General features: G+C 39.0%; 4 protein-coding genes and 1 long non-coding RNA gene across 16 annotated transcripts in view; 3 read left to right on the top strand and 2 right to left on the bottom strand.

Moving 5' to 3' along the window:
• Positions 1-21,993: 21,993 nt before the first annotated feature.
• Positions 21,994-174,208, bottom strand: USP32 (ubiquitin specific peptidase 32). 12 transcript variants are annotated; one of them, XM_043499257.1, is made up of 35 exons: positions 173,725-173,939; positions 138,598-138,725; positions 108,282-108,387; positions 107,212-107,330; positions 94,257-94,416; positions 76,676-76,807; positions 74,874-74,981; positions 73,656-73,771; positions 73,188-73,250; positions 68,860-68,943; positions 65,706-65,767; positions 65,476-65,578; positions 62,265-62,457; positions 60,304-60,479; positions 59,331-59,471; positions 55,804-55,963; positions 53,199-53,353; positions 50,723-50,804; positions 47,905-47,979; positions 47,028-47,166; positions 45,970-46,075; positions 44,871-45,044; positions 42,989-43,163; positions 42,063-42,214; positions 41,364-41,475; positions 40,187-40,398; positions 38,431-38,615; positions 36,720-36,806; positions 35,036-35,156; positions 28,023-28,214; positions 27,099-27,393; positions 26,076-26,503; positions 23,625-23,717; positions 22,537-23,034; positions 21,994-22,044 (listed from the first exon to the last, which is right to left on the bottom strand). In XM_043499257.1, exons 1-34 carry the CDS (start codon positions 173,780-173,782, stop codon positions 22,861-22,863), a joined length of 4,866 nt encoding a protein of 1,621 aa, XP_043355192.1. In that variant the 5' UTR covers positions 173,783-173,939; the 3' UTR covers positions 21,994-22,044; positions 22,537-22,860. The 12 variants fall into 12 exon arrangements, with proteins under 12 accessions (XP_043355192.1, XP_038231577.1, XP_038231576.1 ...); XM_038375649.2 differs by having other exon boundaries at positions 21,994-23,034; positions 55,846-55,963; positions 173,725-174,208; XM_038375648.2 differs by having other exon boundaries at positions 21,994-23,034; positions 173,725-174,189.
• A 14,944-nt stretch (positions 174,209-189,152) lies between these two features.
• On the top strand, positions 189,153-198,298 carry C17H17orf64 (chromosome 17 C17orf64 homolog). The gene is made up of 6 exons (XM_038376159.1): positions 189,153-189,284; positions 190,135-190,266; positions 192,059-192,234; positions 194,055-194,154; positions 196,248-196,441; positions 198,196-198,298. The coding sequence occupies exons 1-6, from the start codon at positions 189,153-189,155 to the stop codon at positions 198,296-198,298; spliced, it is 837 nt and encodes a 278-aa protein (XP_038232087.1).
• Positions 198,299-208,459: 10,161 nt separating this feature from the next.
• Positions 208,460-247,850, bottom strand: APPBP2 (amyloid beta precursor protein binding protein 2). The gene is made up of 13 exons (XM_038375378.2): positions 247,582-247,850; positions 229,275-229,363; positions 226,777-226,928; positions 225,945-226,068; positions 219,300-219,468; positions 217,428-217,517; positions 215,972-216,039; positions 215,789-215,894; positions 214,739-214,863; positions 214,401-214,486; positions 212,052-212,242; positions 211,426-211,591; positions 208,460-210,522 (listed from the first exon to the last, which is right to left on the bottom strand). The coding sequence occupies exons 1-13, from the start codon at positions 247,720-247,722 to the stop codon at positions 210,269-210,271; spliced, it is 1,761 nt and encodes a 586-aa protein (XP_038231306.1). The 5' UTR covers positions 247,723-247,850; the 3' UTR covers positions 208,460-210,268.
• LOC122456990 lies at positions 220,866-226,070 on the top strand. The gene is made up of 2 exons (XR_006276227.1): positions 220,866-223,698; positions 225,723-226,070. It is a non-coding gene; the product is annotated as an uncharacterized LOC122456990 (long non-coding RNA).
• A 12,541-nt stretch (positions 247,851-260,391) lies between the features above and the next one.
• Positions 260,392-261,740, top strand: part of PPM1D (protein phosphatase, Mg2+/Mn2+ dependent 1D) — a 39,275-nt gene continuing 37,926 nt past the window's right edge. The window contains exon 1 of the mRNA XM_038375377.2: positions 260,392-261,093. Within this exon, the coding sequence (XP_038231305.1) occupies positions 260,628-261,093 (466 nt within the window). The 5' untranslated portion in view covers positions 260,392-260,627. The remainder of the gene's footprint in view (positions 261,094-261,740) is intronic.

Below are 261,740 nucleotides of genomic sequence, written 5' to 3'. Positions count from 1 at the left end.
TAGTAAAAAGAAATGATGTGATCTAAAAGAAACTGGAATGCAAAGCCACAAACAGTTTTAACATGTTTTGGGCATCTCCTCCTCAAGTTTCTTGAACGAATGATCCGTTCTTGGGAGAAAAGCAGAAGCTGCAAACTCCTCAAGCAGAACAGGTTGATGCCAACTTCGATTGCACCTATCAAACCGGTGGAGGCTGGCTTCCCGGTCAGGGATAGGAGCAGAAAGCTGGGAAATGGTAGACGGGGGGTATCCAGGTAATGTGGGTAGCATGGACTAGCAGTTGTATTCCTTGTATGTCAGACTGTGCTTGTGATTGACTTCTCAAATTTTAATTGATGGGAACGTTTAAATGTGTAGCACTACGTGTGTTGGAAACATGTCTTACTGCAAAGCAAAGGATTAAGAATACCTTTTCAAACCCTGATCTGCTACAAGCAGATTCTATTGCTGGAGAATCACAGTCAGACACCGCCTTTAAACAGAGATCATGTTTATGCTGCAGGGACACTGAGAGCTTTTACTTAGGTTTGCTAACCCATGCTTCCACAGATAAACTGCTACTGTTATCCAGGATAGCTAGATTAAAGCTAACACAGGTATGCCTACCTCTACAAGAATTACAACTTCACCTGGCAGTGTAGACATACTGCCAGTGGCTTCTCTGGCATGCTTGGCTGAAACCTCAGAGCTGCAACATCTACTGGCTGCTATTCACCCCACCACGGGCTGCATTTATCTATATTTACAAAACGTGACTCTCTGTGGTGGCTCTGCATTCTTATCTGCAATTCCAAGTTCCCCAAAATTTTCAAGATGGAAACTGGGGGTGGAGGCAGATTTGTTCTCCTAATTGCTTATAAAGAGATGTTTTCCCCCAGCACTCTCCACAAAATGCACAAGCATTACCCGCCCAACACCAAAGCTTTCATTGTATTTTCTCCATTCAGATATTGCAGGAAGATGCTGCCCATTACAATGGGAAGGGGGCAACTATCTTGGTAGCCCTTCGTAGTCGCTCCTTTGGAGATGGACATCAGGTAGGCCAACCTGAGAGCCCATCATCCGCAAAGCCAAGGCTATGTAGCTTTCCTTCTAACGCGATGCTCCCCCATCCCTCAATAGGGTGACCCGATAGCAAGGGTGAAAAACCAGAACAGGAGGTAGTCGTCATCTGGATAAAACAAAGCCCCAAATATTGGGACTGTCCCTATAAAATCAGGACATCTGGTCACCCTATCCCTCAACCACCTGCTGCAGCTGAGCAGCCGCTAATGGTAATGCCGCTGCACAGCGGCCAGACCACAAACAGTATAGCTCCAGCTCAACAACTCCGCCTCGGGTTCCTCCCTCTATCTCCCCTCCAATCGGAGCCCACCCAACTGTTTCAAGAGCTGCCTGCAAGCGCAAGCCACCCCCGACCCAGCGAGCCCCCTCAGGAATTGCCCGCCCATGGCGTCCCTCAGCAGCTGCCCACGCAACCTTCCTCAACATTTTCCCGCCCAAACCCTCTCCCTCAGCCACCTCAAAATTCTCTCCCCTCACAGTCCAACTACCACCTTAATGCAGGAAACTCCTCAGAATTTTCCACCCAAGATCTTTCCACACTAAATCACTATGGTTTTCCTTGCTGCCCCTTCCTCCTCTTGCAGCATCCTCCCCCGTCAAAATCAAGTTCATTTAATATTACACCGGCCAGCTGTGCAGCAGATTGAACACTTCACCCTCCTGGCAGATTTAATACCTCATCTGCTGTATTAAGACCTCCAAAAAACTTAGCCCCGCAGAGGAGGCACCATTGTAAATTTACCACACAAGTTATCGTTGTTCTGTTTGCAGAGATTTAGCACTACTGCTCCTGGTGCTTTGACCAATTTAACACTGCATGGTGACACTATTTTGTGCCCAGCCCTGTGATTGATATTTTTGTACCAGAGTACAATGACCCAAAATTTATGCTGAGGAAATTTTCAACACAAAAAAGTTCCCTACAACTAAAAAACTGCAGTGGATTGTTACCGAAGTCAGATGCATATTAATTACTATTTATTTATTTATTTACACATGCATAGTCTAGCCAAGCGATGGCATCTTCCATGGCGTGATGCAGTTCTTCTATTTAACATTCTTAAAAGGGTATTTTAAACACCAATACAACCGTTTCCAGTTTTCACTGACAGGGTAGTAATTTTACCTCATGTTCTCCTTCATTTTTAGGACTCTCACCACTACAAAAAATACACAACAAAATACAGCATTACCAACCCATTACGGGTTATATACATTTATACACACATACAAGAATGAAAAGCGACACAACATAATCCTTGAGCCTTAAAATTGCACCTGTCCTGGCACAACGGAGGGAGTTTTATAGGGACTGTGATTAAATAGGCAGCAGGAAAATGTTTGAGTCCAGATACCTGACGATACCAATGCAAGAAACAGCAAAAATAGGTGCACTAGAATGTCTAGTAACTGAAGAGGACTTAGATAAAATAGGTTTCAGAGTAGCAGCCGTGTTAGTCTGTATTCGCAAAAAAGAAAAGGAGGACTTGTGGCACCTTGGAGACTAACAAATTTATTTGAGCATAAGCTTTTGAGATGAAGTGAGCTGTAGCTCACGAAAGCTTATGCTCAAATAAATTTGTTAGTCTTTAAGGTGCCACAAGTGCTCCTGTTCTTTTTTTTTTTAGACATTTCTAAAACATGGTAGGATAATACTGATCAGTTAGATGTTGTTTACAATGTGGTTTTGCTGTAATGGTCCCGGAATATTAGAGAGACAAAGTGGGTGAGGTAATACCTTTCATAGGACCAACTTCTGTTGGTGAAAGAAACAAGCTTTCAAGCTACAAGGATATCTTCTTCAGGTCTGGGAAAGGTACTCAGGCTTTATCGACATAGCCGTGCTGCTAAAAGGGGCGCAGTGTAACCACTGTTTGTTGGCAGGGGAGAGCTCTTCTGCCGACAAAGCGCTGTTCACACTGGTGCTTTTTGTCACCAAAACTTTTGTCATTTGGGGGTGGGGGTGTTTTTCGCACTTCTGAATGACAAAAGTTTTGCTGACGAAAGTCCAGTGTAGGCAAAGCCTCAGTGTCACAGCTAAGCACAAGGTGGAACAGATTGTGTAGCATAAGTAGTTAACACACATTCTAAGAGACTAATCAAGGTGAAGTGGCCTGTTAAAACCTCTGCAGTCATAGGACAAAAAAAGTGGGGTTAGTGTGTTACAGATTGTTATAATAAGCTATAAATCCAGTGTAAAATACTGTAATAGCTGGCTATATTTTATACAGGAAGGAAAGATTAGGTCTTGGAGGTAAGGAGTTAAATTATAGTTAAAAGATTTCATTATTAGAAATAACATTTTTGAGTTGGGAATACCAAATTCCAATGAGTAGATGCCAAGGCCAGAAGGAACAATCATTGAGATCATCTGGTCCAGTGGCTCTCAATCTTTCCAGACTACTGTACTCCTTTCAGGAGCCTGATTTGTCTTTCATACCCCCAAGTTTCACCCCACTTAAAAACGACTTGCTTACAAAATCAGACATAAAAATACAAAACAGTGTCACAGCACACAATTACTGAAAAATTGCTGACTTTCTAATTTTTACCATATAATTATAAAATAAAAATTGGAATATAAATATTGTACTTACATTTCAGTGCATAGTAGATAGAGCAGTATAAACATTCATTGTTTGTATAAAATTTTAGTTTACTGACTTCACCAGTACTCGTTATGTAGCCTGTTGTAAAACTAGGCAAATATCTAAATGAGTTGCTGTAACATCTGGAAGACCTGTACATACGTATATCCTGGCTGAGAATCACTGATCTAGTCTGACCTGTATAACACAGGCCACAGAACCTTCCCAAAATAATTTATTTTGAACAAGAGCATGTTTTTTTAAAAAAAATACAATCTTAATTAAAAAGTTGCCAGTAATGGAGAAGTTACCATGATGATGACCCTTGCTAAATTATTCCAAATGTTAATGACCCTTACTGTTAATAAATTACACCTTATTTCCAGTCTGAATTTGTCTAAATTAAACTTCCTAGCTATTTGACCTTGTTATACCTTTGTCTGCTAGACTGAAGAATCCATCATCAAATATTTGTTTCCCCTGTAGATACTTACAGCCCAGTTCCCAATACCTCCCATGTGTCAACAACTGCCACTATGTCTTCAGTTGCCAAAATCTCTAGTCTCACTCCCTGAAAACTTCTACAATACAGTTATGGATTGTCATCTAAAAAACTACAGGGTATTTAAAATGTAGGGATAGCCTAAAATGAACTGATTTCAATATAACACATTACATCACAAGAAATACTGCATATATGTATATAGCATTGTTAATTTGCCTATCAAGTGCAATGAGACCCTCACAATTTTTAATTACCTGAAGCTGGTGGAAAAAATCTCTACTCTTTGGCCCAGAGTGTTACAGAAACCAGGAAATCTTGCTGCCCAGTTCAGATCAAACTCAATTCAGAGTGGTCTGGGCCTTAAGTCTGCCAACCAATATTACTGGTCAATAATTAGAAAAGTGAGAGGGGACCAGGCCAGAACACTCCTTACAATGAGACTATATTAAATAAATTTTACCATCCTATTAACTAGTTTAGCTCCCTAAAATGTTTACCCCCTCAATGCCTACACATAAAGGTGCTTCATATATATATATATATATATATATATATATATATTTATTTTTTTACAAGCATGCAATATTGCTAATCCTGAGCATTAAAAAAAAAATAGAGTCAGGCCCCCCAAATCATTACATTGGTTAAAAATCAAATTTTAAAAGTAATAATTGCAGATGCTTTTTATTTGCCTTTTGTTTTTTTGAGCTGTCAGTGTATACTTGGCTCACATTTCCAAGCTTTTCTATACAACTACGAGGGATAGAAACTTATTTCTAAACAAAAACTGAAATTCTCTTGAAATTACATGAATTGTAGAGTTGGGACTTTGAAAAACAGCAAATAGGAAACTCACAATAAAATCATGAAAGTTGACAGCACTGAGCATTCTAAGAACCAACTGGAGTAAACTGAGTTTTAAATACGTTTCAGAAGTGGTTCAGTCTGAATCTGCTTGATCTGAACCATGCTAGTACCAATGTGGACATGGACAGACTGAAAACAGTTCAACTAGACTTCCCACCGCTCAACATCTATTCCTTCTGGGAGTGTTCCAGGGATTATGGGATAGGAACTCAAAGGATAGTGCAACTAGAACAGTTTATAAATGTTTCAATGTGGATATGGGGAAAGACTACGATTCTTAATATTATTCATCAGAGCTAGCATGGACAGTTTTATTTTAACCAGTTTTGTCTGACTTATGAGACTGAAAACAATTGCAAGGTACGTGTATCGATTATCCAACTTTGTTCTCACAGTGACACAAGAAAGGACATACCAAAAAAATCTGGCTCCGAAAATGAAATGCTCCCTCTTCTAGGGAGGCTCTCTCAAATGCCTATCTATGAAAACTTTAACCTGAAGATGTTGCAAATATCTAATAAATGGAAGGAAGATAAAGCACTAGCCCTAACATTATGCATAAGAATCTAAAACATCTTTTACAAACATATCAAAGGCAACTTTTACTGTGTGAGTTTGGACAAGTGGGAAAACCTTCTTTTGCCTTTAATTCAGCCCAGAAAATGTCAGATAAAGGTATTTTCTTTGGGACACGTAAGTCTTCAAGGATTAAGAAGGTTACTGATAAGAATACAGTTTGCAGGTGAGAATCTGCATAAAGAAGGATCTTCCTTCATGTTAGTTTGACTATATGCCTCTTCCTGTGGGCAGTAGCTACAGTGGCATTTTTCCAGCAAGTAGTTTAGATTTAAACCATGAGACAGAGAATCCAGCTAAGAATACATTCAGATTGTTTATTTTTTTTAAAATAAACTTCCTTTTCTTTGCTCTTTTGTTATCTTACTGGCGTCATTCAGAGCTTATGCTGTCTGCATGTCAGTTTTTTCACCAATAACTTTGTTTCCTTCTGGTGCTCTATGGTTGTTTTGAAAAGGACATTAAGAATTATACACAAGGTGAAATATAGTGTTACAAGGTGTATGTCTGCCTTCCAATGGTGGTCAGGGAAAGAGTTAACACTTTCCCCTTGAACAAAGAGTATACCACCAGTCTGGCCTCACTGTTGAGCCAGAAGTGGATGAGGCCAAACTCAGCTCAAGTGAAATGAAAGGCCTGCCTTTCATTTCATAAGATGAACTCCAATTTAGGGAAGTCCTTTTGCCTGCATTTATTTTAACTCTAGATTTGTGGGCTATTTACACTTCATTCTCCCCTCTCCTTAATCAACCTATGCCATTTCTTGTGTGAAATTAATATAATCATAGAAATGTAGGGCTGGAAGGGACCTCTAGAAGGCTTCTAATCCACCCTCTTCTCCTGCCCCTCCCTGAGGCAGAGCTAAGTATGTTAGACAATCCCCGACAGGTATTGTCTAACCTGTTCTTGAAAACCTCCAGTGACAGGGATTCCATAACTTCCCTTGGTAATGTATTCCACTACTTAACTATCCTTATAGTTAGGAAGTTTTTCCTAATACCTAACATAAATCTCCCTTGATTCAGATTAAGTCTATTAGTAATAGTAATAGGATGAAATTTAATAGTGAAAAGTGCAAGGTCATGTATTTAGGGATTAACAACAAGAATTTTTGTTATAAACTGGGGACACATCACTTGGAAGTAACAGAGGAGGAGAAGGACCTCGGAATATTGGTTGATCACAGGATGACTATGAACCGCCAATGTGATATGGCTGTGAAAAAAGCTAATGCGGTCTTCGGATGCATCAGGTTAAGTATTTCCAGTAGAGATGGGGGGGGGGTTAATACCATTATACAAGGCACTGGTGAGACCTCATGTAGAATACTGTGTGCAGTTCTGGCCTACCATGTTTAAGAAAGATTAATTCAAACTGGAACAGGTACAGAGAAGGGCTACTTGGATGATCCAAGGAATGGAAAACCTGTCTTACGAAAGGAGACTCAAAGAGCTTGGCTTGTTTAGCCTAATCAAAAGAAGGCTGAGAGGAGATATGATTGCTCTCTATAAATATATCAGAGGGATAAATACCAGAAAGGGAGAGGAATTATTTAAGCTCAGTATCAATGTGGACACAAGAACAAATGGATATAAACTGGCCATCAGGAAGTTTAGACATGAAATTAGACAAAGGTTTCTAACCATCAGAGGAGTAAAGTTTTGGAAAAACCTTCCAAGGGAAGCAGTGGGGGCAAAAGACATATCTGGCTTCAAGACTAAACTTGATAAGTTTATGGAGGGAATGGTATGATGGGATAACCTAATTTTGGCAAATAATTGATCTTCAACTATTAGTGGTAGATATGCCCAATGGCCTGTGATGGGTTGTTAGATGGGGTGGGATCTGAGTTACTACAGAGAATTCTTTCCTGGGTGTCTGGCTGGCGAGTCTTGCCCACATGCTCAGGGTTTAGCTGATTGCCATATTTGGGGTCTGGAAGGAATTTTACTCCAGGGCAAATTGGCAGAGCCCTGGGGGTTTTTCACCTTCCTCTGCAGAGTGGGGCACGGGTCACTTGCTGGAGGATTCTCTGCATCTTGAAGTCTTTAAACCACGATTTGAGGACTTCAATAGATCAGACATAGATTAGAGGTTTGTTACAGGAGTGGGTGGGTGAAATTCTGTGGCCTGCGTTGTGCAGGAGGTCAGACTAGACTATCATAATGGTCCCTTCTGACCTTAAAGTCTATGATTCTATGAAATGGTAGTAAACAGCCTGTCATAAGTACGTACATTATTTACAAACATATAAAGAGAATGCAGATTGTTTCCTTGGCTGAAAATCTGACTGTTTAGAACCAGAGAGGATGTTTTCTTAGCTTTCATCTACAAATAAAATCACTATTTATGTCTTTACTGTCATCTCTGTTAACCTGCAATACTTAATTCTGCCTCTTTGCTAATGCATATAATAGTCATTGCAGAAACAACGTTCATGCAGAGTATTAAAAAACAAAACAACCAAAAGAAAAACAAAAAACACCACACTTCAAAGTGTGTAAAATCCTCAGGAAAAGAGCTAATCCAGCTCATCTGAGAACTGAATATGCATCTATCTGCCATACATCTTCCAGAGCTGCAAGAGCAACAAGGACTTACGTAGACTAGCTCTGCTCATGACTCAGATTGCTTGCCTATTGAAACAAAAATGTTTGTTGAAGTTTGTATTATATTGAACTCTAACTCTAGTTTTCTTGTGTAAAACTTAAGTATACCAAGCATTAAGTTCTTTGAGAATTGTCATAGCTATTGAGAATGATTTAAATCCCTAATAAATACTTCTGGATCTTATTTTGGGAAGGAAAACATATTTAGAGGCATACTTTTTTTTAAAAATAACTCCATTGTTTCATATTCCTTCAAATTTGGTCCCAAGACCCCACCCCCTATTCTTCTGGTTATTGATAATCCTCATTACAAGTCCCCATGCCACTGCCACTTTTCTTTGCCTCCTGTATCTTGTTGAGTAATCAAATCCTTGGAAGATTATGAAAGCAATCCTTCATTATTTCTCTAATTGGCGAACTCTATCTGAAAACATTATGTACTCCAAAGGCTACTTTTTCCCATGGTTCATCTTTCACTAGTAGTAATTTAAATTAAAAATAAATCAAAGTAGAAAGATGGGTAAGGAATATAATACTCAGTGTGATATCCCTCAATCCCATCTTGGGCCACCGGCCAAGAATAGTTGGATCTGTGCAGTGACATGCTGCCAATGTTTTATCAAGGGGATCTTACAAAAATTCTCCTTCTGATAAATGTAATTTATTATGGGGATGCAAGTGTTTGCAGTAAGTACTGGTGGGAGGCTGAGGGATTTATTCTGTTTTTGTCCTTTAAACAGGAACACGTTGCTATAGTTACAACTGAGGAACAAGGAAAGACCACTTGGTAAACAAATGTCTATTAATTGTACTTGCTGGAAATGCTTATACTTTAAGTAGAAATATGCTGACTAGATTGAGAATGGAACACAATGATCAGTTTGTATCATTGGGGGGGGGTGCAAACTTTCCCCATATCTTTTTTTAAAATGTTGATGTGGTGCAATAAAATATTTGTATATGGACCAGGGGATAAGTGATCTCTGGCAGGGGTGATTTAGCAGTAAAGGCTAGATCCTTTAATTCAAAGGTTAGACCCTTTCTGTTCAGTTTGCTGGTGAAATTTTAAGCAGCAACCGCTTAACTCAATGTGAAAGATGTTTAATTCAATACATTAAAACAGAAAAGTCTGAGCAGCTGCAGCTATAACTACTGGAGGGAGAGACAAAGAAGTTATACCTACCTAGAAAGAAAAACAAAGTGTGTGTGTGTAAGACAAAGAATCTTCTGCCTTCTCATGTAAACTGCCCACTCAGCAGTGGTTAGCTTTGCCTTATAAGCCCCATGAGGAATTGCTAGCTGGAGGTCATATGGAGGAGCTATTGCATGTACAGTAGCTTTTTATACAGCATTAGTAGTGACATGTGATACAAGGCAGCAGCTGCTGATGTTACTGTAGCTGTTACTTCCTTAGAAGTAAAAATAGCATCAGATCTCCTTGTTCTTCACCTTGTCTCATTGTTCTTTTTTCACAAGCACGCTCCTTGGTTTATTTTAACGTCTGTTTAATTTGGCAGTGGAAGGGCTGGATCCTGTCTCTGGCATCAGAGCAAAGGCTTCCCCTCTCTCTTCTTCCCCACATCTTGAGAGCTGAGGCAGAAGGTTCTTCAGGTTTTCCTGTAGCCTCTCATTTGGAGGCCATTTATTCATCATTGTTTCTCCACCACATCCCTACATTCACCTCTAATAGGAAAGAACGGATAACTCTTGTAGGCAAGCCATCACACAGACCAGCCAGTTAGGGGGTGTTAAAAAAAAAATCAAAGGGTCATTTCTGTGTCACGTCTGAGCTCTTCTTAAACAAGGAAGGCCTGAGAATTTCTGTGTAACCGGTACAACCAACCCTCTCAATTTTTTTTTTTTAAATATACACTTAAGATCTGCATGATGCCCTTTGCCTCTGCTATTCTTTTAACTTCAGACAACAACCAGCACTGAATCCACCACCAGGTCACTTAAATCCTTTTCTATACAGTTCAATTTGTTCTCTACCAATTCACTAGGCCCATAGGCCAGAGAGACTACTCCAGATTCCCCTGAGTTCAGTGGGAAAGCATAAGCATTATATTTGATATCACTCAGAAGATTGCTCACAAATGGTGCAATGCCACTGATGCGTGGAGTTTTGTGTAGCAGCTATTAACACAGATGGAAGGAGCACTCTGACCTTAAAGTTAAAACGAAGAGTTGAAATCTGACTGGGCAAGTCATTTAAACTCTTGGATCCAAAAGGATAATTTAGTTTGCAAATTACCTTGAAGATACAAGCGCTATGTACATACCAATTAAGGGAGAAAAGGCATGCTTTCAGATATGCAGTGTAGATGAGATTTTAAAGGAACTGAGCTGGAAAAAGAGTTTCTTCTAAATTGTATGGGCTTCAGCAGCTGACAAGCCAAACAGTGCAGAGAGAGGTCCCATGGTAGACACATAGTGTACAATATTCCAGTACCATCATGCCCATGAATGGTCAGTTATTACAAGAGAAGATAGTCAATGAGTGATCCAATTTTTATATCAACTAAACCTGCAATTATTAGAGCATGTTAAAAAAAATATAATTAGTTACTATTTCATTTTTACAAGGTCTATGTTTCTTTTAGCTAACTATAGAGAGAGGCTCTATGACAGTATATTACTCAAAAAAAGAAGGATCAGGATTGGAAAGGGTAGAGAAAGACCTGTTAACAAAAAGGTGTTCTTGCTTCTTTCACCAGAGAAAGTTGAGGTCTGCCTCCTGGAAGCCCATTTCTGCTCCCCAAAGGGAGTACAGACCTCACTGAATTCAAGGAAGCACATAACTTGAACCCACTTAATTTCCAAATAGGTTAGATGTAACTAGAAAATAACCAACAGAAAATACTAAAAAACAGTGGTGAGTCCTGACCAGCTGTAATGGATGATTACAGTTTATACCGTGTATTACTGGAGCTGAAGCCAATGCTACTTTTATAAAACTTCATTGCCTAGTTGTTACATATGGAGAATTACATAAGCACATTCTATCTCACTAAGACTGCACCCCGTAAAAATATAGCACATTGAAAAAGTAACTTCAATGACACTTAAGCAATATTACCTGTTTCATAGATGTTATAGAGGTTGTAGAGGTTGTATAAGATGTTATAAGAGGTTGTAGCGTAAAATGTTGGGATAAATAGAGATTATGAAACTTCACTGTGCATCAGTATATTTTTCCCCCATGGGAAAAAATAACTTGAATTTTAATAAACTTTCATCATGGCTTGTTTTGCTTTATCAAAGGAGATTTGTTTGCTCTGTAACTATATTTGTAAATTAGGCATTAAAATCTAGCATACAAGGGTCAATAAATCAGACTGTGTGACATGGAAGCTCCTACTATGGTAGCTGTGTTTTCACAGTTTCAATACTGACAGTAGAAAACATATGCAGCCTTCACCGTGTGATTTAAAAGAAAACCCAGAATCTGAAATTCATTCCAAAAGCTGCTAACATGCAACTACAGTCAATAGACATCAGGAATCAATAGGGGGGGAAAAAACCCTCTACTTTATATGACCACATTAATTTGATCATGACTGCCCCAGAGGCTGAAGGGGAGGGAAGCAATAACATATACATGAAAGGTGTGTATACTGTAAATCAGAAAATAAAAATAAGTAGGATGACCTTTATAGATGCACAGTAAACTATTAAATGCACATAATTAAAAAAGCGTCTGACTTTTGAAAGTCTAAGAGTATGAAAGCCATGAGAAAAGTAGAGTTTGGGATTGTGAAATGGCCCCAAAAGAAAACGTTAACTATAGTTAACCAACTTTTTGATTTTTATATTCACCCGGTCTGGGGTGTACGGAAAAAACACTCCCCAAGCGACCTAAGTTAACCTACAGAAACACCACTAACTAGCTTTTATACTGGCCACCAGTTCACTAAGACAAATTGTTCAGCTATAAGCATAGGTCCTGAAGAAGGCATCTTAAAAAGACTCCCAAAGAACTTGTTTTACATGACGTAGATTGGACTGGGAGAGAGCTCAGTCCAGAAAGAAAATAAGTAAATTTTCCATTCTGGAAAATCCTGACCTCTGCCCCCAGACATTTGAGATGTGGCCAGCAGGGAGGAAAAGTTAGCAGGTGGTGGGGACAGAAATAGCTTCAACAGAAGAGAATGTCCCCTCTTCTCTATCAACAACGGTATTGATATATTTTGGGACTACCATTTGGAATACCTTCCTCCCAAAGAAGACATCTGCAGTGAAAGCCTGTAGTGCTTTATGAACACACTGATGCATGATCAGGTGGCAGCTTTACAGATTTCTTCTATGGTGGCTAACTTCCTTTCTTCCCAGGATACAGCTTTGGAATGAACTGACTGGGATCTGTTGATTAAACCCTTCTTCTTGTAGCAGTATATCTACAGCTGACTATGCTTTAGTAATACAGGTTGTTTTGATCCTCCTGCTTTTCGAGAACTTGGCTGCCTGCAAGACAAGTGATTTAGGGTGGAAGGAAATCAATGCAAAGGTTTTCCTGAATTAAACAGTTCTACTTTGGTTTATTTTAAGTGCTTTTCTGATATGTTGTAAGTGCCATGTAACCTCTCTTTCACTTTTTGAAGCTATAGGAAAAATTTTGCTCATACACTTGCAAAGGCCAAGTATGTGGGAAGTTTTGTGAAAGGCCAGGAGTATTTCCTCCTTTCTTAGGACGCATTGTTCAGTGGACAAGCTGTCAAGCTTGAAGCACTCACAATGGTATATAAAAAAGGACCCTAGGAGAGGAGAACCTGCCTGCTCATAAGATGGAACAAACTTCTGCAACACTTTGTTTTCTGTAGAGGTGGAGGCATGTGCACTGTAGAACTAGGTGAAACAACATGACTATGGGACTCTGTGCACTTTCCTTGTTAAAATGTGTTTCCCAAAAGTTCTAAACACAGAAATAGGAGAATTCAGAGTAGAGGAAAGGAAAAAAGATTTGAGAAAATAATAGGAAGGCTGGTTAAGGGAATTAGGGAGCTTAGCATAGAGCAAGAAGGATGGAGACTTTTGTAAAATATGCAAAAGTTTAAATACTATAGAACTTCTATCAGAGGACTTCAAAGTACTTCAGAAAAATGAAGGAGTTAATTCTCCACATATGCCTTGGAGTTGGCTGGTTAAGCTCACCCTTCTAAGTGAGAAACCAGGCCCTCAGAGGTAGCATGTTTTGCTCAAGGTCACACGAAGTCTGTTGTATAGCCAGGGAAAAAACCCAAATACCACTATTCCCAGACCAGTGCTCTGGCCACTAGACCAGTAGTCCTCAACCTTTCCAGACTACTGTACCCCTTTCAGGAATCTGATTTGTCTTGCATACCCCCAAGTTTCACCTCACTTTCACCTCACTTGTACTTGCTTACAAAATCAGACAAAAATAAAAAAGCATCACAGCACGCTATTACTGAAAAATTGCTGACTCTCATTTTTACCATATAATTATAAATCAATTGGAATATAAATATTATGCTTACATTTCAGTTTATAGTATCTAGAGCAGTATAAACAAGTCATTGTATGAAATATTAGTTTGTACTGACCTTGAGACTGCTTTTTATGTAGACTGTTGTAAAACCAGACAAATATCTAGATGAGTTGATAAACCCCCTGGAAGACCACTGCGTACCCCCTGGGGGTACATGTTCCCCTGGTTGCAAACCACTGCACTAGACCATCCTTCCTCACAATGAATTATTCTTATTCGTAAATGAAAGCAGAACAAGAAATAATGGGTTTATGCCACAGCAAAGAAATTGCAGTTTAAATATAATTTTAAAGGAAAACGTTAACTATAGACCTGGTGGGAAATGGAACAACTTGCCAAGAGAGTATGTGAAATCATCTTCTCTCTTTTTATACATCTATTTATGGACTTAAAAAGAATTTGAGGTAATGAAATCAGTCCTATCAGGATGCAAGTTGGACTAGATGAGCCACTAGCGACCTAGAAAACAAACACTGAAGTGATGTATGATTAAAAACACTAATGGTTTATGGGAGGATGGACTTCTCAGTACAAAGCCAAAAGGTGACCATGGTCTCTCCCATTGTTTCTATCTTTTTATGTAGCACTCTATCCATTTGTAATTACTGTTATATAGCATCATTATGCTTAAGTGTTAAAAAAAACTGGCTGTCTATATATTATGCATTCAAAGCACACTCTGCCATGAAAAGTAAAGCAGTATTAATTAATCTTACTAAATAGAGTGATGACTGATTTTCATTTAAAAAAATAGATAACTCAGTTGTATGTTTTTTTTTTTTAATAGTGTAACACTAGCAGAGCCAAAATCACACGGAGCCTCATGCAGTTTTTAAGCATCTGGGGTGAGACTTGTGATAGCAGATCTATTTTCAAACTACAGGCCAAATACCTTAATTGGAGGATCAGAAAACATGATATGGGCGATGTAAAAAATTATAAAAAAGGTGTAACACTCAGGACTGGGAATCTGTGTACAAAGCCAAAAAGAAATAGATTGTCAGAATCCAAAAAAACAGTGTCGTTGGGTCTAAATTCTACTGTAGTTTATTCTACTGTAAATAAGACAATTGCTACCTTCAGTGAAGTAAACACTGGTGTAACAAAGGATCTGGCTCTATCCCCCCGGCCCCTCCACAAAATACTGTCCTCACAAATGAGAGGAGCTTGTTAAATTCTTTCCAGATGGACACTTAAGTCCTCCCTCACACCATTGTTCGGAAACTCTTCAGTGGGAGGATCAAACACCACCACCATATGAGGTAGGAGATTCACTTATGAACAGATTTAGAAATGAGCAAAGGCAAAATACATTAAAACATATTAAATATTATACTTAAGAAAAGACTCGTTCAGTCACCATAATAGAGCAGGGAAGCAGCTTGAAAGGAATTAGGAAGAGCTTCAGTCAGCGCTCAGGCCTCATTAGCCATAGTAGAATCCACATGGGAGAGAACCCCTATAAATGCTTAGACTGTGGGAAAAGCTTCAGTCGAAGCTCAAATCTTATTAGCCATAGGATAATCCACACTGGAGAGAAACCCAATAAATGCTTGGACTGTGGGAAGAGCTTCAGTCAGCGCTCAGGCCTTATTAACCATAGTAGAATCCACATGAGCAAGAACTCCTATAAACGCTTGGACTGTGGGAAGAGCTTCAGTCAGCGCTCAGGCTTTATTAGCCATGAGAGAACCCACACAGAAAAGAGACCCTATAAATGCTTGGACTGTGGGAAAAGCTTCAGTCGGAGCTCAAATCTTACTGCTCATAGGAGACTGCACACTGGAGAGAGGCCCTATAAGTGTTTGGACTGTGGGAAAAGCTTCAGTCAGAGGGCACATCTTATTAGACATGGGAGACTCCACACTGGTGAGAAACCCTACAAATCTGTGGTTCTCAAACCTTAACAACCCGAGGACCCCCGTTTGATTTAAAAATTTTCAAGGACCCCCGCAAGCCCACCCCTCAGCCACAGGCTCTGCCCCCACTCCACCCCTTCTCCCAAGCCCCCACCCCTGCCCCTCCTCTTCCCTGCCTCTTTCTGCCCCTCCCCCCAGCGCGCCGTTCCCACTCCTCCCTCTCCCGCCCAGTGCCTCCTGCACACTCCTGAACAGCTGTTTTGTCGCACGCAGAAGTCACTGGGAGGGAGGGGGAGGAGTTGATCAGCTGGGACAGCAGCCCTGGACATGACTTGTTGACCCACTGGAATACCCTTGTGGACCCCTGGACCCCAGTTTGAGAAATCCTGCTATAAATGCCTGTATTTCATTTATTGTTCAAGCCTTAATTAACCATGAGAGAAACCATACAGGAGAGAGACCCTATAAATGCTTGGACTGAGGTAAAAGCTCCATTCAGCATTCAGGCCTTATTAACCATGGAAGAATCCATATTGGGGAGAGACCCTAAAAATGCCTGCAGTGTGAGAAAAGTTTCAATGCACCATCAGCCCTTATTATACGTCAGAGAACCCATACAGGAGAAGAACCCTATAAATACTTGGATTGTGGGAAAAGCTTTTATCGTTTCACATCTGAGAAACACAGGAGATAAAACCTGTAAGTGCCTGCACTGTGGGAAAAGCTTCACTGAGAGCTCAAATGTGGACACAAGAATAAATGGATATAAACTGGCCATCAGGAAGTTTAGACTTGAAATTAGATGAAGGTTTCTAACCATCAGAGGAGTGAAGTTCTGGAACAGCCTTCCAAGGGAAGCAGTGGGGGCAAAAGACCTATCTGGCTTCAAGATTAAACTTGATAAGTTTATGGAGAAGATGGTATGATGGGATAACATGATTTTGGCAATTAATTGATCTAACTATTCATGGTAAATAGGCCCAATGGAATGTTAGATGGGATGGGATCTGAGTTACTACAGAGAATTCTTTCCTGGGTATCTGGCTGGTGAATCTTGCCCACGTGCTCAAGGTTCAGCTGATCACCATATTTGGGGTCATGAAGGAATTTTCCTCCAGGGCAGACTGGAAGAGGTTTTTCGCCTTCCTCTGCAGCATGGGGCACAGGTCACTTGCTGGAGGATTCTCTGCACCTTGAAGTCTTTAAACCATGATTTGAGGACTTCAATAGCTCAGACATAGGTGAGAGGTTTATTGCAGGAGTGGGTGGGTGAGATTCAGTGGCCTGCATTGTGCAGGAGGTCAGACTAGATGATCATAATGGTCCCTTCTGACCTTAATATCTATGAATCTATGAATTAATGCTGAACAGAGGGAAATTTATACTGCCCAACACCAATGCATGCCTGCAAACTTGAACTAACAGTCCTGCAGATAACAGCAGACATGCCATATAAGTGGACTAGATGTGTCGTTCGAGTATACTTTGCATAAAAAAAATTATTGTAGTGAATCTCTTCTAATTAAACTGGAAAGTGCTGTTTACTTGGTGTGTGAATAAGTAGATTCTAGTTACTATACTGGGGTTTCATTTAATTTTTTCCCTAGAAAATTAAGTTGGAAGAAGTTTAGATTTTTTGACATTTTAGTAGATTTTTACTTTTGTGATTTTAATATTTTTAAAATGTCCATTTTACCAATGCAAGTTATATTCACACTCAAATTGTTATAGATTTGCTTTTGCCACAAAATAATTCTCTCATTGCTAAAAATGTATAGGCAATAGTATGTAAACATACCTACTATCCTCAGATTGATTCCCAGTAGATACCTTCTTTGTATGGGTAAATTCAGCAACAAGTGATGATTTATTCAGAATTATAGATAGTTTATAAATCTATACACTTTAACTTCCTGGTGTAAGTGATCAAACCGGAATTCTTCACTGGGATACCATGAGAATTAATTAATCGCACTGAAGTTATAAAAACACTGCTTAAGTCTTAAGTAGTATTAATGATATAAGATTTTTCTTAATGTATATTTTCTGATTGACTGGTAAGGAGTACCCATCAATCACATCAGAATCAGTCAATTCTCTCTGCAAAAGAGTTACAAACTTTTTAGCAGCTCACAAAGTACTTCTCTCTTCAGGAAACTTAATGATTATTATTCACGTGCCAGCAATGTGCTTGGAATTGTACAAGACACAGCATAAGATACTCTTTTCCTCTTGCAGTCTAAAGCCGAATCCTACTTTAGAATTTGTTAGTGTGGATCACGTTATTCAAGGGGACTTCACAGAAGAGATCTGATGCAGGATTCGGGCCTAAAAAAATACACAGACGACAGGCTGTACTGGAAAACTCTGAGTAGGGAATAATTGGATATTATAAATGTTAATGCACTTGTGGACAACATATGAAATGAGATAGTATCTATATTTAAAGATACCAAATTACTACTTTAAGTATCCTGCTAGTTAGAAGATTACTAGATAATAAATCATGTACTTAATCCTTTGGAATGGTGGCACAGGGGTCTCAAACTCAATTTAAAAGGGGTCCCGGGGGGGGAGCGTCCAGGGACGGCAGGTGAGGCCAAGGGAGAGACCTGGCCACAAAACTGCTGGAGCCCCACAGGCCACATTGGGGAGGTTTGTGGGCCGCAGATGGCCCGCGGGCTGGGAGTTTGAGACCCCCTTTACCACTATGGCATTTCACTACTAAAAACTCATGGAGGAGGGGAAATATTTCAAGAATTTCTATCCGACTAGTGGACTAAAAAATGCTTTAAGGCAACTTTAAGATGGAACCTCAGAAGTTACTCTCTTTGCATGCCAAGAACACAAAAGCATCACAACTTTCCAAACTGATAGTTCTCTCAAATGCTAGTTGTCTCAGCTTTTTTATCTTTCCGAGAGGAAATGTCATATGAAAGTAAGAAAATAAAACATGCAAACCAAAGCAATTGTGTGAAAATGTGATCCTCAAGCAAGTAGGAAAGAGATGCTGGTGTTTTCAAGAAAAAATAGAAAACTTTAAAACTGCCCTTTGAATATCATTGAATTGATGCCTCTCATTAGTGATGGTGCCCTTGATTTCAATGGCCAGTTACAATATCTGCAACAAGTTTCAGTTTTAATGGTTAGACAGACTTTATAGGTTAAATTAGGGAGCCTGAGGTGATTGAAACCCATGGTGCATACAACTGGCAAGCAGGGCCACCAGAGACAGGGGGTATGGGGAGGGTGGGGCAAGGGGTAATTTGCCCAGGGCCTTCCATTAGAGAGAGCCCACAAACCAAGTAGCATGGTGACTTGATGCACGGAGTGACAACCCCCTGTGCAGTAGGTCACAATGCCACTCACTCAAATTTTCCCCGTCTGCCCTCTCCATCTATGGAGTGGCAGATAGGCCAAACCTGAGCAACAGTGCGACCCTGTGCACAAGATCACAAAGCCCAGGGTGGGGAACCAGGCTTGGCCCTGTGGGACAGCAGCCACCACTGTAGGGTGTGCGAGAGGTGGGCTCACTCTCCAGGCCAGGGGAGTGGAGCATGGTGCAGACTTGTTGGGTGAGGCACTGGATCCAGTGGCTGCACTGAGGATGGTTCCACAGGGAGTGGCAGTGATGCCTGGGATCTCTCTGGCCAACATGGTACACGTGTGGACCATGTGAAAGATTTCTGGGGGGCATCCCTGACTGAAACTAGGACCTCTTGCACTGTATCATTAGTCTGTTTTACTAGAGCTAAAGGACTAAGTTCCATAGCTGAAAGATGTAGCAGACTCATCTGCTTATGCAAACCAGACTGTAGAGAGGGACAAAGACCCATACAGAAGCAATGTGTGAACACTTAAGAAATGTGTTTCTTGGCACATTAATATGAGATGTCATGACAATTTTTTCACCTGATTCTCTTCTTGTTTTTGCATGTCATACCACGATGGCCCCTTCCACGTGAAGGAAATGGGTACTTCACATGAAAGAAGTAATCAGATCAACACTTGAACCTGAAAGCAAATTGATATACATCATTTATTTCAAATTGTACCATTAACATGAAAAATCTTAACTTCAGCAGTTCTGTTTTTCATTTTGGTGTGGCAACTAGCTTTGAGAAAGAAATAGAAGGCAGAAGATTTTTTTTGTAAGAGTAACGTAAACTTGTTACTGTCTCGAGTGAAATTTCTGTAAACAGAAGGATTATTTCCCTTTCTTATTCTTATTTAAAATTCTTGGTGAAAAAAGGCCACGCTGAAAATCCTGACAATATAGTATTTGGAATTTTGGTTTCTGGAATGAACTGCTTTTATTTGCACCCGGGAAAAACAGGAGTAGTCAACACTGCCACCCTGTGGTTTTGAGCTCCATTGCACTGTTATACTTTCCATTTAAAAGAACAAGGACAGGTCAAATTATTAAATTTTGTGAAAAAATATTTATGAAAACTTGAACTGAAAACTTTGCACAATTTTATTAAAATTTCATTCATTCTAAAACAAAGATTTTCAGCATGAACATTTCCCAACTTCAGGGGCAACCCAAACATCACAATATTGTGCTAGCTTCATGAGAACCTAAAAGTTAAGTAACTAGAAACTATTAAATCTATTTTCATTGTCCGAAGTTGCAAGAAATGCAAAAAGAGGACAGAAAATTAGTTTAATAATTTTCACTTTAATAGGAGAAGGTATGATTTGCAAGATAGGTATGGAAATTTACTTTTTAAAAAATACGGTTAACCTGACACATTCAGAAAATAAAAGGGACATTGTTAGATTAAAATAATCCAAAGTAATTAAAAGCAATTGTAAAAAATAAATGTAGAGAGAATATTTTTAGCTCATTTAAAAAGGTGCAATAGCAATACTGCGAAGAATTTATAACATACTTACTCAATCTATTCAATCCTTTGGGTCCAAAAACATATAGAAACTCTTTGGAAAAAAAAGTACTGAAACTTCAGAATAGAAAAAATAAACTTGCATTAAAAATTAACTTTCATATAAAAAATTATGACACTTGAGCTGCATCCACAGTATTTAATTTGTCTGAATAATATAGTTACAGATAAACAAGTTCACTCCATATACAATTACTGATACTTTTTTTTATACAGCTCATATTCCAATACATCAACACTTTTATTTACATGGTATTTCTGTACATTAACATCTTTCTAAAGTCAGTGCATTGTCAATAAGTTTTATACAATAATTTACAAAGTGAATGTAGTTAACTTAATAAATTTCCTGCTAATTCATGAATTAATTTAATTAAAAAAATAATTACAACCAATGTAACAAACACAGAAGATCAAACAACATTAGTAGATTGTGCTACCTGCTTAAATAAAACCTTTTTAAGTAAATAATTCGAAAATCTTTCAATTTTCATGGAGTTTGGCTAGGGAGATATAGACAAATGTGATCACAAAATTCCAAAATGAGAAATTCCACAATTCATAACATTTGCTTTTCTTCAGCCTCACTGTTTAGACCATTCTAAAGGTAAAAGAACACAAAAAATAGGGCTCGACACCTTAGGTCAAAGACAATACTTATTTTGAAACTGATCAATCCTTACAGAAGTACAACTTCCATTTAAGATGGGGGGGGGGTTGCCTGAGTAAAGACAGCACGATCAACTTTATATAGTTTCTTAAATGGATAAAAACAGCCCCTTTCTGAAAAGTATATACTTCCTAGTTGATTTGGCATTGTTGTAGAACACACTGAAAGGAGGTTGAATACTAATTAATTTTACAGATCTACGACGTAAATGTAAATTTAATCAGTAATTATGCCAAGTCTAAAGAGGGATGCTTAAGGAAATGAATTATAGAATTACTAACTTGCTGAGGCTCAGTTGAAGAAAAGGCTGAAAAAAGAGTGAAACTTTTACCTCAATTCAGATATGCTAACAATTTAACACAGCTAAAATACTAAAAGAAATGCCTACTCATAAATAACCTTTTTTCCAGTCTTGAACAAGCCCCAATCCTGCATTTCTTGCTCAAGCCAAAGTCCCACTGACTTAAAAGGGAGTTTTGGATGGGCAAGGAAAGCAGAATCTAGCCAATGAGTAATAAAATGAATGCCAAGTAGTAGCAAATTTGTTGACTAATTCGTTGTTAAAAAGTGGGTTTTTTCAAAAACCCTGCAAATTAATCCCTAGCCTGTTACAGTAAGAAAATTTGAAAATGCAAACCAATTAAAAAAAACAAACCCAGTTTAAATTGTGAAATGAACAAAAATCCTTCTTGCCTCTTAACATAACTACCTGACAACCATCATTTCTGACATTTGTTTTAAAAGACATAGTAGATAGCGGTGACATCCATTCACTCTGGAGCCCTCACAGCAACAAAAACGAACAATGCTCTCTGTACTTGTATGAATTTTTTTTTTTTTAAAAAAGTGCAAAATTTAAAAGCAACACTAGTAATGAAACGCAACACCTTTCCTTTCATGAACTGGGAGCACTTTGTGAAAGTGCACATTCAGACACAATGCATATAACCACAGATATTCCCTCCAACCTGAACAGTCTTTTTTCTGAGACTTTTCAATATATAAAAGATAGGATTCCTCAGGCCAGATAGCCATTCCTGAAATTCGCTGATTTGCACAACCAACATGTGGAGAAAGCAAATTATAATAAACCATTCAAGTGCAGAAATCAATCTGCGCTCAAATTATGATTTGGTTGTGCTCCCAACATATTGAAAGCAACAATACACAAATAGTGGCAAAAATGGAAAAATTCCATAACCATTTTGTAAGCTTTGTGCACTTTTCATTTTCTTGCTTTCCATGTCTTGCCAATAAAATGGGATGAAACTTCAGGAAAAAGGAGGTAGCAAAATCATGTTGTCAATAGACAACACTACAATTTTTTCCCCATCATCTCGAATCTAAGGAGAACCTTAGGATTTTGTTAGAATAATTGGTAAACTCTACACTACTCTCTTTAGCTCTTATTTGGACTATTTCATTTAGCTCTTATTTGGTCCTCGTAGGCTTTCATCAAACCATGTTATTTAAAGGCCAATGGCAGTTTTAATCTGATGTCTAGCATCAGACTTGTTTAGAGCATGTAGTGAGATATTAGAACAAAAACAATGTTTATGTTAACTGCTATCTAATTAGATTTTTCTTGTTGTGCTTTCTGACCACAGGATAAGACAACGGACATTTAGCTCGTTCACTTCAATAACACTGTAGTCAAATGTAAGTTTCATCCTGCATGCTCTCAAACGGTCCACAGAAGATCACTTGTTTACTGTAAAACACAGTACTTTTTATAATCAGACTCAAAATCTTCATCCATGCTGCTTGTGTCTGCCATCTTTTTGCCATCTATCTTTGGCAAAAACTGCGCATAGTCTACCCCCTGCTGCTCATAGAAAAGAATGTAGGCAGAGTCGGTGTCAATTTCATCAGGATGCAATTCCTGTAAAGCAGAACAAACATTTACTAAAACTTGCAGTTGTACCATTGTGCTACCGTCACTGAATTTAAATACATGCATTTACTGTAGAAACAATCATTTTAAATGGACAGTTAGAACAAGAAGAATCACATTTTCTCAATTTGCCTTACTTTATCAGGCTAAATTATTTACTTGGAAGTGAGATGACTTATAATAGTAATAATAATAATAATAATAATAATAATAATAATAATAATATTATTATTATTATTATTAATAATAAATGCAATTACTAAGAAAATATTCAAACCACAATTATCCAGTAGCTTCAACTCAAAATGTCTAGCACAAATGGCAACATTTAATTTTGTCTAGATTGTTATTGGGCAACTTTTTCATTTTGGTTCAAAATCATCAAGTATGCTTCCTTATTCTGTTAGCAGCTGATATGCAAATTTTAATGTTAAAAGTTTTCCAAGTACAATTCCAGGTCACCATTTTAATGTTCATATGTTACGTTTAAGCTATTCATATTTCTAAACAAACAGTTTACATAAAATTGTGTTTTAGCCCCACCCCAAACTAATCTTTCATGAAAATGAAATATTTACCTTACAGCTGCTGTCATTGTAACAGTACCACTTGTTATTTGGGTTTTTGGCATAAGTGACATAATGACCTCCTCCCATAATTCCTGAATGGCACTAAAAAAAGATTTTTTTTGTATTAAAAATATATCATTCATTGAGATTGAAACCAATCTGCCTTCTGTCACTGAGTAGCAATGGTTCAAGACATCCCTTGAAATCAACAGATCCTAAAATGCTCATCTACTGAATGCTTCAATGTTACAGGCTCTACTTGATCAAAGCTCTTTCCTCAGATGTCAATGCAATCTAGAGCAGTTACTAGCTACAATCTACCTAGGACATGCCTTTCATCCCCTTGAATAACGCAATTGGGTATGTCATGGATGATCTTCTGGCAGTTCTAGCTCAACCTGGCCAAACTCAATTAAATTCTCTCTCACACCCTTTTCCTGCATTCATCTTTCTCTGTTATAACTTTAGATACCACCACCACCACCACCACTTCCCCCATCCTTTTTATCCTTGAAATCATCTAATTCCTTCCCCTATCCATGTGTTATCAATTCATTATCTTCTACAATATCAAGTAAGTTGGATCCTTCATTTGTCACCACAACTAAAAAACAAAACCCCCACACTTTTCTCATTCTGGTCATCCTGTCCCTTGCTTTCTTGCAACCACTCTTCTTTGGCCTCCCTGGTGCCTACATCTCTGCTTCACCAGGTTTAAAATGCTGCTGAATTTTCCTTGCCTGTTGCTCTCACCACATCACTTCCCTCTTTGAACCACTCCATTGGCTACACCTCACCTACCATATCGTGTTTGAATTTCTCATCCCTTACGCATCTCCAGTAACAACGCCAACCTCAGTGTCCCTCTGGTGTTTCTCTCACTACTCCCCCACCATATTTACCTTCCTCAGTGTTGCACCATATGCTTAGAACAACCTCTCAAACGCAGAATGTCAAGCTCCCCCTCTCTCTGTGACATTTGGAGGTATCTGGCTGTACAACTTATGAATTCTGGTTGATATTGTAAAGTTATTATGAAATTGCTGTGTCATGGAATGCATCTCTCTCGCTGACAAGGTGTTATGTGCCCCCAACCCCCAAGACCAGGCACAATGGTGAACTCAGTGACTGCCTGGACTTCATTTGGACTCTGGAGGCTTAAAACATATGGGATCCCTTCACAACAGTTTGGCAAGTGTCCAGCAGGGCAAGTGTGTCTAGACCCGACAGTCAAACCTTTCCCAAAGATTCAGTTCTTCTGAGAGGTCTACGAATACTCATGAGTCAATTAAATGCCTTCTCCATTCAAACTCAATAAGAGAGAATATAGTGAGAGAAGGGAGAAATTTAAATAAAATCAAACAGCAATATCATCAAATGTGCACAATGGTCATCAATAACCAGTTAATCTAGTCACTGTCTGTCCCCTTCATTAGGAAAGTGCCTTTAGATGTTCGTAAGTATTAATAATGGTAAGAAATTTGGTATTTTCCAGACTGTCAGACAAATAAATATTCAATATGTCTGTATCTGTCTACAAACATAATCCTCAAACATTAATTTGTCAGGCCAGTATCTGGGAAGCATTTTGAGAAAGTAAAGCTTTATGTAAATGATACTTTAATCATTAACTCTAGGAACAGGTGAGAATCTAAATCTGGCAAAAAAGTCAGGTTAGACATAAGGACACCTTTAACAATATGAACAATTATGAAACAGAATATACTTAAGGAAGCAGCTGAGTCCCCATTATTAATAATCTTCAAAAAACATTAGAAAAGTTCCCAGTGGACTCAGAGCAAAGAAAGATCTTATTTGACACAGGAAGTAGGAATAGGTAACCTGAAAAGTCTCTTCCAATCCTAACTTCTTATGGACTGTGCTGTATTTCACATATTTTTGAATATCTGGGCTTGGCAAAGCTCTCATGCTCAGGATTTAATTAATCATTGTGTGGGGGGAATCGGAAATAATTTTCTCCCAGGCCAGATTGGCAGTGACTTTGCTTTTCTCTGTAATGTGGAACAAAGATTGCTTGCCAGGATTATCTGGATAAATCTCACAAACAGTTCCCTGCCATTGCAGGATCCTCAGGCATTGATGTACCTATCCGCTGCCTGTGGCACACAATTTCAATTGTTGGGTGTAGTGTGAAGGTGTTGGTGGCCCAGTAATACACATGTCAGACCTGATGATCTGGTCCCCCTCTGGCTTTAAACTCTATGAATGACTGACAGATACTCAAGCAGAAAAGCACTGTGCAGAGGTTAACTTTTCAGTTATATTCAGCTTTATGGTAAACTGAATTTACTGGAGGATAACTCCATTTAACTCTTCTTTTTGTTATTCTTCTCAACTCTTCTATAAATGTTTACTTCATGTGTATTGCATGTGAAATTCTAAATTTAACAACAAAATTGCAGTTTAAGCATATTTTACTTATATAAAATGTCAACTTACCGAAATTGCATATAGATTGTAAATAGGGTTAAAACAGACTTCTCTTTGGTCATCTGTCATATCCTCCTCACTGTGGTCATCAATCACACCATTGATACTGCCATTACTATATGCATTCTGCTCACAAATGTATCCATTGGCTAAAGTCATCTCGTCCTGAAAAATGAATAATTCACTCTGGCTAAGACCCAAAATGTGTCCTTTGCTAATGGCATCTCCTTGGTCAGAAGTAAGTTTCTGTTCCTGGTCAGTACCATTCTCTTTACTTGCATCCAAATTTTCTCTGCTATTTGATAGTTTGTTTTTACCTATCTGTGGTAGCCGCAGCCGCCCTTTACCTCTTCCTAAAGTCCTTGGGCTATTATTTGGGCTACTGTTTTTACTTGAAGGACAGCTGGTTCCACTTTTCCTCCCTGGTGATGGAGATGCTGTAAGAGAAAGAAGTTAAAACCTTCTAAGGTAAGCAAGCTGAAAGCCTAGATTCTCCAATACAAGATTTCTTTCAATAACCAGAGACACTAATGAACTAAACTTTTGGGATGGATAACTTTTTTTTTTTTTTTAAGCAACCAATGCATAGTTTATAGTTAGGACTACAGATTGAAACTATTAATTTTACATGGATTAGCTGGCAGATCTTGCTATGCAAAAAGAGGTCATTTACTCCCCCAATATACAATGGCACATATAGCAGTTGAATAACTTCAAGCCACAGAAAATTTGAAATGCCAATATATACCAACCCTGAATAACTCAGCTTCTTATTAATGAATGCTGTAATAGACTTACAATGGAAGACAATGGCAGAAATCAACATTTCAGAATAAACTTAAATTCTGAATCAATAAAACACAAACAACCTCACTTTTACAATGAGTACACTCTTCAATTGGCTTGTATTTTATAAGTTCAAGGATAAAGATGATTTTGAAGAAAGAACTACCATACTTCTTGCTATAGGTCAATAATCAATTTCTACACTGCAATTTATAGAGAAATTGATTTTCACTATTTATTCCCTACCTTTGATATTATTCAAGATGCTACTAGTGTTAAATGAGGATGGACTCCTGTTCAGCACATCCCCTTCGCCTGATGTACAAGTATTTTGGAGATCTGTTTTTCTAGGCTCCCCTTGTAGAATCCGTGGCTCAGAGAGGTCGTCAACCTGGGGAGTTCGTTGCTTTCGTTGACAATGACTTGGATCCCGTTGTACCAGAAAGGCACTTGGGTCAAAATTTTCACGAGGAAATTTAACAATTTTCTGAGATTTTATCCAACGGCCATTTACAAACTGAAATCGTTTCAGGTGAATTATCTAGGGTGAAACACATTAAAGAAAAAAGGTGATGGTTATATCACAATGACCTAATCAAGTAATTTAAATGTTCATTTTATTCTTCGAGATATAAATACCATAAGATTAGAGCACAAATCAACTTGCACTGTACAATGTGTGCGGTATCTGGGTCTACAGAGGCAACATCTACCAACCAACACTAGGTAGGAGATACAGCTTTAGTAAATAAATAAATAGTAAAGCATACTTTGTGTGCTTTGGACAAATTCAAAGGCAGCAAATGTAGATGCTGTGTAATTTAAAGAAGAGAACAAGGCTGTTTTTCCATAAAGGTAACACAACCAATGGCACTGCAATAAGTGCAATGAACATTTCCCTCCTTTGCTGCAGCAGAAAACCACATTTAAGTAGAGTTATAGCAGGTATTTTTTCATTTACATGATATAAAATGGATAATATATGTGTAGTGAGTTCACGTTGGGTCACCTATGATAGCCATGATTCAGTTGAGACAAAAGGGAACATAGGTAGATCTAAACCTTCCTTATTCTGTGAAAGTAGGAAGATGTACCCAGCAATCCGAACTCTCATGATGAGTGTACATTTTTACTATTGCCCAAAAGAAAGAAAATTATTGAAAGTTGTACCAAAATAGGGGGAAGCCTCCAAAGGTCCAGTTTTTTAGTGGCCAGGCAATGAGTCTTGCACTTGGAACAGTAATACATCTCATCTTCTCCCAGTTCCTCCTCACTGGTAAAAGCTCTTAGACAGCTATCCAGATTGATAGGCTCCGCCTGAGCCCGCCGGCTTTGTTCAACACTTTCGTGCTCTTCTAAAATCTAAAGAGGTTACCAGATTAAGATGAACTCTGTATCTTGGCAACTTTCCTAATACAGTAGAACCCCAGAGTTATGAACACCAGTGTTACAAACGGCCCAGTTAACCACACACACCTCATTTCGAACCGGAAGTACACAATGAGATAGCAGCAGAAATGCAAAAAAAAGCAAATACAGTACAGTACTGTGTTAAACAAACTACTAACAAAATAACAGGAAAGCAGCATTTTTCTTCTGTATAATAAAGTTTCAAAACTGTATTAAGTTAATGTTCAGTTGTAAATTTTTGAAAGAACCATAATGTGTTGTTCAGTTATGAACATTGTAGAGTTACAAACAGCCTCCATTCCAGAGATGTTTGTAACTTTGAGGTTTTATTGTACCTCAAGTTTATTGTACCAAGTTCTTCAGATTCACATCCAAGGTTCTTAGAAGTACCTTGCAAACTTATTGGGAAGTAACTTATTTAACTTGTTTGCAAGGAACTTCAAAAGCAAATTTATGTGATAAAGTCACATGTCTGTCATCTTAACACGATGCTCAGGAACATAAATCTTTCAGGGGCTTAGGTATGACTGCAATACAGAGGATAGCAAGTTTCTCCACTTCAGATCATTAAAGTTGTCAGATGGAGGAAGTGGCTAAAAAAGTCAAACGTTTTTTATAAAAACAAAATAAGCAGGGCCTGGGGCATTACCGTTTTCATATGCTTTAGTTTACCTAGAATTTCTTCAAGCACTGGTTGGTTTGGTTTTTTTTTTTTTTTTTTTAAAAAAGCCCACACTTTGGTACACATTTCGAAATTTAGAAGAGTTATTTATTTTAGCTAGTTCTGTGTCTCTTCTTTAGGATTATTAGGTAGAGATGTTACTATAGAATTCTTTTTAAAGACATTCCTATTTTTGTCTGATTCCTCCATTTCTATTGTGCAGGAAGGAAATAAATTTAAGGCACATATAGTGCCTTTCATCCGAGGATCTGAAAAAAATTCTTTACAAATGTTAATTAAGCCTCAGACGCTCACCTGAGGTACAAGAAGTATTATACATTCTCTCTACATACAGGCAAATTGAGGCACATTGAGGTTCATGGTAATTTGATGGCAGCCATCATAAAAACAGGATAACCTTAGGAGAAACAGTTATTTTATTGTAGTACGTACTTGATGGCTTTTCCAGTCTTTTCTTTTAATAGGACATTCATTTTCCCTCTCAAAGTAATGAGATATGCAAATAGCGCCAATGATCCTTTATTTAGATGCAATTTTTTTTTTTTATAGTCTATCCTCTAGAATTTACTCATACTTGAAGCTAAGTTTATTAGCTACCTTCTAACCACCACTTGGGTTACTTCCCAGAAATTCTCTCTAGAGACATTTTATCGCTACCATTAAATTTAAAGTACTATATTATTGTTTCCTATGCTATGTTCACATATATTGTGTCCTTTAAATTGGGCATGGTCTCCTGTTGAACTCCGCATTATTGGAGACTCAGACTGACATCCGTTGGACCATTACATAATGCCTACAGAGGCATCAACTGCTCCTTGTAATAATGGCTGACAGCAAAACCACCAGTCTACTTGTGTGTCTCGGGATCAAGGGTAAAGAAGTCAGTCTTTGCCAGCAGAGTTTAACTCTCCATATGTCTGACAGATACCCTATGTGTCTTGAGGTGCATAGTTGAACTTCCATCTTTCCCTAAGCTACCATCTTGGTTCATCAGTACAAGAGTATGGTTATGCAGTTAAAAGCTCCTCCCAATTTAGTCTCACTCTTCCTAAACCTCACATTTTGGAAATAATCTGCAAAAAATTTTGGCCTGACCTTGGTTTTTGGTGTGGATTCTGCCAATCTTAACTTCTTTACACAGCTTGGAGCCTCTAAGTACCAGATTTCTGCCTTCCTTATCTTTGACCTGGTCATCCACCTGTAAAGCTATGGTTTTTTAAAAAAATTATTGCCACCCCTTGTTTCTTAGCATAACCTTCTCTCCTAACCCTGGCACAAGAACCTCTCTGAGATGCGGTACATAAAGTCCTGTATAGGGTCTGGTTCTAAAAGTACTACTCAAACAGTCAGCCACCCTGTATTCAGCTGACAAGGATACGTGGGATCAGCAAGTACCCTGGGCATGAATTTTAAGGGGTGCCATTGGTAATTTGGATTCGATTCCCTCAGTGGTGGAGGAATGAACTGGGAGAGAAAGAGAGCTGGTGTCCAGTGTTTTGCTTTTGCTCTCTGAAGCTATGATGGCTTAAGCAAGTTTTCCCTGATATAGATATCTGGACTTTGGCTGAACCTAGCCTTGTGTTCTACCATTTACTTCAGGATGTAGATAAGGAAAGTCATCTTTTACATTTAGATATTGAAAGACATGACATTTTTTGCTATCACTTTTTTTTAAAATACCCACACTTTAGCTGGTGCTTGAAATCCAATTCAAGCAGGCAAAGTCAACTGCTTAATTTGACGTCACTACAACTAGCATGTTACAGAATGAAACGCAGAGATATTGTGCGTGAACAGTGTCCCTGCTCTGACCCTGAAGTTCCAATATTCTAACACTACTTTTCCACAGAGGGCTTGTTTAGACAAACAGTTGATGTGCAGCAAGCTTGGGTGTAAATCCACAGTGCACTAACTGGTCATGTGGACCCTGCTAATGTGCACTAGAAGTTCCCTAGAGTGCTTTGATCTGCTCCACCGTGAAACAAGAAGCAGGCAGCATTATCTCCTGCAAATGTGAACAAACTTGTTTGTGTCTTGTTGGTCTGAGGGGCTGTCTGAACAAGAAGTAGGATTGAGTGGACTTGTAGGCTCTAAAGCTTTACATTGCTTTATTTCTGAATGCAATTTTTTTGTACATATTTCTACATTGTAAGTTCAATTTTCATGATAAAGAGATTGTATGAGGTGACTTGAAAAATACTGTTTCTATTGTTTTTTACATTGCAAATATTTGTAATAAAAATAAACAAAGTGAGCATTATACACTGTGTATTCTGTGTTGTAGTTGAAATCAATATTTGAAAATGAAGAAAACATCCAAAAATATTTAAATAAATGGTATTCCATTATTGTTTAACAATGCGATTAAATGCATGATTAATTTCTTTAATTGTGCGATTAATCGCCATTAATTTTTTTAATCGCTTGACAGCCCTAAAATTTACACCACAGTATGCTGTGCACTAGCTGTTCCTCTGAACAAGCCCCAAATTCCATCTGACACTCTGAAATGTTCTCCTTTACAGTGAAATGGGTAAATCCACCCCTTATATATAACGCCACTGGTTTCAATTCAATTAACACTAGAGATTAATTTGGTCCAAATTAAATAATGCCACTATTATGCCAGATGTTTCATGTACCTTTTGGATTGTTACCTCCCCATGTTCTGTAAATCTCCTTCTCTCATGACCTATTTAAAGGTTTTCAACTTCTTCAGCATACTGCAGTCTTTTCCCCCCAACCCTCCAAACCCTGCCAATACGAGTGCCAGCACGTCTCCAAAATGCACAAAATCTAAACTCAAACCAGTTTGCCCCCAATACACAATCATAGCCAGTGACCCCTTATTTCCTCAGCTAGCCTCTTCCACATTTCAAAACAGAAAAACACAAATTAAGGGAATGCTCCATTCTCCACATGGCAGGATGTCACAAGCTGCCCCTCCATTGGCAACACAGGCACACCGGTCTCTGAGTTGCTAATACAGCCCCTTTACTGTTCTGAGATTCCCCTGAGGAAACTTGCCTGAGAATACTGGGAGATTCTGGCTGTAACTTCCTAACTATTTTGAGGGCCTCAGAGCTCTTCAAAACCCCACTGAATGACTGTCTTCAAACTTCTGGATTTCAGAAACTACTAAACTTTTATTTTAAACTACATTAAACAAACATAATATCTTACAGTAACTTTCTACTACTTATTCTATTAGGGATTAAAGTCTAATTTTTTAAGAGCTCAGCAGGGCTTCCCTTCTTGATCACAGTTAATCCCCTGGACCCACCCCAGTGATCTTGCTCTGTTTCTCCTCAGGAGCTAATTGATGATCCTTCAAATTCCAATCAAACCCTTGAAGTTCCAAACTAACGGCCTAGATGCAACTTCCATCCAGGAAGCCAACCCTCCGTGTCTCTGTGCACCCACTGGCATACGTTCTTCACACACATATCCCGTCACACAATTTCATTAAAGTTTATTCTATAACATCTGATGTCAAACAATTTCAAGTTAGTATAGTCCCTTTTCCACACAGCACATCAGACTTCCTCTAATCTTAGGTCACCCTCAAACTGAAAGGTGAGATGTTTCATTGAGCTTACATATAATGTCAGGGCATACAATGCACGTTTTAAAATCAGAAGGCAGAGAGCCAACAAAACTTATGCCTTTCATCAAATATGACAATATGGGCCAAATTTTCAGTGGGCATCCAAATGTACTTGTAAATACTTTACTGGTGCATCTGCACACAAGAAAACCCACTTCTGTGCATCAAGGCCATTTAAACGTATGTATAATTGACTGTTTACATGTGTCTCTTCAGGGCTGCATGTGTACAAACAGATTCAGCCTCTGGGCATGTTAAAAATCATAATTCCTTTTGCATGCATAACACTTTTGAGAAACTTAAATTGCTCATTATTATTCACCTTAGCAACACACCTCTCTTTGCCAAGTTTAAGAAGGTTACTCACTTGTAACCAGGAGCTCTTCATTAAGGACTCATCAGATACACTGGTAATGCAGCTCTGCTGGCTAAATGTTTCACAGTTGTGCCTGTTGGAAATTTTCCTGCCCCCTGCTGCCCTTCCTCTTAGTGTTCCTGAATATTCTGAGGGCGAGGCTATAAAAGATGCTGTGGGGCTCAGGCTACCTCAGTTCCTCTGACTGTCTCCACAGATCGGAGGCAGTAATTAGGACTCCAAAGAAGAGGGGAAGGTGGGCATGGAGCGTAAATGTGCACAGCCCATGCAATACTGTCATCTGTGGAAGATGGAATGTGAAGTCCTAATTAAACGGTGCTCTTCAAATACAGCGTCCAACCAGAATGCTAGGTCTAGTGCATAATGTTTTGTAAATGTGTGAACAGAGAGCCATGTAGCAGCTTTGCAAATTTCTACAATGGGAAATATACCTAAGGCATGCCAAGGTATTTGCAGTGTAAAGGCCTGATAGGGATGTGGAAATATGCATCCCATAAACTGAGAGCCCCAAATAAATCTTGGGGCTATTGGGAGAGAATTATGGATGCTAGGGTCAACATACTGAAACTGAATTTTTTGACGAATGAGTTGAACTCTCTCAGGTCTAAGATGGGTCAGAGACAGATACTGATTCTGAAGAAAGATGGCTATCTGGAATACGATCCCTTTCCCCTGAACTCCTTTGGAACTTCTGCTATGGCCCCTACTTCCATGAAAGTGCAAACCGCTATTCTTAATAAGTTCTCATGAAAGGGACACACTAGCGCCTCCTGAAGTAGTAGTGTATGGAGCCAGTTTTACACTCCTTGTGAATTCTTGGGGTTAAGGTGTTGCAGACCACAAATGCTGAAGGAGACCGTTCTTTCACCACTCAAGCCAGATACCTCATATGGGCATCCAAAGCAGGGAAAACATGATTTAAGAGGTACACCCCTTAAATCATGGCCTCTTCCCCTTTGCAGCCACCACAGGATTGGTAAGCTTTCACACCAATACGTGGGAAATAATAAAATAAATACTTAAGAAAATAAAGAAGTTAAAATTTCTAACATTAAGTTTTCTAGGAGGGTAGGTCCAAATTGCATCTCCCTAGAGAGGTTCCTGGCCTGTCTGCTTGCCCAGTTGAAAGGAACCGAGGTGACCAGAGCACACCACTTCCTTTTATAGCCTTGCCCTTGATTTTCAGGAACAATAAAGACAGGGGTGGACAGAGGTGAGAGACAATTCCTATGGGCACTGCTGTGACATGTTCCACTCAAAGCTGCACCACGAGTGCATCCCATGAGTAGGAATGTATAGCAGTCACTCAAAGAAGGGTCTGTTTTCAAAAGCTTACAACCAGAAAGTTACATTTTTTATTTATTTAGGATAAAATTTCAAGAATTGTCAGCCAAGTTCTGTTTGTAAAATGTTTCTTTCAACTATGCACAGACAGGTAATGCATTCTTTTAATGTACAAACAGAGCATGACATCTGGGGTTTTGTTTTGGTTTTTTGCTTAAAAAGTTACCCTTGAGGGAGAGCACAGAAGTATTTTTATAGGCACAATTTGCAAACAAATCCCAATCCCAAAATCACTTACACATGCTATCTTTAGTCACATAAGTAGTCCCAATAAACTAATGAGGCTACGCATGTGTATTAAGTTTAGCTTGTGCACAAGTGCTTTCAAGACTGGGGCCTCTTTTTTGTGGATGTTATCCTATCTTTAGTCTTCTAGGAGACTAAATCAAAGGTCATTGTAGCGGGACGCACTGGGAATGTGCACCTTTTGTGGTTATCAAAAGCATCATCACTAAGTAAAAGGCCTATGGATATACCAATGTCACATAAATTGCCCTTTACAGACAACCTTCGTTTTAGCTCTTTCCATTATTGATTTTGTCTTCATTATTTCAGCAGAAGATGAAACACAAAAGCAATAATGCAAGTGCCTAAATACTGAGAATATATGTTTCTAATCTCGCTCCTGCTGAGATGGACTAATGATGAGCACGCAACCACGGAAGTGATGTTAAAATGGGATATATTTCAGAGCTAATAAAGTACAAGTAAATATTGCAACCTAAGATGTGCTGCTGGGTTTATTTTGTAAATGATTTTACCCGTTCCTGTGATGTCTGGTAGCGGAGATGAAGGGCTGTAGGATCCCAGTCTACGGCGATGTAAGCATTTCCAATACAAGCCCTGTCTTCTGCACACTCGATTTTACACCCACGACAAAATCTAAATGAAAAAAACCCTTAGCCTCAATGGTGACAGAGGAATTATCCAATAACTTAGATTCCTGTTAATCAGAAGGATACTTTGTTCTCCTTTTTTCTGTTCTCAGACCATGGCCGTCACTGTGGTGTTTGAGACTTTGCTTTCAGTGCCAGAAAGGTGTGCTTTTCCAATAGGATAACCCAGGTATGTTAGTGATCATTCTGTAACATACTAGTGGAGACAGGGCACTGTATTTTTTACCACCAGGTAGGTTGGCAAAGTCAACACTATACCTGCACCCATAGTTGACCTTGCCTAGCTACCTGGCAGTTAAAAATTACAGTGCCTTGTCTCCACTAGGATGTTACAGCAGGATACCTAATGCACACACTTTTTTGTAATCAAGACATAGTCTGAATGCTTTCCAACAGTGTATTATGCAACATGACTAGCATCTGTCACGTGTGCCTCTCTTCTCTCTCCAAATTGTGTGTAGCCTTTTAAATGCGTGTGAGATGCAGGGTGGATTATAAGTTAAGGCAAGGTCTTCCTCTTTCTTGACAGTTTATAACACAAATAGGCTTATTTTTTGTTTCTCTTCAGTCATATTTTTTCCTGGTATGAAGTCTCCTGGCCCTTATGAGGACTAGACATCAAGAGGCAGGATCTCAAGGTAAGCCAAGGATTGTCCAGTATAGTGTCAACATGATTAGTTTCAGGTTCACTAAAGGCCCATCTGCATTACAGATATAACCATACACTAGCTTGGTTGTCTCCTACAGTAAGAGATGTACCTGATCTAATCTAATTTATTTAATTGCTTGTGAGGACAACAACGTTTCAGGGTGTAAGATGGTTATACAGCTATATAGTACAGCCTTAGATGAATAGTTATACTGGTAATATGAACAGGCCCTAAGGTATAGTTGAGTGTTAAACCTTAAAGAATACTTGGTAATTTTCAAGTGTTTCACACCATAGGGACAAGTCAATTTCTCATGGCTTTTGGGGACTTGAGAGGGTGTTCTAGACTAAGAGGAAAGGTTTCTGGCTACTGGGAAAGAGGTTATGGCTTGTCTACAGCAGCTCATACATGCCTTTCCCCAAGGTGAACTGCCTACTGTCACTGTCAATTCCTACTCAGGCTAGGAGGCAATGATTTTTATTGGAAGGGCAAGCCTGCAAAAGAAAAAACATTTTCTCTATGCGGAGCAGCAGAGAGAAAGCAACGTGGCGACATGGGGACAGTTAGTAAGGGCTTTTTGGGTGGTCACAGACTTGTTCTTTTTGGGGGTTTGGTATTGACTTGTCCTAAGGAATGTAACGGGTTAAAATATATTTGAAAACTTGGTGCTGGTTTCCTATGTTGAAGCTTGCATGTCAGAATAATTTTCAGCTCTGTAAGTCATAAAAGCAATTCTGCAGTGAAAACCTGCCACTTGGGGGTTTGGGTTAAATTAAATTCCAAATTCTCATTGTTGGATATTACCTCTTGAAGTCCTGAAATCTATCAAAAATCCATCATCATAAATTACATTTCTGCTTAAGTTATCCCCTGGCTCAATTCTAGAAAGAGCAATTCACCTGTACCATGGACACCATGCACAAGAATTTCCATCCTTCTGAACCACCCTAAGGGTAAATGGATACTGGTACCCCATGCTGTCGTCGCTGAAACGGAACAGAATACAACAAGAAACGTAAGTATTGATCTAGTCTCCTGAATTCCTTGCCATACAGCACACACTATTCACCCCACGTTTGATTTTTTGTTTGGAAGGAACGTTTAATACAGTAAGCAAGCATGATGGTGCACGAGATCAATGCTTAAGGGAGCAGATTCCAACCCATTAAGAGCTGCTTAACAAAACGCCTCCCTGTGTCATCTAAATTCCACTAAACACTAATGTTTGCTTTGTAAGTCTGCTCAGCAAGACAGTCACATTAAGCTGCAACATATTTTTGAGGGAGGAGTCCAAAGAGCAGCAGGCATAATTACAATACATATCAATCAATCACACAATCATACTACAAGCCTCATTTTATTACATGGTAAAATAAAGCTATTGGACCATTTACAAGGACAATAATAAACTGCAGAGATGGAAATTCATAAATACTTTTAAAGATCCTGCTGAGGTAACAGATCTCACTTAAGACTATCGCAGTAGAATTCTCTCCGCATATACTAGCGGATACACTGAGCCAATTAAGTAACAGTCCAGATTATCAGAGGCTCACAGTAATACACTAAATTGGAAAATGGTCACTCATCTCATCTGAAATGCATTGAAATATTTAATTCACTATGTTAAACATTAGAGACTTGTTTAGCAGTCATAATGCAGCAAGAAAGCACCCTGATGTGAACAAAGGGACATAGCAGAAAATTTGCTGGAAGCCAGATCTACACACACAGTTGCACAGATACAACTAAAAGTGTCTGTCTGAACCCATTCAATTAAACCCATACAAAACCCTGTGGGGACATACTTATTTCCATTTAAACCAGGCTTATGTCTGTTAGTCCTGAATACTTGGCTCTTTTCTCTTTCAAGTCTCATTCCTCTTTGAATACATTTAATAATTTGCCACAAAGCCAAACCTTCATCCCATTCAAGTCAAAAGCTAAATTCCCATTAAGTTCACTGGGAGTAGGATTGCCATTGACAGAATATCCATTTACTCCCCTAGCTAACATGGAAACAGACTCACTTATTTAAATTAACTCAGCTATAAATTAATCCACCCCACAAGCTACCTATGCAGTTAATTACATTCCAGACCATCCAAAATCACTGCCACACAGTGGAAGACCTTATCAGTATCTCATTCTTAAAATATATCAACTGTGCTCACATAAAAAAAAGTGTATTATTTTCCTGCACCAGGCTATGTAATGAATTATCCATCAGTGATTCAAAAATGTGCAGTATGTAAGAATAACTTCAATTGAAACCTAAAAGCATAAGTTAGATAACTATATTAAAAGACACATAGCATCATTATTTAATTTGTACTACATGAAGATGACTTGGCTACAAAAATAACCCACCAGATGGAATCCGCAGGCAACAATGCATTTGAGCTAAAAATATATGCAATAGTTTCTAAAATAGTTGACACTTGGAGTTTAATTGGGCAGTAAGACCATATCGTCATCTTATGGAATGTCTCATGTCAGCAATTAAATTTACAAAGCAAGGCTAAGCACTAATACTTTTGAATCCTTATAAAGAAGTTTGTACCACAGTAAAGAGTGATCCCAAGCCATAGGTTAGCACATCCAACTCACCAGTCTTGTGCATGGTTACTAGCTTCCTGGGGAGGGAGAGGGCTGGCAAGCCGGGAAACCTGAATCCATACTGCATCATACAAGTCTCTTTTCCGAGTCTGAACAGTACATGGAACAATTAATGGCATTCCAAAGAGACTGGGACGATTCTTCTGAGATGAAAGGAAATACAGTTCCGTCCGCATCTGTATTTACAAATTAAAGGAATGAATGTAATGTATTTTTGTGTGCGCATTAACTGATATTATGACTATCAGAAAGCTCTTTCCACTTGTCATTCACTTCAGTATTTTCCTGTGCTCTGTTTGATCTTGAAAGACACTAATAATTCTACAATAAAATCACTGAGCATCTCTGAATCATCCGAATAAGTCAGCATTAAAAACTGTTATTTTTTAAAGTTGAGTTACGGTCTGAAAACTCTATCATTGACTTTTTATGTACTATAGCAAGCATCATATAGACCGCAATTGCTAGGCTGTATCAGCATTTCCATCATAAACCTGTATTAAATTAAACTTCTACTTTCTATTTAATATTACTTATGTCTTTCCCTTCCTCACCAACTGGTAACATTTAAAAACGTAAACAAGCACCTTTACGTACAAGTCATCAGTCCCATAGTGCAAACCCTGCCCAGTGTTTATCCCTTAAAAAATAAGATGGTTTTGTGACTAGAAAACACAACAGGCAATCAGATTTGGGCTTTGTGGACTTTGAGAGATCTTGGACAAGTCATTTAACCTTTGTGCCTTATTCTCCCCATCTATAAGAACGGGAACAATACAGCCTATGTGACAGATATTGAGGCTTAATACATGTGTGTTTATAAAATATACTGAGATCCCTGGATAAAAACAAAAACCAGTATTAGCCAGCTGACCCCCGCCATTAATAGAATGCCTAGAAATAGAAAGCTCTAAGCACAAACTTTTGATGGAGTTTCTGCAGGCAATTTGCTTTGCCGTATGGGCTGCATAACTAGTTTAGATCTGATAAAGAACATTACACCAATTCCCTAAAAGATCTCCTACCAACCCTTATATGAGGCCTATGGTGGTGTTATTGGACAATGGTTAAAAAAAAAAGCCTCACAAAAATATACTATGAAAAGGGAAGTTATGCAGCCTTCTAGCCCACAAACCACTGGTTGTAAATGTTAACCGCTTCTAATGCCTGTAGGCTGAGAAAGTATACAGAGTGCAGAATTATCTGAGGCACTCAGTCAACCAGCTGTGACATTTATAGTTTAACGTGACTACAGATGCATTTACAAAGAGCAGTTGACACTAATAAAACGACCTGCAAATGCATGATATGCCTTAGCTCTATACTGGTTCTGTAAAGGAGATTATGCAGTTCCAGGTAAAGGGAAAGAAAAGAGTTTCAAGTAGCTTCTCAAATCAGATTTCTTCTGATCAGAGTGGACGCCTGAAAGCAAGATAGATTAGACTACAATGAACGGTCAAAAATGCATCTTAGCACTAAGGAAATATGCTAAGAGTCACTGAGGAAAGTAAAACCCCTACATTAGACATGGTGGCTAAACTTTCAAAGGAAAGCATAACACATGCTCATACAACTTCACATGTATGCCTACATAACAGGTGATTGTGCATATAAATGGGTACTTGTGTGCCCTTCCTAAGACTGCAAATATACATTCATTCATTCATTCAGTTTCATCCAAAAAAAATCACTGCCTTTTACAAGTAGCCTACACGACACATTTGCAACTAGTGCAGAATATACTAACCATTTTTCTGTGGACTGCAATGATGTAGCCTATAAATGGACTATCAGAAAGCAAGGACATATGACCATTCATCATCCCATTGGCAAGGTTATTCTCTGTTCCACATGGCACTACAGTATTTGGCATTCCATTTGGAATTAGTGTTGGTCTGGGGAAATCCCCATTCATCATTATATTGAGCATTCCATTAGCTGATGGTCCAGTGGAGAAATCTGAATTTAAGTACAAACACATGGTTACTGAATTATGATACTTGCACCATTAATATTTATGAACTGTGATTCAGCTGCTTTGGCTACAAATCAATCTGCTCAAACTTGCTTGTTAAATGCTATCTTATACAGAAGTGACCCATGTCAATTACTGAATGTACTGAACCAAAGTGTACACAGACCACAGACACAAACATTCACATCTATCCCTTAGTACCACTTCAAAAACAATTAAGTCTTTGAGAAGCAGATGTAGCCAGTCCCAGTCACAATATATATCCCACTGTTAGCAGTGTCTACTGCTCAGAACAGAAGAATGCATCAGATTCTGTTCCCAGCTTTGCCAAAGATTCACTAGGTGATCTTCAGCAAATCATTTCTCCGTGCCTCCGTTATGCTCCTTTTAAAAAGGGTAAATTTAAGATGATATGTTGTGAAGTTTAATCAATGTTTATAAACTGTACTAAAGTCCTTGGATAAAATACATAACCCATTGTTTCATGTTCTCTGTGTGTGTATATAAATCTCCCCACTGTATTTTCCACCAAATGCATCTGATGAAGTGAGCTGTAGCTCACGAAAGCTTATGCTCAAATAAATTTGTTAGTCTCTAAGGTGCCTCAAGTACTCCTTTTCTTTTTGCGAATACAGACTAACACGGCTGCTACTCTGAAACCATACATAACACAGATATTATTGTCCCAGTATTGATGCAAATCTAATTATAAATACACAATTAGCAACAGCAACCAGAACGTGTAACAGTGTTTTGGTTTTTAAACATTTCCTGTTCCATCCAATTGAGTGTATGAAATATTCTTCCCTTCCTCCAAACCATTCTTTTTCTTTAGCCTCATCTCTTTCCCCATTATAAAGCTGGATTTTTTCTGTACCTCGCCATTTATACCTGATCAATACTCTTGGACCAATTTAAACAAACAGGAAAATGAATAATTTTGTTTTACCTGTTTGCACAGGACTAGACGCTGACGTGGGGGATCCTGGGACCGGTATCTCAAATGCACACAAAAACCCACTCACTGATAACCGAACCTTCTGGTTGTCTTGAGGAAAGTTCTGTAGAGAAAAACAGAATAGAAGGAATAATAGTATAATATAACAGCATTTAGTATTTTCCACTGTGATCCTGCATACATTTATTTGTTGAAAATATTTTGTGATGGCAGACTTGGCTTTAAAGTATATACATTTTATTTAGAATTCATAGATTATTTCTCATCAGGCTTCCACCCTAAAATATTTGGTAGCATTTAAACACATTATGTCACTGCTTGTCTTTGAGTTAGGCCCGGTCAAAATGAGAAAGTTGTATCATTTTACCTAAAAATGTGATTTTGAAATCACTTTAGTTTAACTGGTGCAAATAACTTTGCTTTGGTCTGGTTTAAGATTGGTTTATTTGGATTCAGCTTAGACCAATTCTAAATTAACCCTGGTTTAAACCAAAATAAAAGCGTTCACATGGACTCGCACCATTTAAACTAAATTGATTTAAAAATCACATCTTTATTTAAACTGGTGCAATGTTCATGTAGACAAGATCTTATGCTGAAGATGTGAAGGAATTTTAATATGTTGCTGTACAGGCTTCAGTAATTACTTTAAGTACTGAAAGGATGCTCGTGTCAATGAAAGCATGTTACCTTTATATTAGAGCTATGTACTTCTGCAAGAAGAATTTGTTCTGGTTTTAGTCGACAAAGTTCACTTAGCTGCTTTTTTAAACCTGTATACTTTTCATCCATGTTCAGTCTGAGCCCATATCGAACAGGGGTGGTACCATCTAATTTAATTACTTTAAGAGAAAGAAACACACTTTAATCAGCAAAAATGGCAGTGTTTTTGTGAGAATAATACAGGTCACATTTCTCATTTATTAAAAAGCTATTGTATCTTCCATTTTAAGACTTAATCTTTTTATTTACTACCAGACACTTTTCTAGCATTTCAAAGACAAAAGAATGTCTTAATACTGGACAAGAGAACCTTCATTACCTGCTTAAGTGTGGGAGCAGCAGTTAAGGGGTTTTGTTTGTTTGTTTTTGTTTTTTAAACACTATGTCTTTTTTTTCCATGTCTTAAGATCCAAGCATGAAAAATTATTTTTCTTCAGTAAAAGGTTTGAAGATCATGGTAGAATTCTGCACTGGGCAGACTCTCAAAAACTATCTGTATAATCAAATTGCTACTGACCTGAAAGCGGTCTAGAAGGCCTCAAATTCTGAAAATTATACACTTTAGGCATCAAATCTTTTAGTTGAGACAAAACAGATGGCAGCACCTGAACTATGCTCACTGCTATGTAAATATTTGATAGCTAAATCATTCTTTTGTTCTAGTGTAAATGAAGCCCACTGAAATTAGGTAGATTTTAGTAGTGTAAAAGGGCACATTTATGCTAGAATATTTTACCTCAATTCCAAGAAAGGTCCAGCTGCATTAATGCTAAGTGCCAGTGTAGACAGGACTCTTACCACTGTGCATTGAAAACCTCTTCTGTATCACTGCTGGAATGCGAGTATGTTTTATGACAGGCAAGACTAGAGTGATTTAAATTCTGACTACCCACCTGTAATTTCTAAGTGCATGTAGCTATCCATTGGAAGAGGCAAGGATAAAAAATTAAAAGGGTCAAATCGAACACTTATGTGCCCACATGTTTTGCATTTTACTTGGGACCTTAACTGCCCATGAAACAAATCCACTACGATTGATCTGTTTCTTCTCAGATGATTTTCCCAGGCCTGAAACAAAAGTGTAAAGTAAGTTAGAAATGTAGCACAATTGCTTGGACTTGGTAGGGGGAAGTGTGTTACAAGATTCCAAGATATTTATAAAAATATGGTGCTAATATATGCTGTACTATAAGTTATTTGACCAGTGTTATAAACAAGCAGGAAACAATTTAGTTTCAGCATTAGAAAAACATTTGTGATTTAGGACAGGGTTACAGCTTCTTTAAGTAGCTCTCGGCACAATCCCTGGGTATCTTTTCAAGTATTGCTATACATTGCTTCTGAAAAAATGACTTCCTTAAGATGACATTGTGAGGTTCCACATTTATGTTCTCCTCATAATTTTTAGGTCAAATTTACTCCTTTTACCAGTAACGGTGATTTTTCTAGCTGCCTTCAAATACAATGTAATCTATGAAAAATTCAAGCTGTATTTATTCTGCCACTATTATCATCTGTCACTGATAATAAATATTCCGCTATTTCAATTTAGTGATCAATTCTTTTTAAAGGTATGAGGCAGAATAGAATCCAGCTTGCTCTTCCACAGATCTACAAAAGTAAAAAAATCTGTGTAAGACAAAGAGAGAAGGTTCAGACACAAAGGGAGAAGACTAGCTGAACAGAAAGGTGACATTTGTACAAAGTCAGTTTTCTATTAACGCAATTTAAGAGATGAAATACCAGTAAAATAATGGAAAGCCTGCTTGAATCCAGTCCAAAACATCCTTTTAAAATGCATCTATGTTTCTACGGATACACATAACACATCGTGTACCTACATAACATCAAGAAAGTCTGGCAAGTTAAGAAAAAAGGGGAGAGTCTCATTCACTTTTACTCAGCATCCACGTGACAGAGATCAATAGCTAGAATTTAAGGATCTTTCCTACAAAAATATTTATTCCCAGCATTTACAGTTTCTAATGATCCAAATACGATCCTATGTTCAGAGGTAAACACTGTACAGATCCAGTATGTAACAAAAGAAAACACAACAACAGTATTATAATGGAAAATGTAACCTTTAACCTTACTGACAAGATAGAAAGCCAGTAGCACCAAAACAGGTGTATTTACCAAACTACTAAGAAACCATGTATAACTACCAGAAATACCATAAAATCCACGAATATAATCTGGCTTTCATTTTTGAGTGCTTGGCTTCATATATATTTCAACTTGCATGAAATCTGAGGGCATATCGCAGACTCCAGAAAGTGAAAGCCAATAAATATGACCAATCCAAAGGTCATGGTTAGGAATGAATTATTGTTTACAAAAATACACTTTTGGAATGTTAGATAATGTTACGTTGCAATGTAATATTTATTTTAAACTTTTATGGCAGCAAGCATCCACGACAAATTTCCTTTTAACCCCACTCAGAGGTGGGCAGGTAAAACTCTTTATGCCATAGGCAAAATATTTCAGAAATTATCTAACTGTCCTGCTGTTCTATTGAGTCTACAAACATTCACACAATGTGCTTCAGTGAGATCATATATTTGCATGGATCTTGCTGAAATTAACAGATAAAATCATCACCACTTGCTAAAAGTATTGGGAGGAATCCTATATTGTATTTCAGTTGGATTAAATATTGCTTTAAAAAAAAAAAATCTTTATTTCACTGGTTCTAGAGTGCTGTCAGAAAATTGTGTGTCAGTGCAGATTCTACTGGCCTAGTGTCAATAACTTCCAGTTCAGACACACCTCTGCTGCTACCTCCCAATCGGGTCGACCGTCACTATCTTTCAGTTCTACATATGGCTTATCATGAACTCTGTTCAGATCCTCATGAAGACCATCCAGAAGAAAAGCCAGAAGCTCCTGCGAGTCCTGCTGCTGGAAACCATTAAACCTTGGAGCATATTTTGCTATCGTCCACTATATAAAAAAAAGAAAAAAAGAGTAAAAACCAAGAAGTTATTTGATAATAAATCACAGAAACCTTTACTTATAACAACAAATTAACCTAGTGAAGATGTATGATGGTGACCAGTGTAATAACTACATTTTTAAGTGTTAAAGATGAGTACATAAGTTTCCAGGGTCAGAGCAAGGCCAATTGTGAGTTGTGAAAGGTCTTTCATCTCTAATTAAGGGAAATAAAGGACCGTGTTGTCAGCCCGATGTGCACATAAGCCAGAACTCCCATTAACATTAGTGACTGTTCTGAATCTACAGCTTCTGCACTGGATTATGACATAACCCACAAAAAGGGTATTACAATGATCATCGTCATGTGTCATATTCATGACACACCTATACGTGCTTGTGCGACAACCTAAATTGTAATTTAATCTCATAAGAGATTTCTAAATTAAAATTCCTTTAGGTGGGTATCCAACGGGTACAATAAATATTCAAAATCCCTTCCAGTCCTACATTTATTCGATTCTATTTCTCCAAAGACTGCAAGTAAAATTCACTACTGGTATAACTACCTACATCACAGACACTTAAGCTGCACACCTAAGAAAAATTTAGAGGGGTGAATATGAATCTTCTCTCAAGCTGTCAATACAGAAACACTGAAGGCAGTATATTTGTTGAATGGACTAAAATTTTGAAGGCCGTATTTACCAGAGCCAGAATTAAGTGGTAAAGAAATGTTTTAATGGTTAAGTTCAAAGCAAATATGACCATTAAACATGCTGAACTATCATTAAGGAAACTTTTCAAGAATATTATGCAACAGACAACATCAAAAAGCAGAAAAGGAAAATACATTTAATTTTTTTGGACAGTAAATTTTTTTTTAATTGCACACCACTTTGCTACCTATAAATAAGGCACATTAAATCCTTACCCGTAGTTTTAATGGAGCTATGTTCTTTTGAGTTCCACTCCATAGTTCCTGAACCAAATCCCCATAGCACTTGGCCATATGTCCTTTCATTCCTATTGGATTTGTCCTAGAATTCATAAAGTATATTCATTGAAAGTGCAAAGTGTTTCAGGCTAGCTAGTATTGGTTTATCTCATTCAGCAATAGAAGTCTTCCTTTTTAGGTATGTCTATTCTAGTGCCTGTTACTGGGGTGCCATTTCAGATTGGGGGGGTGGGGCGCAACTTTCATCACGATTCCAGGGGCTACTTAGGCACCTGAAAACTCTAGGTTTTTTCCCCCCCCCAGAGAAGGGGGAAAGGGGCTCAACCAAAAATTATAACGGGGGGGGAGGGGCCTCAGCTCAAAAATTTGAAAACTGCTCAGGATGCAGGCAGGGGTTAGCTAGGGGCTGTGTGCCAGGAGGGGTGTGGCTCAGGGTGCAGGGAGAGGAATAGCTAGGGGCAGGGGATAGATCAGCATGCAGTCAGGGGGGTAGCTCAGAGTGCAGGTAGGGGCTGCGTGTGGGTGTGCTGCTGTGGGGGGTTTGCTGTTGTGGGGGCCAGCCAGGCACTCAGTCTCTAGCTGGCACAGTGGGGGCAGCTCTGCAGGGTAGGGGCAAGGGTAAAGGGTGCACTCTGCCTGCCCGGGTACATGATGGCTGGGGGGAGGAGGACACATCAACATGAGCCCACGCCCAGCTCTGTGCAGCAGATCAGGAGGCAGGTGCCCAGACCTCAGCAGCGCTGCCAGTGGTGACTCCATGGCAGGGGGGCGGGGGCAGCACAGCGGAGCAGGGCAAGGAGGGGGAGCATTTCCCTCCTGCTGGGAACTTCACCCAAATATTGTGAAGGACTCAAGGAGGGGCAGGTCCCCCCACCCTCTGCCCATACTAAATGGCACCCCTGGCCTGTTGGGAAGTTGAGTGCTTATAATATTGTGATTGAAAGGACAGTCAGTCATGCTGCCTACTTTTGAAGGCAAAAAGAATTTTAAAAGGTTAAAACATTTAAATGACAAAGGTCTCATATAATCATTACCTGTTGAGTTCATAAAGATGTTTTCCTGAGATGAAATACCGTGTTAGAGGTTGTGTGTTACTGACGCACTGGATACTAGAATTCATGAAACATGTATTACCCAGATTACTTAATCCAGTGGCACCCTTTTCAGTAGGAACTGAGGGAAAAGAGGTACAGTTATTTAACATGATATATTTTAAACACATAAGAAATACAATAGAAGAAAAATTAATCTTCTAGTGAAATCTCACCGTCGATTACAACCTCCTTCACCCTGCCCCCAATTACAAGATGTCAGTTAATGTGAAGACAACAGACCTCTGAGATAATAAGTGCCCTAAGTTTTCATTGAAGTCAACAAAAATTGAGGGTGTCTGGCAACTTGCTAGAATTAGCCCTATTAGAAACCACGGAAAAGGTACTGGTAATCAGTGTAATCCATGTTGTTTCTGCATCAGTAAATAAATGTTTTTCCTATTCTGCAGCAGCATTACCATCAGTGTCATTTTTTGTTGTGTTATTCTTGTTCAATAACACCGAAGTCTTCCTTCAATTTAAAAAAACGTAATACACAGAAATATGCAAGTCTTAGATTATAAACGAGGTGAAAAGGAAGCAACTGATTTTTCCAAAAACTGTTAATCCAATTTCAAATTTAGCTGTATTCAGAATTTGCTGAATGCTGCAGGACTTGATTACCTCTTAATTCAACCCCCCAACACTTTCAGGAGCTAAATCTACAACACAGAACAAAACAAGTAAAATAGTTGTAACATGTCTGCACCACTACTTTCAATCTTTATGTTAAAAACAAAATGGTTCCATAAACCAGAATATTTTATTGGGTCCCCCCTCTCCCCCCATCATTCTTGTGTTACTGCACTTGAACACTTACCTTTATGTCTGTCTATTTTACTACTGTTTGCTATAAATGACATCTCCTCTGGCCAGCTCATGTCTTTGTTTCGAACTAGAAAGAAACACAGTAAAACAAGTTTTATTTTTACCTACTCCAGAGAGCTGATCATGTACTTAAAATGATTTCATTCATTTCCAACTGTCTATTAAAGTGTAAAAATTGGTTTATTATTTCAAGTTAGTATTCATTCTCAATTTTGATTTTACTTTATTAACCATACATAAAGACTCCATTGGTAATCTTGAGATTTCTTTCCCATTGTAAAAGCCAATTTTCAAGGTTTATTGACTTAATATTGTAAATGGCATCAGATAACTAGATAGACTGATTATAGATCCAGATGCAATATTTTTCTCTTTAACAGAAAGGTAACTTTTAGTTACAAAAAACAGGGGTACTTGTAGCACCTTAGAGACTAGCAAATTTATTAGAGCATAAGATATAGCCTACTTCATCCGATGCATCCAGTGAAATGGGCTGTAGCCCAAGAAAGCTTATGCTCAAATAAATTTGTTAGTCTCTACGGTGCCACAAGTACTCCTGTTCTTTTTGCAGATCCAGACTAACATGGCTGCTACTCTGAAACCTTTTAATTACAAAGGGACAATAGATTCAAATGTATTTAGATATCAGCATGAGGGGAAATTATGACATGAAACCATGCCTCAAGGAGAGAGAAAGATTTAATTTGGTAACTTATTCATCAAGTATTCATCAAATTTTAAGCCACAAAACTCCACATTCATACCCAAAAGTAAGTTAAACGTGCATAGAGGGTATGTCTACACTGTAATCAGACACCCGCAGCTGGCCTGTGCCAGCTGACTTGGGCTCAGGGGCTGTTTAATTGCAGGGTAGACTTCCAGGCTTGGGCTGGAGGCCAAGCTCTAGGACCCTGTGAGGTGGGAGAGTCTCCGAGCTTGGAAGTCTACACTAGAATGAAACAGCCCCATTGCCTGAGCCCCAGGAGCCTGGCCAGCCAGGAGTTATCTGCACTGTATACATATCCAAAAAGTGTAACAACCAGACGTGGTTTTGTGAGTGTAACAGCTCTATCATTTTTGTTCAAAAGTTTATTTTTTAAAAGATTTTTATGACATTATAATCAGTACAAATGCAAGGCTTGAGGCCAATGGCAGTGTGGATTAAGTTTGTACTTCATATGTTCCCAAATGTAAGGGGGAAGCTCAAAAGTCTGGCATTAAATCAGCTGAAAGGTCACAAATCTATATACCTTTCTGCCATTGACAAAAGCCCACTCCTTTATAACTGCTGTTTCCAGTAGTGATTAGTGTGATGCCGGCAGACCAGGTGCCAGCTTCTGCCAACACCCCAAGGCTTTATTAAAGACTGAAAACGCATAGCTAGAAACCAGTCTGGCTCACCTGTGTGTTAGTATTGTTAAAACAGGAATTAGATTTAGAGATGTTTTTAGTGTTTGGACTTTATGAAATGCTTGAGAGTCACTGGATGCATTAATCTCACTTATAGTATTTGTATCCCATGTTATAAGGTGATATTTAAGAGTTTGCTCTGTAACTATAGAAGTGTTTGCTAAGAAACTGGAAACTCCCACAGTCAGGACAGAAGCATTACCAGGTGTGAAATACTAATTAATAACAAGAGGTGTCATCTCCTGCCCAACAAAAGGTCTAAGAACATCAGGCAAATCATCGTGGAACATCAATGGACAAAAGACCGTTGATTGCTCTCCCCACACCCATGAAGCGGGGACATGCACAAACACTCATCCCATCACAGCTTGAAATGTGGGGGAAGGGAAATGAAAATCCCTGTCAAAAAGCAATGGTCATCACAGGCTGGTTGGAATTTGAAGAAGGCATTATTTCTAAGCATAAGCAAGAGATTTCCCAAGCTGCCTAGCTTGTGTCAGTGCTAAAGGACATCTAGAGCTTGCATATTACAGTAGCTTCTATTACCTTTTGAAACCTAAGACTAACTCCTTTGTGTGTATGTTTACCTGCTTTAATCTTGTAAATAACTCATTTCCTTTTTCTTGTTCATAAATCTTTAGTTAGTTTACTTCAGGATTGATTACAATCTTTGGTGAGAGATCTAAGGTACAACTGACCCGGGGTAAGTGACTAGTCCATTGAGACTGGGTGTAACTGGAATATTGTTTTGATTTTTGGTGTAAGGGACTATCTATCACAAAGGCAGGCATCTGGGTGGCAAGTTAGACCAGAGTACACAAGGAGACCATCTGTGACTCCATATTAAGGTTGTTACAGTGCTTGTGGATCTCACACTTCAGACTTGGTAGGTGAAATCTAAAAATTGGGGTTTGTGCCTTGGTTTGTAACCGTCAGCCCGGAGTCTGGCACACACGTTTGTGAGCCACTACAGACAGCTTGACACTCAAAATGTGCCAGGTGCTTTTGAAAGGCAGAAGACGACACGATGCCTGCCCCCCAAAAGTTTAAAACCTCACCCATTAGGGACTGAAACATGCAGTGCCATTTCATGATCTGCTGATTTCTAAATATGCTGAAGTATCACAGAGTGCATTCTTGCAAACCTTTGTAAATAAAAGCTTTTCTGTGTTTTTTCAGGAGGTGGTGTTGGAGAGGCTGGTTTGCTCTTAATTAGTACTGTAAGCATTGTGGACTGTTCCTGAGATTTTCTTTGTAAGCCAATAATTATATAAGGAATGTATACGTTTTGTTCCCAAAGCACAGCGTATGTTTGACATAGAAAAATTATATATTTGTCTAAAATATATCTGTTGATCTTAATGCAGAAACTAATAAATTTTCATTATCCATTTTTATACCTTCTATTACTAAGTGCTGCTCATCTTGGATTTTCAGGTATTCTAACATATGATCCTCATCGTCCAGAAGAGTAAGATAGTTCTGCAAAGAAAAAATTACTGTTTATTTCTAGTTTTTAAAAAAATTCAGAGGCTATTTAAAATTTTAATCTTAAAGTAACAGGACTCAAAGAGTATTAGTCATTTCAGGACATACATTGGTTACCATCTCCCTACTTGTATACGTTAATTAAACAGAGCTGCTTATTTGCATCTCCAAAAGTATCCACTGGCTTTTTAGATAAAACTTAAAGGTACGTTTTTTTCCTTATAATGAGGATAGTGGCATATTGGATGAAACACTAGCCAATTCATAATCAAGAGTAGGTTTTAAGAGACATGGGCAAAAACAACATTGTCTATGAAAAAGCAAAAGCAGGAAAAGACGACATCTAGCTAAGGTAAATTATTTCAAATTTCAAGTTGTAATCAAATGTGTTTTTCACAAATGCCTATGGGATTTAAGAGAACATCATTGACCATGAATGGGACTGGTACTCTTAAATCCTTTCAGCACTTTTCAAAATCTTCCCCTACATTAACTATTCACTAATTCACTGGCTTCCTACAGCTGATTTGACTTCAGTATGTGGTCTCAGAAGTTTTATCATCTTCCATCCTCTCCTCCTTATTAGGACATAGGGAATCTCCATTTATAGATCCTCCCCTAAGGGATGTCTGAACCACATGCTCTGTCGACTTTCCCTCAGGCACCTGTCAGCTTTCCCCGCAGGGTGTGTAGGTAAATTCTAAGGATACACTCTGGCAGCATTGATTTATACAGTCTCTTATTTAGGAAAATCTTTTTTCTTTTGAATATGAACTATTATACTATGCCGTTTAAGCAAAGAAATATTAATCTATTAAATTCTGACACCCCCCCTCCATTTTTATCTTCCCTAGTTATCTGTGATTTACAGAATAGGACCAGCATGAAGTACAATTGGCTTTGGTCTGCTTTTATTTTTTCCAGTGAAATCTGTAGAAAAGCCACAAAAGCAGATTAAACATTTAGGATGTTATTCAGTAAAAAAGGAGTCTCTTTTTTAACGGTAGTCTCCAAATGTTGGGTTGGCTTGATTCCTATGTGAAATGTGGCAACAGGCAATAAGCCCCCATATAATTCCTTTTTCAGACACTCACTTGAGATACCAAGCGACAAATAGCCACTTTTAGCCAAAGAAACAATTCTATTCTTCTGCCTATTCCATAGTTTTAAGTTAATGGACAAATACTACACAAAAACTAAAGAAGGTAGTTCTCTCCAATCAGAATAATATATATCAGTGCAGAAATGCTACACACACTATTAGGCATAGTTGTTAATTTCCTAGGACAATATTTCTTATGGTGACTGTCATGGTTTCTTCTCTTCCTCAGAAGCATATAGCTACATGAGGATCTCCGTATCTATCATCACTTCCTATGAAAGCAATTGTAGTGTGTGACAGTAGGTCCATTTGAGACATAGTTCTAGTGCAAATGGCTAGTGTGAACTTTTCTACATTATACAACTTCAATATGTTTGGACACAGCTGTGAAGAATCGAGTTCCCTGACATGATGGTTAAAATTAATTTGCAGACACTGTAGATCAGGGCAAACCATGTTCCTCATTGCATCAACTATTCCAGGGGTTCTCAAACTGCAGGTTGGGACCACTCAAGGGGTCACAAGGCTATTACATGGGGAGTCGTGAACTGATAGCCTCAACCCCGAACCCGCTTTGCCTCCAGCATTTATAATGGTGTTAAATATATATAAAAAAATGTTTTTAATTTATACGTGGGGGGTCGCACTCAGAGGTTTGCTATGTGAAAGGGGTCACCAGTGCAAAAGTTTGAGAACCACTTAACTATTGTAATTCTTCACTGACATATTCTAACAGCAACGTTCTGCAAGGCACTAATTTCCCTTTACTATCGACACTTGTGTATATTATGCTTTGTATATTAAAATAATTTAAAATGCAAACATATGAAGAAAAAATGGTTCCTGGATGGCTGACATATTCAAACTGACAGCCTACATGTAACAGGCCACACCTGAAGGAAATTTTTTAGTCTATCTTTAAAGTGGGTGTTATGATGCTACAAATTAGCTCTAAAAATTCAACAGAAGAGGGCTGAGTTGTAATTATATCAGAAAGAAAATCAGGATACATGTTAATTGACATCAGTCTTACAAAGAAAAATTTGCCACATTCTTCACCAAGCAAATCCGAAGATTCCAATTTCACAGCTGGGAGCACATATGAAAACTAACATGCAGGTGGTAGGTCAAAGTCTTTAGTGTCACAACCATTCTGGGCCAAAATTTTCAGACCAAAGTGTGTAAATAGTAGCTACAGCACATGCGTCTCTGAATTTGTGTGTTTAGCAGTTTTCTGAAGAGTGAAGATATACACAGCATTTAAAGTCCTTAAAAGGTTAAGTTACCTCACTATTGTATAACCACAGCCGCATATCTTCCTCTTTTATACGTAGCCTCTGGGACAGATATTCATGTATCTCTTTAATAGTCTGCATCCGACTAAAGCAGCCTGTATAAGCCAACACTCGTTTTAAAGGAGCACTGGGAGAAGGTACATTCCCTGTGTCACAATCACAAGAAAAAGGCCAAGATGTTCATAACGCACATCTGTACATACAGTAACAGGCAGATGAGTTTAATAAGGTTATTCTACAATATACACATTCAAATAAATGCATTTTGTGAAAAAGGAGTACACAGAGCTACTTACGTTATGGTGTTAATATGGGCCACATTGCAATCTTAACCCTTGGTCAACTTGCCACACAAAAACACACAGTATAACTTTGCTAACTTCCACCCAAAATTACCATAAGCAGCAATCCTCCCTCCCTGCTTGCTAATAGCACGGCATTCTAGAGAGGCTGTTATTGGCAAGACTTCATTACTTTTACAAAATATACTACAGAAATTACCACCATACTATGAAGTAGCAAAACTGATCTGATCTGTTTCTTTAGAAGACAAGATATGGAAGGGAAGAGGTAGACTTTTTGTTTTGTTTTTTAATTCAACTAAAAAAAATTCCTTCATGAAACCTACTCTTAGAAAGCATATTATATGTAAAGGAAAAATGTGAAAAAAATCAGTTTCACTGTTCATTTCTGGGAAGCAGCATTTCACTGCACCTCTTCTATGGAGATGAATCTGTGAAGATTAAATCAGTCTGGAAGCTTCAGAACAGGGATTACTCTCTAACAGACAAGGGCTGCATAACACATTTTGGAAAGATGGCTAGGAATTCAACACAGTTTCTCAAGATTCACTCAGATATGTCTGCAAAACTAACTGACTTTGTCAAGTAAAAAATGTCATTATTTGAAGTATTCAATACATGTAGCTCATCTTCGGATAATGTATTTGCAAATATCGGGTTTGAAAAAATGAGACCAACGTGACCTTTTTTTTATTTTTCTGGGGCTTTTTCAGTTTAAAATTAAAACATTTTTCCTTCAGTACACACCCTGACTGAACAGCTGTATTACTTTAAATAAACTGAAGGAGCAGTATAGTTACAGTTCAGTTGTAAAAAGATTAAAAGAACCCAACATACAGCATTATGATATGGAATGACACTACATGCTATGGCACTGAAGAGCAAAATTAAATCACAATCATTTTATAAATCAGCAAAGCATCTGTTTTACCTTAAAATACCAAGCAAAGGACTACAGTTTTTTAAACACAAAAAAGCATTTTCTGCAATTAAAGATGAGAGGATTAGTTGTAAGATTACAGCAAGAAAGCATATTTGAAAAAATTCAAAGATTAATATTTGATTCAACAAATAATTAGTGCAGAGCAAAATAATTCCAAATCAAGATTAAATTTGGCATATCAGAAGAACCGATGTATTTGAATTAGAAATGTTTAGGTACCAAACAAAGCGGTTTCCATTATATAAAATTAAGTAGTAAATGTTTTTGGGTACTAGGCGGTTTCTATAGCGCAACTTGATCAAGCAGGCAGCCACTAATGATACAATAATTTTGGGATTGTAATATTACCGTATTTTACAGAATTTGTCAAAGCAGTGAAAAATCGAGCATCTGCATGAGTTTTAAATAGACACTGACTAAAAGGTCAATGTCCTTCCAGGTTCTGATTTCCAGTGATCAGTTCTGCTGGCACTTGGACATGCACTAATACACGTGTATGCAAATCTCAATTTGTGCATCTCCTGCCACACGGCATGCCAACACTGGAGATTTGCTCGGACACAAATTGTAGGAGTTAGGTATGCAATTGCTTATACAAACCTGATAATTGAAAATCAGACCTCTATAATGCCTTCTCAACCTGTCTGTAAAATATTATGAAACTAAAGGCTACACACTTAGGGTCCAGGACCAGTGTAATCTTAAAATGAGAAGAGAGACTGCAATTATGGGGTGTTAGCTGAAGTCTAGATTTTCCACTAATCTTACCTGTATTTTCATCCACTTGCACAAATGCAGCCTTTGTTTGCAAATTGCATCAAGTAAAAGACTTCATATTTCACTTGACCTATCACTTCTTATCAAGTATTAAATATGTGTATTAGAGACTAATTACCTGGTTAACTCAGAACCACTCATAATTCACTGTTAAGTGTGAACCAGCAGCTGGATGAACACCGCTGATTTATTACAATGTAGTATTGTATGTTAGGGGACTACCTAAAATAAATTCAGATATAAATATTCTATAACTACACAGACTGCAGACGAGGAAAATAAGATGGTCTTCCCCACCTATTTGTTTTAAGCAGTGCTCATTTCCTCACTCTCACATCACCAATCTGAAATGTGTTTAATAACTACGCAAGTCAACTCACTTAAAAACTGAAAATGCCCCTACTCTCCTTTGTACAAGATCTTGATAAAAGCTCTTTAAAGTTTTACCAATCACTCATTCTGCTTTACAATCGATTAAAAGATGTATAAGCACAGTGGCAGCAAGCTTTTATTGACCTGGGTCTCGCTTTTTTAGAAACTGCGCAGTTGTGTTCTTGCTGCATTCTTACGTTACCTCTAGGTAAATGATGGGGAAACATTCTCAGGCTCATCATACCCATATTCACCCAGATGTTTGATTGCTGTGTTCGAGTGGCAGGTTGCTGTCTCAGAAAGAGCAGATAGCGAGGAAATAACTCTAGCTCAGCGACGCCAGTTTTGCTGTTTCTGATCACCTAGTGAAGACATTTAAAGAAAATTTCAGAGACTTCCCTTCTGAGTCTTCAGGAAGTCTAAAATGAACCTTTGTAGGGGGCAGAGGCCTGGGAGATCAAAGTACCATACTGAAAACGTATCAGATAAGAATGGACTTTTGGGACAATATGTCTTCAGTTAATTTCCTGGGGAGGTTAATGCAAAAACCCAGCCTTTGGAAGCTACTCCCTGAGAACTGGGTCACTGTCTGCTGATTACCAGTTTCCTACAGATGAGATCTAAGGCTTAAGCGATACAAAGAAACAAGTGAACTGACCAGCCTGGGTTCTGGTTCTGAATCTGAGACAGTTATGAACTTGAAAAATCCAGTTGTCGGTTTTGAAGAACTGTCACCAACCAGAGCCTGAGATTAGAGTTGGGGGTGACCTCTGCTGAAGCTTTTTAGAATGTGTGTAGGTTCTTTTATGGTTTTAATATGTTTTCAACTTAAGAATAAACGTGTTTGGTTACAAGCAGCGTGTTAACTTGTAACTGCAATCAATACACTGATCACAGCTTCTTGAGAGAGCAAACCACATATGCTGGCCTTTTAGAAACTCTGGCTTGCTGGGGATATCACAGCGTAGGCAGCCTTAAAGAACACCTGGACAGGAGGAAGTGAAATGAGGGTCTCTGAACAAGAGAGGGGATGGCTGGGAGCTGGAAACCTTTAAGTGGGCGTCCTCAAGCGACCACTGAGGGGGAGTGCAGGTGTAGTTACCCTGAAACTGTGAAGACATCTCTTCTAACATTGCTCAAGTATGTTCGCTTGTGTTGTGTGTAAAATGCTGAGGCCTTTTCTAAACTACGAGAGGTGTTTGTTTCCATGGAGATCATGTGCGAGGAGGACAACACAAGTCAGTATGGTTGTACTGTAAAATAATTGCTACCATTATAGATCATCAGACAACTGTATAAACTCTTACAACCAACCCTTCTCACCAGCCGTAACACTGAGTATTTAAAAAAACATCCTGAAAGAAAACAGTTTAAAAATCTGGTCAGAAACAAAACATTTAAAATACTAAGGATTATTGTACGTAGTTGCTTTCAACTAAATGGACCCCCAAACGCTATGAAGTTTACTAAATCAATTGTACACTATACACATACAGTCCTTGAATTATAAGATTCTATCTGACCAGCAGGGTGAGCAATACTGAGTTCCTATAAAAGAAAGCTTCTTGAAGGACAGGTGCCACTTTAAGGCTCTAGGGCTGCACAGGATTCATGTCACCCACGAAATACAGTCATCTCTGTGGCAAAACGTAGTACCGGTTAAGCAATGCACAGCAATTTTACGCAAGAGTTCAGAATCAGTAGTGACAAACAGTGCATCCAACAGAAGTGGGAGGGCAGATTTTAGATGTGAAACTCACAGAATGATGGAATTTGGGTAGTAGACAGGTTCACATCTCTGCTCTTGCACAACTTCTAACTCCATGGGCATGGTGTCAATTTTATGCCTTCTACAAAAGAGGAACTACAGCAACACAATGCCCTTTCCAATTCTTTTAGCTTTAGTTTCACTGACAGTTGAGCACGCAGCTTTGAAACCCTTCCCCTTAAATTGATCTACAGAAGTGTAGCCCATGTGTCTGACCAGAAGTGACTTAAAGATCACCGTAAGGAACCTGCAACGTCAACAGAATTTTAAGAAAGTTTCAAATTCCTTCGAATTAATAAATCTCGCTTAATTTTTCTTGATCTTGTTTAATTAGTTTTTGATACATTTGGATTAATAATTCATGTATGCCATGATTAAACTGCATAATAACGCTCTAACAGTATGGCCTGTTAAGTCATTTTGTAATGCTGTATACAATTACTGTGCAGTACCTAAGGGAGACTTGTGAGGCAATTGTATATTTTAACAGTAAATATCCTCACCCTTCACCTCTGTTTCAGAAATACTCTGGCTGTGTAGCTATTGCTAAGAAATCACTCAGTAGGATGACAAGAGATGTCAACATAGCCCATTTATACTCAATTCTATCCACAGTAGGCAGTTTTTGATAGCATGGGGCTGGACTTGAGGTCCCAGGAGGTCCCTTCCTGTCCCTATCTACGTTTGAAAGTAAAAGTGACCTTAAGATACAAAGGCAGAATTTAAATGGTTTAGAAACTGCCCTATTTGAATATTGTAAATGCCACTGATATTTACAAATACATCTTTACCCTCCCCTCAGTTTAAGATTACATTTGGAAAACATTTAAAAAAAAAAGAACAGGAACACCTTGCCGAGTAAGAGACCCATTACTCACAAACTTTTCATGGCAAGTTAGCAAGTGAACATATGCAATAAGAATTCCATGAGCACTGATTCATCTTGACACCAATTCATAAAAGAAACTTTGTTGTTTTCATCTGGAGAAAGAGCATCTTAGGTTTAATTATTTATAATGCTTCTTAATAATCATACTATAGCATGTTTGTAAAGGTAACTGACTAAGTAATGTGAAAGCTCACTACAGCCCTCCGCTATCAAGTCTTTGCTGAGAAACAGCTATGCTATCAGGCTTGATGGAAGAATGACTGGGGTTGTACATTAGGAAGAGGAAGAATTAGGACAGGTAAAATTTTCAGTGGTTGTTCATTTAAAAGAACTAGGCAATCATTGTTCTGTAAGAATAATCATTAATGGAATAAAGCAACTTCTACAACGTTAGCAGTTAACCTGGCACAAAAGAAATATAAAAGAGCTGAGAGTGAACTGGGTACAGGATCTGTTCAAAATACGAAGCATTATTTAATATTGCCCCAGCACCAAATGGCTCCCGTGAGAATTCAGAGTCAGACTCTAACACACAAAACAGTAGTTCTTTGGGGCAGGTACTATCTAAAAAATAGGTATTTTTTTGCATCGGATGGCTAACAAGGATTACAAATTCTTCAAGGCAGGGGCCATGTGTTCCCATGCATTTTACAGTGCCTAGCACAGTGGGGCCTCCTAACTCCAATTAGGATTTTTTGGGTGCTGCAGCAATATAAAACTTCCCCAGGAGACCTAACTGTAGACAACATGGATCACTGTAGTAGAGAAGGTAGGTGGACCTCTGGAGTGAGAACAGCTTACACCCATCTCCCATTTCACACCCCCCTGAAATAACTTATGGAGAGATAATTATAGCCATAGATTGGCTGACGGAAGCAAGGTTGAAATGCAGAGAAAATCTAGAGGGAATAACTTCAGATTAACTCTGAAACCTTTCGTTAACCAATTGATATTGTGAGACTTGCCCCAGAGGGGAAGATCGACAAGTGGATGTTTAGGCATAGAAAGTATTGTTAGCATACATGACTTCAGAGTCTGTTCCAAATAAACATAGGCTATATTCATTACTTACTGGTCTAGGTAATGCCAGGTTTGCCCCATACCAGTGGTAAAGGGCTCTCCATACTGGTTCTGGTACCATTTTATAATCCCTCCCTTCAACCAGATGTGGAGATCGTTTTAATCGTCCGCCTTCCAGTGTTAATGATGCAGCCTTCAAACAAAAAAAGGGTGGTGACAGGTCTTAAATGGAGAAAATAACCCACAGCTGCAAAGATTTCAGCTCATGAATATTAGAACGTTTTAATTATTTAAATATGCTAACAAGTGGCAATTACCACCTGTCTTTCATACTGGAAGAAAGTATTTAATGTAACAATTATATTTAATTTTTACTATTAAATACTTCTCTAAAAGGGACAAGATAAAATTCCTATTTTCCCCCATTTCCTTACTACCACCATCAGGTTATTATTAATGTTTAAACATTTATACTGTTAACTGTTTGCATTCATCCAACCTGAACAGTGAAACTAGACTGGTCAGTTACATTTTCAATTTATACTCAATCTGTACTTTCTGGTTCATGTGCACAAGTACAACAGCATTATGTTCGGGTTGATAATGCTGCAAGGACATGTTTAAATACAAAAGTGTTTTCAATATAATTTTTAAAATGTTATTTTCATGAAAATATTTCTACCTGTTTTACTATATTTTGGAAAGCCATTTAAACACAGCTGTAACTTTTTCCTCCTGGAAACTACTTCACAGTGGCCTTTTAAATAAAAAGCAAAATAATTTCTGTAGTAAAAGTCAGAACACTGATTACTACACTGCAAATGGTAGATAATACTCAATTTTTTGTTTTGTGGCTAACAAAATTGTGCCAAAAAATATTAAACTAGAAATTAAGTGACAATTGAGCACTAGTTTTGTCCTGTTGCCTGATTATCTAAATAATAAATTAAGTTTTTACAGCTAGAAAATTGGGATAAAGATTTATCAAACTTTTTCCTGAATTTCCATAGGTCAGTCATATTTACCTTCACTGGTTCTTGTGTTACAAGTGGTTGGTTATCAATAGCTCCTGGTCTTTGTGGATTAAGTTGTAGCAATATATTTCCACTGGATCCAAGCAAACACTGATTATTATTGTCGGAAGTGTTATGCTGCCTAGCAAAACACATATCGGCTGCTGGAGTGCTAGAGTAAAGAAAACCTGTAGAAGAAATGAGTAACGTTTCTCAATTTTAGTTTAAGTTACATCCCATAAACATGAGCACATCAATTAGAAAATAAGGATAAACTTCTGTGTTAAGATCGTGGGGAAAGTTTCCCCTCAAATAGTATTTGAATTGCACCAAAGATATATAAATGAATCCAGATAACAGAGCACAAAACATGCATCTGCATCTGAAAATGGGGACATGAGTGTAAGATAACTGTATTCCCAAATTAATATTTGGGTATACAAATACCAGTTTCTGGGCACAGTATGCTGTTACCTAGCTATGTATACGGTAACTGATATCTATATTTCACAATTTATCCTTGTTCATAAAGAGTAACAGGAACAGAGACATGCACAGTAATGCTGTTATATTCTTGGCACCAGACAAGGCAAGTGCCTATCTTCATAAAGAACCACCTATTGGCTGAATAAAGCAATCCAGAAATAATGAGGCCTGGCTTCTGGGCTCATAATCACAAGCAAGCAGTTGGCTTTATTAACTGTGAAACATACCGCTGTGGGCGGCTCCAGCATGAGGAAAAAAGATAGCTTGTTCTGGTCCAGAGAATACAGTATATGTAACCATCCTATTCTTGAATAACAAATAAAATTGAATCTATTTCCCCATGTTAAGTATCCTTACACCTTCTTGTCAACTGTCTGAAATGGGCCACCTTGATTATCTCTACAAAAGTTTTTTTTCTCCGGCTGATAATAGCTCATCTTAATGAATTAGCCTCTTAGAGTTGGTATGGCAACTTCCACCTTTTCATGTTCTCTGTATGTATATACATCTTCTTATTCTATGTTCCATTCTATGCATCTGATGAAGTGGACTGTAGCCCATGAAAGCTTATGCTCAAATACATTTGTTAGTCTCTAAGGTGCCACAAGTACTCCTGTTCTTTTTGCAAATAAAAGTCAGTTAGCTTTAAAGAAAGAAAATCTGTCTCAAATTCTGTCAAGATTTTGCTAACAACAAGATGGCAGAATTTTTTCTGCAGCTGGATTGGTAACACTGAAGTGGGGAGAAAGAAGAGGACAATAGGTTACTCTGAGATGGCCCCTAAAAAAGCAAGAGTAGAGCATCACTTTGAGAGATTGTTCGATTGGCTGAAGTAAAGGAGTGGGGGGGGGGAGGAGTTGAGGTATACTGCTTGCCTGGGCTTTTAAAGAGTCAGTTTGGCTTGGGAGATGGCACAGGGTTGCACTAGTCTGAAAAGATTTTGTTCAAGATAGACAAAGGCTTATCCTAACTCTGGAGACTTGTACTTTAGCTGGGAGAGGTATTGTTATGATATTACGACAGGGACTTTTGTAACTTAAATTATTTCAGTTCCTACTGAACCTAAAATTAAGACATGTATTGTCCTATATTTTTAATGCCTCAGTCTTTTTCTGCACCTTTCCCCTTCACAGGGAAAGTGATCTGAGGTCAGATCATTGCATGATGACAGACAGAACTTTATGGGAAACGGAAAACATTATTTTGGAAAATTACAATGATGGGATGATGATGAAAACTATGTTGAGAATAATTAACAGCATATAGGGAGAAATGTGTTATTTAAGTAATCCTGTCCTCTTTTACCTACCAGCCAGACTCAAATGCACTATGACTCCAACAGTGCATGACACCAAGAGTGCATACGCAGCTCATTTTTTTTAATTTCAATCTTGCTACCTTTTAGTCCAGAGGAACCCATGTAATATTCAGATCCCTCAAGACCCATCCTAGATTAAACCTCTATGCGAACAAGATTTTATGCTTACTGCTGGTAGTAGTCTCTGAGGCTTCTGATGCAGTAGAAATATTATCTGAAAACTTTTCTTCTGTGACAGAAAAGTAATTTAGACCTCCTGTTTTGTCTTCTCTCTGTTCTGATGTATGGATTGCAGCAGCAACGACTGAATTCTTACCTCCACTCAAGACAGATGAAGGTTCTATCACAACAGGGTTAGCATCCTATAATTGTTAGATAAAGAGAAAGGTGAACTATTGGCCAACATAAAACTGGAAATTCAAAATCACTCATGTACAGAGTTAATACACCTCATACATTGTACCAACATTACTTTTAAGGATTTCAAAATGCTCTATAAAAAGATATTTTCCCATTTACACCATGAGGATAACAGAGCTATTCCCCATCCAAATCACCGGAATAAGTATTTATATACTATACTGATACACGTTACAGACAACTATAAAACAGATAAGATTACTTTGTTCTGTCTAAGAACCTGGAAATGGCATGCTTATAAGCAGCTACAGTTATCTGCTATAAACATTTTAACATCATCTAATTGATAATTGGTTGTAGAAGTCATCTCTATTGGAGGAGTTGGGGGGCTTGGATCGTTAAGCTCTGAACAGCAATGAAAAATTAACTTCAATTAAGTCTGTGAATAAACGTAGGGCTTCTGAAAGTGAACAGCTAACTCCATTGGGCTAAGCAGGCATGGCATGAGTTATGCATACTTTCTTCACACCTACAGCTGGGCAGGAAACTATTTTCTTTTCCTGTCAATGTTTTCGAGGTGAATACATTTTCCTGTTCCACACTGGGACACAACATAAACCTTTCAAAGTTTTCTAAAAAAAGGAGAGACCGGCCATAACTCAGGGATTAAGACATGCATCTGGGATGTGGGAAACCCAGGTTCAAGTTCTTACTCTGTTTGAATCCAAGCTTGTCCCCATCTCAGGTGAGCTTCCTAACCACTGCTGTCTTTAGATGTTTTCCATTTTGAAGGTTCAGTTCAGATTTTAATAATTTCAATTATACTTTAATATCACAAGAGGTTGGGAAAAAGCAACCAGTAAAGGAACAAATTAGAATCATTTTGAGACCATAATGGAGAAATTTGGATAGGAAAAACAAGTAGGTTACTATGGCATAGTGTTTCAATCAGCAGCCATGGAAAACTAGGACAAGCCCATAGTTTTACAGCTCTATGGATGAATGCACTCCGAGCTTACGCTAATTTAACTGTAGATTTTGACTAATACTTGTTCAATACAAATCACTTTACGTTTCAATTAAGACTTCTGGAAAGGTTGTTTAAAATGTATGTTAAATTTTCCTTTTGTACAACTTCCCTACTCCATGGTAAAAAGCAATCGTTACAAGAAAAAAAAATATAGACTTAATTTTAATTCTCGGTAACAGTTTCAAAATATGAAGTTCACTACACCTCAGTCCCAGCTGCAAAATACTCTCCAACTATCCTAGGCAACTAAAGAAAATTGTCAGGAAAATTTAACTTCGTTCCTTACTTGTCCGCATTAGAGTTAGGCTAAAACAAACCATGGACATTACAAAATGCTGCTTCACTAAAAAGGCTGGATTCCTTTTCTTGCTCTTTGGAGAAACAGCACTGAAAAGGCAATCTGGCTCACCCTCGGGGAAAGGTGCAGGGGAGACCTCATGTCATCCAAAAGCAACACCTCTACCCACTTAAGAAAAAGGTATTGACAAGATTTGAAAAGAGTCCCATTGAGTTTAGAACAATAATAGCCACCAGAGGAAATCTCCAGAGGTTAGAAAGCAGAAGAAAAAATGGGAAATAATCAGAGCTTAAGAGGGCCAGGGAATGTCCTTACATCCTCAACAAAAAGAAAATGTATGCAATGGACACTACTGCATTACTGCAAGTACTACACTACTGCAAAAGTGAAAAAAGGGGAGACCCATTTCAAGTTGCATCTGAACAAGATTTACTTGCAAATTCTTGGCTTGTTTTATAGCATAATCATTGAATAAAGGCAAATTAGCATAAAAAAGTAATATATTCAACTGAAAACAGTGCCCAGGACATAATCCTCTTGTATGTATCTGTAGAGTCCTGTGTAGTTCTTTAATATTTTCTTTACATGGCAGCAGAGTACATATGCCCGTAAGCCACTATGTTGTATAGAGACTCTCACAAGTGCTGGAGTTAAGCAAGGTATTCGGTATGAAACCCTATATGCTTTTGAATAAATCACACTATAGCAAGGATCAAATTACTCAGTGTGTCAAGCAAGCCAAAACGTCCATTAAGTCAAAATCTGTCCAACCTGTCATGTATGAGCAACAACTGTATTAAATCACTAATTAACAGTGCACACTTTCTAATCTTTACATTTATAAATCAAGTCACATTTTTATTTATATGACATCCTCTTCTAACTATTAATATACCTCCTCTTCTGAGAAGCAACTTATTTCACTTAGTTTTCTCTATTTGTGGTTGAGTGAACTGCTAATTATTTTTATTCTGGTCTCAAACAAGTCTTAAATAGATTTTTTTCCCCCCACATGTGTATCAAGCTGGCGAAGATGTTCTCATTTGTATGCTTTTATGGTAAAGTCTTCAAGGAACATAGCCTCACTTCAATTCACTTTCATGAGGTTTCAGTAACATACCTTTTTTAAAAAAAACCCCCACCATGTACTTTGGCTACTTCTCCTTTTCCATCATTGCTACTTATCAGGATATTTGTATATAAATCAAATCATAATCAAACTCCCCCTGAGTTCATTCAGAAAAAAGGCACAATGCATTATTTGTGACACGCACACACACACACAAAAAAAATCACATCCATTATTATAGTTAGTTATGTTAAAAGCCAACTGGGTTGTGATATTACCAAATAAATCAGACAGAACAAGGAGGCTGTATATTGGCAAGAGGACTCTTATTGGAAAACTATCTTAAAAAGCTGCAACGATGGGAAAGAAAATGCAGAATAAGTATGACAGCCCAAAGGGATCTTAGTGAAAAGTTTAGTATGCAACAGCGATTCTCTAAATCAATTTGTTTCCTCTAATGGATGAGGGATATTTAATTTCTAGCATTCTTTTTTATTTACTCATTTGTTAATTGATTAAGCAATCATTTTGCTCTTCCTTTCCTGTTTTATCAACACATGCACAAATGGAACATCAAAATGTTGATATCTCACTGCGTTAACATGAACTACTGCCAAACTTACATATTTGACATATTCTTTCCATTGCTGCCACCACTGCATTGCGATGAGAAACCAGTTGTGCCCTGGCTGGAGACCATATCTGCTTTCTCGTTCTAACCAACCCCTACATACAAGAATTAAGAAAACAATACAATCAAAGACATTACTTGAAACACGACAGTTAAAGAAAAAAAGCCAAGTACTAAAATGATGGAAACCTATTAAAACAATATTTTCAATAAAATGCATACCTAATAATTTGTCCTTCCTCTTCTGGGGTAGCAGGTCTTAAACCCAAAACTATATGGCAAATCTACAGAGAGAAAAAGGAAGGCAAATCGTACCATGAAGATGCAAGACTGTCAATGCAACAGGAGGTAAGAAGTAATAAGGGCATCTTCCACACAGAGACAACTTTCAGAAACAGCATTTGGATGGTGATAGATGATTTCAAATGAACACAAGATTCAAAGCCAAGTGTATTTTTTTATGTGGTTTTAGCCAAGCAAGTCATATATTCAACCCCCAAACTCACATGATCCTGTTTGTACTATTTAGCCAAAGGTAAGCCCCAAGTTGGATGCCCAAAGAAGAATGCAAAAGGAAGCGTTAACTAAAAAAAAAATTTTTTTTTTTTAAAAAGGTCTCACTCCTGATCTTGCTCTACACAAGGAAAAACACGGAGGTTCCAGTCATCAACTACAATAACATTTACCCCTAAACTGTAACCAATTTTAATAAACGAATCCAACCCAACTCCCAACAAAGGAAAAGACACAGCTGGGTAATGCAGTATTTAGCTTAGTACTTTTATAGGTCTTCTCCTCTGCTGATCTGAAAGTGCTTTAAAAGGAGGGCAAATATCATTATCTCTATTTTGCACTTGAAGAAACTGAGGACTTGCCCAAGGCCATTCAGTGACAGAGTGAGAATTAGAATCCATGCCTCCAATTCCCAGCCCAGTAACTGGTTAGGGCTTTAGACTCTCCTATAAAACAACAAAGGGGTGGCCACCCTGCTCCAAAGAAAGTTCACACGGTCTGCAGTTTATCCCACTACCGGTGTATGTCAACAACGAAGATATAAGCCTCAGCCTAAGCTTTCTATCTAAGCTTGTCCACACTTAAGGGTTCCCTGTAGAAACACCAATATTCCTAGAGCTCCCTTTCGTCTATGAATCAATCCCAGCTCCCCAATTATCTTTCCTAGTGTAAGCTAGTTGCATTGGTTACAAACATAAAACTCTGCTGTAAGAGGCTAACACCTGCTAAGTGGGTTGCTCAACAGAAGAATCCTGGCCACCATGTTATGAGGTAGGAAAGAGAAAAGAATCAGAGAGAAAGTAAATCAGTTTCAGTACCAATACAGTATTATCAAAATTCATTTGTTTATTAATAATGTATTTCACGTGAAATTAATGTTGCTGATTATTCGTAAGTGTATGTATTACAGTAATACCCAAGAATGAACCAAGAATGGAGCCCCACTGCTTGGCACTGGCTACACACGGTAAAAGACAATCCCTGCCCCCAAGACCTTGCAGTCTAAAACATACAAGAGACAGGATGGGGGAAAGTGGTAGAACCCACAGCAGAATGAACAACTTGAAACATCATGTTAGTTCCACTATTATTTTTGAGGTGGATTTGTTTGGTAGGAATAAGCTGAAGTTGAAAGAAAAGTGAAACGAGAGAGGACATTGAAGGAAAGTCGAGTGCAGGGACAGGGCAGGGGAAAAGGTTCCTCTCACAGTTCAGCCTCCCCCCAGGCCACCTGGCCCGGGGAGGGACCTGGTGTTAGTTTCCCCAGAGTGGAGGGTTCTGTCTGCAACCATGGGTGTGCTGGGGGAGGGATGGCTCTAGCTAGACCCCATTTTACCCCTTTTCCTCCCAGTGCAGCAGTCCCTGATGTGGCTATTTCTGCACCTGCTCCAATACATTGGAACCTCTCTGCAGTTGCTCCCCAATAACACATGGGGAAAGAGACCACCCGAGTCCTCCTTTCCCCAGAGTGGGGGGAGGGGTGGGTCCTCCCCAATAAACTGTTTAGTCTTGGAGCCAGTTTCCAGACTGCTTGCTCCTCATTTCATGTTTTATAGCGTCGTTTCATGTGTCTTTTGAAGCTATCAATTTGAAACTCAGCTGGAGATGTCTAATGATTGGTGGAGCAACTGATTTAAATTTATATTACAGTGTGAGAGCTGGTATTCTAATAATCTGAACAAAAGAAAGGCCATTAGCTGCTGGGAAGTGACAGATTTCCCAACAACTATAACACAGCTGGCTCTGACTAAGTTTTTTTTGTTTTTTTTAAACTAATGCTATAGTGTACTAGCATCAACTTCTTCAAAATAAGCCACCCTTGCTGTTATCAAACCAATTTGTTGAAAGGCTTGATTTACAGTAATGAAGACTAAATAAATAAATACTTCACACTTGCATACCACTTTCCATTTGTACAGCCCAAGGTCTTCACTAAGGCTGGTAAGCATTATCACCATTTTACAGATGGGGAGCTGAGGCACAAAGAAGTTAAGTGACTGCATAAATACATCAGCCCCTTTGGGAAGGAACATGCCTCTGACCATGTAGCTGATTAAGGAACGACACTGAAACTCAGAATGGAGCCCCATACATGTTTTTTTCAGATGGAAGAACGGTGGCTATGTGGGGCCTTACAGGGAGGTAAATTAGGGCAATTCCTCAGAGCTCCATCAGGGAAGATAACTTCTTTATCCACCTCTCAGGACAAGAAGTTCTGTGGAAAACAGGTAAGGAATAAACGACAACAAGGAAAACAATCTTGGGGTTTACATTTTACACAAGATGAGCAAACTCTGAAATGTGGCTGTGTTCGGTTTTTGAAATTGGGCCTGAATTGGATTTTAAAAATTCAATACACATTTGATCCCAAGCTTCTGAATTCCAGGTTTACCTGCATTGTGAAAGAGATGTGGTGTGATGATATCTTTCTGTGCACTATTAATAGCTATACATCAATAAAAGACCTTAGATACTGTCTACAGAACATGGCAAAAAAGGATTGTAAGCTGCAGGGGCAGCCTCTCTCATTTCCTGTATCACTTTCTTAGGGAAGATTTGGAACACCACCACTTCTAAGGGGGAATTAATTAATGTTGCACTTTAAATTTCTTTCCATTTTATGTACCGTGTACTTCATTTTTAACAGCTTGTGCTCCAGGCATCTCACACGTAAGTGAATAATAAGCAAGTACAGCATCATTCAGTCAAGGTAATGCACGCATACAAAAACCACACTTTATTCAAATAGACAAAGCTGTACGTGAGTTGACACAAATGCTGATGCTGTACTTTGTGACTGCAAAAAGAAAAGCTGATGAGTTAATTACCATATTGTTAAGGTTTAAATTTGCACTAAATGTACCTGAAAAAGTAGATTTAAAAATTCATTGGCAAGAGCACTCTTCACACTCCAGATCTGATAGTCTTCCAGAGTGAGGTGTCCAAACTAAGTTCAAAAGAGGGGAAGGCAAATAATGAGCATTATCAATTTTACCTCATTTCTGTGTAATCTGTACATAAACCCATCATACAGAACATGAAAAGTAAGTGTCTGGGAAAGGATTAGAATACATCATTACTGGTATAAAATTTCACCTGAGACAATGATAATGAAATTAAATCCAGACACCAGTTTTAGCTTATCTTAGTCAAAGCACATGAATGTCCCAAAAGAACTACAAAGCATTGAACCTACAAAAAACGAACTATGCAAAGGTACCAATCTTGGTTCCTTCAAGATAATCCTGTAAGTTTAGTTTCCAATATCCATCAAACACGCTTTCTCAAGCCATGACCAAAACTGTATTGAAGAATCCACATGAATGGTCAGGATAGCCATTTTGTAGGATGCAAAGCCACACTGAGGCTATGTTTCTGCAACGAGTGCTCCACAGAAATGCCCCAGCATTTGTACAGAACTGCACAGAAGTCAACTTCAGATTTAGGGTCTAATTGTTGTAAGATTCTAAAGCAGATTTTTTCAATAATGTTCTTATCTTAATTTACAATCTGCACAAAAAAAGCTGATGGTATGAAAGTAGCTCTTAGGAGTTTAGAAAAAGCACTGCTCGTTTTAAGTCCATTTATGTCTAACTTGATATGTTGAGTTCTATATTAAATTGATCCTAATAATAAATCTTTACATCAAAATATAGATCTTTACACAGCAAAATAACAGAATCTTCCTAGGGTCTGATTATTTCATAAACATTTTAAAGGAGAAAATAATTCAATTCGTTCTTGACAGTCAGGCTGACTGGAATCGTGTCTCACCTCGCGTTGCAGGGGGGTTCTCTTAGTTGGGCTGTGACTAGTAACTCCTATCTTTTGCCTGGGACTAGTCAATCCTCCTCCTCTGAGCAGAAGCTCTCCCCCGTAGGCCATCTTCCTAAAGCAGGGCTGGTTCTCACCTTAGGGTAGTCTGTCTTATCCCTCCTTTCAATAGGATTCCTTCCTTTCATCTTCTCCCTCTAGGGCTGAGAGTTATGTTCCATACAGTCACAAGCTAGATCTCCTCCTCCTCCAAACAGGAGTCCTCCCTCAGCTCTATCTCTGGAGATGGAGTTATATCTCAGGCTTCCTTCCTTAGGGTAATCGGTCTTGTCCCTGATTCAAGCAGAAGTTCCCCCTCAACCCTCTTCCTGTGGCTAGGGTTATACCTCAGGCCTTTTTGGTTCAGGTTAGTCAGTCCTCCCCTCCTTCAAGCAGGACTTTCCCTCTTAGCCCTCTCTCTGAAACTACGGTTATGCCTCAGGCCTTAGGTTAATTAGTTGTATCCTCCTTCAACCCGAGTTCTCCCTCCAGACCTCTTCCTGGAGCTAGGCTTTGTGTCTTAAGTTAGCTGCAAGGCTTTTACCAATTCCCTTCAGCTGAACATCCTTTCCAGTTAGCTTTCCACTCTGGAGGGTTCAACAGTGTCTGCCCTGTAGTGAGGGACCAAGCAGCCTTTATACTATTCCCCTTCCCCCACCTCCTTCCCAACTGGTTGGGTGAGAGGGGAGCCTTGTCCCGCCCAATCTGCAGAGTCTTCGGTCCCATGCTCTTAAAGGTACAACAACAAGATTCCCTCTCCAAGCACTATTCATTCCTGGGGCTGCTTCCACCCTATGCCTGTCCCTCTTAAGTCTCTCGATATCTTTCTACTGGACCTTTCAAATCCTCAAAAGGTCATGTCAGGTTGTATGGTGGGCTGACCAGTAAGAGTTACTGTCCTTGATGGCAGACTACCCCATCACAGAATCTAGGTGCTACATTTAAAACTACACTGCCATTTTGTAATGCTACACAGTTCTGCCTTGTTGTTCCCACCCCCCCAGTCTTTACCATCAGTAACACTAGTAAAGCTTCCTTTTTATGTCAAAATACTTCAAGCAAAGGTCAAGATGTAATACAGCTTTGCAAATGTCAGCTACACAAACTATATTTTAACTATTTGGCAACAGCACAAAGCATTGCTGGCCGTAGGTGAATATAAAATACACCCAAGTCAAGAGATCAACAAGAATCCAGATTATAAATATAAACAAGAAATATGAAGTGTAGTTTGACATTGCCCAGCTCTATTACACTTTCTAATTTTTTTTAATTGCCTGATAAAAGGCTCAATTTGATATTTTCATACTGGCTTGTAACTGCATAAACAGTCAGTACTGGTAGTTACTAAATCTCTGGTTACACCTACTTTGTTCACAGTTCAAAGGCAAAATGAGATAATGTGCATAGGAGTTCAATAACTCACCTAATTATTGCATCAGCTGCTTTTTCCAGCACTACTTTCATAATCTATTGGGAGGGTCCATTATTTTACATATAATCTTTGTCGAGAAGGGTCTTTTCCTTTTGACTTAACGCTTTGGGAATGGGTCATCAACATGCTTAGCTACAGACTACCCTCATTGCGGAGCAAACTACAAAAACCTGATGGGATGAAGGAAAGAGCATCTCCAAGGCTACCTTTCCTACTGTTATGATAATAGAAGAATCTTTATACCAGAGGATGGGCCAGCAACTTCACTGGAACGCAGGTCGATATGGTATACAATTGTTCAAGGTTATAAGCATTTCCAGGTATCCTTGTTTCAGAGTAGCAGCCGTGTTAGTCTGTATTCGCAAAAAGAAAAGGAGTACCCGTGGCACCTTAGAGACTAACAAATTTATTAGAGCATAAGCTCACGAAAGCTTATGCTCTAATAAATTTGTTAGTCTCTAAGGTGCCACGGGTACTCCTTTTCTTTTTAGGTATCCTTGGTAACTTTTCAGAAGTAACCTGTAGGTCCCATGAACTTCCCCACTTAAGGTAATAAGGCAATGAATTAAATTGTGGAACCAAAGTCACTGTATATTAGAGGAGTGGGATCATCCTGAACCAAAAAGATTAAAAAGTGTATTTCTCAAATACGTTATTTATCTAGTATGAATATAAAAATGCCTAAAAGTATGATATACAAGCTAGGTATTATTTTGATTATTAAAAGACTGAAGAGCTTCTGTATAATCAAGAAAAGTCACGACAACCGCCTCTAGAGTATGTTTCACGGATTCCTGCCTTGGACGTGATAGAGACAATACTACAGTATATGTACTTCATTATATATGAAAATATTGTAGAAGAAATTTGATCTGAATGTAGAATATCTGAACTAAAGGCAAAATCTTATGCATTTCAAGGTGGTATATATACACACCATTATATAGCACTACTGATCACCTGAAGGATAGAACTATTCATTTTCCTATCTGCTGCAGAGTATGAGATACATGCTGACACAGTGAACACACAGGAAGTTTATTATGCATTTGTTTTTTTTATCTATGACTTGTTGGTTTTTAACAACAACACACCACAAGGTGTATAAGCCCATTTCCTCTCTCTCTCTCTCTCTCTCACACACACACACACACACACGATTTATTAAAGCAGTTCTACTCACACGTAAAATCTAGTAATGGCATAAGATGATTAATTTCAGCTGATTATATAAATTTGGACCTGATTTTCACAAGAGTTAAGTTTCACACCAAGATCCCCCAATTTTACTTCAGTTGAAATTCGTTGGAGCAGCACTTTGGAAAATTTGCTCTGAAGCAGAAAGGTGGATGCAGAAAATGAGCCATGTCAAATATACGCACATCTGATTTTAGCACAACCACCTTCCTTCTTGAAACATGAACCAATTACTAACACAGTTTTCCTTCTTTGGTGGACAGTCGTTTTGGTAGTCATTACTCTTATAAGAAGAGTAATCATTTCAATGCTTTAGGCAAACTTTGTTTTACCAGTATAGAAAAATTAATAAGAGGGTGATAATTCAGTTAAAGTTAATTTTTACAAACTGACATATGAATCAGAATGTAAATACATAGGCTTTTTCTAATAGATGTACCTGAAAAGTTGCAATGAAAAATGGACATTTGCTTGGTAGAGAACCTACTACTGACAGATCTCTGCACTGAAGCCAAACATGGTAAGTTTACTTTACCTTGTATTACTTTTAAATAAGCTGAAATATTTGAGTATTACCTACTTGCCAAGTATTTTCATTTTTATCACAGCTAATTAACTCCTACCCATTAGGATTCAACCAGAATCCTTCCCACGTATGTGAAAATACAATTGGAAAACTTGATAATTGACTGACTCTCTTCAAGTTATCTATTAAAAACGTAAAAGACAGTTCAGCAAGTTCTCACCTTTGTGGTATCATGTGCATCCAAAATATCTTCTACAATTTCAGACAAATTCATGCCCAATTCCTTGACAAACGGATTAGAAAATACAGTGTTTAGTGCCTATGCATTATTCCAGAGCTATCCATGTCAAGAGGAGGAAAAGAGTGAACATTTAACTTTCAGTGATTTTTATCAAGTATCTGGGTAGTTTAAAATTTGGTGTCTTCATGTCAGCCATATTTTTATATCTAAATAGCTTCGTACCATAAGCAGAAATTAAAGAGTAATTTTACTTTTGTTAGAATTAGTATGGGATAACTTACACAAGGTGAATTGCATACATCCCTTTCCTCAATTCAGACATTTCAAGAGGATGTTTTAGTGACATCTGTCTCCAAATAACATTCATACTTTGCAACCCAAAATTGATTCCTATTCTTCAAAGGCCACTACAGAAAACAATAGCAGGTAACTTAAACCATGACTTACAAGTATCTCATCAGTACGGTTGTCTTTCCAGACCTCTAAAAGTGCAACTACCATTTCTCCAAGTTCAGTGCGAGACAAAACTCCATCCCGGTCAACGTCAAAAACCTTAAAGCAAACTGAAGGGGCGGGGGGGAGGAGGGGGGAAGGGGAGAAAGGCTTATTTTCGCATCTTAAAGATAACTAACAACTATGTTCTAATTAGGGCTACTGCACTTGGTCAACTTCATTGCAGGACAAAACCCTGCAAAGTCACAAGGATGTGACTTAATTGACAGTTCTGAAAATTTCACAGTATGACCTGTGGTTTCTTAGTTGTGGTAGTGGGAAAGAGGAGCTCTTTTTGCTGAACTGAAATTCAAATTTTCCCAATTGCTTGATACCCGATATAACAGGGCATGGAACAAACGCATATTCAGAATCTGTAGTTTTCCATCTTGATGGCAATTTTTAAGCTACATAGATGTCATCATTTTTTCCACCTACATAGATACATCACAAAATACAGGAAATTCATAAGGAGCCAGTTGAATGAGTCGGACAATAAGAGCAAACTCGTTCATGCCAATGGTGTGGTTAAGAGTGGTTAAGCACTGAAATAAATTGCCTAGGGAGACTGTGAAATCTCCATCATTGGGGATTTTTAAGAGCAGGCTGGACAAACACCTGACAGGAATGGTCTAGATAATACTTAGTCCTGCCTTGAGTGCAGGGGCCTGGACTAGATAACCTCTTGAGGTCCCTTCCAGTTCTATGATTACAATAGAAAATAAACTAGCATGAGCACAATTTACAAAAATCTCAAAGGAAGTCCAAATATTTACATTTTCCATTTTTCACTATATAATGGGATGCAGACTTCAGCACCATGTATGTGCTAATACAGTTTGTATGTATGAATAGTTAGCAAAATTAAACTACCAAAATAATTTACTGAATACCAACTTTAAAACAAAATGTCTGAAGAGGTTTATAGCTGGAATGAAGTCATAGAACAACAACTCACAAGAATACACCGAATTAATAAATGTTAACCATGTTTAATAAAATAAAGCCTTCATATTTAAACTTAATTCAAGATACAATTTCTAGGTTTTTCCCCCCTTTCTCTCCTTCTCAAGTACAGATTTAAAAATATGTACATTAAATAAATTTGATTGACAAAAATTCAACAGATTTTTTAAAATTAGAAGCTTAATGGGCAATATTTTGCACACTCACATTTTTGCCTTTCTGCCAAGGGTCCCCTGCAACATGCCGACAGCCCACAGGAGATTTCCTTAAAGTCTATGTGATTGTCACGATTTTCATCAAAGGCATTAAACAAACCTACAAACCACAGAAGCATCACCACACACTGAATGTGATCAGACAAACTCACAAACAATATTTAGCACTTACATAATGCTTTACATCTTCAAATCAAGGTATAAACATTAGTTACAGTAATTAATCCTCATCACCTGTGAGGCAGATAATTAAGCATTATTATGCCCATTTTATAGACGGGAAAACCAAAAAAAAGCATGTTAAGTGACTTACCCATGATTAGAAAGAGCCAGGAATACAAAAACCTCAGGAATTCCTGGCCAACATTCTCATTTTTAGACCATGCTCTCTTCCTAACGTTTAATAATATACACAAGTCTTTCGTGCATTTGGGGAATAACTTTAGTTGCCAAGGCTGTCAAGGTAAATTTCCAAAAATGCTGAAGGGCCAGATTTTTAAAGGAGTTTAGACACTTCAAGATACAGATAGGCCCCTAGTGGGATTTTCAAAAATGCCTTGGTGCCTAACTCCCACTGATTTTCATTTGAATTAGGCTCACCTAGGTGCTTTGGAAAAGCCCACTATACACCTCTCTGCATCTTCATGCACCTAAATATCTTTACAAATCTGGCTCTGCATAATTTAGGATTATCAATGGGACTTGGGAACCTAAATCCTTAGACACATTTGAAAATTCTTCTCTCAATAAAATCTTTACCCTCAATGATTGAAGTGTACCATTCACAAAATAGGTACAGTAGGTACAATCGTTCAAGTTTCTCCACATCAGTCCCAACTAACATGCCCTACCTGGGATACATGCCACTTCTAGGAGAGAAGGGATAGTTTAGTTGCCAGGATCCATTTAGGGGGCACATTCTAACATGGTTTAAATTGTTTTTGCTTTGTTGGGGACTTACGACCATATAATCCAGCTGTAATGCACCGCCCCTGTATTTAGTTCCTAATGACATTGCCAACAACGTTGTTGACAAATAGTGACAATTGTGGTAGTTTTTGTGATATGGACACCAGCTCATAAAGAAGTGGGATAAGACCTGATTTATTCATATGGAGCACCCAACAGCTATTAGATGGTTACAACCTTCAGTCACTACCAACCTGGCTAGGACTTGGAAGGGCCAACCTAGTTATGAATGGCTCTGTATCCCATTACCAAGCTTCTGAGCTAGTCGCTTTCACCCTCTTTATCTTGAGCTGTTATAAAGAAAGGTCTCTTTAATTGACTGTAGGACAACATTTTAACTGAGCACACTTAATATCCACTTTACAGATTAAAGTACTTGGCATTTTAAAAATATTTCCATATTCTTGGCTAAAGACGCAGTGGAATAATTTCGCACATTAGAGAATTTCAATAATGACAATAAGAAAATTTCAGGAAATCATAAAGTAACTTACACAACACAGATCAGAACATTTGCCAGCTTTCCTGATAGTTCAGATGTATGCATCTCAGAGGATCTACTTTCTCTTGTCATTCTACATTTGTCAATAAGCAAGCATTCACAACCGCTTTCTATCCTTTTTTTGAGAGAAATAAATCTTCTCTCAATATAAGCTTCAAAAAATGTGTTCTTCTGAACACTAAGAAAGCAATATTGCATCTGTAGGAGAGCTTGGCTTTTTCGAGTTCTACAAATAAGCACTTTTGAGATGAAATTAGAGTAGAATACCATAAGCTACACCAATACAATTTCATAGAATGAATATTTTTATCAGTGTCCCATACCTTCACTCAGAGATGGATGAATGGGAGGGGAAACTAAAGGGCCAAATGTCTCTAAATCAAAACGTCCAGTTCTTGACTGAGCCTTCAAAAGCCAATATCGTTTTTCAAGATCAATGATGTCTGATTCTTCCACTGTAGATCGAAAAAAAAAAGTCAATCTCTGAGAAGCCCAACAAGGTCTTTAAAGCAAACATTTAATTTATATCAATAGAAAGAAAATGCATACTCAAGACTGTTTAGATACCAATAAAGAAACTATTAGAATTATAACATTCACTTATGAATACATAGAAAAGTTGTTAAAAAATCCCATTTAGTTTATCTGCGAATCTAGCAATATTTTGGACAAACTTTTGCCACTTGTACAGGGAGTTAAAAGACAGCACAATGAAAACAGATAGTTTCTTGAAAAAGAGAAACAATGAATCATTTTATGCCTGCTTCCTGCACATAGTAACAGAGAAACAAGCTAAATTTAGTTTCCTCACTTACAGAATCACTGCACATCACCAGTTACTCCAGAGAGTAAAATCAATTACATTGTGATCTGTCTTGATATCACACATTCAAAGGTACCACAGAAGTGAACTTTTGCCAGCTACTGAGTCTGCTGAAGTTTCTTGTTCTATCTGATAAATTTTTTCCACCTCACACTGATGTCTAATTACACAGAGAGCATATTTTCTCCAGACTGGTCCTTAACAGGACATCACACATTTGAATACTGAAATCAGGATGTAAAATGATCATTTATACACAAAATACAATGAAAATCCAAGTATAGGACTTGGCTACTTAATTGAGGCATTCATGTTTGAAAATTGTAAGCTAAAGTTGGAACAAATTCTTATACAGAGTACTGTGAAATTAAAACCAACAGTTAATACAACTATGATTTAAACTTACATTTAGACATTACTATCTTTCTACATGCAATGTTTAATTTCCAACTATAAAATCATTTGCGTTTATTTCTTTTTCTTATTTATTGTTTCTATTAGAAAAGCACCTGGAGACACAATGAGTAGTGGGGCCCCACTGCCCAAATTCAGATTTGGGCTCTTCAGGGCAAGGATTATACTACTTTGAAGACAGGATGCAGTCATGAATATAACAAGGAATGGGGAAGAGGTGAAGGAGGAAACAGCCACAAGAATGTGCATTAACACAGGCCAGTGACCTGCACAACTAGATAATTTCTACTCTTTTTTTAAATTTTAAGATAATTGTCAGATGAATAAGATAAATATGCGAAGTCCCTACTAATCAATTAAATTTTAAAATAGCCAATGGAAAGAGTAAAAGGTTTCCACAAGAAAGCATGAGTAAAACTCCACATGCGAACAGCAGCCTCTAGAAAACTGAAGTCTTAGATAAACTTCTGTACTTGAAGAAATAACCTGTTCAAGAAATATTTTCCCCATGTGTTATAAGTATGCACGTCAACAGTGCTTTAGGTTGGTGTGAATTAAGTGTTTCTCAAATATCTATTTAATAACAAAGCTGTCTATATTAAGAAACACCATGTGAGATCTCATTCCCAGATGGTTCTAAGCCCTTAAAACCATGCCAGCTTTCTAATAGGATTTAACTTCAGCTATTTGGCCTGCTTAGACGATAGAAATAAAACAATGTCACAAGGACTAAAAACAGAAGAAAAACAAAAAAAGAGGCAGATTTAACATTTCACCTTTGCCTCGACTCCTGGTTTTAGTGGATCAATATAGGCCAATATGTCTTCCAGACATAAGAAGCTGGTCAGCCTTAATGGCAAAAAAGACGTTAATAGAAGGGAACATGTCCCTATGCCAATACTGGATTTTGACAGGCAACTTACACTGCCCTATGAATGCAATCACCAGCTGCTTTTCAGTTTACATCTAACCATAAGCAGCATATAGATTTTGGAAAAATAAACAGTAGAATAAACTTGCAAACTTAAAAAATAGTTATGCATCACAGCTAAAGTTGCTACTTTGTATTTCTCAAACACCACTCATTGGTGCTTTTCATTACACTGGAAAGAGGTGAATGACACAAGAAAAATATAGTTGTATAAAATTTACTCTACCCAGTTCAGTTCGCTAGAGTAACAATCACATTAAAGTTAGTGTGAACACATTTTAACAGCCCATCAGGCATATCATGTAATGTAGAGCAAGCTACTCAAAGCTACCTTCAACACTGCACATTTGTAGAAATTTTAAAAAAGATTACATTTGAAGCACAGAGTTTGGACTTCTTTGGGTATCCCGCAACAAAATATTTAAAGAAATTAACGAGAAAAAATGTGCACAATGAAACTATTTTATTTCTACTGTCTCCACTGCATGTTCAACAGAACCACAATATTCAAATCAGAGCAGTTAGAATTAGCAGTGCAGGAACTCATTACAATGGCAATGAAAGCAGCTATTATATTAGCATTGTCATTATCCACAATAAATACTGCATTGATGCATCCACTAACAACCAGTCTAGTTATTCACTGTCCAAGCAGAGTGACATGTAAAACGCAAAAGAGCAGCATAAATCCTGTAAAGGATTTTAAAAATTCTTTTCACAGTTTTCATATTCTAGATTGTAGCAACAACAAATGAAAGGATTTTTTTTTTTTAAATGGGCCTTGATCCTGGTCTACTCTAGTTTACAGCAACTTCCCACAGCTGCCTCCAGGCCACTTTATGACCTGCTGCATACTTTTATGTCTCAGGAAATTCCTTGCAGGTGTGAAAAACTTCCCCAGGTTCTGGCCCCACTCTAGAATCAAGACCATGCTTTATCATCTTTACAGCTTCTTTGAGGCCATCACTGAATTCTCAGCATGCTGAAGCCAAGGGTTTTAAAAAGGTAAAATTTAAAGGCAGAAAAATAGGTATTAAGCTCAGAATTCTGATACTTAAAGAAAAATTTGTTCAAAAATATGCAACTGCAGTATTATCTATGAACACCATGAACAGTGCCTCCTGGACACCACCGACGTCAGAGAGGACCTGGCTGCTAAGCTGGCTAGATCCAGAGCCGCAAGTCCTGGCCACAGCCTTGCCCTCCTCTCGGATGGCCGTGAACTCCTGCTTTGACTCCAGCAGCAGAGAGTCCTTAAATTCAAACAATGAGCCCAGAGGTGCAAATCATATCTCCCCAGCAGGGCCTGCTATTTGGAGATACGGAACTGGAGACTGCCTGTCGAATAAACCTTACATCCAAACGGGTCCAGTCTCTTGGCCTCTTTTTTGGTGGGTAGCATTCAATCTGTCTGTTCCACTCATTCACTGCTGACACCATCAGGGACTCTGGAGTAGGGGCTGCGAATAAAGGTACTCAAGGTACCCACTTGCTGGAAAATAGGTTTTCTTCACTGTCCTTTTTGAGGTGGGGGCAGAGAAGAAGGAGTCTGCCACGATGATCTGACAGGACCTTCACAGCCTCATTAACGGGCAAGGCCACTATGGAAGAAGCAGTTGCAGCCAGGACACGTATTAGGCTTTGTGCTGATTCAAACTCCTCAACTTCTAGACCAAAGTTCGCAGTGACCCTTTTCAGGAGTTGCTATAGCAAGAGGGGTTGGTCCAACAACTGCCACAGGCAGTAAGAAGGTACTGAGAAGGCACAGGGCTGGCGACACCCTTTATACCGGCACACAACTCCAGAGGGCGCTAAAGCCGGCCCACCAGATACCACTGAAAGAAAAATCTCCGGCAACTGTGCGTGCGGCGTGCACACACCTAACATGGAATGGAAATGAGCAAGAGACTCGAAGAAAGTTAACTTTAAGACCTAACAAAACTGTGGTTAGTTTTTAAACCAAAATACACTCAGTATGTAATAAGGGCAAATTTGTTATGGTCTGAGATTGTTTTCCCATCACTCTGGTAGTAAAGTGCACTAAGGACCCTATCCTTCAAGATATGGGAGTTGAGGATACTCAGCATCTGGCAGAGTAAAGAGAAACAGATGCATGGAACTGGAAAGACCAACAAGCAACTCTTCCATTTTTAGAATTCAGCTCTTCATGCATGCAAGGCAGACCAATTCCTACTGACACCTTATTTTTCATGAGCAACATATACCATTGTGCTACCTCCAATTTCTTTTCCCTAAAACTTGTGTCCATTATGAGTCTTTGACCCCTTCCTAAGTATCTCCCCAGACAATCATAAGAGAGTCAGCTTCCAATATAGAAAATGGGAAATGCATATCTATATTCCACCGCAATCCATGAGATGTATCCAGAGAATTTAAAAAAAAAAAAAAAAAAAAAACAACAGTGGACAACCTGATAAGAGGATTTGTCTCAAACAAACAAAAATCCTTGTGGGTGTTAAACCACAAAATTGCAAAAAGATGACAGTGTTTTGACAGAAGAGACCCATGATTTATTTGCTTAAAGCAGTCATTCTGAAGATTAGTTTAAAAGCAAATACCTTCATTTAATGTAGGTTTATCCTTTCCCTTTAAAAACATGGATCAAAACTTTGTGTTGAACAAAAATTAAGCTCTCTATAAAGAGCAAGAACCTCACACCCAAACGTTGTGAAAGCATTTTGCATGCTGAATATGAGCATGCAAAATGGCCGCACCTAGTGCCTAGAAGAAAAACAGGATGTTCTGCATGCCTGCTGTCTGGCAACAGCGTAAATGTCCTTCCAGCTCAGAGGTGTTTCATAGTATTGTGGGTTTCACTCTTCCAGGATGAGAGATTTAGGTGTGTCTGTAAGTACAAGTTATTTTCCCTGTAATATTCCAGGGAAAATTCTAGTCACGCTTCCTTGTCTTTATCCTCCATGTCACCTGAGTATATACACAACATACAAAAGAAGGTAATTCTAGTTACGAATCAAGAGGCAAAAAAATAGGTAAACTACATGTTTTAAGACTATTATAGCTGCAAGTAGTCTCCTGAGTTTACCTAGAATACTCAACTGGGATGAAACAAAGAATTCAGATCTGGGACATTCTAAAGAGACATTATTGGATTGTCAGGCAGCTAACTCACCAAGATACAGGTCTAATATTATTCGAGATCAAACAGACACGGGAGAATCTGTCAGAAGGACGGAAGACACAGCTGAGGGAAGGTGTATTTTTTTACAGGTTTAAATGTGCTGGTGTGAGGTCTCAAAACGTTTCCATTAAGGAGTGGAGTACTGTAGCTTCAAAATCAAAAGTAAATGTTTGAGAGAAGAACACGGTTAGAAGAAATGGGCTACCCTGCATGAGAAAGATTTGAGCAAGAGTAGAAAATTGAAGAGTAACATCAATTTATCTGATTATTATTTAGATAATGTGAAAGACAAGTTCGTGCTTTCTATGAAAATTTTTCTGCATGTTATCTTGTCCCTAGTTTTCTTTGATTGCTAGAAGTCATGCAAACACTATTTACTTAAGGAACTAAAAACAGCATATAGATTAATTCCTTTTCTTTTAATCTACCCTTATTTAGAAATAAGGAAATATATAAGGATAACAAACAGGCCAGTTTTGATGCATGATCTAATGGGTGGCTGGTAACACTTAACAATTACATAAGAAAGGATCAGGGAGTTAACACAATGTGAGCATCTACTAAAGTAGGTAGTTGGCAGCAGAAACATGCTTATTGAGGCATCTGCAACATTTATGTTTAAATTAAGGACTATTGGGTAAATTGACTGACAAGATACAAAAATAAAGGAAACTTAAAATGGCTTGTGGTTCATTTAAAAAAACATGTCTGGCATACTTGGTTTCTTCAAAGTTATCTTAATTGCTTGTGCCAATTTAACCTTGGAAAATAATGATTACCAACTAACGTTTTATTTTTTGTCAAGCAGTGCTTTAAACAGCAAGGTCATTGAAAAGACTGTTTTCAAACTGCCATCTTTAAAAGGATTACTAATAAAATTAATATGAAATCTGCTACACAGGTAACATCAGCCAGACAGGTCCACTGCATTGATTAAACTTGCACACATCATATATTTTAGAAACCAAAAATAAGACAAAGTATAACATTCTTCATTTACAAGATAACCATGCTTTGTAGAATTCTCCATCCATTTCACTTATATAAAATTGAAGGATTATTGATTACAGTACATGTGGACATGTCTGAGAGGGTCAGTGATTATAGACCATCCAAAATTCTTCAATAAACTTCTCTGTACATAACCTTATAAATCCAACAGCAATGCACAGGATATATTCTTTATATTTTTTACTTTGTTGTAATCTCATGTTTTATTTTGTTTTTTAAACTAAAAAAAATAGGTCAAGTGAGGCATTTTAAATTGGGTGCCCAATTTAAAAAAACACTTTTTACAATTTTAAGCATTTATCCTCTGAAAACATGGCCTCTCTTCAAGGAGTCCCAAATTAAGCACCCAAAAATTGGGCACCAAAATCACCAGTAACCTCTGAAGATGCAGGCCCCAGTATTTGTAGTCCTCTGTCATCAGGGTGACCAGATGTCCCGATTTTATAGCGACAGTCCTGATATTTGGGGCTTTTTCTTATATAGGCTCCTATTACCCCCCACCTCCGTCCCGATTTTTCACAATTGCTGTCTGGTTACCCTATCTGTAATTAATTCTGTGTTATGCACTTTTTGTGGTTTTAATCCTTAGCACTGTTTCATTTATAGTAAGTCATCATTGTATTGCTTTTTGTAATTGAAAATAATGAACACAGTAAAAGATTTTGCACAACATGTAGAATGTCTGAAATATCAGCGTCTCCTAAATAACTGTCAGAGGAATAAAGAATTTTACATCTTTGTTCTCCAAATACAAAATACTATAATAAGGCCTGCTCCACTATCATTCAAGTCAATAGGAATCTTTCCACTGACTTTAATGGGTGTTGAATCAGGCCTTAGAAGAGTTGGGCTATAAATCAACAATGTTGTTAATGATGAAACAAACAGGAATTTATTTTCTGTAGACAAGGAAAACAATATAGCAACAGCCTTGAATGAAAACATAGATGCAAAATTTCTGGGCACAGCAACTATACAACACACTGTATATTTTTAAGCTTTTTGTGTAAGTATATACTCCATACATTTTTGGAGATGCTAGCCTTATATGCCAAGATACACATCTATTACACATTGAGGTTTAATACAATAGGTTGGTAGCTCAGGTCATATAGCATGTGTATATTTTGTAAAGTATGAGATACTTATATCTGGGTTGAGACCCCATTCTACTAGATGCTGTACAAATATATAATAAATGGTAGTACCTGCTCCAAAGAGCTTTTGGTATCAGAGTCTCATAAAAGCGGATGAGCCAAAATGTGTGTTCTCAGTTCATTACATTAGATACTTTCCTAAACTACTAAGCTATCTAAATTCTTAGGTAGGGAATACATTTAAACCATGGTAAGGATAAAGTATAGTCATTATTTTTGCACAAAGTTATAGTACATTGATAGTTTATAGCTCTAAATTCTTTTGTCTTAATGTTTCTCGTGAATTTTAAAGATGAAGACCTTTTAGATCTGTAAAATACTTTAAAATGCAAGTTACTTTTTAACAGCAGTTCAACAACTACAATCAGAGCAATGTTAAAAATGTCAAGTGCCTATCAAATTATAGCCTTCGTAGAGTATAAACTACTCACAGCTGCTATGAGCTTAATAAGTCACGGTCCTTGCCATCCTTTATCTAATTTTCAAAATATACAATTTCTTGCACTTACAGTAGTAATACAACCATTCATTTACAATACATATAATCAGAAGAAAGATTAACAGAATAGTTTCTGCAGAAATATGGTACCTGAAGAGTTGTCAATCTCCTACAGACAGTGAAATAGTTTGAAACTTCATGCACATTAATGTACAGAAAATACCTAAGACCATATTCATACAGTTTTGCATTTGCTTCTTAAATATTGTGTACAAGGACACTAATGTATTTCAACATATCGCTAAAAATCAATTAATTTTTACCCACCTAAAGGTACAATTCTCTCTGGTTCACAACAATAGAAGCATACCATGTTCCCAACATGTTTACTAATGCTCGTCTTGTGTTACTGTTTACCATAATATTCAAGTAAAATCCACTCTCATCCACACAAACAGCTCTTCATTTCCAAATAGCTGGGCTGCTACTCAAATAGCGGATGACTGAACAGAAGTATTTTTGTACAAACGCAGTTGTTTGTCACTTTCAAATTAACAGAAGATTCTAGGGCCTCCGGCAGAGAGAGCAGCTTAAAGTGACATACAATGACCCAGCAGCTAAGAGGATAACAAGGTGGTGAGATAAAGATTAAACCATGTTAGAGGTTTTTCATATTGGCCTAAAGCTTCCTATAATATCCTTGTTTTGCTTGATAATAAAAGGAAAGATGTAGATGCAAGGGGATATATTTCCTGTTTTATTCAGGTTCTTATGCTGTGCCAGTCATCTTAATATCTAAGCACCTGTGCTGCAGATGCAAGTGCATATCAATATTAAGGGGAATATAAATGCTCTAATTTCATGACAAACACGTCCTAACTAAGTATTTCAGGCACATGGCTAAATTCACAATGCTGGTTCACACCAGAGTATGGTTTTCTTCACATTTACAGTGCAACTGCACAGAGCTAAGTATGTATTTCAAGGAAACTTCATAATTTATACACAGCATCCTTTTGAGTATTATATAGAGATACTGTTAGAAGTGTGGTTATAATGATCAAAGAATAGTATATCCAAGTCTAGTTCCAGACAGCCTTTTACTGAGGGTGAAGCAGATTGCTCATCTCATTTTCCTTTCCTGTTACAGACCCATATTCTAATATATCTTTGCATAAAAGTGTACAGAATTTTAAACCCATTCTTTCCAGAAACAGTGCCCTTCACCAAAACATGGTTTCAAACATATGCTCTTTTACACCACCCATTTGTATTTCAGTCATAGGGTTAGCTCTGTGGTTCATCCAAGGCTTCTCTTGTATACGAGTTAAATTAGCCACATTTTTGGGCAGATAGTATTGCTGAGACATTTTGCAGGGTAAAGAGAGGATCTCAGTGATCATTCACTGGAAATTAATGACTTTCATCAGGCTCACCTGCTCGGTTCAGATATCACGTTTGTTTGTTCAGATATCACATGCGGCAGTACGTGTAACAATGACTCTCTAAATCAGGAAAGACACTGTACATTCTACATTTGAATTTCAAACATTTTTGCTTATGCATAGTGACAGTGGTCCGGTGCAGTGCAGCACTTCACTTGAACTTAAGCACGTGCTCAAGTGCATTGCTGAAGAGAGATGGGATTATTCATGAGTTTAAATTTAGGCATGTGCGTAAATGCATTACTGAACCAAGGACTCTAGAACCAACTGAATGGATTATCTCAGAATTTTTTCTTGTTCCTGAGTCAATATATTTATATATAAATACTCCAAACATACTGAAGTCTCAACCAATCATGTACTGTAAACCCATACTAAAAACAATAACCACAACTTACATTTATAGAGACATCTTGAAAACCCCCCAAACTGACTTAAAAAGATCTAAGTGCATTTACAGGGATAACTCATCCTCTAAAGATGAACCATTGCCATTCTGCACAACCACAGTAAATCCGAAGCACCTAGCGCACTCGTAGGTGCTACAAAAAAAAATAATAAACAAAGGAACACGTAGAGGAGGAAAAGTAGAAAACAATTTATTTAACTGTAACTAGAGGAAAAATTTTAGACATTCATAATCCTTGTACAAACACAGAGGGCTGAAACACTGGAGTGAGAGGCAAAAGCAGTATTAAATGGCATACTGTTATATTAATAAAAACAACAAGGAGTCCGGTGGCACCTTAAAGACTATTTATTTGAGCATAAGCTTCTCTAAGGTGCCACCAGACTCCTTGTTGTTTTTGTGCATACAGACTAACACGGCTACTCCCTGGTACTCGTTATATTAATAGTGAGTTGACCAGTATGTAAGGAGTTAGAACTTCAGTGATAAGGCCCTATACTGAGAACAGCTAACGAAAGTTTCCCTTTAGACCAAGTGGTAGGTGCCTATGCTTTTGGAGCAAGAGGATCTCTGTTCTAACCCTGCTGCTAGAGTAAAGTCCTCAACAGCCTGGGTGTGTCACATAGTGAAGTCTCATGTAGCTAAGAATGCTATTACTGAAATACTGTATTTGGTTCTTGGTGTGCCATACAATGTTAGAAACTCCATTTGCAACTATTAATGATTTGCAATGATTTGAGTGGTATTACATTCTCTTCCTACTGAGCACTTGGCCGGCGTTACAAACTCTGAATTTTATTCTGTTTTGGAGTGCAGAATAAGTATTATATACTTCCTGATTCTTAACACTGCTTTGTAGACTATGGGATGTAAACAGTATTTTAAATATAAAACCATACATCATTAAAGAGAGATATGCAATAATGTTAAATAAAAAAATGCCAATTAAGAGACCTGTTGACACTGCAGGTAAGCTCCACTCCTGATTTATGGTGTCACTAGAACTCCTTGACAAGATTATAGCCTTGCTTATTACTTTTACATTCAGTATTCAAGAAAATCATGTTAAAAATCAAGAGGTACGGAATACCCAGTCTTATACTGCACAACTGAGAGACATTTAAACTTTGTTCACTAGGAGGAGAGCATTATATTCCTCAAACCATCGTAAGTCAAATAATATTTCTCACACACACACACACGGTTAAAAGTTTCTCTCTTCTTCTCATCCCAAAACGTCTTTTAAACCCTGTAAAATTAAATCACAAAATTATTCTGCCAGCTTTCAACTGAAATCACCACCATTGTCGAATATTTATGATTTAGGTGAAACGGAACAAAATTTGATTAAAAATGGCAAGTGTGCGCAACTTACCATGACTTCAAAATTTCATTTATAATTGTACTGAGAAATGTAATTAAACTCATCTGCATTCAAACATAAATGTTATTTACAAGTGAAAAATTGTAATTCTTTTTATGTTTCCTTGATATCATGGCTCATTAAACAAATCTAAATAGAGTCACTGATGCTTTACAATAAACATTTGCTGTGTGTGTTTCTAAATCAATGTTAATAACTTCCACTATTTTTATCACAGCAATTTTTCATGTCCGTGCCACTTTATTCAAGAAGTTTAATGGAAAATAAGAGGGGAGAACAATTGTAGCCTGTTTAAACTATGTACCTGCCAAGGACATCCTATGAAATAACAGCTCGGTGTTAGCATCCAGGAAATAGACTAGTGAACCTTTGTTAGAAAGTTTCACTGATTACACTAAAACAGAACTGAAAATAAGCAACTCTGCATTATAGTTGGCTAACAGTATTTACCTTTTGTTTTTTAAATATCCTTTCAGTGACTTGTTCTCTCGAAAAGCAAATAGCCAAGCAAAAAGCACCAAAGTCAGTCTCCACTCACCGGAAAAACAGCTCTCTCACAACAGCACTCATTTTATGAGAGCAACTGTAGTAAGAACACATGGTTAAAATAAAAATAAAAAATAAAAATCTCTACTTAAGAATAATGAAGTTGAGTTACACTCTGTGCATATCAGAACGTAAAAATATTCACATTCTGATACAATCATCGCCGAACTATTCAACCCATTTATATTTTCGTTGCTGCTAAATTTGTATTGTGTAAATCACACAATGACATTTCTTTTTGACCTTCAGGACCACTAGGGAAATCATCAACAGCATCATAGAAAAAGAAATAATGCACAATAGTCAGCAGAGACAGAATAGTTTACCATTTTCTGGTTGTCATCAGTATGTTCTAGTCAATTTTCCACATTCCAATACTTGATGCGATATTTACAGCCTTGACATTTGCTCTTTTTCTCATCCTCATTTGCTACACTTAATAGATAAATTATTGGCAAAATTTATATTTCAATTTTATCCTGAAACTACAACCTATTCTTAGTAATGATGTGGGTTTACTAGATTAAATTAACTACATCTTAATTTCTTTGCTACTCAGCTGTATGTTCTACAGTTTGAGTCAACTGTATATGGTCAAAGCCATATACAGAATTTTAAGCTACAAGATTCATAGCTCAAATCCTACATGTGGCTGAATATTTAGGAAAGCATCCCCTAATGTACTTTTTTATACATTTTTTGTTGTTTCTTTTAATCCTAACAATGAAAATACAATTTCTTATCAGGTTATATTGCTGGGCAAATGGCCCATAAAAAACGGGAAATCAAAGAATTGACAATACTTCCAACTATCTAGAAACTATTAGTTATGAGACAAATGGTTCGGTTTCCTGATACTATCTGCTTCCTGCTGAAACACCCAGTAAAGGTTCTAAATTGCACAACAAATAAATATTTGATGATGCTTTAAAATTCTGCTGCCTTTACCTGTGGAACTTATAGCTACAGCTAACAGCACAAGCTGCTATCGTATAAATCAACAAAGCTTGAAAGTTCCTAAAGAAAATTGAAATCAAGGCTCTAGTTTCTCCCAGGACACTTTCACTCACTCGTCTGTTAATATAAAACTTTTTTGGCAGTGAAACAAACAGATTAAAATTTTACAAGTATTAACTTTTCTTTTTTTAATAGGCAGAGAACAAGTTGGTTTCAAGGTTAACACTTTCAGTCAAGACAATTACCATGTCAAAGCACAATTAATTAAATCTAGCAGAAAAATGTCAACACTTTTGAGGAGATGGTTGTTGTTGGGTTTTCTTTTGAGGAATAGAGAGGCAATATCTGCAAAGGTGCAATTGGTAAACCGGAATTGAGATTGTGTAGCTGAACACCTAAGATATCTGAAAGATACAACTCGTATGCGAAGGGGACAATAAGCATTAAATGGAAAACAGAGACTATTGCACTTCCTCCAGAAGTACAACCAACCAAACCAGACATTAACCTCACCCTAGTATGATAAGCCTTCACAATCAAAGGAGTTGAACAGCCTATAGAGAGAACTTGTGACACAGGGATAAAGTAATTGTTAGAATTTGTGGTTTTGATAGACAATGGTGAGCACACACACGCACACCCAAAATAACTTTAGTACAACCAAATGCAAGGTGAGCTTATCTAGATGAACTTTTTAAAGAGTCAGCCTATTTATGCTGCATAGTCTACTAATTTGACTTAGTCTGCTCTTTTCTCTCTCTACTGTTCATCTTTTTAATTATAGTACTTATGTATTAGACTTTTTTTTAGGAATTTCACGTAGTTATCAGAAGTGAAAATTATTCAGCTTCAGTGATAAAGAGATGAAGGGAGCCTAAAACAAGGAATCTGGGGGAATGGTATAGAGCCAATCCTACGTGGGGCCCGGCTTAAAGGGCATGGACTAAGGAAACCTCCATTAAGTTTCTTGTGCAGAGCAGCAGTCCAACACACAAGGGAAACAGTTGGAAACCAAAAGACAAAAACTAAGCTGAAGGGGGTGAAATATCGAAAACTAGTAATATGGGAACATCATTCAATAAATTACATTTAATATCAAGAATAAAAAAAGGGGTATGCTACTGGTTTATTATACTTTTTACATATTTAACCAAAAATCTCTATGCACAATTAAAGTTGCAGCAGAAAAAAGGGTTACCTACTTGTACCTATTGTTCTTTGAGATGTGATGCAGGTGTGTGCCACAAGGAAGGTAGTTTTCGGACACAGAAAGGAGAAGGAAGAAGCTGGCAAAGGCTCAAAGGGAAGCCCCATAAGAGCTGCTAAGACAGTATTAAGGTTCCACAAAGAAATCGGTTCTTTAACCAGCAGGTGGAAACAAGTGATTCCTTTCATGTACCTTGCTGCCATAGGATTTGAAAACACTGACTTCCTATGAATGGGATGATAGCAGCCATATGCTTCAGGAGGTCCTGATACATTTTAAAGTACTCAGGCATCAAGGGAGAAGAAGATTTCAGCATGGCAGAGCTGTCCAGGAAGGGTAAGGAGATGGTTTCTTGAGCCAGGAATAGGAATAGGTACTATTCTTGCACCACAGGATGTGGTTGGAAAAGCCCTGGAGGTTCCTGGGGGAATGGGCTTAATGGTCACTTGCAGCTGAGATAGTTTGGGAGTGGGAGCCACCATCAGGACCGGTGATCTTGCTCTGGAACAGGTCAAGGAATGGGACTTCAGGAACCAGGGAGCATCACAAGGATTCCAAGGAGGCCACTGGGCATAAGGATAAGGCATTAGGGGACAGTAGATACCTGGCCAAGAGCCCTTGTCGCGACTGTAGGACAGATATCTATACTCAATACCAAAGGGATCTGATGGAGATCTCTGGTGCCCATCTGGATGTCGAAGGGGAAGATGACCCCAACACGGATCTTGAGGAATCCCAGAGGCTCTCTAGTGACATAGCGGCTCCAACCCCAATGGGACAAACAAACAGACTCATCTGACACCAAATACAGGGAAGACACTGGTGCTGAAGAGGAATGGGGGCTTGGCACTGGCAGTACCAAATGAGAGACTCTCCCACCCAGTTCTGGGAAAAGCTCCGGTACTGAGGCTAAGGGGACTACCAAACTTGATGAAGGGATCTGCCGCCAAAACAATGACGGTTCCAGAGGATGCACCAACGTAGAGGGGGGCTAGCATTCACCTCAACTCCACCATTTCAGGCCCGAACAGTACGAGCTGTGGTGCTGACAATCCCTGTAGCTCTGCGATGCAGCCATAAGATGCCAAGGGCACAACGGAGGGTGAGGCAGTAGAAGCTATGGCACCAATGAACTCTGGAACCAGTGGAGAGTCTAGTACTGAGATGCAACAGGTCTAATGCGACTGGGTATGCTGCCAGCGTTGAGACTGCTAGTGCTGGTATTGATGACTTTGGCACCAGACCGAATGGATGTCCTATGGCTGGAACCGGACTTGAGTGGTACAGGGGAACAGTTAGACGGACATGCTCCATTCCACGTGCCAGAGAAATATGGTGCCAATTAGCACTCCTCTTGGAAGATGAGTAGGAGCCTCCCCGATTCCTGGAATGGTCCTGATTCATTTTATGTGACCTCTTCCTCACTGTATCAGAAGAGGGAGAACGACCCCTCTTCCTCCTGGGGGAAATGCCAGAGTCTGAGCACAGAGTGGCATCACTTGCCAGATCCAAAGCGGACTGCCAGTCAGATGAGGGCCTCCTGCTCCAGCAGGTGCTGCTTCAGCCACAAGTCCCTTGTCACTTGAGTTCTCTTTGTGAACCACCAGCAGATGAACTACCACTTTCTATGTGTTCTTCGCTGAGATACAACAAGCACATCATGTGGAGATCACTGTTAGGGCTGGCCACCCCACACAATGGACAAGCTTGAACCCTGGTGAGAGCATCATACAGCACAGCCAACTACTCAAATTAATACTATGCTAAATAAGAAACTTAACCTAAGGTGCTACTACCTATTACATACAAGGAAACATATCTCAGAAACTGAGACAAAGCCATGACCCTAGCCATGGGCAGTGAGAAGGAACCAAAGAGCTTGGACCAGCACCACTCTTATGTGGCCAGGGAAGGGGCAAGGGCCACAGGGCACAAACACTGCACCAGAGGGTACTGATAAGCAGAGTTCTCCGCCTCCAGTGTACTTGGTACGCACACAGCTAAGTATAATACAAAGCTGCATTTAGTTCCAGCATCCTCAGACCACACAGGGCATTGGTTACAATTCATGAAGGCACATATTCTACTGGAAGAAGTGTAAGTGCCAGAGTTCACAAATCTGGTGGCAGGTATTTAGTTTAAGGGAAGCGGACATAACTTGGATTTTTAAGAGCCTGTGACTGGGTTGACTGCTCACTCACAAACTGCCAGAAGGGGCTACCTTCCACACATCTTTGCTTAATACAATTTACAATCTCCTCCAGCACATTCCACATAATTTTCACAAGACCTGGTATAAACAAAACTACCTGGCTTCTTCAAGATGCAAAGATAAATACACAAACAGTATTAGCCGCCTCATTCCATTTAATTTTTTAATGGGGAATACTGATCCTGAAGAACTCACAAAGTTATTTATTCCCTCACACAACCATATTATCTGAACATCCCACGAACACTACTGTATCCTATGAACACCCTTTGATATAGAACAAGTACATTATTATCCTCACATCCCCTCCCCTACCTTGGTCTGCAACATGTCCTGGAAGTGAAACTATCTGGTGTAGATGTTTGGGGGGGAATATTGAGAAGTTTAGAAATGAAGTTTTCTTTGGATACTGTGTGGAAAGTACATTTTGATTTGGGTCGGAGAAGTAGTATGATTCAATGGATAGGGCACGGGATTGGAACTCAGGAGATCTATTCAGCTCTTCCACGGCTGACATTCCATGTGACCTTAGCCAAGTCATTTCTCCTATGTGCCTCTGTTTCCTCTCCCACCCTTTGTGTATCTTTCCTGTTCGGACTATAAACTCTTAGTGGCTTCTGGAACCCCAATCTCAGTTGAGATCTCTAGTCATTAATACAACGTAAATGTTTGTACTAGATGCCGGTGCCTCGCAGTTGTATGCATTTGAGGAGAAAACATGCCACCGGATAATCATTAACAATCAAAGCAATGTACTGTATTTTCAATTCATGCCAAGGGCATCTAGAGCTCAGAATAGGAGCTTTTATGGGAGTTACGTTAAAACCTAAGTAAACAGACTATCTATAATTTTACAGCTGAGGTACTGAGGCACAGAGATTAAATGACTTGCTCAAGGTCACACATGAAGTATGTGGCAGAACAGCAAAATAAACCAGATGTGGTTAAGATATTCGGCAGCAGCTTGATCCAAGATTATCCTTCCTCTCCTAAATGATACCCAAGTCCTTTGAAAACTTTACACAAGGATTATTTATCTACCACTTAAATGTGGCTCTAGAGGTAGCCGTAATACATGCAGTTTTTAGAAGTAGAAGAATAAATTCAATTGAAACTAAGAGAAATTTTGGGTAAGCATAATGTAAACTAATCAGGCCCTGATTTGACATCCAATCTGAAAAACAGCACTTCATATCATCAAAATGGCCCCTAGTATTACTTCAGGATGGACTCAGAAAAAAAAAGAGTTCCATCTACATTTCTTTGGCGATCTTTCCTACATGCAAGTACAGACTGGGTTTCACTCCGTTTAGTTTATATCTAGGACTATAAAATAAAGCTAAAACATTGTTCACTGCACCAAGAAATGCAAAAGTTAAGAGATACCTATGACGTTTATAAAACACTATTTATAGATCTGTGCCAATATTTGTGATTCTTGGTGCACATAAAAGGGAATCAAATTAATAAGACTTTGTTTAAGTTCATTAGAAAAAGGAAGATACATGGAAAATATATTTTCCATTTGGCACATTATAACATTTAAAAAAAAAAACATACTTCACTGACATCCATTAAAACAAGTCTTGTGACCTCAGTATGTTTCCCCTAAAAAACTATTTATTTTTTTTAGGATGCGCAACAAACAACATTCCTCAACAGGAACTGTATGTAGCTTAACTTAACAGAGCCGTAGCGATTTGTTGAATGACCACATAGAGAGGCAAAAGTTTTAGGAACTCAGGTTAGCAAAGGCCAGATCTATAAGAAAGATATCCATTTATGCAGCAAGAAATACCAATTACTTACAGTGTGTGACTCCGGCCAGAGTTTGATAGAAGGTAGGGGTGTCACTATCATCGGTGAGTGTAACATACACTCCTCCAGATAGCAGCCAACGAGAGAACGTGAAAGCATCTTTGTTCTGCAATAACCAATTCTTGAACTTTTCATAGTTTACCTTTTCACCCTACAATAAAAGGAAGGAAAACTGAGTAAGTCATTCTCCTCTTCTCCTGGAGCAACAGTAAATATGAAATATCAAGCTGTATGAATGAGAGGGCGTAGCAACCTCCTCTCAAAACAAGTGCTGAAACAATGTCCATGAGACCATGTCAATTCTTCCACATTGCCCTGAAATCCACCATGAGACTGAGAAATAAGAGCCCTGGGTTCCATTTCAGCTCTGCTACTGACTCAGTGTGGCCTTGGTAAAGTCACAAACACGATAATACTTTCCTACCACTCACAAGGTTCTTTTTTTTAAATCAACTTTAATGTATTTTTATGGTAGCTGATAAAACCCTGAGTGCGCTATAAGAGCACAAAAAATTTCCTGTTATATCTATGCAGTGAAAGTGTCTGAAGCCCTTTATTAGTAGAAAACTGACAAATACTAATAAGTCTACTGAAGTTTATCGATGTCACTGTAACCAGCACATCAGATTTATGCAACAGCTATTGACCCCATTGATTCCAAAATGTTTGCAATATATGTATAAATCAATATACAAGTCACACCCAATGAAGATTTCATCCATCACTGAAGTGCAACCATGTTAGAGTGAAACACAGCAGCTGGGTAATATAAAGTATCAACACTACAAATAGTTTAGGGTACAAAATGAAGAAAAATACTGTCATTGAAACTGCAGGGAAGACTGAGGCAGGCAGAACGTCACTAACCAAGCTGGAATCTGGTTAAGACCTCTAAGCTGACTCCCCTAATTTGCAAGAGTTCCTTGGAATCCTTAATGACCACAAGCAGGCCAGGTCTTAGGTTCCTTATCTGAAAGGCTAAAAATATTAATAAGTGGTTCACTGACAACATAATTAAACGGTTTCTCTGCTATTATGATAAATTCAGAAATAGCGAGAAAGGAGATTTAGCTGTAAATAGTTTCTGCGGGCTGCACACTATCAATGTTTTTAAGCAGGCAAGTTTTTGTGTCTGTTATGACTCTTAGTAAGCTTCGCAACATATAAAAATTCTAAACATGCTGCTGCTTAAAGCACTTCTATTCATTATGGAGTGCCACTCATACAGTCAGGGTGTCTATCATCAAAATCTTATCTGTCAATCCAAGACCTTCACGGATGTATACTTTATTTTTATATATATTTACAGCACTGGCAAGAGATCTGCCAAGGAAGACAACGTTTCCAGGTGAGTTTTAGGATTATCAGACTCAGAGTTTAAAGGACAAATACATCTTCTATTCCAACCTCCTGCATATAACAGGACATTAAAATTTCAGTTACATCTGTACTGAGCCCAATAACTTGTGTTTAACTGAAGCATATCTTCCAGAAAGGCATCCAGTTTTGATCTGAAGACATCAAATCCACCACTTCCTTTGGTAGTTTGTCCCAATGGTTAATCACCCTCATTGTTAAAAATGTATACCTAATTTCTGATCTATGTTTCTCTGGTTTAAAATTCCAGCCACTGGTTCTTGTTGTATCTTTTGCTGATAGATTACAGAACGCTTTAGTACCTGGTTTCAGAGTAGAAGCCGTGTTAGTCTGTATTCGCAAAAAGAAAAGGAGTACTTGTGGCACCTTGGAGACTAACAAATTTATTTGAGCATAAGCTTTCGTGAGCTACAGCTCACTTCATCGGATGCATTTGGTGGAAAATACAGTGGGGAGATTTATATACACACACAGAGAACATGAAACAATGGGTTTTAGCATACACGCTGTAAGGAGAGTGATCACTTAAGAGGAGTCATCACCAGCAGCAGGGCGGGGGAAAAGGAGGAAAACCTTTCATGGTGACAAGCAAGGTAGGCCATTTCCAGCAGTTAACAAGAACATCTGAGGAACAGTGGGGGGTGGGGTGGGGGGGAGAAATAACATGGGGAAATAGTTTTACTTTGTGTAATGACTCATCCATTCCCAGTCTCGATTCAAGCCTAAGTTAATTGTATCCAGTTTGCAAATTAATTCCAATTCAGTAGTCTCTTGTTGGAATCTGTTTTTGAAGTTTTTTTTGTTGAAGGATAGCCACCCTCAGGTCTGTAATCGAGTGACCGGAGAGATTGAAGTGTTCTCCGACTGGTTTTTGAATGTTATAATTCTTGACGTCTGATTTGTGTCCATTTATTCTTTTACGTAGAGACTGTCCAGTTTGACCAATGTACATGGCAGAGGGGCATTGCTGGCACATGATGGCATATCACATTGCTGGATGCGCAGGTGAACGAGCCTCTGATATTGTGGCTGATGTGATTAGGCTCTATGATGGTGTCCCCTGAATGATATGTGGACACAGTTGGCAACAGGCTTTGCTGCAAGGATAGGTTCCTGGGTTAGTGGTTCTGTTGTGTGGTGTGTGGTTGCTGGTGAGTATTTGCTTCAGGTTGTGGGGCTGTCTGTAAGGAAGGACTGGCCTGTCTCCCAAGATCTGTGAGAGTGATGGGTCGTCCTTCAGGATAGGTTGTAGATTGTTGGAGAGGTTTTAGTTGGGGGCTGAAGGTGATGGCTAGTGGCGTTCTGTCATTTTCTTTGTTGGGCCTCTCCTGTAGTAGGTGACTTCTGGGTACTCTTCTGGCTCTGTCAATCTGTTTCTTCACTTCAGCAGGTGGGTATTGTAGTTGTAAGAATGCATGATAGAGATCTTGTAGGTGTTTGTCTCTGTCTGAGGGATTGGAGCAAATGCGGTTATATCGTAGAGCTTGGCTGTAGACAATGGATCATGTGGTATGATCTGGATGAAAGCTAGAGGCATGTAGGTAGGAATAGCGGTCAGTAGGTTTCCGATATAGGGTGGTGTTTATGTGACCATCGCGTATTAGCACCATAGTGTCCAGGAAGTGGATCTCTTGTGTGGACTGGTCCAGGCTGAGGTTGATGGTGGGATAGAAATTGTTGAAATCATGGTGGAATTCCTCAAGGGCTTCTTTTCCATGGGTCCAGACTCCTAGCTATCTTCGAGACACCACTGACTTCCTGAGGAAACTACAATGCATTGGTGATCTTCCTAAAAACACCATCCTAGCCACTATGGATGTAGAAGCCTCTACACCAACATTCCACACAAAGATGGACTACAAGCTGTCAGGAACAGTATCCCCGATAATATCACGGCTAACCTGGTGGCTGAACTTTGTGACTTTGTCCTCACCCATAACTATTTCACATTTGGGGACAATGTATACCTTCAAATCAGCGGCACTGCGATGGGTACCCGCATGGCCCCACAGTATGTCAACATTTTTATGGTTGACTTAGAACAACGCTTCCTCAGCTCTCATCCCCTAATGCCCCTACTCTACTTGCACTACACTGATGACATCTTCATCATCTGGACCCATGGAAAAGAAGCCCTTGAGATGTCAAGAATATAACATTCAAAAACTAGTCGGAGAGCACTTCAATCTCTCCCGTCACTTGATTACAGACCTGAGGGTGGCTATCCTTCAACAAAAAAGCTTCAAAAACAGACTCCAACGAGAGACTGCTGAATTGGAATTAATTTGCAAACTGGATACAATTAACTTAGGCTTGAATCAAGACTGGGAATGGATGAGTCATTACACAAAGTAAAACTATTTCCCCATGGTATTTCTCCCCCCCACCCCACCCCCCACTGTTCCTCAGATTTTCTTGTTAACTGCTGGAAATGGCCTACCTTGCTTGTCACCATGAAAGGTTTTCCTCCTTCCCCCCCACCCCCCGCTGCTGGTGATGGCTCATCTTAAGTGATCACTCTCCTTACAGTGTGTATGCTAAAACCGATTGTTTCATGTTCTCTGTGTGTGTATATAAATCTCCCCACTGTATTTTCCACCAAATGCATCCGATAAACTGAGTTGTAGCTCACGAAAGCTTATGCTCTAATAAATTTGTTAGTCTCTAAGGTGCCACAAGTACGCCTTTTCTCTTTAGTACCTGGTATTTTCTCCCCATAAAGGTAATACAATGTAATCAATGCACTTCTCAATCTTTTCTGATGAACTAATCAGGTAGAGCTCTTTGTGTCTTTCAGAGTAAGACATTTTCTCGAGCCCTCAAATCTTTTTGGGATCCTCTTCTACACCCCTCCCGTATTATACATGCAGTACAAAGTCAATTAATCTAAAACAAATTAAGGCCATTAAATGCTAAATAAGGATGTTCAGCGTGGGGTTTAATGCAGTTTAACTAATCCACTTCACATTCACACCTTTAGTTAATTTGGAAAATTGGAAAGAAATTTTAGAAAAGTGAAAGATCCCTTTAAGAATACCTGCATGTTTTTAAAATAAATGCTATTTGAAATTGCTACACACTGTACTATTGTTTCAGTACAGAACTGTGCAAAAAAATTCAAGTTTGTCTGCATCGTTTCTGTAGTTCAGACGTAATAAGAAAATATTTCATATGCATTATGTAGATTTCCTCAGCTATGTTCCTTGAGTCTGGCTACCTCAATTTTCCCTTTATGTGTAAATCGGTAATTCCTCACTGTGCCTAGATAAAATGCACAAACTGAAACAGAATGAAGTGGAAATGAAACAAGACTATGTTCTAGAATTAAATATGCCTACTTGATAAATATTAAGTTAGTTTTTAACACACATCACTGGATGCAGGACCAAATTGTGCAAGAGTTACACCCTGTGCAATCTTAGTTATGTCAGTAGAATTCCATTTTATATTTTTCCCTCTCAAACAGAATAAATGGAGAAAAGCTTGTAAATCCAAATAGTAAAATTTTGATAGACATTTTTAAATAGTATTTTGTACATTTGAAACTATGCATCCTTTCTGAGCTCTCATTTCAATAAAAACGAGTACTTGTGGCACCTTAGAGACCAACAAATTTATTTGAGCATAAGATTTCGTGAGCTACAGCTCACTTCACGGATGCATTCAGTGGAAAATACTGTGGGGAGATTTATATACACAGAGAACATGTAAACAATGGGTGTTACCAGACACACTGCAACCAGAGTGATCACTTAAGGTGAGCTCTCTCTGTCTCTCTCTCTCTCTCTCTCTCTCGTTGGAGTCTGTTTGTGAAGTTTTCTTTGTTGAAGAATTGCAACTTTTAGGTCTGTAATCGAGTGACCAAAGAGATTGAAGTGTTCTCCAACTGGTTTTTGAATGTTATAATTCTTGATGTCTGATGTATCCATTTATTCTTTTTCGTAGAGACTGTCCAGTTTGACCAATGTACATGGCAGAGGGGCGTTGCTGGCACATGATGCAATTCTTCAACAAAAAAACTTCAAAAACAGATTCGAACAAGAGACTGCTGAATTGGAATTAATTTGCAAACTGGATACAATTAACTTAGGCTTAAATAGAGACTGGGATTGGATGGGTCATTACACAAAGAAAACTATTTCTTCATATTTATTCCCCAGGGCATTGCCCCCACCCCCGACTGTTCCTCAGACCGTCTTGTCAACTGCTGGCGCACCTTGATTATCACTACAAAAGCCCCCGTTCTTTTGCTGGTAATAGCTCACCTTAAGTGATCACTCTGGTTAGCGTGTGTCTGGTAACACCCATTGTTTACATGTTCTCTATAGATCTCTATAAATCTCCCCACTGTATTTTCCACTGAATGCATCCGGTGAAGTGAGCTGTAGCTCACGAAAGCTTATGCTCTAATAAATTTGTTATTCTCTAAGGTGCCACAAGTACTCCTTTTCTTTTTGCGAATACAGACTAACACGGCTGCTACTCTGAAACCTCTCATTTCAATGTTTTTCAATCTATGATAAATCATGTGCAGTAGTCTATGAAACTCTCTACAACTATTTTTAGCATAACAGGTCCTTTGCTTTACAAGAGGTTTTATTATATTCAAAACTACAGAATTCACTGATTGGCATCTAGAGGGACAAATCAGTCCTTCCCTTTTGGGCATCAGGTGGTCAGTTTTTCCTCACCCCTGCTAGGAAAGGCATCACAACAGAGAACACAGATTTAGCGCAATGAATGATTTCTCCATGTAGCTTATTTTAATAGGTGTATCATTAAATCCTTGGGCATTACGCTGAAAATTTACCCCTAAAAGTCTGTACTTCACGTGCAAAGTTGTACAAACATCATAATTAAGTGTGCAGCATTATGGATAGTCTGCTAATACAACGTTTTATTCAGAAGTTATTAAAATGGTAGTAAGTTTTTTTCCTGAATTTTTAATGGAGCTATAAAACATCATGCCCATTTGGAAAAAGAGCAGGTTCTTCCTAGTTTTCTTCCGATCCCCACTCCCACCAGACACACACTGCAAATCTCTATTACACAAGGCACACCTCAAGATGCAAACATAATACTCTTTGTCAAGCGAACATACTAGTTGATTATAGTAGAAAATCAAACAATGGTCTGGCCCAAGTGTGTATTTAGAATAAAATATATGAACATGACTTAACTCAGTATCAAAGATGGTCAGTTTTTCCATACTATCAATAGAACAATTTGATAACACTTAATTCAAATAACTCTACTCGCTTTCCTAACAGCATTTAAAAAAAAAAAGATTAACATTCACTATATATGACACTTTCCCACAGAAGAAATGAAGACCGTCTCCCAACTACCTTTTATCCAACTGAAATCCAAAACAGAACAGGCAATTCACTGGATTTGTTTCTTATCTTGATATGTGAAGAGAGTATTAAACACTTTTAACCATTATCACATGGAGTGACATAATATTATAAAGTCAAGACTGATTTCAAAAGGGCAAACTTAACAATTAAAGGAATGAGTTAGGGAAGTGGACTGGACTGAAGAACACAAGAATCTGAACGTGGAGGAAGCTTGGAATTACTTTAAGTCAAAGTTGCAGAAACTATTTAGAGCCTGCATTCCAAGGGGAAAAAACTTCATAGGGAAAGGTTGCAGGCCAATCTGGATGAACAAAAGTATCTCATACAAGTTATTGAGAAAGAGTAGAAAACCTACAAGGAATGAATCAGCAAGGAAAGCTCTCTCTTGGAGCTCCAAAAATGCAGGGAGAAAAAGTGAGAACTGCCAAAACCCAAGCAAAGCAAATCCAAGCGAAGAACTTGCAAAGGAAATTAAAACCAATGGTAAAAGGTTCTTTAGCTATATACACAAAAAGAAAGAAAAAGTGGGACCCTAAGTACTAAGGATGGGGTGGAGATTAAAGAATCTAGATATGGCCCAACACCTAAACTGTGTCTCAGTTTTTAACAACCAACCAACCAACCAGAGAGACAGGGGACAGTGACAGGATAGCTAATGGGAATGAGGATATGCAAGTAGAAATTACCACATCTGAGGTGAAAGCCAAACAAAAACAGTTTAATGAGATCAAATTGGGGGGTCAGGGGAATCTTCATCCAAGAACATTAAAAGAACTGGCACACACAATCCCCATAGCAAGGATTTTTAATGAATCTGTAAACTCAGACATTCTACACTATGACTAGAAGATTGCAAATATAGTACCTATATTTAAGAAAGGAAAAAGAGTGATCTGGGAAAGTGCAGGCCTGTTAGTTTGACCTTAACTGCATACAAGGTTTTAGAACAAATTTTGAAAGAGACAGTAATTAAAGATATGGAGATAAATGGTAACTGGAATAAAATACAACACGGTTTTACAAAAGGCAGATCATAACAGACCAACCTGATCTATTTTTCTGGGACCAAGGAAATGCGGTAGACCTAATCTACCGGATTTCAGTAAAACATTTGATACAGTTCCACATGGGAAATTACTAAATTGAAAAAGATGGGAATTCATACGAGAATCAAAAGGTGGGCAAGGAACTGGTTAAAGGGGAGATTACAACAGGCTATACTCAAAGATGACTAGTTGGAGGGGGTTACTGGTGGAGTTCCTCAAGGCTCGGTCTTGGGGCCAATCTTAGTTCATATTTTCATTAATGACCTTGATATAAAAAGTGGGAGCATGGTTAATAAAATATGCAGATGACAAAGAGTTGGGAGGTACTATCAATATGGAAGAGGATCCGAATATCACACAAGACAAATTTGGATGACCTTGAAAACTGGAGTAATGGAAAGGAGGTGAAATTTAATAGTGCAAAATGCCAGATCATGCATTTAGGGATTAACACGAATTTTTGCTATAAACTGGGGAATTATCAGGTGGAAACAACAGAGGAGAAAGACCTGCGTATATGGCTTGGCCACAGAATGACTACAAGTTGCCAATGTGATGTGGCCACAAAAAAGGCTAATGCAATCCTTGGATGCATCAGGTGAGGAATTTCCAGTAGAGATAGGGAAGCATTACCACCATTATGCAAGGCACTGGTGAGACCTCATCTGGAATACTATGCGCAATTTTGGTCTCCCATGATTAAGAAAGATGAATTCAGAATGGAATAGATGCAGAGAATGTTACCAGAATGATCAGAGGAATGTAGAACTTACCTTCTGAGAGGACACTTAAGGAGCTTGGCTTGTTTAGCCTAACAAAATGAAGGCTGAAGGGAAATATGATTGCTCTTTATAAATAAATCATAGGGATAAACACCCGAGAGGGAGAGGAGTTATTTAAGTTAAGGGCCAATGCTGGCATAAACCGGCCATCAACAAGTTTAGGCTTGAAATTATAAGACTGTTTCTAACCATCAGAGGAGTGAAGTTCTGGAACAGCCTTCAAAGGGAAGGGGGGGGGGGGGGGACAACCTAACTTGTTTCAAGACTGACCTTGATACTTATGGAGAGGATGGTATGACAAGGTTGCCAGCAATAGCATGTGGCTCATCTGTGATTGCTATTGGTAAGTATCTTCAAAAGCCGGAGATGGGACACTACTTGGGGAGGGTCCTGAATACTGAAGACAATTCTTTTCCAGGTTTCTGGCTGGTGGGTCTTGCCCACATACTCTGGGTCTAACTGATCACTATACTTGGTGTCAGGAAGAAATTTCCCCCCATGTCATATTTGCAGACCCCTGGTTTTGTTTTGTTGTTTTTTGCCTTCCTCTGCAGTGGGAGGCCTGGGTTGCTTGCTGGTTTGAACTAGAGTAAATGGTTCTCTACAACTTGAAATCTTTACATCAAGATTTGAGGCCAGAGGTTACGGGCCTATTACAAGAGTGGGTGGGTGAGGTTCTGTGGCCTGCAACGTGCAAGATGTCAGACTATATGGTAATGATGGTCCTTTCTGGCCTTAAAGTCCGTGAGTAAGATGCAGTCCAAGTTAAGCAAAATAAAGTCTGTTGCTAATCAAAGTCCAAACCAGCAGAGCACACAAATGTAATGTATTATGGAATTTTACACTTTCATATTAAGTTTGGTTTGGAAGTGAGTTCTTGATTACCATTTTTTATTTTCCTTTCTCAATGGTTAAAGAAATCAGATTAGTTGCTTGGTATGAGGGAGACTAAGATGCATAGTATTCACGTTAGATTCTATATGGTGCAGAACTTCCCATTAAAGAGATAAGGACGTTGTATGCACAGAAAGATTTGGAACAGGAAAAAAAAAAATTTCAAGCAAATAACAGCACTTGCTATAGAGACTTGTTAGAATTTAGTCCAAAATACTTAAAAATCTATAGCAATACAATTGATTAATTTGTTTTCTGTGTCTCTGAAATAGGATAAAAAAACAGGTATACTTTTTCAAGTTTATATTTCTAGTTAAGCACATGCTAGAATTCTGCAGAAAAGAATAAAGCTCCCTATAAACATCATCCTCAAAAGAGTAAATCCATCTGCCTTACATTGGGAAGGAAGACCCACAGCAGAAACATAAAACTTTCTTAATATCCAAAGTGTGAAACCAAATTGACCAAGTCTGATTAACAGACCAGTAAATCCAGTTGAGAAGGTTATGATTTCCTTTTTCTATTTCAAAAGAAGATTAATAAAAGACATTTTTGTAAGACCTAAAAACTGTATCAAGTCAGATAGATTCTTCTCCTCCTAAAATATTTTCATAAAGTATCCTGGACACTATTAAATTAAATTTAGCATATACTTCATCATACTATATAGTAGTGAATACCAGACTGGTCCTTCTTTGCAGTGTACATATAATGTGTGGCTTCTGCCAAGAATGAAGAGCTTATTAATTAAGTATAAAGTCAACATAATATCATTGCCAGATCAGTTGAGGGACACTCAGTCCACAACTACAGTTTCCTTCCGGGACTCCAGAAGCACTCTCTTTAATAAAGTCAGACAGCCACAAGACAGTCTTCTCTCATTGGGTAAAATACAAATCAGTTTTCAGTGAAATGTGAAAAGTTGACTAAGCTTCACTAGTCTGAAATCTTCTGATACCGAACAGTTGACAGCAATGCAACTAAATAAAAAAAACTGGATGACATAGGTTACCAGACATGGAGAAATATAGGTTAATATTTTCCTCTACAGACACCCATTTTGTGAGAATCTCAGTTTGCTTTACAAATATTAAGCCTCTCAAACCACTTGAGTGGTGGATATATGTTGTACTCATTTAAATGTTGGGTAAAATGAGGTATAGAAAGGTTAAAAGAATTGCCTAACTCAGATCACCCAATAAGTCAGTGGCTGAACTGGGAATGACCACAACAGTGATAATTCCCAGTTCCCTATTTTAAGGAATGTTAAGGAGGGAGGTTATTGCAATTTAATCTTGATCTAGTAAGACACTGGATTTCTGTTAGAATCCAGATGTTATGCTCTATAAAGTTTTTACGCTACAAACTTAAGACTGACCTGATATTTGTTAAGAGCGCACAGGTCTCTCACCTGCAAGCAAAAGGCCTTTTGTGACTCAGTAGTGACTTCATTTCCTTGTCTGGATATAGAGGGAAGGAATGAATTTTTCAAGCAATGAAGGAGAAGCAAATACTAAAAAAAGTATGATTTTCATCTGTCTAGGAACATGTCTTATCAGCCAGTCAAAGAGAAGAGTGCATTTCCCCTCCAAGCAGTCTTAGAATCCTTTTTATTTTTCCATTTCTGAATTTTTCATCAGCAAACTATTTCACGGAGTTGACTGAGTTAAAGAATTCTTTGCTGTGGTGATTGCTGGATGACTTGTCAGCCAAACATCTTCTGCTGTACTGTCTGTGCCACTTCTTGAATTAAAAATTCAAAATAACTTATTTGGGAAAAAAAAAATCTGACTACATTTTCAATTTTTATTTTTAAAAGGTTGCTTTTTCAATTGTTTGCTCATTTCTACAGCTAGCATAGAAAGGTTTGTAAAGGAAGAAGGTACACCTAGCAATGGGACTTAGAAAGCTTAGAAAGCTTCACAAAGACAATTGAAATCAATTTGCTTTTGGAAAAGCACCTTTCAATGGACTGTGATGCTTTGAAACAGAGTGCTTTCCATCAACTTTCAAACAGAATTATCTGTTTTGATTTACACTGTATCAGAAACAAAAGGGCAAAACACATTAAAACCTAATTCTTATATATGAAAGAAAATGTGTCTTGACTTTCTCCCACTGGTTTTAATGAAAAGAAGTTTAATTTGCTGTATTCTTGAACATAAGGGTTAAATATTTGTATCAATCTGGAGTGTAAAAGACAACACATTTTAGTGTACTACATTAAAAAGTTCAGTGTTAACATACATAATCTAAATGTAAAACACATGAGATTTATAAGGTAATAGTTAGTAACCTACATCAGAATTACCTGCTGTTTATTCCCACCTTCATGTATAAATCTACAAACACTAGAAATTCCGCTTGCATATATGCCAAACAAACTCAAACAACTTGTTTTTTAAAATGACTTCACACCACCTCTTGAAAAAACTGGAGAGATGTTACCTCATCCGGTAATTCAATAGTACACCGTGTAATAATGCTGGGAATTTAATTTTCTTTTGATGCAAACCCAATTTTGATCTAAAACCAATGTCAGCAATGGTGTGCTCCACTATTCTTTTAAATAAAAATCTTATTTCCCCCATAATATTCCAGTGGTCAGCCACCAGATGAAGATCAATACCCTTCTTTCTTTTCAGATGCGATCGCTCTATTTAGGCTAATGAGTGTGCTAGCCGGACCACTTTCTGACTCAGTGATGCAACAGACAAATCTTTATACTAAAGTCTTGCCAACACGGTTGTTCTTAGTCTCTGAGAAGGAAACAGAGTACTATCTGAAACCACCATTTTTAAACAGAAAAAACACTGCTAAGTAGAGCTTCCCTCAACTTCTTTGTGAGTCAGATTATACCACTGAACTCAAAGAAAATAATCCCTGTACACACTGGACAAGGAAACCCCCATTAACATCATCTGTGTTTAAACTATAGTTGACAGCATGGTTTTAACCACAAGTATTGATCTTGCAAACACACATGTAAAGTTAAGTGTGTGTGTAAGTGCTGTATGATCATGGCAACTGCATAGGACCTGTCTGCTCCATATAGACCTGTCCGCTCCTATCAATGGCAGCTGCATATGTGGATATACAACTTTTAAAGCTTGGAATATATACTGTATTTAAACAGTTATTTTTTAAAAAAATATACGTGTATGCATGTATATTGCAAAGAAAATAACAGGTTTCAGAGTAGCAGCCGTGTTAGTCTGTATTCGCAAAAAGAAAAGCAGTACTTGTGGCACCTTAGAGACTAATAAATTTATTAGAGCATAAGCTTTCGTGAGCTACAGCTCACTTCATCGGATGCATCCGATGAAGTGAGCTGCAGCTCACGAAAGCTTATGCTCTAATAAATTTGTTAGTCTCTAAGGTGCCACAAGTACTGCTTTTCTTTTTGCAAAGAAAATAAAAACTGTCCAATAAAGCAGTAATACGTTCAACTCTTGTAAATTCAATGCATTAAAATTGCACAACATACCTCAGAGAAACATCTCTTGAGTGAATCTGGGATTTTTCCATCAACAATATGAAGCATCCGCTCCATCTCTTCACGGACAACATAACTCCCAGATTCATTGGAAAAGAGACTGAAAATGTCTAGGTAAGAAGAGAGATTAAACCAAATGTAATACAAAAGTTGTGCTGAATTTGCAGTTAAGCTTTCAAAAATTCTGTTCAAACCTGCCTCAGGCCACGTCAACACTACCCACCGGATCGGCAGGTAATGATCAATCAATTTATCGCGTCTAGCTTAGACACAATAAATCGATCCCCCATCGCTCTGCTGTCGACTCTGGAACTCCACCAAAGCAAGAGGCGGAAGCGGAGCGGACGGGGGAGCAGCGGTCGTCGATCCCGCGCCACGAGGACGCGAAGTAAGTGATTCTAAGTCAATCTAAGATGCATCGACTTCAGTTACGCTATTCTCGTTGCGTATCTTAGATCGATTCCCTCCCCCACCCCCCCATAGTGTAGACAAGGCCTCAGAGTGCCAATAAATGTCTGGTAATCAAAGCACAAGAGTCTTATTTAGGCTCATTCCACCAAGCTCTGGTACTGCTCATTAAGGGGTTAACAAATATTTCCTTCTGTATACTATTACCTGCTAGACAAAGGAAAAGCAAATATTGTAGAATCAAATTAAGAGGAAGACAAATTAACAAAACTCACTATGCAGATGTTTTAGATTAATGAATATTTTTTCAAAAAGAACTGAGACCATAACTCTTTCTCACTCTTTTCTTACAGAATATCCTCAACAGCCTTTCAACAAGATCCAGACACACTTGGGCATGCATTATGTAATGTCAGATCATTTCACTTTTGTTATGTGCTGTAAACATAAAAATCCTGAGTATCTCGAGATGTGCATTGTTAAAAAAAAATCTCAGTCTTGATTATTTAATTAACTTGCGCTCTGAGTTACATATAAAAATAAAGATCTACATATTAAAAACCTCAATTTAATCTTTGCTTTATAAAAGCATGTTCTACATGTGTTCTATTCTATGCACCTTGTTACTCTGATTACACGCACTTGTTACTCACATTTTGCTTTCTCTTCATCTCTGCCTCTTGTTAGTAGGACTAATCCCACTATCAGGTTATTGAAGTGTAGCCCTTTGGATGTTCCCCCAAATGAACAGTAAATGACCTAGAAGTAACAAAACAAAAACCGTTAGTTTCATTCTTTAAATTATGGATGGGAAACTGAAAGTGTGCGGATGAAAAAATAAAAGCAACAAGCTGTGTTTGGGTCCTGGTTTTTGTTTTAGGCTAGTCACCTTCTATTCAAGTAGAAGCTTTTCTGATCCTTGTTAGTCACATTAGATTTGCTATTGTTTCCTATCAATGCCTATAAAAGGGTCTTTCCAAGATATCTTAAATAGTCCATCAGGGAAATAACATCCTCAAGAGTAGACGAGAGCAAGCCATAGGGATAACAGAAAGATTACTGAATACAAACAATTCCTGCCCATCTACCCTTCTTTTTTTTCCCTCTTTAAACTGAGAGGGAATTAACTATTTTCCTTGTGCACAAGGAAAAACAGTAAACAATGCAGTCAATAGTCCAGGCCTGTGGAAAAAGACTGCTGTCTGGATTAGGAGAGGAGTGTAAAACAGGAGTTGGAACTTGCTCCATGCTATCATCTATGTAGAAATGTTTGTGGAAGTCACTGGAATTGAAGATTTCATTTGAAGGGGCTATGCCAATTCGATACAGAAGTGGCTTACATTTAAGTTTCATAAGGAGCCACTACTTACCAATGAAGTGGTCAGTAGCAGGTCTGAAGCATGCGCCTTTTATACAATAGACCAGTTTATGCATTGCTGTTCAGCTAGTCAGCATATTTAAATACTGGTTGAATATTTATAGGTGTGATATTTCTGCAGGAAGTCACTTCAGGACAAGCATCAACTAATTTTAATGACCAAGAATCACTAACTGGTTTATTCCAATATGTCACTTACTTCACCTTCCTGCTAACTTTACAAAAGAAAAGGAAAAACAGAAGCTGTAAGCATGAGGGAGGGATAGCTCAGTGGTTTGAGCATTGGCCTGCTAAACCCAGGATTGTGAGTTCAATCCTTGAGGGGGCCCTTTAAGGATCTGGGGCAAAAATTGGGGATTGGTCCTGCTTTGAGCAGAGGGTTGGACTAGATGACCTCCTGAGGTCCCTTCCAACGCTGATATTCTATGACGTGTTTTCTATAAAATAAACTTTCAGTTGTCCTGTTCTTTAACATCTCCTGATTTAGGATGCTCACCAACTACATTACCTACAAGCATCAGTACCTTACCACTAATAGGAACAGAAATCTATGTTAGAAATTTAGAAATGAAAGCAGCCAAAGTTTAAGTTACACTCTCAAAGATAAATTACTTTAAAACCTACATTACTTCTCATTTGATTTTCTTACAGATACAGCACTGGGCAACTAACCATAGACTCCGAAGTCTGGCTGATGGGGAAATATTACTGTCACAGACAACAGAACAAATGATGTTGCGCTGATCATGGTTTGGGTGGCAGACTGTGTTCAGCAGCAACTGCCTTAAGTTTTCCTTTACTCTGCAAAAGTCAGTTATTTCAAAGGGAACCGTATTTGACAGTGCTAAAGCAACATTATAGGTTAGCAGGTGTTACCTTCTATTAATATTTTACTAACCTTAAATAGCATGTTTTTAACTCATCAGCAATATGTATTTTAAGTAAAGAACTTCAAAAACTGAATTAAATGCAAATGTTACTTCAAATGTGCACGAACAGCTATCACTGACTTCAGCGGGAGCCACAAATGCACTCAAGTCAGAATTTTGCATAATAGCATCAACATATACATCAGAAATCAATGGAGATAAAACAATTAATGTATAAATATCCTGTGTTTTGTACAATACCATTAACACAGCAGTGTGAATTGTTACAGTCATCCATTTCCTCCCCAAAATGGACAGTGTTATGCATCTCAGGCAGTGAAGCTCAAACAAGAGGTACAAGTGACCATATAAAAATAATTTTGGCTCAAAGCTGTATCACAGATATAGGTTCAATGATAACAGCATAAGATTTAGGAGCAAGAAGAGCATTTGTCTGATGCTAGGATGGGGGTTCCCCAATAAACAAAACTGAAGAAAATTTGGAGGGCAGGACATTCCCATGCTGTCAACGACCGATATGGATTTATGCCCTCTAATTCTTGTGGGGAGATATTATAAAGTCGTTAAGGAAAGGAAATTGTTGTTCCACCTCATGGAATAACAGCTAGTTTAGTCATGAGCTGCTTACAAAGCCATTGACAAATTTCTGTAATGTTTATAGCACCAGCGAGATGTTTTGAAAGACAATTTTTGACTGCATTTTATCTGAAATAGTTTAAATATAATTATTAACGTAACAGCCCTTTAAAGTCTTGTCTACATAAGATTTCTGGGAAGTCTCCCACTGCTGCCCTTCCACCAGTGACAGCAACACAGTGCTAGTCTAGACAGGGGACAAGTGTTCACTTATGTTTATACAGACTTACTCCAAAACAGGATTAGGTAACATGGTGCTAAAAGTGCTAGTATCTTGCCTCTATCAGTATCATCATAATTACTACCAGCAGTGGTTCTGCACCAGATAGATGTCCAGCAAAACCGAGACAAAGCCTTACACACTATGTTAGATGAGCTCTATGCCACTCTCCATCATCAATCTATTCTTTTTAATGTCTCCACTGAAGTAGTTTAAGAGGCCCATAGGTATGTGAATTCAAAGGATCTTGTAGTACAAATGGAGCACATTCTAAGGAAACCATTATGTAGAACCTGCAATTTCATTCCACTGCTTGTTGCATAATGCTATAAAAACAGATTAGCTTCCCAGAAGATGCTTGGATCATCCTCTTGTATTCAACCCATTTCCAAATGCTCCAGGGGGTACATTACAAAAGCTACATTTGTGCTTATTTGGATAAACTGATTGTAAATGCTCCGTGCACACTGTCAGAGTTCTAAATTCCACTTTTCCTACTCTTAAGCATTTTCATTCTATAAGAGGTCTTCAAAGGCTATACTGCACATGTAGGTCATTTACCTTTAGCACTGAAAGGAAATAATTCAGAGCATTTAAAAATATGCTGTTAGCTCATCTGATCAGTGAAAGCTATCGTAGCTTTCAAGTATTAATATGGTTACTTTCACATGAAAAAAAAAATTCTGGGTGCAACAGGAGCTATAAAAACCCTGTCTCTCAAATATAACAATCAACTGAATTTGACAGGAAGGTCACTGTATCAAATTAATAGGGGGGGAGGGGCGGCTTTTTTTTTTTTTTTTTAAATAAAAAGGTAAGTAACTCTTTTGGATGGGAATCCAGATGCAACTGTCAACCAGCAAGTACGTGAGGAAAGTTCCAAGTTAAACTAATTAGATACATATATATTAATGCTTCTCTCAATTAAATCTCACTGAATTTATTTTGCTAAGACTCTTTTCTAAACTGAAGAAAATCCACGAGGGCAAGTCCAAACGCTCCTTAAGCATGCAGATCGCATAAGGCCTTTTCATTCTTAAAACCATGTAGGTAAATGCTGTCCATTTTAGACAAAGCATGCTCTTTACAATTCGCAATTCCAACATTATACTTTTCAGACCTGCTTCCAAACAGAATTAGAAGCAGTACTCCTGGCAGAACCATGCAGGCTAGAATGTAAGAGGGAAGGTTCTTGGGGGAAAATAAATAAATTAAATAAAAATCACATCTTCCCTTTCACTACGCGTGGTAAAAGTCTTTCTCCCCCATGTGTCCTACACAGGGAAAGATGAATGGCAGCTGATATGCACCAACTCAGACAGATACTAAACAATAACTATGTGTAAAAACTATGTTCAAAAACCAATCAGAGAACACTTCAATCTCTCCGGTCACACGATTACAGACCTGAGAGTGGGAATGAGAATATGGAGGTAGATATTACCATATCTGAGGTAGAAGTGAAACTGAAACAGTTTAATGGGACTAAATCGGGGGGCCCAGATAATCTTCATCCAAGAATATTAAAGGAATTGGCACCTGAAATTGCAAGCCCATTAGCAAGAATTTTTAATGAATCTGTAAACTCAGGAGTAGTACCGAATGATTGGAGAATTGCTAATATAGTTCCTATTTTTAAGAAAGGAAAAAAAAAAAGTGATCCGGGTAACTACAGGCCAGTTAGTTTGACATCTGTAGTATGCAAGGTCCTGGAAAAAATTCTGAAGGAGAAATTAGTTAAGGACATTGAAGTCAATGGTAAATGGGACAAAATACAACATGGTTTTACAAAAGGTAGATCGTGCCAAACCAACCTAATCTCCTTTTTTGAAAAGGTAACAGATTTTCTAGATAAAGGAAATGCAGTGGATCTAAATTTACCTAGATTTCAGTAAGGCATTTGATACCGTGCCACATGGGGAATTATTAGTTAAATTGGAGAAGATGGGGATCAATATGAACATCAAAAGGTGGATAAGGAATTGGTTAAAGGGGAGACTGCAACGGGTCCTACTGAAAGGCGAACTGTCAGGTTGGTGGGAGGTTACCAGTGGAGTTCCTCAGGGATCGGTTTTGGGACCAATCTTATTTAATCTTTTTATTACTGACCTTGGCACAAAAAGTGGGAGTGTGCTAATAAAGTTTGCAGATGATACAAAGCTGGGAAGTATTGCCAATTCGGAGAAGGATCGGGATATTATACAGGAGGATCTGGATGACCTTGTAAACTGGAGTAATAGTAATAGGATGAAATTTAATAGTGAAAAGTGTAATGTTATGCATTTAGGGATTAATAACAAGAATTTTAGTTATAAGTTGGGGACACATCAATTAGAAGTAACGGAAGAGGAGAAGGACCTTGGAGTATTGGTTGATCATAGGATGACTATGAGCTGCCAATGTGATACGGCTGTGAAAAAAGCTAATGCGGTTTTGGGATGCATCAGGAGAGGCATTTCCAGTAGGGATAAGGAGGTTTTAGTACCATTATACAAGGCACTGGTGAGACCTCACCTAGAATACTGTGTGCAGTTCTGGTCTCCCATGTTTAAAAAGGATGAATTCAATGGAATGGAACCGGTACAGAGAAGGGCTACTAGGATGGTCCGAGGAATGGAAAACTTGTCTTATGAAAGGAGACTTAAGGAGCTTGGCTTGTTTAGCCTAACTAAAAGAAGGTTGAGGGGAGATATGATTGATCTCTAGAAATATATCAGAGGGATAAATACAGGAGAGGGAGAAGAATTATTTAAGCTCAGCACCAATGTGGACACAAGAACAAATGGGTATAAAATGGAAGTTTAGACTTGAAATCAGACGAAGGTTTTTAACCATCAGAGGAGTGAAGTTTTGGAATAGCCTTCCAAGGGAAGCAGTGGGGGCAAAAGATCTATCTGGCTTTAAGATTCTACTCAATAAGTTTATGGAGAAGATGGTATGATGGGATAATGGGATTTTGGTAAGTAATTCATCTTTAAATATTCAGGGTAAATAGGCCAAATCCCCTGAGATGGGATATTAGATGGATGGGATCTGAGTTACCCAGGAAAGAATTTTCTGTAGTATCTGGCTGGTGAATCTTGCCCATATGCTCAGGGTTTAGCTGATTGCCATATTTGGGGTCAGGAAGGAATTTTCCTCCAGGGCAAATTGGAGAGGCCCTGGAGGTTTTTCGCCTTCCTCTGTAGCATGGGGCATGGTTGACTTGAGGGAGGCTTCTCTGCTCCTTGAAGTCTTTAAACCATGATTTAAGGACTTCAATAGCTCAGACATGGGTGAGGTTTTTCATAGGAGTGGGTGGGTGAGATTCTGTGGCCTGCGCTGTGCAGGAGGTCGGACTAGATGATCAGAATGGTCCCTTCTGACCTTAGTATCTATGAATCTATCCTTCAACAAATAAACTTCAAAAACAGACTCCAAGTAGAGACTGCTGAATTGGAATTAATTTGCAAACTGGATACAATTAACTTAGGCTTGAATAGAGACTGGGAGTGGATGGGTCATTACATAAAGTAAAACTATTTCCCCATGTTATTTCTTCCCCCACCCCACCCCCCACTGTTCCTCAGACCTTCTTGTTAACTGCTGGAAATGGCCCACCTTGATTATCAGCATAAAAGGTTTTCCTCCTTCCCCCCTCCCCTTCCTGCTGGTAATAGCTCATCTTAAGTGATCACTCTCCTTACAGTGTGTATGATAAAACCCATTGTTTCATGTTCTCTCTCTCTCTGTGTGTGTGTGTGTGTGTGTGTGTGTGTGTGTGTGTGTGTGTGTGTGTGTAAATCTCCCCACTGTATTTTCCACCAAATGCATCCGAAGAAGTGAGCTGTAGCTTACGAAAGCTTATGCTCTAATAAATTTGTTAGTCTCTAAGGTGCCACAAGTCCTCCTTTTCTTTTTTGCAAATACAGACTAACACGGCTGCTACTCTGAAACCTATGTGTAACAGGGCTGACCACAGTCACCTAAAACAACATCATATTAAGTGTTTCTGCTGTCTCATTTAGACACGTGGCTTGTCACCTCACCCAGAAATAACGGAAGTGTGAGTGACTCTCTAAAAGAGATCCAAGACATGCACTGAGCAGTCCTGAGGAACTTATGAGCAAACCAGCCTCAGCAGATGGCTAATTTCTTTGTGATTAAAGACAAAACCTCAGGAGAGGAATGCAGTTTTGACAGTACAGACTTACGGACTTATTCAGAACTCGCTAGAAAAGGCACCTGCTCAGACAGTTAAAATCGCTAATGTCGCTGTTGTACAGATTACAATACTTATTTTATTATTGAAAGCCAAAAGTACTATGATTTGGTAAACACCCCACGAGGCAGCAATGGACAACTATTGTTCTAGACTAGTAGACAATGTATGATCCTATTGTAAAAGTGCAAGTGTAGAAAGACTGGAAGCAATGCTGTCATGATGTGTAATAAGCATTACAAATCTATACTGATAAAGGCCTAATTTTACAGACATTCTCTTTCAGTTTCTTTTTCTGCTCTCTTCACTCCATTCTTTTCTTCATTAAAACTTTTTTTTTAAGCTGATTCACTGTTTAACAGTAAGGTAATGCGAGTAGACAAAATAGGAACAACATACTATTTCATCTTTGTAAGATAAAACTCAGCACACCATCTGAATAGAAGCTGACTGAGTTAATTACTGAAATTATAATGTAAAGATCTACAAGATATTTTTAAAAGCACTGAAACAAAAACCGAAAAGACGTGTGTGTACTGTAACTGGAATCCTTGGGTGATCTTCACAGTAAACAAGTATAACACAACATTTGCCCTAATGTCCACTATCTTGTAAAGTAATTTTGTTCTCTCCTTATTTATTTTTATGTATGTCAAAGACATAAGGTGTGTGTGGTAATGTACAGTATATTCTTCCTTTGCTACCAGATTCCTTAAAACACCATGTTGTCATGACCAAGTCAGCCCAACAAAAAGGCTTCCTTGAAGTCATTTAGAAATTTGGTAATACACACTTCACTAGAATAGTTCAGTATTGGAAGAAGAATTTAATATGCACTTTGTATATTGACTTTTTATGAACAAAGTTCAAATGATACATCAAAATATAGCACGGAAAACTCAGCAAGAAATGGCCTGGCACACATTACAACAGGTAGCCTTGAAATGGGATGGCTATCATCATGACAAGACAGGAAAAGAATAATATTTTGCTGGTGTCAACTAACTTCCATTACAGATTTTGTACGTGTCATCCTGCCTTCATTCACAGTGTACACACATGAATGTACAAACTGAAAAATCCAGTGACTCTTTGCCAATTGTTTGTGTAGGCAGCTATGTAACTTGCATCCTGCACTTTGCAGTCTTAACATAAGCTAGTAGCCTTAAGGGTATCAGTTGTACAACTGAATTCTGGAAACCTCTTAAGACTTTTGTTGTACCAATGCTATTTTGTGGAAGACTGGAATCCAATTTTTAAATCTTAGTCTGGTAATAGAGTACTAGTACAATAACTATGTGTGTAAAGTGTTATATATTGTAAATTGAGACAGGAATGTCCCTTATTTCTATTGCCTTTCTGTTTTATGTGTTAATAGAAGATTACATTTAATGCATTGCATAGCTACATCTACTTTCTCCCTTTATAACACTAGAGTTAGTGTGAAAATAGATTTATGTCTATAAGAAATTATAAGTTTGGCATTGAAGATGCCTTCACTTCTACTCTGGTTTCTTAGAATCTGATTTGTGCTTAAAAGGATCACCTGTCTTTTGGTAACTTTTTGTTAATTAATAAAGTTTCACAACTTTTTTGCAGTATAAACCAAACATGATCCCACTTGTCACTGGCAAATTTCCATTTACCTAAATGTTTTCTGAGATGAAAAAATTGACAGAAAGATAGGACAAAGTTAGGCTTTTCTTTTAAAAAAGCAAAAGTCTGGAGAAATTTTAAAAGGGGATGCTTTCTTTGTAACAGATTAAAATGTGCAGGGAAAGAATTGCTACTAAACGGAAAAAATGCAATAAGCCCTAAAAACAACTAGTCTGTCAAAATCCAGAAACCTTGTTCCTCAAAAATGACAGCATCCTTAGTCCTTACTTTACCTATAGCATTCATAAGGCACAGACACAGAGGACTCCCCATAATACTACAAGGATAATGAAAAATGTTCCTTCTGGTATCATTAAAATAAAGAATATAACTCACAATAAATGTGTGGAAATCAGCTAGGAAAGAGTTTCCAAATGGTTCAGGAACTTTGACAGAGAGCACAAACATTAGCAAATCCATGACATACTCCAACTATAAAATCTTTTCATACTCTACCTATGCACTATATCTCACAAATAATTATTGAATACAAGAAACCAAGTTTCTAGGCTAAGCTGTTTTTGGAGATATTTAATGAAAAGTTAGAATTTTCAAAACATGGACACCTGTTAGTTCCAAGTTCTAACAGCTTATAAATATTTTCAGATGAAATATACATCAAATTTCTCTACTCAGACACAAATAAGTTTTCAAAGAGTATCTGGAGAAAGTGAGAGACCAATGAAAACCTAGCCACAAATATAACTACAATGAAGGGACTGTAAGCACTCCATAATAAGAACTGTTTACAGTACTACTCATGGCTTTTAGATCTGACAAAAAGGCAAGGCTATTACTTAAGGCACCTTTAATAAAGGAGATTTAAAGTGCTGACCTCTAGCATCTGAATTTTGGATTTTTTGTTTTGTTTTTTAGAACCATTTTTCTTGCCTAAAGTCATCAAAATGCAAGTGAGACTTCACATCTGGCCAAGCAACAATTCACTTGGGGTTTTTTTTCCCCCTCCATTTAGTTTTCTGCCTCTAGGAATACTGTTCCCCCCACCCCATAATAAGAAGTGATGAAGAATAAAACTTACAACGGGCAAAATTCAGCTCTGGTGTAATTAGGTCCAATTCCATTGAAGGCAGAGCGTGTGTGCCAAATTCAATCCAATTGTAACTTAAGGCATCATTCTGGTTTTAACTTTTCCTTCTTTCCCTGTATATATCACTATTGTTTTCACATTACACAAAAAAAAAAAAATTTGTTTTTCCATTCCAATTTTATTCCGTTATGCACTTTGCACCCTACCAGAGACAGAGGAGTTCACAAAGCAGAATTAAAAGTGGAGAACCTAAGGGTATGGTCCTACACTGGAAACTTCAAAGCACGCCGGGGGAACGCTCCCGCAGCAGCACTTTCAAGTGCACATGTGGTCACGCGCGAGCACTGGGAGAGAGCTCTCCCAGCAATCCACCTTTGCAAGGGGATTAGCTCCAAGCACTGGAAGCGTGGTTCCCAGAGCCTGTCTACACTAGTGCTTTAAAGCACTCAGACTTGCTGCACTCAGGGGGTGATTTTTCACACCCGAGTCAGCAAGTTAGAGCGCTATAAAATATAAGTGTAGACAAGCCCTAAGAAATAGATGGCTGGAAAGGAAAAACCGCTAAAAGAATTTCCTGTGTGGCCAAGTCTTCGCCTTAATCAGGGCAAGAGCAAATCACATTCTACGTCTGGAGGCAAGAGCCACATATCTGGACCATTATCTTTTATCATCCCTCCATATTTTTTCCAGTGTAAAACACAGTTTTAAAACTCTTGTAAAAAAATAAAGAACATCACTACTCATTTAAAAAGTAGAGAGAAAAAACGAATCCAATATACCGAAACAGCAAAATTGATGCCTTCACTGTGAAGCTCTGATTTTTATGACACTCAGTGTACTTAAGGCAACTTCATGTGCAGAGTTTATCATACCGCTAGTGAGAGTAGGTGTGAAGTTTCCACCTTGCTTAACTAAAACCAAGCCTAGCAGACACAAAAATACCAAGGTCTTCCAGCTGGAGGGGAAGAACTCAAATAAAATGACAAATTTCATAATGAAACAGACGTTAATACATACTGCACATCAGGAGAGACAAACATTTTAACTGAGGGGAAACAGTGGAGCCATGCCCATGTCCTCAGACTAGAATTGTACACACCTAAGCTCTGATTTACATTTAGAACAGATATCTGGGAGGTAATCTATTTTTAAAGATTAAAAATATATGAGTGGCTCTTAATACCTACGTATGGAACTTAAACAGCCCTTATTTGCTATGGTTTTGAAAGACGGGGTTGGATGTAAGAGAGATGAAACCAACCGTTATTCAGTTATAGGACAGTGGTGTGACGAAGATCTGACATCACCACCATATAGGAATATTGTTTAATTTCAGAGGACCTTAAATCATTTAACTCATACTGAGGTTGGAATGCCACAGGTGGTCATTGTCCGCCAAATTTTCAAGGCTTGCCTGGATATTTAGCTTTCCAATTTATTACCATCAACAGAAGTTACCCAGCCAAAATGAAATCTTTGAAAACAAAGCAAATTCAAGCTCAGGAACCACAATAAATGTCTTTACAGAAGAAAATGCACCTAACAATGTGTACAATTAGGTGGTGATAATTTTTATCTTTGGTTAAGTGGATACTACTCCTCTGGTCCTATATATTTTATATAAATTTCATGTTCTCTGTGTATATAAGTCTCTCCACTGTATTTTCCACTGAATGCATACGATGAAGTGAGCTGTAGCTCACGAAAGCTTATGCTCAAATAAATTTGTTAGTCTCTAAGGTGCCGCAAGTACTCCTTTTCTTTTTGTACAGTATGTGTATCCCATTTTGAGAGATTTGGTATCCTCATCCTGCACTTAACCACTAAATATTTATAAGCCCCAGACATTAGCTTAAATAGACTATGAAAAAAGATAGAGTGGTATATATCATCTTTTCCAGTCCCATTAGTTATACTTTGTAACGAAAACATATGGCAAGCCTAATGTAAAACAGCAGACAAAGGATTAGCGAACTAGACCTAGCTGGATCCTCTCCAATGAAGTCTAATTTAGTAAATTATTTCCAAGTCTCCCCATATTAAAAGCCACAGTCAGGTATTTCCATCCTTTTTAAAATCGCATTCTGCATATCCTTTCTACTTCAGGACAAATTAGAATCACTAATGCACCTCTATCTTTTCTTCAATATATAAACAAATTAAAAGTTAAGACATTTGTGACCCCCTTTGAATAAATCAACATCACTCCTAGATTAGCCACAGGGCTTGCCACAGAGAGCTAATTTGTGGAACCTCTGGCCCCTGTGGGCCAAGAGAAAGGAGACTGAGGTCAAGTTTACACAACAAACTCCCATAGGCATAGTAGCAGCTTCATTCTAGCGCTGCAGTTGCGCCACTGCAGCATTTTAAATGTAGACCTGGCCCTATATCAAGTAATCAAACCTGAGTTGATATAAGTATTTGGGCCAATAAGAGATCCCAAACCTTTTAATTTTCAGGAGACCCTTCACAGATAAGAACACATTGTTTGACTGGCCTGAAGTCAGCCCAAAAAGCTCTTGTTTTAACTGATGCGATTACCAGCAATAATTCAGGCAAGTGAGACTTCCAAAGATCTTGAAAGTATAACTGCGCTTTGGTGAATAAATTCTGAGTGCAGTCCCATGACCACATTACTCATCTAGGATCTCTGCCAAAGAACGCTAGTCTTTCATCCCAGTCAGACCAGAACTGAAGAGATGGGGGAAGTCAATGCTTAGAAAACCCCAGGAGCCTGTCAACGTCTAGTGGTGCTGCAACAGCTCTGTAGTAACTAACAACATGAAATGTTGTTAAGTTCATCTGGTTATGTGTTTACACAAATCAAACTGGTAGTGTTTAGATTTTCACCATTATTTTATCAGTGTCGATCGTTTAAAAAAATAATTTCTATAACTATTATTTACTAACTGGCCCCAAGCTCCCAAGATACAGCTGACAACAGCTACATTGCAACTGGATTCAAAGCTAAACATACCGTTAAACAGTATCAGACAAACATGTGGAGACAAGAAATAGGGGCATCTAAAGTGTGTGCTTCTCCCTGGTCTCACCTGCAGGGGTGAATAATGATCAGGCCTTAGGAAACCTTCAGAGGATGATCATATCCCAAACTGGAGAGAGAGATGAAGATTGTGGGAGACAGCCCAAGCATGTTTTTTCCATGAAGGTAGTCCCTGAATAAAAGCATTTTTTATTTGTGTAGCAGTTTGAAGTAAACTCGAAATGTTTAACCAAATGGTATTATTCAGAAGACATACCTAGTTTAAGATTACAACTTGAATTTTACACTGTTTTTTATATCCTGGGTACGCGTTTAGTGATTTTGAAAGATGCTAATGAGCAGACTGGAAACTCAAAATTAACAGCAAGACAGTTAAGAGCACAGGAAGCAGCACTAATCCCAGCAATCTTTCCCATCCATCAGAGTAACTGTCCATTGGGGTGATAATTTAGTCTACAATCATTCCATTTATGGCTGAGATTATCGCAAGTTTGCCAATTTGTACCAATTGCAATGGTGGTTTTCCTATAATTTTAGAAGTAGAGACCAAAACGCTTATTTTACATAGATCCCAATTTCTCAATCTTTATTAGCTCATGGACCATCTTCTTAAAAAAAAAACAAGTTGTGAAGTAAATGGATTTAACCCAAGTTCAAATCTTACCAGTGGCAAACCTATCACAATTTGGGCATCTCTGACAAAGACAGCCAACGGTCCTTATTAATTTTCTCTGACAGTCTCTAAAAGTCCGATATTGTATAATGAATTTCACGTAGCTTATCTTCCATCACAGTCGCAAAAGACTGGTATGCTATGCAGAAGACCAAGATTCTCAAGCTATGCTCTATTACATTTTGTGATACCACCCATTCTCCTGCTTTCCAGGCTAGCAATGATCAGTAGGATTATGTGGGCAACAAACTGGCCACAATACTTTTCGTTCCTGCCCTTTTGTGAAGCAAAAATAGGACTAGCTTCAAGAACACAGACCACGAATTCTGCCACAGAAGGGAAAAATATTTGAGGAGGAAGAGAAACAGCACCAAAGCGAGAACAAAAGCCAAGAGCAAAAAGTAATGAACAATGTTCGCGTGCAACAAAAACTGAGAAAGAAAAACAGGCAGAAAAAAAGGGTTCAGACTACGCTTTCTATTGCCCACAGGGAATTATGTACCAAGGACAGAAAGCATGCACTTGGTCTGAGAAATACCTTCATGACAAATAAGCATGAATTACGGGTTGTTTTTTATTGTAAGCCGAACACAAAAATTCTGCAGCTGCGAGGTATTGGTGACAGAAACAAGCAGTATTTCCCAGAGTGGTATTCTATACAGAACCCCAACTGTTACAGAACATTAGCTGCCCCAGGCCGAAGGAAAACTGGATGAGCCAACTTCAATGTCTCCATTTCTCATTCAGCTTTGAAAGGCTACGAGAGACTATAAAATTGTAGGAAGAAAGGATGTGGGCTATGAAATAACTTATAAACACTGGAAATTTTCAGACTACCCTGACAAGACTGAAAGGATATCAAAGCACATGAGCAAACTTACAGCTCACAAAAATCATTCCCCTGCCACCACAATCGTCAAGAGATTTTTTGGCTAAGCGTTTTCTTAATACTAGTCCTACCCAATAGTAAAAAATACTATACCCAATAGTAAAAAAATACCATACACACCATCCTGTCACATAGTCCATCCTTGTTCTTTTGAAATGTCTAAAAGAGAATATGATTTTGTAACTAAAATACAGGACAGGGAACCAGAAAACCTGAACTCTACTCCCAGTGAGGCCAGACAGCTGCTGGGTGACTTTGAGGAGCAGCATCTTTGTTTTCTCATTTATAAAATAGGGATACTTCCCTACCTCATAACGTGTTTAGACCCAATTCATGAATGTATGTACTGTGCATTGAGATACTCGGACAGAAGACACAACAAACAAAACATTTTTACTTCTAAAGAAAAAGCAGGGCTAATCCATGTGGCTGAGTCTGTTTTCTTTGCCGATAGTAACTCCCGCTGTTGAGGGAGGGATTGGATCAAAACGAATTGGCTCTTTTTGCCTCACTGTATGGGACTGCGCTGTAACGGTAGTAAGTAACAAAGCTCCTCTCTCTCATCTGGATTTCAGAGGACTGGATAGAATAAAAGAAAAAGAAAAAAATTATACCTTAGTTCAACAGAAAGAAGTGATAATCATGATAGAGGAACTACATTCAGGAATGGGAACTAAGGAGTGACTGAAATCAAAAAGGGCTGGAGAGCACCAGCAGCACCCTTAATTCCTCCCCAGAACCAAGCATTGCAACAAGGGGCAAAGAACAGGAAGGGGACAGACATGTTTCTGCAAGCCCAAGGGATGAGTATCACCACAACGCTGCTGCTGAAGAGATCAGTAGGCAGGTGGAAGTGTGCAGGCGGTGAAGGAGATTTTTCAAAGGGAGCCTGAACACATCTGATGATGTTGCTCTGGAGACTGCAACTTTCACTTGCTAAGAAAAGCCCCTTGGCAGGAGACCAGAAAAACATCACTGGGTTTTTATTTTTAAGACTAGTCAGTTAAAAAATTCAAGTTGACAGTATCCCTTTAAACTATACATGAACTATGGTTCATAAGTGTGAATTATTCTAGAGGTTCCTGCTATTATTCAATTCTATAGTTTACTCCTTTTTTCAAAAAGAAAAGGAGTACTTGTGGCACCTTAGAGACTAACAAATTTCGAAAGCTTATGCTCAAATAAATTTGTTAGTCTCTAAGGTGCCACAAGTACTCCTTTTCTTTTTGCAAATACAGACTAACACAGCTGCTACTCTGAAACCTGTCCTTTTTTCACTTTACTCTTAGATCTTTTGTTGCCTGACTACAAAGTAATTCAACTAGATGTGTAAGAGCTGAGAAAGGCATTTTACAAGGACAGCAAATTTACAGTTTTTTTATTCTGTGTGCCACACCCTTTTCCAAACCCATTACAGAATATATATTGCAACAGCAGGCCAGTGTATTTGGGGATACATCATTACGGAGGAAGGCCAAGAGGAAGGGATTGTCATTCTTTGATGATGCTTTTTCTGGAAAAAGAATTTATACAACCAGCTGCTACAAGCTGGGCTATTATTATGTTGACATTGTATGTAGAAATATAGCTATTTTGTAAATGTAAAAATTATTGCAAGAAGCAGACTGTAGGGCTGAGTCTATTGCTGTAACAGCAAGAATGGATTAAGAGAAATACTGTCTGAATCCCAATGCGGAGAAATAAGAATAAGATAGATAGCCTTTTGGTATACTGTGGGAGTACCTCAAAAATCATAAGCAACACAGATCAAGTCTATGCAGAGTTTAATAAATTACAGATTTAATACCCACGATTTAGTATCCTGCGATTCACAATGTATGAATAGACTGCTGTTCCCACAGACCCTCCAGGGACCTGAATGGAACTCCACATGGGCAAACTACAATGCCTGCACGTTGTATAATGCAGGACTAGGGGTCCAAGTAAGCATTTTTATAATATTATTTACATATATTTTTTAAATTAGGTAAAAAAATTACACTTTTGAGCTCTGTATCAGATTAACTTTAGCAACTAAATGCACTTACATATTTATAATAAATATAATATGTAACAAAGGTGGCTTCTCCAAATAGCACCTGAACGTGCAGATTAAATTTAAAAGGTTAAATATGTAACAGTTTAAATATATTACTCCAGTGCAGCACTCATTTATAACGAGAGAAGGGTTTGAAAGAATAGTGTACTGTAGAACTCTTCCATTCTTTGGGATTGCAGGGAGTAGAAACCACTTCTATGTGAGTAAAAAAAAAAAAAAAAAATTCTCAACTCTTCTGCTATAAAACCTTTTCCTAAATTTATTTTTCTTATTACCAAGTTTTTTCAGGAATGATAGAAAATCCCATAAATGAGGTGTATGTGCAACCATAAATAAAAGGGTGAGAAAATACATCATGCATATGAGAAGAATGATGATTTTATCACCAGCCATTTTCCCAAGGGAATATATTTATATGAAGGCATAATTCGTGTAGTTTGAAAAATAATTCAACTTTATGTCTAAGAAGCAATTAGCTTGATAGGTGCTACATTCAAAACATTACTGAATATTTTTAAACCCTTGACATTTAAAAAGTTAATATTTTAAGGCATCTGAACTGTTCTAAACTCAACCCATATTGTTGTATATTTTAACAGAACTTCCTCCATTCATGTGCCACAAATTTTACTTTGCCCGAAAGCTAGGGAGAAGTGGTTAGGCAGTTCGGAGAGGAGACCGAAGTCTTGGAAACCTATCAAATTATATTTACAAATCCTAAATAAAACTAAATCCCATATTATTGGATAATACTTTAAATTATTTTGATTCTAATGAATGGTACAGTAATTGGCATAATAATGTAATTTTTATATAGGTTATATTAAAATTTACTTAAACATGCATCTTTATTTGTACCCGAGCTCCATTATGACCTCTCATCCTCCTTTGTCCACAGAGTCACTACTTTCTCCGCATCACTGAAAGTAATCAAAATTTGTGACTGGAAGATAAAGGCTGTAACAGTTGAACCATCCTCTATTCATGTTTGGGTCATGAAGTTTCAATTTATAAACTAAAAACTTTCAATAGCTATTTTTTCAATCGTCATACTAAAAATTCATTCTTTATTCACAAAATCAGTATTTTCTCACACAGAGTGTTGTAATCTCTCTAGGTAATTTGTTCACGCAGCTATAGCCCTAATTTACAAATGCATTCTTCACCTTCTATTATACCATATTCTCATAAAAATAAGCATGTCATCTGCAGTTATTTGCATGAATCTAACCACCTTTACTGCAACAAGAATTTAAAATATCCAGCTAATAAGATAATGTGCTATTCCTCTGAATTCTGTCTGGGTTTTTTGATACTTCGCTTACCCAAGTTGTTATTATTGACATATATATCCAGTGCCAACAAGAAAAAGTTCACGGTACTACACTTCTCTTCACTAACATTTCTTACACACCTTTCATACTTTTTGTACATTCGGCTTCAAAACCCTATGTCCGTGTTTAAAAAAAAATAAGGCATTAATTGTGCAATTAGATCCACCAGTAACTGCTTCTCCTGCAATAAAATTTGTTGGCCTATTTTGTTAAAGATAAATAGGCTGCTCCTAGCTCTCAGTTTTACCTAATACAATATTGAAGATATCCTTCTCAAGAGGAATCAATAGTTCACAAATCAAAAATGGCCAACAGGCCAAAATAATTTTTAATTGTTTGGTATCAGCTTCTGGGCAACCATTTCTTGGACATGCAATGAAATGCTTCCTCTCATACTCCTTTAGTAACTATGATGAAGTGAGCTGTAGCTCACAAAAGCTTATGCTCAAATAAATTTGTTAGTCTCTAAGGTGCCCCAAGTACTCCTTTTCTTTTTATGGGGGCAGACGTCTCTTCTGCTACTTTGCGCACACACAGCAACTATGGGAAAGAAAGCAGAAGTTCTTTGCATTGTTTCTCCTCTCTTCCAAGACCGTGCAACTCTTACATGAAAGTTCACTAGAGGCTCCACTAAGCCAAGCCTAGCAGGAACCAGAAAGCAATAGTTTAACATAGCAAGTTCTCCTGAAAGGGGAACAAAGTCGCAAGCAGAAAGGCTGCAGTAGTTAAAGCTATCCACAAACTTTACTCTCTCACAATCTCTTGGGGCTTGTCTACAGTATAAAACTGTATGTTTTAACTTGATTACAAATAATCAAGTCAGCCGACAATGTTGACCATGGCTTACCAGTTAGCGTAGACCTGTTGGTTCATCACGGTTCACTGATGTTATTCTAAAACACAGTTTGTTCAGGAGTAAATTGATGGTCATCGGCGTGTCAGCTAACTCAGTTTTTCATAATTGTGTTCACATTCAACAACACTTTAATCTAGGCAGCCTTTAACCTCAGTAGGAGTGCCGTCTCAACATCCTTTCTCAGGTCTCGACAAACAAACAAGTCTGGCATCATCCGTATCCATTAAGAATACTGCTGGAAAAATCATTTCCCTAGCCTGTCACCTTCACCATCTCCCTCCTTTCGTTGTATCCCTCCACTGGCTCCCTTTCTTTATTTTCAGCATCAAACATAAGCTGCTTGTCTTTACTTTCAAGGCCCCTCATAGCCTATCCTCTCTCTACCTACCATCTCTCATTTGTTAGTGACATTTCGATTCCTGCCTCCAATCAGCATATGATGCCAACCTCCATCAGCCACTTAATAAATTTTCAAACATACATCACTTCTGATTTTGAAACAATTTCAGAACGGCCTAGTTTTTAAGGGTTCAAAACCCGAACAACAAGCAGATTTAAGGATTCAAAAATCAGACAACAAGCAGATTCATGTAGTTCATGGTTAGGATAGTTATATTTCCAACCACATTTCAACAAGACAAACAAAACAGGAATACAATATGCTTGGATTAAGTTATGTCAATCTACAAAATATAGTTACATATGTTAGATTGAAAGGGATTTTAAATATCTGCACTCAGATTAACTTCATTAGAGTTGATTATTTTATGTTAGAGTATAATCTGTTTCTCCAAAGATGGTTCATTATACCAGTTGGTGTAGCTGACATCTAGAGCTGCGTTTGCCCAAGCTCCCTAGTAAATAACCTGTGATTAGATATCAATCTGCTTACTTCAACAGCATTTATTTTATTGTTGGCTGAGCAAAACGAGGCTTAACATTCTAGTCAATGGCATGTCTCTGTTTAACTATCTGAATCTCGATAACTTTCAAAGACCACAGCCAATCAAATCCAAAGTTTCAGGAAACATTCTAATCATCAATGGAAAGAACCCTTCTGAGTGTCATCAACATAAACCAGCAAAGCCTAACTTCTGCACAGGGTCTACTTTGTGCTGCAGGCAGAGGAGCATGGTTGTATCAGAGAACTGAGCCAGTCACCACCGACTCATTCCTATCACTTTTCACACTTCATATTTCAGTCAGCAGCTGAAATGAGTCAAGCAAATGAAACTGCAGATCAGGACTGAGGTGCTTTCACAGAGTTGGAAGCAGTGTGGGTTTCAGGACTGAAATAGTGGGGGCTGCTTCAGATCAGGAGCTATATTGGCTGAAGAGGTAGCAGGCTAGAGATCTGAACTATGGTTACCTCCACGCTATGCCTGGCTCAGGCTAGATCTTTACCTTTTCTCAGCTAAAACTATTATAGACCATCTAAAAACAGTGCCCATTCGGTGCTGCAAGCAGTGATTCTTTTGGCTGCAACACCAAAAGGACACTGATGAAGGGCAAGCTGTTGATATTCAATTGATTTAAAAAAAAGACAAAAGAAGTGGTGCAACTTAAACAACAATATTTTGGTTTAGTGGCATTATCTGTAAAATTGCTACAGGTTCAGGGATAGAAACTGCATTCCTACCACCATCTGCCAGCTTAGCCTACATACACAATGGAGTGACCCTCTAGTCACAATTTTAAATACATGTTTTCAGAACAGGAGTAATAATGTGGTATTTAAGAATACATATAATTATCACATTTCCAAGAGATCTCATATGAAAGCTATTTCAAATCCAGAACATTTCTAAAATTGGAATAAAAAGGGAATACTCCACATCCAGTCTGCAGAAGAGCATCACTCCAGCTACTCCTTTACTTCCCCCCAAAGGAAAAGTTCTAATTTTTCCACATTCTATTAGTTGGGCACACCAGGCCTTCCAAAGCCAACAAAAATACAGGAATGTACAAAACCGTCTCACTTATAGACAATACTGTGAGGGTTTTCTTCCAGGGAGTTCTCAAGGCCAACAATATAATAACAAGGTCAGAGGGGGAGCCGTGTTAGTCTGTATCCACAAAAACAACGAGGAGTCCGGTGGCACCTTAAAGACTAACAGGTTTATTTGGGCATAAGCTTTCCTGAGTAAAAACCCCACTTCTTCAAATGCATGAAGTCATCTGAAGTGGACTCACTAGAACAGCAAACTCCAGATAGCAAAGGAAGCAGCATCCAAAACAGGCATTGCTATATTAGGAAAAGGTAGTAAAATGTGGCCCAACCAAGGCCACCCCTCCACAGCACTGCCTTGGATGCAGAATTGTGTTGGGGACCCATCCCCCAACATTATGGGAGCACTAGGGCCCTGCTGGTGCCTCCCTTCTCCCCTGCTATACAGCTCTGGGGGGAGAACTGCAGAGGAGACAGCCAGAGACTCCAGCAGGTAAGTCCAGAAGCAGTGAAAGTAAAAGTACTTCAGATATTTAGAGAGCATTCCAGTTTTGACTAGACTCTTCCTGCCCTGTGTTGACTAGCAGCTTGTTCCAACCCTTCCCCCTCCTCAGTCTCTACATCTTATCTTCTACATCCAAACCTACCTTTTTTACCTTCTTCTCCCTGGTCCTGTCCCCCTCATCCAACCTTCTCTTACTTTTTCTTTCCATTTAGCTTATCCTCTGCTAACCAACCCCCACCCCACAGCATCCTGGCACTAACATGATGTTTGTCGCCATCACGTTCTCTGTAGTTGTCGTGTTTTACCCCTTCATCTGTCTTGTCTATTTGGACCCTAAGCTCTTCCAGAGAGGACCATATAGTAGTAATTTATACGGTGCGTAGCAAAATGGGTTGGCCTTTAGGCACTACCATAAGAAACAGGATTACCAACAGTGGTCCAAGCATTCTGAAGACAAGAAAACAGAATAAGTCATAAAAGTATTTGACAGGTCAGAGAAAGCCCAGTTTACAGGCCCCACTGAAAGTTTTCATAGCCCAGTTCAAGACCAGATATCAACATCCAGTCAGTCAATTAAAAGTTGATGTCTTAAAAATAGAATAACTTAAGAAACATCACTAATTGCTTCTAATCCAATATTCCAGTGATTGTTTATATTATCTACACATGGCCTGAAGGTTGCCTTCTCCTGTGGTTAAGTTAAGCTGTTATTTGCCTTTGGAATCTGCCTATACTTGACACAAAATGCTTCCCCCCTACAAAACAAAAAACACAAAAATACAAACCTTTAAAACCCAGATTAACACAGAACCAGTTATAATGTGGCTCTACAAAACACCAGGGATATCCACATGGCAGGACGAATAATGAAAAAATTGGTCTATAGGTCTGAAATGCTATTAAATTGCTCTCCAGATTCAAGTTACCTTTTGAGAAAAATAACTTTGGCTGACTACTGATCTCCATCAGCAAAGTTAATTTATTCAGTTTAAACTTCTATAAATGAGCTTTTTTTCCCCTATAATCTGGAAAACTGCTCAAGTTTCTATAATCTGGAAAACTGCTCAAGGGGTAACACGCTGGTTTTATTATGCCAACAAATGTAGTACAAGTAGAGATTTCTCCAGACACAGAGGTAGATTTTCAGTGCAATGCATAGCATTTAACCATCCAACTCACATTATTGCTAACGAGAGCTCAATGTCTAATTTTTTTTAATGAAAATTTTATACCCAGAGTCTCACTCCATTTCTCTCTCATGTGAAATATTCCATCAGCAAACAAAACAAGCTAAACTGTATTATTTATTAGGTTTGAAATTCAGATTTGACAGCGGGTAGAGATATTGAAAGCCAGTAATAGTGGAGAAAGGATGTGCAGGAAGTTAAGAGAATTAATGACGGTAGGAGGTATAATTACAAGGTTAAAAGAACCAAGAGAGATTACTGAAAATTCACCATGAGAAAGATTTAAGATTAGCCTTAAGGCTCAAAAGATAGAAGAATTGCAAAACAATCAAATTGAAGTTTGATTCAGTGTACGCTATTAGAACATCAAAATTCAGTATAGCTCTCTTTATTCTAATGTTCCGCTCCCTAGTTGCATACAGGTAAGGAAATTCTATTAGTTTATTAATTATACATTTCTTATGATGTGGTTTGAATATTTCTGTTAAACCTAGGCTAATAAAACTCCAGTATATTTATTTATTGTGCCCATATTACTCTTCGCTTCTGTAAATATTTACCATTTCTTTCCAATATCTGCAAGGGAATAAGCCAACAATGTCTCTACCCCTATTTTTATTTGAAATCTTCAATAAAATATTTGATCACAATAAATAAGCATGCAGACAGTGCCTCTTGTATTAGATTTCAACTACCACTAAGCATCATCAATATGATGCATTTCAAAAACAGAAAGAGCAAGACTGAAAGTTCCCATTATTCTTTTCACATAAACCTCTTAAGAGGAGTCTTTTATGATGATCTGTTTCAGTACATCACAAGTGACATCACCGATTTCAGTTCCTTGTAACAAGTCTATGTAAACTAAAACTTCATGTGTTTGTTTTAACTGCTATTTTAACAAAACCTGATATCTGCACAGAACTTGTATTGGCAGATTACACCTCTTAAATGAGTGCAGCAGAACCCTGTAACTAATATTTTTGCTAACCAAATCCCATTTATCTGTGATCTTTTCTGTAGTTTTCTGAGAAAACCAGGGAGGTGAGAGAAGACTAGCTCGCCTCCTTCCTCCCCTGCCCCACCCTGGCAAAATTTCTCTAGTACTGTATAGTTTAAACAAAATAAAATGAAAAATAGAAGATTTTGTCTATGAGCAGAAGTAACATTCTCACTTTCAAGGTTCAAGTTCAGTCTGAATCTGAGTCTAGTCTGAATATGAAGTCTAATATCCACTCCTAATGGAAATGGCACCTTTCCTATCACATCTCCCTAGTAATATTTTTATTACTTAATATTTTTGGTAGTTTGGTTGTATCCAAAGAAGTAGTGCATCAGAAAAATTTAACTCCTGGACAACTTTTAATCAAAAGGTTTAAAACATTAAGAACTAGACTAAAACATTGATCGCACAGTGCAAGGTCAATAAGAGCCAAGAAGAGGATCCTATATTGGGTGCAAACTTAAGTTTGTCAAACAAACTACTAGGGGATGGGAAGTTTATTTTGAGCTTCTTACACAATCTTTTAATAAATGAGGGTGTCATTTGGCATCTAAAACATCACATGGTACTTGCTAACAAGACATCTCTGAACAGGTGATGAGATTTCCTAGGAATCAATAAAAAATTAGGCTCAAGTTTCAGGTGTGTACATTGATAGAAGATGGTCTGTGAGACACACTGTGGGCTGATGCCACATGAACAGGCCTGTTAATTCTATGGCCTGTGTGTACTGGAGTGACATCCAGCAAAGTTGACACCTTATCTTATCATGGACATGCTACATACAGCACTTTCAAGAGAGGAGGAAAAAACTAAATACTAATCATGGACAAACATTGTTGAACACATTACATCAACTGTTTAACTGAGAAGAATAGTGTTCTACTCAATCTGACTGCCTGCGAATTTTAGTTTATTATTATTTACTACAGTGTTTATTTAACAGCTAATGCAATACCAAAAGGCATAGCTATTAGGCCAGAAGAAATCCAGCCAGATATAATTTCATAGGACTTCAATTAATACACTAAAAGAAAAGCAGTACTTGTGGCACCTTAGAGACTAACAAATTTATTAGAGCATAAGCTTTCGTGAGCTATAGCTCACTTCATCGAATGCATTTGGTGGAAAAAACAGAGAAAAGATTTATAGGTTTCAGAGTAGCAGCCGTGTTAGTCTGTATTCGCAAAAAGAAAAGGAGTACTTGTGGCACCTTAGAGACTAACAAATTTATTAGAGCATAAGCTTTCGTGAGCTACAGCTCACTTCATCGGATGCATTTATATACACACACACACAGAGAACATGAAACAATGGGTTTATCATACACACTGTAAGGAGAGTGATCACTTAAGATAAGCCATCACCAGCGGGGGGGGGGGAAGAGGGGGGGAACCTTTCATGGTGACAAGCAAGGTAAGCTAATTCCAGCAGTTAACAAGAATATCAGAGGAACAGTGGGGGGTGGGGTGGGGGGGAGAAATAACATGGGGAAATAGTTTTACTTTGTGTAATGACTCATCCATTCCCAGTCTCGATTCAAGCCTAAGTTAATTGTATCCAGTTTGCAAATTAATTCCAATTCAGCAGTCTCTCTCTGGAGTCTGTTTTTGAAGTTTTTTTTGTTGAAGGATAGCCACTCTTAGGTCTGTAATCGAGTGACCAGAGAGATTGAAGTGTTCTCCAACTGGTTTTTGAATGTTATAATTCTTGACGTCTGATTTGTGTCCATTCATTCTTTTACGTAGAGACTGTCCAGTTTGGCCAATGTAGAGGGGCATTGCTGGCACATGGCAGAGGGGCATTGCTGGCACATGATGGCATATATCACATTGGTAGATGCGCAGGTGAACGAGCCTCTGATAGTGTGGCTGATGTGATTAGGCCCTATGATGGTATCCCCTGAATAGATAAAGCTTATGCTCTAATAAATTTGTTAGTCTCTAAGGTGCCACAAGTACTGCTTTTCTTTTTGCGAATACAGACTAACACGGCTGCTACTCTGAAACCAATTAATACACTATCTTCTCTGTTCTACTCAAATATTTTAAAATATACTGTGTAAAAATTGCCATTTAACTGCTCTAGTCTCAAATATGAAAAACTGCATTTCTAACATTAAATTTTTTTTTTAAAGTCACACACTTGGAATCATTTGAATAATTTCTTGTTCCTGTTGTAAATTGCTAAATAATTTGATCCTCTTTGATTTGTTTATAATCTTAGCATTATTTAGTTGCACAGGCCACCTTAATTCTGGTATTTCTTAACTTCCGAATGCTTGACTTTGCAATCTTTATAGTGTTTTTAATGAAGGTTTTCAGGTGTAGTTTCCTAGGTTTTTAAACTAACAAACTGAAAACACAAATTCCAGCATGTGAGATTATCTGGAGACCCACATGGTTCATCAGATGGGTTAGAACCTTTAGAGAGGTTTCAGAGTAGCAGCCATGTTAGTCTGTATTCGCAAAAAGAAAAGGAGTACTTGTGGCACCTTAGAGACTAACAAATTTATTAGAGCATAAGCTTTCGTGAGCTATAGCTCTAATAAATTTGTTAGTCTCTAAGGTGCCACAAGTATTCCTAACCTTTAGAGAGCAATTATGCTAGTGGAGTAATTGATAGCCAAAGTACTGATCTCCGCCTTAACATCATTTAGATCAATGGTTAAAGATTAGAGGGCTCAGAATATAGCTTTGAGTAACTAATCATTTAGCTTGTTTTTCCCACTTCCCAAGCCATCCAAGACAAGGGATATCTTCTTTAAAATATGGGTTTAACCAGGCCCTAATTTTGTGTGAAGAATCTAATCAAGGTACTCAGTTCACAGAGATGAGTCACAAGTGTATTACTTAAAGTATATTGCCTGACTGACAATTATTGGGCATATTTGGACATTTTAATGCTACATAGTTTTGAGGTGTCACGGTCTCAGCATTTAGCCAACATAATCCTGGTTCTTACATTCATCTTGGTTCACTGACTGAAATCTGAGACTTGTTGTCAGGTGGCGGGCAAGTTAAAATAAGATAATCATGACGTAGTCTCTACCAGAGAGCAATGATTTAAAAAACAGAAGACAACCAGCAGACATTATTTGAAAACAAAATCCACTGCCATCTGTGATCACGTCTCATCACTAGAACACCACAAGATCACATGTCTCATGACTAGAACACAGTTTAATCCCTAACACTGCACCGCAAAGGGAGAGGAGAGGTCCAGTCTCACAGTGGAATTTTAGGAATATTCTTCCAACACAATAACTCATAGGACAAGATACATTTTTGTTCCTATCCAATCACTTTATAGGCTATTAATAGCCAAAGCATCCTGACCATATATTTGGAAGTTAAGATTAGGGAGATATTTCAAATGAAGAGTAAGTTATACAAAAAAAAATTTTTTTTTTTTTAAATTTGACCTGAGCTAGCATGTACATAGCTATCTCCTCTTAGGACTTGGCTACACTTGTGAGTTACAGTGCAATAAAGAAGCCACCGGTGCACTAGCTCACTACCCGTCCACACTGGCAAGGCACATAGTGCACTCTGACTCCACAGCTACAGCACAGCTGGTACTCCACCTCAGCGAGTGGAGCAACGTTTGCTGCACCCCCACTGGAGCGCCGCCAGTGTGGACAAGGTGTTGCATTACTGCACTCTGATCAGCCTCCGAAAACGGTCCATAATCCCCTTTAGTCAAGTGGCCACTCTTGTCGTTGTTTTTGAATTACTGTAGGAATGCGGATACGCCCTTTGAAAACCCTGTTTCTGACATCCGGCTGCTTATCTGCTCTGAGACAAAGCAACCATTAGCTGGAAAGCTGTATGTGAGAGAAAGAGGGAGAGAGGCGGGGGGAGGTCTGCTGCTGAACTTACAAGACAGCATGCTGACATGCTCTCAGCCCCCCAAAAACCCTCTCTCTCTCTCCCACCACATACACACAACACACTCCCTGTCACACTCCACTCCACCCCACCCCACCCGTTTGAAAAGCATGTTGCAGTCACTTGCATGCTGGGATAGCTGCCCATAATGCAGTGCTCCCAATGCCGCTGCAAGTGCTGCAAATGTGGCCATGCCAGTTCGCTTGAAGCTGTGAGTGTGGACAGACTGCAGCGCTTTCCCTACTGCACTCTACAAAGACTGGTTTAACTCAAAGCGCTCTACATCTGCAAATGTAGCCATGCCCTTAAACACTGAACAATTTGTATAAGAAATGTCCAACTATATCATAACAGTGAATAAAATAGTCCATGCTTTCATCATCTGTTTCAGCACTGGGAAAGAAAAAAAAGACAAAAAACCGATTTAACAGGCAAAAGAACCCCCATATTCATGGAATAAACAGTTATATCTTGGAGTAAATCTTGAGAATGATGGAAAAGAAAAATCTGTCATTTTTACAGGGTTAATAAACCTTTTGCATTAAATATTTCCCATATATGTATTACGATGCAGACAGATAAAAGCATAGGTCCTCTAGTTGGTGGGGAAGGAGAGCTAATAATTGAAGACATCAAAAAGGCTGGGTTGTTTAATGACCATTTTGCTTCAGTCTTCACAGAAAATGTTAATGCTTACCAGATAATCAACACAATATTAACAAGGGGGAAGGAATTCAAGCCAAAATAGAGAAAGAAAACATTAAAGAATATTTAGGTAAGTTAGATGAATTAACATTGGCAGGGCCTGATAAAACTCCTCTTAAGGTACTTTAGGAACTGGCTGAAGCAATCTCAGAACCATTTGCAATGATCTTGAAGAACATTATACGAAAAGTTAGAGGAGGACAAGAGAATAGTATCCATTGTTAAAAGGGGGAAAAGAGGACCTGGGAAGTTTTAGACCAGTAAACGTAATTTTGATACCTGGAGAGATACTGGAACAAATTACTAATCAACCAACCTAGGGGATAACAGAGTTATAAGGAATAGCCATCATGAATCAGTCAAAACCAAATAAGGCCAAATCACCCTAATTTACTTTTGACAGTTACTGACATAGTGGATAGGGAGGAAGCAGTAGATGTGATATAACTTGATTTATACTTTTGACAGTTCAACAAGACATTCTCATAAGACAACTACGGAAATGCAATCTAGATTAAATTACTAAAAAGTGAGTGTACAATTGATTGAAAGACTGTACTCAGAGTAGTTATCAATGGCTTGCTGTCAAACTGGGAATGTGCGTCAGACAGCAGTCAGTCCTGAGTCCGGGACTACTCAATGTTTTCATTCATGATTTTGTAATGGAGTGAAAAGTATGCTTATAAAATCTGCAGAGGACAACAACTGGGAGGGGGGGTTGCAAGCACTTTGGTCGACAGGATAAGAACTCAAAATGACTGACATTAGAGAATTGGTCTGAAATCAACAAAAATTCAATAAAAACAAGTACAGTAAAAGCTGTTTTATCCAGCACATTGGGGGTGCTGATAATTGAAAAATGCCAGTTAACAAAGAGGGAGGGAATTTGGGTGCGGGGGGCGGGGCTTGAGGTTGGGGCACAGGCTCGGGGAGGGAGTTTGGGTGCAGAAGGGGGCTGAGAGCAGGAGGTTGGGATGTGGGAGGGGGTTTCGGGTGCCAGATCCGGAGGGGGGCACTCACCTTGAGCAGCTTCCCGCAAGTGGCGACCTGTCCCGGCTGCTCCTAGGCAGAGGCGTGGCAGGCGGCTTTGCACACTGCCCCCACCCCGCCCCGAGCACTGACTCCACAGCTCCCATTGCCCGGAAACCATGGCCAATGGGAGCTGCAGGAGAGGCGCTTGCCGACAGAGGTGACAGAGCTGCCTAGCTGTGCCTCCGCCCAGGATCAGCAAGGATAGGTCACCGCTTGCGGGGAGTGACGCAGAGCCAGGTAGGGAACCTGCCAGCCCCACACCAACCAGACTATAAACCGGACTTACTATGAAGATTAGAAATGCGGGTTTATAGAGCTTTCAGGCTGGTACAGGGCCAGATAACACAGCTTTTACTGCACTACTCTTAGGAAGAAAAACACCGCTATAAAATAGGGAGTAACTGGCTAGGAGATAATACTGCTGAAAAGGATCTGGGGGCTATAGTGGATCACAAATTGAACACAATTCAAATCAACAATATGATGCCATTGCAAGAAAAAGGCTACCATTCTGGGGTGTATTAATAGGACTCTCATATGTAAGTCATGGGTAATTGTCCCACTCTAGTGGGCACTTGTGAGGCCTCAGCTGGAATACTGTGTTCAGTTCTGGGCACCACACATTAAGGTGTGGACAAATTGGAGAGTCCAGAGGAGAACAACAAAAGCGATAAAGGTTTAGAAATCCTGACCTATGAGAAAAAGTTAGAAAAATTGGGCATGCTTAGTCTTGAGCAAAGGAGGCTGTGATAACAGTCTTCCATTATATTAAGGGCGGTTATGAAGTGGACTTTGATCAAATTGTTCCCCGTGTCCACTGAAGATCGGACAAGAAGTAATGGGCTTAATCTGCAGCAACGGAGATTTAGGTTAGCTATTAGGAAAAACTTTCTAAATATAAGGGTAGTTAAGCTAAGTCTCCATGATTAAATGATAATCCATGATAAATACCCCTCAGGGATGGTCTAGGTTTACCTGGTCCTGCCTCAGCACAAGGAGCCAAATTTGATGAATTGAGATCCCTTCCACCCCTACATTTCAAGGATTATCTTTTTAAAAAAAAAAAATTAGATGTATGTACTGTGTACAAAGTCAGCAAAATTGAAGATATTATAAATATATGATTAGGAATGACAAGCAGCAAGATCTCAGTTTAAAGTTCTGGCTAATCTTATTCTTTTCCCTCCAGCATTCAGTATTTTATTAATTTCTCTCTCAAATCACTTCAACAATGAAAAATAAAACGTTTTTTCTGAATATCGATATTAATGCACAAGATGGCAGCATGGTGCGTTTTGGGGGGGTTACACAATATTTTTATATATGGAGCACATTTTGTTTCTGGCTATTTTCCTGTATTATGTATGAGTCTTTACAAATACAGTTAAGTAATCTTATTTGATTTACAATGTTTTAAGACACTTAAATTGTCAGTAGAATTCTGGAGTAATCAGAAGTATGGGTACCTTTAAAAACAAAAAAAGCCGCATCTTGTCATGAGAACTCTACAGGGTCAAACTCCCACCTCAAATCAACATCAGTCTAGGATTTTGACTCTTTCTAAAATAAGAAGGTATGCCTCTCCATTCCATTTCCCCAAGCCAATCTCAGGCTCCCAACTGTGAGTGGAGAAGTACCTCATTGTCACTTGACAGCTATTGCTCTGTCTTGATTAAGCAAGAACATTGATAGTATCTGACCAGAATCGTGGCCAACTGCCCCAGCCAGAAAAAGTGAGCTGTAAAGCTGTATTAAAAATGGCATGCTCATCACAATTAGGATGGATGTATACTCACACATACATACATCCTCTAAGGAAAACAGTAAATATATAAATATAGATAGATATAATTACCTCTGCCACTTTTGGAGGCACTCCATCACCAAGCACTTCCCTAATGAAGCACTGCTGGCTCATGTAACACGAGAGTCCACAAGTTCTCTTGAAAGCATCTCTCAGACGCTTTAGTTCTACATCTGTAACTGTATTAAGAAAAAGAAATTATAATCAAGGAAGATGTGCAGGAAGATTTAGCAGCTTTAACTGCACTATCAAGAAGTCCTTTTACAGAGAAATAAAAACTTCTAAAACATATCCTCTTGTCTTGCAATAAAAATACCTAATTAAATTAAAGAAATCGTGTATTTAATTTATTAGCTCTCATTAGACACCTGGAAAAATATTCCAAAAAAGGAGTGAAAAGTCACATAGAACAAAAAATTTAACATCAATTGAATATTCTCTGTACAATATATACAAATCTGGACTGAGTATAATACAAACGCATGATCTGTAACTGATAGTTGCCAACATTTAGTAAGAGTTGAACTAGCCAAGCTGCTTCATGTAAGCAGTTTTCATTTACCAAATAGGTCTGCTTTTGTGCTATATAAAAAAAAGTTTCCGCAAATTATCACCTACAGGATCATAATACAAAAAGCATTAATAGAAAACAGATCTAACTATATTATGGTTAAGTTTTGGCAGGAGTGGAAAAATCATTTTTTAAGTTTTTCTTCCACAGTCACAGCTACAGGCTGATTTCTCTACTGAAGCGTATTTGCACCTACCTAGGACATATGACGAAAGGATTGATGGGTTCCCCTTTCATATGCACAAAGGCTTCCTCTTGCCTGAAGAACTGGTCTTTGATTTTTAATATTTTATACTTCCAGCATCTTTCTAATGAAGTTCAAGGTCCTAATTCAGCAAGGCACTTAAGCTTGTGCTTAACTCATGTGCTTGAGTGCCTTGTTTGAATGGAAGCCAAAGTGCTCTGACAAAATGAAGTCTCAGAACCCTGTGAGATGTTCACAAGAAATCCCCATATTTATTTTCATATATATTATTGGTTAAAGACAATGATACTGAAATTTTCATATGCTTTTCTTAAACTAAAAACAAGGTTTTAAAGGTTATGAGAAATGGGGTGATAAAGAAAGAAAAGAAGCTATTTTGACAGCATTAATGTGGTCATGAAGAGATAGTTTTGGTGTAAGGATTTTACTTGAGCTATTGTCACTGCATATCATACTGATAAAACAAGAACTGACATATAATTGGGTGGTCTACTGGCAATGGCATTGTTATCTGGGGCATAAAGTAACATTTAAATTTCATACTCCCATATTAGTCACTGTCTATATAGTCATTTCCAATTTTTATTTCTTGAGAGAAAGTAGGATTCTATGTAAAGTGTTGCTAAAACACCACGGTCTCATTAGAAATTTCTCTTGGTGAAAATTCTCTCCTCAGCATTTATCTGGGCACAGGAAACAGCCCAAGGAATAACCTCCACAGCTGTAGGTTGCCCCCAACCTCTCCTGAAGAGTGCATGACAGGACACAAGGCAAGAGATTCTGCACACCTGATCCTGTATCTCACCATAGCCTTCAAATATGTAAGGAATTCACGTAGCAAGGCTCCATACAATGCTTGTCTGACTAAGTATTTTTGTAGGAGTAAACCAAGATACCCAACTCTTGGACAAAATCTAAGTGTGATGAGAACACTGGATGTCCTACAAGATTTAAGTTCAGGACCTTCATGGTAGCATTCTCTGAAATGCTTCCAGTTCCACATGTAGGGCCAGAAAGACAGGCAGAACTACCAGGTTTAAATGCATAGAAGAGACATTAGTGAGGGGAGGACAAATTTATGCTTATTAAGAATGGGGAACCTTCTGGGGAAGGAGAAGCCTATAGAGTAAACATAAGCTCCACCTTAACCAAAATGGAAGCAGACTGTTGGCATGTAAAATTAAGAAGGCTGTAGAGGATTTTTTAAACTCAGGATTGGGGGAAACCTGACAAGTATGGAGGAGCACATCCCTTAGGGATGAATTTATTAAAAGATGAGCTCTATATTCTAATATACAGAATAGGAAAGAAGTTGTTGAAGTATAGGTAGAAGCTAGTGAAGAACAGCCAAACATAAAAGTCCAATTTAAACATAACTCATGAAAGCAACTAAATAATGACAATATGTACAAGGGCTTATATATGAATGTTAGAAGTCTACTCTACACAAGTCAAATTCTAAAAAGGAAAATAGGAAGGAGCACAAACTCTGGCAAGTAAAATATAAATGTTTAATAAAACAAGACAAGAAAGAATTGGAGAAGCAACTTGCTAAAGATGCAAAAACTAACAGTACAATTTTTAAGTACATCAAAGGCAGGAAGCCTGCCAAACAAGCAGTGGGGCTGCTACATGAGAAAGGTATTAAAGGAGCACTCCAGGAAGACAAGGCTAAAGGTCCACTTAGCCCAGTATCCTGTCTTCCGACAATGATCAATCCCAGGTGCCCCAAAGGCAATGAACAGAGCAGGTAAAATCATCAAGTGATCCATCCCGTCACCCATTCCCAGCTCCTGGCAAACAGAGGCTAGAGACACCATCCCTGCCCATGCTGGCTAATAGCCATTGGTGGACCTATTCTCCATGAATTTATCTAGTTCTCAAACTGGGTGACTGGGCAACAAAACTGCAGATGAACTTTAACGCTGATAATGCAAAGTAATGCACATTGGAAAAAATAATTCCAACAATACATATACAATGAAGGGTTCTAAATTAACTGTTTACCACCCAAGAAAAAGATCTTGGAGTCACTGGATACTTCTCCGAAAACATACACTAAATGTACAGAAGTGGTTAAAAAAATAAAAAGCTAACAGTATGTTAGGAAAAAGGATAGAAAAGAAGACAGAAAATATCATAATCACTACATAAATCCATGGTGCACCCGTACTTTGAATAGTGTCCAGTTCTAATTATCCCGTATCAGAAAGAATATAGTGGAATGTGAAAGTGTACAGAGAAGGACAACAAAAATCATCAAGGTTATGGAACGGTTTCCACATGAGGAGAGCCTGATGAGATTAGGGCTGCTCAGCTTAGAAAAGAGGTGACCATGAGGGGATATAATAGAGGTCTACAAAATTATGAATGCTGATCTGAATACAGTGAAAATTGAAAAAGTGAATAGAGAAGGGTTATTTATCCCTTCACGTAACACAAGATGCAGGGGTCACCTGATGATATTAATAGTCACCAGGATTAATACAAACAAGAGAATGTACTTTTTCCACACAATCCACAGCTAACCTATGGAACTCATTGCCATGGACATTGTAATAGCCAAACGTATAACTGGGTTCAAAAAAAGGACTGAATAAATTCATGAATGATAGGTCCATCAATGACTATTGCCAAGATGGTCAGGGACACAACCCCATGCTCGCCGAGACCAAAAACCTCCAACTACCATAAACCAAGAGGGGAAGAAAAGGGTGGATCACCATAACTGCCCTTTTCTGTACACTCCCCCAAAGCTCTGGTATGAGCCATTGTAGGAGACGGGACACTGGGCAAGATGGACCATGGCATGACCCAGTATGTTCTTATGTTCTATTTTACAGTAAAATAGAAGTATTATTAGGAGACCTTTCAAAAGGGATAAGTGTCTTCCAACACAAAAAGAGAAACTTTCTCCTAGCATTGGATTTTTCCACACTGTTGGTTCCAAGTCAATTTCTTTTAGTCTCAGTATAAAATCAATCCAATCTTTGTTGCGATTATACAGTGAAGAAAGGCAAAGAAAGATGTTTAAACAACATAACCTAAACATTGCGTTACCAGATGCTTCAGGGTTTACATATGTAAGAAGATGTAATATGTACACCCCACTGACTTTCAAGGACCCAGTTAATGTATTAAACAAACCAACTTGATGCATGGTTACTTACTACAATCCCCTGTCACTCCCAATGCTTTAATTTAATGCACTAAACTAAGTTAAACACCACTTCAGCTTCAGTTTCCTAAAAGAGGTAAAATGCAAAAAGTCAAGAGAATGACCCGACAGCCAAAACATACGCAAGTCCTTAGTTCTACTAAAAGCTTTTCACATTTTTTATTAATTACTGCATCACTGAATTAGAATACAAACCTTAGCATCGTATGAAGAGACATTGCCAATGATCTGTATTTAAACAAACAAACATTGGCTTCATAAAAACTTCCTGAGGGGTAATACGAATTACTTACATTGAGCCCTTCTCAACCACACCAACAGGAGTGTATACCTTTTTTCTGTCAACTGAGCAGAAACACAGCAAAGGAAAGAACCCCGAGTCCACCAGCCTGACAGATACAAACATTAGAACCTTATCAGTGGTGGTCTATAGTCTAACCTGAAAGACTAAAAACCTCAAGCCATATTCCAATTTGTTAACATTGACAGGAGCATGCACTGATTCAGAGCAGTATTATATAGCCTTCTTCCGATTCAATAAAAAGCACATTACCAAAGGTTTAATTTCCTTTCTTCCTTCTCCTTCCCATAATCCCAATATTAGTACAAAAGGTGCAAAATGAGAACTTTAGGGTAACAGCTTTATCTTGCAATCTCTCACTTCCCTTTTTTTTTTTTTTTTTAACTGGATCTCTACCTTTTGCTTCTGAATCCCCTCATTTTCTAACTTCCCAATGCATGTCCTTTTCTCTACAGTATGCCATCAAAAGCAACAAACACTCCTACATGGGACTGCAGTTACATGCCTACAAAGCGCATGTCCCCAGCTGTAGTGACAACCCCAGCCACTTAGGAAGAGAATAGGACAGTGCAATTCCAGTCAGTTTCCAAATGCTAATACTGGCGCTTTCAGTTACTGTAAAAGCACTACAGAATAGAAGCACAAGCACACTCCTAATTAATTATATTTAAGATTTTCTTGCTTGGTTAAGTGAAAAAATGCAGCATACCATGCCCAGTTTAAATCTTCAATTACTGTTGTAACAGAAAATTTCATTTACCTGATAAATGTGAATTAGCTGCATATAATATGCTAGAATATAAAGCGACTTTTTACTCATCCAAGTGCTTTCCTAATCATAAATTTATTGGCTGCTCCTTTATAAGATTTACCTGTTTTAATAATTAAAACAATTCATAATCTGGCAACGCTTAACTACAGCCATCATCAACACTTCTGCTATAATTTATATAGCACCTTTAAAGGGGCTGCAGATGAAGATTTGGCCTTCTCCCTCCTTCCACCACTGCCTGATCCTCCTGCTCCCATCTCGGGTATCCTCCCCCTCCACCAGCCTGACACCCATGTCCCCTACACCAGACCGGATGCCTGGGGTTACAGTGCCACTTGAGTTTGTCCCAGCCAGCCCCATCACACCTCCAGCTTTCATAGCTTTAGGCTTTCGGCTTTCATCGCAAGAGTGCTCAACAAATAATGTATATATAGGAATCACTACACACAACACTAACTGCAGCCTTCTCTGTGTTTAATATCACCTCTAATGTCGAACAGCACATAGTATTTTCTATGCTAAACTTGTGTAGTGAAGAACACTGAACTAAACAAACTGTGGAGCAATTTAGGAAGCTGAATATAATTGTGCAAGTTTGAATTGGACTAGAAAACCAAGAATAAAAAACCTCTACTTGTAAGCAGTGGATACTGCAGCTGGGAGCATGCCTCCCCGGCCAGGAAGACAGACTCACAGCTGGCTCTCTCTAAGCTACCGCAGTAGAAACAGCCGTGTGGACGCTGTGGCACACACAAGGGCTTAGGCTAGCCACCCAAGGGATCCCCTGGGTTCAAACTAGGGTGGTCAGCAAGAGTCACCGCCCATGACACAACATCTGCACAGCTATTTTTTGCCTGCTAGCTTGAGAAGAGCGAGCAGCAGGTCTATCTACCCAGGCTGGGAAGCTTTCTCCCAACTACAGTGCAGGCATACCTTAAGTGCTCAAGATCTCTGTTTTAGATCTCATCCAAAAGGCTGTCCTGCTTGCAGCATACTGACACCTAATGCCATGAAGGACACAGAAGCTATGTCTACACTAAAAGAAAAGGAGTACTTGTGGCACCTTAGAGACTAACAAATTTATTAGAGCATAAGCTTTCGTGAGCTACAGCTCACTTCATCGGATGCATTTGGTGGAAAAAACAGAGGGGAGATTGATATACACACACAGAGAACATGAAACAATGGGTTTATCATACACACTGTAAGGAGAGTGATCACTTAAGATAAGCCATCACCAGCAGCAGGGGGGGGAAAGGAGGAAAACCTTTCATGGTGACAAGCAAGGTAGGCTAATTCCAGCAGTTAACAAGAATATCAGAGGAACAGTGGGGGGTGGGGTGGGGGGGAGAAATACCATGGGGAAATAGTTTTACTTTGTGTAATGACTCATCCATTCCCAGTCTCTATTCAAGCCTAAGTTAATAGTATCCAGTTTGCAAATTAATTCCAATTCAGCAGTCTCTCCTTGGAGTCTGTTTTTGAAGCTTTTTTGTTGTAGGATAGCCACTCTTAGGTCTGTGATCGAGTGACCAGAGAGATTGAAGTGTTCTCCAACTGGTTTTTGAATGTTATAATGTTATAATTTGTTAGTCTCTAAGGTGCCACAAGTACTCCTTTTCTTTTTGCGAATACAGACTAACATGGCTGCTACTCTGAAATATGTCTACACTACAGACCTCACAGCGGCACAGCTGTACTGATCCAGTTGCCCCACTGTAAGATCTCATGTAGCCATTCTACGCCGATGGGAGAGAGCTTGTGGAAGCTTTGTACTTAAATCTCTAGTCACTATCAAGTATAAACTCCTTGTCACAAGGGTCCATAAAACACTACCAGGCTTTATTTTTATTTTTATTTTTAATGGGAAGTTTAGATTTTTTTTTCTCACCATCTTTGCTGCTTGGCAAATATACCACCACTGCCCACACCCAACTGCAATGGGAAACTGAAAAAAGCAGATTTTCCCCTTGACTTACCGACACCATGCACCACTGTTTCTCTACTATTGAAAAAAACACAGACAAATTTAACAGATCTAGAAAAGTTCTCCTCTACTTTAAGGGCATCTGGACAACAGTTCAGTTCTTGAACTGTTCTCCTTGTAACATGCCTATTCCTCCTCTATTCTACTCAACATCATGCATGGTGGCATACCTCCTGAAAGTCTTAATATTTTGGAGGCAGGCCTGAGAAGTCTTCAAACATCTGAGAACAGTGCATTTAATCTGTTACCTTCACATTTTCTCTGTGGCTTCCCCTTGCTTTCTTTTACCGGTGTTTAACCCCTGGTAAGGAGGAGGGTGATTTTAATTGTATTACAATAGTTCTTAGAGATGAGGGTCCCGTTGTACAAAAGAAACAGCCACAGCCCTGAAGAACTTATTATCCACATTCTTCTCTTTCTTAGGCTCTTGCTTAAAGATGCACTTTCCAATCCCTTTTGCTCCGTTAGTTCCAAAGATGTTCATTAGAGACATAGGAAAAATTCAGCTCCACGCACCCAAGAATCATCATGTTGGGGCTATATGTTTATTTTTATTACTTTACAAATATTGTCTTGGGCATACACTATTCTTGTTCTAATCTACTCAATCACATTTAAGTATCGGTGCCCTCCTATATTTATATCTGATCTACTTATTCTGTCAAGTTGGCCAAACTGAAGTAATGAATTTTTCTTTCCTAATAACTGGTTTTGCTTTCATTACTATACAAAATATATTGTGCTCACTCAACACTAATATATCAAGTGTTTAGTTTGGTTATTCTGCCCAATTTACTGGCTACAGCCAGTGCTAGATGTGCAATATTCCTCAGGAGACTGCTGATGCGGTTCAGAAAGCAATCTTTTACTACATCCATCATCTGTCTACCTCTCAGCACGTCGAAAGGGCTTAATATCAGGAAGATTCAAGTTACCCAGAATCATGATCTAGTCAACTTCAAAAGTCTTATGAATTCTAACTTGTGAGATACTGTATTTTGTACTACTGCTCTGCAACATACCACAACAATTATGAACCCCTTGATGTAGCTTCTAATTTAATATTTTCACAGGAAGCTCAAGAAAATACCTGGACAACTTCCTTCTCCCCAGAACATTTATTTTGATATCTCAACAGAAAGCTGTCTATATATGAAGCGTTTTTAACTGTTTCTGCCTTTACTGAATCTTTAAGAGGAAAGGACCAAGAGCTTTCCACCTGTTTACAGACAGACAGACAGACAGACAGACAGACAATCTAAAATATGTACATACCTGTTTAGTTTTAAAAAAATGTTTCCAGGAAGGAGACTCCCAAAGTCCCCTTAACACTTTTTTATACCAGGGAAGGCAAAATAATGCTTATGTATTTTACAGGTAAAGCCACCACTAGTGGCTTCCTGGAGCCCCACAAAAAATGACAGGCCAAACCATGGTCTCTTTTTTTGAAGAGCAAAAGGGTATTACTTACACTACCTCTCTCCCCGCCCCACATCTACTTCCACCACTGGAATGGAAAGAAACTCCGAACCCATCCACCGTTTCTGGCTGCTTAAGGTCTGCGCCCTAGTACTTTAGGAGGAAAGAGCTCTGACAACATTAAAAAGCCTGTACTAGTTCAGCCCAAGTGGTTAAAATTAATTTCTTCACAACTGGTTATTTAAGCTCCTAAAATAATTATAATTTCTGCTGTACCCAGTTCATCTTGAAACCTATTTTATTTTGGTCTTCCAGGAACATTGCGTATTGCTGCCTTTTAAGTGCCTTTTTCACTCCAGGAATACAGAGTGTTTCTATAATAAAACATGGAAAAAATAGCTTACACCAAACCAAACCACGGTTAGCTGTTTGAATTAAACCAGCGCAAACAAGTAACCACAAAGTGATGGATGAGATACTACCATCTCCTTTTCTCGTCCAGTTATGCCTAAACCCTGGATGCATGTGTCAATATTTTAAATCACTGAAAGAGGTACTTGAGGTTGCTGCCCCCAGAGTTTCACCTAACTTCTGTTTTTTATGTCCTGTATGGTGTCTACAGTCTATTTAATTTTTAGTGTACTTAATTTCAAATACTTTTACACTTTTTATTCCTTTAAACATACATTTCATGCAGTCATTGATCAAACAACAAATGTTGATCAACTTTTATTCCCTATTCATTTGGGCCAGATTTCAATCAATGACCTAGAGATGAAAGGTTCTAGGTATCATTAAGCCTGAGCCACCCAGTTCCAAAACTTGATGTCCTATGAGGCACAAAAGCTATGTACAAAGGCAATAAAGTGAAACCAGTCTCACTAACAAACCATTCTTTAAAAAGCTATATGCTTAATACCCACTTCAAACAAATGCAACCCTAACACCTGCCCTAGATTCTGATCTTGTTTACTAAGAGAATTCCACTGCCTCTGCCTACACAATAAGCATTTTTCCATCTCACTAAACTATTATATATTTTAACATGTGATAAAATGATCATCCCTGATAGCACACAAATTAGTTACGTCTTGCCCATCCTATGCCTTATACTCACTTTAACATGTGTCTGGTTTTCCTACGTGGTAGAACTAAACATAAATGAGGTGGTGATAAATAACTGCAGCATGACTTTGACAAAAACAACCATTTTATACAAATTTTACTAACAAATTAGAGAGATTTTGACCCTTGGATACTTTTGTTGTGCATATTCAGACTAATATTTTTGCACTTCTCAAAACTGGAGTAAGTCATAGCAGATTTATTTAAATGTGAAACTTCCAATTACTCCTTATTGTGTGAATCTGAACTGCAGCTTCACAACGCTGCTGCTTTAACAAGTAGATAACATTGTAACACAATTCCAGGCACTGAAAACGTAAATGACTAATACAATATGAAAGTTCTCTGCACAGATCTCAGTATGAGATTCCAATGACCTTGTCATTTAAATTAAAAAAAAAATCCCCACTCAGGTACTTTAAAAAAACAAAAACAAAAACAAAAAACAGACCCTGTTCCTAAGGAATAACTGATTGCAAGCCCTTATGTGAGGTGCTGGTACACTGGTCAGCTAGGGGTTCACATTATCCTTACACAAAGTCAGGACATTCTATACCTCAGGCTTCTCTCCTTCCTTAATTCACCGCCTCAAGCTTTTTACTTTGAGAAAGCTCGATTTGAAGAAGTTATGGCCCTTTCCAAGGATGGCATCAATGGTAACTATAACTATATTTGTGCAGCGAAGCATTAATTATGTAATGCCACTTATTCGACAGCACTGCATTGTCTGCCAGGTGGAAGCCAGAAACTGAGAGAAGAACAGTCCATCTCAATAGAATGTACAACTTGCACATGATGGCAACCAGACTTAAAGTCAGACCTTTGGAGGGGTAGACCTCAATATTGATTCAAAACTAGTTTAAATTATAATTTATTCTAATTTTAGGTTATTACAAACTTGTCTTCACCTTTAATGAATTTTGACATACACAATCCCTTGTTATTGAGTCTCAAGCCTCCATGTAGAGATTCCCCATAGTACTGAAATGTGCCAGTTATTTGTTATGAGAAAGGGAAGTGGAATGAAAAGCAGAAATGAGTTTGGTTTTAACTAAGCAAGATTGTATCCATATTTGTAGAGAAATTAATGTGATGAGGTATGATAAATGGGACAGTATCTTTACTGTCTGCTACAGAGAATCACTTGTTCAAAGAGATCCATTTTACTGGGGAGTTCATGAAACCTACAGCCATAAAAAAAAAAATGTATACAATACTATAGGCATCTGTCAAGTAATGCAATATTACTAGACCATAATAACTAGCTCACTCATCTCCTCAGGGTAGAAACACAAAGTAGCAAGTGACCTGCTTCAGATTAATACTGACTGAGATTCATGAATGTTTCTACAATGAACTTGAGTTGAACTGTTTTCTTTCTGAAATGTACATTCTTAACAAAAGCAAATTAGCTTTCAAAAATAACCAAAAATATTTTCTCTCGGTAGATAATACATCTATGAGTTATTTTACTTACACACACACACACACACACACACACACACACAGCTGTGTACAGACAATATTTTTTCAAGTATATTGTTAATGTGTTCATAAACTGACAGTAGAAGAATCATACAGCACAAAAAAATCTAGTGTAATTCACCTTCTAAGACAAAACTCATGTTAGCCAACATAGCAATATATTATCACTTGTCCAATGAAGTGGGATGAAATTTCAGTGTTTTGCAATGGAACTCCCATTATTGTTAATTTGGAGCTACAAGTCCAGTTCTTTACATGTCACATTATAAAGTTATCCCCTGTATCTTTAAAGTTGTAATTCAAATAAGTACAGGATTATTTATATTTAGATATTGTACCTGATGTAAAATTATAGCTCTCACACATAGCTGAATCCAAAGTAATATCTTATAAAAAAGGAAGATTATTCCTAAATTACACTGAAATAAAATGTTCTTGCTATAAAAGGCTAAGACACACACAACTTTCTTAAGGACAGGTTTCAGAGTAGCAGCTGTGTTAGTCTGTATTTGCAAAAAGAAAAGGAGTACTTGTGGCACCTTAGCGACTAACAAATTTGTTTGAGCATAAGCTTTTGTGAGCTACAGCTCACTTCATCGGATGCATCCGATGAAGCGAGCTGTAGCTCACAAAAGCTTATGCTCAAACAAATTTGTTAGTCGCTAAGGTGCCACAAGTACTCCTTTTCTTTTGCGAACTCTCTTAAGGAAAGCCATCCTAAAACTTTTTTTGTTGGCAGGTTTGCTATAATTTAGAAGACAGTTTAATGAAAGATTAGCACTGCATCCCTTTTCCAGTTCTCTGCAGAGAATGCCTTACTCCAGTCCTCTGAAATAAACTGAATTTTAGTGAAACTGCACAACCTCCGCTAAAATTTCTATTGTAAAATACAGTAGTTATAACATAGCTTCAGTCAATCCAAACATTGGGAGTATTTTTAGTTCAAACAGCGTAATTTAAATCTAAAGCAACCTGTATAGACTTATGATTCTAAAAGTTTTTAAATTTGTAAATAGTTAGCTTTATAATTTTTAAATATTTCCAAGAGTAATTATATTGTAAAATAAATGAGAAAATCTCAAGTGATCCCCCAGTTTTCTTGCTTTGGAGTCTAGGTTTTGTTTGTTTTTTTAAAAAGGGAAAGGCCATCAATCACCAATATGTGTAGGTCAAGAATTCAACTTGAGGTTGCTAGGTGTAGTGTGATTTTTAGAGGGCATGGTCACCCACAAATCCTGCTTCTAGCAATGGGAGTTACAGGTACTAAACACCTCCAAAAATTTAAAAATCAAGCTACTTCAGTCAAGAGCCTAATGTCAGGTACCAAGATGCTAGACATATTTAATATCACAGGGAAAAAATTTAAGTTGCAGAATGAAATTTAAATTTTACTGTTTTTCTTCTCATCCTACTTAAGCTTATTTTGGACTTATTTATTATGTATAAAGAGAAGTTCCCTGCCCTGAGGAGTTTACAGCCTAAGGCCCCATTCCTGTGAACCTGAACCTGCATATAATTTTAATGGAACTACTCATGTACTTAAAGTTAATCAGACTAGTCAGATGCTTCAAGTTAACCATGTGCAAATGTCTGCAGGATTGGAGCATAAATACTGTATGGAAAACAATTATTAACTTATAGGATTTCATCTTCAAGCAACAGATACCGCAATCTTCAGTTGCACACTCTGAAGTACCAAAACTATTTACATTATCTCTAGATGCGAACAGTATTTTATTTAGAAATCAAAATAAAAGTCTAACTAAATCAGAAAACAGCCATTTTTACTACCAAACAGAGCTAAGCAGGGTAAGAAAAATTATACAAAGTTGTCCTAACATTTTAGAAACTTTTCCCTTTTTCTTCCAGCACCCTGTATTTTTACCCCTCCCCGTTTCTTGCCTTACTTTGAAACACTAAGATGAACCAACTGCTGTTCAGGATGCACCTTTCCTTTTTAACTAGAGGAAGTTCTAATGAATGTCAGATCAAAAAGCATGGACCCACTTTGGATCAGTCACATCCATGCAACCGTAAGTGGGTTGCACGTGCCTATGACAGCAAATTTACTCTGTATTTTAAAAAAAATTAATTCATACTAGGCTTTTTTTTTTTTATAAAGACAATCATCAATTGTAAATCAATGATAACGAATATTTTTAAAATCTTAATTTAACACTTCTGCTGTTTGCTTTTTACATTTCACTGTGCCTCTGTGGAAAGAGGCTTAGTAAGGCTGACTACTAGGTTCTCACACACTAGCACAATACTCCACTTGAGTGAAACACTATAGGACAGTACTTAAATCTAAAGGCATGTCTATACTAGAAGTGCTACAGTGGCACCGCTGTAGCGTAGGGGTTCTTCCAAGAGTGCAGTAAATCCACCTCTCAGACGTGGTCAACAGGTCAATGGAAGAATTCTTCCAGTGACCTAGTGGTGTCAAAACCAGCCCTTAGTTCAGTTTAACTACATCGCACAAGGCCTGACATTCTGCACAGCCCTGACCAATGAAGTAAGCAGACCTAATTTTGTAGCACAGACCAGCCTTAAGTCAATACACATCAGTTTAAAGGTCATGACAATTAAAACTAATCCCACCATTTTGCACCTCAGATGCACAGCACTGTCCTTCTTAAAGGACCAAGGTCCACCTTTCTTTCTGCTAACCATGAATGTCAAACAACTAAAGAAACCTAAATGCCATAACGTCAGTGAAAAATTAAACACTCAATTTTCTCCCCAAAACTGATCCTAGTAATTTGGTATCCTGAATTTAAGCTGTTCCAGACTATACATGATGGCACCAAGTCACTTAATTTGAGCATTTGTGGCAAACTATGGTATTTGTATATTGATCATTGGAAAATATCAATGAATAGAGGCTCCATTTTCCTTTTCAAAGGGAAACAACATGCTTAGTAATTTTATCCCAGAGATCTTTCTACAGTTTGAAAAGAAAAAAAAATTATTGATTTCTATACACCATTTGGCTTGGAAAAGAGAGGGTGTTGGTAGAAGACAACTGATTTCCTAGATAAGTTGGATGATTCCAGCTCTTCTCTTAGAAATCTAACTTACACCTACTATCATCCTGCTTATAGAAGCTGAAAGCAGAGAGGAACGTGTTGCTGATCCACTGTGAGAGACACTAAATTATACATACAAGTTCAAACCCACACGAACACTCAAACTCTAGTCAATCAAAGCCTGGCAGATATCCCAACCAGTACAATTTCAGCAGTTTTTGCCAAAAACTGAACTGTAGCAGCAGACATACAGAGCCCTGAATTTGCTATAAAAATATTGTCCGTATACTAACAAACAAGAAAAACAAAAACCATCTACGAAGCAATGTCTGGAGAAGTGATGTCTGCTAAGAATGCTGAGGTCAAACAAAAATTTTCATACACCACAGTTCTCTAGTTGATGCCAATAATCATTTTACACCTAAGTGAGAAATATCAATACAACAGCTTTAACTTCCCATTTTTCAGCATTTGGCTGCTCTCCAACACCCTTGCAAAGAAGGTTAGATTCTGCAGAGATAAAGGACAGAGAACATCAGATAATACGACCAAGTGCTGCTATTAAAAATGCAAAAAAGTCATGCTTGGACAACAAGCATCACAGCAGAGAAAGGTCAAGTTCAGAGAAATTCTGTGTAGAGGTTAGACCAGTGGACAGTCAAGATTAATGGGTTCTTTTACTGTAGCAAATCGAAACACCAGTGCATACTATGAATTTTTTTTTTAAATGCTGTAATCACATCATATAACCAGTTACAGATCAGAGGTTAGGTTAGAGCCAGCGTTCCTTAATATAGAACCATACTTCATTAATATTGGGAGACGTAATAGCACAAAAGGCCTGATGGATCTTTACATACCAAAGATCTCCGATGATACTCCAAAACACAACTTTATCTGGCTACACAAAAGGAAGTCAGTCCTTGGTTTTACATTAGATCATTTTAAAAAAACTAAAAACTTAGAAAGTAGAGTCTAATATATGTACAGTACTGAAACAAATAGGAAAAAACAGAGGAGATGAGAATTTAATATATGTTAGGGGAAGGAACACTCCTAGAATATAGGATTAAAGCACCTTACAGTACTTTTAACATGGCTTGTACTTTTTGCTAAATTATGGCCACACACAAATTCACAAGACACCATACAGGGACATATCTGTTCAGTTCCCATCAACATTACTGGGTAAAGAGCACTAATTGCCTGTGCATTGCCTTGGAAAAATTTACCCCTTAAGTTCCAAAAAGAAAGCCTACCAAGTACCAACAATATGTGACTGTACATTGTATGCCATTTGTGGTTTGATAAAAACATACAAATACTGGATTTTAACGCCAGAGGCTTTCCTGTCCCTATTATGTTGAGCTAAATGCTCACCTTCAACAAAAAGTAAAATTCTCCTGCCACAAGATGTCCCTCAGTTTGAGCTCTGATTTTTTTTTAAGTGACTTAGTTTTACAGGTTCAATATCAAAAACTTATAGAACATACAATTAATCTCTAACTAAAGAATAATTTTCCCTGTCATCACTTGCTCAATATTTCCCAGGAACCTTTGTCCTACTTATACATGAAAATGTTATTACTTTTTCATTACTCCGTATTGTGACTCCACGGCTGTTATGAAGTTATCAGGAACCAAATCAATTTTGAGAGGTTTCAAAGAGGCAAAATATACAAGTTAATGTAAAATATTTTGGGGGAATAATCCCAACCTGCAAAAGGCAATTGAGACAACTGGATTGACGGATTATAAACTCTGTAATATATTGTGAAAAAAATGAGCTACATCCACATTTAAGAATTCTCATGACCAGTCTATCAACAACGACATCATTCAAATTGCATGGTGCATCTCAATTTGAACTAACTCAGATATTCTTATCACATACTACTACAAACAGTAGTTGAAAAGAATTTAGGAATGAGAATAGTATAGTTTTGATACTGTTCTAGTAAACATCTGTATTTTCTTTAATAAATCTTTTTCATGTCAATAGTGACTCATTCCAGTTGTCAGTGAAAGAGTTTGGGATCCATTAGCCCCAACCATAGTGCAAATCAAAAGTTTAATATCATATGTGGGGATAGGAGAGGAAGATTTGTTTATTACAATAGGATTTCCTGATTTTCTAAACATGAGTACTTTATGTGGCATTTAATATTCAACACACTTTACTCTTCACAACTAATATCCTCAAAAGGAATGTTAAGTATTATTAGGCTGTTTATCCACCTGTAAAATGACCCCCAACAGGGTGCAAGCAATCACACTGCCATTTGGGTTACACTGTTTCAAGGAAAGCTGATCACTATGCACTCTGCAGAAGTCTCCATCATACTAGTATGGACTGGAATTAGTACATAACAGCCTCAATAGTGCATATAATCCTCCCACAGTCTGAGAACTTAAAATTATATAAATAAATAAATAAATAAATATCCTTACGAATTAAAAAAGCCCAAGTTTATACCCCTAGGAGACCAATTGTACAAGCCTCAAAGGGAGCTGGAAAAACTAAAATTTTAGAAACCTCTAAAGATTTGCAATTGCTTTTCCCATATGTAATGCTGCAATTTTAAAGTGTGAGATCTTGGGATCTTCTAAGACTGAAAGTGCTAACTCCTTTCCAGTGCCTTACCTTAGCCATGTCTAGCCCTTATAGGGCATGAGCTATACTCCCAATTCTCTTGGCCAAAGACTTTTTGGCTTCCTGTCTCATGACAAGGAACCATCTTCTCCAGACATTGCTATGGGTAAGCTGATCAGAAAGCTCCTCCAAGAGCTACTGGTACCACCAGAAAACAGAGAACCTCCACACAAAAAGGTCGAGACTAAGAAAAGGCACTCCAAATCAAGGTATGAGACAAGAGTGAAGACAACCACCACATTTTAGGATGCTTATCCAAAATGAACCACCACATCTTTTCATTTTATCCTATCATCAGTTTCTACATCCTGCTCCCCTATGCTTTTTCCTTCCATCCACACTGCCTTTTGCCTCTATGGCATACATTTCATACTCCATGTAATTCTTTTAACATCCTCTAAAAGGAAAATTTGAATACTTCTTTCTACTCTTTCTATTGTGAGGATGTTTCATCCAATTTAGATTAAATACAAATCCCTGCTTTTCTGAACTGCCACTTTGTCAATTGTGCTTGCAGTGTGTATCTATTGCGATTAGGTATTACCAGAAACGAACAAAACACAGTAGGCTCAGCCATGATTCAGAAGAGCAGCTGAAAATGGCTTCTATTTTATTGCCTCCAGGAAAAATAGTCAGATGGCTAGCATTTATTAAAATATCATTTTACATTAAACCATGCTTACCCAGAAGTATGAGAAATAACCCAAAGGAAGAGAATATACATGCAAATAAGAACTACATCCAAACCAGTTAAAGCTAAGCTTAGAATTAAATATTGGTCACAAATAAAGAATTCACTACTAGGAAATTCAGAGACGAGAAATACTCTGGACATTATCCCATTATAAGTTTAATGTCCTACCTATATTCCAAATGTAATCATGTTGGAGGAACACAGTTATAACACAAGCTGTCCCACAACGTTAACTATAGGTTCCATTTTAGAGTCCGGGAAAACCTACCTGTATTCAGAAGGATTCTTAATATAGCTACACTGAAAAATGGCATATCTTAAAAATTTCAACTCTGCCCACTTCCTTCCTATCTCATGTAGGATAAACGTCAGAGTTAAAATAATCTACATCTTCTGAAGATATTGATTTCAGGAACGGTCTACAATAGCTGTACGGCAAAGGTTAAGAACAGAGCTTATTCTGCTACAGCCAAATAGGGTTCTACCAGAACTGTCTGGCTACTGTGGACAGGACCAAATCATGCTAGAAGAATGGTCATCAGAAGGAAAAGGTACTTCAGCCTAGGTTCCTACCTGGGAAAAGTTCTAACATAGGTTGGCCAATGTAGATGAGGGCCAAATCGACTATGTACAATCCTTGTTTGGCTAAAATATTCAAACCATATTTTGAACAGTTCTTGACGAGTCAGATCTTCCCATGTATTTTGCTGTAATTCTTGGAATTCACAATTTTGTTTTAAAATAAGACTCTCTCACCCTACGGCTGTGATGCACATTCTGAGACTAAGTAGATGCACTGTTGGTTTGGTGAGCCTGCAGCCAGATCACAACAGCAGCACCCAGAAAAGTGTGAATCTTCTTTTATTCTTTTTACTTACGTGTTACTTTAAAGCTCAGTTACTATCATGGAACTGTTAACTGCTTTACTGCCAAACAACGTTCCAGACATCTAGCAGGGGCCCTTGTCCACCAAGACTGGAAATACTTGCTATGTCCTAATGTTCTATTCATCTGTTACTGAAATAAACGCATATTAAAGCAACAGCAAAGACTGCTGTAAGGAAAGAAACAGCTGTGACTGCTAGAGCACCTTTGACCAATAACATATGCAAATGTGAGACCAGAGGGACAACTGTCAGTGAAATGCAACTTAAAATATACATCTACACACTTAATACGTGCCTAGATACTATGGTGATTAGAAGCATTAAAGGGATTAAAAAAAAGAATAAGAATGAAGGCATAGTGTCCAATTTAGAGCTAACTACATCTTTTGTATTTTATAAGCGAGGAGAAAGTGCAATGTAATTTACTTGTAAAATGGATGTGCTAGTGTAGACAGTGCACAACCATTTTACAACATACCCACTACTGCTACCACTAATGGAAAATGTAGGATTCCCTTCTGCCCTCAGCCTTACTTCACAAACCTCCCTCTATATAACCTGAAGACAATCTCAAATGGTACTTAGGGGGTAAATTTTTCCAAGGCTAGGAAGATTATACAGTAAAGCTGACACAAGTTACACTAAAACAGAAAAACAGTGATTTGGGGAGCTTTAGAGGTATCCCCTACCTCTTAATGGCATGGTTTCCATTTTTACCATCACTGTCTTTTTAACAGTACGATAATAAAGAATTTTATCAATAGTTTAAGTGCCTTAACATGATCAACCCTGAAACACAAGAAAATCAGGGAAATAACACTTCACCCACAACAACATATAGGATAGATGTTATTTAGTAGCAAGGCCATTAATGACCTTTCTCTCAAGAAAAAAAAAAATCAAGATCCCTTGTGACCGTCTGCAGGAAGTTACCATGAAATACCAAAAGCAATTAGCTCCCGTTATACAGTTCCTCCAACCACCATCTACCATTCTTCATACAAATTACCATAAAAAATAGTAGAAACGAACGTCACCATGTAGGGTACAGTGACTCATAATGCACCAACAGCTTAATTATTTTTCCCCCTAAAACAATCCTATTTCATTGAAACAAACTGAAAAAAATACACCCAAATCCACAAAGTTTAGTTTTAAAAAAAGTCACACTCGGAAATTAAGTTGTCATACCACATTTTTTTCTTAACATTTGATAAAAGCTCTCTCTCTCTTGATAACACCTGGTCAATTTTCAGTCTGGAAAAAGTTTTTATTCAAATGCATCCCTGTCATAATTCCTTCTTCTAGTAGTTTGTATCAGAGAAAGTGCCGATACAATTTAAAAACACAGATGCACGCTGATGCTGCCTTAACAAAAATCTTATTTATGGAATCAACTTGACTTGTGAAATTGAAGTTTTACATGGATTATCTATCCCTGCATTTTCATTCCATCACCACATGCTCAAATTCGCTCACCAGTCCAATATAACTTTTTTTATTTATTTTTCCAAATTAGCTTAGCCAGTGTTCCAGTGCTTCACAATCCTTGGTATTTCTAAAGTTAGCATGATAACTATGCTCATTCCTGGCAATTTCCATAGATTCATCTATATCAAGCCTTCTAATGGCTGTTGAAATAATTTCTATACCACCAAAGAGGTAGGTCTTCTGCAATACCTAATTAGGTATTGCCCAAAGGTTCATGGTACATTGTCAAAGTAGCCTTAATCTGAACAAAGTCTAAACACCACTGGAGCTAAGAGAGACCTATCTACCAGTTCAGCTATCCAGTCACGACTGCTAGTGAAACTCATTTACAATTCAGATACCAATGTATCTTAAAGAAAAGGAATACCTGTGGCACCTTAGAGACTAACCAATTTATTTGAGCATAAGCTTTCGTGAGCTACAGCTCACTTCATCGGATGCATTTGGTGGAAAATACAGTGGGGAGATTTATATACACACACAGAGAACATGAAACAATGGGTTTTATCATACACACTGTAAGGACAGTGATCACTTTTTAAGATGAGCTATTACCAGCAGGAAGGGGAGGGGGGGAAGGAGGAAAACCTTTTATGGTGATAATCAAGGTGGGCCATTTCCAGCAGTTAACAAGTGACTGAAGTGTTCTCCGACTGGTTTTTGAATGTTATAATTCTTGACGTCTGATTTGTGTCCATTTATTCTTTTTTTACGTAGAGACTGTCCAGTTTGACCAATGTACATGGCAGAGGGGCATTGGTGGCACATATCACATTGGTAGATGAGCAGGTGAACGAGCCTCTGATAGTGAGGCTGATGTCATTAGGCCCTCTGATGTTGTCCCCTGAATAAATATGTGGGCAGAGTTGGCAATGGGCTTTGTTGCAAGGATAGGTTCCAGGGTTAGTGGTTCTGTTGTGTGGTGTGTGGTTGCTGGTGAGTATTTGCTTCAGGTTGGGGGGCTGTCTGTAAGCAAGGACTGGCCTGTCTCCCAAGATCTGAGAGAGTCGGAGAACACTTCAATCTCTCCAGTCACTCGATTACAGACCTGACAGTGACTATCCTTCAACAAAAAAAACTTCAAAAACAGAGTCCAACGAGAGAATTGCTGAATTGGAATTAATTTGCAAACTGGATACAATTAACTTAGGTTTGAATAGAGACTGGGAGTGGATGGGTCATTACACAAAGTAAAACTATTTCCCCATGTTATTTCTCCCCCCCACCCCATCCCCACTGTTCCTCAGACATTCTTATTAACTGCTGGAAATGGCCCACCTTGATCATCACCATAAAAGGTTTTCCTCCTTCCCCCCCCCCGCTCCCCTTCCTACTGGTAATAGCTCATCTTAAGTGATCACAGTGCTTACAGTGTGTATGATAAAACCCATTGTTTCATGTTCTCTGTGTGTGTATATATAAATCTCCCCACTGTATTTTCCACCGAATGCATCCGATGAAGTGAGCTGCAGCTCACGAAAGCTTATGCTCAAATAAATTTGTTAGTCTCTAAGATGCCACAAGTACTCCTTTTTCTTTTTGCGAATACAGACTAACAAGGCTGCTACTCTGAAACCTGTCAAATTACCTTAGTAGATAAATAATCCAGAAAAAGAACAAACAGGAAACACTGGATGTTCATCTACAATGCATAAAAAGTATTTTAAAGGCCACCAACTAACTACTAGAATACCCCATACAATAAGGGTAAAGTGAAACTCTTGGTGTGAGGAACAACTCAAGCTCTTCTGAGTCTGTGTTCAGTTTTTAATGGCTCGAGAATATATTTTTATCCAGAGTGTAATGCTCTCTGGTACTGACCAGATTTTTATTTGTTTAAATCCTCATCTCTCCTTTCCTTACCCTTCCCTGCATGTTACTAACATAGAAAATGAAGGTCTGATTTAGATTGTAAATCTTCAGGTTGTGAGCTGTCTTTTCAATCTCTGTAAAGCACCACACAAAGTTACAGCATTATCTCTACTTGAACTTCAAGAATAAAAGTTCCTTTCTACTGGTTTTTCCCCACTTTTTTCTGTTTTCCACAGCTTAATAGCAATAATGACCTCAAGGTCGGCTCTACTTCTTAAGTCAATAATAAAAAAAGCTTGGATTTTGCACAGCATAAGGATTCACTTGGGAGGTTAACTAAGGTTTTTCTTTTATCCAAATGTTCCATCATTTTTAAATAAGAAACCTGACATTACCTAAAGGATGGATGAAACAGTTTAAAAGGATTTAGGCATAAAAGGGAAGCTATAGTTTTCCAGTTGTGAACAATTATTTTCAAACTAAATGTCATGGTGTAACTTGTAAAGTATTATTTTGTTATTTCTTTTCTTGCAAGCTCATAGCTAGAAGCAAATTTTCCTCAGATGTATGACTTCGTATCTTAATCATCAAGGTAAATTACAAACTACTTTTCACCATAATACATAAAGTAAAACTGACAAGATATTATTGATCAGATGGGAAAACTGAATTATGTTTTGAGGTAAAGCGAAATTGTTGCTAATAATCCTAGAAGATCCTGCACCCAGATCAGGATTAAACGAGCTGGTAAGGTCAGAGGAAATCTCAGTTTGGCCTTTCAGTTGAGCAAGTGACTATCCCATTGGTCTCCTTTTCAACCCAGCAAACCACATCATCCTTGCCACAGCAACTCAAACAACTGCCATTAAAGGTTCACAATTCAGCCTTCTTCACTGGGAAGCCCATTAGTAAGCACAGCCTACAAATACTATTGCAAGACAGAGGTTTTCTTTGCCCCTGCATCAACCACTTGGCATGAGTCACTTCTGCACACATTCTGCATCAGTGCAGAGGCTTACTGTGTTCCCCGATAGGATAAGCAAAGCACAAAGTGAGGTGAGGGGCTTAAATCTCTTGAGGTAAACTTATAAGACAGATAAAGTTGTCCTACTCACGAACGTGTGTTGTGAGGATAGCGGTCTGCCATTTCTACAGTAAATCTTCACTCACGTCCTTATTTGTCCGTGCACAGAATAGACACCTGCCTTGCCTGTAACATGTCTGTGATATTTGAGGCAATATTTCTTCTTTTTCTATTACAAGGTATACAAAAGCCTCCCAGTTCCAGAGAAAACTTCCATACAAAAGGTTTGGTAGCAATTACAACACTTTTTTTTTTTAAAATCCCAAAGACATCCTACAAATATTGATCCCTTATATAAGGCGTTGAAATCATGCCACATTTTCAACACCTTGGTTTTTAGCATAATCTTCACCCTCCGTAGGGAACAGACATTTTTTCTGGACACTATGAAGTATGTTGTCCAATGGTCTGAGCTCAGGAACAGCTACATTTTTAATTCAAACTCTGTGGCTTTGGGCAAATCATTTAAGCCTTTTCTCCATGCAGAAACTTCTATGTAAAAGCTGATTTAAGTTAAACAAATGAAGTGCAAGATGACAAGTCTTTACAGATGGGTGAAATGGCCACAGGAAGGGTAAAGAGGGACTTGTAACTAACCTCTCTATCGCATGGAGATGTTAAGATTCATTAAAAGAACAGGGTTATTTAAATACTGTGTGTTATGCAACTAAAATGAAAAAGACTAAAGCTTAAGAAAAAATAGACCAACAAAGCAAGATGTCGCTGAATGAAACACAAAAAGATAATGTGCATTTTGCCATTATTCGAGTAGGATATTTTTAGACTACCACTAATTGCTAGAAATAACAGTGTTAAAAGTTTTGCGAATCAGATCCTTTCAAAATCTTAGGCAGAACCCTGCATTAATGGGTTTTTATCATTTTACTAGACGGCTTCATTCTTTCATTATGTAAATTACCTTTTCATATGAAAATTAAATGTAACGGGTGGTTTTTTTTGTTCTTCAGTACTGCAACTATCACATGGATAGTCAGACCCAAACCTGAAGAGCTCTGCGTAAGCTCGAAAGCTTGTCTTTCTCACCAACAGAAGTGGTCCAAAGAAAGATATTACCTCACCCATCTTTTCTTTCATGGACATTCAAAGTCATTTAGATGACGTTTACTTTAAAGAAAAAGTAAGTACTTCACGACTACAGTAACAGTATAGTGAATTAACAAGTAACTTATTTTAAAAAGAGAGAGAGACTTGCATTTAAGAATGTCATTTCGAACTCAAACTCCAAAGGTTTATTTTCTACTCTTGAACCTAAGCTAAGAAATCTTTTTATTGCAGAGAAAACAAAAGATAAAGTTCTGCCAGGCAGCTCTGGAAATGTATGCAGCTTTTATTACAAAGCCAGGTAAGAGTGCTCTATGGCTTTCCTCCCAATTTCTCAATCTACATCTAGAAGGCTGATTCTTTGTGCAACTCAAAGATAATTCAGTCTCTGAGGCAGCTTCCAACGTAGCTTAATTATAGATTGTTTTGTGCTGCAGAATTCACTCCACTGGGCACTGAACTACTCAGTGTTTTTCGGCTAACAAGGCAAAAACAGTTCCAGAAGGAAGTATGCACACTACAATTAAACTATCAGGTAGGGACGTATTAAAGTAGTTACCTGTTTAAGACAGCAAGTGCCTTCCCCCCCCCCCCCAAAAGATCTTAGTGTTTTTGCCAAGTATATTCAGAAATAATACCACTAAATACTCAAATGAAGCCACCTCTGAGGTAGTAGCCAAGTGGGCAAACGAAACATCACACTGAACAACAGTGGGGAAGGGAAATGTTACTCAAAGACATTAGGGAAAACTCCTACTTTTACAGAGATCAGGTCTCCTCAGAAAGATCTGCACACAAAATGCATACACAACCTCGGTAGGTAAACACTCAGCCTACCCTTCAGAGAGTCTAACCTGTGACGACAAAGAGTCCAGGAGTTCCAAAATCTGATGCTTAGACCATTTCCTTTTTTCTATCTTTATATCTTCGACTCCTTACACCACTTATTTAAAAAAAAAAAAAAGATATTTTGTTTAAAGAAAAAGATAGGTAACAAGAATAGTTACCTACCACAGGATTTACAAAACCAATGGGTCAAAAACAGCAGGACTCAAGTTGCCCTTCTCCAGCAATTCTATTTTAAACTAATAGCCTTTTATTACTGATGATGCATACTATTCTCAAGAGCTTCTAAATTCCGATTTCTAAATTATTCCTCTAGGACACTGTCAGGCAGATTCAGGCCCCAAAAGATCAACTTGGTCAAGATAAGGTTTTAAAGAACCCAAGATGAATACAAATATTTTTAAAGATTTCAATTATTGTGCTCGTGCACAAGAACCAGAAAGTGAAACTGACTTGAAATAGAAGTGATTAGACCATTTTCATGGTGAAGTCTATGAGTGAGTTAAAAAGGCATAAAAACTGTAATCTATAACAAGTAAATGGCCTACACTGTGAAAAATAATGTTTTTAGCATTCAGTTGTCATGATCTATGGTGTTAAAAAAAATCAAAATCTTTTCGTGAGTTATCCGACAGTGTACTTCTAGATTACACTAATATTTAACATGACCAACGACTCAGAATAGAATTTCTTCGGTTTGTATTTTTAACTGTCAGACCATCACTGATAACTCCTTTCTTTATCCATTTGTTTCTCTGGCACATATCTTTCTCTCTTCCATTTTAATCTCTAGTAACCACATGCTGACAACATAAAATTTAACATTATGAAGTTGCTATCACTTACAGACTGATTTTATGCTGCTGAATAGTGAGGACTCTTCTTGCATTCACCAAATCATTTACAAGCAAATGCTTTTGCATTTACTCTTTTTTCCTGGTTTCAGAGTAGCAGCCGTGTTAGTCAGTATTCGCAAAAAGAAAAGGAGGACTTGTGGCACCTTAGAGACTAAAATTTATTTGAGCCTAAGCTTTTGTGAGTTACGATGAAGTGAGCTGTAGCTCATGAAAGCTTATGCTCAAATTTGTTAGTCTCTAGGGTGCCGCAAGTCCTCCTTTTCTTTTTTTTTTTTTTTTAAACAGAGTAATTTCTCATTTATGAAGCACTTGCTTTCTTAGATCTTGTCTATGCTAAAGCCTTCCACACAATTTGTCTAGCACTACTGGTAGTATGCAACACTGGAGGAACTGTGTAGGTGCTAAGCAACTGCCTCAAGACTCCTAAGGTAAATGTACCCTTAATGCAAAAGAAGTTACTCAACGCTTATTAGTTTGAGCATCCATTCACTTCAGAGCACCAAGCATTTGGCGCAAAGGCTATACAAACACACATGTGGTTCCTACTATCTAATTCATTCCTCTAAAACCTAGAGTTGTAGAGAAGTAGAACTCCAAGGAGGATGGAGAGGTAGGTAGTGATTGTGTATACACAAAGGCAAAACACAAACTCCAGTTGCAGGCTAGATATCTCTCTTCTCTGAGAATAGTCTTTGTACATTTCCACTTGTGGCAGTTTAATTAGGACTCCTCAAGCCACTTATTGGAGTGTGGTACGGCTGCTTTTATAAAAAAGGCTGCCCTCCCAAAAGAAGCAGCAGGTCTAGAAGCTAAGTTGTCAAAAATGTTGAGGAGTACCATGCGAGTTTATGAACACCAGGTAATAGCTCTACCAATGTACAGTCAGGAAACATTATTAAACCATGAATTACACACACACACACACACACACACACACACACACACACACAGCCTTAAACCATATGAGAGAAAGTCCCAGAACCCTCAGTGACTGTCACCCTATACAATGTTTAAATGTTGTACCAAGACATGCTATCAAAGCAGGTTAGGTTATATATTCTCCATACACGGATGTCCAAAGGTTACAGAAAGTCTAGACCCCTTCCTAAGTGTTTTCATCCTTTGCACATGAAAACTAAAATTCCCTTTAACATTCTGGACAAGGAGTTCCATTTCCCTGAATGAGAAAAAGGTCTCCTGCAGAATAGCAGAAGATGGTGCTTTAAGTCAAGTGAAACTCAGATTCCAGTTTGGGAATAAGCATGAAACAAGGATACAGGTGTCACCTTTGTCCCTGTGAAATACACTGAAAGGACAGTGAACCAGTTGCTCACTCTTCTTGCAGATGTGATTGTGATTAAAAAGGCTGGCTTTATTGGTGAGATAAAAAGAAATCTCAAAGACTGAGTTGATCAACTTTGACTGATGGGAATAGATTCATTTTATTTACTTCAGTCATTCCACTGTGAAATGGAAGGTGGTATGCTCAGATGCCAGGCAGATGCATCTTGACTGAAGACAAGAACAAAATGGAAGATGAAATATAGAAAGTTGTCAAAGTTAGTTGATAAAGAAATAGATCATATCAGTAAGATTGTTATCCATTCCAAAAGCTCATTGCAATTTTTAAAAAGGCATTTTAACTAACATCTTCCTGGACTAAGGATTTTTTTAAACTTCTGAAGAACATCAGTCAAAGCCCTATGATGCAAGCAGCAATGAGTAATAATTACAGATTAGAATACAGGACAAAATAAAGAAGTCTGGGTCTTGAAAATAGAAAGCCTTCTATTAGACCCCCCAGGAGAAAGTGTGTACTATTGTCTAGATTCTAAGGAAGGTAACTAGTATGACCAGAACCCTGTTTTGTCTGACAGCTAGTGAAATTGAAGCCCCTTTCTCTAGTCTAACTGGTACCAGTTATAACTTGTCTTGATCTGAAGCAAATTCAAAGGCACTCATCTCTGCATCAAGCCGCAATGCAATCTCCTGATGTAATATGTCATTTCTTCAATAGGTCCACTGCAGTCTGTTGTAGAGAATATTTCTGCTGGTCCTACAATCTGCAGTTTAGATTATGGGCACATTTCCTTTGCCAACCAAATGGAAGGCTATGTGATGCACCCAATAAGCCAGGCTCCAGTCCCACAGGCAATTATTTTCCAACAGAATGGTCAGAGTACCTCTTTGCCTGTTATAAACCAATGCTGTTGTGTTGTCCACCAGTACTTGGACCATGCAAGGCTTGCTCAATGGCAAAGTACTTTAGATGGTTCTTAGTTTCAGGACAGTTAGAAGGAGCTTGGCTTCCCATGTATGCATCACAGCACATCGTAAGATTCCAACAGTGAACCCCCCAGAGCAGATAACGTGCATCACAGATTACAACCACAGAGGGGATTCCCCTCTGCTCCTACCAATTAAAGGAGCTGGGCATTAAACACCCATTCCCTTTCTTCACTAGCCATTCCATCAGTGCTGCTACCAGTAAAGCTGCAATGGTGGGAAATTTGAAGAAAGAAAGATATCAGTTTATATGCAGCCTAGATGTCTCACTGTAACATGTGGTAACCTAAAAACAAGGTATTCATATTCCAGCTCTAGAAATGTAGATAAACTATAGGTTAATTTTACATTTTTAATACCACAATCATCTCATTAACCTTGCTACCCTTGAGTCCCTTTATTCCTGGGTCAGGATTTCTGTGAAGACAGCAGCATTTCACCCTACAGATGGGTAGGGAAGCGACATTTTCCTTTGCTCTCCAATAGTAAAGAGAGAGAGAAAGAAAGAAACAGAACTTTCTGGTAGATCCCATCTCAGACAATGAGAATAAAAATCCTACACCATACCCTTGGACATCTTGGAAAATACTTATTTCTAAAAATACTTTAATTAGGATCATTTTTCAGAGCTTTTCAAAAGCCCAAATTTCTCAGGATTTGTCTCAAACTGTATCAGTAGCTATTTTTAATTGCACAAGTTTTTGGAAGGCTATGCCATTTTTTGTGACTACGGATTCTTTGTCCACAAACAATGAAACAGACAACCTATCAACAGCTGCTCATCTCTCCAAACAGTGCGCTCATTGACCACACTGTGATGCCATTGCAATTCCTCGGACCCCATCTTAAAGAAAAAGACGCAAAACATTTATCTTTGTTTTAAATTTATCTATGTCTATGCTTCCCCAAGTACACTGAAGACAAACTGGGCCTTCCGCCCTAAATAACATTATATAGATCCATGACTAGTCACTGAATTTTCTACTGAGAGAGTTAAATTACCTGACTAGAAGCTGTCAATGGACATGGACTTAGCATGCTTTGGCTCTCTTTTTTTTTAAAATAAATATTTACAGTAACATATTTGCCTTCTATTGTCACAACTTCCCAACATATTAATAAATTTAAGTTAAGCGCATCCTATTATTTTCCACAAGTTAATCAGCATGAACTAACAGTTATAAAGAAGCAGATTTATGAAGGAATTAAAATCAATTGGATAACAAGGAATGCCATCTAACCATTTCTCTCCTGCAGAGTCCTTACCACACAGACTGCTTTAGTACTACATACAGCATACAGTAGTAACAATGAAAATATTTTATTTGTATGAGTTTAGTATATGGGACAAGCACAGATATGGGTTTTTACAGTTTCGTATTTTGTCCAATTCTCAGGGGTCCCCCATGAACTCCTAAGATTTTAGCAGCATAAGAGAAATCTTAAAATAATCTCACAGCTTGTTTGTTCAGAAGTGGAAAGCCTTTGGACAAGTAAAGGACAAAACTTCCATTTCTTATCTGGATTTTATCACAACCAATTTAAAGTTTGGGAGACTCAAGGGAGGAAATATGTAAAAGACAAGCATGAATGCATGATGGATCCACCACCTATGAGAGCTCTGGGGGAAAACACTAGTCCTTGATATGATAAATGATGATTCAAACTTTCTGCTCATGGTTTATGCTGCTGTCAAAACCACTTTCTTGATGGAAAATCAAAGAGCCTTATACATAGTTTGAGATATAGCGTTCCTTATATTAGCAGGACTGTCTCTCACTTGACCTAGATCCCGCACTGAACTGCACACAAACAGTACTTCTAAAGAACCCTATTGACTTCAAAGGAACACTGTGTGGGCAAAAGAGTCCACCAATACAGAGACGAGAGCAGGATCAAGGCTTATGGGTTTGCACCTTGCACAGTGGGTCCTCTGGACGCTACTAGATTACAAATAAGAATTATTACAGTTTAACAGTATTAGTAAAAACAGGAGAAAGTCTTAAAAAAAATATTGAAGATAGTGATTTATACCAGTGGTGGGCAGCCTGCGGCCCATCAGCCAGCCAATGGGAGCTGTGGGAAGCGACAGCCAGCCCGCACTGCTTCCCGCCGCTCCCATTGGCCGGGAACGGCAAACCGCGACCACTGGGAGTTGCAGGCGGCCGGGCTTGCGGACGGTCAGTGTAAACAAATTGTCTCGCGGCCCGCCAGCAGATTACCCTGATGGGCTACGTGCGGCCCCATGGGCCGCAGCTTGCCCACCACTGATTTATACACCTTAATTCACTGATTAATTCACAGGCAGCACTCTAAATCTAGGAGCAAACACACACCTCAGCCTCACATTCTGACAACCACATGGCTGGGAAGCCATTAGGCAGCCTGCCTTTAATTGTATTCTTTTGGGGGGAGAAAAAAAATGTAAGTTTTAATTACCAAATATCCAGCTTCAGGAACAGACTTTTCCCTTTTTCTGCGCAATATTTAACAAGGTACTAGAAAGAATGAAACTGCTGCCATTCATAATTTTGTTATTTCAAAATAACCCTCATTTTGCCTGTCTGACAGAACCAAATGCATGCACTGTGTTTTCATAGAATCATAGAATATCAGGGTTGGAAGGGACCCCAGAAGGTCATCTAGTCCAACCCCCTGCTCAAAGCAGGACCAAGTCCCAGTTAAATCATCCCAGCCAGGGCTTTGTCAAGCCTGACCTTAAAAACCTCTAAGGAAGGAGATTCTACCACCTCCCTAGGTAACGCATTCCAGTGTTTCACCACCCTCTTAGTGAAAAAGTTTTTCCTAATATCCAATCTAAACCTCCCCCATTGCAACTTGAGACCATTACTCCTCGTTCTGTCATCTGCTACCATTGAGAACAGTCTAGAGCCATCCTCTTTGAAACCCCCTTTTAGGTAGTTGAAAGCAGCTATCAAATCCCCTCTCATTCTTCTCTTCTGCAGACTAAACAATCCCAGCTCCCTCAGCCTCTCCTCATAAGTCATGTGCTCTACATCCCTAATCATTTTCGTTGCCCTTCGTTGTACTCTTTCCAATTTATCCACATCCTTCCTGTAGTGTGGGGCCCAAAACTGGACACAGTACTCCAGATGAGGCCTCACCAGTGTCGAATAGAGGGGAACGATCACGTCCCTCGATCTGCTCGCTATGCCCCTACTTATACATCCCAAAATGCCATTGGCCTTCTTGGCAACAAGGGCACACTGCTGACTCATATCCAGCTTCTCGTCCACTGTCACCCCTAGGTCCTTTTCCGCAGAACTGCTGCCAAGCCATTCGGTCCCTAGTCTGTAGCGGTGCATTGGATTCTTCCATCCTAAGTGCAGGACCCTGCACTTATCCTTATTGAACCTCATTAGATTTCTTTTGGCCCAATCTTCCAATTTGTCTAGGTCCTTCTGTATCCTATCCCTCCCCTCCAGCGTATCTACCACTCCTCCCAGTTTAGTATCATCCGCAAATTTGCTGAGAGTGCAATCCACACCATCCTCCAGATCATTTATGAAGATATTGAACAAAACGGGCCCCAGGACCGACCCCTGGGGCACTCCACTTGACACCGGCTGCCAACTAGACATGGAGCCATTGATCACTACCCGTTGAGCCCGACAATCTAGCCAGCTTTCTACCCACCTTATAGTGCATTCATCCAGCCCATACTTCCTTAACTTGCTGACAAGAATGCTGTGGGAGACCGTGTCAAAAGCTTTGCTAAAGTCAAGAAACAATACATCCACTGCTTTCCCTTCATCCACAGAACCAGTAATCTCATCATAAAAGGCGATTAGATTAGTCAGGCATGACCTTCCCTTGGTGAATCCATGCTGACTGTTCCTGATCACTTTCCTCTCCTCTAAGTGCTTCAGGATTGATTCTTTGAGGACCTGCTCCATGATTTTTCCAGGGACTGAGGTGAGGCTGACCGGCCTGTAGTTCCCAGGATCCTCCTTCTTCCCTTTTTAAAGATGGGCACTACATTAGCCTTTTTCCAGTCATCCGGGACTTCCCCCGTTCGCCACGAGTTTTCAAAGATAATGGCCAAGGGCTCTGCAATCACAGCCGCCAATTCCTTCAGCACTCTCGGATGCAATTCGTCCGGCCCCATGGACTTGTGCACGTCCAGCTTTTCTAAATAGTCCCTAACCACCTCTATCTCTACAGAGGGCTGGCCATCTCTTCCCCATTTTGTGTTGCCCAGCACAGCAGTCTGGGAGCTGACCTTGTTAGTGAAAACAGAGGCAAAAAAAGCATTGAGTACATTAGCTTTTTCCACATCCTCTGTCACTAGCTTGCCTCCCTCATTCAGTAAGGGGCCCACACTTTCCTTGGCTTTCTTCTTGTTGCCAACATACCTGAAGAAACCCTTCTTGTTACTCTTGACATCTCTTGCTAGCTGCAGCTCCAGGTGCGATTTGGCCCTCCTGATATCTTTCCTACATGCCCGAGCAATATTTTTATACTCTTCCCTGGTCATATGTCCAACCTTCCACTTCTTGTAAGCTTCTTTTTTATGTTTAAGATCCGCTAGGATTTCACCATTAAGCCAAGCTGGTCGCCTGCCATATTTACTATTCTTTCGACTCATCGGGATGGTTTGTCCCTGTAACCTCAACAGGGATTCCTTGAAATACAGCCAGCTCTCCTGGACTCCCTTCCCTTTCATGTTAGTCCCCCAGTTCCTCTGAAGAAAATAGTATTGGGCACATTTTAACAATTTAAACTGCAAGTACTGTTTCTATAAGTACTTTAACAGCATTGTGAGCAATAACTATTTTTGAAAACTATTTAATCACAGTAAATTTTATGTGGAGCAACAGACTTGAAAGATGTGTAATCTAAATGTGACGTAAAAGAAAACATTTTATCACTGTTTAACAGCTGAATAAAACTTTTGTAAGGTTACAAATAACCACACACAAAAATAAACTTCAGTAGACTTTTTTTTTTAATCTTTGTGCTTATAGTTTATTATTGCAGCTTGCTGTTCAATATCTACAGAAATTGCACTGTATTGGTACACAATATCTAGAGGCAGATAGCCTTAAAAAATAATGTTTTGATAACTAGACTGTTTTGCACATACAATAACTCACTGGTTAAATAAACAAAATAATTGTTTGGCAAAACATCAATTTATAACAAAAGATACTAGAACCACCTTTCTAGTCTCTAAAAGAATTACTGCATTCAAAACTCACTGTGGAGGAAGATTCAGTTCATCATAAATTGAGTGCACATCAGTAAGTTTAATATTAAAAAGTTAATATAGAAAGTTTTATTTCCAATAGGAAATCTTGCACTCACAAACTTACTTTTAAAACTGACTGTCTTTGAAGGTACTGCACAATTTAAATTTTAAAGGTTAAGAACTCAAATTATGATTACATGTTTTATAAATATGTAAAGTTTCCACACATAACTTAACCAGGTGACTGATTTCCAAACAGCTAAAATCAAACACTTCCTGTTGCATTGAATATTCAGTCTGTTCCAGAATCTAAGCAGGTTACATTTGTGATTCTTCCCCCTTCCCCCATTTAAATACCAGAAGTTATAAAAAGGACTTAATATATTCTTACCAGAAGTAAACAGATTTCAAAATCCTGAAAATTTAAATCTAAACTGAAAGCCAGTTCTGATACATTCACTCCTTTTTCATAGCATTTAGGGTATATTTCTCAGTTTTATGTCTCTTTACCCATCTGGGATAGCTTCCCTAAGTAAATGCAACGCTCAAAGCTTTAAAAATGCTTTTCACAATAAAAATATGTATATTTCACATACATCTAAGGTACCCCTTCAATCAACTCACAATTTTTCAGACACTCCAGGATCAATCACTATAACTCTGAGTTACGGCAAGGAAAGAACTAAGCAGCCATATGTTTCTGACACGAGACTAAGCCTCTGAATTTCATCAGTCTTATGTATATCAAACAAGTGCACTGCCTAGAACCATCTATATCCTACTTATGTTACATCACCAAGAGATGCCTACAGCTCCTCAATAACAAGTAACATAAAAATGACCATAAATGCAATGCATTTAGCACAGAATATTATTCTCCCGTTTGTCCTTAGGCTTGGAAATCAAATCTCGAGAAAGGCAGATGACAGGGAGTAGTTAGCTCATTGTTTTAGAACCCTGCTAGCTGTCAGTATTCATCATTTAACAAGTACGCTTTCACTCCTCTATTCTGTCTTAATACTGTCCAGAAGGGATCCAAAAAAGATTATGAAAACAATGTATGTCATAAGCATATAAGCCACTTCTACCCACCAATCTAAATAAGTGTGTGTGCCCTCCCACCATAGACAACAGCAAGCAAATGTGGGAGGGAGGAGAGAGGTATATGAAAACTGCACTCCCCATCCTGGACAGCAGCAAGTAATGGTGGTAATATATATGTGAGGCTAATATATATGTGAAAACTACAAACTAACAGGCAGTGCCATGAAAGGAAAAGCAAGACAGCTCCTATCACATCAGAATGCAGAATTTCCTAATGACATTTTATACTGTAGATGGGGGAGCTGAGAAGCAACAAGCAAAGGAGGTGCTGACTGCTGTAAGAGAACAGTGGCCTTGCAGCATCAGCAGCTGTCTAGACCCTTTGCACCTCAAAATACAGCTACTCTGTGCATGATCCAAACCGGCAAAACCTGCACAGAAGAGTAAAGGGGACTGAATGTTTCTGATAAAACTGACATGCAAGTGCAGAAAGATGCAGGAAACAGACTACACCAGGAGGATCTTACAACACCTGCTGCTCAGCTCGTTGTAAGAAGGAAGAATAAGCAGCAGCCATGGTACAAGAGCTGCTGTATCGAGGCCTATAACGCTGGTGTCAGGAATGCCAAGGCACTTTGGGCCACTTACCCCTGACACACACTGACAGCTCCAGAAAGAGACATTTACATCTGTCCCTCCCTTCAACCAGTGATCAACCTCCCTCCACCACACCCCCGTGCCAGCCCCCGCCCCCGGGGTGTCAACGCCCCCCGCGCCAGGCCCCCCCCCTCCTCCTCCTCCTCCCCGGGGTGTCAACGCCCCCCGCGCCAGGCCCCCCCCTCCTCCTCCTCCTCCCCGGGGTGTCAACGCCCCCCGCGCCAGGCCCCCCCCTCCTCCTCCTCCTCCCCGGGGTGTCAACGCCCCCCGCGCCAGGCCCCCCCCTCCTCCTCCTCCTCCCCGGGGTGTCAACGCCCCCCGCGCCAGGCCCCCCCCTCCTCCCCGGGGTGTCAACGCCCCCCGCGCCAGGCCCCCCCACTCCCCGGGGTGTCAACGCCCCCCGCGCCAGGCCCCCCCACTCCCCGGGGTATCTTCTATATCCGTCCTCTCCTCCGTCCCCCCCCCGCTCCGTCTCTCCACCCACAGCCTGCCCTGCCCGCCCCAACGCCCCCCTCACTCACCCCTGCGCAGGGCCTCATCGTAGCAGAGGAAGCCGATGCGGGACTCCTTGGCGCCCATGGTGCGCTCAGTCCATGGCCCCCGCAGCCCGGCCGCCGGGAGCCCGGGATGCGCCGCTAGCGACTCCCGAGGAGGGGGAGGGGGAGGGGGCCGCCCGTCGTCCCCGCCACCGCCTCCATGCCGAGTCACGTGGGCTCCCCCGCCTGCCCCCTCCCGGATCACGTGCCGGGGGAGCGTTGTGGTTCAGCCGCGGGCGCCGCCCGTAACGGACACGGCGCGCTGAAGCCACGCAGGGGACGCCCCGGGGGCGGGGCTGGAACGACCTCTGTCACGTGGGGCGTAGAGCGCCCCAGTTGCGGCGTTCGGTCGCTGCGGGGCATCGGGAGGGGAGGGGCTCGGGGTAGGGGGCGTTTGGGGCCTCGCCGGGCCGTGGGGGAGGGGCCGCAATGGCGAGAGGAGCTACACTGCGGGGGGGGGCAAGGGATCGAGGGGATGGGGCGGGGCCTCGCTGAGGGGAGGGGACACTGGATGGGGCGGGGCCTCTCTGAGGGGCGGGGACACTGGATGGGGCGGGGCCTTACTGCTGGAGGCTTCACTGGATTGGGGGATGGGGAGGGGCCTCAGTGGGGGAAGGGGACCTGGGATGAGGGAGGGGCTACTCTGAAGGGAAGGGTACCCCTGGGGGTTGGGGGGGGTTTCCAGACATACCTGGTGGTAGTGGATGTGCCATCATTAACTAAGGGACCTGAATTTCCCCCCTGAAATTCAAGCATCAGGTTTCAGAGTAGCAGCCGTGTTAGTCTGTATTCGCAAAAAGAAAAGCAGTACTTGTGGCACCTTAGAGACTAACACATTTATTAGAGCATAAGCTTTCGTGAGCTACAGCTCACTTCATCAGACAAGCGTCTTCAAACACCCCGAAACTCAGGGAAAATTGGATATTGATGTAAACTTTGTGGCTTGTATCCATTTACAATGAATGTCACTTTCACGTGCTTTTTCAAGCTAAGAAGTGTATCCAGTTCAACAAATGCTGCTGCTATCACATGGCAGGAGCAAATTTCTGTTCCTTATAAAGGGGTGCATTTAAATTGCATGAGGCAGAATAAATGGCTTCCTTATAGGGCTCATGATTAAAAACACCCTTTCCTGCCAGTTGCATTTTTTGGAGGGGGTGGGGGGAGACACTTGTTTTAGAACTCACTCCTTTTTTCTCTAAAGATTTTGAATGGACATTTCTAAGATAAGAAAAAGTCAATTTTTTTTCTTTTTTTAACCTATCCAACTGAGATAAGATTACATTTGAAAGTATTAGACCTAGAAACATACATATTCTGGGTCACTTCCAACTAGAGAATGTAGAAATCTGGTTTCTGTGGCCAATACGTTCCAAGTATGGTTCATATAGGACACATAGCCTGTGGGAGAAGGTGGAAGTTGCAGCATCATCACAGTGTCATCTGACTTCTTGCCCAATATTTGGAGTTTCCTTTTCATAGATTCATAGATACTAAGGTCAGAAGGGACCATTCTGATCATCTAGTCCGACCTCCTGCACAGCGCAGGCCACAGCATCTCACTCACCCACTCCTATGAAAAACCTCACCTATGTCTGAGCTACTGAAGTCCTCAAATCGTGGTTTAAAGACTTCAAGGAGCAGAGAAGCCTCCCTCAAGTGACCCGTGCCCCATGCTACAGAGGAAGGCGAAAAACCTCCAGGGCCTCTCCAACCTGCCCTGGAGGAAAATTCCTTCCCGACCCCAATATGGTGATCAGCTAAACCCTGAGCATATGGGCAAGATTCACCAGCCAGATACTGCAGAAAATTCTTTCCTGGGTAACTCAGATCCCATCCATCTAATATCCCATCTCAGGGGATTAGGCCTATTTACCCTGAATATTTAAAGATCAATTAATTACCAAAATCACATTATCCCATCATACCATCTCCTCCGTAAACTTATCGAGTAGAATCTTAAAGCCAGATAGATCTTTTGCCCCCACTGGTTCCCTTGGAAGGCTATTCCAAAACTTCACTCCTCTGATGGTTAAAAACCTTCGTCTGATTTCAAGTCTAAACTTCCTGGTGGCTAGTTTATACCCATTTGTTCTTCACATTGGTGCTGAGCTTAAATAATTCCTCTCCCTCTCCTGTATTTATCCCTCTAATATATTTATAGAGAGCAATCATATCTCCCCTTAACCTTCTTTTAGTTAGGCTAAACAAGCCAAGCTCCTTAAGTCTCCTTTCATAAGACAAGTTTTCCATTCTTCGGATCATCCTAGTAGCCCTTCTCTGTACCTGCTCCAGTTTGAATTCATCCTTTTTAAACATGGGAGACCGGTACTCTCCTTACCATATCAAATAGATCTAAGGGAAGATGAAAAGTCAGTTAGATAGAAGCTATTTTATTATTAATAATTCTGTGTGCCGGATGCTTTTTAAAACAAATTTCACTCCAGTGAAATTCAGAGGTGATATGCAAGTTACTTGCAATAAAGTTAGTTTAAAAAGGCCAAACGCATCCCTCATGTAACTACTGAAGCTGATGAAATTACACCAGGCCTGAATTTGGCCCAAGGAATCTAATTTCTTGTTTGTGGTTTCTTCTGTCTCTAGTCTTGCAATTAGATTTGGACCATCACTGTTACATGTATGCACAGGGGGCCTAAGGCACTACCACAAGACAAATAACAAGAGTGATTGATCATAAAAAAGTATATGTTAAATTGTGGAAAGTCTACTTTAACTCACCTTCTTGCATATGCCTGTTAGTTGCATTTCATGCAACATACCAGTCTTTCAGACCCTCAGTGTGAAAAATGCAGCATTTTAGACTCAACTCTCTTACATTCATCTATGCTCACACCATTTTACATGTGCCCTCTAAAGAGGGGCCCCAGTCCCTCCCTTGAACTGCTTCTAGTCTACATTAAGTCATTCATTTTTAAAATTCAAATCAAAGTGTTTGCACAATGGGCAATCCGAGGTTTAACAATAAAAAAAAAAGTTCTAGATTGGGAAAACAAACTGAGGCTTTGTGATTGGTAGGTCTTTGTCCAGATTAAATTAACTGTTCTCATAGGCACCAAAGCAAGTTAATAGAGATAAGATTTTAAACACTAACGTAGGATTTGATCCACCATTTCATTTATAATGAAGCCTGGTCTTGGAGAGCAAACGTATATAGTTCCCTTCCACTAACATTTTATATCTAATTAAAATTAAATTGAGACACAGTAAATTTAGATCTATATTAGATTAATTCAATGTATCTGTTCATCTAGGGACATGCTACCCATCCATAATGATGACAACTGTAAAAGACCCCTATTCTTTTGACTGATTTGATTTATTGTATTTATGCTTTGTTACACACAATGCTTTGTCTAATTTTATTTCATTATTCACTGACTATTTAGCACTTATTTTCTCTTAAAGGACTTGGCATAATTATAAAATACCTGTGTGAAGAGTAGTGTGTGGTAACTGCTGCATATGTGATACAGGGGGTGGGCTACATGTTTCCTACATAGCTATCTTCAGTCACCTCGGTCACCCAGTAGCATTTCTGCCACCCTTTGAGAAGGCTGCTTGTTAGCCCCCCAAGGCTGATGGAAGAACATCACAATAGTTTGATCAACAGCGCCATGGTGATAGGGTTGCAGTAAGCAGACAATGAAAGGAATTTAGATTTGGGCATCAGGTGAAGACATTTGATCTTCAAAATTTATTTGAATTAAAAACAAGCTGATGAGGTGGAGGCCCAGATGAAACAAGGGAGCAAGGGAGTGCACCAGAGTGAGACATGTAGCAGCATGAGAACATCCGTTGCAAGACCCAAAAGAACTGTTCAGTAAGGGTGGAATCAAGTAAATCTGGGTCTGCTTAAGTGACGCAGGTGAAGAAGAAGACTAAGAAGGAGTGTGGTCTAATAGAATAAACGCAGGACTCAGAAATATGAGTTCTAAGCCCAACTCTGTTACAAGTCACTGTAACTCTGTGCCTCAGTTTCCCATCTTTAAATTGGAGATACTACCCACCCCGTCTTCCTCATGGGATGTTTTTAGCATTAATTGTTGCTTGTAAAGTACTTAGCATTTACATAGCACTGTACATTTGCAAAGTTTCATTATCTTATGATTTAGTGCAGCCCTAGAGGTATGGATGATGATTGAAGAAAACATGCGTGTCATTTAGGACTTGTATATAACACCAGATAAGTAGATATGGTGCTTCCAAAGAGAATACATCAGTCCCGCCCCTGGAGCCTTCGACATAGATAGATGCAGAAGAGCAGTAAAGTGAACAAAAGTTAAAGTAAGCATTGTTATGGATGTTGTATCGGAAAAGGTGGTTAAACAGATAAATTCCTACAAAAGAGACAAAGTGGTTTTTTCACAGAATGAATAGAGGAGGAATTTTCAAGATATTGACAGGACCCAGATATCACTTCTCTGAGTCTTTTTATTGGTACAGATAAAAGGCTATTATTACTACTGCCAATTACCATACATAAAATAATAATACTGCTGCAGAAATTGGCTTGTGGGTAGATTATCATTCTTTTTTACATTTTTTGTAGCTGATGATTTTGCGAAGGGAATTTTGTCTCAAGCACTCCAGCATGAGTGCGGCCAACTATCTATGTATTTTGTGACTAGTATCCACAAATTTGAGCTTGGGAATTCTGAAGCAACAGTGCTGTAAGGTTTGACGTTTCAAATGTCCAAGGGATAAAAAGCTTCTAAATTATCCTCCCTTCTTTTCCACTAAATAAGCCCTTCTTCACTGTCTCTGCCTTAATCAATTTCAGAGAGGTAAATAAAATCAGTAAGAAGCGCCAAGAATTTAAAACCCTCCCCTGCAGCCTTTGCCTTCTCCCCAGATAAAGATACATCAAGATACTTTGGACTTTAGACCATTGCACTTCCTCCACTTTTTAAAGAGAACAAGTTAGTGATAGCATTTGTCATTAATGCTGCCAAAAGCTCTTAAATTCGCTCACATTGAAAATGTGACACGACCTGAACAAAACAGGTGTATCAGAATTCCATGCTGCATAGATTTAACATACAAGAGAGCTTAGTGTAGATTTCTCTCAAAGGTTCTTGATTTTGTGGAGCCATCAACTGTTGACTTCCCTTCTCAGTACTATGAAATCAACTAATCATGTTAATTCATAAGGTACTAAATACTGAAAGAAACACTTTGCAAAATACACACTAACTTAAAACTAAATAATGTGTGAGATCATTCTTTTGTGTAAGTGTAAAGGTGATCACTGAAGGGAAGAGGCTGTTATTTAAAAAAAAAAAAAAAAAGGATGTAGTTTAGATCCAGAGTTCGGTTTTGAAGAAAGACTTACAAAATGTTTTTATGACTTTTAAAAAATCTTTTGAAATGAACAAGCACTTTTGTTCCGATTGGGTCCATACTGAAGGTATGACATACTAGTCTCAGATGGTGTCTGGAGATAACTGAGAATGGAATTTTCAAAATGATTTAAGCCATTCAGGAGCACAAGTCCCATTCACTTTCAGCAGGCCTTGTGCTCTTAAGTCACATAGGGTATATCTACATTGTAATAAAAGACCTGCTCGCTGAATCTCAGAGCCCAGATCAATTTACTTCTTCTTATGGGGCTCGGGCTGTGGGGCTGAACATAACAGTATAAAGTAGACAGTCCAGCTCAGGCTGGAGCCTGGGCTCTGAGACCCTCCCGACTCACCAGGTTTCAGAGCCTGGGCTCCAGCCCAACCCACAATGTCCCACTGCTATTTTAGCCCCATGAGCCTGAGTCAATTGACTTGGACTCTGAGACTTGGGGCCATGGGTTTGTCTTTGTGGTATAGACATATCTCTAGAATATTTGGCCAAAACACAGCAAACAAAACTATCTGTATCCCCCAGTCTGGAAAGAAACTTGACGAAGAACTGAATGCTGGGATGATGATTATTATCATTTGTATTACTGTTGCACATAGAGGCCCCAATTAGGATTAGGATCCCGTTGTACTAGGCACTGGACAGATACAGAACCATCCTTGCTCCCAGTAGCTCACAATCTAATGTAAGACAGGATGCAACAGTGAATATAACACTAGGAAGAAGCAGAGGGAGGATGGGGGGAACAGCAAGGACGTGTGTTAACATAGGCTAGCTATGTGCATAATGAGATGGTTTCATGTTTTTAATTATCAGATATAACTATGAATGAGGTAAACATGTCAAGTCACTACCTGCCAGTCTAATTCTAGACTAATCAATGGGGTGGGGGAGGAGAGAATAAGACGGTTTCCCCCAAGAAAATACAAACAAAACTCCACACACAAATAGTAGCCTCTTGCAGCACATTCCGTATTCTCCAGGAAATAAGTGGTATTGCAGAGAAATCAAAGGGTGAATTCACCACAGTGCTACATGTGACTAGGCCAGGAAATAAATGAACAACCTCTTACCAGCATTACTGTGCGTCACACCTTTATTACATAAACATTGCCTCAGTACTGTTTGCAATCTTAATATTGCAGCATTATGCAGGTACAGGAAAAAAGCAGAAATGGGCCACAGACTTGCAAGTTTTCATTATCTCTACTGGAGGAAATGCAAGTAAAGAAAACTGAATGAATGGTGGGAAAATAGATTTCTATTAGTAGAATTTAGTTTTAATAAACTAATTGTTATTAGTAAATAGATAAGGAAGTGTGGTTTAAAAATTAGGTTATTTCATGGTAATCTCTTGTGTTTTGAAATAAGTTTTTCTATTAAAATATTCAGATCTTTTATGTACTTATTAACCATTCCTCCATGTTAAAAACAAATTGTATTAATAAATCCAGTGCTCATAACAAAAAAATGAAGAGCATGGTCTCCAATCAAGTATAAATTGTGCTATTGCATCCTTCCAGCTGCTTCATTATTCTCATTAGTACAAATCCTCCTTTTTTTAAGTCATCCCAAATTTTTAATTTGTGACTTAGGTCAGGGTTCAGATTTAACTGTACTTCGCTTTAACAAGGGAAGTCATATTTGCATTTGTGCTCTTCAGCTTCCTCCTGGATTAGTTTGTAGCCTTCATTTTGTGGGTTCATGGCAGGCTTAGACATAATCAAAGTGTTGTATATTTCTCCACTTGGTGCATCGACACAGCTTCCATTAATGATAAGAGAAACTATATGAATTAAGAAAACTAGGCTACCTGAACTCATAGCTGTTTTAACTTTAGTGGTTGGTCTGACACTTTACGTAACCCTGCCTCTGCCACACCTAAAGAAAATAGCAGAAGATACATCCCAAACTTAAATCTCTTATTCACACATTTAGTTTTCACTCATGAGAGTAAGGGTTATACAATCAGGCCTAGGGGATTTGCTAACATGGAAGATATCAATAATTATTCTTTTCTTACAGATTTTGCAAATTTGTCCCTGTTCCAAAAGAAGAAAGGTGCAGCAATTAGTGGATGCCACAAGGCAAAAGTAACTTATGTGTTAGCAAATTATGTAGATTTCACATACTTATTTTGTAGCAAATTGTGTGATTATGCTGTATATGCAGAAGTGCTCAGCACTGTGATAATATTAATCAGGCTGCTGGAGTGAACTCTGTGGGAACAGATGAACTTGGCAAAGCTGTTGCTGTTGTTAAAAAATTCTCTTCTCTGTGACAAAGGGGAAAATGCAGACCTGAATCCAAAAATGTGTCATTCATAAAGTGAAACACTCTGCAATTTATCAACATAATTGAAATTGACGGGAATATAGATCTCCCATCTCACAGTGTTGTCTTTGTGTAAGAGAATAGCATTATCTCTTGTCCAGAAATTCTGTGATGTAAAAAGAAACGTTTAATAAAAGCTATTCTGTATCCTGTCATGCATACAACAATACTGAGTCACTAGGAACAGCACTGAAGGATTTCTCTATAGTAAGATCTACAGCAACAAAAGAAGAAGTGGTGTGAAGAGAGGAAGTGCTGGTAATTAATAATACATGATCAAATGGAAAGATTTAATCCAAAAGTGACTGAAAGGTTGACTCCATCTCAAAAGAGTCAAGCCACAACTCCACATTGCCCCCCTGTTACAACATCATGCTAATACCCAGCAGACACCAGCTCACCCCTGGGCACAACAAGGCAACTTTCTCCATAACAAAAGAAATGGCATCCCCCTTACATTCACCCCTGCTGGAGGCCAGATCTGGAAAATCTTCTATTTGTTTGTTTTTTAAAGCATAAATATTAAACAAAACAACGAAGTGGAACCACTTTTGAATATTAAGGTTTTGCTAACAGCTGATGGAGCAGTAGGAGTTGCACATTTCACCGAATGCAGGCTTTCCACTTCATTGGCAGTCTGCTGGGGCTTTGTGGGCAAAGTGATACTGTATTCTTTCCACCTACCTTTCTCTATTGGGCCCTGTCTTGCTGGGGAGAGTGGGGGGAGTTTTCCCCCCTAAAATTAATTAAACTGAGATTTTTGTTTGTCAATTGTCTTTGCTAAATCAAACTAGTTTATATCTCTGAAAAGGCTTATTAATGCTCATTAAGCTAACAGGGTTGAAGGTGCATTTGCTGACTGAGCTAGGCCACCCCTTGGTATGATAGCTGATCATTTCTGTGATCTGCCTCTGCAGCTGAGCTCTGGGAGTGTGAAGCTCAAATACCCCATAAACAGAATTTTTAAATTTGCCTTAAAAATGATAAATGTGGCTTATGACTGTGAGTACAACTGCAGCCTACACAGAACTGCTGTAACATCAGAGCCAAGGAATGGCTTTTCTCCCTTAATTTCAGGTGAATTTAGCACTTGTGAAGGGTGCCTAAGTGACAGTCCTATGAACTCTGAAGGCCTTCATTTAGTACAGCATCAGCAGTCACAGTGCAGTCTGACTCACACTACCTCACTAATGAGCCTAAGTATTGTTCTCCACTAGCATAGTTCACTTCTTCATAGCCCATGCAATCCATGATCGGTTGAGATGGTCAAAAAGAGGATGAAATGTGGTGGCTGCTTTGTCCACAATCTAGACCAAGAGAACCGGCTCTCCTCATCTAAACCACTAAACATTAATCTGGTCACAATCATATTCAGACGCTGTCAACCTGGTCCAGAGTTAAACACGTGAACCAGACGAGAGAAGTTTCGTAGCCCTATACCCTTTCACGTTAAATGGAGCATAAGGCTGCACACATTTATCGTGGGTTTCTGATGTTGTCACAAAAAGTCTGTCTGCTATCAGAACTTCTGCACCTGTAGGCTAATAAACAGCGATAGCTGGGATTTTCAAGGTGCTTGAGGGAGGTAGATCTCCAACTCCAATTCAGTGGAACTTGAGCAGCTAACTAGGCTCTTTTGAAAATCCCAGCTAATATCTTTTACCTATGTCAAAGCAGAAATATTCTTTTAAAGATTCCCCTTAGTTATTTTCAAAATAGTAGAACAACTGGGGGTCTGTTATTTAACTATATATATAATTTAGCCAACACCTTCATGCAATGTTGACATGAACTTGTAGTCACTTTCCCATCTCCACTTGTTCAGTTACAGTTCTTGACATAAAAGGCCAACATTTTTTATTTACTGAATCAGGTTTTAGTTGATAAACACTGAATAAACATTGAACTGGCAAAACATACCACACCCAAAATACAGGAATGTATCAATCATTCTGACCTTACCAGCAGGCAGACCTTACAGTCCCATATTATCTCACATCACAGATTGCAGAAAAGGAGTCTGGAACTACTGGTTATATACTCACACGTGTGTATTGTATTATATATATATATTATATTGTGACGGGGCAAGGCCAGATGGCTATAGAAAAGTAGTGGGAGATAGCGATATTAGCTCCAGGCTAAACAAATCTCTGGTACCAGGATAAGTGAAATGGCAGCTGCTCCAGGTCAATTAAGGGGCCAATTAAGAACTTTCCAGAAGGCAGGTAGAAGGCTAGGTTGATTGGGACACCTGAAGCCAGTCAGGGGCTGGCTGAAACTAGTTAAAAGCCTCCCAGTTAGTCAGGTGGGTGTGCATGTCAGGAGCTGTGGGAGGAAGTTGTGCTGTTGGAGAGGCTGAGTAGTACACACCATATCAGGCACAAGGAAGGAGGCCCTGAAGTAAGGGTGAAGTGGAGCTTGAGGAAGTGAGGGCTGCTGTGGGGGAAGTAGCCCAGGGAATTGTACATGTTATGTTTCTAAAAGGTCAGCTACTATAGCTGATACTATTAGGGTCCCTGGGCTGGAGCCTGGAGTAGAGGATGTGTCTGGGCTCCCCCCACCGTAGCCCCCTGATTAATCACTGAGACTGGGAGACAACAGAGACTGTGCAAGGAAGAATAACTTTTCTTCACCTCCCTCGCTGGCTTATGATGAAAATGGCTCAGTAGACTGTGACCCTTGTCTCTAGAGAGAGAAGGGTTACGTGGAGGGTCACAGTGAGCCTCTGAGGCTAGTGAAATCTGCCAGGAAACGCAGGACCCGTGAAGGCAAGGACAGAGCTTTGTCACAATATATATATATTTCCTCCACTCCCAGATAGTTTCTATTTGTTTTATCTTCTCATTAATTTTTTTACCCACATATCATGGTTGATGATGATGGTTTTTAGTGATAAGGTGCCAGCTGTGCATCATTGGAAGTTGATGCACATGTGACCTCAAAAAGGTCCAAGTGGCCAATCAGAACGTGGCTTTGAACAAACGGTGTGTCCTCCTCCAGCCAACTTCTCTGTACAAACATAAGCTTGCTAATACCTACAGAATGATTCCCTTACTCAGCCTCTCCATTTTTATTGTCAAAGACAAACCGATTTCCAAAATCCCTGAAATTAGCCTGAGAAGTTCATGTTGTTTACTGCTTACAGGAAGATTTTTAAAAAGGTACAGGAAAAGCAGCAGAAAAAATATTTCATAGTCCAATTAGCAAACTGAAGGTCTTCAATGAATTGTAACTCCCAGCCTTCTAATTACTTAATTATACACGCAGGTTTGGTGGTTTGGGAAGCTGAAGAATGAATCACAGGTTTCAGAGTAGCAGCCGTGTTAGTCTGTATTCGCAAAAAGAAAAGGAGTACTTGTGGCACCTTAGAGACTAACAAATTTATTAGAGCATAAGCTTTCGTGAGCTACAGCTCACTTCATCGGATGCATTTGGAACCTTTTTCCAAATGCATCCGATGAAGTGAGCTGTAGCTCACGAAAGCTTATGCTCTAATAAATTTGTTAGTCTCTAAGGTGCCACAAGTACTCCTTTTCTTTTTGAAGAATGAATGTTTTACATCTTATGTCGCTAGATACTAGGAGGATGAAATGGATGGTCGGGAAGAAGGAAAGCCAGAGACCTACGCAACCTTGCTTAACCTGAGAGGTCCTCCTTCAGAAAGCAGAAATATTTATGATGATTAATAGCCCATTATAAGTAATACTGCAATTAGTCAAGGTACTCCTGTCATTAGGTACCGTGTTGTAGGTCAGAACAAGCTCTAACCTTTTTTCGTTAAAGCCAAATTCCTTTCTGATATATGTGAATCTTCTTAAGTGCTACATGACCTACATGTAAATGGCTCAGCAGATTCAGTGTGCCTCTGGCTAACGCTGCCCAGCCTCTTCACATTTACTTATTACACTTGATCTAGAGAAACATATTCACTGCCTGCTATTGTCACATTTTGTTTAAATATAAAATTAATAGCCAATGCATAAGTGTAACTGTCAGGTGACAGCAGTGGAAATATTAGAAATGCCAGGAAAAACAGGAGGAATGAAGGAGAAAAATTATGGAAAAATAATTGATCCCGAGCATTATATGATGATGGTTCAGAGCTGCATTGCTTTCCTACACTTCTTGGTTTCCTTTTTGGACAGGCATTAGTGATATGAAATGAGGACCTTTGCCAATATCTGTAGGCATGCCCTATCCTGAACTCCTTAGGCATCTTCAGTTGGAACAGATGTGAGTTTTGCCTGAATAGATTACATCTTATTATACAGGTCAGTGACATGAGTGAAAATCCAGAGTAACTCCATTGAAGTCAAAGAAGATATACACTAGCGTAGATCTGGATTAACTCCATTAACTTTGGTGGAATTAGTCCAGATTGACAGTGGTGTAACTCACCTTCATGACATGCAGGATTTGTATTAGCGATAACTACTAAAGGGATAAAAAATCCCCCAGAAGTTTACTTTTCAATTAAACAGATTTAAACTCCAACCATAATAATTGAGCATTGATTTCCCAAATCTGAGACAAATATCTTTTCATTAAATCCTGAAATAAATAAATACATTTATTCAGGGTTATAAAGTTGTTAATCAGAATTAAGTACTAATTTGGATTATAACTGTTTTGCAACCTGAATACTAAATGACCATTGACAAAAGAAAGCTGGGGAAAGAGCAGATATAAAAATTATTACAAATACATGCACACTAGCTAATTTTTGTTTGGTGATAAATAGATTAAAACCCATATTTACAGTAGTTGAGAGCAGAAGTATGTTAGTGTTAGTGGCTGATTGTAGGCATCCATATTTCAACATTTTGGCCACAGAATATTATTGATTCAAAACACAGAGGATTCCCTTCTAGGCAAAACTTCAAAGTTACAAAAAACGGGAATAAACTTCCCTCTTAACACAGGGAAAATTCACAAGCTAAAACAAAAGATTATCTAACGCATTTCCTGGCTTTACTTACAATTTTTGTAATCGTAGATGCTTATTTCAGGTAGGGTTTTAGGAGAGGGTTTTTTCCTGCCTGGTCCCTCTCTCTGTCCGAGACAGAACAAACAAAACCTACCCCCACAGATTTGAAAGGATCTTCTTCCCTTATTAGTTCTTTTGGTCAGGTGCCAACCAGGTTATTTGAGCTTCTTAACCCCTTACAGGTAAAGGAGGGATTTTATGCTATCCTTAGCTGTATGTTATTGACAGCCCCTATGTTTACACCTAAATAAAGTAATAGCAACCCTACAACCTGATATTTTGTATTTACTTCTTTTATTTTTAAAAAGAAACTGCTTCACAAATCTTTGCTTATTGGAAATCTGCATAATCTTGCACTAAAAGAGCTGCCCTGGTGGAAAGATGAATTAGTTAATGTTTGCACAGCATTTTGAAAGTGTAGAGCACTCTATCATTACTAAGAATTATTATAAACGAAGCACTGCCAGAGAAAATGGAGGATATTTCCCTTGGGTATACTGTCACAATACAGTGTATTTGACTAAGGGGACAGGGAGCGTTACCCTTTGCTGTGGGAAAAATTAGATATATAATCTATTTGCCCTACCAAATTTTACATCTACTTAAAATATGGTTTTAGATGGCTGATTGTAGGCATCCATATTTCAATATTTTGGCCACAGAATATTATTGATTCACTTATCAGAGTGATTTTTCAGGAGAGATTTGAAATGAGATGAGAGCATTGAAGTTACATGTAAAGACTCCCCGGCACACAGGCATAATTGAATAACAGCTGGCATAATTACTCTAAATGTACAAAGGGACAGAACAATTTTATTTATCTGCCCTCTCGGAGTATGGTGGGGGTTTGATACATTTTCCCTAGTAAATGTTACTTAAAGTAGTTTATTCCTGGAGTCACTTCTAAAAAACCCCTTTCTCCCCCCGCCTTTCCAATTACCACCCGGCAAGTGCAATGTATTATTCTTTTGAAAGGAGAAAGTCTCTACTATTTGAAACAGAAAGCAACACAAAATAATTTGATTTTATTTAGGCTGGGATTTTCAAAGAAGTGTAAGAGGTACCCAATGCTGTTGAATTTCAATGGGAGTATGGTTCCTAACTCCCTTAGGCTCCTTTGAAGATCCTAGTCTTAGAGACTTATATCACACCTAGAACCATCATAGCAATGCCGTGCCTTGTATTCCGCTAATTCTTCCCACCTCAATCAGTCAAGATGTTCAGTCATCCCACAGGGCTTCATTAATTTTCTACAAGGTCTCCTGCCCTTGGATGGTGACAAAGAAATACATCAATCCAATCTTTAATTAAACTAACAAACAACCTTGGCAGCACCACATGCCTTGAAGTTTGCCACATTAGGGCCTTGCTGAACCAAATACAGACGCTCCATGGGTTACGCCAGACCCAACTTATGCAAATTTGCACTTACAGAAAAAATACCATAAGCTAGAAATAGGATTTTCGAGTTGCAGAAATTTTTGGGTAAAATATGGGTATACTTATATTCTGACTTATGCAAAATTTGAGTTTTGCAAGGCTTTCCAGAACAGAACAATTGCGTAAGTCGGGGGGCATCTGTAGTGGAAAAAGAAACCTGAAGTGAGAATACTCGAGGGCAGGTCCTGGAAGCTGTGTGAGAAAAAGGTTGGTTTTGCGATGATGGTACTTGACTGGAATTCAGGACATCCCCGTTCAATTCCTCACCCTTACTCTTTCACAGATTTCTTGTGTGATTGTGGTCAAATGTCTTTCTCTCTCTGAGCCTCTGATCCTCATCTGCAAAATGGAGATGATAAAATTTCCTTTCTCCCACTCTTGGCCTGTCTAGACTGCAAGTTCTTCAGCCAGGAGCCAGCCCTTACTATCAAGTTGTACCATGCTTAGCAATGGGACATCCAGTCTTGGTTGGAGCATCAAGGCAATGCTATAATACAAATAAATTCCAAAAAAAATACCGCAGCAGTTGCAATGGGAGAGGCAGTCCCTGAATTTGCTGGCACTAAGGGCATTAAACATTATAGCTAATGGCATGAACAGGGTCCAGAGCCACAGCCAACCAGTGCAGCATATAGAATAAGGGTGTTATGGTCATAGCAGTTTCCCCATTCTACAAAAGCTTGGATTCTGCATTCCTTCAGCTGAAGGGCCTAGGTCATGTTTGGGGACAGCCCCCCATGGTAAAATAATCCAGGATGGCATAGATAAATTGTGGGGAGGGCTACATGAGAGAGATGTTACAGCCTGCTGGCCTGTGGAAAAGTATGAAGGGACAGTGCCTCTTCCTGAGAATTCAGGAGTAATGAAAGATCTAATAGGGTCCCACATCTACAACTGTACTGAAGAAAGTGTTGTCCCCAAAGGACATAATGCTGAACATCTTTACAAGCAGCACTAGCTGTAAATCCAACATTTGCTGCCTGGTTGTCTGGAGCTGAATTCCCTTTCTAAAGGTAGGTCATGACTTCATGTCACGGGATAAGCTGCTGGTCTAGAGTCTGATGGATGAAGCCTTTGTCCATTAGGACTCTGTGTGGGGAGATTAGCTGCTGCAGCTTTCCTCTTTCTCAGGTCCTCAGCCCTGCTCCATTTAGATGTAGAATTCAGAACCAGCGTGCCTCAGAGGTGATGTCACACAAGCAGGTTTGGATTCAAATGCCAGCAAGCTGGGCTGCTAGCCACAGGGTGACTTTCCCTTCCCTCCCTTGCCAGAATGGAGGTCTCAGAGAGGGGAAGAAATGGACTGTGCCAAGTGGAGAAAGTGGGCCCAGAAGAAGGTCAGACTAGAGATAAAATAAGCATGGGAGAGTGGAAGTGCCCAGCTGGGTATGGCACAGCCAGCCAGGTATGCAGAGGGGAGGTGTACAGACAATATGGCCATATGGAGGAGGGAAGGGGCGGATAAAGCACAGGCCAGTTGTGGAAAGGAGACGTAAAATGAACAGCGTGGCCAATGCATACCTTTTAGCTCTGTAGTGTAATCTGGGATACAGATTTTTTGAAGTACTACACAAGAACAGAGTGTGCAGTCGACAAGAAAACTTCTATCACTACACATTTTTCAAACCATTTGATTTTTTTGAACAATGTAAACATGTTTTCCATTGTTTAGTTGTGCCCTTCACAAGCAATGACACAAATAAATGATTCGCCTCCACAGATAATGCAAAGAGAGAGCTATTTTCCCAGTGATGGAAAAGGGAGTTTACACCCAGTCCAGGGAGATCTGATTTCACTGGCTGAGCTTTTGTAAAACTGGCTTCTGTTAAACACAACAGGTCAAATGCTGATCTCGTTGATGTCAATGGAAATTTTGTCTGACCTTGGAGCAGAACTTAGCACAATACATTTATTGTTCCAGTTGTCAATAATAAATTCCAGCTCCTAGTGGATTAGTGTCATTAGAAGCAAGAGATATTTACAACATTTCCTTTGTAATGTACTAAGGCTGGGATTTTCAAAGACACTTCAGGAAGTTAGGAACCCAACTCTCATTGACTCTCAGTAGGAGTTGGGTACCTAATGCCTTTAGCTACCTTTGAAAATCACATCTTAAATGCTTTTGACAGTGCTAAAAGTGTCCCTTGTTCAAACTCTCAGCCTTGGGATAATGTTTGTCCTGTGCAACATTGAACAATGGGACACAAGTTTGTGTAGATCAAAAAATTAACATATACTAACTTCTTAATTTGTAGACAACAGAGAATGAGAATTTGCTCAGCAAGGTGAAGGAAGCAGCCCCCTTGAAGAACAGTTCGAGTACCATACCATCTGGACATTTGCTTATCCGCCACTCTGATGGCCTTGATCAAGACACCTTCAAAATTGTGAGCTATTAAATTGATGCTAGCAGTAGAAGTGTGAATGACCCATCTCTTTTCTCAGACAGTCTGGAAAAAAAAGCTGCAAAACATTGAGGGAGAGGGAATGAAAAACCATGATGAAACACCTCATTCTTTACAAACTCTTTGTGCTGAGGATTATCTTGTCTCATTAACTTTTTCCAAGTCTTCCATAACTTATGATCTTTTAGTAAATAACAGACCTTTCCTGTTCTTTCGCTTCTGATAATAACTCACTGTGTGGTCTTGGGCCAGGTCCTTAGACTCAATTTCAAAAGCATCCACTAGTTTTGCTTGACTCACTTTTTTTCAATACTCAACTTCAGAAATCTAGGCCTGATTTCCACCCCCACCCCCCCCGCCCCAAGGGGCTGAGCCCCTCAAACTCCCATTTCATTTCAACTGGAGCTATGCGTGCACCATACCAATGAAAGCCAGGCCAATGGGTCTCAAATTGGACATTCTAAAAAAAAAAGGGGGGGGGGCACTCAGAGTTATTGGATACTTCTGATGATTTTCTGCCTCAGTTAGCCCACTTACGTGAGTGTTAGTTTCAAAACTGACTCCTAATCCATTTTGACAGACATTTATGAGAACTCGGAGGATTATTACCAACCATTGTACAGGAAGAAGTAAACAGCTTCCCTTTGCACAACACAGGAGGCTTTTTTCTCTAGCAAGAAGTTCTAGCTCAGAGAACTTCAAAAATACACTTTGAATTTATCTGATTTTACCTGTTGGAAACATCGATACAGAAAACACGGATGTATGAAATGTAAGTGTATGTGCAAGCGATATTACTTGGCTAACTTCAGCAGGCCTTTGTGTGACTGAACTGCTGAGTTTCACCCTATTTTATTTGTCAGTGGGTAACCTGTGCTTCCATCTGTGTTAGTATTTGTTTCTGTAGTAGCACCTAACAGTCCAAGTTATGGACTAGGATCCCATTATGGTACATGCTGTACATATACCACAAATAATGGTTCTTTCCCATTATGGTTCTTTGCTGTATTTTTCGGTATTGCTGCGTTTTTTCACCTGTTGGGGGGGAGGGAAAAACAGTACAGTTTTGTAGCTGAGGACTAGTGTAACAGCAATGCAGCTTTTCCCCCTCCTTAGGAGGAAAGATAGGGGTGTTGAAACAAATGGTGTCTACAGATAAGAGCTAAGAGAAGAGAATATATTCCAGAGAACGATGCCTGTATGCTCACTCTGATACACACACACACACACACACACACTTGAGACCTTCTGCAAACTAATGCATAAACTAGAGAGAATTTACAACATAGCAGAGGGCCCGAGGATATGGGGAATGATATCAAATGCTTTTCCTTCTCCCCTTGTTGCAGAATGAGGTATCTTGTAAATTCTGTAGATTGAAATTGACATTTGTACCTTATGTCAAAAGAGAATCATCCCCCATCCTTAGCAGGTCCTCAAATCCCTCCCCTTACAACTCTTAGAAGGCACACTTTTGACAACTGTCCTTTGGGCTGCCATGCTGAGAATACACCAATTGAGTCTTCAGGGCTCAACCAAACAGCGCAACTACAATGGTCTCTGAAGAAGACACTAGCTATAAATCCATTTGTTTAGTTAATCTGTGTTCATATAAATTACACTTGTTAAATACAATGCACGTTAGACATCTTTTCAGCATAACATGTTTATATTATGAAGAAGAATGTAACTGGCTATTGCTTATTACGTACTTTTAGAGCAATAACCCGGTATTCTGTCAGTAACATTCTGACTGAGCTCTTTGTCTTTACAGTGCAAGGAGTTTCTGAGACCCTTTAAAAAATCTCTTCGGAAACTGGATTTGCCCAAAGATCTTCCCAAGGACAAAAAACTGAAGTACACAAAGAAAAACTTGACTATACTTGGGGATCACATCAATATGTTTCTTCAGCATTATTGCAAATCCTGGGAACTCAAACACTGGAAGAAGTAAGATAATCCTTTTACACTAGCAATGAGCTGTAGCTCATGAAAGCTTATGCTCAAATAAATTTGTTAGTCTCTAAGGTGTCACAAGTACTCCTTTTCTTTTTGCGAATACAGTCCTAGTTGCAGTAATTTATAAGGAAGGTTGGGCTAGTGGATTAAGCACAGGACTGGGTCTGGTCCTGGCTCTGCCACAGATTTGCTGTGTGCATTTGGGTAGTCACTTAGAAACACATTTCCAGAAGTCATCCGTAATGTGGGTGCCCACTTGAGACTCATGGAGTCTGGTTTTCTGAGCACCCATAATTATCCCCCATTGGGAGCTGTAGGTACTTAGTACCTCTGAAAATCAGGGCATTGACATCCCAAGTTGGGCATCCAAAATTAGTGGACACAAAACAAATTGACCCTAACCTACCTCATGGATGTATCTGTGTGCTTGTCTTCACTGCCCAGTTAACTCAAATGCTACCCCTAATTTGAGTCCATCCAGGTGCAAAAATCCTTCACTCAAGTGTGGTGGAGCTTTTAACTTGGATTGGCTGGCCAGTCAGGGGATAAAAGTTAAGCTTCACATTTGTTCAACTCAGCTGCTGCTATAACATGTCTACTCTGTAGTGGAAATGCAGACTAGCTCCACTTGGGTGCTGACAGCCCTCCAATGCCTTCCCACAAAAATCCCCTCATTCACTCCAAAGAACAGACACGTTCTCCCACAATTCACTGGGAAAGACTGTTGAGAGCAGCTTATCTTATTGAAGTGGAAAGAACTTACAAATCTTATTGCCACACACAAGTGACTGCAGCGCCAGCCTGACGAAAGCAGATAGTTATTTCATAGCGTGGGCACTTTCACTCAAACTAGACTAACTCGAGAGGAGTAACTCAAGAGTAAATAACTTGTTAACTCCACAGCGAAGACATATCCTGAGAGTGTGAGGGTTAGTTAGTTAAGTGCCTGCAAATCACTATAGAAGCGGCTAAGTATTATTATGGTATTTCCAATGGGACAAGTCGACCATAATGCCCACAACTTAATCAAAAGGTTATTTGGAATATAAATTCTACCCAATCAATATGTCCAGTTTCATCAATGATAGCACTGTGGTTGTTTTCCTGTTAGCGGGTTCCTAAGACACATGGGGGCCATCTGGGTGTAATTCCAATGGTATACAACTTAACTCAGTGGAGTTACACCATGGGTGAATTTAACCCATGGCCAAATAGCATCATGTATTATCAGAAGCAACCCAGTTTATGGTGACTGAATGAGCTTATAACAGGTTTCAGAGTAGCAGCTGTGTTAGTCTGTATTCACAAAAAAGAAAAGAAGTACTTGTGGCACCTTAGAGACTAACAAATTTATTTGAACATAAGCTTTCGTGAGCTACAGCTCAATGGTGAGCTGTAGCTCACGAAAGCTTATGCTCAAATAAATTTGTTAGTCTCTAAGGTGCCACAAGTACTCCTTTTCTTGAATGAGCTTATGGTGAAAATACCATCCCTTTTCTAAGGATTGTAGACCACATGTAGAGGTTTCCTTTACTGAAACCAGGAAGGGTCTCATGAGAAATGCTAACCGTATGGCTGAAGATTATATAGCAAAGTTGAGCCTTCTGCCAAGGATCCTGAACCCCACAATAACTCTTCACATTCCAAGGGGAGGGACCCATCTTCCATTTAAAAAAAAGAAGCCCATACAAATGGCTGTCACTGGTCACAGGACAGAGACAGAAATGCATTATCACTAAAAGATGCAAAAAGCAGATAGGAAAGTATTTGCATTCAAACAGACTCCTTCACTCAATCATTCCTTCCTCTAGGATGCTGTGGAGATTTGTCTCTCTTTTCTCAGAACTTGATGCAAAACACCTGCGCAAACTGTACAAATACAGTAAGAGCAACCAAATGGCTAAGTTTCTGGTAAGATCCATAAATCAATAGCAAATTAAAAAGCTACTACACCAGGTTCTTCCTGCTTACTCACTTTAAGGGGATCTTTTAATCATAGCAGGCAGGCATCTTAGTTTACATAATTCCCATTGATTTCATTAGAGTCAGGATTTCTCCCTACATCTCCTCAAGGGCTATCAGTTCCTCTGAATTCTTCCGGTTCCTGCTATGCTTTTCAATGACCATCATTCAGCTACTGGTCAATATATCTTAATATACCAAGTAGTAGCTTCTCAGTGGGTCTAGAAGCCTGGGAGTATAAAATGGTTTCCAGGACTTTTCAGCACAATTCACTACTTTGTGATAGTGTCATATGGATTATCATGAGTTATAAAGACTGGAAATCATCCAGAGCTGTAGATGTGATGGATAGAGCACATGCTTCTTCTCAGACAAGAAATATCTGCTGCCTCATTTCTACCGCCAAAGATGATAGAAGGCCAGATGCTGCCCTTTGATGAGAAGGAGATAGTTCCTATTAGCTTCAGTGAGAGAACCCAGTGGGATTTGAAAAATAGATGAATCTGCATAAGCAGTATACAACGCCAACATTTTTCAAACTTAATTCATATTAAAGACCTGTCATGGCCAGATTTCAGAGAGAGGGTGTCTGTGAAAGTTAATTCTTATTTTCTTAAGGCTCTAGTTCTTTCTCACCAATGTCAGAGTTTGTGATAGGTGTCGTAGGGAGATTTCTACCCCAGCCATAAAGAAAGGGTGAAGAATCCTATCTCCGGGGCTGCAGTTCAGCACCTCTTGTTACTACTCATCCTTTGTGCAAAAACCCTACCAAAACAAGACACTCCACTGCTCACGCTCCTCCTGGGGAGACAATGAGAGAACAAACACCATGTCACAGATATTACTCATGTTGCTTAATACACTGTTGGAAGGCCCTTAGTTACAATGGTGAGGAGTATGAAATATGAATCTCTGTAAGAATAAAAATCTGCCATATATTGTATAATATTAAGATTAGACTGTCTCTTTAAGGACTGATAGAAGAAATGACAGATCAGACATTATATAACGGTTGACAAATGCCTATTGTTGTGCAAGCCAATAAGAGAAAATAAACATCTTTGTCTTTTGTGTGGAGGGAACAGTGGGTTTCAAAGCCCTGCTAAATCATAAACAACAGACTGTGGATCAGAATGTTATCATGCACTCTACAAAACATAAATAGATTATTTGGAAACTGCTCATTATTTGGACAAGCAAGAACCAATGTTGTAATTAGCAAGTGCTTGAGATTGCCCACATGTTAATTTGATATTTTTATGAAGTTTACTACATCAGGGAGACTAGCAGAACTGCCAACCAGCCAGTGTTCAGAAGGTCAAACAACAAGATTCCCCTCCCCTCATGTAGTAGGGGCCATCATTGTCTGCAGTTTCAGACTTCCTTAAAAATGTATCTGCTCGGTTTCTGACAGAAGAATTAACAGAGAATTTTAAATTAAAACCATCTCAGACGGTATAAACCAAATGTAAACCGCCATTTTAACCAAGCCACTCTGAATTCTTTTAGGTTTCAGAGTAGCAGCCGTGTTAGTCTGTATTCGCAAAAAGAAAAGGAGTACTTGTGGCACCTTAGAGACTAACAAATTTATTAGAGCATAAGCTTTCGTGAGCTACAGCTCACTTCATCGGATGCATTTGGTGGAAAAACTTTTTGGTGGTTTTTGCAGAGTCCCTGCAGTGGTATGCAGTGGTATGCAGCTTACCAGTAGGCTCCAACTTTTTTCTTTTATTAACCTAAATCCACCCCCCCCGGGTGCCTCCACAGATGCTTGGATCTATATAGCAGGGAGCATAACCCCCACATGGGGGATCTCTGAAGGCAGTTCCATGAAAGAAGGAAGTTAAACTAAACCTTAGAAAACACAACCACCTGCGTTTATTAGCAGTTTCTCATCTAGAAACATTGGTGTAGCCAAATAGGATGATAGTTACTCAAGAGCTCATTTCGCATGAGGAATCAATACTTGAGCACCTGGTCATACACTTAAATTTTGTTTAATGCCACCTTCGTGTGTTATGTGAATTTTTATTTATTTGTAGAAATTGTACTGTAGCTCAGAAAACCCCGATTCAGTTCCAGTACCCGAAAACACCAAGTTGACCAAGCTGTATGATGCATGGGGCCTCCATGGAGACATAAATAATATGCAAGAGAAGCTGAGTCAGATCCAGTCACAGCCATCGCAAATGAGCCTACAAGGTGACTTAGAGGCCGCAAGTAGGACAAAGAAGAGGTACTGCTGCTGAAGGCTGCTAGGCATAGCTGAGAGCAAATGAAGCAAATAGCAAGCCATGCTGGGTTATCACTCCAAGTACAGATGTACAAAAGAGGCAGTGGATTTTAATGACCGGCAGTGTGCAGGGAAATGGATGACTCATGGGATGAGATAATGGGAGGTAGAACCAACCCAGATCTTTTAGCCATTGACCCAATAACCAAAGAGGTGTGGTGAGGGAAAACAGCAGCCGCAAGGATTACTGCACCACAAGGGAGCAGTGGTGATGGTGAAGTCACTCCACTACTGTCCAATGGTTGAGTATTTGTTTACACTTGAGTTTAACCTGAGTCAACTGATTAACTCTACAAACTCCTATATTTGTACATGCTAGATTGGTTTATCTTATAGCCAAGCCCAGAGTAAGCCACAAGTATCCAGGCTAGCACATACAAACATTGGCTAACAATGAGAGAAGAGTTAACCTAACTCTAGTGTAGACGAAACCTGAAAGGAAGAATTCCTTCCTGCCCCAGTGGTACCCACTCATGGCACTCTTTGAGGAGAAGGGGGGATTTGAGCCCAGGCACATTTATTTCGAGCTACTAGACTGTTAGTCAGGTCCGTGAGAGACCTTCCCTTTTCTTTCATCCTCTTTCATTTACTCACTGTCCTTCCTCTTGCTTCTCTTCTCTTTTCTTCCCCTCTCCTTCAACTTTCTTCCATTCACTATCTAGAGTGCCACCTCTAAAAGCCCTCGTTCAGCGTAGTGTTGGACAAACAGAAATCATCAGCAAGGACTAAAGCAACAAGAGAGGACTCCAGCAAGGGATAGTGGAAAATCTGAAGAAATATATGAACTAGGCAGGCAGTATGATGTATGGGATTGAGTACGGAAGTAGGAGCCAGACACTCCTGACTGGCTCTCTTTGTGATGCTGGGGAGTGTCCTTCTGCTCAGCCTTCCCTTCTGTACATTGGGGCTAATTCTACTTAGCTAACCAAAAGAGCTGTCGTGAAGTTCAGTTCACGTGTATTTGTTAAGTGCATTGAAGATGTGAGGCACTTGGGAATGCCAAGTACAATTACAATACATATATAGGTTTCAGAGTAGCAGCCGTGTTAGTCTGTATTCGCAAAAAGAAAAGGAGTACTTGTGGCACCTTAGAGACTAACAAATTTATTAGAGCATAAGCTTTCGTGAGCTACAGCTCAGCTCACGAAAGCTTATGCTCTAATAAATTTGTTAGTCTCTAAGGTGCCACAAGTACTCCTTTTCTTTTTGCGAATACATATATAGTAATTATTTCAAGAATTTTAAATTGCTCTTCACTTGAAAGGCCCCGTCACTAGTCATTACCCATGACTTGTAACACCACGATTTGAACATAAGAATGGCCATGCTGGCCAGATCAATGGTTCATCTAGCCCAGTATCCTGTCTTCTAATAGCGGTCGATGCCAGATACTTCAGAGGAAATGAACAGAACAGGGCAATTAGCGAGTGATCCATCCCATGTTGTCCAGTCCCAATTTCTGGCAGTCAATCTAACAAGAGCTGATATGCCTCAACTATGTCAGTAGAATGGGAAAATATATATGCATGAAATTGGTTAGAGTAAGGAACTGAACTGTCTGAGGAGGGTTCTAAAGCACGTGGATACTGCTTGTTAACAGGACGGCTCAGGGCTCATCATGCATTTTGGTTTCCTTTGTTGGCTAGAATGTACAACCCCCCAAGCTTAAAGAAGTTTTTCCCCTGGTTCTTTTTTAGGCTCTGTAACACCACTTCAAACACCAACAAAAAGAGAGCACCTGACAAACACGGTTCCATCAGCAAGCCTTATGGACAAAAAGCACCATCAGTGCCTCAATAGTCAAGGGATTTCCCCACACCCACCAGCTCTTAAGAGTTAAAAAATTCACAAAACAACTAAGTATTTGCAGTAGCGTGGAAACTAACAAAAGCAAAGCAAGATCTTGGAAAGAAAGATTAAAGACAGTCTTTATAAATTTAAGAATATGTGGTCTCCTTTGTAAATACCTTGCGTCTTACCCCATGAAATAAGTTTTTTGCGTACTTGTTGGTAAATATTAAACCTATTTGTATTTATAGCATCATTCTTGCTAACATTTTGGAAGCAACTGGTTTTTAAATAAATTAATAGAGTGAGTAGCCCAGACATTTTCTTCTGATGAAAAGAACCTTATTCTAGGAAGAGCAGTGGTTCCCATTAATTCCAGCTATACTGGGCAAATATTGGCTATCAGCCACTGACAGCAGTGGCAATCTTCGCAAACATTGGTGCTGCTGTCCATTGGCTCATTGCAGGAGCGTTTTATTAGGGCTTTCGTCTGATGGCTGATATTTGTGGAGGGCTTGGTATTTGAATAATCCTTTTGTGATAACGGAATGCCTGATTCTTTCTGGTCTGAGGTGGGGGTTGGTTGCTGGATTTGGCTGTACAGTAGGAGGTGAGTTTATAAAGAAGTGTTGAACATGCCTATGGCCTGGAATGGGCACCTTTTAATTTTTTTACAAGTGAAAATAAAATTCTGCCCTATGTTTTGCCAAGGCACCCAAGAGCAGCTGAGTCATTTTTACTCATCTCCTCTATATTTCATCTGAAGTGTGCCTGGGGCAGGTAATTTTTGCCTGTTGAATTCTCTCTATGAATATGGCTATCTAAGTTCCCCTGTGGCTATTTTCAGAACTTTTAAGTCACCCAGTTTGCAGCAGGCAGCTTAAATCATGACAATTTAGCTCCCCGTCTTTCCCTTTGCCTGTGGGGGTTGGGGCAAGTAGTTTGTGATGCAGAGGAGAGCTGTATTATTTTTAGGAGTTTCACTGTAGCATATAAGAGCCATGATATGCACATTTAAGGCTTGATCCGACCTCCATTGAAGTCAACAGGAGACGTCCCACTGACCTCACTGGGGATTGGATCAGAGGCTCAAACCTGATTCATTGGCCCAAGAACACCAAGGTCAGGCAAATTAAGCACATTCACACAGGAGCCCCTGTGAAATTTAAATAGAAATACGGTGGAAGAAATTTAGCCGGGGATGGAGGGGCAGCAAGTTAACTGATGTTAAAATTTGCCTTTTCTGGGCACCAGTCCCTTGATAGGTTTCACTATATAGAATAGCAGAAGAGCAATCATGTAATACAAGGATATAATTCCATCAAGGAGTCCAGTGGAATTATAAACAATTAGTGGGCAGAGGAAGTGGTTCTTTCCATAGAAGATGAAATTTCCCAGGATGACTGTTGAATATTTATTTTTCAGAAGACATTTATATTTCTAATTGAAGGTTTTGAGCTTTTCCATTTTATATACCACATAGCAGGTTTGCAACTGGATATAACCTCATCACAAATATCAAAAAATATTGTATGCCTGAAAACGTCAGACTTAAATAATGTTGACTGCAGTTAAAGTCTGCTCATCCACAAATTATTCTGCGAGATACCCAATGGACTTGGGGAGAGGGGGAGGTCTTGTTAATTAAAGGTGAGCCCACAAGCAAGGCTCTAAGGCCTACCAAAGTCAAGCATCTCATATAGATGCCTGGTGAGATGGTGCAGGGAAAGGGAGGAAGAAAAGAAAGCAAGTCCAAGGCTAGTATTCATTTCAGTTGAATCCAGTACATCCAATATAACTAGTCATTTCTGTGCCCAACCCGATATTCTGTATCCTAATGTCACTACTGCATCAATGGGAGTAACAAGGGGTGTGTGAAAGCTCCACCCCATAGGTCTAAAGGACGTATGCTGGCTTGTTATCTGAGCAGGTGAAATTATGAAAGGTAGAGGACAGAACCACCAACCAGGGAACAAACCTGTGCAGGTGATATTCAGAACAAGCAAGGATAGGAAACTAAATACTGAATGCATATGTCACTGCTGCTTTAGATGCATTCAGTATTTAGTTTCCTATCCTTGCTTGTTCTGATCAAAGCTATTGAAGCCTTTCTAGTTTGCAGCTAATCTCGCTAAAGGTAAATAATCAGTTAACTTGCTGCTTCCATCAAGGAGTCCAGTGGAATTATAAACAATTAGTGGGCAGAGGAAGTGGTTCTTTCCATAGAAGATGAAATTTCCCAGGATGACTGTTGAATATTTATTTTTCAGAAGAAATATAAATGTCTTCTGAAAAATAAATATTCAACAGTCATCCTGGGAAATTTCATCTTCTATGGAAAGAACCACTTCCTCTGCCCACTAATTGTTTATAATTCCACTGAAGACATTTATATTTCTAATTGAAGGTTTTGATCAGAACAAGCAAGGATAGGAAACTAAATACTGAATGCATGTAAAGCAGCAGTGATATCTGGTGGCTGACAAAAGTGTTGTGTGTATTCTCTTTGTAGATAAGGAGGGCTCACAGGCTGTCATCCCTACACCTTTTGTCATAACCCAAAAAATGGACTTGGGGAGAGGGGGAGGTCTTGTTAATTAAAGGTGAGCCCACAAGCAAGGCTCTAAGGCCTACCAAAGTCAAGCATCTCATATAGATGCCTGGTGAGGTGGATGAGCAGACTTTAACTGCAGTCAACATTATTTAAGTCTGACATTCAGGCATACATAATGTGAATCATAGTAAAAGAAATAAAGCTGCAGACAATGAAAGGAGGAATCATTTACCTTTAGCGAGATTAGCTGCAAACTAGAAAGGCTTCAATAGCTTTGATCAGAACAAGCAAGGACAGGAAACTAAATACTGAATGCATGTAAAGCAGCAGTGACATCTGGTGGCCAGCCAAGTTTTTCAAAGATTTGTATTCTCAACACATAACCACAAAACAGTCTCCATCTTAGTTAGATGTTCACATCTGTTGTGCATAGAGAACTTCCTGTCCCCCAGAAATTCTCTCTGGTTTTCTGGTCTCTCTGTTTTCTTTTAAAGTACATTTGGGTTACGACAAAAGGTGTAGAGATGACAGCCTGTGAGCCCTCCTTATCTACAAAGAGAATACACACAACACTTTTGTCAGCACTGCGCTGGGACTCGGTGTCATGGGCATTCTTAGGCACGAATAGCAAACTGCTTCTGTCCACCTCTCTCAGAGCTTCTTGGAGGTGGTTTCCCTCCTCTGAGGATCTCATCTTGGATCTGATCCCTGAGGGAAAAATACATGACCCACACTTCCCAAATGGGAGGTAGGAGTGGGAGGATCAGGTCTCAAGTTTACACCTAAATGTTTGGGAGTAACAAGGGGTGTGTGAAAGCTCCACCCCATAGGTCTAAAGGACGTATGCTGGCTTGTTATCTGAGCAGGTGAAATTATGAAAGGTAGAGGACAGAACCACCAACCAGGGAACAAACCTGTGCAGGTGATAAGTCAAGGGGTTTCTCTAGGGTGCTAATTAGCACCCTAGTTACACCCCTCTTTTAGGAGGAAGATGCAACAGACTGACAATATCCTGGACGAACCTTATGGAACTAGGGTAAACGTTACTGAATTAATTTGGATCCAGTGTATTAAAAATGCACTCATGCATGTGTTATTGTGGAATTGTATGCAACTTCTCTAGAAGACTGAGTAATGCAAACTCTAGAAAGCAGTAGGAGCTTCAAAGGACTTTTTGGAACAATACGAGTGACATGGATTTTCTAGAAAGTACTTGGGAGGACAAAAATGCAAATTATACCCTGCAAAGCCAGCCTTTTGACGCTACACCCTGGGGAGAGAAACCAATTGTTTACTAGGTTTCAGAGTAGCAGCCGTGTTAGTCTGTATTCGCAAAAAAGAAAAGGAGTACTTATGGCACCTTAGAGACTAACAAATTTATTTGAGCATAAGCTTTCGTGAGCTACAGCTGAGCTCACAAAAGCTTATGCTCAATTGTTTACTAATTACCTGCTCCTGGAAACTCTATATCAAAGATCCCCAAAGTGTGTAAAGGATGGACTAAACTTTTCATGAGTGTGCTAGTTCTGAGCCGAGGTTGTTATGAACTTGTGACCACAGAAGAGACCGCTTTGTGGGGTTCTGAACGACTGGACTGCTCCTGCCAGAGCCCAGGTTAGAGTCGGAGTGATCTCTGATAAGCTTATTAGCACACATATAGGTTCTTTTATTGTTTTTATCAGTAATGCTTTTACCTGAAGAAAATGAGCTTGCATGGAAAGAACTGTGTGGTAGCTTAACTGTGGGCAATTACAGCGTTACTGGTCTCTGAAGAGAAAGCAAGTAGGTCTGCTTAGGCACACGGTCATTGAAATCAACAGGAAATAGGCAGCTAGGTGCTTTCAAAAATTTTATCAGTTGCCTAACTGCATCTTTAGTCACCTAAATACCTTTAAAAATCCAGTCCTAAGATTTTGCAGTGTTCTTTTTAAAGCAATAGCATCCTCTCCTTCTGCAAGGGAAATGGAAGAGCAATTAGCCAGTTGGTATTAGGACTAGTCAGAAAGACTAAAGACTCCTTCCTGGGTCCACAAGGAGTCTGTTGAAATCTCCTTAAATTGTAAACTTTTACTGGCAGACTCTCTCTCTCTCTCTGGGGGTGTGTGTGTGTGTGTGTGTGTGTGTAGTGGTTAGCACATTATTATTACTGTTTTAGTAGGGTACTTGTAAATAGAAATAAAACCTTTTGGTGGCCTGAAAGTGCATCACTTATCTAAAAATAGTGAATGCCTATGAAACAGGAGTGAAACCATCAAATCCCCGTACTCCATATACAGTAATTCCCAAGATAAACGTAAGATTCCATGTTTTTTACTTTTCTAACTACTGCAGATTTGTCACAACAGCCTAATGTCAAAAGTCACTTCTAGTACTTAATACATAGCAAAGGACATCAAAAGACAATACAATGCAAGTTACTACCTATATTTGCATCCGATGAAGTGAGCTGTAGCTCACGAAAGCTTATGCTGAAATACATTTGTTAGTCTCTAAGGTGCCACAAGTACTCCTTTTCTTTTTACCTATACTTGCAGGCCCTTATATATATTACTTTTATAAAACTAATCAGCTAACTGGAAGCAGGTGAGTTGGTTTCATTTAGCCTTCTTTTTCCAGAAGCACTGACAGGCAAACAAGTAGATTCTACCTAAATGGTGAGTTTGTTCCTTTCAAAGCCAAAGTTAAACTGCATCGATGAATAGATGGAAAAGGTAAATTATGATCCCCACACAACTTGCTGTCCCTCTGCAGTCTGTGGATCTTTTAAACCTTATTTCATTTCAAAGATGTGGATATAGACAGATAAACACGAGGGGAGTGTGGTGTGTATCTAAGTATATTAAGTATTTCTAACAAAAAACATAACTAAGGCTGCAGTTAAGGCTTAAATAAGGCTGCCACATTATGTTTCTTTATAAAAAATAAATTTAAAAACCCCTCAAACTTTAATAGTGAAATGCGAGTTAGATTTGGTTGAAAAGTGCTAAGTCTAAGAGAGAACCAAACAAACCTCCCTTGCCACAACCACAATTAGAGTTTAAACTGATGAACAGAGTTAACGTTACACTTTTCAAAAGGAGATCAGGCCCTTAGTATCCTTTTCTTCTTTAAGTAGGAGGTGCACACGTTGGAATCCACAGAATATTCACACCTTTCCTCCCAAGAAAGGATGATAAGCATTACACTCATTTGTTGGTTGAAACTGTGCTGTAATGCACTCTTCAGCATCACAGAAGGGTACTGCATTTTTGTTCCATCAGTGGAACTTGCTGAAAAAGGTATGCAATCTGCAAGTTGACTATTCAATTCTACGGGTGCCTATGGGACAGAGGAGAAAAGAACAGGCTTTTTGGAGGGCACAATTGTAACTAAATTCAAGGCAAATACTCTGAATGCAGGAACACTATATTTATTAGGTCAATAATTCATTTTAGCAATACAATTACAGAATATCACAATGCTGGTTACAAACATACTCAGTATGGTTTGATGGTTACAAATAATGTTGGGCACTGCAGTTTGTGTGAAGTAGGATACGAAAGGTTATCGACAACAAATAGAATGGTGTTCAAAGTCTAATAATGCTCAAAATACGTTCCTATAAATTACTGTGGCATGTAAGTGGGGATTCTGGTTTCAAAGGTGGTCTTTGTTTTAGTATTTTGCTTTAAATAGTTCAAGCAACATCTTTTTAGAATGCTATTAAATTAAAATCCCCTGTAGTACAATAAAGTATAAAAATAGTACTGAACCTGGTAATAGTCAATAAAATGCACAGTTCATTCACATCGTAAGGTAAGAAATAAATGGTAAAGTTTTAGTTACCATGGCAACATTGTTTCCCATAAAGGAATATACATAAAAAGAAAGAGTTACACGTATGGTACCTGCGACAATTATTTAGTGATCCAACACTTAACTTGTGCACCACAAACCAAGTTTCTAGATATCTCTCTATATATTTATATAGTATATATTTTTCATCTTAAAATTTACTTTTGAAAAAAAAATTTGCACTTCAACAAATTCACTAAGGCCACTCATGCTATAGATACCTAGGAATGCAATGAAATATCGTTAACAAGACCCTAGAACACGCTTCTTGGTATCAGTGACGGGAAACCTATTTCACTGCCTAAAACACTCCTGAGATTTGGGGACAAAAGCATTACCAGTGATGTCAAATGTGTATATATAGTCCAGACCTCTGGATAAAATCCCGCCTCCTCCTTCCCACTACAAGAATCCCCAAAAGGCCAAGAAATGAGATGTGCAACCGGCCATGTGTGTCAAATATGGAAATCTCCACAGCAAACAGAATATTCAGACTTGCAATTAGCACTTGGCCAGCAACACTTTAAAAAAAAAGTTAACAATAAAATTGTAAGTACAATAAAGTTTCTGCACAGGCAACAGGGTTAGAAACTTTGTTTAGAGACCAATAGCAACATTTTGTCAACATATTCAATCATGTTTTAGGCACGAGGAGTTTTCCTTTTTTGTAACTCTACCAGTATGTGCGACTATAAAAAGGTAATTAAATAAAATGTGCGTTATTTTTGTACCATAAGCAGCAGCACAATGGCACCGTTAGCAAATTATAGACGGCAGCATTTTTTTAAATTTCATTTTTAAAGTTATGAAAAGAATGTTATTTTCCTAATAAGTTAGAATTCAACAACAAACAAACAAACAAAAAAAACTTACAAAAATTATTTAACACACACTTGTGTGCCAAAAAAAAAAAAAAAAGTTTAAACAATGGTATCTATACAATGAAGTAGTGAGTGCATGTAAAGATTTCTATGAAAGAGAAAGGCAGACACTTGTTGGTTGTAAGTAACATCACAAAATAAAGTGACCAGCCAACTGTTTGGAGCACAATACTTACTAGCTATTTTACTTCAAGTAAAAGAGGGATATGTGTTTAAACGTCTTATCGTGACTTTTTCCCCTTGCCCATCTTAAAGTAGCATGTGTTCCTCCCATTCCATAAAAAAACAACACTCCTCCTGAAGTTGGGAAAAAACATCCATTCTTACAGTTGACTGAGATGGTTTCTGGTTCTAAGAACAGTGGAACAAAGAATAGAGGAAACCCTGACATCACTTTCTTCCTTTTCTTTACAAATTGCAGTGTTTGCATAAAACAGAAGATGCAAATAAAACTGGTTCACAAAACCAAAGCCTACATTCAAACAAATGTTAGATGTTTAAATTTAAAACCAAAGCTGAGAAATTTGGAGCGAAGACTGAAATTCTGTCCTGGACACTCTTGTGTCAAGGTATTGCAGACTATTTAAAAAAAAAAAAAATTAAAAAAAAAATTACTTACCTGTAAATTTAGTTCTTTGGAAAAAGTATTTCACTGGATTCCCACTATTGGGTCTCCACTTCAAGCCTAAGATTATGCAGTACCTCCTCAAGGTCGTTGACCCTTTGGGGAACTCCAGTGCATTTTGCACAGACCAATTGCCAATGCATCAGCCCTGCCTAGTGTTTCATGGCTGGCTGATCAATGTACAAGTGGCAAAAAGTACTCCTAAATTGCAACCCCATACATAGAGCCACAGGAAAATTACATACCTTCTAAACCGGGTGAGAGAAAAGCATGAATAGACCTCCTTAATTATAAAGGTGAATGAAGGGCAATCTACAGATGTGGTATCTTTTTCAGATGAAGAATTATAGGGCAAGTCATTTTCTTTGACCATCTCTCACATACTAGATTCCCATTTATAGGAGCCTAGAGAACCAAAAATCTCTCTGCTTTTTAAACAAAGTGTCAAGAATACACTGCAACAGGTAGCAGCGGTAAGGAAAGTCAGGTAATGCGTCTAACACGACCAACTTTGCGTCAAACATAATAATCCAACAAACTGCACAAGAGGTTAAGACTTCTGTAATAACATGAAGGGGCAATTCAAGAGAGATCCTGAACAGAAAACTATAGGGGCCAGGAAAGTTTGAGGAACACTAGATGGGGAATAGGTTCTGCAACAAGGCAGCATAAGTCAAGATGCCAAGGTACAGCGCTTACAGCAGGCCATGTGGTTGTTTTGTAAGCCTCCTATACTAAGAAGTTTGCAGTTGCCAGCTGCAGCTGTTCTACTCTGCAAGTAATATGATTTGACATTCAGACCTGCTAGGTCATAGCTGTGAGATGCAACCAGATAGTCGGTTAGGGCCCAATTCAGCAATGTACTAAAATATTCAAATAGTTTTATTAAATTGAGAGTATTCATGAGCTTAAAGTCACGTTTCTCTAGGCCACATAGCCTGCTGGGAAAAGAAAAAAATTCTGGGTAACTTTTAGGGTTTCAAAGTCACTCTAGATAAAACCCCACCTGCTCTACAGAATATAGGAATTGCTTCAACAGCACATCCATCTGAGTGATCACATAATGCACCTGTTGCACTGGCTGAAACATAGCCAATGTGCGCTGGAAAGCAAAAAAGTTCTTGGTCAAAAAAGAATTGAAATGTTTTGTTAGGTGATTGGGAAAAAAAGACCTTTCTCTACAGAACCAAATTGTGCACTCCCAACCTCCCAGTTGCCAACCCCCTCAGGGGAAAAAAAAAAAAAAAAAAAAAAAAAAAAAAAAAAAGAACTGGTACTTTACAACACTAGAATCCTAGATATCAGGGTTGCAAGGGACCTCAGGAGGTCATCTAGTCCAACCCCCTGCTCAAAGTAGGTTCAATCCCCAATTTTTGCCCTGATCCCAAATGGCCCCCTCAAGGATTGAACTCACAACCCTGGGTTTAGCAGGCTAATGCTCAAACCACTGATCTATGCCTCCCCCCGCCCAAGAAGATACTATCCATGCTCCCTAAGAGTCTATAATCTAGATTTTAGGCTTGATGCGACAAGGGAAAACAAGAGTCCTTGAAGCAAAATTAAGTTAATCAGGGGAGGAGCAGGAATGACACTGGAACTGTGGCATTTTTTGAAAACTCTTGTTGACCATTGTTAGAAAAGAACTGATGATGGAACAATAAAGGAGCCTGAGAAAGTGGCAAAGGCGTGTTCATAGGACATCTCCCAGTATCTCAGAATAAAAACCAAAACCTTGAGAACTTGGGAGTTCCCTCTTAGTTACAAACGAGAGGCAGAGACCCAAGATTAGGAATCCAGAGCATATGGAATCTGCCGAGAATGTAGGATTACTTACTAGTTTGAGGCTTCTGGGTACGTCTGCAATACATAGATCACTAGTTTTGTTTTGGACAGAATTGTAAGCTTTTTTGCCTGAATTTCTGGAGGTTTAAAAAATAAAATAAAGGGAATTATTTTAAATAGGTTTAAAGTGACTTTATTTAAAAAGTTTAAAAATATGAGAACAAGCTCTCGTAACAATGTATTAATTTTAATGCATATTATTTACTTGATAGTCTATAATTATTCCTAAAGTGTAAACAAATATTTAGGGACCTATATATTTATTTAATTGCAATTTATCTTGCAAATGTGTTTGGGAACATTTTAAAAAGTGACATTTTCACTTGAACAAAAATTACTATGGAGAATCTAATACAGTTTCAGATTACATTAAAAGCTATTGAAGTCTTAATGCTACCAGTTATTCTACTGGTGTGCATATGCCATCCCTTATTTTTAATGAAAGAATCACAACTACACTAGCGCTAAAACCACATTTCCAAATTAAGTAACTTATTTTTTAACTTGGTGTTACTCCCCCTCAAAAATACTTGAAGGCACTGGTTTATGAACTATTGGCCTGCAACTTTTCAGTTTAAAACCGAAGCCATTATTAAAATTATAGGAGTTCAAAGAAGTGTCTGAAATCACTAACTTCTATTTTGTTTTTTGTATACCACACTCTTATAATCTGAAGACAAAAAAACTTCATAACAAAATAAAATTCACTCCAAGTACTGTAGTTGTTTGCCATGCTTCAACCTGGACTGAATTTTCACAGCCAAATTATAAACCCCTGAAAATAGGGGGGAAAAACTGACAGACCCTTAACTATAGAGGCACTGTTTGTGCCACTATAATAAGAATTGAGGTAAAAGCAATGACTTATTTCTAGTTTGCTATGCTATGTAGATTTTTCAAAAATTTTGATTACCTCAACATTAAAACAGACTTGGTTCAATTAAAGCAAAACAAAATAACAAAAAACGTAAAACAAAAATTAAGACAAGCTAGTGAGAGAGGCATTGTTAAGGGATCTTTACATCTGACTGAAGCTTTTTAAATTAACATAGAAGAATCAGTTTCTGGTTGTACTATTGTTTAATGTAGAAATGAGCATCACAAAAAAGACCTGTTGTGCTTTTTTGGCATTTCCCACTGACCCTTGCGAACTGTACAATAAGTTGTGATCTTCACAAACATAAAATTGAACTGGATTGTAATACAAAACTATTAGTCAGTATAAACCAGTTACTGCCTCAATTATTAGAGTAAGCCCATTTAAAAAAGAAAAGAATGGCTGCAGCAAACAGTTAAGCATTTTTAGTTTTTGCTTATGGCATTGACATTTTAATATCTGTAGAAGCTTACTAGTTGAAAACATGCCATTGCAACTGCTAAAAAATGTTCAATTCCTAGTTTTGTATCTATCACATGAATATATTTTTGTATTATCACTGATCGTACATCTAAATGAAATAATTCTACTGTAAAAGTGAATGCAGGGCAGGAATATTAAATTAAAGCCACTGGTCCAAAGACTTTCCTAGACAGGCTGGTCCACTTTTGATTCTCCTGGTCCTTTCATGGAAAATTATTATAGCTCTTGTACTGTACCAAAGGAAATTTGGATTGCTGGTCTACTGGATCTTCTATCACTTACAGATGAATGCTGGTCCAATTCAGATGACTAAAAACAACACATGGCGGTTACTTCCATAACAAACTAGTGTGGTTTACAACACATTTCTTTCTGGAGTTGTTCTTTGCCACTTTTCTTCATAAGGCAGCAAACAAAGCTAGGGCATTTCCTCTTTTGTTAATATTTATCATTAGCTCTGCTACAATGCATAAAGTATAAACACTTTTTTCCATTTCTGACAATAGAGTATTTATTACTTCTACTTGTTGGAAGAATTTTCTTGCTGAAACCTTCCTTTCATAATAAGGATGCAACTCTTTTAACTCTTAAACAGTTTTATTTAAGTTTATTTGCAGATTTCCTGCAAAGTAGCTTCTTTTGCAAAAGAAGGGGGAGGGGGATCCTGGTGTTTGGTATTCAAATTCAATAAGCCAAACTAAACATGCCATACACATGCTGATAAGAACTTAACTCATATTCATCTGTATGGGCATTCTTCAATGGACTGGACCAGTGTTTCAATGCAAATTCCAGCCCCCAGAAAACTACATGGTTTAGATTTCACAGTATGACTTTCCCTTGTAATCTGGGGGAAAAAACTTAATTGGTTAATCGACCAAGTTCTCTAGCTATTTTGTCCATCAATGTTCTGAGACATCAGAAAAGACTGGACTACTTCTTCAGTGGATTGAGGGCTGGTGCTTACATCCTCCAGAGCATCTGTAACTGAGAACTGCCGATCCCGCAACCGGTTCCAACTGGCCAAAATATTGTGATATTCAAATACTTTCTCATAATTGCCAGTGGAATTGTACAGTTTAATGAGACCTCTGTAATCATATTCTAGTCCACTGTAACCTTCGCCAAAAAGCTTCTTTCCTAAAGAAATCCAAAAGAAAACAAAATTGAAGAACACGATAATTTAACCATGCTTAATTCTTCATCTCTCTGGCCATTTTGCCTATGATAATATGAACCGCATATTCATTATCTTTTAGTTAGCAGGAGTAAAATTTAGTACTTAATAAAAGGAGTGCAATGCGTATGTTTCCCTGTGACTACTCCCCAATGCATTTCAATCCTTTTACTTTAATACCCTACTTAATTCCTGGGGCAATCTCAACCAGATTTCAACTGTGATTATAACCCAACATAAAAAAGGGGGGGGTGGGGAGGGGAAAAAAGGAGAGAGAGAGAGAGTGTGAGTGAGTGAAGTGTCTCATGCCATTTATCCACCTTGTCTCACTCCAATGAATTCTGAGCACTAACTGAACTACCTTATAAGACTGTGCTAAATCTGACATGAATTGAATGTTTCCTTGGGCAAAATGCACTGCAAGTGATAGATGAGCCAGGGAAGGGGAGGCAAGTCTCATCATAAAAGGGCTGCTGCACATATTGGTTTTCCATTTCTTTGAAGCTCTGACTGTAATTCTTGCTTCAAACCATGATTAAAATGAGCCTCTAGGTAACAGTCCAAAAAGTTAAACTCCAAGATAATTAATTGGACTTTCTAAAACAGTCACTTTCCTAAACGTTTCAAGCATCAATTAGTTTAAAAGTTACTGTTTTGTAGCTATTGTTGACTGGGTTCTCATGGAACACTAAAATATATTGTTTGCAGTTCAAGGTTAAGCATCATAGTTAGATTGAATCCACATATCGGTTATGCAAATGTATTGTATCAACATTCCTTTATTCATTTATACTTTTATTAACAAAGAGGCCTTTGTTTTACTCTATCATTGCTCAGTACAGTAATTTGTTCTAAAAATTACACACCAATTGCTATTGATCTCAGATAAAGCTTTTCTGCATTTCCATGTTGATTCATGTCATAGTTATAGAGAGAAGCTAGATGTCCCACAGATAGGGCGACTTCATAATCTTCTTGACCAAGAAGCTGCTCCTTAATCTGAATTGCTTTGATGTGCATTTCTTCTGCTTCCTGAAAGATCCAAAACCACATAAATAAGCCATGACAGACATTACCCCCGCCCACAAAAACAAAAGACAAGGATTCCAATACATCAGACATAAAAAGCAGTGGTATAAGTGACAGCTAATCTAGAGGATTCCATTACACTTATTCTACAAAAGGCTTGAAATGCAGTGGAGTCTGCAAAGGACTGTTAATCAGGATCTCCAGGCTCTGACACTGACTTGCTGTGTAAGAAAGTAGTTTTTGTTAATATCTGTACAATCCTTTGGAGAGGTGAAGCACTAAGTATTAGGACATTTTTCCATCTATGAAGGTAACACCCATGGGTACAGTCAGGTTAAAACAATCAGAAGAACACTAATATTACAATGGAATTGATAAATTGTGCTGTCTTTAGAGCTACTTCTGTAATAGCTAGGATTTGTTTGTTTTTTAATTGAGAAATTTAATAGCCATCTGGTCTTACCTTAAATTTTCTCATTGACTGATAAAGTCTGCCCAGGTTGCCATAGTGTTTTGCTGTTTGTACGTTGAATTCCCCAAAGGCTTTTTTAGCTAACTGGAGTGAAGACAGGTGCAAATCGTGAGCTTCTTGAAGTAACCTCTGCTCAGTTTCCTTATTGTGACAGTCAATAGCAATCTCCTCCAGGATAAGTGCTGAATATGGAGGAGAAAAAAAAAAATCATGTTCATGTGTTCTAGATGCATAGGGATATCAGCAATAGAAAGAATCCCATAAGGTTATATTCACAAATCACCACCACATACAACTGAAGAGACTTTCAATCAGGTTTTGTGTTTCCTGTTAATTGTTTCCCATTAAGACATATATGTTGCATTTTGTATCTGTTAGCTTTTCAAGTCCATGTGAAACTTAGCTAGAGGATTTATATTTTCAGTAATTTTTACAAGGGCTTATTTATACTTTACAAATATATCTTTGTGCTATAGACAGCATTTGAAATTAGTTTTGACAGGGGAGGCTAAAACCTAATACTTCAAAGCAAAACTGCGTGGGAAGAAAAAAAAGTAGTTTAGGCGTTATAAGGAATACTGTATACAAAGACTCTTGTTTCCAGCAGTTCTTCAGTTATGGAAACCCCAGCAAATTAAGACTCTTCATAGGATTTGGGCCCATACCATTAAGCCAGTTCACACAAGCGTCAGAGAGGACAGAAAAACTGGAATGGAGAGAGGAAGGCAATGACTACAGGAAAGCACTACTAGAACTTATACCACTGTAGAACTAGTTGGTTTCTTTTATTACCTAAGAGTTGTGCAATGCAACTTTCTGATAATGTTCTCGATCCCTTCAAAGGCCGTACGTCAGGCTAACCTATTCCTTAAGCCTCAGGCACAGCTTTCTACTAAGCCCATCAATGCCACTACCTGGTCAGACAGAAAGGGATACTAGACAAAAGAAAGAGGCATTTTCTCCCCATCCCCTCTGACTGTGAGAGATTCATCTGCAGTGCTCCCCACTCAGGAACTGAAGTCTGTTTTTTTGGTTTAAAAAGAAAGCACTTAAGAGAGAAGTACCCCATCCAATAAGACAGTATATTTTCAGGTTCAAAACTTCTGCAGCCAGGAGACTATTTCATATATTTGCTAGGAAAAACAGCAACAGCCTCTCACATTGTGCATATATTCCAAGCTCCTCTTGGACTCCTGACATTCATCTTTTCGATTTTCACTCTTACATCCCTACCTCCCAGATTGTGCATCACTTCCTAAGACACAGAAACTCCTGTGGATACCTTCATTCTAACCTCTCATGCCTTCCCTTCAGCAACTACAGGGGTTGGTTACACTGAATAATAAGACGACAATATTAAGGAGAAGCATTAAAATAAATTCATTTTAATGCTATTGTCACAACCGTAGGTAACATCTTCCATATTACTGATGAAGTTTATTTTGTCTCCCTGACTGTAAGACGTAACATTTATTAGTACAGAATCTCTTCTAATCACTTGAAGTTGCCACACAGTTCTAAATTTTTCCTGATCACTTCGCAGTTTGGTTCTGTCTCCCCATGTATTTGCTTCCATCTGCAAATCTGATCACAGTTGCATTTACAACAAAAAAATCTGGTAAAGTGATGAAGGAGCTGTGCAAAATGCAGAGAAGAACGTGCTTTTTTTGCTTGAGTTAGTCAGAAGAAGCCTCTAGAAATCAAATGAGAGCTCTGAACTGGGCTGCACCTACTAAGAACCAGAACCATCACTGCTTGAAGACTGACAGTCACCATGTGACAAAAATTGCTCTGGAGACCAACTGAAGTACTTGTACACCACCAGTCGTATGCATACCACAGTTTGAGAACCACTGCGCTAAAACTAAACATTTGTTTCTAAAAAGAAATATGAAACACTGCTAGGTGATGGAGGACAAGGCCTCCACAGCACTGTCAGGCCAGACAGACAGACATGTCAAACCTCAAATTCAGATCACGCACATGGCAGAACATTGGACAACCTCTATACAACCTGGCTAACCCATCAGATAATTCCCTTTAAATCCACATAGAATTTGGCAATGAATTGATGTAGAATTCTAGGAAAGCTATGAGTGTATAAAACAATGGTGAAAATTTAAGAAAAATTACCTGCATCTTTACTTTCTAGGAAAGGCTCTTTAAGGTACAGTTTTTATTACCAGACCAATTAATAGAATTGTTACTCGGTAGTGGGGGGGAATATCAGTGTTACACTACCTCTATAGGACAACAGAAATAAAATGCAATTCAATAACTGACGTCCACCAATAAGGCATTAAACAAACAATGCTCCAGTACTGTAACTAAACGGGCTACCTTTAACTCTCTTGGAAGAGGCCAAGAGAAGATGATCTTCAGGAAGAATGTGAGTGATAATGCCAATAGCACGTTCAGCATGGAATCTGAAACAAAGTTCAAATACATACATTTTTGAATTAATTCTCTTATTCTCTAAAGTTTACTGGTCAAATCACCAAATAAAAAGAGATCTATAAAGTACGTGGACCCAATTTATACATTATAAGAATTAGAGATATTTAATTGGTTTCAAGAAACCCATTTGCAAACTATTTATAAAGTACATTTCTTCCCATTTACTGCACTAAATTAGGGACCAACATTTTCTCACTGCTTAAAACAACCACAGTACTCACAGTGCATTGTCAAATTTTCCAGAACTATACTGGTGAACGTAAGAAGAATAAGCCAAGTCTTCATGAGCTGTAGCTACATGGATGTTTTTACCTCCAAACACTGACTGTCGGATATCAAGAGCTGTCTGAAAGAGTCACAAGAAAAGCCCCTTACATTGTGAACATTTCCTGAATTTCTATCATGTTTCTAAATCTAAAGAACGACTAGCTCTCTGCAGAAGATGTCATTCTTACTGTGGCTTGGAAGTTTATAATTAAAGTGGGAATTCAATCTGTCTCTGTAAAAGTAAGGATACCTGAAAGACTAAATATAAAATGCTTATCTGAAAGTATAATTCAAGCTTCCAAGACAGGATAATTACATAAAGCTCTTTACAAACAGACACCCAAAGAATTTTACTCTCTCTTTTTGTTAGGGTAATATAGTAAATGCACCTGCGAGGTTAATTTGTTTATTTTTAAGGAAAAAAAATAAAGTGACTTTCTAGAAATTAACAAGTACTTCTACAACAGAAAAACTTCAACATACTCCACTTCAAGAACACTGTGCTAACTTGTCTTAAATTATTGGGTTTAGTTTTTCACCAGATAACGCTAAACTGAAATAAATCACTCAAACCAAAATATGCGCAAATGCACGTTACTTTACCTTTTAATATAGACATGAGCTAAGAAAGTTTGTGACTTGATTTACTTGAGAAGCAAATAAATGACCAATACCAAAAAATGCTATATATGAATATGATCTTACCTATTTGACTAGTGACTTTTAGTTCAAAATATTAGCAAGTCAGAAAAAAGGGGTGCATGCACGTACGTGTGTGTGTAATATATACATACATTCCTACTGCAAAAAGCAAACACTTCAAAATTGGAAAAAAAAAAAATCTAAGAACTACAAGTTTCTGAAGTTATTTAAAAACAAAAACCTAAAAACAAAACCAAATCACTAAATTCTCAGCTACCCTAGACAGCTGTTACATGAGCACAAACGGAAATACTTGAATGTCTATCAACATTAAAAAAAAGACATAGGACACTGAAACTTACCTGATAAATTGCAACAGACTGGCATATGTTATCTACGTTGAGCAAGTAAAATCCATAGTCTAATAGAGTGTCTGAATATTTTGGGTGTTTGGCTCCAAAATGCTCCCTTGGAAAGATAAAAATGTTAACAAGTGGCAGTAATGGAGGATAGTTTGAGATGGTATTTTCAATAGTGTTACTTACCGTGCTAGATATACTGCATGTTTTATTAACTGTTCAGCTTTCTTAAATTCACGTTTTACAACACAAGCCTAAAAAAAAGACAGGAAATAAAGTTTACATGAGACCGTATTTTCAAAGCATGTCTGTTCTAGATATTAACTTATTCACCTATTAGTACCTTCAGTTTCAAAATATTCACCATGATTAAGGCTAAGATTGTGTCACTGATATTTTTAGTAAAAGTCATGGACAGGTCACGGGAAAAAAAATAAATATTCATGGAAGCCATGACCTGTCCCTAACTTTTACTAAAAATATCCGACAAAATGGGGATCTGCGGATCCCACAATACTTCAAGTGTGGCAGCTGTAGGGACTAGGAGCTGCCTGTAGCAGCTGGGGGCTGCATGATACCCTGCCACCTGGAGCTCTGGGCATCCCGAGCTGCCCACAGGAGGCTGGGAGCTCAGGGGGTTCCTCCGCAACAGCCCGGAGCTTCCCGCCATCCCTGGCAACCAGGAGCTGGAGGGTTCCCCCACTGTACCGCTGTCGGGAGCTTCGGGGGCTCCCAGAGGTGGTGGGAGTACCCCACAGCTTTCTGTCCCAGCGGGCAGCAGAGGACTCTGCAGCTCCCAACCACCGCAGGCTGAAGTCACGGATTCCATGACTTCCACAACTAAATTGCAGCCGTAACCATGATTTCTTGAATTCACTTCAGAATTCTTTAGTAAATCTTCCCAGACACTACTTGCAATTATTTACAGGTAAACAAAAAGAGGAAGAAGAGAATATGGACACAGGAGGATTCTGTGCCCCCAGCTTGTGAGTGGCATAACAGCAACTGGGTGGGCAGGCAGACTGTGTTGCCATGTATGCCCACAATTTGCAGCACAAGGAGGCATAGCGTGCAGCTGCAGAACAACGGACACTGCTATTGAAGAATTTCTGGTCCCCGACGCACAACGCACGCAGTGAATACCCTCAGGAATCAGCACTAGAAAAAAGATAGAGGAGCAAGCAAACTTTCTACATCATCCATTCACTGGTGGTGCTCGAGTGTGGTGTGCACTAAGTGTCCGTGTGGACCTTACTGATGTGTACTGCTGACTAGGTAACTTTTAATGCACCTCAGGACTAAATAAATTACACACCAGCATGCCACACAGTAGATGTGTACACAGCCTGGCCTGTAGATAATATTGTTTCTTAAAACAGCTATAACTCAGTTTTTCATAGCAGGAAGGTTAAAGTATCATTTTAAATGATGTGCCAAGTCTTCACTGATCCAAAATTCAAGTAGTTGGTTTTAGGCACTAAACAGAAGTTGGCAAAGGAACTGGGCAAACAAGATACTGTGCCACTGAACTGGAACAGGTTATCCAAGTGTTCTATATGCTTTAAAATATGTTAAATTAACATAAGATTGCCTTATTAGATCTCATTTGTAACTATGCTACTAATCTGAATATTAAATTCACCTTTGAAGCCTGTCTTAAGACATCCACCACTACTTTTACTGGCAAGCCAACTTTGATCTCCTTCATAGCTTCTATACACCACTTGTAAGCCTGCGGAATAAAAAGATACCAATATAATAAACTTTGAACTCAACTGTGCTGAAACATTAAGGAAATATAACTTGACCTTATAATAAAAAAGACTGACTTTTTATAGCACCTTTTGATTTAGGAATTAAATTGCTTTAAAGCTATTACTTAAGCCTGAATTCCAGAATATTTCTCGTTTTACAGCCAGGAGGGGGGTGGGGGGAAGAAAAGAGGGATTAAATGATTTCCTTGAATTCATATAAGGAGTCAGTTTCGGAGTCAGGAAGAGGACTCAGGACCCCTGGGAGACTGTACAGTCCTGTACACTGTATCATGGCCCTGTACTGTTTTCTAACTAGACATTCTTTATAGCAGGAAAAGGAGCAAACACATACATGTTTGGTTCTACCTAGAAAGCACAACTACAAACGTTTACTTACTTATACTTGGATAAATTTATTCAGAGATTAATTCTTAAAGCGTTTTCTAATATTTCTGCTCGAAAAATCTTAGATAAGCCTCATTTAAATTTTTAACTTTCTAGATAATGTTATTCTGCAGAAACATTACAAAGCAATACCTTGTTCAGGCAAGAGGAAAATGGTAATTTTTTTTATTGTTACGTCATGTTTACAATACACAATATTAGGACTTTCTGGTCAGGTTTAAAATTTTTAGGAACTGAAAGCAGCCACAGGTTAATACAGTTTTACTGAAATCAGATTCACAAAATGGCTGCAACGAAATACGCTGTTTGGCTATTCTCATCCATAAGCTCACGGCATTTTTTTTGCAATATACAGCAGAACCGCAGAGATATGAACACCTTGGGAATGGATGTTGTTCATAACTCGGAAACGATCGTCGCTCTGAACAGAACATTGTGGTGGTTCTTTCAAAAGTTCACAACTGAACATCGACTTAATACAGCTTCGAAACTTTACTACGCAGAAGCAAAATGCTGCTTTCCCTTTATTTTTAAGTTGTTTACGTTTAACACAGTACTGTGCTGTATTTGCTTTTTTGTCTTTGCTGCTGCCTGATTGCGTCCTTCCGGTTCCAAATGAGGTGTGTGGTTGACTGGTCAGTTCATAACTCTGAGGTTCTACTGTAGTTATTTGTATAATTATTGTGAAATATGTACCACAAGAAATTACAGGCAAATGTACATTTGGCTATAAAGATACCAGATATACACAAGTATTAGAATAGCTTTTAAGAAAATGAGGAAGAGAAAAAAAAATTTAAAATGTCCTCAAATATAAAAATACATATTTCAGGAGTTTCTTCATTACGTTTATGTATTTCTTAAAGCCAAGTCACTTTCATTATTTGGAACAACCACTTTTTAAATTGTATAAAACAGCATGATAGTTTTCTGTACGTTACCAGTAATTCCAGGTTTGTAGTTCAGGCAAGACTTTGATAAAACAATACAAGTTTTACTTTACCAACTAAAGTGACATTATTCCCCTTGTGGTTCATGTTAATTGATAAAAATAAAGTGTACCATCTAATCTAATGTGTATCAGTGCCCACCGCCATACCAAGCACTGTTCTAACAGTCTATTGCAAATAGCAAAGGAAATACAAAAAAAAAAACAAAAAACTCAGTAAACAAAAGATTTGTCTGTTAATCTCTCTCTCTCTCTCTCTCTCTCTCTCTCCCATGCACACACACCCTTGTTTGTTCAGAAGTGTGTGTCAGAAAACCAGCCCAGACTACCCACAGAGTCAGTGACGACGGGGAATCTTATCAGAGTTAATGAGAACTCCCCTAAAGAAAAAAACACCACCACTCACCTCATCATAGTGGCTCTTTGCAAAGAGCAGTGCACACAACTCCCCATAAAGTGCTGCTTTGTTTGCCTTTTGACCATGTTTTGCAAGTTTATCCATATAAGACTGAGCTTGTTTGAATGTTTCTTCTCCCAAGTGGTATTTGCAGTTGCCATTTCGAACATGCAGCAATCTGAGGAAAATATATTAAAGTGGTCTTGCAACAGTTTATACTATTTCTAAATAGTTTTCCATAATTAATTTCAATTCAGTACAGCAGTATCAAAGATCTGTAATCTGATATCCTAATTATACCAGGGTTGAGCTATTGTCACCTTACAAAATTATGCTTGCTTTGAATCCAGTACTGCCGAAGAAATATAAGATAGTGTTCGAACAGTAGTGCTCTGCAGTGCCATATTTTCTGTTGACTCTTACAAAACAATTTTTACTGTTCGTACGTCTTAGATATATCAACAAATGGTTCAGACATTTTAAAAACATTCATACAATTGGGCTTTTTTTGGTAACCTTAATAAAATCCATTCTGCACTACACTTATACAACTATCTCCAATATCACAGTTCTGTGTTGAAGTAAAAACTATTTGTTAATTTTTTTTTTTGCCTCTCCACATCCGAAACCTCTCCATTCTCTCTACAAATGTTTAAAATAAGGATTGGATACAGCACTGTAACTCTCAAACATACACATGGAAGTTATTCTCCCAGAGGCTTACATCACATCCCTCACACATGTGAAACCATATTTATTTGAAAGATAAATTCCCTGTTTGGAAAGGCAGGAATGACAATGTTGTTTGGTCTTGATCTAAGCTCTGTGTCAAACATGCCTACAATAGCACACTGCTGCCTTTGAGTGCATATTATAGTAGTGATAATAATCTTCACTATACTGGAAGAAGTCTCTTCTCGCTCAAATATATAAAAGAATAACTTATCCTTAATTGCTATGATCATAGTCGCTCTAGAAATACATTAGCAAAGTAGATAATGCTTTGTATTCCAAATATTAAGTGTTAAACATGGGGAAATAGTTTTACTTTGTGTAATGACACATCCACTCCCAATCTTTATTCAAGCCTAATGTAATGGTGTCCAGTTTGAAAATTAATTCCAATTCAGCAGTCTCTGGTTGGAGTCTATTTCTGAAGTTTTTTGTTGAAGAATTGCAACTTTTAGGTCTGTAATTGAGTGACCAGAGAGATTGAAGTGTTCTCCGACTGGTTTTTGAATGTTATAATTCCTGACATCTGATTTGTGTCCATTTATTCTTTTATGTAGAGACTGTCCAGTTTGACCAATGTACATGGCAGGGGGGCATTGCTGGCACATGATGGCATACATGACATTGGTAGGTGTGCCGGTGAACGAGCCTCTGATAGTGTGGCTGATGCGATTAGGTCCTATGATGGTGTCCCCTGAATAGATATGTGGACACAGTTGGCAATGGGCTTTGTTGCAAGGATAGGTCCCTGGGTTAGTGGTTCTGTTGTGTGGTGTGTGGTTGTTGGTGAGTATTTGCTTCAGGTTGGGGGGCTGTTAGTAAGCAAGGACTGGCCTTTACATTGTACCCAAATGTGAAATAGTTATGGGTGAGGACAAAGTCACAAAGTTAAGCCACCAGGTTAGCCGTGACAGCATCGGGGATACTGTTCCTGACGGCTTGTAGTCCATCTTTGTGTGGAATGTTGGTATAGAGGCTTCTACATCCATAGTGGCTAGGATGGTGTTTTCAGGAAGATCACTGGTGGACTGTAGTTTCCTCAGAAAGTCAGTGGTGTCTTGAAGATAGCTAGGAATGCTGGTAGCATAGGGCCTGAGGAGGGAGTCTACATAGCCAGACAATCCTGCTGTCAGGGTTCCAGTGCCTGAGATGATGGGGCGTCCAGGATTTCCAGGTTTATGGATCTTGGGTAGCAGATAGTATCAGAAGGGTAGTCGTGTTAGTCTGGATCTGTAAAAGCGGTAAAGAGTCCTGTGGCACCTTATAGACTAACAGACATACTGGAGTATAAGTTTTCGTGGGTGAATACCCGCTTCGTTGGTTGCATGTAGTCGAAATTTCCAGAGGCGGGTATAAATATGCAAGCAAGAATCAGGCTAGAGATAATGAGGTTAGTTCAATCAGGGAGGATGAATAAAACAAAAGATGTGAATTAAAAAATTTATTTTGGGTGCTTGTCTACCAGTAGATATTTATTTCAGAATGAAAGCGACTAGAGACAAATTTAGTTACAGTAAACCAAACTCAAAACAGAAGATGTAGAACTCCTAGAAATTATGCATATTAACTCTGCTTAATTTAAAACAGTAACCTCCTATATTCGTATAGTACTTTTAAACGAGCTCGAGTGTTTGCATAAGATATGTGAAACTACTCATTTTTTTACATCTCCCAGCTCTCCTCATCAGAACTTCAGTGTCCGTAAGCACTAAAATTAAGCTATTTGCAGTGTCATTCTAAAACCTGTCTCTTGATCAAAGAAAAGGTATTACCTCACCCACCTTAGTCTCTTTAAGACTGAGTTACTCTGTTACAAAGGCATAGAAAAACATTTATTAAATTTAACATTTAGTTTAGGAAAAATCAAAGTTCAGATAAAATAAAATAAAACTTTCATCTGAAATCCTGAAGGCAGGTGAATTTAGCAAGAAAACTAAGCAGATACTCAAAATATCATCATAATGTTGCATTGCATTTACAGAAGAAATATATGTATACAATTCCTACTGTAAGCAACAATGAACTATAATCAATTATTAGAACAAGGAAGAAAATGCAACTTTGCACCACTGAATCAGCACATTAGATTAACAGTCAACAACAGACTGCTGCAGGAAGGACACTGCAGTGACATAGTCCTCAATCTGGCAACGTCACCTTATGCATCAGCAAGGCACAAAGCCAGCTAAAGGAAAAATAAAAAGCTGTTATCCAAAATGAGATGGGAATCTTACAGGCCAATAATTTCAGCTGATCCAGTGTTAGAATGTTGTTACCACATGTACCATGCAATCTAATCAGATGTGAGTAGTTGCTCAGATAAACATAATTAAGGAATATGATGCACAAATAACAAAGTCAATTAATTCTGAAAAGTTACTGGGGTTGTGCGCGCATAAGATGCAGCAAGGCATGGTGTTCCAAGAAGTTAAAAGTTCCTGTTCTGGTATGTCATCATCTGTAAGCCACTATAGGACAAGAAAAAACTTTAAATCTGGAGTCACATGATCTGCTGTGGTGAGTCAACTTCTGTTAGTACATCTAAACCAGTGTCTGGCCACAAGCAATAACCAATAATCTGGAGGCTTCAGTCAAAGGTAATAAATCCTTTTAATATACCAGCTGGGTTTTGTAATTTGATCTAATTGTGTGCGTGTGTAAATCCCTACCAAAAGCCTGGGATTTTAGAAGATCAAGTACAGAACTAGAATAAGATGCCTTAGGACATTTGAGAGTACCTCCAAAGCTTATACTAGTGATCTTTTGAATGTCTGGCTTACTAGCCTTTTGAGAATAGTCTAAAAATATTATTTTGTCAAATAAAATCAAAGAAAAACATTACCTGTGCATGCACAGACCCCTTTTTTGGACATTTAGACAACAGTAAGTACTAGCAGATAAAAGTGAAATAGTTACAGCAATTTGAAGAGTTAGCAGAAGATTGAACCAAAGAAGAGGAAATGGGAGGTCCAGACCAACTGGCTATACTACGTAGTTTAGCATACAATATATATGCTCCTTTTGGTTTGTTTCCGTGCAGGTGAGAGAGGAAGCAAGTGTGTGTCATAGCAATAAATAAATTATGTTTTCTGTTTGTTGTTCATACTAATTTACTAATTTACTGCAGCCAGTGCCAATAGTTCTAATACATTTGGTAAGCAAACTCCACACACTACTTCAAGACCATATTTCTTGAATATTTTTAAACTTTGTTATTTATAATATCCTGTGTAAAAAGCCCAAACTTGAAAACCAGTTCCAATGGGACTTGTTATACTTTATTTAGATACCCTTTTTGTTCCTTACTTAGGTGCGTAGGCTTAAGTTCCTCAGTTTTAGCTACATTTTTCAGCTTTAATCTTTCTCAGAAACTTCATTTGAGCTGTTGTCCCGAAACAGGCATCGCTGGCTGTCCTAGATAACAGACCAGCAGTCTAGATGTTTTCTGTCACAAAACCATGTTCAGCTGCTAACCCTCTGGCTGAGTAATGAGGCAAATAGCTGGAAAAATATGGAGCTGAGAGCCTTCAACCTCAGCGCAACAGAATAATCTCCCTCAGTATATGTCAGAGCTTCAAAATAAATAAATAACCAACACCAGAATTAGAGGAAGTATCACTGTAAGATGCATGCACAAACTAGAAACAGGAATCTGACCATCAATATGCCCATCTCAGTGAGTAAATATATTTTTATTGCCTCTTTTCCTTTGCTCCCCACACCCACATGTCTATCTCCCTAACTTGTGGCATGTTTGCATTGTTTGCTCTTTAAGGTGGTGACTACATTTGTACTTATTAACTTGCCTATGACATTTCTAGATGCTTAAAAAATAAACAAGTAATAGTTTTCCCCAAGACACTAGTGAGGAGTTCAGAGCATCTTTCTATTTTAATGCAATTGTATTTTTACAGGGTATTCATATCTGTGTCTTCCTTACACATCCTCCCTGACTATCAAGGATTATTAATTTTGCAGCCATGTTTCTGTAATTTGAAATTCTTTGCTTCTTATGTTGAGAACAAATTAAGTTGAGAAGGTTCCAGATTCTGTGTACACCTTCTCACAGAGATTTGTAGCGAAATCTTTTCTTTTGCAACTGAACAAGATCGTGCCCACTGTCTCCAATGAGAAGTAGATATGGAGGCTGGGAGAAACAGCAAAACTTTGTTCTATATTTAAACATATTTGGCTTCCTTGAAAACCTTTTGTAGGCAGAATATGGCAATTAGATTGAACAAGTTAAAACCTGGTAAAAAACAGCCTTGTGATCATAGAGTTTGCAAAGAACAAAGCTACATACTCTTTTGTAAGGCTTTACACCCCTAGGGTTAATCTTCGAGTTATTTCATTTGCTCAGGTTCACCAAGAACGCCTTGCCTATAGTAATTTTGCAGTGAACTGTGAAGGTCAATTGCAAAAAGCTGTGTACAAGTAATCTTATATTTAAAGTACGGGAAAGGTGAAGTAACTAGTGACATGTTATTAAAAACTGGCGCAGATTATATTCCAAAATTTTCAGACGACCAGGAGCCACTTTTAGGAGACTGGTGTCAAATTTGTCTGCAATATACCTGGGAGATTTGAAGGCAAGATTTGATTAAATTTCCTTTTTTTAAAAAAAATTTAAAAAAATCCAACTTCTTTCTAATATACAGGCACAGTGGTAAGAGCAAGGAATTCTGCAGTGCAAAGTGATCAAATTGTAACACCAACTAATTTACTTAAATGTCTCATGCCTTTGAACTTGTGTGTAGTTATTTCTCTGTCCCCACCCCCCCAAAAGGATTTTTAGAATTATTTATTGTTTTTAGCATTTGTAAAAAGGGCTTTTTGACCTGGCTATTTGATATGTCTGCAATTTGAACTGCCTATTGTGTTTTTGTTATATGGATGAACATAAAGAACTGTTTCCTCTTATATGCTTCTGATCAAGGGACTTCATTTTGAAAGCTAAGGGCCTGACTGCACTGTAAGAACCATGGTTGTCCCTATGTTAACCAACATGTTTAAGGACAGCCATATTGTATCACACACATTTGGGTTTTTGTTGCCAACATGAAAACAGGATTCTATAATTGCGTGGGTTCTGATACTGTTCCCTAATATGGAGAGGCATTGTTTTGCTGTCCACACAAGCAATAAAAAAAAAATTAAACACAAAAACAAAAACCATGTCCTGGCATACAACTTTGCTAGTGCATAGTTATTCTTGCAGCATAGAGATATTAACTGCACATTCTTTTGCTAGTTTAGTGTTGGCCTTTCAGTACTTCTTGAATTGAAAACTACTGAAGTGGACTCCAACTGATGAAACATGCAGAGTTTCCTGGTGTTGGCTGTAATGTGCAAAGTGTTGTGATACATTATACACTTAATGGTAATACAAATAAAAATGACACATTATTTAATATCTTTGATAATCCTCTAGCTATCTAGAGAAAAATAGTACCATCCCTAGCATTATTTATGGTGAGAACCAGGGACCAAACACACTGTTAGTAGGCATAGAAACTCCAGATTTGAAGAACAGAGCTTCATGGAATTTCCAGCAGATTTTTTTTCTGTTTTCTGTGGAATCTAACCTTCATTAAAAAACATCGGTCCCTTTAAGACGTTTCAGAGTATAAACAGATACAATGTTAACTCAGAAATCTAAGTCTACAATGCTAACTTTTTCCACTATTGACCATTTATTAGAAATAACCAGGCAATGTATTTATCCATCACTTTTGAAAGCCATGGTGGATATTGCCACAAGGAGCAGTTGGACAGTTGGTTGCTAACAAAGAACTCAGGGATGTAAAGACCAAAAAGAAAAGCTTGCAGTAAGAAGCCTTCAGAACTCTTCAACATAAACAAGACCTAAAATTTACAATAAATTATGCAGCACGACTCTAAGTTGTTCAAGTCCAAGCTTACCTTACGCAACATTCTACTGCACGACACCAGTGAGGCATCTCATCATGAAGGGAACATAACTGATGGCAGGAACTGAACACTTTCTCAGCGTCACTGTACCAGCCAGCATCTGATAGGAACCCTCCTGGAAATTCAAGAGCAAACAAACCTTTGGACACCATTCAATCATTGTAAAAGATTAATTTTTCTTAATTGGAAAGCTTGTGAAATTTGTACCAATATGCCCTTTCACTGCAGATTAAGAGTAAAAGAACAAGAAGAAGTGGGTATCCTGTGCCCAAATTAAGATATAGGAAGTCAGTGCTGCCATAATTTGGAGACAGGATGACCTTGCAGTGACATGTTACTACATCACTTTACAAAGAAATACTGTGAGGTTTTATTCATATTATGGGGATTCTGTTGGGTTCAGCAACAGTCCTTGGTTTGAAGGAGATGAAATGTAAATGTGAAAGGATTCATCTTCAATCAAAAAATATAACTTATTGGTATTATGTATATTTCTCTCCCTCAGTTTTTTGTCAAAAATATATATTAAAATAATCAAAAAAAGTTTTCATATTGCATAAATATATCTACCAAATTTCTAATCCCTTCTGTGTATTTAAAGGGTGTTGTTTAAAAACAACTCCACTGAATCAGAACCTGACCAGGAAAAAAAATATATATATATATATATTTTAGAACTGTTTCAAACTCCAAACCCATGTCTAAATGTAATCTTCTAAAGATGTTCTAAAATACTTTATTTTATTCTTTTATGCCTTTAATTCAAGTTTAATTTAAGCTAACGCATCATAGTTAAATGGCCTTGTACTTCATCACCACTTACCTAAAACAAAACCAATCTGGATTGCTTTGTCTTTTACATCAGAGTCTGATTCTGCTATGTAGGAGCACCATCTACTGAATGAATAGGCCAGCACAGAAGCAACTTTTACCCCATGATCCATCAGAGCCTGAAAACAGTGATGAAGCAAGTGTCTGAAAGGAAAGAAAACAGTATTTATTTAATATGTAATAAAAAAAACCCCTAAGTATTCCAGTCAGTTGTTTTTTTAATATTACCTACTCAAGTCAAATACTATTAAAAAATAAATAAATAAATAAAATCTAAAACCCCCTGAAGGTAGTGCCCAGACCCATCTACCTCAAGACCAGTAGTATATAGTTGTTGCATTGTACATTACAAAGTGGATTTATACAGTTCCGGAAACACAGTGCAGGGTATTTTAAACAGAAGCGACCTACACATGCCATTAAAAACAGCCAACAAAATTTAAAAACAGATTTTAAAACAGGAAATGATCCATCATTCTGAATTTCAACCAAAAGCCAAATTTCACAGATGTGAAATATATTCGGAAGCCTGTTTCCAAAGTTCTTAATTAAAACTGTGTAGAAACCAATAGTAAAAGGAGGTTATTCAGAGTCTAAGACCAGGAAAATACAATAAGGAGAAAGGTGATAGCTTTTTAAAAAGCCAGTGCTTATTCTGGATTCAGAGGAGAATACAGCCCAGTTACAAGTCTAACGCAATGGGACTGTCAGAGAGATGGAGTTCCTCAGCTTGAGAAGTTTTTCCTATTATTTTGGCAGACAATCACACGGGCATATAGGGACAGATCCTTTATACATTTGCTATATTCTTACTGGTCTGATTTAAGGCTTTCAAAAAGGGTGAAGCTGAACTTGCATTTAGCCTTTTAATACAGCATATGTTCTGTGGGGTAAAGAGAACTGAGAATTGCAGCCACAGAGCTTTTCAAGGCATAAAGTTGGAGGGTTGCCAAAGCCACCACAGGATTCATGTCTAGCATATTTTAGTTAAGTAAAACTAACAGAAAATTCATAGGGAGGACAAATGCTACAAAGATTTTAATACCTTTACCCACTTACCTAAAAACTAAGAGATGTGACAGAATCAGTGATCTGGAATTCAAAAGCCCTTCTGTGAACTTGGAGTGGAGTTCTACTGTTCATCAGTAAAATATGAGACCATAGGGGAGGGGCACATTCTTCAAATTTAAGACCAGGAGTGAAGCATAAGAGCTGAATACCCAGGTAAAATGCAGATATATTTATGCTCTGAAGAATGGCATAAAATTCAGTTTACTTGTAGTAATTTTATATAGTGCTAAAGACCATCTGGTCCATAAAATTAGATTAGTTTTAAAGGTGTGTGTGTGCGCGCGTGTGCGTATTACACACCCAGTATATCGGTGCATTTCTTTGTTTGGTATCACATACTGCTCTTATTCTTCTACATTTTTACCTATCCCCTCTGAATGGTGGTTAGAGTAATTTAACACATGTACCTTTCATTGAACTCTCTGCTGCCTTGTGAAGCATTGCAATGTAATTTTAAAGGGAATGTTTAAAAAAAAAAAAAAATAGAAGTGACAACCCTAACTGTGATCCGCCCTAGGCATCATGTTCTGTTTTAGCCATTACCTAAACACAGCCATCGGGAAGTTTCTCTGTGTCCTGAATGATATAAATATAGTGACAATGGAATAGCGTATTTTTTGGTTGGGGGAAGGGGAGGAAGAAGATTTTGGGTCATTTACAACAAGACATTACAATTACATTTCCCTGGCATGTATAGATACCCGTTGTAATGCAGAATTAACAAGGTTAATTAACATATCACAATATATGGGCAGTGTAGAATATCAACAACATTCCTTTTTTTTCCTGAAGTATTTAAACACAACCTTAACACAGGGTGTGTATGGATGGGTGTGTTTGTCTATCTAGTGACACACCCACCCATTTATATTCTCTTTTTTGTGTGTGTGTGTGGGGGGGGGGTAAGAAAGATGGATGTGTTCTGGGGGGGCAAAGGGGAGAGTCTCAGAATAGAAAACTGAATTTCTACCTTTCTCCCAAGATATAAAAATCAATTGTTTCAAAATACCCAAGAGGGCTTAGCCCACTTCAGAAATGGCTTGGAAAGGCAGTTATTTCAATACATGAAATTTTGCCTCTGTAGAACAATAGAAACCAGGCAAAGTAGTGTAATGACAGCTTTAAAGTCTTGCTAGCCACCCCAACCTCTAGGTACACATTTAGACCATTTTGGGCTTTAGAAAGAGTAGGGAAATACCTTGTCAGGATTAAAATCAGATTTTCTTTAGAACCCCTGATATACTCAACTCCCAAAATGTAGAGAGTCTCAGATGAATGCGTGTACTAGAAAGTAGCTATGGAAAAGATACAGAAATGAATAGTTCAAGAACATTTTTTGTGTAATTTTTCCAAAAAAAATGGGATTAAAACAAGACATTAAAAATGAAGTGTGATTGAGCAATAATTTAAGATAGTTACCTTTTATCTAAAGCTCGTAACACCTTTGCAAAAACTTCTAGTTCACAAAATTCGCTACCCAACTGGCATAAGCGACCTTGTTGGTAAAGCTGGAAGAAGCAAAAAAAAAAAAAAAAAAAAAAAAAAACGAAAAAGTTTAAAATTATGAAATCTACTAAACATTTTCTGAATGGTAAAACAGATATTTTACATTAATAGTAAAATATTATTCTAAAATCTTTACTTGCCACATCACCTGTGAACTACAGTGGACTAACTAGAACAAAGGGTAAATCATCACAAGGAAGAGTTCAGTTACCAACAAACAATAACGTGCTATCGCTGTATTCTGTAGAAAAACAGATGTAAAGTTTCAAGGAAAGAGATAAGGTGGACAGTAAATCACAAAAGGAGTATCCAGCACTCTGTTCTAAAACATCCAATATGCCCTATTGTCCTTGCTATCATTCCTTTATTGAACCAATTATGGCCATAAAAATATCAGTTCACTGGGCAACACAGTATATACAGTTGATCACACAACTGCACCATTCACACTTACAGTGGGGGCTAGCTAGGTGGAACAGGGGGATCCACCTAGGTATCCTGAAGTGTTAGAATGGTTTTCAAATCTCAAAATTCAATTATAATCCCAGCACATTGCTTTTCAAATGCCATATGAAAGAAGATCACACACTAATGCAGTCAGCCAACAAATCAGTAAACTTATTTAAAAAATGATTACCAATTCCTTTGATTCCCAAGATGATCCATAATGGAAAGATGTTCAGATTGTCTACTTGCAACCATACCAGCACAGACTGGGATTGCATCAGATCTCGAAGGCTAAACAGAATTGGTCTGTGTTCATTCTTAACTCTAACACCATTCTATAAAATGCATGGCGGCGGACAAAGGGATATTGACAACTCAGAAGGTGTCCCTACTTTATCCAGTGCTGAAACTGACTATAAACCAAAATGAAAGTGAGTAGCCATTCTCCCGCAACCAATTACATTTTTGACCTGAAGTGATGTGACCGTTTTTCTTTCAAAGCCTGTAGAAAGAAGTATTTTAAAAACAGTTTTAGATGTATTATTTACTCTACCCTGTTTGTAGCTCAGAAATACGAAAAACTTCAAATCAGCATTGTTCTTTTAACCGTTTTGTACTGTTGGGAAAAATTAGTCATTGCTTGCCAAATTCTCCGATTCTTGTGGAGCATAGGCCAAGGTGGTTTGTTTACTGTTTATGTACTTTTCCGTGCTTATCCAAACACTTAGTTTTGAGGGGGGAAAGTTAGTTAAGAAATACTGTCAGTTCTTTTGGTCCAAAATTTAAGTTAGGCAAAAATAGTTTTATTTTTTATATAAATTACATAATACTGAAACAGATTTGTTGGGATACATATTTTTTCCTACTGTATTTGTATTCAGACACATAACATCAGTGTGTTCATACATGAGAAACAGAAACCTAATCAAAACAAGACTGATCATTTCAATGTATAAGTTGAATGCAGAGCAGAAAGTAAGCTACATAAATGAAGATTAAATTTAATTTTTAAAATTAAGTCATTAGTAATGTAAGGAGAGAAACTCATTTTACACCATATGTAAATAGGATCAGCACACCTTTAATGGACAGAATTTTTTTAAGTACATACATAGCAGCACTTAATGTTGATTCTAGAAAACATTAGCAAGTTTGGATATTTTAATAAATCCTCCAATAAACCTGAAAACTTTCTGACCTAATAATGTCAATTGCAACAAACACATTTTTCTTTGAGTCATCTATTTTGTTGCAAAAATATCTCAATCCTTTTTAAATGATGTAAAGTTTCATATAATGTTACCCTTCAAATACATACTACATTTCTTCTATACTTCAAAAGGTTAAGGTCATCAAAGAAGGGGAGTAACTCACTGCACTACTAAATGTTCCTCTTTTGTTAGAGGGAGGACATTGTTTTAGAATAAATGCATAAAAGTAAGTACTTCCATTTTTCTCAGCCTAGCTGTCCAAAAGCCAATGAAATAACTTTACATCAAAGAACCTGAAGTGTATTTTTCTGTAATTCAAGAACGGTTCAATCACAACTTGAATTTCAATAACACCACTGGAGGCAGATGTCTTGCTGAATGAGGTCATTTGTGAAAGGAACTAAAAAAAGTTTCCAAGCTGCATTAATATTGATTTAACAATCACAAATACTACTTTAGTGTTCAATATGTACATTGCTCCATTAAAAAAAAAAAATCCAAGGGTTTTTTTTCGGCAAGCCATTATTAAAGCAGATTAAAAAGCATTAGTCCCTTTTTTGGGACTCCCACACTGCTAGCATCATAAAGTCAGCCCTACACTCCCAAACATCAATTGTAATTAAAATCCTTTTAATAAAAATATTTCTAAAATATGTGTACACAATCTTATAATGTATTTACTGTAAAATTTCACTCTTATTTTACTTGTGTTTTGATTTAGAGGCTGACTAAGATATGTGGAGTTTTTATCAATACTTCATAATTTTAAAATCAGTCAAAAATCTACACAAATACATATATAATTTGGCTTGGGAAAAGTTACTGATATTTGCTTTTCCACGACTGATTCCTGCAGATATCTTTTCTTCTTTCAGTGGGATACACTTGCACGTCTGCCACTCAAATGACAAACTTCCATTTTCCCTAGTATAACCCGAAATTCTGACTGCTTGGCATATTTACCATCCACCCCATATTCTGCAAAACTGGCAAAAAGTTTAAAGGAAGTAACCCAGATTAAGTCTACTTAATCTGTGGTGGTATGAATGCTGCATTTTCAAACACATGGTAACAGACAATTGATTTAGAAAAGAAAAGGGGGACTTCAAATTATGATGAGTAGCAGGTAGTTTTTTTTTTTTTTTTTTTTTTTTAGAAACTTCACTCCTAATAAGCACAAGCACATTCAGAAACCCTTGGAAACAGGATTTCCACTGTTATCCAAGTTTCTCAAACCTGCACCATGTGACCCAAGAAAGAAAGAAATTGTTCTCTGTTGGAAACCTACACAGAGCCTGAGAATTCATGATCACAAGACCAACTAGTTTATTTGAAACAAATGTCAAGTTCAAGGGAAATATCCATTGTCAAGCATTGTTGTAGGTCTGAACCTCTCAGAATATTTGTTTCTTTAAAGAAATTCTTTTTCTGACACAAACTTAAGCTATCTGGTGTTTAAATGTAAACTCATGTTCAACAAATAACTCAGGTTTTCTGCCTTAGAAGTCATTGCAGAAATTGGTATCAGTTACTGAGGTAGATCATTTAATAGCCATCTACAGAAAAATTACATAGGACTCGTCTAGAATGGCTTCCAATTGTATCAAAAAAATAAAGGTGCTACAGCACGAGTGGGGAACCTGTGACCCATCAAGGTAAACTGATTGAGGGCCACGTGACATTTTGCTGACATTGACCATCCCCAGGTATGGCCCCTGCCTGTCTATGGTCAAGGTCAGCAAAATGTCTCATGGTCCACAATGAGATTAGTCCAATGAGCCGCATGCTGCCTGTGGGCCACAGGTTGTACACCACTGTGCTACAGCAACATTAAGTCTTGGCACTTCATCCATGGCTTGGTATTTTTAAATTTAAATTTGGCCCATCTGGCCCGCGGGACCCTCCTGTCCAGCCCCTGAGCTCCTGGCCCGGGAGGCTCGCCCCCGGCCCCTCCCCCACAGCCTCAGCACACTATGCTGCCAGTGTAGTGCACTAAAATGCTCCGCGTAGGAATGTGCTACTGGTAGCAGTTGCGGAGAGCAATTTACTACACTACACCCGGTGCAGCACTCTGGGCAGCGCAGCTGTAGCGCTGCCAGCCACCTGTGCTCTGTGGTAAGGGGGCGGGGGGGGGGGGGGTTGGATAGAGGGCAGGGGAGTTTGGGGTGGTGGTCAGGGGTGTGGATGGGGTCGGGGTGGTCAGAGGGTGGGGAACAGGGCAGGGGGGTTGAATGGGGGCAGGGGGCAGTCAGGGGCAGGAGTTCCAGAGGTGGTCGGGACAGGAGTCCTGAGGGGGGACCCCCTTCAGGGGGCAAGATAGGGATAGGGATAGCGGATAGGGGTCAGGGGCACAGCCTCCCCTAACCGGCTCTCCATACAATTTCTGAAACCCAATGTGGCCCTCAGGCCAAAAAGTTTGTCTGCCCCTGCACTACACACAGCTATAAGACTATCATATGTTCTTCAAAACAGAGAGAGTGTGACACTACTCAATCCTAAAATGGAGAAAAATCTCTTTAAAAAGACATCATCATACCAGCTGGGTGCCGCTGAATCTCATGACGATTCCCCACCCCCACAACACACACACACACACACACACACACACCCCTTGACAAAGGATTGTTTATAAAAAAGAGTAGGGAAAGTAAGAAGAAAGTCAACCATCATCCCCCTATCAAATTATATGAAGTCAGCCTGAAAAATGGAATGCTCTATATTTCTAGAAATAAGTTGACATTTTTAATATGGTCAGATATGCCAATATTCCAGTGAAGAACACAACAGACTTGTCTATAACTAAAATAAAGGAAAGAGCTGCTAAAAAATTAACAAAGCATTTGTCTTGTGAAAATGATATACATCACAGTTTCTAACCTGTCTTTGGGGAGGGGGGACCCCACTGTTGGCACTATAGCATAGAATAATTCTTTTAGTAATCTATGTCTATTATTTTAGCTACAGTTGCTAAATTTTTGAAACACTGCACCTAACTTTAGAATGCACACTAATCTTCATTCCCATTTACAATGGCCAGGGAAATTCAACAGGGTTTGTCTGCGCTATGGGCACTACAGGGCACAGCTGTTGTGCTGTAGCTATGCTGTTTTAGCACCATGTAGACGCTTTTTACAGAGATGGAAAGGGTTTTTCTGTTGCTGTAGCTAATCCACTTGGTGAGTCATGATAGCTAGGTCAATCTAATTTTAAAAGTAGACCAGGTCCAACATGGCACCTTTCTAGCTAACCACACTTAAAAACATTTCTTGGTACTAAGAAGGTAGGCTGTGATCTTGCCAAAACTCAAGGTTAAAGAGACCAGTCAGTATTTGGATATGAAACCTTAGGAGGCTAAAGTAAGGTCTTCTCTACAAACTAACTTGCACTGCTTTAATAAACCAGTTTAGTTAAACTACTGCAAACCCTCATGTAGGCACTTATCTTAGTTTAATAGTGGCTTTTACTGGTTTAGCTTAAGACATTCAGGGGGTTGCACTACTTAACTAAACTGGTTTAAATTCAAACCTGGGGTTAAACCAGGGCAACTCTCTGTACAGACAAACCCTGTGATGTTGGCAATGCAGTTGACACTTAAAGGCAATGATCTTGCAAACTCACATACTACTAAAATGCTTAAAATTGAGTTTCATTTAAGTCAATGGGTCTACTCACATGGACACATTTTTGCAGAATCAGAGCCCAAGTCAGTACTGAATACCAAAGTACAGCACTATTGTGCATTTACTCATGACATGGCAGTCGTTCAGTGAGACAAACGAAAAAAAAAAAAAAAAAAAGTAAAACACCGTGGTGAATTTCTCCTTCCTCCCCACCCCAAATAAAAAAAACAACAATAAAAAACAATCAGCTCTCATTCTTATTAAATAGTCAGTGGTGCTTCTTGTTAGACCAAGAGTACTAGCTACTAGTCTAAAGCAACACACTATTTTACCCACCCCACCCCTAACCTTTTAGTTGGATCTTGTAGTTCCCTTCCCCCTTCCAGCCCTTCCACCCCCCATTGATGTTAACATGGTATTGTGTGCTGTTAAACGTGTGCTGAATTCTACCTTACAATAGGTAAGATTAGATTATTCTCATAATAGGCCTGCAAAGTGCTTTGAGACCCTTCAGGATGAAAGGACATACATTATAAAATTATATTCTTCTACAGAAGTTGTAACAACATAGATTTATTACAGCATGACCACCAAGGTGGATGCTTGAAGATCTGACATGTAAAACACCTTCCTAAAGAAACTTTTGTGTGTACTTTACTTTTTATCGTGTCATGATAAAAAAAAACAACTGGAATTATTATTAAATCTATTAATCTAGGCAACAGCTAAGATTACAGAGATTAGACATTTTCCTAGTTTATTTACTTTGTACATTTCACAGCACTTTGTATGCAGTTTCACTCTTTCCCATGAACAGTCGTCAGTTTCCTCTATTTGTACAACTGTTAAAGAAAGGGAGAGAAACATTTTCACAGAGAAAGGAAAATGTGCTTTTAAAAAATTGGTAGCGTAATCTGGAACAGGTGTACTACTGAAAAAACTTATTTTTTTCCCTTAAACGGATAGATTTCAAGTTTAGTGCGTCCCTTTGAAAGACTTTTCCTCTACTCATTTCCAACACTATTAAAATACTGTTTATAAATAGGACAAAATTGAGAAATGTAAAGTCAATGTAATCTGGAGACAAGGATAGCTACAAACAGATACATTTTTACTTTAGCAGGAGAAAAGTTATATTGCTTCTGTATTTGGCTCAGGTATGATCCTTACTGAAATACTCATCCTGTTCTGATTACCATAGTTCCAAGGAAGATGTTAAAAAATTGGATGAGATTCACAGAAAAGCCATAAGAATGACTAAATGGTTGGAAAACATGCCTTATATCAAGAGATTCAAGGAACTCAATCCATTTAGTTTATCAAAAAGAGAAGATTTTAGGCTGACTTCCCTCTCATGGGGAAGAGATATCTTCTAATAAAAAGGGTTCAGAGTAGCAGCCGTGTTAGTCTGTATTCGCAAAAAGAAAAAGGAGTACTTGTGGCACCCTAGAGACTAACAAATTTATTTGAGCATAAGCTTTCGTGAGCTGCAGCTCACTTCACTGGATGCATTCAGTGGGGAGATTTATATACATAGAAAACATGAAACAATGGGTGTTACCATACACACTGTAACAAGAGAGTGATCACTTAAGGTGAGCTATTACCAGCAGGAGAGCGGGGGGGGGGGGGGGAAAGAGGAGGGAACACCTTTTGTAGTGATAATTTGTAGTGAAGAATTGCAACTTTTAGGTCTGTAATCAAGTGACCAAAGAGATTGAGAACACTTCAAGCTCTTCGGTCACTCAATTACAGACCTAAAAGTCGCAATTCTTCAACAAATAAACTTCAAAAACAGACTTCAACGAGAGACTGCTGAATTGGAATTAATTTGCAAACTGGATACAATTAACTTAGGCTTGAATAGAGACTGGGAGTGGATGGGTCATTACACAAAGTAAAGCTATTTCCCCGTGTTTATTCCCCCCCCCCACTGTTCCTCAGATGTTCTTGTCAACTGCTGGAAATGGCCCACCTTAATTATCACTACAAGAGGTTTCCCCCCCCCCCCGCTCTCCTGCTGGTAATAGCTCACCTTAAGTGATCACTCTCTTGTTACAGTGTGTGTATGGTAACACCCATCGTTTCATGGTTTTCTATGTATATAAATCTCCACATTGTATTTTCCACTGAATGCATCTGATGAAGTGAGCTGTAGCTCACGAAAGCTTATGCTCAAATAAATTTGTTAGTCTCTAAGGTGCCACAAGTGCTCCTTTTCTTTTTGCTTATAATAAAAAGTTCTTCAGTCTAGCAGACAAAGGTATAACAAGATCCATCAGCTAAAAGTTGAAGGTAGCCAAATTTAGATTTAGACACTCCATCACTGGACATTTTAAAATCAAGAACTGGATATTTTTCTAAAAGATGTGCCCTAGATCAAACAGGAATTAATTCTGGGCACTCCCATGGCCTATGTATCATGCAGGAGGTCTGCCTAGATCAGGGGTCTCAAACTCAAATGACCACGAGGGCTACATGAGGATTAGTACATTGGCCCGAGGGCCGCATCACTGGCATCCCGCCCCACGCTGCCCCGCCCCACCCCTTCCATGAGGCCCCACCTCTTCCCACCCCTTCCCTGCCCCCATTCCCATGAGGGGTTCGGGGTGCAGCAGGGGGCTCAGGGCACAGGGTTGGGGTGCAGGAGGGGTTCGGGGGCTGGACTCCGGCCTGGCGCACACTGGGGGCAGGGCAGGCTCCTTGCCTGCCAGTCGTGTCTCCGCGCTGCTCCAGGACACGGCCGGAACCTGCAGGAGGGGAGGCACAGGGGTCTGCGTGTTGCCCTGGCTGCGCCTCCAGGCACTGCTCCCATTGGCCAGGAATGGGGAATCACGGTCAAGGGGAGCTTCGGGGGAGTGGCGCGGGGGCAGGGCAGGCAGGGAGCCTGCCCTGCCTCCGGCGCGTGCCAGGCTGGAGCCGCTCCAGGTAAATGTGGCGGGGACCACGAGGAGCTGGCCGCATGAAATAGCCCCGCAGTCCGCGTGTTTGAGACCCCTGGCCTAGATGATCACAACAGTCCCTTCTAGCCTTACAATCATCTATGACTCCTTTGTGCCAGCACTGGTTGCTTTTCTGAAAGGTGCTTTTCTTGAATAAGTGGGGAGGAGAAAGGGTTGGGGAGAAAAACAGTCTTTTCCATTTCACACTTGATTTTTGCCCAAAAAGCACAGCATATTAAAACCGCACAAACATAAGGTTTGATAAAAATCCTTGAAATCACACAGAACATTCACAGCAAAAATCCTACAAATGTAACCCATCAACTTAAGGCTTTTTCCCTTCACTGTAAGGACAGTGCTTATTTATGGCCTTGTTTATACTACTTTGGTCAGAAACCGTCAATCTGAAGGAATAGCTGCAGTTGTTTCACAGGTTTCAGAGTAGCAGCCGTGTTAGTCTGTATTCGCAAAAAGAAAAGGAGTACTTGTGGCACCTTAGAGACTAACAAATTTATTTGAGCATAAGCTTTCGTGAGCTACAGCTCACTTCATTGGATGCATTCGGTTTCACAGTTTATCTACCCTTTCCTCTCTCACTAAATTAACTGCCCAAGTGTCATGAGCCTTGGAACAAAACAAGATTTTTTTGTTACAAACATTTTCCACAAGACTGTAATTCATCAACAAGCAAAGTCAGCTCAGACAGACATGTTTTGAGCAAACTCAACCATAGGATAATATCACCACTGCTAAGAATCATTAAATACTGTTGCAAAGCAAAGTTGACATTTTATTGCAAGCCATGTGCTGTTTCAGCAAATTTCTAGTTATTCATGTTGTTTTGCTCTAGAGGAGAATTGATTAGATAGACATAAAACAACAGCTTTTATTAGCTCTGCGCGTTCCTCATCTGGATTAGCAGAACACACAGTAAGAAAACATGGTACTTCAGCTACAGTCAAAACATGCATCGTGGCAATTCTAGATTAAGCTAACTCAGAACCTACCATTCATTTTGAAAAACACTCTGGAAGTTTTACTTCGTAACTTCAATTAGACAAAGTGATTACAGTGACTTGCTTTTCCCTAAATAGCTATTTGCATAGTACAAATTAATTTTATTGTAGTGCAATTACTGAATGTTATAATTTTAAGTACCAATGTGTTGAAGCAAATTAATGCCATTCCCCCATTGTTCCTGTGATTAACAATCTCATCAGAAGGCCTCAAAAGAATGATGTTTATAAGTCAATTTAGCCCAACAATTTAAACATTTTTTAAAGGGAATTTTGACCAGGAGACCCCAAGGCTACATCTACACTACAAGTACTACAGCAGCACACAGTTGCAGCTATGCGAATGTGAACACTTGCTGCAGGGACAGAAGGGGATTTTCCATTGCTGCAGTAAACCCACCCCCATGCTAGGCCTAGGGAAGAATTCTTCCATTGACCTGGAGGTGTGCGTAATGGGCTATAGTTTGGCTTAACTAGATAGCTCAGGCGTGTGAATCTTTCACACCCCTGAGTGTCATAGCAAGGTTGACCTAAGTTTTAGGTGTAGACTAGGCCTAAGCATTTGAGGACATTCCACATTAACCAATATAAACCACACAGGTCATCCTCATTAGTCTATATTGATACAAAACTGCAATCCAAGAGTGTAAAAAAGAAAACACTACAACTAACACAGTTTTCAAATCTTCAAATGCACCAAAGGAGCAAGAGAGTCCAGAAAAAAAGCATACATGGCCAGAAAAATCATATATGTCATTGCTTACATAGAAAATGCCCTACTGAATCAGACCATTGGTCCAGCTTGTCCAGTATCTTGTATTTGTCAGCAGCGAATACCAGATTCTTCCAACCAAAAAAAAACAAAAAACAAAAAACAAACCAAAAAAGAACAAGCCACCCCACACCACCTACATATATTTCCTTTTGTTGAGTCTCCTTATGTTATTGCTTTGTGAAGAATCTGTGCTCCTTACAGTCTTCCAAAGTTTTCACTAATTCGAATAATTGTATCATTGGCAAACTTCACCAGCTTGTTGTCTACTTCTTCCTCCACGTCACTGATATCGAACACTGGTCCCAATACTGCCCTGGAACAAACCAATATCAGCTCCATTTGCCATTACTTACCACAACTACAATGCCTATTGCTCAAAATTAACATGGTCAGGTTGAAATACAGACAACTTAAAAAAAATAATTGAAAGTTGTTCCAAGTATTTGACTTGCTGCTGTCTATCTTTTCCAATGATTTTTGTTTCACAACCATATTTTAATCCATGTTTTTCTCTCCCCTGTTGCGCCATGCAAAACCCCACAAAAAGGGGAAATGGACATAACTAATTATATAAGCGAAACAATTAAACTGGGTTATGTACCAAATGCTGGCAAGTGCACAAAGGAAACTGAAAGAAATAGAAAAATATTTTCCCTTTAATCTCAGTAATTTCTTGTAATAAATTAGTTTTAAAGCTTTTCAAACAGAAATGTGATTTTTTTAAAAAATATTGATAGCATTCCTTTAACTAGTTTTCAATCTACATTAGAACTCTGCACCTAACTCAACTGTGATTTTCCTTAATAGTCAGCAGGACTGGACACCGTGAGTGAACTTGTATTTTGGCTCAATTTCTTTGAGTTTGAGACTAGCAGCATCAGGCGCAGGGTATGAGGATCAGTTCCGGGCTGCAGAGCCCAGATGGGCTTCACAGGGAGGTGTTTCTGAACCCAGGGGCTCCCATGGCCATATACCCCCTGACCACCTAGCAGGAGGAGAGCAGGAGTGCGGCCACCACTCATGCCTGTGGGAAAGGCGGACCTAGGGGCTGGCTCGCCTGCTTTAGACGGCATTGCCCACATTCTGCCCAGCTGGCCCCGGCTGGCCAGGTGCTCCAGCCCTGGGCTCGCCTGCACTCACCACCATTCCAGCAGTCCAGACCTGGCAGCATGAGATACTTAGACGGTAACCCCTTAACCGTTGGGCAGTTGCCTACATTACCCATCCATAAGGCTGGCCCCGATTGTCACTTACGAGGGACACTTTCAAAAACTTCTTGAAAATCCAAGTAATAGATCCACAGAATTGCCTTTAGCCGGTTAGACAAGTGCTAGTTTCCTTAAAGTCAAGTTGATATGGCACTGCTAATTCGCTTACATTTAATAAGAGGGCCTTGCTATGCTTTTAAAACACCTCAACAATTTATTAACAATGCTGTAGGAAGACAAACATACCTCATATAAAGGACTCTGCTGTCCTGGTAACTTCCCAGGACAGTCCACTTCTTATTACAAGTTGCCCACTAAACACTTAAGTCCACCACAAATAATACCCCACAACCAGATTCAACTCCTTGAATAGCCTAAGAGAAAATATAAGTTCTGCCAGCAATTCCCTCCCTCCGTTTTAAAGAACGTAAGAATGGCCCTACTGGGTCAGACCAAAGATCTAGCTAGCCCGGTATCCAACAGTGGCCAGTGCCAGGTGCCCAGAGGGAATGAACAGAACAGGTAATCATCAAGTGATCCATCCCCTGTCGCGCATTCCCAGCTTCTGGCAACAATATGAGGGCTGTCAGTTTGAGCGTCTCTGCTAATTTCAAGCGTTGCTATACTACACAGGGAAAGAGGCAGTCCTTCCAGTCCTAGGGCCCAAACCATTAAACATTATACTTCTCAATGCCACATGAGAGGCTTTAAATAAATTCTCTATTTTGACAATTATTCCTACCTATGATTTCTTATTTCAAGTGAACTGCCTGGGAGACCTGGAGCTTTAAGGAATAACAGAACTATTTTGAAGTTTGAATTATTTCGAGGCTATAAAGATTGTAAAAAGAAAAGGAGGACTTGTGGCACCTTAGAGACTAACAAATTTATTTGAGCATAAGCTTTCGTGAGCTGTAGCTCACAAAAGCTTATGCTCAAATAAATTTGTTAGTCTCTAAGGTGCCACAAGTCCTCCTTTTCTTTTTGCGAATACAGACTAACACGGCTGCTACTCTGAAACCTGTCATAAACTTTGTAGTTAGTGATGGTTTTGGAAATGGTTATATTGACCATTATATATAAAATACATTTACAGCTTTGAAGGATCACAATTAGTTAATATTAATAATCCTGATAAAGACAGAATGTGACCAGGGTTAGTTACCACACTTATTTTTGCAGAGTGTGCAGTGAAATTTTTCATAAACACAAATGCTTACAAACTTAGTGGGATTTTGGGGAACCCCTGCATATCAATCTAACCCTTATTTGCAATCACAAATTGCAGGTCGGACTAGATCATCATAATGGTCCCTTCTGTCCTTAGTATCTATGAATCTTTAAACATCTACAGCTAGAAAAAGGTTCTCTCTCCAAAATCTGAAAGCGAGTACAGGTGAGGCACATCATACGCACATTTAGCTTACACAAATTCAATATACGCGCTCGGAAAAAAAGAAAAAAACCCCAAAAACTAACAACAAGATACCTGTAAATAGTGTGGGCGATTCTGCCCACCATTCCACTCAATGAGCATATGCCCCCGAGTGAGCATGAGAGGGAGATGTGAATCTGTTGTTCCCGTGTGCCTCTCACCATGTGAGCATCTTGCTGCTGCCGAGTGCGATTCTAGTGTTTAAAGATACTGTACATATTTTTCGTACAACATGGCCCCTAAACACAAGCTAACTACTTCATCTCGTGCTCAGCTGAAGAAACAGCGATCTGTTCCAACGCTGGAGGAAAAACTGGCTGTGTTGGACATATTGAGAGACGGTATGTCGGTCTCCAATGTGGCGCATAAATACAGCCACAAGGAATCTAGCATCCGTGCCATCAAGATTCGAGAGAGAGAAATTCGTCAAGCCGTGGCTTCAAGCTCTCCAATAATTGCTCAGGTGATGAGCCAGTTGCGTGATAAGACTTTAGTGAAGACTGAAAAGGCTGGAAGACATGAACCATAAATGTGTGCCTATCAATGGCAACATGTTGAGAGAAAAGGCTCTTAGCCTCTACGCGATGTTCAAACCTCCTGCCGAAGAGGGACAGCCTTCTGATGAGAAGGAATTCAAAGCCAGCCAAGGTTGGCTTAACAGTTTTGGGAACCGCTTCAACCTCAAAAACTACTGTGAAGCTGCAACTGCCAATGAAGAGGCAGCAAAAGCCTACCCCAAACAATTAAAGAAAATCATAGAAGAAAAGGGCTATCTTCCGGAACAAGTTTTTCATGCTGATGAGACTGGGCTCTTCTGGAAAAAAAATGCCCAACCGCACTTACACTTTGAAATCAGAAAGACAAGCCCCTGGCTTCAGAGCAGCTAAAGACCATGCGACTGTGTTGTTTTATGGCAATGCGGCTGGGCATTTAATAAAGCCGGGCCTGCTCTACAGGGCTGCAAATCCCCGTGCCCTAAAAGGCAAGAACAAAAATCTCCTGCCTATGTTCTGGCAATCAAATAAAAAGGCTTGGGTGACGGCAGCATTATTTCTGGATTGGTTCCATAAGTGTTTCATTCCAGAGGCCAAGCAGTACCTCAAAGAGAAAGGACTTGACTTTAAAGCGCTGCTAATCGTAGACAATGCTTCTGGCCACCTTGCGGCCCTCCGGTTTGTGCATAACAACATTGAAGTCGTCCTTCTCCACCCCAATACCACCTCCATCCTCTCGCCCAAGGTGTGATTCGCTGTTTCAAGGCCATGTACACGAGGTTTACATTCTCATGGATATGTAGCGCTATGGATGCTGATCCCAATCTTAATGTGATGGAGTGTTGATCGTTCCTTCAACGCTGCCAATTGCATCACTTATATTAAACAGGGAATGGATGCAGTTTAGCCTGAAACAGTCAACGCATGTTGGAAAAACCTGTGGAAAGAACGTGTGAATGATTTTAAGGGTTTCCCGACCATTGACAAAGAAGTGAAACGCATTGTTCAGGTGGCCAGGCAAGTCGGTGGTGATGGCTTCGTCGACATCCTTGAGGAAGAAATTGAAGAATTAATTGACTGCCATAAAGAAAGATTGACTAACGAGGAGTTAGAGGAACTGATAAAATCATCTACAGAAGACCAAGATGACGACAACAGGAAGAGCCAGCAAGCTGGAATTTTCATAAATTTGCTGACGTGTTCCAAGCAGCGAAACACTTGCATGATTTAATTTCTGAATATGATCCCTCTTTGGAACGAAGCCTCAAAATCACACGTAGTATTACGGACAATTTAAGACCGTATCAAGAAACATTTGAGCAGCTCAAGAGACAACAGAGACAGTTGCCGACCGCTATGTTTTTCAAGAAAAAACAACCAGCAGCAGATGAGCCTACGCAATCAACTTCTCGAGCTGAACCAGAGCCAACCACTTCGTCTCCATCTCCTGGGTCGACATCAAGCAGCAGATGAGCCTACGCAATCAACTTCTCGAGCTGAACCAGAGCCAACCACTTCGTCTCAGTCTCCTTGGTCGACATCAAGCCCTGACGACCCCCTGTAATTACCCCCTGTAATTAAAAATACAGTACTGTAAAATTATATTTTGCATATGTACTCTTTATTATACATATTACTGTACAGGGTTGTATACACAAAACCATGTACAGTATACTGTGCTCTTTGGACAATTTAAGGGATTTTCAAGGGTAATTTTGATTATAAGTGATTTTCGCCTTACATGCTGACTTTAGAACCTAACCCCTGTGTAAGATGAGTCTCCACTGTATATGCCATTTACGCATTTATTTTCCACTCCATACTAGCTGACATTCAATATTGCTAATACTCATCAATCAGACAATTACTTTTTCTCAATTATACCCAGAGTATAGATACCAAGGAGTAAAAAGTGTTAACTGTTCACTGAGGCCCTATCTCTACGGTACCAACAATTATGTAAATACAATAAACACCCAGCCAAGGTTTTCTTAGGGCTTGCCTCCATGATGGCAGAGGCATTAGAAGTTCTTCAGTGTGCTTTAATGTAGTCTTGTTTCAAACAGTACTTTATTAACACACACTAGGGAACTCTAGCGTGCATCAGCAGGGTCAACACAGGCCAGTTAACGCACAATATGCTTGTGTGCATTAGAATTTACTGGCAAGTGGTGAGGACTAATGCACAATGTAGACAAGCCCTTAGAGTACTAGTGAATTTTGGTTTTCCTACTTAACACACCTTAAAAGGACTCTGCCCTCTGAAAATTAGGCCACCTTAAACTATCTCAACTTGGGGACTGAAAATCACTAACATTTTGAAAGTCTTGGCTATTTAAAACAAACTGAAAAAAACCCAACCCCACCCAAAAATTACCCCCTACTCCCAAAAACCAAAATGGTTATAATATAGTTTGGCTTCAGCCATAGTTCATACCAATGGTATCATAATCTGATTCAGCCACATTATTAGTTTGTATTGCAATAGTACCTAGAAGCACCAATCAACAACCCATTGTACTGGGTGCTCTAGAGACGTGCAGTGAAAAGACAGTCATTGCTCCAAAGAATTTACAGTCTACGGCCTGATTTTACAAGGAGCTTCATGCACCCACCTCCCCACACACACTGAAATGAATGGGGCTCTGCATAAGTGCAGAGTTTCTTCTAGCACTGGAACCTAAATTAGACTACATCCATGGTTAAACCATACTTAAGGACATTAACAAAGACACAAAGTGAAAAACACAGATGACAATACAAACTACTATGCAAGACATTCAACAAACAGTGTCGTGTACTTTTATTTACTCTACATGTGGAAATTACATAAATCAACATTTTATTTAATGGGAATGCAAACTCTACACATTTTGCAGATTCCTGAGATTCTAAATTTTGATTTTTGGTAGATTCTTTAGCAAAAATGTATTTTTAAAAATGGATGCAAGTTGGTGTTTTAGTACCAAAGGTCCCTGATTAGTGACAGAAAAACTATTCTTGAGGTCAGGTAACACTGGAACAAGGTTTGCATGTTCACTCTTAGCTGCTCCCAACCAGGGCAATGTACTCCTGTTTGTGAGCATAAAGGGGAGAAAAGAGAGAAGTCTCTATCAATCAGATGGATTGACTTGTTCCATAATGGAAAAAGAACAATCAAAGCCAATCAGATTCAACCTGAACACACAGTAAAAGAAGTCAGTTACCTATTAACCTCCCTTACAGATCAGGTTTCAAGGATTCAGGAATAAAGGCAGTGAATATAACAAAAATATATATCAATATTACCCCTAAAAGCCCCTGTTCTTTGTGCATCTTTAGTGATTATTGAAATATACCCACTGCTTGTGAAAAAATACCAAGAGAGACAGCTCCAGCAAATTCTGATTATCAGTGGTTACAGCTATTGGCAGTTTCCAAAACAAAACAAAACAAAAAAATCAAAGCACTCCTTCAGGTTAATCACAAAACTGTGTTAAATTAATAGCTCACTATAAATCACTCTCTACAGCCATACTATCTATCAGTGTATGCGCGGGAGAGAGACTTTTCCGTATCATTTAGCCTAACACATAACGCAGATGAATAATACCTAGCATACGTAAATTTCCTTGCCTCTTACTCTCTGGTAGGAAAGATTTTCCGCTCTCACGTGATCATCCTTACCTCTGAATACTGCTACTCTAGGCTGACAGGAGGGCAGTTATCGGTCTCAAATACACTTCTGAAAAAATGTTTGTTTTCCCTTTAAAGCACTCTAGATTTCTTTAAAAGCTTTCTGACCTGAGCCTGAAAAAGCAATGCCCCACCTCAGGCCCCCTACTAGAGGGCTCCAGAACCTCCTGCTCCCTAGGATACTCATTTTGAACACTTCTTTGATATGAAATAAGAAAAGCAGGACTTGTGGCACCTTAGAGACTAACAAATTGATTAGAGCATAAGCTTCCGTGAGCTACCGCTCACTTCATCGGATGCATTTGGTGGAAAAAACTGATATGAAATGCCAGTCTAGCGGACATGGCCAGTGAAGGCAATACACCTTTTATAGGTTTCAGAGTAGCAGCCGTGTTAGTCTGTATTCGCAAAAAGAAAAGGAGTACTTGTGGCACCTTAGAGACTAACAAATTTATTAGAGCATAAGCTTTCGTGAGCTACAGCTCACTTCATCGGATGCATCGGATGCTCACGAAAGCTTATGCTCTAATAAATTTGTTAGTCTCTAAGGTGCCACAAGTACTCCTTTTCTTTTTACACCTTTTATACCAACTCTAGATTTAGGGGAAGAAGCAAAGTCTCCCCCAGCCCCCCCAAATGACAAGACGGCGGCCAACGAATTCAGTGGTTTAAAGCAAGGTCCCAAGCTTTACACCTGGGGGCTGTTGCCCCAGGAGGTCAGAGGAGAAAGTATAAAGGTGGAGACGTTTCTGGTCCCTCTACCCTGAGCATCATCTTACTCTTCTTCCCCCAGCCCCAACGCACAAAAGGAAAGGAGGACTTGTGGCACCTTAGAGACTAACAAATTGATTAGAGCATAAGCTTTCGTGAGCATCCGATGAAGTGAGCTGTAGCTCACGAAAGCTTATGCTCTAATCAATTTGTTAGTCTCTAAGGTGCCACAAGTCCTCCTTTTCTTTTGTGCGAATACAGACTAACACGGCTGCTACTCTGAAACGCACAAAAGGAAAGACTCCCCCCCCTTCGAAAAAACTAAGCTCGCCCTCCCAAGTCTCCCTCTCTAAAAATGAGGGAAGGCCTCTCTTCTCTCTCCCTCCCCCGCAAAATAGGGCTCACTCTTCCCCCCACAATCCAGGGTCCCCCCCCCCGCCCAATCATCACCCCCTACAGGGGTTCCCCTCCCCGCCAGCCCCTCGCTATCCCCCTCCCCGGCGGGGGGAGAAGCAGCAGCAGCAGCAGCCCTGGGCCCTGACTGAACGTCCTAGCTGCGGCCACCCCACACTCCCCCCCCCCGAGGCTAGCCCCCGGGCGGGGGGGGCAACAGAGGCTGAGGCCCTCCCCTTGCAGGGGCCCCCGAGCGGGCTGTCGGGGGCGGGGGGCGGATCCCCCCCCCTCACCTTGTAGTACACGTCGAACTGGATGTTCTCGGGCAGCGAGCGGATGTCGCGGCGCCGGGCCCGCCCGTAACTGTCCACCACGGCCGAGATCGCCGTGTTATAGAGCGTCTCCGGCACCCACTCCAGCTCCACCGCCGCCATCTTGGGTGTGCGGAGCCGCCGCCGCCGCCGCCGCCCCCGGGGGGCTCCCACCGCCCAGCAGCACCCGGGCGCTCTCTGCCCGCGGGGGGCCAGGAGGAGCCGGCGGCCGCAGCGGCGCCAGAGAGCGCGCGCGGCGCGGGGGTGGGGCGCGGAGCGGGAAGGCGCGGGGCGGGAGTGGCTCCGGCTGGGCCGCGGCCGGGGGGAGGCGTCAGGGCGACGGCCCGGGGAGGAGGGGCGGCAGGGCCGGCAGAGGGGCGCCCGGGGGAGGTGAAGGGGCGGAGAGGGGGGGGATGAAGCCAGGTGGGGGGATGGGGTGAGGAGACGGGGTAAGGAGAGGGGAGGGGGAGTAGAAAGTGGGGGGGGCAGAGAGGGGGGAAGGGCTGCATTTTGGGCAGGGGGAGGGGTGCATTTCGGGCAGAGAGGGGGGAAGGGGCTGCATTTTGGGCATGGAGGGGGGAAAGGGGTGCATTTTGGGCAGGGGGAAGGGGTGCATTTCGGGCACGGGGGAGGGGGTGCATTTTGGGCATGGAGGGGGGAAAGGGGTGCATTTCGGGCACGGGGGAGGGGTGCATTTCGGGCACGGAGAGGGGAAAGGGGTGCATTTCGGGCACGGAGAGGGGAAAGGGGTGCATTTCAGGTACGGAGAGGGGAAGGGGGAAGGGGGTGCATTTTGGGCATGGAGGGGGGAAGGGGGTGCATTTTGGGCATGGAGGGGGGAAGGGGGTGCATTTTGGGCATGGAGGGGGGGAAGGGGGTGCATTTCGGGCAGAGAGGGGGGAAAGGGGTGCATTTCGGGCAGAGAGGGGGGAAAGGGGTGCATTTCGGGCAGAGAGGGGGGAAAGAGGTGTATTTTGGGCAGAGATGGGGGAAAGGGGTGTATTTTGGGCAGAGAGGGGGGAAGGGGTGCATTTTGGTGGGGTAGAAGAGGGAGATGGTCGGGAAGAAAAGCTGGGAAGATGTGCGGGGAGGGGAACTCATGGAGATGCGGCGGCCTAAAATTGCATAATGACAGGTTTCAGAGTAGCAGCCGTGTTAGTCTGTATTCGCAATGAATACTTCATCCGATGAAGCGAGCTGTAGCTCACGAAAGCTTATGCTCTAATAAATTTGTTAGTCTCTAAGGTGCCACAAGTACTCCTGTTCTTTTTGCGGCCTAAAACCTGTGTCAGTGAGAGGAAAACCCGACCCTTGTTTTGGAGAGAAGAAGCTGTGAATTAGTCACTGGTGCCATACAATGCCTTGTGTCCTGTCCCCACCAAATTGGCGTCTAAATTATTTTCCTTATTCATGTCGTGTTTGTGTCCAAAAAAACCCAGTGCGGGCTGTCCCTGCTATGAAGGAGGTGCAGTCTAATAAAAGTAGTGGTTGGGGGGAGAGGGAGAGCATAAGAGCAAAAAGGTCCAGGGAGGACTGTAAATATTCAGTAACTTCCTAGCCTGGAAATGTAATTTTCTTTTTTTTTCAGTTATGAGCTAAAATGTGGATCCCAGCCTTGTCTTTACTAAGAGAAAGGGTGTTTTTGTTTTTTTTTACCATGTATTAATACGTAGTAAAATTCCAGTGTGGACAAGATTATTTGTAGTTTTAGCAGGTTGAGGTCACAAACACTAGGGAGAAGCAGGAGCTTAGTTTTACCTCAATCTACTAACATGTTAAAACTACAACTGCCTTGTCCTTACTGGAATATTACATTGTGTTTGCTAAAACAGGGTAAAATCTAGCTTTTCCCCCCCTACTGTGGATGCAAACTTTGACTGATTATGGAAATGACACTAGAGCTGAAGAAGAGTTTTGTATGGTTCAAAAGCTTGTGTCTCTCTCACCAACAGAAGTTGGTCCAATAAAAAACGTTACCTCACCCATCTTCTCTCTCTACTGTCTTTACCCACTGTCCCATTTTTCTCCTTAGCCATGTTGTTTCAGAGTTATTTTCTCTAACTTGCCTTCTTTATAGGGCCTACTGATGCTATTAAGGATTGTGATAGCTAGTTCTCTGCTACAGTTAATAGACTCATAGATTGTAGGAACACAAGGAATATTAGGATCATCTAGTCTGGAAAAAAAAAGCCTCTTTGCAGCCCCCTACCCAAGCAGAATGCAGGCAGAAAGTAAGAATATGCACAGCAGACATTTTCAGAAATCTGCAGAATGTAGGTCTCATACAGTGAATTATTATGGCTCAGGATTGATGGCTGCAATTAAATGTCATGAGTTAAACCATGACTTTGAGTTAGGGACTTCTATATTGTAAATGTTTTTATTGCAAACATGGATAGATTAAAAACACAGATCTATAACTGTTTGGAAATGGTGTTTCAGACTCGATCCAGGCTTAGTCCAACCTGCCATGGCCAATGTAGGATTGCTGCCAACAACATATTACATTATCCTTCCTAAAAGTTCCGAGGGATTGGGCTTTCATCTGTTTCCAATAATCTTGTAGATGTCACTGTCAAAGGTGTTTGTTTTTCAAATATAGGTTGCGAGAGGATATTGTCCTTTTAGGATTTTTTCCCTTGACAGAGTATCAGTGACCATTATTTCTCTTCTCCTTTCCTTTTCTGTCTCTCAAAATGTTGGTTAGCATACTTCTGTTGCTATTCGATGATTCTGAGGTGTCGATAACAGGATACATCCTCACTGGATAAGAATGAGTTTCCCCTTAAGAATAAATGTATCAATGAAGGTATAATAGAATTATACAAAGGACCAGTACAATAAGTTTAGTAATACTTATTACTTTATTCCTAATCTACTTTATTAATAGTCTTTTATATAACCTCAAAATACTTAAAAATTAATTAACCCTCACTAAAGCTCTGTGAGGTTATCCTATCCATTTCACAGATTGAGAGAAAGCAGTTGACGTGCTCAAGATTCATAGATTTCAAGGCCAGAGGGGAGCACTGATCATCTAGTCTGTCCTCCTGTACAACACAGGCCGTAGAACTTCCCCAAAATAAAGATTGCACAATGAGTCAGTTGTTTTTTTGCTATTTTAAATTTTACATTAATGGTTATTAACCTTGTTAAAAAGGCTGTCTGTGGATTTTCTGTACTTGAGTATTTCTCGCTATTGGGAGAGATTTAATTTGAGAAATGTACAATTACATTTCTTAACTCTCTGGAAAATGTTGAATAGGCAGGAGTGTGATTACTTCTAATAATGTTATCTAAGTCTGACTTTGAGCTTGTTTTCCTGGTCTCAATTTATTAGAATGCATTATGTTCCATCTCAATGAGTTGTGTTGTTTGAGATTTGTCACTTGGCCTTATTATGTCTGACAAATATGCCTGCTTTCTTCATTTACCTAGCTGTAATTATAGAAACTGGCTGACCTACTTTATTCACTGTAACTGTTCTGCAATGCTTACACTGCTTATCTGTTTTTATTTTTTGTAATAATCATCTACTCTTCTGGTTGCTAAAAAAAAATTTACTCCTTTAAGCCATATTATTAATTTATAAGCAGAATGTGTACTATTTAATGACCTCTTTGATGCACTTCTATTGTATTAATAACAATTATGCATGCCCAAGTTGCTAAAGTCAGAAGACATCTTTGGATACAGTACACAGACTATTCCGGCATATCATGTCACTTATGTAGGTACTTAGACTGTATTAAAGTCCCCCCTTAACCTTCTCTTTATTAAGCAAAATAGATTTTAATCTTTGAATTTATCACTATAAGGTATGTTTTCTAATCCTTTAATCATTCTTTTCTGAACCCTCTCCAATTTATCAACATTCTTCTTGAATTGTGGGCTCTAGAATAGGGCACAGTATTCCAGCAGAGGTCACATCATAACCTCTCTACCCCTACTCGATATTCCCTGTTTATGCATCCCAGGATTGATTTGCTCTTTTGGCCACAGCATCACACTAGGAGGTCATATTCAACTATTATCCATGACAATTGCCAAATCTTTTTCACAGTCACTGCTTCCTAGAATAGAGTCACCCATCTTGTAAGCACGGCCAATGTTCTTTGTGCCTATATGTATACATTTATATTTAGTGGTATTAAAATGCATATTATTAGCTTGCACCTAGATCTCGCTGAATAAGTGACCTGTCCTCTTTGTTATTTACCACTCCCCCATTTTTTGTGTCATCTACAAACTTTATCAGCTATAATTTTATGTTTTCTTCCAAGTCATTGATAAAAATGTTAACATGCATAGGGCCATGAACTCATCCTTGTGGGATGCCACTGGAAATGCACTTGCTCTGCGACAATTCCCTATTTACAATTACTTTGACACCTAGTAGTCAGTTTTTAATCCATTTAATGTGTGCCATGCTAATTTTATATCATTCTAGTTTTTTAATCAAAATGTTGTGTACCAAGTCAAATGCCCTGAAAAAGTCTAAGTATGTTATGTCAATACTATTACCTTTATCACCCAAACTTGGTCTATTAATATAATACAAGTTATAGGAGTCTCTGTAGATACATTGACATAATCCATAGTGTAGATACAGCCTACTCCAACCGAAGGGGTTTTTCCATTGGTACAGGAACACCCCCTCACCGAACGATAGTAGCTATGTTGACAGAGGCATTCTTCCGTTTATATTGCGGTGTCTACAGTGGGGGTTAGGTTGGCATAGCTGTGTCAGTCAAGGGTATGCTTTTTCATACTCAAGTCAATAGTTCTTCTGCCATCACTACAATGGGAGTACTGATCAGGCCTTTGACTGTGGAGCAAAGACCCATCTTCAGAAAGTGAGTTTGTGGTATGGGATAGGAGAAAGAGTTCAATGACTTATTTAGTCCCTGGTATTTTAAGTGTGTATATATAGATGTATAGGAAATAAACAAAGAACACTCATCTTATAATATCTCGTAAACAAACTTCCTTTTTTCTCTAATACTTTGGATTATGAAAAATTATTTTTTAAATAATACAAAGTACATGTCACATCTCATGTTTTCATTTACTTTTTCCATGTTTCAGTTTGGCCTTTGAAAAATCAGTGAAGAAACTAATCAGCCTAAAGTGAGGACAATGGAAATGTCATGTAAGGAAATCAGATCACAACCTCCTGTTTATAGTGTACTCTGAGTGCAAATGAGACCTTGATTGCTACAATATCATCTAAAAGTTTCTCTTGGAATAAATGCAAGCAGGGAGAGTCTATGGAGGAAATACAGAGGCATGAGTTCATGCTGATGTACTTTGATCCTGTTATTCCCGTGGGCTAAAGTTTTCCAAAACTAAGCTTAGATCTCTAAAAAGTTATCACTTCTGGTTAACATTGGACTATTTAAATTCATTCCTTACATACTTGAAGGTTGGACAAGCTGGTGGAACTGTTAGGGTCAGGTTTCCTTTTCTACCTCAGCTGGTATATATTTGGGGGGAAAAATCACTTTTGGCAATGTGGAGGAAGGTTTAATCATTGTAAACAACTGAATTAATGTTCTACCACTTAGTACTTAAGCCTAGAAAGAAGAGGGGTGGACCTGCTTGAGTTTTTTTTTATCATGGCACTGAACTCAAAGTGATGGTTCCTGAAAAACTAATGCCACAAGTTATATTGATATAACAAATTATATCAATATAATTTTAGTTGCCACTTTGTGAATAGAGGGTTTTTTTTGAGGATGTTTGTATGCATGTATGACATAAATACTAAAAATCTATTATGAGGCTAGACATGAGTCTCATGGTTAGAGCAGCAAGCTCTAAGTAGTCAAGTCTAGTAGTCAAGACTCTTAGTTTCTTTTCCTAGTTCTCTCACTGACTAGTTCTATGACCTTAGCTAAATCACTTAACTGTTCTGCCTCACTTTCTCCCACCTGTAAAATAAATCTAATATCTACCTCACAAAGAGAAATGGGAGGCTTCTTTAACTCCCCTCATTTGGGAAGTATACTATAATTAGGATACCTATCATGGTCCCTAGAATACTTTGGGTCAAAAAGATAAATACTTCTAAGGCATTTTGAGATTCTTTGGTGAAAGGTGCTCTATAAGTGCTTTGTCTGTTTTACAGGGGAAAAAAGAATCCTGGATATTACAGATGGAAAAGTCCTCACCTAGTCCATCTCCTGACAAAACAATGTTGTTCCTTACATTCATTTTCTAAAGGTAAGATACTTGCATGAATCCAGTTGATATATTCACAAAGATGAGAGTATACCCATGTGTAATTGAAGCTTTTCATTAAAATACCAGTGAAAAGTGAGATTTCTCAAAAGGTTTAGATAATAGTCTCCCATATTTGTGTTTTTTCTGAAGCTTCTTAAGATGAAGGCTTTAAGCTTTGGCATGATTGAGATGTTTGTTCACACTTCAGCAGTTGTGTTAAAATAGATATTTTAAATTATTGGATTAGCTTGCTAGGAAAAATGTAAAAATACTCTACTTGCATTTGTAACATAATTTGCTTATTTTGAAGTGGGAAGGAATTAATTTACATGCCTAACATAAGGACGAGCTCTATCTTCTTGATGTGGACATTACAGAAACCTTTAAAACAGTATTATGGGGAATTTGTTGGACATTTAAAATTGTAAGCCTCTAACAGGAAATAATTAAACTGCAGAGCAGCAGTCTGGTGCGTTGAGTCCTGTAAAACTACACAAAGAAAAGGAGAGTATTTGTGTGAACATTCCTCTTGTCAGAAAAAGTTTTCTTCTTTATGCTGACATTATTCTTTGCTTGCTCCAATTCAGACAAGTAAATTGAACGTTTTGTAGGTTTCATCTATATTGGTCTTACAGTCAAGTTTGGGAAAGAATGTCAGCATAGTAAGAGAAGAGTGCATTGATCCTAGGGCATATAGAACGTTATAGAGTGGAGAAGAGAATCTAAACTGCTATTTTTCTGTAGTCTGGACAGCTGGACATCTTGTATCTCTTTCTGAATAATTTTTAAGTAGTAAGATGAAAACAGTTAAATCATTTTACTCTCAAATTTCTTGTGAAATTTTCTCTATCTGTGTATAAGCAATTAGATACAAGGAAGCTGTATGTGACCCTGTATCTTGTGTTTATTTAAAATAGTGAATTACTGCAGGTGATTGGTGCAGTGTCCAACTGCCAGAACCAGGATGGAAACATCTTATCAAACAAACAAGTAGTACAAATTTCCCCATACTAATTGGTCAGTATACTTCATCCCTACTCTGACAGGAAAGGGTCGCAAGGGGGAGATAAGTTTCCATGCCTTTCCAATCCTTAGCTTCTCTGAGGAAGATCAACAATAGGGAGGAATGCTGTTTGTGGAGGTAATTGTAATTAAAGATATGCCTGTAGTGCAGTTTAAGGTGTAATTGTGGGGCCGGTATGCATATCTGCTCTAGGTTTAATCTAGCTAGTGTGGATAACAATGGCAATGAAGATGCTGTGGCATAGGCTTCAGTGGGATCTAGCTGCCCCACTTCAAGTCTGCCAGGGACCCTGGGGATGTACTCGAGTTGCTACTTATGATGGGGTGGGTCTGTGTTGCTGCATCTTCACAGCTATTGTTATCCATGTTAGCTAGATTAAAGCTACCATAGGTGTGCTTACCATCCCACAATTACTCCTCAATTTGCAGTGTAGATGTACCCATAGATACTTGCCCACTAGCAATTCTACTGAGACTGCCAACTCACTTCACTTAGGCCACCTAGCAACAATGAGAGGGTAAATAACCTCTGGCCACTATCAACCTGGTAGGGTTTAACATTTGCACTTCACGTTGTCAAAGCACCAACTGCTAATGAGCTAACTTGAACACCAGTTTTCTAGAGGTGAAAGGCTCCATCTCTCATTGCAAAACCCCTAAGGGATCCAGTCCCTCATTATTTTTAAATTAGTAACAATGCAAACTCAAAATGTTTATATCCTCTCTCTCTCTCTCTCTCTATCACTAGAGATGTAATGATTTGAATTAGAGTTGAGTATATTGCATACCATTTACCATATATAATGTGGAGGGCTTGGAAAATATTTAACCGAAGAAAAGAGGGCTGAATTTATTTACCAAGGCCAATTACTCCTTGAATATGGGAAGGGACTGGCAACACCTACAAGCATTCACACCTTTGGAGCATTCCGGAGTCCCCTTTTTTTAATGGGTTCATTTGGGTTGGGTTTGGCTGAGACTAGAAGAGTGCCTGGTTCTCTGTTGGCTCTGCCTCTTCTATGTTCACTCTCCTCAGTGGGCTCTTCATCACTGTGCAGTTACGGAGTGCCATCATCCAGAAATCACAAAGGGTCCACCGCCATTCACAGATTGGTGGTGGGGTTCCCACTCAGAATGGCATTTAGCTCTGTGTAGTAGCACTAGCTCTGGGGAGCAGCTCCAGACCTTTTTTTTGCCCTCCTTTTGGTAGGACTGTTGCAGTTCCTTCTCCATTGCCCACTATTGGAACTCATCCCTGCTGTATCTCAGCTTCTTCATCTCCTTGGCACTGTTCAAATAAACATCTTACTCTTGTGGGAATTTTGCAGCTGTGCTCGCACTGCTCCTTTCACCCATTAACTGAAGAAATCCAGGATTTCTTTCCTGGAACAGGCAGAAGCAAAAGGTTTTGCTGCAGTTTTAGATTTAGCTTTATATGGAGTCATACCTGTGTGCTTGCAAAGATGGGTTAGCAGGAAGGAAAGCATTTCCAAAACATGCTGGGGATTTAAAAGTGTATGTATATAGCTTCTGGTTGCTGTGACCCCTAGGTTGAGGAGTTCAGAAATTTGACAAAGGTGGTTACTGCTGTGGGGACAGTGGCATTGGGATTGTTGCTGGAGGGCTGTTTGTTGGAGTACAGTTCACGGAGTGTCCACACAGGCATTGTGCTGGTAGAGAACTTATGCTGCTGGGGTATACATTTACTGGCAGAAGTATAGGGTTTTATCAAAACTGAAGGTGGATGCATGCTGACAGAAGGCAAGTTTTACCAGGGAACTTTATAGGGTAAACAAGGCTTGAGCAGCTAAAACAATAGTGCTCCAGGTTACCTGACCACAGAATGTCAGAGCACACCTTAGGCCTTGTCTAAACACCGATGTTGCACTGGTTTAATTTAAATCTATTTTTTAAACCAATGTACTTTAACTGAAGCAAACCCCTGTGTAGAAACTACCCCTGCCTACGTTATGTCTGTGTACACTGTGGCAATGTAACTGCATAGCTACGGTGCCATAACTATGACAGCATAACCCCATAGTGTAGATGCAACGTACAATGATGGAAGGGGTTTTCATTGTTGTAGGAACACCACCTCCCCAGGCACCGGAGCTAGGTTGACGGAAGCATTCTTCCTTCAACCTAACTGTGTCTACACCGGAGGTTAGGTCAGTATAGCTATGGTAGTTACGAGTGAGGATTTTCCACAGTCCCTGAGCACTGTAGCTACCCTGACATAAGTTTTAAGCATAGACCAGGGCTAGGAAAAAAGGTGTACTGTTAACATGTATTAGCTAACTTCTCCCTACCGGGGAGCCTAGGGTTTACCTCAACCAGCTAACAAGTTAAAACTACAATTGCCTTGTCTACATTGGGATTTTAACTAATGTGATAAAAATACACCTTTTTTTCCTTAGTGAAGACAAGGCCACTCTTATTTCAGGTTGAGTGACTTATTTGAGTTTAGCTTAAACGTGCTTCAATTGACTTAAAACCAAAATAAAACATATTTAAACTGGAATAAAACCAAATGCTTGTCTGCATGAGATGTTACACCAATTTAATTTATGATGGGATTTTAAATAAACTGAGTTAAATCAGAATAAAAGGCAATATTAATGCTCTTATTTCAATTTAAAATAGGCTTATTTTGATTTTACTTAAATATGTAAGGAATTTGTTTAAACTAAACCGCAATCAGCCAATCTTAAACAAAAATAAGAGTCTACACAGGTGATTGTGTCAGTTTAACTATCTTGGTTTAAATACCAATTTTAGTTAAACTGGTGCAACTTTTTCCTACAGATGAGCCCTTACTGTTGACAAAAAAAAAAAAAAAAAAACCAAACCAACCCTCCCAACTACTTTAGCTGTAAGAGGTTATATGTATGAAATTTCTCTGCTCTTTTCCTGTTGATTTTAACTAAGAGCCGTGGGTTTTAGGAAAAGGAAGTATATACATATGGGCATATATTGCACATAGAAATAGTTAATTATACTTAATATATGCAAACTATTTGGGTCTTTGAAGTGTGGGGCTGAGGTAATAAGTCTTCATGAAACCAACATCTTCTCTACACCCTTTGTATACAGGCTTATGTCACTGCAAGATTACTGTATCTGGCTGGGTTGAACTGAGCTTTTTTTGAAGTCTATAAGAATACAAGAACAAATTACCAAATAGGAATGTACTTTAGCATGCTGCATAATCAACAGCAGTTCCACACCCAAGATATTTTAAAGCATTTGTTTTGGGATTTTGTGTGTGTCCAATTCAAATTTGGGGTGTGGCTGTTATACAACAAAAAAACACCCACTCTGCTCTAATTTGGTTATATGATCTGTATGAGATAAATGCTTTGATTATAAAATATTTACTAAATATTTCCAGTCACCAGACATAAATCAATTTGGCCTGCATGCAACGTCACCAACAAATTATGAAATGTTGGATTCCATTTGGAAGTACAAAATGACATCTCATCAGGATGAAAAGGAACACCTTGGAATTCGTAAACCACTAGTTCTTTTAATCATCATAATGAATTAGATATTCCCCTTGACTTTTCCCTGTTTTGATGAGCTTCACAAATATCAGAATAACCTGTATGCATATACAGAGACCCCAGGAATGGAAGTTAGTCTGCTTGGTTCTGATTCATGGTTTAAATCTAGCAACAGGAATTGGGATTTGCCGTGATCTACAACCTGTACAATTCATCCATTTGACTTCAGGGAGGATTATACTGTGCAGAAACAGAGCAAGATTTGTCCCAATAAATTGAGAAGAACCTTTTGGAAGAACCTATTGGAAGAACCTTTCAATAGTAGTTGGGGAAAACAACCTAACTAGTTTTAAGAGGGATAAATTTATAAATGAGATTATACGATGGGTTATCTGATTGGGGACTGGACTCAATAACCTGGGAGGTCCTTTCCACTCCTATGATCCTATTCCTGGCTCTGCGTGCCCATGATGTGTTCCCTCAAGGCAAGGGACCTTGTCTTAAGTGTTTTAGAAAGCATAATTTGACTTAATGAAAATCTGTGTTTAATAACAACTGCTGTGCCTACACATCTGTGAAATGGTAATACTTCCTTATCGTATTTCTTAGCGGTGTTGTGAGACTTTAATAGTTCCTTGGATGAAACAGACACCAGGGTATTACTATTCTGTAACTTTCACTCACTTCAAATGGGCAGGACTGTTTTCTGGCTACACCCTGATAATAATTGGCTCTTTTCACCCACTGATGGACACTGATAACAATAGTGATTGGTTTATAGATGTTTACAATGCCAATTATCCTCTTAGCAGTTGTTTGGTTTGCATTTGTCTGTTAGCCAAAAAGGAAATAAAGTGATCTTGGTTTTTCTGGATTGTAGAAAGCTTCTTGGGGGGTGCTGTGTCTGTCTTCATTAATTTCATAAATGATATTTTAACCACTGTGGTAAAAGAGGTGTCTTAATGTGGCTGATTTACCTATGAAGAAGTCTTCTCTGCTGGTTCAAGCAGAGAGGTAGGACTTCTGGGTTCTGTACCTGCTTCCTGTAGCAACTTGCTGCATGATCTTCTGCAAAGAATGTCGTGTCTCTGTGTATGTGTACCCAGCCGTAATATATTGTAGGGATATTTATCTCCCAAGATCATTCTGATTTATTAATGCTTGTAACATGTTTTAAGATCTTCAGGTACTACAGAAGTTAAAAGTATCATTGATATTGAGGGTATATCAAATGGGCATGAATCAGTATTTCCCTCTTTGAGATGCCACCAGCTTTCCTCATTTGAAAGAAGAGTCCAAACTACTTCCACCGATTTTAGTGATGGTTAAATGATTAATTCAACAATGTTTTTAACACTCTTGGAGCTTTTAGGCGGAAGCTGCTATAGGAATACAAAGTGAAGTATAATATAAAGTACCCAGAACAATTTTGTTTTAAATAAAGCTCTTTCTGGCAATGAGCATATCTTGTTCTGTTACAGAACCCAGGATCCAGCTCTAGCAGTTCTGTCTGCCAGTGAGGACCCTATTCCATGGGGAGCTACTGCAAAAGATTCCCAGGGCAAGGGGTACGTTTCGGGACTTTGACTTGGTAGCTGGCATCCTGTTGAATAAAGCTGTGCTCCCTCTTTGTAAAGTGCCTGTACGTTTATGGCGCTCTAGCAGTCTTCAGTAAAATTAAAATGGAAGTCTTAATGGAGAACTGGGGTGATCAGATGTCCCAATTTTATAGGGCCAATCCCCCTATTTGAGGTTTCGTCTTGTATAGGTGCCTGTTCCCATTTTTCATACTTGCTCGCTGGTCAGTGGTCACCCTATAGAGAAGCCTCTGACGGGGACCTAGGACCAGCATCCGTTTCTAACGCACAGCGGGCCAGGGCCTCCGTGCCCCGCCGCCCGCGGCTGCAGGGGTCACTCCTCTGGTTACAACGCTGAGCTGTGCAGAGGGCGGCGGTTGCAAGGCCCTGCGCCGGGGCCTGGCGCAGGGGGCGCTGTCTGGAGCGGCGGAGCGGGAGGTACCGTTAGCCCTGGCGTGCGGCAGGGGGCGCTGCGCGTCGGAACGCTCAGGTCCTGCGGGTTCCATCGGGGATCGTTCCAGGAGCGCCGCGTTCGGTGCGGCGGACATGCCCAAACAGCGCCTCGAACGTAAACAATAGTCACCGGCGGCTGGCGGGGGAGCGCGCTAGAGCCGCTCGGCTGGAGCTCCCGCGCCTGTGCTTTGGGGGCCTGCTACCGTCGGAGAAGCGGCTCCAGCCCCTGCTCCGTCCTCGCCCCATGGAGGGTCTGTACTCGCTGGGGGTGAGCGTGTTCTCCGACCAGGGAGGCAGGAAATACATGGAGGATGTGACCCAGATCGTGGTGGAGCCGGAGCCGCCGGCTGACGGAGAGGAGGGCCCCCCGTACAAGGGCGGATCGGTGCCTGGAAGCCAGCGGGCGGCCGAGTCCCGGGCCGGGCACGACCCCCCGCCCGCCAGCTGTCGGAGGAGCGGCGCTAGCCCGAAGGCGGCGGCGGAAGAGGAAGAGCAGCCTCCCGGCTCCAGCCGGTGCCCCCGCCGATCCGTGGCCTTCTTCGCCGTGTGTGACGGGCACGGGGGCCGGGAAGCGGCCCAGTTCGCTCGGGAGAACCTCTGGGGTTTCATCAAGAAGCAGAAGGGATTCTGCTCCGCGGAGCCGGCCGAGGTGTGCGCGGCCCTGCGCAAGGGCTTCGTTGCCTGCCACCGGGCCATGTGGAAAAAGCTGCGTAAGTTACAGGCGCTGACAGATCTGTCCAACTTCTCCCTCGCTTCTCTCCTAATCTTCACCTCCCCATCGGACTGGTAACGGGGCGGCAGCCGCCCCCCTTCCTGCTTCTCCCGCTGTCTCTCCCGTTTGGGAATTGGCTGGGCAGTGGTCGCCTCCCCCCCCCCCGCGCTTTTAGGAGCAGGACAAAAAGAAAAGGAGGACTTGTGGCACCTTAGAGACTAACAAATTGATTAGAGCATAAGCTTTCGTGAGCTGTAGCTCACGAAAGCTTATGCTCTAATCAATTTGTTAGTCTCTAAGGTGCCACAAGTCCTCCTTTTCTCTTTGCGAATACAGACTAACACGGCTGCTACTCTGAAAGGAGCAGGACAGTCGCCTTTGTACTTCTCGGCTTGCTACTTTCCCCCTGTTCCTTCCAATTTGCACCTCCGCCCCGGGGTAAAAAAAGCAGCACCGGTCTTCTCTTCTCCCCCCCCCCCCGTGCATTCCTATTGTCATCCCATTTGAAAACAGCTCAGTATCATCCTCCGCTGAGAACAAGACACCACCAACTTTCTCCATGCGGTATTACTGAGAATGGGAAACACACCCCGGTTTCAGCCATCTCTTTCGAACCCCCCCCCCCCTTTTTTCACACTGGTGAGT

Source organism: Dermochelys coriacea, chromosome 17 (assembly GCF_009764565.3).
Source record: "Dermochelys coriacea isolate rDerCor1 chromosome 17, rDerCor1.pri.v4, whole genome shotgun sequence".
In the NCBI taxonomy this organism is placed as follows: Eukaryota; Metazoa; Chordata; order Testudines; family Dermochelyidae; genus Dermochelys; species Dermochelys coriacea.
Note: the sequence above shows the minus strand (reverse complement) of the source record. Positions and strands in the feature narration are given on the sequence as shown.

Bases quoted from the DNA above. Each gene is read 5' to 3' on its own strand.
- APPBP2 (XM_038375378.2), bottom strand. From the start codon at position 247,722: ATGGCGGCGGTGGAGCTGGAGTGGGTGCCGGAGACGCTCTATAACACG. The intron at 217,518-219,299 runs GTGAGTGGTGGT...TTTATTCCGCAG, and splicing joins CAAAGAGCCACTATGATGAG to GCTTACAAGTGGTGTATAGA. The intron at 216,040-217,427 runs GTGAATTTAATA...TCTTTTTTTTAG, and splicing joins TCTTAAGACAGGCTTCAAAG to GCTTGTGTTGTAAAACGTGA.
- C17H17orf64 (XM_038376159.1), top strand. From the start codon at position 189,153: ATGGAGGTCTCAGAGAGGGGAAGAAATGGACTGTGCCAAGTGGAGAAA. The intron at 189,285-190,134 runs GTATGCAGAGGG...CTTAATTTGTAG, and splicing joins GGTATGGCACAGCCAGCCAG to ACAACAGAGAATGAGAATTT. The intron at 190,267-192,058 runs GTGAGCTATTAA...TTGTCTTTACAG, and splicing joins ATCAAGACACCTTCAAAATT to TGCAAGGAGTTTCTGAGACC.
- USP32 (XM_038375648.2), bottom strand. From the start codon at position 173,782: ATGGGCGCCAAGGAGTCCCGCATCGGCTTCCTCTGCTACGATGAGGCC. The intron at 138,726-173,724 runs GTGAGTGAGGGG...TTCTTAATACAG, and splicing joins CGATGAGGCCCTGCGCAGGG to TTACAGATGTAGAACTAAAG. The intron at 23,035-23,624 runs GTAAATATTTCA...TCTGCTTTACAG, and splicing joins ACAATGACAGCAGCTGTAAG to GAATTGCATCCTGATGAAAT.